Source organism: Brassica napus, chromosome C8 (assembly GCF_020379485.1).
Source record: "Brassica napus cultivar Da-Ae chromosome C8, Da-Ae, whole genome shotgun sequence".
NCBI lineage: Eukaryota > Viridiplantae > Streptophyta > Magnoliopsida > Brassicales > Brassicaceae > Brassica > Brassica napus.
Window position 1 is genome coordinate 31,360,328 of NC_063451.1, and position 286,226 is coordinate 31,646,553.

Genomic DNA, 286,226 nt, shown 5'->3' on the forward strand with positions numbered 1-286,226 from the left:
CTCATGTGCCTCCTCCGATGCCTCCTCCTGTGCCTCCTCCGATGGCACCTCCGATGGTCGCTGATATTCATCCTGATCTGATGGTGCCTCCGAGTGCTCCTTACTCGCAGTACACGGTAGAGGACATTCTCAGTCTGCCAGGCAGAGAAGGTTTACCAGTCATCGACCCAGACCGACCGGACGGAACGTTGTGGTATGTTGCATTAATTTTTTTAATTCGTTTAAATATCTTTTATAACATTAAAAAATAATTTATATTTTAAATTTGTATTTTCCAGGTGGGGGGTTGACGGATGTCTTGCATCGGACGTAACCGACACGATCAAGGGTTACTTCTCCATGGCACATCCAAACTGGAGTAAGACGCCTCACTACGTCAGAAAGACGTGGTTCAAAATTTACGCTGTAAGTTTCTATTAATTAATTATATATATTTTAATTTTTTCATGATTTATATATATACTTTCTAAAAAACTAATTGTTAATTTATTTTTTCCAACAGCAAAAATATAATTGGGCTTTGGGGATCACTGAGAGGGTGAGGAAGAAGTTTAACGCGAAAGCGAAAGTTCGCTTGTTGGACACGGTCTCCAACTGGAAGGGTGACTGGATCGTGAAGGGGTATGAGCGTGGCAAACCCGCTGAGCTCACCACGGACGTGTGGGATGGCCTCATCCGTTATTGGCGCCTTCCTGATTCGATTAGAATCGCCCAGGCTTGCTCTAACTCCCGTAACACGGTCGATGAGCACGGGAACGGGCCGATGCTTCACACTACGGGCCAAAAACCCCACGCCGGTGTCCGTTTGGAAATGGTAATTAAATATTTTATTAAATAATTTTTTTAATAATTATATTAATTTATTCTAACTTTCTTAACTGTTTTTTAGGCCAAAGAGACGGGACATCTCCCGTCTCTTATGGAACTTTACGAGAGGACCCACAAGAACAAGGCGGGCGTATTTGTAGATGGCAAGTCCGAGCAAATCTACAACGACGTAGTTGCTCGGGTTGAAGACCGCCAGACTCAGCTGACCCAGCAGTCTACCGACGGATTACCCGTCACCTTATCCACACTTGAAGTGGATAAGATTTACGAGGAGGTAAATTTTCAAAAAAATTAATTTTTAATTATTCATTTAATTTAACTTTAAATATTTACTTACAATATTTATTTTTTGTTTTTAAGGTTGTCCCTAAAAAAAAGGGACGGACGTTGGGTATTGGTTCCGTCAACGATGTTCCGAGAGCGACATCGTCTTATGGTCAGCGACGGGATGATGAAGTCACGGAGCTGCGTAGAGAGTCCGCTCAGCTGCGTAACGAGTTGACCGCGACAAAATCTCGTATGGGTGGAGTCGAGGGCTTCTTGGACGTTATTGCGGCCACAAATCCGGAATGGGAGTCCATGTTGAGGAACATGCGACAACAACATCCCATTCATGGCGAGTCATCCGACGACGTACATAACGAGGCGGATGTTACGAGGAGGAGTGATGAATTCTACCGGGCGATGAACGACCCTTAGTTTTTTTTTGTTGTTGTATTATATAAATTCAAAACTTATTTATTTATAAAATATTTTCATATGAATTTATTTTTATTTTGAATTTTAATTTATTATTAAATTAAATAATTTTAATTATTTTTTAATTATATTTTAAAATTCTGTAAAATAATAAAAACGAAGTAAATTCGTAGCTAAAGTACGACCTCTTTACGTGGAAATCTTACGAGGAAATGACGAGAAACAGTTTACGAGTATTTTACGAGGAATTATTTACGAGGAAATAACGAGGAAATGTTTACGACCATTTTACGAGGAAATCATTTCGTGGTTGTTACGTGTATTTTGCGAGGAAAATCTTTCAAGGTATTTACGTGTAGATTACGAGGAACTGTTTTCGAGTTATTTACGAGGAACTGTTTTCGAGTTATTTACGAGGAATTGTAGCGACGTCCTTACGAGGAATTGTAGCGACGTCTTTACGACGAATCGTTCTACTTCGTCTTTACGACGAAATATATTCCTCGCTAAGTTACGACGAATTAGCGAGGAAATATGTGTTACGACGGACGTGTAACGAGCAAACGCGTTTCCTCGCTAATTCGTCGTAAAGCCTCTTTTACGACGAAATAACGAGGAAAACCGCCCTCGTTAAGATTATGTTTTCTTGTAGTGATTTGGTTTTTTTTTTCTATTAATAACTATGTTTACCTTTCGCTTGATTTTGAATGATAATATTTGATGTTCCCTTCTTATTTTGAACTGATTTTACTTATGTTTTGGTTACAAAATAGGTACAAATCAAGTATTTTAAAATCGAAGAATCGATTTTACTTATTTTTTGGTTACAAAGTAGATATAAATCAGGTATAGTTAAACCGAAGAACCGTTGGGACCCGAACCCGAAAATACATCGGATTGTACCAGTTCTTTGAAGATATACTAGCCCGATCCAAACCCTAGAACCCGAACCGGTCCCGAACAGAATTTTCATATAACCCGAATGGAGCTGATTTTTATAAACCCAAAAAATCAAAACCCGATTGGACTAAACCGAAATCCAATTGGACCCCGAATGCCAAGGTCTAGTAATGTCAAATCAGAGCAAGTAAAAAAAGAAGAGTGATAATTCTTTAGTGGGCCTTTAAATTAATCATGTATTTGTTCTTTCAATTGTTTCCTCCAGTATTACCACTACATATGTTTGTATTCGTATATTTGTATAAGAATATCGTTTTTCAAACAGGTATTTGCGTGTGTTCATTGAACAAAGCTAGTGTTTTCCATGTTTGTTTCTTCATGTCTTCCCCTAGGTATATTGCGTAGCCCTTCGTAAGTATCGTCTAACATTTTACATTGCTTAAACGGCTAAACCAATTTTAAAACTGTCGTTATATATATTTATATAAAATTATTAACAATAAAAAATAGAAAAAAAATTGTTTTCATAAAATTATCGAATCTCATCAACTGTTAACAAAAAATCTAAATTTAAAACACTAAAATATAGTTTTTTGTTTTTTTTTTCTTGCATGATCATTCGAGTGCAATTAAATATTTGAACCATCAATTGATAACAAATCCAGTCCATCTGATCTTTCTTATGATATGTTAAAAACACAAATAACTTTTAGTAGTTTCAACTTAAAAAAAAAAAACAATTTTCAGCTGCGGTAGTCGATACCAAAATAATCATACGCGATAAACAGTTTTTCTATGTTTACTAATAATCTTCTAATTTTCTAAAAATTATGTAGTTCAACAACATAGTTTTCTCTCGCTTTGATAGCTTATTCTGAGGGTGGCCCTGCTTGTCGTAAAGAAAAAGCCATGTCCTGAAGCAAGTTGAGCAATTTTTTGGAGGTTTTGATGGTGATCCCACGGATGAAACAAGAAAGCGGAGGTAGACTAAATGGAGGATATGGTTGGAAGTAATGGTTTATTGTAAATTTTGACCCAATCCTTCCTTGGCCACCGCTACATTTTTTATATTCTTCTGGATTGTTTGGTAGCCTCTTTTTGCACAACCGTTCTTGATCTACATATATAGGCTCCACTTTATAGTTGCCGTGGAACTCTTTCATCAACAATACTTGCTCTTTCTTATATTTTGTCTGTCCAATAAGCTGAATTAGTTAGGTTTCATCAATACAAACACAAAGGTGTTGTTGATTCTTGTGAGAGAAAGCTTGTTACCGTAAGATGTTTTCTGTTTTCTTCCATAGTAAGATGTATCGGGATAGATATAGTCGTCAGCGAAAGGAAGTCATAAGCCACAGCTTTCTCTACCATGACGACCCGCCTCGGACCATTCTCCTTCAAAACCTTTCTTGATGTGTTTTTCTTGATAACAAAAAAAATAAACATATTGTTATAAATCATTATGTGGATGGTCCATAACCAAGACCAAGACAAGGCCCAGCCGTGGCCAAAGGAGGAGAGAGAGTCGGCGGCTGAGGAGAGAGAGTCGGCCTATCCCTTGGCCGACCTTAGATATAGGATGTTTTCCATTTATCTGTTTTAGATCTTTTCCTATTTCATGTTGTATTAGGTTTTGGATAATTTCCTTTTTCCTATACTTTGTAATCCTTATATAAGGAACCTCTATTACTCATTAATAATAACACAGACAATTCTCCATTCTTTTACAACACGTTATTAGCACGATCGTCTCTAGATCCCTGAGACAAATCGAAACCTCTAACCCTAAAAGCCAAAACCGGCGACCACAACCCAAAACCCTAACCTTGTTCTTAGTTCATCCAAGAACTCAGAAGATCCCTCTTGAATCCTAGACGTTCTAAGATCACGTTCCAGCTCAGAACCCGAGACAGCTGGCGATCGTCCTCAGCTGGAACCCGAGACGCGATTGCACCCGACACGACCCGCGTCCGAGAGACTCGCACCCGAGACAGCTGGCGATCGTCCTCAGCTCGCGTCTGCTCCCATCCGCGACCCAATTGCATCCGTTCGTCCTCTCTCTCTCTCTCTAAAGGTGGTCCGGTTCTAATACCTCTACAAACAAAGGTATAACTTAATCTGAAAACCTAGATTGATCAGAAACACTAATCCATAATTATGGAAACTTTGATCTTGATCAAAACCCTAAAACCTACAAGATTAAAAATCGGCAATCTCCTAACTAGAAAGATAGAAATTGATTCCTTAAAACTTGAATTGATTGTTCCTGATTTGATTTTGAGAAACCCTAATTTAGGAATCGAAACCCTAAACCCTAAAAGGACTGAATTCGATTTTTATTGATTGAATTGATTGATTTGAGGTTTTAGGATTGTTAGATTGATTGAAGTAATCTGATCTAGAACTTGAATCCTAAAGGCCTTGAAACCTTTAATTAAAACCGAAAGCCTTAGATTTTTAAAGTAGAAACCCTAATCTAATTGCTAAGGTTGTTTGCATTACATATGAATTTGAATTGGATTGCATTCACATTGATTAATGAAATCTACCAGCATATAGAAAACATACGAATTCGAATCTGGTTGCATTTAAATTCATATGGCCGTGTGGCATTAATCTCCCTGATACATGTAGAAACAAATGTTAGGATTGTTCGCACCATGGTCAATTTAGAATTACATGTCCGATCCTATTGATTGTCCACATAGCCGTGCGGCTTGTTTGTTCGCACCATGGTCGATTAGATTGATTGTTTTCTCATAGATGCGTAAGACAAGTTTGTGGCTGAGCTTGTTATACCATGCGGCCACATGATCACATTGTGAACCTAAAATTGAAATGATAATGTGATTCAGATGTCGAAAATCTCAAATAGAGACTACGCAGCCCTTAATCTCTCAGGAGATAACTACTTACAGTGGGCGCTAGATACAAAGATCAGCTTAAGGTCAAAGGGACTTGGTGACACAATCATCAAGGACAACAATGAGACTGATAAGAATCAGTACAGGGCTATAAGTATTATACGCCATCACCTCATTGAAGGTCTAAAAGATCAGTACATTACGATGGAAAATCCACTAGAGCTTTGGGATGCTTTACATCATAGATATGATCACCAGAAAACGGTGTTACTCCCAAAAGCTAGAAATGACTGGAAGAATCTAAGATTCATGGATTATAAGTCAGTGGATGAGTACAATTCGGTCTTATTTAAGACTGTCTCGATGCTGAGACTTTGTGGTGAAGTAGTAACCGAAGAAGAGTTTCTTGAGAAAACATTCTCTACGTTTCATTCCTCAAACATAATCCTGCAGCAGCAGTACCGAATGAAAGGCTTCGCCACATACACTGATCTGATCTCGTGCCTGCTTCTGGCCGAGGCAAACAATGAGCTCCTGATGAAGAACAGTGAAGCTAGACCTGTCGGATCTGCCCCATTACCAGAGGCCAATGAAGTTGAAAAGAAAAATCCCAACGAGTGCAATTACATACAGAATGATAAAAGATCACATGGCAGAGGCCGTTGTGGATACATGAACCGTGACAATTACTCGAACGGTCGAGATAGACACTTGGCCGGCCGGAAAGGAAACCACAATAACCGTGGTTGTGGTTCCAATCCCGGTCGTGGCTGAGGCGGATATGGACGAGGTCGAGGCGGTATATCCAAACCGTCTTACTCAACCAAATCCGTTTGTCACAGATGTGGGATGAGCAACCATTGGGCCAAGAATTGTAGAACTCCTAAGCACTTATGTGAGTTCTACCAAGAGAGTCTTAAGGACAAGAACCCGAAGGCTCATATGGTCCATGATTCCGGTTATGAGGCTGATAAAGAATCTGATGTTGCAAATGACGACCTGATGGACTTTGAGACTTCTGATTGTCTCAAAGACTAAAATTTTCGATACGACTTGTTTTATTGCTTTATGATTGTTTTATGATTGATTTGGTGTTTTTAATTTCGGTGTTCTGCAACTTTAATAAATGAAAGTTTTGAAATCTCTGAGAAATGAAATCTTATTTATAGAAATGAATGACGAAATGAGCATACTCGTGGTGGATAGTGGCACATGTCATACAATTCTTAGAGATAAAAGATATTTCTTAAATCTCACAATGCAAAGTGCAAACGTACACACCATTGCAGGTGTAGCCGGCCTGATTGAAGGTCACGGCCAGGCTTATGTATTGATGCCTAAGGGCACTCATCTAGAGATCAGAAATGCCTTGTATTCCCCAAGCTCTAAAAGGAGCCTATTGAGTTTCAAAGATATAAGATTGAACGGTTTCCATCTTGAAACATGGGAAGAAGGAAATAAAGAATTCCTTAACATAATTTCGATCACCAAAGGCTATAAAAGGATCCTAGAAACCTTACCTGCAATGACTACTGGCCTATACTATGCAAAGGTCAGTATGATCGAGGCTAATGCCTGCGACAATTTCACCTTATGGCATAACCGGCTTGGCCATCCCGGTACTAACATGATGCGAAAGTTGATGATGAACTCACAAGGGCACACGTTCAAAGGAGTTGTCCCATACAATCTCACATTTGCAGCATGTGCACAAGGGAAACTCATAACCAGGCCATCACCAGCCAAAGTTAATAAAGAGATCATAAATTTTCTGGAAAGGATTCAGGGAGACATATGTGGACCAATACACCCACCTAGTGGGACGTTTCGGTATTTCATGGTCCTGATTGATGCATCGACCAGATGGTCGCATGTCTGTCTACTGTCCACACGAAATTTGGCATTTGCACGCCTGCTTGCTTAGATAATAAGACTAAGAGCATATTTTCCAGACTTTCCTTTAAAGACTATACGTCTAGACAATGCTGGTGAATTTACGTCTCAGACGTTTAATGACTATTGTATGTCCATGGGGGTAAGTGTAGAACACTCCGTGGCACATGTACATACGCAGAACGGCTTGGCCGAATCATTCATTAAACGTATCCAACTGATAGCCAGACCATTGCTCATGCGGTCTCAGCTCCCGGTATCAGCGTGGGGACATGCCGTATTACATGCAGCAGAACTGATTCGCATCAGGCCATCTAGTGAGCATAGATATTCGCCATCCCAGTTACTCATGGGTCATGAGCCAGACGTATCCCACATCAAAACATTTGGATGTGCCGTCTACGTTCCAATTGCTCCACCACAGAGAACGAAAATGGGACCACAGAGGAGGATGGGAATATACGTAGGATATGACTCCCCGCGCATTATAAAATATCTTGAGCCAACAACCGGTGATTTGTTTAAGGCCAGATACGCAGACTCACAGTTTGATGAGTCCACATATCCGACCTTAGGGGGAGATAACAGCCGGTTGAGCAAAGAATTAAGCAATGAAATCGAATGGTCTCGACCATCAATATCTTGGCAAGATCCTCGGACTAAAGAATGTGATATGGAAGTCCAAAAGATTATACATCTTCAAAAGCTAGCTAATGAACTGCCAGATTCATTTGCTGACCCAAATAGAGTGACAAAATCGTATATCCCGGCTTGTAATGCACCAATACGAATAGACGTCCAGAAGGGACAAGGTCAAGTGGCTACAGAGTCTAACCAACGTCTCAAACGTGGTAGACCTATTGGTTCCAAAGATAAACAGCCTCGGAAGTCCAAGAGAGGTGCTGGATCTGAGAGTATCATGGAAACCGTCCAGAACATTGATGGACCGGCCGAGCCGACCCAGACGGTCGAGCCAAGTGAGCCGACCACGCCATATGATCCGACCGTCCCATATAATGGGGTTCGGGATGCCGAACTTCATGGGACACAAGGGCCGGACAATCAAGAGATCTCTATAAACCATATAATGTCTGGAACGAAATGGAACAGAAATGATATTGACGTCGATGATATTTTTGCTTATAAAGTAGCACTTGAGATCATGGAAAAAGATGAGGATCTGGAACCCACGTCCATATATGAATGCATGCAAAGATCAGATTGGATCAAATGGAAAGAAGCTATAAACGTGGAGTTAGAATCATTAAAGAAAAGAGGCATTTTTGGCCCTATAACTGTGACACCTAGAGATGTCAAACCAGTAGGATACAAATGGGTCTTTGTGAGAAAGAGAAATGAGAAAGGAGAAGTAGTGAGATACAAAGCACGGCTTGTAGCACAAGGATTCTCACAGAGACCAGGAATAGATTATGAGGAAACTTATTCCCCTGTGGTGGACGCAACTACATTATGATACTTAATCAGTCTGGCCGTGAAAGAGAAGCTTGATCTGCGCCTAATGGATGTAGTAACTGTGTATCTGTACGGTCCACTGGATAATGAAATTCATATGAGAGTTCCAGAGGGTATTGAGCTCAAAGATAAGAAAGGTTCTCGAGAACAGCATTGTATTAAGTTGAATAAAGCCTTGTACGGTTTGAAACAATCAGGTCGAATGTGGTACAACCGATTATCAGAGTACCTAATGAAAGAAGGTTATAAGAACGATCCAATAAGTCCATGTATTTTTATAAAGAGATTCGACAGCAAGGGCTTCGTGATTATGTCTGTCTATGTGGACGACCTGAATGTGATTGGAACCCCTGGAGAGATTACCCAAACGGTCGAATGTCTAAAGAAAGAATTCGAAATGAAAGACTTAGGAAAAACTAAGTTCTGTTTGGGACTGCAATTTGAGTATATGGATAATAGAATCCTTGTGCATCAAAAGACATATACAGAAAAGATACTCAAGCAGTTTAATATGGACAAGGCTCATTCCTTGTCGAGTCCTATGGTCGTGAGGTCCTTAGACCTTGAGAAAGATCCATTCGGACCAAGGAAGCCGGAAGAGGACATGTTCGGGCCGGAAATACCTTACCTAAGTGCCATTGGAGCCTTAATGTATTTGGCTAGCCATACTAGACCGGACATCAGTTTTGCCGTGAGTTTACTGTCTAGATTCAGTTCATGTCCGATACTTAGGCACTGGAACGGAATAAAACATCTGTTCAGATATCTGCAAGGAACAACCGATCTCGGATTGTTCTATACCGATCGGCCAAGTGAGAACATGGCCGGATATGCAGATGCTGGGTACTTATCCGACCCACACAATGCTAGATCTCAGACAGGTTATGTGTTTATACACAGTGGGGCTGCAGTAAGTTGGCGGTCCACAAAACAAACCTTAGTGGAACATCATCTAATCATGCCGAGATCATAGCCATGTATGAAGCAAGCCGAGAGCTTGTGTGGTTGAGGAACATGACCGGCCTTATTCTTAAAGAGAGTGGCCTGGCCGTGGGAAAGGAAAAAGAAGAACCAACGATCATCTATGAGGACAATGCAGCTTGTATAGCTCAGCTCAAAGATGGATATGTTAAGGGAGATAGAACAAAACACATCTTGCCTAAGTTCTTCTTCACCCACGACCTGCAGAAGGCTAAAGAAGTTGAAGTGGTTCAGGTTCGGTCCAGTGACAATTCGGCCGATCTATTCACTAAGTCTCTGCCGACCTCAACGTTCAGGAAGCTGGTTCATCAGATAGGAATGCGCCAGTTGAAGAATCTTCAGTGATGCCTTCATCAGGGGGAGTGTCGTGTGTTGTACTCTTTTTCCTGTCTACGGTTTCCATTTTTTCCCACCTTGGATTTTTTGGTTTTCCTAAAGAGGTTTTAATGAGGCAACGTCATGCATGATACAAACCCATATGGTTATGGCATCCAAGGGGGAGTGTTATAAATCATTATGTGGATGGCCCATAACCAAGACCAAGACAAGGCCCAGCCGTGGCCAAAGGAGGAGAGAGAGTCGGCGGCTGAGGACAGAGAGTCGGCCTATCACTTGGCCGACCTTAGATATAGAATGTTTTCCATTTATCTATTTTAGATCTTTTCCTATTTCATGTTGTATTAGGTTTTGGATAATTTCCTTTTTCCTATACTTTGTAATCCTTATATAAGGAACTTCTATTACTCATTAATAATAACACAGACAATTCCCCATTTTTTTACACCACATATCAAGTATTGACTATATTTAATACCACATTCGAATCATATAATGATCAGCAAAGATAACCATTAGGTCGCGCCACTTCTTCCTATCGAAAAACGGATCGCTTTCAGTCAACACGTAGTAGACAATATTAGGAGCTGTTCCCACGGTCAATTCTATGTTCATATGGTAAAGACCCTTCTTATTTGTCACCTTCAAAGATCAAAAATATAAGAAAATTTAAGGATCTTGTTATTATTTCTACCAAGGCAAATTTTTTTTTGAGTATTGTATTGTGTTTGAGTGATTTTTTTCTTCCCGTGATCTTGGGAGGTGGATTATTTTTTTTTTTGCCAAGGATGTGAATATCATATAAATATGAAAGATGTTTGTAAACTTTACAAAAAAACTAAAACCAGACGGGGTGCACTTTGGCAAAAAAAAAATAAAAACAAAGTGAAACCCATATCATGAGAAGAAGATTTTCTAAACATTTCTTAGCCATGATAGCATAAGTGTTTTGAAGCTCTTCTTGATCTTTTTCTTCCCCAAGATCGTGTCTCTGATGTTGCGGTCTATGAGCTTGTAGATCGTTGGAGGAGTTGAGGAGATTCCCTGGTGCAGGCGTTTATTCCGCTCTGCCCAAATGTTGTAGATAGTTCATGAGCAACCAGCCTCTTGAAAATCAAAGGAGTAGTGGAGTCCTTTAGAGAAATCCATTCAATAAAAGAAGTCCAAGTCATGAAGGCTGAATGTGTATAGCCCAACCGTCGAAGAACCAGTTTCCAAATCTGTTCACTGATTTCACAACCCAGAAGAAGATGATCTTTTGTTTCCAGAGCTGAATCACAGAGACAACAGCTTGTAGAAGTCCCTAGACCCCAGCTTGATAGTCTCACCCGTGTAGGCATTCTATCATTATGCGCAATCCACATGAGGAAGGCGTGACGAGGCGTGGCCATCTTGAACCATACACTGCTGGACCAAGAGACTAACGGTGCTTTGTTTCGTAGCTCTTCCCAAGTACGAGAGGCAGAGTAACGAGGCATAGCATCACCATCAATAACCCCGTGAAACACAACATCATCCTGAGAGAGTGAAGGAAGAATAATACTCGTGAGATGAATTTGAAAGGCTTTCTGCAGCAAGAGATCGAGCGCCTCTCAACCGCCAGCCATTCTCATCACAAGTATCAGCAACTGAAGCATATAAATGAATGCAGAGTTCTCTAGGGCCCGAGTCGCCAAATAATTCAATCAAGCGACCAAGAGGGGTCCAAATGTCCCACCAAAAACTAATTTTCTGTCCATTCCCAAGATTTGCTTTCAGAAAGTTTGAAGCTATAAGGCGCAGGTTCAGTAGAGATCTCCATGTCCAAGATCCCGCCTTTTTAGCTTCTAAGCTCCAGAAGCTTTCATCTCCAATTTTTTATTTCCTGATCCAAGAAGCCCACAGTGACGGGTTTGGTGTATATAACATCCAAATAAGCTTTAGGCAAAGAGTCTTGTTCCACGTCTCAAAATCCCTAAGCCCCAGTCCTCCTTCTTTTTTCGGTAAGCACACTGTACTCAACGCAATTTTCGCAACTCCTTTGCGAGTGATATTTCCAGTCCATAGGAAACGAGAGCAAAGACTCTGGATTTGTTTGATGCATCCTTTTGGGAGAACAAATGCAGATGTCCAGAAATTTATGTTGCCATAGATAACCGAAGAGATCAACTGAGCACGACCAGCATAAGATAGCTTCTTTGTAGACCAAGCAGTAAAATGTCCCTTGATTTTTTGGAGCAGTGGTCTGTAGTTGGAGATTTGTAGCTTGCGATGCATAAGAGGGAGGCCCAAGTAGTGGACAAGCATTGAACCGAGGTTGAACCCGAAACTAGTAAGGTCAGTAGTTTCAGCCTGATTCAAGCCTCCAACGAAGAGTTCCGTCTTGTCCTTATTCATTCTTAATCCCGACCATGTGGCAAATAACTCCATAGTATCAACAATGTTTTCAAGGGAGCTTTTCTCACCATCAAAGAATATCATAATGTCATTAGCAAAAGCCAGATGCGTAGCCTCAATCTCTGATGTATTGGGATGATAGCCAATGTCTCCTACTCTGAATTTTGCATTGAACATTTGGGAAAAGACCTCCAAGGCGATAACAAAAAGATAGGGAGATAGCGGGTCTCCCTGACGCAATCCCTTTGTTCCTTTAAAATAACCACAAAGCTCCCCATTCACTGAAACAGAGAATCTGGTGGTGGAAATACACTGAGAAATCAGTTTCCGGAAGTGAGAAGGAAAACCGAGAGCCTCTAGTGTGTTCAAGATAAAATCCCAGTTGATCGAATCAAATGCTTTTTGCAGATCAACCTTCAGCATACATCGCTTTGAGATGTCTTTCCACTTATACCCAGAGACAATCTCTGTAGCTAACAACACATTCTCAACCAGAAGACGCCCCGGTACAAAAGCTGATTGAGAAGATGAGATGAGCTTTGGCAAAGCTGCTTTTATTCTGTTCGCAAGAAGCTTAGAGGCTACCTTGTAGACAGTATTGCAACACGATATAGGACTAAACTCAGTCATCTGATTCGCATTAGGCTTCTTGGGGATCAGGGAGATGATAGTCGAGTTCCATTGCTGTAGGAGACAGCCTGTAGTCAGAAATTCTTTGATCGCTGCTATCATATCCATCCCAACCACACTCCAGTTCGCTATGAAGAACTCTGCAGGGTAACCGTCCGGGCCAGGAGCTTTGGACTTTGGAAGAGCAAAGAAAGCTGTCTGAATATCGAGATCGCTGAAACCTGCATCAAGGAGACTCACAGCCTCATGAGAGAAACGAAGAGGCAGGAAAGAGGCGATAACAGAAGGAGAAGGAGCAGCTGATGAAGTTGGGCCGCCGAGAAGAAGAGTGTAGTAATCAAAAGCATGCTCTTTTATGTCCTCAATCCCATCAATAATAGTTCCATCCCTGCCTACCAGAAACACAATTTGGTTTTGAGCTTGCCTTGATTTAATTATTCTGTGATAATATGCAGTGTTTGAATCCCCATCGACAGACCATTGAACCCTCGATCTCTGCTTCAGAAAGGAATCCTCAGCCTTTGCTAGTACATGCCAACGGTGATGCGCATCTCTCTCTAAATTAGTAGCAGTAGGCGATGGGTTATCAAGAGAGTTTGCTTGAGCAAGACAAAGATCCGTGAAAGCTTCTTCAACCCATTGCTCTAGATGAGAGAAGTGTTCTCTACTGAAGGTTTTAATAACTCCCTTAAGCTCTTTCAACTTTTTAGAAACTCTTAGCTGATTAGTACCATGAAAATCCAAAGAATTCCAACAGTTACCAAGGATCTCAACAAAATCCTCATGTTGATTCAGGTGAGCAAAAAATTTAAAGGGTCGTTTCTACTTTGGCCTGTGTTGGTCAAGGAATACACAGCATGGAGAGTGATCAGAAATACCCGGAACTCCAAAGACACCAATAGATTCCGGAAATTGCTGGAGCCAAGCTGAATTAGTGAGAATTCTATCCAGCTTTTTTGACACATGTCCATTGGACCAAGTGAAAGAGTTCCCACAGTAAGGAAGGTCAAAGAGAGAGCATTCGTCAATACACTCCTTGAAGTCCCTCATGCCCCGTGGGAAAGAGAATTGGTCAATCTTTGAGTGTTCTGAGGGATCTAATATCTCATTGAAATCACCATAAATAAGCCACGAGATGTTTACCAGCTGCGGAAATGAGGAGCAGGCTTCCAATTCTTTCCAAAGCGTGCGTCTCTCAATCCTGCAATTTGAACCATACGCACAGGAGATTGCAATTTCATTTCTCACATTTGGGAGCTTCACAAGACAAGTAGTCATTTGACGTGAGCTCGAGATGATTTTGACTTGAACAGATGGGTGCCAAACAACCCAAATTCTTTCGATATCCGAGTGATCGTAATTACTGTGAAAAGACCAACCCGGTAGAATAGAGTTTAAAATACCATCCGACTTAGGTAGCTGTACATGTGTCTCCACGAGACCACCAAAAATAGGTTTATTCTTCCGCATCCATTTCCTAAAACCCCTCCGTTTTACAGAATCATTTATTCCTCTTATATTCCAACAAAAAAGATCCATATATAAGAGGTAAAATTTAGAGGATTAGAGGGTCTCCTGCCCTAGCCTTTCCTTTTAACTGTTTCTTCATTCTTCGAGAAATGACTTCGATGTATTTATCATCTCCGTCACCCGGATCCTCATCGCCCGAAAAGTTACTACCATCAGAAACATGACCAGATGAGATGGAGTTTTTCGAGGAATAAGAGGTTAAATCTACGACAAGGCGACCTTCCACCAGATCATTAGTCTCGACAGCCAACGTCTGGGAATGAGGATTCACACGCTGAGCGTGGTGGCTGATAGGAGACACTGATCTTTGCCTGTTCTCCAAGTTCGAGCGATGTGGAAGTGAAGGAGGAGTAGTCCGTAGTAAAGGAGAATTAGCCCGAGCAGGAGTAGACCGCTCTGAGGGAATATCAGACCGTGCTGGAGGGACAGAAGAAGAGGCCGTCTCACCCTTGTTCTTATCTCCCGCTGGTCTGTAGACTTTCTTTGTCTGAGAGACAATTGGTAGAAGGCTTTTTATATGAGCCTTTCCTCTTGCCTTTTCACGGCTATATCTCGAGCAATCAACCATTAGGTGCTTGACAGAGTTGCAGAGAGTACATGTCTTAGGCGCATCCTTACAGCGGGAGATGGTATGACCGACTTTCTTGCAAAAGGAGCACAAAGACGGCATGAAGGGGCTAGAGACAGAGATGCGTCGAGTATCTCCGCTCTCAAACCGTGCATTGACAAAGTTTGGAAGAGGCTTTCGAGGATCAATAACAGTGTAAACCTTTGCCACTTCAATGTCGATAAGTTGCTCTGTTGACGGATGAAGGCAAACAGGGTGGCCCACTATTCCTGCAATTTCTTGCAAAGCATCTTGGTTGAAGAACTGAAGCGGAACTCTTCTAAGCTCGAGCCAAATCGGCACCATCTCGAGCTCAGGTTTAACCTGTTGAAGGCCTGGAGACCACTTGGCTACAAACATCGTTTGCCCATCGATCTGCCAGAAGTTCTGAGCAAGGATGCGTCTACGGGCATGAGGACAGGGTACACGGAAAAGGAAAGCTTGATTATCCATCTTCGATACTGTGATATCTCTACGGTGTTTACTCCAAATTCCGTTTACAATTGCATGAACGGCACCCCGGGCAGGGGCGTCGTTGTAGAACTGACCAAGAATAAAGCATTCCCAAGCTTTTTTGTTCTTTTCAACAACTGCATTTGGAATGGTAACGCACGGTTCACCAGAGTCGAGCAAGAACGGCTTCTCCTTCGGTTGAAGTTTTATAGAAGCTTCCTTCACAAAACCTTTCCAGAGTTCCGCAGGAGAAGAACCGTTGCTGGTCGGTCCATCCTGAGAGGGTTTCAAGTCAGTCCCCGTTTCCTTACCAGTGTTTGCATCAACAGTGGTGTCGGGAACTGTAGGTCTAGGTACAGCATTCGATTCTGTAGCTAGGTTTTCGAGATTGGGGTTTTCAATCTCCATGGCCAGATCCACTACAGTAGCAGTAGTCTGAGCATCTTTGACTGGAGGAAAGCCAGGATCGACCTTTCCAGTAGCGGAGTCGGAGCCAGCAGCGTGTGGTGAGACAGCGCGAGGCTTGGACGCGGAGGTGGAGCGAGAGGCGGAGCCGGGGTGAGTGGTTGAACGGTTTGGTGGCTTTCCTTTGGGTGGCTTCTTCTTTGCCATGGCCGCAGGGGGTGGCCGGCGCCGGACACGGCGACGGAGGAGGTGAAACGAAGTGGTTCTCAGTTTGGGAGATTTTCGCAAAGGCGCGTGAGGCGCGTTCTATTCTTTTATTTATCTTGGGAGGTGGATTATGCCATGGATGCTTCTTCTCTGCTTCATGCCAAAGTCCTTCTTGTTTCGTGTCCTCTTTTTCATCATAATATACCACCTCCTTCTTCTTCTTAGCAGGAGCATTGTTAGTGTCTTTCTCTGACGCCGACTTAGATTCGCCATTTTCAGATCTCTTGGACTCGGCCTACATGAACAAACAATAAAACCCCCAATAAAAATGTGTTTTATATTTATTTGGCTTCATCGATCAGCTCCTATGATTGGTGATATAAGGCTGACCTTAAGAGGCTGTTGACTGTTCTGATTGATCCAGCTACCAAATCCAGGGAATACACGCATTTTCTGTTCGAAAGTTTAGCCTAGCAGAACTGATTAGAGCAAAAGTAAATGACAATCTAAAGCTTGTGTATATTATATGGTTTCTGGAATAGTATATTCTCCATCTTGAGAGAATAGTGTACGTTAAGTTTTATGCATGGCAGCTCAACTCTCGTGAATTACATGACGTACAAGCGAGACCTTTTTGAGGAAAGAGGAGACCCATCAAAAAGCATGTTCCTTTTTAAGTACAGTCCTTGAATCAACAATACGTAATTTATTAGGGTTACTTTCTCAAGAGGCTTTACATACGGATGATAGCAGATTCACTAGATTTCATTTGATGACCATAGATGAATGTTGAACCACCGGGACCAGAGTATCCTTTACTAGGATCTTGTGCTTATAATAACCCATATACATTTTCAAGCATAAGTTATCATAACAGAGCATAGAGATGAACAGAGAGATTAAAGCAGAGATTTTCTAAACCTGACTTGACAGAGAAGTTAGGGTGTGGCAATTACTGTGAGTGAGCGTAGGCACGTCTCCTGTGCTCTCCCTCCTTTGATATTATTTATTGTGAATGTCACTCCTTCCCTGATTCCCGGGTTACCGCGCAATCTGACCCGAGTTTTCAAATGATATTTTTTAGATTCTTCGATCTGACCCGGGTCGAACTAAAGTAAGTGAAAGAAAAAGAATGATAATAAGTGTTTGAACCGAAATCGGTGATGTGCTAGGAAATGACAGATTTCCATGGTGAAATTAGGAGAAGCCTTCATGTTGAGCTTGAACTAGATAGATGGAAAATAAAAGAGGTTTAATGATTGTGTCTGGACCACTGAAAGGATGCTTACATAACATATTTTTTGGTAGGGATCAAGCCAATCGTAGTTCTACAACAATGGGACACGTGTGCCTAGAAAAAGGCATGTGATAAGGTGTTCTCTCTAGAGAGTGTTTTTTCTTTAGAAAATGAGAGAAGATGAAAAAGAATGAGAAAAATGATCCCTTTCAAAGAGAGGGTGTTTCCTTATTTTATAAACAAATGATGTCTAGCGTTTTTTCTAGTGACCTATATGCTGAATCCATTATCTTAGAAGCCTTGTTGAAGGGCAAAAGCCACCTCCAACAATAAAAACTCTGCAGGTCACCTAATATTTATTGACAAAGGCGTCTGTAACGGTGCCGTTACATATGGTTGGAAATGGAAGATTCGCTTCTGCAAGCTTGGTTTGCAAACCGGGAGTATACACTAGCAGAGTTTCGATTCTATTTTAGCGCTTAAATAAATTTTAGATCAAACTTGAGAAACAGTCACACAAGGTATAAAGAGATTTTTTGAAATGAATAATTTTAACATTATTTCAAAAAAAAAAAGTGACGGGTTTTAAATTTTGGAACATAAATGGACCAGACACATTTCAAAAGTCATTTAATAATTAAACCTGTAATGTTCATCTATTTGTATTAAGAATATATTAATTGTGTATGTTCATTGTACAAAAGTAGGATTTTCTTTCATGTCTTCACCTAGGTATGTTGCAGAATCCTTCGTTAGTGTCGGTCGATCGGTTTACATTGCCTAAGCAAATTTATAATCTATAACTTTTTTATATTTTTTTTATCTAAAACTATTAAACATATAATTTTTCTATTTTCCAAAAAACAAGAGTTTCTATTAACTTTGTTTTTTCTGTCCTATTGATTGTCGATTTTTTTTTAGTTATATAAACAAGCTATCACTAATTGTGTATGGCATACTATTATTGAAAGAAATTTTCAAATTTCAACATAATGTCCTGAAAGTATTATAACTGAAAATGACTAATAAATATTATTTTAACTATAGAAACTTCATCAATTATTTATTATAAACATGAATAAAAATATGAAACTAAAAAAGTCTCATTTGATTAGATGACTTTTTTTTTTAGATGTCTTAATCAACGGTTTGGTGGTTCTTCCAGCGGCCCAGCCATTCGTACACTTTTAGCCGTGTTCTGAAGCGCATAGAGCAGATTTTTGGAGGTTTTAACGGTGTTCCCACGGATGTACCAAGAAAATGGCGGTAGATTAAATGGAGGATATGGCTCAAAGTATTGATTTATTGTCAATTTTGACCCAATCTTTCCTTGGCCACCGCTACATTTTCTATATTCTTCTGGACTCTTTGGTAACCTCTTTTTGCACAAGCGTTCTTGATCTACATATACAGGCTCCACTTTATAGTTTCCCTCGAACACTTTCATCAACATTACTTTCTCTTTCTTATATTTTCCCTGTCAGTAAGATGAGTTAAGTACAAACACAAAGGTGTCTTGCTTCTTGTCAGAGATGCTTCTTACCGTAAGATCTTTTCTGTTTTCTTCCACAATTAGATGTAACGGGATACGTACAGAAGTCAGCGAAAAGAAGTCATAAACCACAGATCTCTCCACCTTGAAAACCTCCCTTGGACCATCCTCCATCAAAACCTTTTTTGATTTGGTTATCTTGATAATAAACAAAAACAATATCACAGTCTCATCTATTGCTATATATTGAATACCACATTGGAATCATATAATGATCAGAAAAGAAAACCATGAGGTCGCGCCACTTCTTCTCATCCAAAAACGAACTGCCGTGTGGATGAATCAACCATAAGTAGATTAATTCAGGCGGCGCTCCCAAGGTAATTTCTAAGTTCATATGGTAAACACCCTTCTTAGTTGTCACCTTCAAAGATCAAAAATATAAGAGACTTTAAGGATCTTGTTCTTGATTTTACCAAGCCAAACAAAAATTGGGTATTATATTTGTTTGCTGATTTTTTTTCTTACCTTGACCTTGGGAGGGGGATTTTGCCAAGGATGCTTCTCCTCTTCTTCATGCCAAAGTTTTTCTTGTCTAATCTTCTCCTTTTCATCATAATATTCTTTTTTCTTCTTCTTCTTGGCAGGAGCATTATTTTTAGTGTCTTTCTCTGACACCGACTTAGATTCGACATTTTCAGATCCCTTGGCCTCGGCCTACATCCACAAACAGAATAAATATGTGCTTATATATCTATTTGACTTCCTCAGGTCGTCTGATCGATGATATAAGCTGACCTTAAGAGGCTGTTGACTGTTCTTACTGATCCAGCTACCAAATCCAGGGAATACACCCATTTTCTATTCGAAAGTTTAGCCTACCAAAACTGATGAGAGCAAGAGTAAAATGTTGATTTTAAAGCTTGTGTATATATATTATGGTTTCTGTAATGTTAGTTAAAGTATATTCTGCATCTTTTTAGCAAAAAAAAAAAAAGAAAGAGTATATTCTGCATCTTGAGAGAATGTTGTACGTTAAGTTTTATGCATGGCGAAATAATGAAGTGGGCAGCTCATTTCTCGTGAATTACATGACGTACAAGCCAGAACTTTTTTGCATCCTTTGCTGCCACTGTTTAAAGTTTATTCCGTAAAACTTGTCAGGCTGAAGTCCGTTTATGTTGCTAGTGTTCAATCCAATTCATGCTATAAGCAAGAAGCGAATTTATTGAGTTAAAGATTGAAAGGATCGTGAAAATCCTGATTGAAAGAACCGTGAAAATCCTGATTGAAAAATCAAAAAACAAAAGCGATAAAAATAATATAAAGTATGAAAACATTTTAGAAATTGGTAAAGAAATAGACGAATTGGTGGAGTCGAGATTTGATATCTTTTTTTAACTTAATAAATAGCCATAATATGTGACAGGTTGTGTGCGATTTTTTAATCCCAAGATAAAGCCACGATGAGACTGTTCGCAACACCCCAAACAGAATATGTGAACTCTAAGCTAAAGATAACAATAAAAGAAAGAATATCCTGGAAATATTCATGTTTATATCGCGAGAGAGGGAATATATATTTCGATGATTATCTGGAATTTTTCCCAGAATTATCTTGATATACATCCAAACTTTTAGATTTATTGAAATGAATTAGACACAATCCGTAAGGATTTATCTAGGAAATTATACAAAACATTTAGTATGAATTTGCTCCAAAAAGACTCAAGACCCAATCCCAAGCCAGCAGTACGTGTGTAGTTTGCATAATGGTCTCTCTCCGTCTTTTTCTATAGTATCTTCACAAGCTATTGAATTTTGATAAAAGAGTGTCCTATTTATACTATAAGATTTTTCTTATCATAAAAAATGTGAAATTTTTTTTCTTGCATTTTATTTAAATGAAAGGTTTTTCATTTAAAACCCAAAAAATATTTGATCCACATTTCTTTTTATATTAACCTAAAATTTTACAAATCCCCAAAGCTTACAAAATTTTAGTTCTTTCTTCCTTGATTCCTGGGTTTGACACCGGAGTTTTCAAATGTTATTTTTTGGATTCTTCGAGATAACCCAACCCGACCCGGTAACGTCGAACTAAAGTAAATGGAACAAAAAGAATAGTAATAAGAACTGTGCAACTCTCCTAATGTTCATTGACAAAGGCGTCCGTAACCGTATTTCGATCATTAAATATGGTTCGAAGTAGAAGATTTGTGGGAGTAGACACGAGTAGAGTTTCGATTCTATTTCACTTTCAAATTTATTTAAATCAAACTTGAGAAATAGAGTCACACAAGTTGAGAAACAAAGTCACACAGGAACAGTCGCACAATTTGAGAAATGAGATCACACAAGTGTGTACCATCGGTCATAGGTTGGATTTCTCTCGGAACTAATTTATTATTTCTTGGCTAATTTTGAATCCAATTGATTAACATGGTTGGCTGTAAGAGATGATCGGTCCCTCTTTGACTTTAGTCTAAAAGTACTCCAAACTTAGATCATATGGTGTGATAGGTATCACTCTATAGTATAAAGTACGTTTTTCTGAAAGCTAACAAGATCAGTCGATAGAGCATTAAAAAAAAGTTGTAGAAAGTTTTCTTTTTAATGATAAACTAGGAGTTTTTCCGCGCCATGCGCAGAAATAATAAATCTAAAAGTATAATTTTGATTTAAAAAAATTCTTCAATTTTTATATTTTAAATTTATTAGTTAAAAAATAAAACTGCAATGTAACTATTTGTAGTTTTGTTAATTCAGGTTTACTTTAATTTTGTAGTATGATTTATTTAAATTTAAATAAAAATTATTTACATTTCATACAGATTTTATTCATATTACACTTTATTTAATTACTTTTATTTTAAATTTGTGTATTTTTAAATATATAAATTAGTTATAATAACTATATATACACACTAAATATAAATAACATATATAAGTTGATAAATATATAATTATAACTACACTTAGTTTATATATATATATATAATAAAATTTATGATTTCTAAGTTAATATATAAATTTATTAGCTATTACCATATTTCAAAAATCATATCAAAGTGAATATCTATAAATAAATATAAATTTGTATATAGAAAACAGTTATTATCATATTTGAGTAACCTTACCAAAGACAAAAATTTTAAAATAATTTTTTTTATATATCTTAACTATCGGGATGCCATATCATTTTCTTTATTGACATGTCATCATTGTTTTGTGAGAATGAAAGTGGTGATGACACATATCAAAATCACTTCTCAAATATAGTCCTTCTCGAATGCAGGGGGACCATGGGATTTAACATTTTTCAGAAAATATCTTTAACGGCCCTTTTAAAATTTTGGAATATTAATGGACCAGACACATTTTAAAAGTCGATTAATAATTAAGCCCGTAATTTTCATTCATGTGTTTACGAATATTTTATTTGTGGATGTTCATTGAACAAAACTAGTGTTTTTTTTTTGAAAAAAACAAAACTAGTGTTTTCCATGTTTGCTTTTTTCATGTCTTCACGTAGGTTTATTGCGTAGTTCGTTAGTGTCGATCTATCGGTTTACATTACCTAAGGGAATTTACAAACTATACCTTTTTATATATTTTTTCTAGAATTATTAAACATGTAACTTTTTTCAAATAATCCAATCTCATCAACGGTTATAAAGGACATTAAATTTAAAAAAATAAAATATATATTTTCTTGTATTTTGTTTTTCCACAGTTATTCAATAAACTTTAGTCAAATTTGAAATATTGTTGTATCAACTGATAACAAATCCAACACACTTAATCTTTCTGGCGACATGTTAGATTTTTTTTTTTTATCATCAACAATACAGACTCATATTGACTCTGTGAACCAAACCGAATGATCTCACTACAAGAAAACACAGTTTTAGCAAGGAAATTTAACGAGGAAAACTATTCCTCGTGAAATTACGATGACTTAACGATGAAATTGCGAGGAAATAAAGTTTCCTCGTAATGGCCTTGTAAAATACCGAGTAAAGCTTTTCCTCGTAAAATCGTCGTAAGTTGACGTGGTTTTTCCGAGAAAAATGTGTTTCGTCGCAAATTCGTCGTAATTTTAGCATGATTTTTACGAGGAAATAACTTACGAGGAAAGAACGAGAAATCCACCAACTTAACACGTTTTTTTTGCCACCAACCTAATTTTTCGTCGTAAATTCCTAGCAAAATTCAACTACCAGATTCGAAAATTTTCTATATATATGGAGGTTTGAACATAATTTTAAGCACACCAACAAGAAAAAAAACGTGAAAAAAATGTCGGGCTTGGGAAATATTTTCGAGTTGCGGAGGTGGATGTATATGCATAGAGATGCTAACGGGAGAGTGACGAAAGAATATCTTGCTGGGTTGGAGCGTTTTATGCATCAAGCAGATTCTACACCGCTCGCCCAAGAAAGCGGTAAAATATTCTGTCCTTGTAGGAAATGTAACAATTCAAAGTTGGCAAATCGTGAAAATGTTTGGAAGCATTTAGTAAATAGAGGTTTCACGCCAAATTATTATATCTGGTTTCAACATGGAGAAGGTTATAGTTATGATCAGAATGAAGCTAGTAGTAGTAATAGCAACTTTCAAGAAGAACCGGTTGATCATCAATTGCATAATGCACATAGTTACCATCAGGAGGATCAGCCGATGGTAGATTATGATAGGGTTCATGATATGGTAACTGATGCATTCGTAGCTCATGATGATGAAGATGAAGAACCTAACATAGATTCAAAAAAGTTTTATGAAATGTTAGATGCGGCAAATCAACCACTTTACAGTGGTTGTAGAGAAGGTCTCTCTAAATTGTCATTGGCTGCTAGAATGATGAATATTAAAACTGATCACAATCTACCTGAAAGTTGCATGAACGAATGGGCAGATTTATTTAAAGAGTATTTGCCGGAAGACAATGAGTCTGCTGATTCTTATTATGAGATTCAGAAACTGGTTTATAGTCTTGGGTTGCCTTCGGAGATGATAGATGTTTGCATCGACAACTGCATGATCTACTGGGGAGATGATGAGAAGTTGGAAGAATGTCGATTCTGCAAGAAACCACGATTCAAGCCGCAAGGAAGGGGACGTAATAGGGTACCGTACCAAAGGATGTGGTACCTACCAATTACAGATAGATTGAAAAGATTGTACCAATCGGAGCAGACTGCTGGAAAGATGAGGTGGCATGCCGAGCATACTCAGACGGATGGTGAGATGACTCATCCATCAGATGCAAGAGCCTGGAAACATTTTAACAAAGTACATCCGAATTTCGCTAGCAATAGCCGGAATGTGTACCTCGGATTATGCACAGATGGATTTAGTCCATTTGGAATGTCAGGGAGACAATATTCATTGTGGCCTGTCTTTCTTACGCCATACAACCTGCCACCGGAGATGTGCATGCAACGGGAGTTTTTATTCTTGACCATATTAATACCCGGTCCGAAGCATCCAAAAAGGTCACTTGATGTTTTCCTACAACCACTGATAAAAGAGTTGAAGGATTTGTGGTCAACAGGGGTGAGGACGTATGACTGCTCAACGAAGAAGAATTTTACGATGCGAGCTATGCTTTTGTGGACCATAAGTGACTTTCCTGCCTATGGGATGTTGTCTGGATGGACTACACATGGGAGATTAGCTTGTCCATATTGTAATGGAACGACAGATGCATTTCAACTGAAGAATGGTAGAAAGACAAGTTGGTTCGATTGTCACCGTCGATTTCTTCCAGTTGGCCATCCGTACCGAAGAAACAAGAATTTGTTTAGGCACAAAAAGGTTGTGAGAGACACTCCTCCTCCATATCTAACTGGAGAACAAATTGAAGCGCAAATCGACTACTACGGAGCTAACGAAACAGTTCGCTGGGGTGGTAATTGGCATGTCCCTCGTAATATGCCTGATTCTTACGGTGTTCATCACAACTGGCACAAGAAGAGTATATTTTGGGAGTTACCATATTGGAAGGATCTTCTTCTGCGCCACAACCTTGATGTGATGCATATAGAGAAGAATTTCTTTGAGAACATCATGAATACAATATTGAATGTCCCAGGGAAGACAAAAGACAACATAAAATCGAGGTTGGACTTGCCGGATATTTGCTCAAGAAGTGAGTTACATATAAAAAGCAATGGCCAAGTTCCCGTTCCAATTTTTAGATTGTCTTCAGAAAAAAAGTCGGTTTTGTTCAATTGGGTGGCATCAGAAGTGAAGTTCCCTGATGGGTATGTTTCAAATCTTTCAAGATGTGTTGAAAAGGGTCAAAAGTTCTCCGGGATGAAGAGTCATGATTGTCATGTCTTTATGCAACGACTTCTGCCATTTGCATTTGCGGAGCTACTTCCAACAAACGTACATGAAGCACTTGCAGGTAGTTTACAATAGGACAATAATATTAAATTGGTTTAGTTTACAATAATAGTATTTGACTAACAATGTGTTTAATTGTTTTTGGAATAGGCATTGGAGCATTTTTCAGGGATTTGAGCACACGCACTCTTAAAGAAGAAGTCGTAGAACAGCTTCAGGAGAACATTCCTATCTTATTGTGCAACTTGGAGAAGATATTTCCTCCAGGCTTTTTTGACGTGATGGAGCATCTAGCTATCCACCTCCCATATGAGGCATTGCTTCGTGGACCGGTACATTACGGATGGATGTATCAGTACGAGCGAGCCATGAAATATTTGAAGGGAAAAGCAAAGAACCTCGCCAAAGTTGAAGGTTCTATAATTGCTGGAAGTTTGACAGAAGAAGTTTCTCACTTCACATCGTACTACTTTGCGTCAAAAGTACGTACCCGAAGAAGAGCTCCAAGAAGATATGATGATGGTGGCGTTGCGCCCACATATGCAGTTGTTGGTGTTCCAGAAATCTTTAGCCAGATTGGACGACTTGGTGGGAAATCAAAACAGGTTTGGTGGTCGAGTGAAGAAGACGCTCATAGTGCACACACCTATATTCTACTCAATTGCGAGGATCCATTGATGCGTTATTTTGAAAGGTAACTTAAATTGAGTATACATTATATAATTGAGAGAGATTAATTCATGTAAAATGTGAATTTACAGCATGTTTGTTTCACAAGTCAAAGAAACATTTCCTGGTATATCCACAAGTGACGTAGACAAAAGAAAAGATCAACACTTTGTTAAGTGGTTGAAGAATCAGGTATTAATCAAATACTTTTAAAATTTTCATACATGAATGATTTGTATTTCAACGTTCTTTTTATTTTTAAATAGGTTGATTATGACGACGATGCAGATTATCCTAAGTGGTTACACGAAGTAATTCAATCTCCACTTGTAAAGGTCACCACATCACAGATGTATTTCACACGAGGCTATACTTTTCACACATATGAGTATGGTAAACAGCGGGCAACCAGTAACTATGGAATTTGTGTGAAAGGAGAAACAGATTTCTACGGAATCTTGACGGAGATTATTGAAGTCGAATTCCCAGGGATATTGAAGCTAAAATGCGTCCTCTTCAAGTGTGAATGGTTCGACCCCGTCGTCAATAGAGGTGTTCGGTTGAACAAATTCGGTGTAGTAGATGTCAACGGTGGCCGGAGGTACAACAAATTCGAGCCCTTCATCTTAGCTTCACAAGCAGACCAAGTTAGCTTCCTTCCATACCCACGGATGAGAGAGTCGGGTATAAATTGGTTAGCCGTGATCAAAGTTACACCTCGAGGACGAATCATCGTAGGAGAAGAACCACCATTGCAAGAAGAACAAATAAATGAAGTTCATGAACCTGAACAAGAAATTGATGACATCCTTCTCATTGATCCGCATAATCACGAGTATGAAGATCTTACCGAAGATCCCACGGAGGAAGCTGTTGAAGACGAGTTTCATGTAAATGATGATGTTTCAAGTGATGACGAGAATGTCGATGAATCCGATTAATGTATTTCATATTTGTATGAGTTTGATTTATTATATATAATTAAAGATAATGGGAGTTTATTTATAAATAAGATATCGACATTAATTATAAGTAAAGGAATTGTGTTTTTATAATTTTCGGTTTGGATTAGAATGAATTGCTTGAGGTTAAAGGATAGAAGTGTTTGATATATGAAGTAGAAGATAAAGAAGATGTGGTTTGGGATTTGGGGTTTCGTTTTAGGGGTTTAGAGACAGTCGTCGTACTTTCCACGTTATCTCACGGGAATTTTACGACGATTTATAATACATTACCTCGCATATTCCACGGTAACAGTAAACGTCGTAAGAGCCTCGTTAACTTACGTGGACTAAGAGACGATTTATAATTAAAAAAGCGGACCTCGCTTATTCCACGTAAGACCAAAACGTCGTAAGAGCCTCGTTAACTTACGTGGAATGAGCGAGGTTAGCTTTTTTATTTTACTTTTCGTCGTTAATTCGTCGGTAAATATAAACCCTAAACTAAAATGAAACCCAAATCCCTAAACCCCAAATGTGCAAACCCTAAAACTCCCCATCCTACTTCATATAAACTAAAAAAAAATTAATTTTCAATTTTATATAAACTAAAAAAAAAAAAGAAGAAAGATATTGGAAACACATATGACGAGATACGTAAGTGTAGCCCACATAAATCTACATCATTTGTATTCAAATATCTTCTTCTCTTTTTTTTTGTTTTTAAACCTTTCATATATGATTTGTAGCGTGTGTTTGATTTGTTGTGTGATATGTCAAATTCAAAATTTGTAAAATTGTTTTCCAACGTATTAAACCTTTCAAATTCAAAAAAATATATATATTGAAGTTAAAGGGTTAGAAATATATGAAGTATAAGATAAGAAATATAAGAAAGATAGGGTTTGAGGTTTGGAGATAAGAAAGATAGGGTTTGAGGTTTGGGGTTTAAGATTTTAGGGGTTAGCAAAAAAAGCCTCACTATTTGCACGTAAAATCGATGATAAAAACAAAAATCGTCGCAAGAACGACGTTAAATAAAACACGGGCCTCTGTATATCCTCGTTAATTTGCTTGGGTCTTGCGACGAAATGAAAGACGGGCCCATGTAAAATCGATGATAAAACAAAAATCATCGCAAGAACGACGTTAAATAAAAGATGGGCCTCTGTCTTTCCTCGTTATTTTGCGACGAATTTTCGACGAACACTAATCCTATATATAGGCGAAACCGCAGCCCTCTTCATTTCCTCTCTAATTCCTCTCTACAGCCTCTCCATTTCCTCTCAACATGGTAACTCTCTTTCCTCTCTAAGTAGTTTAGGGAATTTAGATTAGGTGGTTAGTTTAGGGAATTTAGTTTACGAAATTAGTTTACAAAATTTAGGTTTCCTCATTTTATTAATTACGTAGTTAATACTGTTCATAATTTTTTATTTACTCTTGACTTTAATTTAGAAATTTAAATTTTGCAGACTATTCGTAGACACCAGCGTAGTGCTCACTACTCGCAGATGTTCGGTCCACCGGGTAGTCGGTTAGACCCGCCTTCACTTCCCGGTTCTTCTTCAGCTACCGGTTCTTCGGGTCAGCAGGAGACCGTCCCCGAGACTCAATCTTCTCAGAGAGTCTCGCCTTCTTCTACGGCATCGCCATCAGTTCCTCATGTGCCTCCTCCGGTAGCTCCTCCTCCGATGCCAGCTCCTCATGTGCCTCCTCAGATGCCCGCCCATCAGGTTCATGCTGATTTGATGGTGCCAGCGAGTTGTCCTTACTCTCAGTACACTGTTGAGGACATTCTCGGTTTGCCAGGCAGAGAAGGCTTACCGATCATAGACCCCGACCGACCTGAAGGAACACTTTGGTATGTATGTTACATTTATTTTTTAAAATTCATTTGTGACTTTAATAAATATTTAAAACTTTGAATTTGTTTTTTTTTTCCAGGTTTGGGGTTGATAACTGCCTTGCAACAGAAGTAACCGAGACGATTAAAGGTTACTTCTCCATGGCACATCCCAACTGGAAATCCACTCCGATCTACATCAGAAGGACGTGGTTCAAGATTTACGCTGTAAGTTTTTACAATTTATTCCTGATTTATATTTTTTTAAATTTTATTTTTCTAAACTAATTATTAATATTTTTTTTTTTGCAGCAAAAATTTAATTGGTCCATGGGGGTCACTGAGAAGGTGCGGAAAGAGTTTATCGACAAGGCGAAGAAACGTTTGTTGGACACGGTCTCCAACTGGAAGGGTGACTGGATCGTGAAGGGCTATGAGCGGGGCAAACCCACAACCATCACCACGGACGTGTGGGATGGCCTCATCCGTTACTGGAGGGATCCTGATGCCATGAGAGTCGCCCAGTCTTGCTCCGCCTCCCGTAACTCGGTAGATGAGCACGGCCACAGGGCGATGCAACATAGTACGGGCCAAAAGCCACACGCCCGCGTCCGTTTGGAAATGGTACGTAATTTAAATATTTAACTTTTTGATTTTTAATATATATATATATATATATAATAAAAACTTTCTTAACTATTTTTAGGCCAAGGAGTTGGGACGTTTACCGACTCTTATGGAACTTTTCGATCGGACCCACAAGAACAAGGCGGGCGCATTTGTAGATGAGAAGTCTGAGAAGATCTACAATGATGTGGCAGCTCGTATTGACGAGCGTGAGACCCAGCTGGCGCAGGAGTCCGCCGACGGATCACCCGTCGTCTTATCCACAATAGAAGTGGATAGAATTTACGAGGAGGTAAATTTTATATAAATTTTTTATTAATTCCATTTTACTTTAAAATTTAAATTTTAATATATATTTTATTGTTTTTTAAGGTCGCTCCCAAGAAAAAGGGACGTGTGTTGGGGATTGGTTCCGTCAACGATGTTCCGAGAGCGACTTCCTCTTATGGCCAGAGACGGGATGATGAAGTCTCTCAGCTGCGCGACGTGTTGGAGACGACACAACATCAGCTGTCGTCGACACAAAACGAGTTGGCCTCGACAAAATCGTCGTTCACAGCTCGTATGACTGGTCTCGAGAACTTCTTGGACGTCATAGCGGCCACAAATCCGGAATGGGAGGCCATGTTCAGGACCATGAGACAACAAAACCCCATTCCAGGCGAGACATCCGTGCAAGTCAACGAGGAAGATCTCTCGAGAAGGAGCGAGGAATTCTACGACGCGGCAATGCAGCATTAGTTTTTTTTTTGTTATTGTATTTTAAAATTCAAAACTTATTTATATATTATATAATTTCATTTTAATTCGGCCAAAAAAAAATTTTCTATTCAATTTAATTTCAATTAAAATTTTATTAATAAATTAAATAAATAAAATTTTTATTTATAAATTCAGTAAATAGAAAACAAAGTAATTGCGTCGCTAATTCCCAATGTATTAACGAGAAAAATTAACGATGAAATATCGAGGAACAATTAACGAGGATTTTACGTGGATTTAGTTACGATTCTATTACGACGAATTGTTTTCGTGTTCCTTACGTTTTTATTACGACGAATTTATTTAGAGGTTTTTGCGGGTTTTTTACGACGAATCATTTACGAGTTTCTTACGAGGAAGCACAATGACCGCGTTACGTGGAAACCCCACGTGGTCTTTACGACGAAAACTTAATTCTTCTTTACGAGGAAAATATAACCTCGCTAATTGACGAGGAAGTGGCGACGAATCTTCTCTTACGACAATCATATAACGACGAAACGCCTTTCATCGCCATTTCCTCGTAAGCCTTCTTTTCCGAGGAAATAACGACGATTTTGGCCGTCGTTAAATTTGTGTTTTCTTGTAGTGTCTGTATGAATGTGAACGACGAAAGACGGCTGTTTTCTAGCACTGCGTGCTACACTATCCGCCTTTGAATTTTGCGTCCGTGGTATAGATGATCTCTGATCGGGTGAAACTCTCTTTCAGGGTCTTGATATCTTCCAAATAAGTTACAAAAGCTGGTCATTCTTCTGATTCTGAAACCATTTTCACCAATTGAGAACAATCCGTTGTAAACGTAACCTGAAATTGACGTAAGTTCCTCATGCATTCCATTGCCCATAAAAGTGCTTCCATATCCGCATGAAGAGGCGAAAGACTAGCCCTTACATTCCTCGCCCCCAGTAATCCATCGAAACCTTCCAAAGTACTAAGCCAACCTTGTCCTGAAAACCTAGCACCCTCCTTCCACGAGCCATCCGTAAAACACCATCTTCCTGGGATCGACGGCAATACCGTGTCTATTCTTGGTGTTGGCGTCCTCTGGTCATTTACTACTTGTGCCTCAGACCATAATGTTGATTATGTTTCCGCCAATTTAATCGTATCCATAGGATCTATATTCAAGTTGCTGAAAACTTTATTATTCCTACATTTCCAAATATACCATAGAATCCATGCAAACTGGTGATCCTCCATCTGTGAATATGGAACTTGTTGGAAAATAGACTGGGTTTGATGGTATCTTCGAAAGAGCTCAAACCTGGAGAGCTGGAGGACATTCAAAAAATACATGATTTATCGATTCCTCAGGAGCTCCACATCGGGTACAACAAATATCCCATTGAATCCCCCTTGCCTGTAAATTCTTCTGAACTGCTATGCATCCTGTCACTAATTTCCATAGAAAATGTTTTAGCTTTGGTGGGCACCATATTTTTCAGCAGTAAGCCTTCAAAACATCAACTGTGGGACCAATCAGTAATGGAGGTATTTCTTTGTCTCGATAAATCCGTTCTACATGATATCCTGATTTAACCGTATATTTTCCATTTTTTGTAAAGTGCCATCCATCTCTATCCACCCTCTGATTCCTACTTAGTGGAATACTTTCTATATTCGCATCGTGAGGATCCACCAAAGCCCGAATTACCTCTAAATTCCAAGTACGTAAGGTAGAGTCAATGAGGGACTCTACTGTTAGATGGGGGTATAGATTGTGTTGATTTTTATTAGCTGGTCTCGGGCGAGTAGTTGGGAGCCAAAGGTCATTCCATACCGATATAGAAAATCCTGATCCCACCCTTTTGATTAGTCCTTCGCTAACCAGATATCTAGCAGAAACAATACTCTGCCAGCCATATGACGGAGAATATGAGCGAATCGGTTCCAATGGTGAAGCATTCATATAATACCGACCTTTGAAGACTCGAGAAAATAAAGTATTTGGCTTCTCTATCAGACGCCATAATTGTTTACCAAGCATCGCTGTGTTGAAATCAGTGATAAAACCTAAGCCACATTCCTCCTTATCTACACATACCTTGTCCCATGATTTCCAGTGCATCCCTCTTGTGCTTCCCCCTGGGCTCCATCAAAATTGTGGTACCGCACTTGTCAGTTTTTTCACCGTTGCTTTAGGTAATCGATAACAGGACATCGAATGATTTGGTAATGCCGTGATCACCGACTTAATAATCACTTCCTTTCCCCCTTTTGTAAAAAACTTGAAAGTCCACTCATTTACTCTATTATATAAACGATACTGAACAAAACTAAAAACTTGAATCTTTGATCCCCCAAATTTTTTGGAAGACCAAGATATGATCATATTCCTCCAAGATTCTGAATACCCAAAATATCTATTAATTCCTATCTGACAGGTTCTTCAATCTTATATCCAAATTGAATGGAAGATTTATCAAAATTTATTAGCTGGCCCGATACTGCCTCATAATCTTTTAAAATCCTAAAGATGGTTTGACACTCTTCTTTTTGAGCTTTACAAAAGAAGAGACTATCATCCGCAAAAAGGAAATGAGAAATCGATGGGCAAGCTCTAGCTACCTTCATTCCCCTAATTTGTTTCTCTCTCTCCGCATTTTTTATGTTTGCAATTAAAGCCTTAGTGCAGAGAATAAATAAATAAGGCGATAAAATATTTCCTTGGCGTAGACCTCTATGTGGAACAATGGGGCCACGGGGTTGACCATTTATAAGAACCCGATATTGAACCGATGAAATGCATTCCATCGTCCATTTAATCCAATGAATATCAAAACCCATTTTCTGCAATAAAGCCTCAATAAAATCTCATTCTACTATATCATATGCTTTGCTCATATCTGTTTTAATTGCCATATACTTTCCCTGACATGCTTTATTAGTCCACAATCCATGAAACATTTCCTGGGCGATAAGAATATTATCAGAAATCAACCTTCCTGCCACAAAAGCCGATTGAGTCTCTGATATGAGTAAAGGAAGACAGATTTCCAATCGCTGACACAAGACGTTGGAAATGATTTTATATCTTACATTACAGAGACTGATTGGTCTCAACTCCGTCATCCTTGTAGGTCTCTCCGTTTTTGGTATCATACATATATTAGTAATATTTAGTTGTGCATCCATTACCCCTGAAACCAGAAAATTATTCACTATCTCTACTAAATCTTTCTTAATAACATGCCAAGAATGTTGGAAGAATAATGCGGCGACATGTTAGATTGTAAATAATTTTAAGTAATCTCAGTTTTTTAAAAAAAAAATCAGCTGCGGTTACCTATAGTCAATAATACGTGATAAACAATTTTTGTATGTTTGATGACAATTTTCTATTTTTCAAAAATTAAGGATTTCAATAAACTTTATATTGTTTGTCTTATTATTCGTCTAAAAGTCTTTAGCTAAATAAACAAATTATCACTAATTGTGTTTGAATGCATACGATCGAATGTACGATCTTTTAAAGAAGTTTTCAAATTCAAACATAATGTCCTGAAAGTATTATAACTGACTTTTTCAAAAAAAGTGTTATAACTGAAAATTACTAACAAATATTATTTTAACTATAAAAACTTCATCTAATTTTTTTTTTATAAACACTAATAAAATATAAAACTAACAAAGTCTCATTTGACGTCTCAATCTGGCATATTCTTCAGGCAGCTCAACTCAACCTTTCGTACTTCTTATAATCTTAGCCGTGTCCTGAAGTGCATTGAGCAAATTTTTGGAGGTTTTGATGGTGTTCCCACGGATGTACCAAGAAAGCGGCGGTAGATTAAATGGAGGATATGGCTCAAAGTATTGGTTTATGATCAATTTTGTCGCAATCTTTCCTTGGCCACCACTGCATTTTTTATATTCTTCTTGACTTTTTGGTAACCTCTTTTTACACAACCGTTCCTGATCTACATATACAGGCTCCAGTTTATAGTTGCCCTCGAACACTTTCATCAACATTACTTTCTCTTTCTTATATTTTCCCTGTCAGTAAGCTGAGTTAAGTACAAAAAAGGTGTTGATTCTTGTGAGAGAAGCTTCTTACCGTAAGATCTTTTTCGTTTTCTTCAACAATTAGATGTAACGGGATAGGAATAGAAGTCAGCGAAAAGAAGTCATAAACCACAGCTTTCTCGACCTTGATGACCCGCCTCGGACCATCCTCCGTTAAAACCTTTATTGATATGTTTTTCTTGATAATAAACAAAAAAACATCACAATCTCATGTATATTTAATACCAAATTGGAATCATATATAATGATCAGAAAAGAAAACCATAAGGTCTCGCCGCTTCTTCTCATCATAAAAATGACTGCCCCATGAATCAATCAACCATAAGTAGGTTAATTCAGGCGCCGCTCCTATGGTCATTTCTAAGTTCATATGGTAAACACCCTTCTTAGTTGTTACCTTCAAAGATCAAAAAATTAAATAAATTTTAAAGATCTTGTTCTTGAATCTACCAAGGCAAAAGGATTTTTGAGTATTATATTTTGTTTGGATATTTTTTTCTTTACCTTGACCTTGGGAGGGGGATTTTTCCAAGGATGCTTCTTCTCTTCTTCATGCCAAAGTATATGTTGTATCCTCTCCTCTTTTTCATCATAGTGTTCTTTCCTATTCTTCTTCTTGTTAGCAAGAGCATTACTATTAGTGTCTTTCTCTGACACCAACTTAGATTCGACATTTTCAGATCCTTTTGACTTGGCCTACATCAACAAACAGAATAAAAATGTGCTTATATATCTATTTGACTTCCTCAGTTCCTCTGATTGATGATATAAGCTGACCTTAAGAGGCTGTTGACTATTCTTACTGATCCAGCTACCAAATCCAGGGAATACACCCATTTTCTATTAAAGTTTAGCCCACCAAAACAAAGCATAAGAAAATAAAGCTTAATCTCAAGAAAGTATGAAATTCTAATGACAAATCTACTTAGTTCTCCGGCAACGGCGCCAAATTGATTACGCGTGTAAGCACACACCAATTAACCTTATGTGCCAACAATACCACAATCGAATGGTATGTCATTGTAGCATTTTAGGATCGAATCCACAAGGAATTAATGATCTACAACACCAAAAATACACAAGCTTCCATAATCTAAGCAAACAAGAATATGGATGATTTTGTAACAAGCTAATGTCCTAAGAATATAAACAAGGTGCTCAAATCCAATCAAAAAATATGTGCAAGAACTTTCAATCATATGCTAAGGATGGATCCATGGGCAAAGATAATTGATATAAAGTGATCAAGGTTCAATCTAGGATGTTCAAACAAAACAATCAACAAGTCTATAGGTCTAGATCTCATTAAAAATAGATTAATCCACTCCCGTGATAATAATCCCTATGCTAGTCATGCATCAAACATCAACTCCCGTTGGCTAACACATTCAAGCATGCATAAATCACAAGTCTACTAACCACTTAAACACCTCGGATATCAACTGCCGTTGGCCAAGTATGTAAAAGACAATACTAAGTTCATTCAAGCATTTTAACAAACACCTTCCAGGTGTAAAATAACTTAAGGTCTAGATGAGAGTGATCATGTCTAATCTAGCATTAAGAACACTTAGCAAACATAGAACAATGTTAATCAAGCAATAAACATCTTAAATATCCACCTAATCACCCTAATCTATCTAACCCATGAATCAGAAGGTCACTACTCACTAATCTCCATGAGAAACCTTAAACCCATGTAAAGATCAAGGCTAATCATGTTAATGAGCAAGAGAAACAAAAATATAAGATGAAGTACTTCCTTAGATTATCAAAAAATTCAATTTTACAAGTTTAGACAAAGTCTTGAGAGAAAATGAGATATATTAGGGTTTTTGGAGGCTAAAACTATTTATAAGAGGTCCAAATTCGTCCTGGTTCAGTTGAAGTAAACCAGGTCAAACCGGAATAAACCGGTTAACATCTCAAAATCGTGCCTGTAGCGGCTTTAGCGTCCCGCTCCACCAATCCGCTCTGATGATTGATCTTGGATGTGGAATTTGCCGTGCGGGTTCATCAACACGTTTCGCCAAGCCGCTCTGAAGCTTACGATTTTTTCCAAGTACCGCGCGCTGTTTATTCTCCTCGCTAGCATCAATCCGCTCCCGAGCTTGTGACAATAGGAGCGACCTTACCAACCCGCAACATTGAACCACTCTGTTTCCAGCGACGTCTCTTCCCCGCAACAACCAACCGCTGTGAATCAACTTCCTCGTCGTGGTTTGATTCGTGCCTCCAACCCACGAGCTCTCCGTGCCAAGGTACTGATTCGCCGCGTCTTCAATCTGAGCTATCTCAGCTCATGACCAAGCTTCTTCCTCGACATGAGTCCGCCATGGAAGCTCCATCTCCGTCGTGACTGAGCTTCAAATCCAGAACGACCAGCTTTCCTCACGGCCACATCTCTTCAGCTTCTGAATCTCAAGTTCAAGCCATCTCCGCTCGTCTCCGTCGTCGTCGGGCTCCAGATCGGCGAAGAGAAAGCTCACGGTCTCTCCAATGGTGAACTTTGAAGTTATTGCACAGCTGGTCCTTCAGTTGTTGAATAATTACGAATTGACCCAAAACTCTTGAAATAAAACTTATGTCCTCACGAATCAGCCCCAGACTTCTTAATTGTGCAACTTAGACTCTCGAATTTGCAGAATGATCCCCTGACTCTTGATGGTTCTCAAACTGGCCACAAACTCTGTAATTTGCAAGTATAACCTTGCGATTTTCCCCAAACTTTTCAAGTGTGCAATCCAACCCTTAATGCATACAAATGAACAAATATATGCAATGTAGACACCTAAATGCAATTGAAAACACAAGTATGATTAAGAACAGTGGCGAATGTAGAATTATTTTCTTGTGGGGGAAAATCTTACATAAACTTAAAAAGTATAGGTAAAAATGTTATTTACTAAAAGAAAAATAATCAAAGTTTAAACATATTTAACAAATTTTGAAAATTTTGTGGGGGCACTTGCCACCTTCTTGAGCAATGTAGGTTCGCCAATGATTAAGTAATAGATGCTAAAAACTATGAAAATCATAAGATATCAACTAACGGTTTTGTCTTTTCACCTGCAAAATCAATTTTGTTTGAATACTACCTACTTTTATGTTTTGAGAAATTTTTGGGCCTCTGATCATACCTGAACCTTAGGAGGTTGATCAATCCATGAAGGATTATTTCTCCAAGCTTGTAATTGCTTCTCTAACTTCTCCTCGTCTCTATTCTGATCATGAGTAGTCTCTATCTCTGTCTCAAGAGTCTTAACCAAGCTGTGCTCTTTGACATTCTTTAATCTCTCTTGAACTCAGCCTATAACAACAATAACATAGCACATAAAGCATGATCCAACTAATCTCTCTTGAAGTTCTGTATTTGATTAAGCTTCTTGAGATGTTAATGACTGTTTAACCTTGAGAGGCTCTTGAATAGTCTGATTAATCCAGACCACAAATCCAGGAAACACATCATTGTTTTTAAACATATTGACGAACCTGACACCGGTCTTCTCCATTAAAGACTTCTTTTTGTAATGTTCATTTATTTGTATAAGAATATATTATTTGTGTATGTTCATTGAACAAAACTAGAGTTTTCCATGTTTGCTTTTTTCATGTCTTCACCTAGGTATATTGCGTGGTCCTTCGTTAGTGTCGGCTGGCAGTTTACATTACCTAAGCGAATTTATAAGCTATACCTTTTTATGTATTTTATCCAAAATTATTAAACATATAACCTTTTCATAAATAATCCAATCTCATCAAACGGTTATAAAGGAAGAAAAAGTTAAAACACTAAAATATATTGTACTAGGGTTAGGGTTGGTCCGCTCAATGTGCAGGATGTGATATATTTTTTTTATTGTTTAATATATCAATTCTTATCTTTGGTTCACATGGTTAGCTTATTGTTTTTTTTTTAATTTGTTTGGTATTATCTAGAACCAATTTTTTAGATGTTATATTCGACCGCTTGAAGTGTAGTAAATGTCTCAAGAGCGTTGTAGGATTATAATTTGGGTCCGATTGGTAATGGCTGTAGCTTTAAAATTTTTGCTCTAGAAAAAAATCTACAGACTTTTTGTTGTGGCTTTAAATTTTATTGCTGTAGAATTTTATGAAAAGCACTAAAAATTTACTTTGGATATTTGGCTCTGCATGACACTTGTACAGCTGTAGTTTATTTCAAGAGCTGTGGTTTTAAAAAAAAAATTAAAACTTGATTGCTCTGAATTTGGTGCTTCAGAAATAAATAAGGTTATGTACAGCACCTACATCAACTACCGGTTAACCTTGAGAAGGCTCTTGAATAGTCTGATTAATCCAGACCGCAAATCCAGGAAACACATCATTGTTTTTAAACATATTGACGAACCTGACACCGGTCTTCTCCATTAAAGACTTCTTTTTGTAATGTTAATTTATTTGTATAAGAATATATTATTTGTGTATGTTGGGAGAAATCGTCGCGCGCGAAGGGGTTGAGGGCGGCGGAGCAGGTGCGGCAGCGGAGGGGAGCGTAGGGGACGGATTGGATGTCGCGGTGGTAGCGGATCGGGGAGATGCAGGTCACGACGGGGACGACGCACTTGCTGGTTTCGACTTTGTTGCGAGGCCAGACGTTCCACGTCATCCGGACTGAGTCGATTCCTTCGGGATCGAGGCTCTCCATCTCTGCCATGATTTTATTGATCGATAGGAGGAAAGATTCAACAACAATTGGGAGAAACGTTAATCAACGGTTGCCTTGTCGGAGCTCTGACGCCGAGGTTTTCCATGTGAGGAGAGTCGGCTTTGGAGTAACGGCGCGGCCGTTCTGAAGGATTGTGGTGGAGATGGAGCGGCTTGCATGTTGTAGTCGTTTAACCCGGGAGATGGAGGCTAACCTAGATCCATCATCGTCGGTCTTGTTGCGGGATGGGGTGGAGGCTTCCTCAGTTCTACCATCGCCGCTCTAGCTTTTGGGAAGAGGAGGCTCAATCAGCTCCTTCTTCGCCGGTTTTGGTCACGGAGGGTGGAGGCTAACAAAGCTCCGCGCTGTCGTTGTGGAATCCCGGGTCTTTTGGGTTGAGGTGACGGTTTCGATTTGTTGAAGGTTGAGGTGAGTCGTGGGTCGCAACGGTTAAGATCTCAAGAAGAAGATCTCCGGCGACTGTTTCTTTTGTTTGAAGAGAAGGTTAGCGGTAGTTCTCGTCGTTCTTGTCTAGGGTTTCCGGCGGTTCATAGGCGGAAGAGATCTCGTTCAACGATTGAACTCTCCTGCGGGGTGACAAGGCGGCTTAGAAATCCGATGGCGCGGAGGCTCTTTAGGTTCGGAGCTCCGGCGAATAGTTGTGACGGTGGAAAGCGTCGGTGGCTGTGCGTGGATGGGGCGACTAAGTTGAGGCGAGCGACACGTGGAGGGCGGATCATCCAGATCATAGCACGTGTTCTGCTCTGCTTCCTTCCCGCGCGTCCAGAGCAACCACGGCGCAGCGTTTGTGGGCCTTGGGCCATGTGTATTATTTGGGCTTCGGCCGGTTTTTTCTGTTGCCCATGTCTTTCTTGGGTTTTGTGGGTTGTAAGCGAGTGGTCTTGGGCCTCGGCCGTGGGCTAGGCCCAGTGGTTCAATAAAATTTCAATTTGGGAAAAAAAAAATATTATTTGTGTATGTTCATTGAACAAAACTGGAGTTCTCCATGTTTGCTTTTTTCATGTCTTCACCTAGGTATATTGCGTGGTCCTTCGTTAGTGTCGGTCTGGCAGTTTACATTACCTAAGCGAATTTATAAGCTATACCTTTTTATGTATTTTATCCAAAATTATTAAACATATAACCTTTTCATAAATAATCCAATCTCATCAAACGGTTATAAAGGACGAAAAAGTTAAAACACTAAAATATATTGTACTAGGGTTAGGGTTGGTCCACTCAATGTGCAGGATGTGATATATTTTTTTTATTGTTTAATATATCAATTCTTGTCTTTGGTTCACATGGTTTTTTTTTTTCAGAGTTGAATTTTTTTTCTTTTTCATCTGTTAGATTATTATTCAATTAACTGTCTTTTTTTTTCCATCAGGTTTATATTATTAAAAGCAAATGGGCCACGCCCAGATACAACAGAAACACCAAAGGCCCAAACATAAACGGGCTACAACATACGGCCGAAGCCCCAAACAACTTAGACGGCCCCTCGGCCCAACCTTACAAAACCGGACGATCAAGGCCCATGAGAGAAACAAGGAAGCAGAGGAAGAGACACGTGGGATGATCTACACCATTCAGACCGGCATGCGTTTCTCCGCCTCAACTTGCCCATCATCGACTCCGGAAGAAACCAGAAGAGATCGCCGGACCGCTCGTTTCGCCAGAGCTCAGATACCCGCAGAGCCTCCGCCGAAACCACTTATTTTCCTTGCTTTTACATCATGTCGGAGGTCTTTCTCAAACCATCGAGATCTCCTCCGCCACAACCAAACTTCCAACCACTAGAGAAGACATCATTCTACCCGCACTGTCAACACGCGGAAGAGATCAATCGAAACACGAGATCATCTCCGCCTTTGAACCGCTTAAAACCCTAGACGCGCGCATCGAGAACCACCAAATTGTTGAGTTGACCGACTTCACCTCGGCGGAGAGCTTCATCATCAAAACGAGAACTCCTCCACCCTGGCCCAGAACCACCTAGACAGTAACCACTTCTAGCTTCACACTAAACGAACAATAGTAACCTTGACCCAAAAGCTTCGGGTTTCTCATCGGCAGCACGGATCTATGAAAGCATCCCCACTCCGTCACCAAACCGGCGAAGGCAAATCTAAGGAAGACTCCCTTCCCGGGAACTTGAACCGGCGTCGACGGAGCTGAAGGAGCCTCCACCCCCCGGAGAAAAGCCGGCGACGACGGATCTGTGGTAGCCTCCATCTCCCGGAACCACAACTCGAACATGCAATCCGATCTTCTCACGCCACGGCCTCCACGCGAGCGCGTCGTCCCTCCAAGCGAGGAAACCACCTTGGATGATGCCTTCAAGTCTCTCGAGCATACTCCGCACCAAGCTCACAACCGGAAGACGAGACTCGAAACAAGACGTCTTGAGGCTCCTCCGGCAAGACACCAAGCGGAAGAAACACTCACGCCGTCGCTCCACTCTGCCGAAACTTCGCCGCCGAGCAGACTCGAAAGTGAAGAGCAGATACCGAGCAGAGGAACCTACCCACACAGCCACGCGCCACCAAATCATCGAGAACTGGCACAGATCTACAAAATGGAAAACGAGATCTGGACGGTTCACGAACCGTAAAAACCGACGAATTGAACTGAGCCTCACTCGCTGCCCTCGCCAGGGCTCCAGAGACAAACGACCACCGCATGCGGTAGACCCTCATGAGCAGGCCACCGTAGCTGAAGGGGCGCCACGAAACCAGAGACCACCGAGCATATCGGACAGGAGCGGAGGAGCAGAGACCAAGCGCAAGGAGAAGACGGAGATTAGAGGTAGAGAGAGCGCCTCCGACTCCGGAGTACCGGACGCCGGAGCAGAGAACCGTAGACGATAAGGGGTCGACGACCCAGGATTATTCAATTAACTGTCAGATACACTGGTTCACATGGTTAGCTTATTGTTTTTTTTTAATTTGTTTGGTATTATCTGGAACCAATTTTTTAGATGTTATATTCGACCGCTTGAAGTGTAGTAAATGTCTCAAGAGCGTTGTAGGATTATAATTTAGATCCGATTGGTAATGGTTGTAGCTGTAAAATTTTTGGTGTAAAAAAAATCTGCAGACTTTTTGTTGTGGTTTTAAATTTTATTGCTGTATAATTTTATGGAAAGCACTAAAAAATTACTTTGGATATTTGGCTCTGCATGGCACTTGTACAGCTGTAGTTTATTTCAAAAGTTGTGGTTTAAAAAAAAATTAAAACTTGATTGCTCTGAATTTGATGGTTTAGAAATAAATAAGGTTATGGACAGCATCTACAGCAACTACCAATCACCCTTATGGGTCTTGTGATCAAAGATTGGTTGTTTATTTTGACTTTCGAGTAATTCGGTTGACAGTATATATCTAAACCGAAAATTTTATAAATTAAAAAGACTTATTCTTAGGTTCACCAACCAATAGGATTGTGTTATTTCATATTCGATATCTTTTAAAAAAGGAAACAAAATATTTACAAATTATATTATCTTTTTAAAATTAAAAGGTAAAAATAAATAAGTAAAAAATAGTAGTAATTATAAAAAAAAATATTTTTAACGTCGTCAGCAAAACATTAAACCCTAAATCCTAATCCCTAAACCCTAAATCCTAAACCCTAAACCCTTGAGTAAATCGTAAACTCTAGGATAAATCTTAAACTCTAAATCAAAATCACTAAACACTAAAACACTCAAGAGTTTAGGGTTTAGGATTTAGGGTTTAGTGTTTTAGGGTTTAGTGTTTTTATTTAGAGTTTAGGATTTATCCAAGGGTTTAGAGTTTACCCAAGGGTTTAAAGTTTACCCAAGGGTTTAGGGTTTACCCAAGGGTTTAGGTTTACCCAAAGATTTAGGGTTTATGGATTAGGATTTAGGGTTTAGTGTTTTGTTGACGACTTTAAAAAGATTTTTTAAATTTTTTTTTCTGTAGCTGCTATTTTTTTTTTTACTTTTTTATTTTAAAAACATAATATAACTTGATAATATTTTGTTTTCTTTTTTAAAAGATATCGAATTTGAAATAATGAAATCCTATTGGCTGGATGAACCCAAGAATAACTCAATTAAAAATAGGAGAAAATATTAACAGAAAGCACATTCAACTTTCTAAAAAAAAATCGCATTGAAGACAATAATATTTTCATCCAAAATATACCTAAAAAGACATGATGAGTTTTAGTTAAAAATTGACAAAAAAGGGAAAAGTAATTTCATTTAGAAGTTTGAAAATAAAACAAAATTACTGTAGCTATCTTTTAATATATATCTTGTTAGTGAGAGATCAAACATCCTTTTCAGTTTTGAAAATAGCGTAATATATGATGTCATATACCACTTATAAACGTCATTAAGTGGTAAGTAAATCTAGATTGTAAGAACTTTGTATTAAAATCCGAAATTTTGATTTAAATAACTATATAAGAAAAATAGTTTGAAATTATTTGTTCTTGTGAAAAATTAGAGAAGTACAATAAAAACATAACATTAACTACGAAATTAACTCTCTGAATTCTCATAACAGATGATAGTGGCAACAGCAGACACTGGCATCAGACTATCAGAGAGTTTAAACTTCAATTTTATTTACGTTACAATTCAAGTAGTGTGAATGTCACGTGTTCTTTAATCCTTTTGCAGCCTTTTCTTCTTCCAACCCATATCTCAAAAAGTGTTACATGCAGCTGATAGAACACATGCCAGTCAATGGATGGTTGTGTCCTGCTAAAATCACCTCAGCAACATCGTAATTTTTTTAAAAAAAATTGGACATGTTGGTGTATGAGTGGCAAAAGTGGTTAGAGGCCATGCATCCGTTCAAGAAAATTAGAGAATCCTAACACAAAAACATAAGTAAATAAGAGGTTTAGGTTCTAATGATGGTACTTATTAATTATTCCAACATACATCAGTTACACACTTGAGATGATCATTTTTTTTTTGGAACACTTTTTTTTTCGGAACACACACTTGAGATGATCATACATGCATCTTTATTACTAACTGAGACTTACAAATCAACACACACACACATACAAACAGATACATATTCTCTGAGAATCCTCTGTTTTGGTGGAAGAGGAACAAAAGCTTTTCCTCAGCCAAAGCAGCTGATAAGGTCCTTGCAGCTCTTTGAAGGGGACTGTGCATGGCCACTCTTCCCACCTTTGGAGGGGTAATGCTGATGGTATTCTTCAGCTTTGTGGAATTTCTTTGCCGGTAAGATCTCGGTCACAATCTTCTTCTCCAAATTCTTCTGCTGGTTCTCAAGAGATGAAAAGCAATAAGGAGTATATTACGTTTCCGGCTTTGCAATGTATGAGAATCAGATGGTTTTTTACATATACAGAAAAAGTAATATTTACTTTAAGACATCATGAAACTACATATACGAAGAGCCCATAGAAATCAAAACGACAATATTGACAATATTGATTGTTGGATTCCTTACCAACTAAGAATTTTGAGAATATCTTCTAGCATAGAGTTGGAAGATTGTGCAAAATCATAAACAATCCAGATCCGGTTATAAGAAATCAACAGTAAGGCAAAAAGCATAAGAACGGAAATTATAAACAAATAAATTAACTGAAGCTCAATGAAGGACAGCTTTGATCCATTTTGATATCTTCCTAAATGCAGTGTGGCACTTGATGCCAATCGTAGCACCTACATTAATAAATAACAGTCCGTCTTATATATAAAAGGGGACAAAAATACAGAACCAATGCTAATTGACTGGAAATCGATCTCAATGCTAAATAATAGTTTCAGATTCACCAGGCTTGATGTTCCTAGCCTCCCAGTACTGCAGCAGACTCGCCTCCACAACCGATGAACACCTACCGAACTTCAAATCAGAAAAACACTCTTGAGTTAGCCATCGCAAACTCCAGAAGAGGTATACTAACCTATTTATACCCGAGATTAGAGAGTTCGCCGACGGTAACGACGCATTGAAGAACTCGTAGTGGTCAACTGAATTAATGGGAAACCATAAATCGATCCGTTACTGAAACAGCGTGGATAATCGATCGTCGGCCGCCGCCGATCGAAACCGATCGAAGTGAAATGAAGAACACAAATTTGTTCATCACCACAGATTAGGGTTTGCTTATAGTTAGGTGGTCGCTGGGCCGCAAAACTGAGAGCAAGCCCATGTGAAGCCCGGGCGAAAGCCGAACGACGACACACTGCTTTTCATTAATCGGACACGTGTCAGATGCTCGACAACCAAATTAGTGACATATCATCCTATGCGGACACTCTAAGAGAGAAGGAAAGACAACTTTATATATAAAGATTTTTCCTTCCATAATTATTCAATGAACTTGTGTAGTTAAATATTGAACCATGGTTGTATCAATTGATAACAAATCCAACGCAATAATATTTCTTGCAGCATGTTAGATCGTAAATAATTTTTAGCAATCTCAATTTAAGAAACTTTTAAGCTGCGGCAGTTAATACTAGTCAATAATATTATGTGATAACAATTTTATGCATGTTTGATAACAATTTAAGGATTTCGATAAATTTTCTATTTGTTGTCGTATTTGATTGTCGAAAAATCTTTAGTTATAAACAAATTATCACCAGTTGCGTCTGAATGTATCCTTTTTTTTTAAGTTTACAAATTCATACATGATGTCCTGAAAGTATTATAACCGAAAATGACTAACGTATATTATTTTAACCATAGAAAATTTCATCAACTTTATTTATTATGAACACTAATGCAAATATAAAACTAAAAAAAGTCTCATTTGACTAGATGTCTTAATCAACGGTTTTGGTGGCATATAGAAATGTCAACCAAGGACCTGGACCGTAGGCCTGACTTTTAAGGCTTGTTGTTAGGGGAGATTGGGTCTTTATTTAGTAAGCTCGTAAACTTGTGGGTCTCGTGAGATAGTACTGTGCGCGATCGGACCGAAAGCGGGATGGACCACAGGTTAACCTGCGGGATATTGAAGACCCGCAAAACACACACAGAGAGAGAGAGAGAGAGAGAGAGAGAGAGAGGGAAAGGAGGCGATTCGGCCTAAGATGTTCGCCGACGACAAATGGAGCTCCGATGACGGATATTTGAAGGTTGATGGTACTTCCGAACTCCCATGTGTCTTGTATATCCAAGAGTGGAGCTTCTTTAAGCCATCGAGAGAAGTATTCGAACTCACTTTCCACCGAAGATGAAGATCCAGCTCCGGCGATGGGTTCTTCAGCGACGGTGACTGCATGCATGTCACATGCGAAGAAAGATCAAACATGGTTTGTTGTTGATTTATATTTTCTCAGGTCTAACACTCGAACTCATTATTTCAGGTGGGTTATCTTCTTCTTCTGGAGCTCCTTTGCTTCGATTCACCACCGGAGTTTCTATTCTTCTTAGATCCACTGCCAGAGCTTCTATTCTTCTAAGATCCACCACCGTCACTTCGTCTTCGCTGCATGCATGGTCGCCTTCTTCTCCATTTATCCTCTTTAGTTACTTGTTTTGTCACTGATATAATTTTATTCCTTGTGATGTTTGCTGTTTAGCTTAGTTTGATGTTACGTGAAAGTGTTATGTCTCTGTCTCGGTTTGCTAGGTAGCTCAGTTAACTGTTGTTTGAAATTGTGAGTATATTCTATTTCTATTTTTGTATTAAGTCTCAGATATGTATTTTGTTTTTGTAGGTGCACTACAAGAAAACATAATCTTAACGAGGGCGGTTTTCCTCGTTATTTCGTCGTAAAAGAGGCTTTACGACGAATTAGCGAGGAAACGCGTTTGCTCGTTACACGTCTGTCGTAACACATATTTCCTCGCTAATTCGTCGTAACTTAGCGAGGAATATATTTCGTCATAAAGACGAAGTAGGGCGATTTGTCGTAAAGACCACGTCAATATTCCACGTAAGGACGTCGCTATAATTCCTCGTAAATACCTCGAAAATAGTTCTTCGTAACCTACACATAAATACCTTGAAAGAGTTTCCTCGCAAAATACACGTAACAACCACGAAATGATTTCCTCATAAAATGGTCGTAAACTTTTCCTCGTTATTTCCTCGTAAATGGTTCCTCGTAAAATACTCGTTAAATGTTTCTCGTCATTTCCTCGTAAGGTTTCCACGCAAAGAGGTCGTACATTGGCTACGAATTTACTTCGTTTTTATTATTTTACAAAATTTAAAAATATAATTAAAAATAATTAAAATTATTTAATTTAATAATAAATTAAAATTCAAAATAAAAATAAATCAATATGAAAATATTTTATATATAAATAAGTTTTGAATTTATATAATACAACAACCAAAAAAAAAAACTAAGGGTCGTTCATCACCCGGTAGAATTCATCACTCCTCCTCGTAACATCCGCCTCGTTATGTACGTCGGATGACTCGCCTTGAATGGGATGTTGTTGTCGCATGTTCCTCAACATGGACTCCCATTCCGGATTTGTGGCCGCAATAACGTCCAAGAAGCCCTCGACTCCACCCATACGAGATTTTGTCGCGGTCAACTCGTTACGCAGCTGAGCGGACTCTCTACGCAGCTCCGTGACTTCATCATCCCGTCGCTGACCATAAGACGATGTCGCTCTCGGAACATCGTTGACGGAACCAATACCCAACGTCCGTCCCTTTTTTTTAGGGACAACCTTAAAAACAAAAAATAAATATTGTAAGTAAAAATTTAAAGTTAAATTAAATGAATAATTAAAAATTAATTTTTTTGAAAATTTACCTCCTCGTAAATCTTATCCACTTCAAGTGTGGATAAGGTGACGGGTAATCCGTCGGTAGACTGCTGGGTCAGCTGAGTCTGGCGGTCTTCAACCCGAGCAACTACGTCGTTGTAGATTTGCTCGGACTTGCCATCTACAAATACGCCCGCCTTGTTCTTGTGGGTCCTCTCGTAAAGTTCCATAAGAGACGGGAGATGTCCCGTCTCTTTGGCCTAAAAAACAGTTAAGAAAGTTAGAATAAATTAATATATGTATTAAAAAATTATTTAATAAAATATTTAATTACCATTTCCAAACGGACACCGGCGTGGGGTTTTTGGCCCGTAGTGTGAAGCATCGGCCCGTTCCCGTGCTCATCGACCGTGTTACGGGAGTTAGAGCAAGCCTGGGCGATTCTAATGGAATCAGGAAGGCGCCAATAACGGATGAGGCCATCCCACACATCCGTGGTGAGCTCAGCGGGTTTGCCACGCTCATACCCCTTCACGATCCAGTCACCCTTCCAGTTGGAGACCGTGTCCAACAAGCGAACTTTCGCTTTCGCGTTAAACTTCTTCCTCACCCTCTCAGTGATCCCCAAGGCCCAATTATATTTTTGCTGTTGGAAAAAATAAATTAACAATTAGTTTTTTAGAAAGTATATATATAAATCATGAAAAAATTAAAATATATATAATTAATTAATAGAAACTTACAGCGTAAATTTTGAACCACGTCTTTCTGACGTAGTGAGGCGTCTTACTCCAGTTTGGATGTGCCATGGAGAAGTAACCCTTGATCGTGTCGGTTACGTCCGATGCAAGACATCCGTCAACCCCCCACCTGGAAAATACAAATTTAAAATATAAATTTTTTTTAATGCTATAAAAGAAATTTAAACGAATTAAAAAAAAATTAATGCAACATACCACAACGTTCCGTCTGGTCGGTCTGGGTCGATGACTGGTAAACCTTCTCTGCCTGGCAGACTGAGAATGCCCTCAACAGTGTACTGCGAGTAAGGAGCACTCGGAGGCACCATCAGATCAGGATGAATATCGGCGGCCATCGGAGGTGCCATCGGAGGAGGCACAGGAGGAGGCATCGGAGGAGGCACATGAGGAGCCGATGGTGCACTAGAAGAAGTAGACCCAGAGACTCTCTGAGTGTACTGAGTCTCGGGGACAGTCTCCTGGCCCGAAGAACTGGGAGCGGAAGAAGAGGCCGGGTCTAAACGACTACCCGGCTCACCGAAGATCTCTCTGTAATGGGCAGTAAGTCTTCCTTTTCGAACCTGGGAAAAAAATGAAATTTTTAAAATTAACATCAACAATATATTTCCCAACATTATCCACCTAATCAACACTAAATAACATAAAATCCGCAAACCTATCTAAATTCCCTATACTAACCACCTAATCTATCCTAAACTAACCAAATTAGAGAGGAATCAGAGAGGCTTACCATTGCTACGAAATGGAGAGAAAGTAGAGAGGAAGTAGAGAGGAAAGAAAGAGTGAGCGCTCGGGTGTATATATAAGATTACATATCGTCGCAAATTCGTCGTAAGTTTACGACGAAATAGCGAGCAGTTACAAAGGCCCGTGTTTTTTTTTTACGAGGAAATTGCGAGGAATCACAAAGGCCCGTGTTTTTGTTTACGAGGTATTAACGACGATTTTGCCTACGTGGAATTAACGAGGCTTGCTTTCCTATAAATATACCCACAACTCTCATTCTCAAACCACACATAAACTCCCAAATCACACACCTATCTGAAATCACATTCCTCAGCAAAATCATATTCAAATTATAAATATTTGAAAAAAATAGGAAAAGGATAAGATATTAGAATTCATGTGGGCGAGACTTACGTATTATAACTGCTGGAAGTCTTGCCACATGTTATTCTGGTATTTTGATCCTTTTCCATTTTTTCTAGTTTTTACACTACGAGGTATTTACGACGATTTATGCTTACGTGGAATTAACGTGTTTTATGTTTAAATCTTTTTACGTGGTCTTTACGACGATTTCTGCTTACGTGGTCTTTACGACGATTTCTGGTTACGTGGTTTTTACGACGATTTATGCTTACGTGGTATTTACGACGATTTCATCTTACGTGGAATTAACGAGTGTTATGTTTAAATCCCTAGAATCCGAAACCCGAAACCCGAAACCAGAAACCCCATACCCGAAACCCGAAACCCGAAACCCGAAACCCCATACCCGAAACCCCAAACCCCAACCCCCAAACCCGAAACCCGAAAGCCCAAACCCGAAACCCGAAACCCAAACCCTCATCTTTAATTTTCTACTTCATATATTCCAAACCCATATTTAATTTTAAGTTTCGTCGTTATTCCTAAACCCCAACCCCCAAACCCGAAACCCGAAAGCCCAAACCCGAAACCCGAAACCCGAAACCCGAAACCCGAAACCCCAACCCCAAACCCGAAACCCGAAACCCGAAACCTCATACCCGAAACCCCAAACCCCAACCCCCAAACCCGAAACCCGAAAGCCCAAACCCGAAACCCGAAACCCGAAACCCAAACCCCCATCTTTAATTTTCTACTTCATATATTCCAAACCCCATATTTAATTTTAAGTTTCGTCGCTATTTTTAACGAGTGTTATGGTTAAATCCCTAGAACCCCAAACCCGAAACACGAAACCCGAAACCCAAAATCCAAAACCCCAAACCCCGAACCCCTAAACCCGAAACCCCAAACCGAAACTCCAAACCCGAAACCCGAAACCCGAAACCCGAAATCCAAAACCCGAAACCCCAAACCCCGAACCCATAAACCCGAAACCCCAAACTCGAAACTCCAAACCCGAAACCCGAAACACGAAACCCGAAATCCAAAACCCGAAACCCCAAACCCAAAATCCAAAACCCGAAACCCCGAAACCCGAAACCCGAAACCCCAAACTCCGAACCCCTAAACCCGAAACCCCAAACCCCGAACCCCTAAACCCCGAAACCCAAAACCCGAAACCCGAAACCCAAAACCCGAAACCCGAAACCCGAAACCCGAACCCAAACCCGAAACCCAAACCCCAAACCCAAACCCCAAACCCGAACCCCAAACCCGAAACCCAAACCCGAAACCCCAAACCCCAAACCCGAAACCCGAAACCCCAAACCCCAAACCCCATATTCCTTATTTTCTACTTCATATATTCCAAACCCCATCTTTATTTTTAGGTTTCGTCGTTATTTCCTCGTTTTCTTACGTTTTATTTACGACGATTTCATCCTACGTGGTTTTTACGACGAATTCATCCTACGTGGTATTTACGACGATTTTGTCCTACGTGGAATTAACGAGTTCTGCGTTCTTTATTTTTATATTTCGTCGTTATTTCCTCGTTGACCTACGAGTCCTTTACGACGATTTTTGTTACGTGGAATTAACGAGTGTTATGTTTAAATCCCTTGAATCCGAAACCCCAAATCCCATATTCCTTATTTTCTACTTCATATACTCCAAACCCCATCTTTATTTCCATTCCAAACCACAATTCCCACATTTGCTTATTCATAAAACAAACTCCCGGCATTACCTTATTCATAAAACAAACCCCACATTATCTTATTCATAAAACAAACTCCCTCATCTTATTCATAAAACAAATACATCAATCGGATACATCGACATTCTCGTCATCACTAGAAACATCATCATTTTCATTAAACTCGTCTTCAACAGCTTCGTCTGTGGCATCATCGGTAAGATCTTCGTACTCGTGATTATGCGGATCAATGAGAAGGATGTCATCAATTTCTTGTTCAGGTTCCTCAACTTCATTTATCTGTTCTTCTTGCAATGGTGGTTCTTCTCCACTGATGATTCGTCCTCGAGGTGTAACTTTGATCACTGCTAACCAATTTATACCTGAATCTCTCATCCGAGGGTATGGAAGGAAGCTAACTTGGTCTGCTTGTGAAGCTAAGATGAAAGGCTCGAATTTGTTGTACCTTCGTCCACCGTTGACATCAACTACACCGAATTTGTTAGACCGAACACCTCTGTTGACGACGGGGTCGAACCATTCACATTTGAAGAGGACGCATTTCAGCTTCAGTATCCCTGGAAATTCGACTTCAATAATCTCCGTCAAGATCCCGTAGAAATCTGTTTCCCCTTTCACACATATTCCATAGTTACTGGTCGCCCGCTGTCTACCATAGTCATATGTATGAAAAGTATAGCCTCGTGTGAAATACATCTGTGATGTGGTGACCTTTACAAGTGGAGATTGAATTACTTCGTGTAACCACTTAGGATAATCTGCATCGTCGTCGTCATAATCAACCTGCAAAAATAAAGAGAATGTTAATGAAATACAGATAATGTATGAAAAAAAAGTTTTAGTTAATACCTGATTCCGCAACCACTTAATGAAGTGTTGATCTTTCCTTTTGTCTACGTCACTTGTGGATATACCAGGAAATGTTTCTTCGACTTGAGAAACAAATAGGCTGTAAAATCACATTTTATAGGAATGAATCTCTCGCAATTATACAATTAATTATACTTATATGTGTTTCGAAGTGTCAATATATGTTACCTTTCAAAATAACGCATCAATGGATCTTCGCAATTGAGTAGAATATAGGTGTGTGCACTATGAGCGTCTTCTTCACTCGACCACCAAACCTCTTTAGACTTCCCACCGAGTCGCCCAATCTGGCTAAAGATGTCTGGAACACCAGCAACTGCATATGTTGGCGCAACACCACCATCATCATATCTTCTTGGAGCTCTTCTCCGTGTACGTACTTTTGACGCAAAGTAGTACGATGTGAAGTGAGAAACTTCTTCCGTCAAACTTCCAGCAATTATAGAACCTTCAACTTTGGCGAGGTTCTTTGCTTTTCCCTTCAAATATTTCATGGCTCGCTCATACTGATACATCCATCCGTAATGTACAGGTCCACGAAGCAATGCCTCATATGGGAGGTGGACAGCTAGATGCTCCATGACGTCAAAAAATCCGGGAGGAAATATCTTCTCCAAGTTGCACAATAAGATGGGAATGTTCTCCTGAAGCTGTTCCACAACTTCTTCTTTAAGAGTGCGTGTGCTCAGATCCCTGAAAAATGCTCCAATGCCTTTTATATTCAAAAAAAAATTAAACACATTGTTAGTCATATATTATTTTGTAAATTATTGTGATATAATACACTACGTACCTGCAAGTGCTTCATGTACGTTTGTTGGAAGTAGCTCCGCAAATGCAAAGGGCAGTAGTCGTTGCATAAATACATGACAATCATGACTCTTCATCCCGGAGAACTTTTGACCCTTTTCAACACATCTAGAGAGATTCGAAACATACCCATCGGGGAACTTCACTTCTGATGCCACCCAGTTGAACAACACCGACTTTTTTTCTGAAGATAATCTGAATATCGGAACGGGAACTTGTCCATTGCTTTTAATATGTAACTCGCTTCTTGAGCAAATATCCGGCAAGTCCAACCTCGATTTTATGTTGTCTTTTGTCTTCCCTGGGACATTCAATATTGTATTCATGATGTTCTCAAAGAAATTCTTCTCTATATGCATCACATCGAGGTTGTGGCGCAGAAGAAGATCCTTCCAATATGGCAACTCCCAAAATATACTCTTCTTGTGCCAGTTGTGATGAACACCGTAAGAATCTGGCATATTACGAGGGACATGCCAATTACCACCCCAACGAACTGTTTCGTTAGCTCCGTAGTAGTCGATTTGCGCTTCAATTTGTTCTCCAGTTAGATATGGAGGAGGAGTGTCTCTCACAACCCTTTTGTGCCTAAACAAATTCTTGTTTCTTCGGTAAGGATGGCCAATGGGAAGAAATCGACGGTGACAATCAAACCAACTTGTCTTCCTACCATTCTTCAGTTGAAACGCATCTGTCGTTCCATTACAATATGGACAAGCTAATCTCCCATGTGTAGTCCATCCAGACAACATCCCATAGGCAGGGAAATCACTTATGGTCCACAAAAGCATCGCTCGCATCGTAAAATTCGTCTTCGTTGAACAGTCATACGTCCTCACCCCTGTTGACCACAAATCCTTCAACTCTTTTATCAGTGGTTGTAGGAAAACATCCAGGGACCTTTTTGGATGGTTCGGACCAGGTATTAATATGGTCAAGAATAGTAACTCCCGTTGCATGCACATCTCCGGTGGCAGGTTGTATGGAGTAAGAAAGACTGGCCACAATGAATATTGTCTCCCTGACATTCCGAACGGACTAAATCCATCTGTGCATAATCCGAGATACACATTCCGGATATTGCTAGCGAAATCTGGATGTACTTTGTTGAAATGTTTCCAGGCTCTTGCATCTGATGGATGAGTCATCTCACCATCCGTCTGAGTATGCTCGGCATGCCATCTCATCTTTCCAGCAGTCTGCTCTGATTGATACAATCTTTTCAATCTGTCTGTAATTGGTAGGTACCACATCCTTTGGTACGGTACCCTATTACGTCCCCGTCCTTGCGGCTTGAATCGTGGCTTCTTGCAGAATCGACATTCTTCTAGCTTCTCATCATCTCCCCAATAGATCATGCAGTTGTCGATGCAAACATCTATCATCTCCGAAGGCAACCCAAGACTATAAACCAGTTTCTGAATCTCATAATAAGAATCAGCAGACACATTGTCTTCCGGCAAATACTCTTTAAACAAGTCCGCCCATTCGTTCATGCAACTTTCAGGTAGATTGTGATCAGTTTTAATATTCATCATTCTAGCAGCTAACGACAATTTAGAGAGACCTTCTCTACAACCACTGTAAAGTGGTTGATTCGCCGCGTTTAACATTTCGTAAAACTTTTTTGCATCTATATTAGGTTCTTCATCTTCATCATGAGCTACGAATGCATCAGCTACCATATCATGAACCCTATCATAATCTACCATCTCCTCCTGATGGTAACTATGTTCATTATGCAAATGATGATCAACCGGTTCTTTTTCCTGAAAATTGCTATTACTACTACTAGCTTCATTCTGATCATAATTAAAACCTTCTCCATGTTGAAACCAGATATAGTAATTTGCCGTGAAACCTCTATTTATTAAATGCTTCCAAACATTTTCACGGTTTGCCAGTTTCGAATTGTTGCATTTCCGACAAGGACAAACATCTTACCACTTTCTTGGGCGAGCGGTGTTGAATCTGCTTGATGCATAAATGTCTCCAGACCCGCAAGGTATTCTTTCGTCACTCTCCCGTTAGCATCTCTATGCATATACATCCACTTCCGCAACTCGTAAATAGTCCCGGAGCCAGCCATTTTTTTTCTTTCACGTTTTTTTGTTGTTGGTGTGTTTAAAATGATGTTCAAACATCCATATTTATAGGAAAATTCGAATCTGGTAGTTGTAATTTTGCTATGAATTTACGACGAAAATTAATTAGGTGGGCAAAAAAAACGTGTAACACCTATAAAGTTGGTGGATTCAAAAATTTTCTCGCTAAATACACGTAAACTATTCCCTCGTAAATACCACGCAAAGTTTACGTCGTATTTACGAGGAAATAGTTTTTCCTCGTAAAATACTCGTAAAATTACATCCACTTTACGACGAAACAGTTTTGTCGTTACGTTACGAGGAAATAACGATGACTTTAGTTTTTCACGTAAATTCGTCGTAAACTCGACGCAAATTTACGAGGATTGTTTTTCCTCGTTAATTTTCGTCGTTAAACATGTGTTTTCTTGTAGTGGTGAACAAAGAAGCGGCTGGTGATGACTGTGAATGCCGGTGTAGGCTCAAAACGATATAGCATGTTATGGTGTTGACTTGATGTATGTGTTGAGCGCACACCGGGGTGTCTGGTCATTACCACCAGCTGACGTTATATAACAAATTAGTTATGTGCACTTGGAGCAAGTTGTAATGGACTACAAGAACAATATATAGCAAATTTGATACAGCTTTAATAGCATATGCTTTATGTATCTTCATTATGAGCACTTAGGTATGTAGTGGAGCAGCCTGAAGCGTCCTAGAGCAGCATTCAGCATCAAAAAGCGTCCTGGATTAGCCTGCAGTGTCAAGAAGCCTTCTGGAGCGGCCTGCAGCGTCAAAAAGCGTACTGATGCACTCCATTAGCGTCTGTCCCGCGGGACGTCCCGTAAAGGATTGTGCGCTTGGCAGGGCGGGATTGGGCAGTCCTTTTGGAGACCGCAGTCCGCGCGAAACTGACCCGCCGTGACCCATGAAGGCGAGCCCGCTGCAGTACAGGACGGGACGGACCAACCTGTACTGGTATATTCTGTTGAGACTTGGAATTCTCGTCTTATTAGAGAATGTTTACCAAGTCTGACCAAAGGCGCAGGAGTATTCTTTTTGTAACAATAGATGACGTGGCAAAGAAGTCTGTGTTAAAAGAAGATCTACTCGAAATGAGATTTTCAAGGATTATGTGACGAGATTTGGGTTTATCCAAAGGAGTCGTTAGGATCATCTAGGTGGTAATAAAAAGGAGCTGGAGAGGTTTTTAGCTAGTCACGGTTTTGAGAGATCAGAGAGCTGGGTGTGAGAGTTTCTTATCAAGCATAATCAAGTGTGCAACGAGAGTTGTGTTGCTTAGATTGATAGGTTAGAAAGTGATCAATGTTGATTCACAAGCTGCGAAGTCATATTATTCTGATTAAACAGATTCGTTGTAATTTGTTTTAAAGCTTTTCTAATAAAATATTGAATTTGCTTTATTCCTGGAGTTCATCTTTGCTCTAAATTCTTCATAATCTTCGGGCAGCTTAGCCGTTCTTATAATCTTAGATGTGTTCTGAAGTGCAATGAGCAGATTTTTGGAGGTTTTGATGGTGCTCCCACGGATGTACCAAGAAAGCGGCGGTAGATTAAATGGAGGATATGGCTCAAAGTATTGATTTATTGTCAATTTTGACGCAGTCTTTCCTTGGCCACCACTACATTTTTTATATTCTTCTTGATTTTTTGGTAACTTCTTTTTGCACAACCGTTCTTGATCTACATATACAGGCTCCACTTTAAAGTTGCCCTCGAACACTTTCATGAACATTACTTTCTCTTTCTTATATTTTCCCTGTCAGTAAGCTGAGTTAGGTACAAAAAAAGGTGTTGATTCTTGTGAGAGAGGCTTCTTACCGTAAGATCTTTTTCGTTTTCTTCCACAATTAGATGTAACGGGATAGGAATAGTAGTTAGCGAAAAGAAGTCATGAACCACAGCTTTCTCCACCTTGATGACCCGCCTCGGACCATCCTCAGTCAAAACCTTTCTTTTTATGTTTTCCTTGATAACAAAAAAGAGACATCACATTCTCATGTATTTCTATATATTTAATACCACATTGGAATCATATAATATGATCAGAAAAGAAAACCATAAGGACGCGCCAATTCTTCTCATCAAAAAACGAACTGCCCCCTGGATCAGTCAACCATAAGAAGGTCATTTCAGGCGCCGCTCCTATGGTCACTTCTAAGTTCATATGGTAAACACCCTTCTTAGTTGTCACCTTCAAAGATCAAAATATCAAGAAATTTTAAGGATCTTGTTCTTGATTCTACCAAGGCAAAACGATTTTGGGTATTATATTTTGTTTAGAGATTTTTTTTCGTACCTTGACCTTGGGAGGGGGATTATGCCAAGGATGCTTCTTCTCTTCTTCATACCAAAGTATATGTTGTCTCATTTCCTCTTTTTCATCATAAACATATTCTTTCTTCTTCTTGTTAGAAGGAGCATTATTATTGGTGTCTTTCTCTGACACCGACTTAGATTCGACATTTTCAGATCTCTTGGACTCGGCCTACATCAACAAACGGAATAAAAATGTGCTTATATATCCATTTGACTTCCTCAGGTCCTCTGATTGATGATATAAGCTGACCTTAAGAGGCTGTTGACTGTTCTTACTTATCCAGCTACCAAATCCAGGGAATATACGCATTTTCTATTCAAAAGTTTAGCCTACCAAAACTAATACTTACCTGATGAGAGCAAGAGTAAATGACGATCTAAAACTTGCGTGTATATATATATATATTATGGTTTGTGGAAAGTTAGTTAAAGTATATTCTGCATTTTGAGAGAATGGTGTACGTTAAGTTTTATGCATGGTGAAACAATGAAGTGGCAGGCTGGCAGCTCAATTCTCGTGATTACATGACGTACAAGCGAGATCTTTCTGAGGAAAGAGAAGACCCAAGTTCTCAGTAAAATGAATCAAAACCCACCAAAGTGCATGTTCCTTTTTTTTGGTAGTCCAATTTTTTTTAATGTTTAATCAATGAGAAAATTGCCAAATATGACTCACAACTTGATTTCAAATGCAAAAGTAAACTCAAACTTGAATCAAATGCAAAAGTAACCTAAAAGACTATTGAAATTACAACCAGCCCCTTGTGAACAAACAAAAAACCGAATTTTTTTTACGTTTCTAACCCCCGTAAGTCGTCTGTCCAGCGACTTTACAGTAAGTTGTCCAGTCTAGTTCTACTTAGAAAAGTGAAAAATTGAAATCAAGTAATTAACATATGTTTTAAGAGATATAAATTAAGATATAACAAAAGTTAATTGTTTTCAACATAGATGAGTGAAAGTAGTGAGTCATGATATTCTTTGGTTTAGGTTTTGCCAACATATGTGTAGTATTGTATGTGTTCTTAGGGTTAGATTTTGGAATGCATAAATATTTTTTTTGAAAACTTTAAAATTTACCTAAGTGTGTTTATTTATGTGTATAGTAAACACTATTTAAGTATAACTACGGCTTTATAACGTGGTTAGTTAGTTAATTTTGTCAATTTAGTTTAGGGGTTAAATTAAGGGTCTGGGACGATTTACTAGTAAGTCGTCTGATGTACAGTATTCAACAAACGACTTACTAGTAAGTCTTCTGGTGTACAGTATTCAACAGACGACTTACTAGTAAGTCGTCTGGTGTACAGTATTCAACAGACGACTTACTAGTAAGTCGTCTGGTGTACAGTATTCAACAGACGACTTACTAGTAAGTCGTCCAAACCGGACCGAACCTTTAATTTTAAAATGTAATTTTAAACCTAACTGGATTATTTACCGGCCACATATAAGGTGTTTTTATTTTAATCACTTTTTCGCGAAATTAAAAAAACTCTAACGCCATTTCTCTCAAAGACGATTTCGAAGGCGATTTCTGTCGATTCTCTCTAATCCATCGTTCTCACCGCCGGTTATCTCTCCGCCGTTATCACCGTCGTTCTCACCACCGTTCTCACAGCCGCTTCCTCTATTTAAGATCTGAGAGGACACCCTAGCGTGCATTCTCTCAGAGGCGTCTCGTTGAACTCCGCCGCCGGTAAGTTATATCTCTTACTGTCGAGTGATTGATTGAGGAAAAGATGAACATAAAACGTTGTCTCTATCAATTTATACACCCTTTCTTTTTTTCACGTCTATTTTGCAGATATATAACCGATGTGTCGAAGGCGACTATATCTTCTCCGAATTTTCAGGTCGGCTTTAAAATGTTCTACCGGAAGTCTTGGAAGACTTATAATAGACGACTAACTGGACGACTTTCTGGACGATTTACTTGAAGGTCTTCTGGAAGACTAAACACTGGACGACTAACTTGAACGCCTTCTGGAAGAAAAAACCCTGGACGACTAACTTTAAGGTCTTCTGGACGACTTACTTGAAGGTCTTCTGGAAGACTAAACACTGGACGACTAACTTGAAGGTCTTCTGGAAGAAAAAACCCTGGACGTCTAACTGGACGACCTTCGAGACGACTTACTTGAAGGTCGTCCACGTCATTTCTTACATTGTGGTTTCGTATAGCCAGTTTCCTTGCATTTTGAGCATCTATAAACCATGTGTTGCTTCCGGGGTTTGCGTCCTCTCATCCTGGATAGTTCCAACCAAGATTGCCATCTTGATTTCTTCAGTCTTCCCGGACCACGCTTTACATCCGGAGGAAAGCATGTGCGTTCCTCAACTTGTTGTCCAACACAAAGATATATATTCTCTGAGTATCCTGCAAACAGAAAATCCTTTGAGTACACTGGACATACAAGTGTGGAGATATGCAAACCATCATATGTTCCAGCAGCTATAGCATGAGAGCAAGGTATTTTCTCCACTGCATAGACACCACAATCACACTTTCCATGTTCCAAATCAACCACAGTCCATTTTGCCACCTTTCACAAAGAATCTCCATCCATCAATTGGTTGTACCGTCATCGTATCCGCTATCTTCGATCGAACAGCAAGCAAGTATTCAACACCCCGACTATATTGAGTTGGGAGACTCAAAGCATCTTCTCTCCTTTTCCAAAACCACTTTCCTAGCTTCTCCCTTATGAACTCCAACAGGAACTGAATAGGAAATCCTCTAGCTCGCTTCAGAGCGAAATTAATAGATTCAGCGATGTTTCTTGTCTTTATGTTGTACTTGTCCCCCTGACAATAAACCCTTGACCATAGGCTGACGTTGGCCATGTACCGGTAAAAAATCTGAAACCGTATGAGCATAAGCAGCACCTTTCACCAAGTACAAGAGATTTTCCCTTTATACTTTTTGACATTGTTATCTTGAAGGTGATAATAACATATTCCTCGGGTTTCCCAAGGAAACACCTTATCACACACACTTTTAATGGTCGTGTGCCGGTCGGAGACTATCACCATAGGCTGCTCATCACTTACACAACTAGCCAATTTTGTGAAAAACCATTCCTAAGAAGGTTCATCTTCAGCATCTACGATCCCAAAAGTCAATGGAAATATCTGAAAATTATCATCTTATGCGGCTGCAACTAACATAACACCTCCATACTTCCCACTTAGGTGAGTCCCATCCGCCACAATGACCATTTTCTGATACTTAAAACCTTTGATAGAAGCTCCAAAAGAGAGGAATAGATACTTAAATCTATTGATAGAATCAAGTTCTATAGCTGTGATAGAATCGGGATTTGCTAAGGAGATTTGCTCGAGATATGATGGCAGACGCGAATACCCATCTTCTGCTGATCCTCTCACCAATGTTTGTCCATATAAAAGTGCTCTGTATGAAGTGGTGTAATCAAGCTTCATGCCAAACATGTTCTTCGTTGCATCAGTGACATGCTGCGGATTCAACCCATCAATGATTCCAACACGATCAACGAAAAGCCTACCAACATACTTCGTAGTACAGTGTCTCCGCTGAGCGATTCGGTCTCCCACTGAGCATGTATGTTTTTCAACATACTTTGTTACCCAAAACGTGTTTGTCCTATGTTTCACACTCGCTTTGATCTTCCATTCACAACCACTTACCGGACATGTTGTCACAAGGAGAGTTTTCGTTGACTTGTATATTCTGAAGGAGAACCTAAGCCTCACTGCTGTCAACCGCAGCTCTGAAAGCAGTGCATCCTTGCTAACAAAACTCTGGTTGACATAGATACTGTTACCATTCTATCTTCCTCCTTCAATCTTTTTGAAATCTTCAAAACACATATCATCATCTTCCTCATCCTCATCTTCAACCTTTCCATATACACTGTAATCCTCACCATTCTCGTCCGCTTCAGCAACAATAGAGATATCAGCATCCTCCTCCCCATCATCCTCCTCCCCATCGTCCTCCTCCCCATCATCCTCCTCCCCATCATGATTTTCATCTTCAACCAAATCATCATCATCTTCTTCAAAACATTCATCAGCTTCATCATCTTCTTCCCTGAACTTTGAAACCGTTTCCACCTTGCTACGGCTTGATACACCAAGCCGTACTCCATGCGTTTTGGTTATCTCGAGCAAGTTTCGAACTTGTCTATCACTTGTAACATGAATAGGAGGGGTGTCTGGAGCCAGCATCATTTCTGCTGGTAATGAGTAGGTTATCTCCACAGATTTTGTGCTCATGTCCAGGTTATAATCTTTTTGAGCTATTGCAAGAAGTTCAGCATGTGTCGAACCTTCATTCAAAAAAAACATTCTCGCTCCTTTGACATTATCAACCACAAAATCCCAACAGCAATCTTTCAAAAACCATTCTCCATACACTGCATGTAACTGACGCATCATCTCCAAAAATTCAAAATAAAACACATTAGTGAACAAAGAGAAAATGAAAGTTTACTAAACATTGACACAGATGACATACTAGTAAGTTGTTTGGACGACTTACCAGTAAGTCGTCCAAACAGGTCATTTTTGCAATTGAATTTTAAATAGGACGACTTACAAGTAAGTCGTCCAGTTTTGTTTGTTAAAACAAAAACTCTAGACGACTTACCAGTAAGTCGTCTGGGATAAAACAGGTTAGTTTTGCATTTGACCGAATTGTGTCAGATATTTGACTTTTTCTGGACGACTTACCAGTAAGTCATCTATGGGTAAAAAAAATTTTCAATATTTTATTAAAGCTAGATGACTTATTTGTAAGTCTTCTCAGGTTAGTTTGCAATTCGAAAAAAAACTTAAATATTTAACTTTACCCAGACGACTACTTGAAAGTCGTCCAGGTAGACGACTTACGAGAAAGTCGTCCGAGATAAGCAAGGTTTGACCATAATCTAGGAAATAAATCTGGACGACTTTGCTTATCCTGGATGACTTTTAAGTAAGTCGGACAACTTTCAAGTAAGTCATCTTACTTGACGACTTCCGCGTAAGTCGTCTGGGAAAAGTTAAATATTTAAGTTTTATTTTTCAATTGCAAAAGTAACCTGAGACGACTTACAGATAAGTCGTCTAGCTTTAATAAAATATTGAAATTTTTGTTTTCCCGGAGACGACTTACTGGTAAGTCATCCAGGAAAAGTCAAATATCTGACACAATTCGGTCAAATGCAAAACTAACATGTTTATCCTAGACGACTTACTAGGATAAACAAAGATTTACTAGTAAGTCGTCTAGGGTATTCTCTAGATATTTTTTTTTAATAAACAAAGATGAAGACTTACAAGTAAGTCGTCCGTTGACCAGATAGGGTATTCTCTAGATTTTTTTTTTTAAAAACAAAGATGAAGACTTACAAGTAAGTCGTCCGTTTGACCAGAAGACTTACCTGTAAGTCTTCTACAGCCAGACTACTTACGGGTAAGTCTTCTACGCGAACAGATCTGAAAAAAATTTCAATTTCATACCTTAAACTAGTGAAATGACTTCCTTAGCACACATAGTCTTCTCCAACCACCCAGAACCTCAAACGAAAGTAACCCACCAAGAACAATATGCTTGAATGGCTCTATCAACCATAAAAAAATTTGAATCAAAAGCTTGAGTTTTTTGGATGAATATGGAGGCAAAGTGAAAGAGATGTTGTTTTTAGTTCATAACAAGTGAGAAATAGAGAGTGTATATCGATTTTAGGTGCATTAAGAGCTTCAAATGGGTTGGTCATGGTGGTTGGGGTATTGATGACAATGGCAATCTTGTAATTACTTGAAGATGATGAGGGTGAGAGAGTAAAAATGTCATTTTCGGAAAAAAAAAATTTGATGGCATTTTCGTGAATTATATGAACTTGTGGGGTGAATAGGGCAAAACCAATTTCCAAAAAAAAAAGAGGTTAGTTTTGTGTTTGACTTTGAGTTCTAGGTCAATTTTGCAAAAAGCCATTAATCAATGGTCGGATCTGAAATTTAAAATACCATAAACATTTTGAAGTTATTAATAAAAAAATTTTGAAAATTTTGGGGCTATCCGATTTATGTATAAACTAGGGCTGGGCAAAAAACCCAGATCCGATAAACCGAACCGAACCAGATCCGAAAAAATAGTATCGAACCCGAACTGAAATTGATTAAATATCCGATGGGTTCAAAATTTTGGTATTTAGAGAACTGAAACCGAACCCGATCCGAACCGAAGTATTTCGGGTACCCGATTATATCCGAAATTGATTTATATACCTATATATATTAATTATTTTTAGATTTAATATATATTAAAAACATCAAAATATATAAGATACTTTTAATTTGTCCAAAATACTTATAAATATATACAAATAGTCAAAAGTACATGTCTAAAATAGCTAAAGTATACTCAAAACACCAACAATACTTAGAATATCTATTGATTCTCAATCCAAATATTCAAACCAAACCAATTTATATGTTAATTTTAGGTACTTTGACATATGATATTCAAATTTATATGTAATATATTGTTTTGTTTATAGATTTTGAGAATTTAAAGTATATAATGAATTAAAAAAAAATTTAAAATAATTTAAATGGCAAAGAACCAAACTCGAACCGAAATTTAGAAATACCCGAATGGGTATCCGAATGGGTATCCGAATGGGTATCCGAACGCCCACCTTTAGACTATAAACTCTTTAAATTTTAGGGCCAAAGTGAATGTTTTATCCGGTTGTGCCATGAATTGGCACTGCTTAAATTAACAATAGGTAGTCAGATATTTTAGGGTTACAATTTACATACGGAAAACAGTGAAGCTGGCAGCTCCGTTCTCGTGAGTTCTTGACGTACAAGCAAGACCTAACTAAGGAGAGAATATCAAATTTGGTACCATGACCCGGATTGAAGCAAATCATAAAATCATGAGTTTTGAGTTTGTAAGATAAATAAAGTTTAAATCACAATTACATTAATTACATCATTCTCCGATTCGTATATCTCATCCCGTTACTTCTCCTACGTGATCTCCATCTCTCCTTTATGTGCTCATCTTTGCTCTTCTCCAATACAGCGCCGTTTTCTCCTTGACCATCATCATCATGGCCTCCTCCTCCTCCTCCTCGGAGCCTAGCAGCTTCAGCGAGGAGATCATCAATCATACTTTCTGTGGTTTTAATGGTGATCCCGCGAATGTACCAAGAAAGTGGAGGGGGAGTAAGTATAGCAGAAGGCTGAAACATCTGATCCATTGTCACCTTTGACCCTATCCTCCCTCGTCCATTGCTACAACTGTCGTAATCTTGTAGAGTTTTTGGTTTCATGCGGTCACACAAATGTTCATCTATAAACAATGGCTCTACTCTCCAACAACCCTCAAACACTTTCATGAACATTGTTTTCTCTTGCTTATATTTTGACTGTGCTCGACAATAAAGAGAGAAAAACAAATTTGATGTGGTGAGTACAGAACAAAAATAATGATTTTTGTGAAGATTATAATTATATCTTACGGTGAGATTTTTTCGATTTTCTTGGACAATTAGATGTACAGGGAAAGTACCAGCCCACCATAGAAACTTCCAAGCCGCGGCTTGCTTCACCTCCACTGTCTGCATTGGTCCTTCCTCCATCAAAACTTTTCTTGATATGCATTCCTGGTTTAGGGATTAAGAAAATTATCTTAATTATCACTACTTTTTGAATCATACAAGACAGCAGAGACCAGCAAGCACCTTGATGTTCTTGAAGTATCGTTTGTTGTCTGGATGAGTGAAAATGTTGTAGACTGTTTCAGGAGGCAATCCCACGTTAACTTCTACATTCAAATGGCAAAATGAACCGTTTTGTGTTTTCACCTGCAAAGACAATATTTCTTTGAATACCAGCTACTCTATGTTTTGAGATTTTTTTTTTTGGTTATGATCATACCTGAACCTTAGGAGGTTGATCAATCCATGAAGGATTATTTCTCCAAGCTTGTAATTGCTTCTCTAACTTCTCCTCATCTCTATGCTTATCATGAGTAGTCTCTATCTCTGCCTTAAGACTTTTAACCAAGTTTTCCTCTTTGACATTCTTTAATCTCTTGAACTCAGCCTATAAAACAGTAGCACATAAAGCATGATCCAACTATGTTCTATATTTGATTAAGCTTCTAGAGATGTTAATGAAAGTTAAACCTTAAGAGGCTCTCGAATAGTCTGATTAATCCAGACCACAAATCCAGGAAACACATCCTTATTTTGAAACATATTGAATAACACTAACACCTGTCTTCTACTCTGATCTTGAAACTTCAGAGCCACCCAAAAAAGAGCAAGGTGAAAAATGACAGATCAAGGGAAATAGAAAGTCAACGATATGGTCTGAGGGAGACAGCCTATACAGAAGGTTAAGTTAATTAAGAAAGGTTATTGATATTAATAATACGGATTAGTTGTGTGGAGGTTGAGTGTACCATACGGGCCGGGAACTAGTTAAAGATCTGGAGCAAGTTTCCTTCTCGTGACCTCCTCTTTCGACGTTAAAGCATGTGCGCAAAATCGGCCGGACATTGCTTTCGGGTCGTGTCTCTCGCTTGCCGCAACCGATCCCCGTGAAGCCCTTAACCAGTATCCACTGCAAGACGATCAAAATTCGACTCTGGTTTGCAAGTTTGCAACTCAAGCCCAGTCATTGATTTTTCTTTTTTGATTTTTTTCATTAACTAAAAATTTAAGTGCGCAAAAGAGTCCAAAAATGCATAGGTAGGTGCCTTTGTTGAATAAAAGATTAAACGTTTTGTTATTTAAAAGGTGTAGGTCGGACAGCGACGTGACGGCCAAGCATCATGGACTTAGATCTGTAGTAAATGGGCCTAAAAGCCGATTATGATTAGTGGTTAGGCCAACATTACCGGTGGGAGTTCCTTACGCGTGGGCCCACCACTTTTTCTCAATTCCTGTGCCATAAGAGCATCCGCAATGTTGAGTCCCATTACGGAGTCCTTAGATAGTTTAATATTAATATTTTTTTGTTTTGTTTTTATTTGAATAGTGAAGGATCCGAATCGAAATAGTGAGTCCAATGGTGAGTCCCATTACGGAGTCCTTAGGTATATAAATATTTTTTTTTATATAATTTAAGAAAGAAAATTTTAAATAAAACATGATTAAATAAAAACATGATTAAATATAAAGATTACACATAAGGGTTTATAAGAAGTAACGGTAGCTAAACACACGGTCAAAGCAGAGGAAAAGACTTGAGCATTCTCCTAATTCATCTGTGAGAAGACTCACCACTCTTTCTGCTCAAGTATTTGCTCAGTATTTCAGAGCACTCTTTTCTTTCTGGACATACACACATCAATGGAGTAGTTTTCCCATCTCCAACCACATTGAACACAACCGTATGAGTTGCGCACCATTTCTGATCATGCCTCAGCTCCCTCCAGCAGTGATCCAGGGCGAACTTGTAGCCGTTATTAATGAAGAAAATGTCTAAAGCCGCTTTCATGATATCATCATCATTTTGCCCACTTCTCTGCTCTCTCAAAGCCCCATCATAGCATCCAGCAAACTTGGATACTTGCTCGTTTATCCGAGCCCACCTCTGCTTGCAAGGACAAAGCTTCCTCGGTATAGTACCCACCAGGAGAGGGCTTGCGTTGTAGTAGTCAACGATACGGTTCCAGAAAGCATCAGCTTTCTGTTCAGTGCTCACCGCAGGGTCCTTACTGGTGTTAAGCCACGCACCAATAAGGATTTTATCCTCTGTGGGAGACCATTTCCTCTTCTCCTTCACACCAGACTCATCGGGAACTTGGCTACCGAACCAATTAGCTTCGGAAGTGTTAGCCATGTTTACAAGTTGGTGTGTGACATTATTCTACCGACAAAGACCCTTAAGTAAGCTAACTTCCTACTAATTAAAGTCTATCAAATCAGAGCAGTTGGGTAGATAGAAAGCAAATAACTATCATTTAACACCAAAGCTAGACCGAATTAATTCCTAAGTAAGTAATTAAAGCAACTCAAATCAGAGCAGATAGCAAGTTACAAGCAAACTAAGTTCATTTCAAACACAACAACAGTACTAACTTTTGTAAAAATATCATACCTTATTACAGAAAATCTCGAAGACCGCCACTATCCTTTGAAACCTTTCCAATGATTCCTGAAAAAAACATGAGATAAAACATTAAAATGTTTCATCAAAATTCAAGAAAATACAATGAAACAGAGGAGAGAAACTTACCTTGCACAATCAATAACACCAAACCTATTAAAACTAACAGACAGACCGTTAGCTTAACTCCTGATTTGTTCTTGGAAAGCTCATGTACCGTCTTCTCAAGGTGAAGGACCTTCTGCTCACTCTCATAACCTTGGACCTTAAGATCCCTAAGTTGTCTCTGAAACTCCATCATCTCCTCCATTACTGCCACTTCCCACCATTTCCAAATGTGGCAGTCTCCATCATCAGCATTGTCGCACGTAAAGTACCTTCTGTATGGATTTTTAGAAGTGTAAGAGCATCCGAGAACAGGCTGAGCTCCACAGTAACATGTCGTGGGGATTCCATCATCAGCCTCTGGTTGACGTGGATACTGAACCGGCAATGAATTGCAGTAGCTACTGTCAGCTTCATCCCCGTAAATCTGACATTCGGCTTCAAGAAGGGAGGTTATGTCTAGAGACTCTGATGATGAAGAGGGCTGACTGTAGCTGTAATCTTGTCCCATTTTCGTTAACCTGAAAGAAATTATGTAAGAACATAGTTAAACAACAATAATCATCATCACAAAACGAATTCAACGAGATAAATAAGAGAAAGTTAAAAGAAGATTGAACGATCTTAAAAACAAATTAGTTAGCGAAACAAATTCAACCAAAACCCCAGTACAAAGCTTATAATCATCAGCAAAAACTAAATATTAATTCAACGAATTCAAATAATTAAACGAATTACAACTTAAAGAAATCAACGAGCTACTCAAACGGAAGCAACGAGCAACGAAACAGAGAACATATCAATTGAACGAGCTTAAAACCCCTCTCCCCAAATCATTTTATACCCAAATCGTTTTGAAACCCTAATTTTAATCGTTAAACGAAATCGATTCAAACCCCATAACCCAACCAGATTGAGAGGAAGGAAGAAGATAACGTGGTCTGAATCGAAAAATCAGAGGAATCAAGAAAATTACGCAACGATCTACCTTCGTAAAGCACACGGAGAGGAATCGCCCTTCCTGTCGCCTTTCTCTCGAGAGCCCCTTTTTTCTACGCGGTCGGTCGAAAATGAGTTAACCATTTTTGACCCAACGCAACACAAACGACACCGGCCCTCTCAACGCATGACACGTACACTAGGATCAAATCCTTAAAACCTTTCGCGACGGGTCAATCCTTAGCTTAAGTCGGATAATTAATATTATTATATTGTCACTAACCTAAGGATTACGCCTAAGGATCACACTTGGACCTCCGTCGCAGTCGCTCTAATGTCCCAAAATAAGAAACGTTTGCACTGCGTCCTTAGCACTGTTTGCGGGCCCCACGACACGTGGCGGCCCGCGACTGGTTTAATTTTTTTTTTTTTAAACCAGAAAACAAAAAAAAAAAATTTTAAGGACCAAAAAAACGTTTTGACCGATAATGTTGCCCTTAGTTATTACTTTAGATAGAGTCGGTCTAGTTATTTCGGTTTGGGGATACTTCCGGTTAATAAGATGCATGTTATGCATGGTTTGTGGAACCTTGATAGATGAAAGATTGATTCAGATACAGAATGAATTGAATATGCCCATGATTAAGAAAGATTTTGATTTTCATTAGTTCTTGACGTTACATGCGAGAGTTGCATGAATATGGAGTAGATAGCGAGAGGTATTAATATGTTTGTTTTGATTGCCTAATAATAAATCACATTCTCTAATCATTTACGTAGACATGTCAAGCAAAAAAATGAAGGATTAAAATCATTTCTTCTTCCACTATGTTTCAAATGCTAGTAAAGTTTCAGTATTATTTATATACAAAAGAGAGTCATTCTATATGACTAGAGGAAACTTGTAAACTGTTCAATCAAAGAATGGATCAGCAACCAAAGCGGTTTATCTGTCCATAACGTTTTCTAAGAGAGTAAACAAAAAAAAAAGAATGCAAAGAGAGTGGTGCATAAGCCTCCTCCTTCAAGATGGAGCGCAAAGTCAATCCTGCCTTTCTGGATCGCTGCTCGTCGTCAAGCGCTTGATCTGTACTTCTAGCTGCAACCATTTCATGAACAGTCATACATAAACGTTAATGGTAATCTGATAAAAAGAAGACCATGGTGATGATCAATGGTGGGTGAGTTGAGGCTATACGTATGTGCAGTCGCATTCACAATACCTGAGCGTTTAGTTTCTTCTGATTCTCAACCTCCTCTTCAAGCATCTGCACACTGCAGCATTTGAAACCATTGGAACAATCAAATCAATTTTTCCCAAATTTTGGAAGTATCCTAAACAAAAAAATATCAAAAGTGGAGTGTTTATCTTTACTACTACCTCTGCTCCAAGAAATGAACCTGAGAAGATAGAGCTGCCTCCCTTGCTGTCTGTGAACTTAAAAGACTTAATACTCTGTCCTCACACCAACTTCCTCTCTATGCATAATGTCATTAGCAAAATGAGAAGCAAAAACTCAACCTGCTCGTCTTCTTCGGTATTCACGTTTGCGTTTGTGTCTTCAGTTAAAAAGTGAAGATCATAATCAAAATCAACTTGTAAAACAGTGCAGATGCAAGAAAATATGAACATGAAAATTACCAGCAGCTGGAGCAAAGAGTTGAAACAATCCGGTTAACCTCTCCTGCCAAAGAACATGAAAGAAGATAGTGTACAAACGTACAACCAGAAAGAAGAATATAGAAACAACATTCTATGGAGTGGAAAAAATATTATACCCTCTGGATGTCATTGTTGAGTAGGAGATTCTGTAGCAATGGGACGATCTGAGCAGCATCGCTGGACAAAGGATTCACAGCACTAGCAGTAGCAGCTTCATCGCCCTGAAGAAACAAACTCTAATATTAATCACAGTCAATATTGCAATTAAAGAGAGTAAAAGTTCGACTAATCTTTAGATTTACCGAGTCGTTTTCTTCAGTTGAGTTTCGTTCAAGTGACTCTTCTTCTTCACCGATTGGATTCTCAGGAAGCTCGTCGTCTTTCGCAACCAGAGGCGATCCCGTTCCTGATGAACACATTTTGCCTAATCCATGCATAGAATCACAAGCTTAATCAGATCAAAACGCTAATTAAACTTCATAACGAGAGACGACAACGTTACGAGACTATCCGATTCCAAAAGAAAACGAAAATTCACAACGAGAACATCTCTAAAGCAAACGAATCCAGCGAGTAGTTACGATCAGCGATACGACGAGAAAGAAAACGAAAGTACGAGAGCGATCGTAAATTAAAGAAATCGAACCGTTAGTTTCTTCACTTGAGAAACAACGAAGCCGCGGAGCGAACAGTCGGAGAAAGAGCCTAGAGCGGTGAGCGAGCGCGGCGGAGAGTGAAGTGGAAGAAGGCGGAGGAGGATGAAGTCCGTTAACGAATCGCCGTCGAAGAGAATCTCTCTCTCTCTCTCTCTGGGACTTTGTGAAGAGAGTGAAAAAGTTAGTTAGACTCGCGGGACTTTATAGAACCCCCAAAAAAGTTTGTTACCCGATGCGCGGACTTCTAATTAACCTTTAATTTGGTTTTAGCGGACTTTGAAATCCGATATATCAGTTGTGGATTTACCTCTAATTATATCATAATAACTAATAAAGTATTGTTCAAATACATCATTAGATAATGGAGGGAAAAATAATTACAATAAGATTTCAAATATCAACAATCCTGGCCTTGCATCTTTCAGTTCTAAATTATAATCACTCGTATCACATTTAACATTTTTAGGTCAATTGGACTCAGCAAAAAACAATAAAGTAGATGATATTCTCTCTGTTTTATATTAAGTGTCACTTTAGTTTTTTTTTTTGTTATATAAAAAGTATCGTTCTACAATTTTCAATACAATTTATACTTAGTTTTTGCTCAATATTAATGCATAATGCATTGATCTTATAAATAATTGTATTTATTTAAAATATTATTAGTTAAATAGATGACATTAATGAAATCATAAATGCATTTCAATCAATTTTTAATATGTGTTAAAAATTCTAAGTTACACTATTTGTGAAACGGAGAGAGTAATATATAAGTCATTTATAGTTCCTTGCATAGAAAGAAAGAATCATTAGAGTATTATAAAAAAATAGCCGAGATTTGGATATTTTGGAGTGCCAGACATTTACATTTTTAAGACTTTAAAAGTTTTAACTTTAATTTTTTGTGTCATTTTATAAAATGTGTTACAATTTTAATTTTATTCCATTCATTTGATTTTCAAGTTTTAATGTATATTTTATATTTATTTAATATATTATGACCACTAATACTATGCAATATGTTTTTGTTATCAGTTAAAATGTTTTAAATATATATTAAATAAAGAGAACAAATATAGTTTTTATCATAAAAATAATATGCAATAGAAAATGACTAATATAAAAGAGTAAAATATCTTTAATGAATATTATAATTATAACCATTTACGATTAGGGGTATATATTTGATATCTTTTAGGAATTGCTATTTTATATTTTTGTGTATTATTTTAAAAATAAAAACATTTTTTACTGTTATCTTAAAATATTTCTCTCTTTCTAGGTTTTAGTGAAAATATCTTATTAAATGGGATAAAAATGGATAAAATTTTTCCAAGTTAAAATACTAAATAAAATAGAAAAGTACGAGAGAAGAGAAGAAGGAAGAGAAAGAGGGACGTCTCATTATAACGAGACTCTTCCACTAAGAGCATTTTTATCGGGGGTATTTAGGAAGGTTTTTAGAGTGAAAAGGTGGGGTGGATCCTACAAAATGGGAAGAAACGTGGTTTCCTGTCGCGAAATAAGAGATGTTTGTTGTGAGTTTTTTACACTGTTTTGCGGGCCCCACGACAGGTGGTGGCCCGCAATTAGTTTTTTTTTTTTTTTAAATCAGATAAAAAAAATTAAGAAACGGAACTGGATTTCCTCGATGCTGATGCACTAAGTTTAGGTACTACTTCTACACTTGTCATTATCTGATTAGTTTGGTTTCATAATATTTAATTTTTTTGTTAAAACAATAAATTTTACTAATATTATATACATTAGGTACTTGGATTATGTTGTTGCTGCTCCTCTTAGAAACCATAAACCAACAACTTTGGGGACAAAAGGGGTATGCTTCCGGTTACTAACATGCATGTTATGCATGGCTTGAGGAATCTTAAGATAGATGAAAGATTGATTCAGATATAAAATTAAATTGAATATGAAAGAATGGCGAGTGTGCGTATATGTTTATGTAACCAAAGGAAAAATGCTGTGTGCAAGGCTGCAAGCTGCAGCTTGATATCGAGAGGTATGTATTATATGTTTGTTTGAACTGTATAATAAACAACCTAATAGTAATAAATCACATGCATTCTCTAGTCACAATTTTCTTAACTGAACAGTTGAACCAAAAATGAAGGATTAAAATCACTTCTTCTTCCACTTTGTTTCAAGAGCTAGTAAAGTTTCAGTATTATTTATCTCTTATTTATATACAAAAGAGAGTCATTCTATATGACTAGAGGAAACTTGTAAACTGTTCAATCAAAGAATGGATCATCAACCAAAGCGGTTTATCAGTTCATAACGTTTTCTAAGCGAAAAAAAGATGTAATGCAAAGAGAGTGGTGCATATGCCTCCTCCTTCAAGATGGAGCGCAAAGTCAATCCTGCCTTTCTGGATCACTGCTCCTCGTCAAGCGCTTGATCTGTTCTTCTAGCTGCAATCATTTCATGAACCATCATATATAAAAACGTTAATGGTAATCTGATAAAAAGAAGGACCATGGTGATGATCAATGGTGGGTGAGTTGTGGCTAAACGTATGTGCACAATCACAATACCTGAGCGTTTAGTTTCTTCTGATTCTCAACCTCCTCTTCAAGCATCTGCACACTGCATCATTTGAAACCATTGGAACAATCAAATCAAATTTTCCCAAATTTTGGAAGTATTGTAAACAAAAAAAAAATATCAAAAGTGGAGTTTTATCTTTACTACTACCTCTGCTCCAAGAAATGAACCTGAGAAGATAGAGCTGCCTCCCTTGCTGTCTGTGAATTTTCACAAACTTAAAAAGACTCTTAAATACTCTGTCCTCACACCAACTTCCTCTCTATACATAATGTCATTAGCAAAATGAGAAGCAAAAACTCAACCTGCTCGTCTTCTTCGGTATTCACGTTTGCGTTTGTGTCTACTGACAAAAAATGAAGATCAATCCGGTTAACCTCTCCTGCCATGAACAGAGCAGATGCAAGAAAATATGAACATGAAATTACCAGCAGCTGGAGCGTAGAGTTGAAACAATCCGGTTAACCTCTCCTGCCAAAGAACATGAAAGAAGATAGCGTACAAACGTACAACAACCAGAAAGAAGAATATAGAAACAACATTCTATGGAGTGGAAAAAATATTATACCCTCTGGATGTCATTGGTGAGTAGGAGATTCTGTAGCAATGGGACGATCTGAGCAGCATCGTTAGTCGAAGGATTCACAGCACTAGCACTAGCAGCTTCATCGCCCTGAAGAAACAAACTCTAATTAATCACAGCCATTGCAATTAACGAAAGTAAACGTTTGACTAATCTTTAGATTTACCGAGTCGTTTTCTTCAGTCGAGTTTCGTTCAAGTGACTCTTCTTCTTCACCGATTGGATTCTCAAGAATCTCGTCGTCTTTCGCAACCAGAGGCGACGTCGTTCCCGATGAACTCATTTTGCCTATTACATGCAGAGAATCACAAGACGAGAAGCTTAATCAGATCAAACTTCATATACGATAACAACGCAATGAAGTTTATCTACAGTAATCGCCACTCATAACAACACAAGACAGAGACGACAACGTTACGCGATCTACCGATTGTAAACGATACAAGATCATCTCTATAACAAACGAATCCAGGGAGTTACGATCTACGAGAAACATCTCTAAAACAAACGAATCGAGCGCTACGACGAGAAAGGAAACGAAGTACGAGCGATCGTAATTAAAGAAATCGAACCGTTATTTTCTTCACTTGACATTGCGAAAGGACGAAGCAGGCGAACGATCAGTCGGAGAAAGAGCGGTGAGCGAGCGCGGCCGAGAGTGAAGTGGAAGAAGGCGGAGGAGTATGAAGTCCGTTAACGAATCGCCGTCGAAGAGAATCTCTCTCTCTCTCACTCTGGGACTTTGTGAAGACTCTGATAAAGTTAGTTAGACTCGCGGGACTTTATAGAACCCCCAAAAGTTTGTTACCCGATGCGCGGACTTCTAATTATTTTCAACTTCCCTTTAATCTTGGTTTAAGCGGACTTTCAAACCCGATATTTCCATTGTGATTTGTGGATTTACCGCTAATTATCATAATTAATAAATTATTATTCAAATACCTCATTCGATAATGAAGCCAAAATAAAAATTTCGATATCAACAATCCTCACCTTGCAGCATCTTTCAGTTTTAAATTATAATCACTGGGATCACATTTGATTTTGATAATTTTATCTCTTGCACAATTAGATTCAACATTTTAGGTCTATTAGACTGGGCTCAGGAAGAAAAAAAAAAAAAAACAAATGAGATGATACTTGATGAGTCCTTTTGTCGTTCCTTGCGTAGAAAGAAAGGAACCGTCGGACTCTTATTATTAAAAACAAGTCGACAGTGGATATTTTGGGAGTGCTTGGCACTTACATTTTTAAAACTTCATAAAATGTTATACAATTTTAATTTTTTTGTTCCATTTTATTTGATTTTCAAGTTTTTTTTTTTTGACGTATTTGATTTTCAAGTTTTGATGTATATTTTATATGTATTTAATATGTTATGACCACTAATACTATGCAATGTGTTTTTGTTATCAGTTAAAATGTTTCAGCTAGATCTTAAAAAATACTTACGGTTCTTAAAGGTCAATTCAAATAAATTTTGTATGATAAAATAATACACAATAGGAAAATGACTTAAATATATAGCAGTAAAAAGATTAAAAATATCTTTAATGAGTAATATATTTCATTCCCATTTACTATTAGGGATATATGTATTTTTCTATCTTTCATTGGATTTTTATTTTATGTTTTGTGTGTTATTTTAAAAATAAAAACATGTTTTACTGTTATCTTAAGATTTTTTTTTAACTTTTTAGTGAAAATACCCTGTAAAATAGGAAAAATGGATAAAAGTTTTCCAAGTTAAAAAATTATCATACTTTTAATATTCTAAAATTAAAAAGATACTCAAATCCCTAAATCATTCAAAGTCAGTATTGTGTAGTCTATTCTTTCTCTGTTCAAAGAGGAATAAGATTGCGGCGAGACAAACAATTATGCACAAAAACACTAAACAACATGGACAATTTTGGATTCTTCTTCATTTATACTACTCATTTTTTAAACAAAATCTTCAGATTAAATATTTTTGATTTTTTTAATATATGGAGACACGCAAAAAAAATAATATATAAAAAGTAAACTAAATCTGAACGATAACCCCACTTATCTAAACCGAATAGATTAGAAACCAGAAACCAACAACTTAGAGAATATAAGAGGTCGACCGGCGCCGAAATAACCTGCCGGATTGCAAGGTCGAAGAAGTCTCCACATCGACTTCATACTACTTATATCACAAGATAAAAATAAGCAAAATCAGACAAACAATTATGCACAAAAAAGACTAAATATATCCTTTGTGTTTTCTATAATGTTTTAAAAGAAGGAGACAAATATGAGATTTCCAGGAAAACATATTATTTACTTCATTGATAAATCTCATTGCAAATAAATCTAGTGAAACTTTTCTCTCCAAAACTATATGTTCTCAATAAGTTAGGTCTATCTACTTTCATGTTTCATCCTCTTTAGCCGATAAACAAAAGCCCATATATGTAAACAGTTGGACCTTCTTATAAGTTATAAGTAATAGTCCACAAGTAATGGCCCACTGGCCTTGTTCTCTTCAGTATTGTAAATTGATGAGACAACTAATTCATTACTTTTTTCTTTCGTACGATAACTTGCATTCTTAAGTTCGCAGGGCTTTCCATCCAATAAGAACAAGGGTAGTTTTCTTACCACGGAGTTCTCAATTTACATAGTAGGTAATAATTGGCGCTTTAGGCGGAACAAGATTATTAATTTTGTTATTTCATAAGATAAGAAGATATTAGGTCTGTTTAATCTGGATAACGGTTTGGTTTTAGTTAGTTTTTTTGTTAATCTACTAAAATATAACTATCATTCTAAATCAGTATGTATTTTGTTTATTCGATTAAAATACTTGAGGTTTTTGGTTTTCTCGATGATAACCAAAAATGATTATTATTTGTTTGGTTTCATGTTATATGAATTTTAGACAGTCATGATGTCGAACCAATGGTTTCATATTAGAATTTATAAATGCATGAAAAATCAAATCAAATTTAGACAATAATTAAACAAAAAAAAGAAAAAAAATTATTAAGATAAGTCATTTCATTATAATTTCGTCGATAGTGAAAGAAAACAATAAAAAAAAATATTCCAACTTCCAAAAGAATTAGAATCATCGCTTGTTATTATTTTTGATTCGAACAAAAAAATCTGGATATCCGTAGCTCTACGAAGCAAAGCAAATACTAATATTTTTTAAAATGGATATCCGATCTGATCCGTTATATGAATATATATACATATATTTAATGAATTAAATATATAGGTTATATAAATATTATATTTTATATATGTCTTACAATATTTTTATTTACTAAATTTATTAAATTAGTTATTAATATTCAAAAAAGTAAATAAGTTTTTTTTTTGTAATAATTTTTTTTATTTTATATTATTTATTTTTTTAATTTATTTTTACGGATCGACTCGTATACCAGTTAAAATCTAAATTTTTCCGGATATCTGGGACACCGAATATCTGGATGGCTACGAATCGAATAATTGATTATTCGGACGAAACAAATCGGATCACGATACCTCCAAACCCCCCCCCCCTCACACCTATATGTATGTGTATGTAAAAGTATATAAAAATGGTTGATAAATATATAAAGATACCGTTAATTAACATTAAAATACATTTTTGTTCAAAATAACACCTGAAAGATAAAAATTTTAAAATACAAATTAAGTAAAAATAAAATAGGCATATTCATTAGTGATTTTTTTTGCAAATCATCTTTTTATGTAGAACATTTGTATAACCCATAGAATCATGCATGTGAGTTTATATTCAAAAAAAGGTAAAATAGTATATAGTGTTAACACATTTATGTAGAGTTTGGCTGGGAAGCTTTATTGTACACGACACGTCAGTGTACTAATTCTCAAATCACTGTTAAACTGCCACGTGGTGAACATAATGTGAAAACATTAAATAACAATGTTTTTTTAATATATAGGGAATATATATATATATATATATATATATATATATTATTATTTAATTAAGAAAATACTCTAATATATAACTTGAAAAACTCTATAGTAAAAAACGCTCTAATCTTTTTCACTTTCCTACAAGTATCTCAAGACAACAAATATAATTAATTTATTTTAATTTATTTTCTTTAGCTAATAATTTTAATTAATTTTAATTTAAGAAATTGAACAAATCTATAAAAGACAAAATGTGTCAAAGAATTCTCGTGAGATTTTTTTTTAAAAAAATCATCTAAATATCCCGTCTCATCCTTCTTTCCTTTTCATTATTTTTTTATTTCAGTGTGAAATATTTTCATGAAAATTTATAGGATGTCCCCAAAAGGACTATTCTCATGACAATTCCATGGAAATGTTTTCCATTATACCACTCCATTCCTAGACCACCAACACTTAATTATATTTCTCGTCTTCTTTTCAAAGACTTCTTCTTTCTTCTATAGTTTATGGTTCTTCTCTGTTCTTACCTTCATGCCCTCCTCCCCATGACTAAGCAGATGATCTAACAATCTAACATATATATAATTTTATTATTGATTGTAAGGTAAAAAAGTTCAATACCTTAATTGAAAGTGTAGATCGTTTTTAATACAATTTGCATATACAAAAAAAATTAGGGCACACAGAAAGAAAAATACCTATAATATAGAAATCTCGTCTCACGTAAATTCAAGTGACTCCTATAAATTTTTAGAAAACAAATTATTCACTTGTATTTTTTTAAAACAAATCTGATAAAATATTGTAAAATAAGCTTGTTGACCACATTATTGTTTGCCGAAAATCAAATTAACCCCACAATTTTGTAAATCTACTATTTTTCTTCCTTGGTCAATGTCTATTTTATAATCATTTAGTTATTAATTTATTTTATCAATTTTAATTTCCCCTTTTTCGTACTTCAGATTATGAAATATTTTAAACAGTATATAGTTTGAGAAAAACAGATATCCGAGAGTTTTGCAAAAGCTAAAATAAACGCTTTTCAACTTAATTTACAAAGTTAAATAACAGAATTCCGAGATTTTTACAAAAGTAAAATAGGAAACGCTTTTCAACAACCATGAAAAAAAAGATGTCCAAATAATAAACATTTAGATTACTAAAATTCAACTTCGATGTACTTTATAACAAATCTTAAAAAGAAAAAGTAGAGAAATAAAAAAATTGATTTTTTATTAAAATTATCATGAGAGTTCAAATATATATTTTATAAAAATTTACACACTTGTTAATATCTAAATTAAATTCGATAAATATATTACGTACTCACGTAAAATATAGTTCTGATATGCATCTAGCATCAGCTAATGCAACGAAATTTGTGTAATATGACGAAATTAACGACGCCGGAAATCTAGTTACAATAACATTCATCTGTTGGTAGCAAAAGTTGCCAAAAAACTTTCCAAAACGTTACCAAACTACGTCAGTATCAATCATTGAGATCCAATGGGAATACATAAATACTAACATCGAATGTATGACACTGGTTCCGATTTGAAAATTTCCACTAGTTTCTCCAACCAGGAAGGATAAGAAAAGCTGAAAAGAAAAAAACTTAAGAAGACCAAGAAACAAATTAGTTGGGGCGTTGACATAATAATTGAACAATGAATCAATGATATGCATCTTTCTTCACGAACTTGAGGTAAAAAATAAGAAAATGAATCGTTGACATTTGATGCACGTTCTTACACGATTGCGATAGATTGACGCAGACATGCCTCCATGATTACTGAGTCTGAGCTGCAAGCGAAACATATAGAAAATCTGGTAATAACCCATACTCTATATAAAGGCATGCGCATGTTATGAAGAATCATAAACCAAAACAAAAAGGAAAAAAAAACGTTCAAGAAGCAAGCAAAATACGAATGACATCTTCTCCAGGGATGGGGCATTCAGCCCATCTCGTTTATGCTCTTGGTTTTGTTATCATGGCAACAATGGTTGCTGCTTCTTATGAGCCCTACACATATAGCTCTCCACCACCACCATCACCAGTGTACAATTCTCCTGCACCAAAGGTTGATTACAAATCACCACCACCTCCTTATGTATACACCTCTCCACCATCTCCACCGCATTATTCGCCATCTCCTAAAGTAGATTATAAGTCTCCACCACCACCACCTTATGTTTACAGTTCTCCACCACCACCATACTATGCACCTTCTCCGAAGGTAGACTACAAATCTCCACCACCTCCTTATGTATACAACTCTCCACCACCACCATCTTATTCACCTTCTCCTAAAGTTGATTATAAATCTCCACCACCTCCTTATGTCTATAGCTCTCCACCACCACCCCCATACGTCTACAACTCACCACCACCACCGCCGTATTACTCACCTTCTCCGAAAGTAGATTACAAATCTCCTCCACCTCCTTATGTTTACAACTCTCCACCACTACCATACTATTCACCTTCTCCCAAAGTAGACTACAAATCTCCACCACCACCCCCATATGTTTACAACTCACCACCACCACCACCGTACTACTCTCCTTCTCCAAAAGTAAATTACAAGTCTCCTCCACCACCGTATGTATACAATTCACCACCACCACCATACTATTCACCTTCTCCAAAGCCCACATACAAATCTCCACCACCTCCATACATTTATAATTCTCCACCACCACCATATTACTCACCTTCTCCAAAGATTCACTACAAGAAAACACGTTTGTTGCAAGGGAAAAAACTGTCGCAATTCTCTTGCAAATCGCGCTTTGCAAGGAAATTGCGAGGAAAACATATTCCTCGCAAATCCATTCTCGCAAATTTGCGACGGAAAATGTTTCCTCGCAAATTTGCGACGGAAAATGTATCCTCGCAAATTTGCGATGAAAAATGATTTCTCGCAAATTTGCGATAGATTTAAGAAACGCAGTTTCCTTGCAATTTCTTGAAAAATATTTTTAAAAAAAATTATGAAATTGAAAAATAAAATAAATATATAGCATATATATAACTAACAAATAATTTCACTCTTACCGAAAAATATATTAATTGTATATATATGTGAATATGTGTACATAAGAGAATATATTATGAATATTATAAATTTACAAATACATATTCCTATATATTAAACCGGTTTACAACTTTTTTTTTATTTCTTTTTTTGTTGGCACCTCACACCTACCTGTTTACAACTTAACCTAATTTAAAAAAAAAAAGAAAAAAAAAACTAATAAAAAAAAAAAAAAAAGACGCCGGCCGATGTCCTTCCCATGTTTCTATCCTTGCTTCTTCTTCATCACCGGCAAGAGTCACGAACGACGGCGAAAACTACAGATTTCAGGGACTTGGTCAGAGGCGGTGAGTGAGGAAAGGCGGGAGAATTCGGTGAAGAAGATCGAGCTTCAGATTTGGGAGGCGTTCACGAATTTGGCAGTACATCAAAGGAGGAGATCTGGATTCGTACATGAGGAAGGGAGGCGTGAAAAAGAAGATGAACGGTTATAGGCTCGTGAAGGATGAGAGATAAGAAGAAATTGTAGACTAGATTATGAGATGCTAAGGAAATAAAGAAGAAGAATTGCAGATGAGGAAGAGTTAAGCAAGAAGAAGTGTTAAGGAGGAGACTACGGGACGTGAAAGGAGGAGAGCAGAAGATTAAAAAAAAGCATCTGGACCATTGATTCAAAATTAATCAATGGACACAGATTACAATCCTTGCATTTAGATATTCCACCAATGAGGAGGAGAGGCGGAGATTGAAACGAAACAACATCTGAACCATTGATTCAAGTTTAATCAATGGTCATAGATTGCATCTATGCATTGACCAATGAGAGTTTTACTTTTAAAAAATTTAAAACATTTTAGTTAATGGTAGATAATTTAGTGGATGTGTTTGATTATATTTTGGCTTTATAAACTAGTTTATTAATATGTTTAACATTTTCCAAATTTTAGTTTACGTATTTGAGTTATATAAGTTATAAGGGTTTGCTGTTAATTACTTGTAATAACAAATCAAGTGTTATTGATTCGGTTCAAAACAAATAACTAGCGTGAAAAATATGTTTAACATTTTCAGGAAATTTAGTTGATGTATATGAGTTATATAAGTTATAAGGGTTTGATTAGGTCTGGGCGTTCGGGTACCCGTTGGCGTTCGGATCGAATTTTTCGGATTTTGATTTTTTTTTATAACACCTCATATGTCCCATTCTAGTAAATTTGCAAGTACAGGTCGGGTTCGGATATAACACATCGGATTTGGGTCGGTTTTGTATCACATCATAGAACCCATAAAGTAATCATATATCATTCAGATTCGGATTATATCGGATCGGTTCGGATATACCTGAAATAAAATTTAAAATTTAAAAGTAAAACAAAAGAAATATATATTTATTTATATATATATATATATATATAATTAAGTATTTAAGGCAGTTATTTAAATTTTAAATACTTATTGTTAGATAACATATCAAAATAAATATGAAATTGAATATTTGAAGTATATATTCATGTTTCATATAATTATATTGTATATTATTTTGGACATTCAGATCGGTTTCTTCAGATTTTTTTTTCGGATTTTTCAGTTTTTTTCGGTTTTTCGGGTTTGGATAATAATATTTCGGGTTCGGATATGTTATGTACCACCTTACAAGATCCATTCGGATATTTTTTACATTTCGAACCGGATACGGATAGGGTTTTTCGGTTCGGGTACGGTTCGGATTTCGGGTTACGGATATTATGCCCAGGCCTAGGTTTGATGTTAATTACTTGCAATAACAAATCAAGTGTTGGAAATTAAGTTCATAACTATAATTAATTAAATTTCTTAAGATATTTTTTGACATACATTTTAGACACTAAATGATTCAATATAAAATGTGTTATCTGACACAAAAATCCTTGATGAAACCCAAATCGTTCAAGTATGGAAACATGGATTTGCAAGAAAACTGTAACGAGTCTCTCGCAAATCTCTTGCAAATTTGCAATGGAAATTGTATCCCTCGCATATTTGCAAGGGATTTGCGAGGGATCCATTGCAAATCCTTCGGTAATTTGCGAGCTTTTAGATTCTCTCGCAGATTTGCAAGGGAATTTGTGAGGGTTCCCATGCAAATTCCTTGCAATTCATATGTCAGTGACTTTAGGGTTTAGTTTGGGGTTTTAGTATTTTGTTTGGTGGAATAATATATATTTTGTATTTGTTTTCTGAAAAAATATAATTAACAAGAAAATTTGTTTCAATTTTTTTTTAGAAATTTGACATGTATTTATTGTATAAATTATAGAGTTTTGATGTTTAGTACTACTTAATATTAGTTTAAGTGTCAGGAAACAGGTATCCCGTGAATATTTAGTTGACTGATATTTGATTAAGTCTCCAAAATATTTATCGATGTGCTTGTTAAACACTAAATATTTTATTTATTAACTTTATTTGATTTTGTGAAAGAAATGTGATAAAATGTAAATATCAAGCTTGTTCTTTGCAAATCATTGCAAATTTGCGAAAGAGTTGTGAGGAAAAAAGATAGATAGACAAAATTCTTGCAAATCCCTTGCAAATTTGCAAGAGAAAAGTGTTCTTGCAAATTTGCAAGGGATTTGCGAGAAATCTGTAACTTCCCTCGCAAATCTCTCGCAAATTTGCGATGAAAATTTTCCCTCGCAAATTTGCAAGACATTTGCGAGGGTTTTAATTTTTTCTTGCTATTCCGTCGCAAACGTGTTGCAAATTTGCATGGAAATTTTTCTCTCGCAAATTTCCCTCGCAACAGACGTGTTTTCTTGTAGTGATTGACTACAAATCTCCACCACCTCCTTATGTTTACAAATCTCCTCCACCACCATATTACTCGCCTTCACCTAAACCAACATACAAGTCCCCACCACCTCCATATGTTTACAACTCTCCTCCACCACCATACTACTCACCTTCACCCAAACCCACATACAAATCTCCACCACCACCATATGTCTACAGTTCTCCACCACCACCATACTACTCTCCTTCTCCTAAACCCGCATACAAATCTCCACCCCCACCATATGTCTACAGCTCTCCACCACCACCGTACTACACGCCTTCACCTAAACATGCATACAAATCTCCACCACCACCATATGTCTACAACTCTCCCCCACCACCATACTACTCGCCTTCGCCTAAGCATGCTTACAAATCCCCACCACCACCATATGTCTACAGCTCCCCACCTCCACCTTACTACTCTCCTTCTCCTAAAACTACATATAAATCTCCACCACCACCATATGTCTACAGTTCTCCACCACCACCATATTACTCGCCTTCGCCTAAGCCTGCATACAAATCTCCACCACCACCATATGTCTACAGCTCCCCACCTCCACCTTACTATTCTCCTTCACCTAAACATGCATACAAATCTCCCCCACCGCCATATGTTTACAACTCTCCACCACCACCATACTATTCACCATCACCTAAGGTTGTGTACAAATCTCCACCACACCCACATGTATGTGTTTGTCCACCTCCTCCTCCATGCTACTCTCCTTCTCCAAAGATTGAGTACAAATCTCCACCACCACCATATGTCTACAGTTCTCCACCACCACCATATTACTCGCCTTCGCCTAAGCCTGCATACAAATCCCCACCACCACCATATGTCTACAGCTCCCCACCTCCACCTTACTATTCTCCTTCACCTAAACCCGCATATAAATCTCCACCACCACCATATGTCTACAGCTCTCCACCACCACCATACTATTCGCCTTCACCTAAACCCGCCTACAAATCTCCACCACCACCATATATCTACAGCTCTCCCCCACCACCATACTACTCACCTTCCCCTAAGCCAACACACAAATCTCCACCACCACCATATGTCTACAACTCTCCACCACCACCATATTATTCTCCTTCTCCAAAAGTAGAGTACAAATCTCCTCCACCACCATATATCTACAGTTCTCCACCACCACCACCATATTACTCTCCTTCTCCAAAGGTTGAATACAAGTCTCCACCACCACCATATGTATACAACTCTCCTCCTCCACCACCATATTATTCTCCTTCTCCAAAGGTTGAATACAAATCTCCACCACCACCATATGTATACAGCTCTCCACCTCCACCACCATATTATTCTCCTTCTCCAAAGGCTGACTACAAACCTCCTCCGCCCCCGTATGTGTACAGCTCTCCACCTCCACCGCCATATTATTCTCCTTCTCCAAAGGCTGAGTACAAATCTCCTCCACCACCGTATGTTTACAGCTCTCCACCTCCACCACCTTATTACTCTCCTTCACCGAAGGCTGAGTACAAATCTCCTCCACCACCGTATGTTTACAGCTCTCCACCTCCACCACCTTATTACTCTCCTTCACCGAAGGTTGAATACAAATCTCCTCCACCACCGTATGTCTACAGCTCTCCACCTCCACCACCTTATTACTCTCCTTCACCCAAGGTTGAATACAAATCTCCTCCACCACCGTATGTCTACAGTTCTCCACCTCCACCACCATATTACTCTCCTTCTCCAAAGGTTGAATACAAATCTCCTCCACCACCGTATGTCTACAGTTCTCCACCTCCACCACCTCATTACTCTCCTTCCCCAAAGGTTGAATACAAATCTCCTCCACCACCATATGTCTACACATCCCCACCACCACCAACATATTCTCCTTCACCAAAGGTTGAATACAAATCTCCTCCCCCACCTTCATATTATTAAAACTCTAATATGTAACTCATAAATAAGATATCAAGTCTCATATGATGTCCTATGTTTTTAATTCTTCTTGTTCCTCGTTCTTTTTAAATTTTCAAGGTTCATATGAATTCTTTGGCTATTCAAATTTCATTTAAATTCATGTTTCCATTTCATTCATATGTAACCTGTTGTAATTCTATAAACTGTGTTCTTGACCTTATTGTTTGTAATATCTATGCTATATGTTACCATTGTTATGCTATCTGGATTGCCTATATATATGACCATGATTAATAAAGCTACGCTGGAACTCACAGTTTCTCATAGTTCTCGTGAGTCTCTACCAAAAAAGAAAGCACATCTACTTTATGACGCAGTAAATCTAATTACAAGAACATTCATCTGTTGGTGGCAAAAGTTACCAAAAACCTTTAAAACAAAAAGAAAAAGTTATACTTGAGCACAAGCTGTTCTAAGCCAATGAAATCCCAACATTGTTTTACATCAGGAAGACGAGGGCAATAAGTTCTCAAAACATATAAAATCTAAATGCAACATCCCAAACATTAGCTTCGACAGTTGTAAACTAAAATGCCTCCTCCAAGATTGCATCCAGGACTAAAACGATGTCGGCCAAGCCTCTGTCGTCCACGGTGTACACCGAGGGAACCATGCAAGTCATCACCATTAGACAATCCGAAAGGGTCAGGGACAGGGTCACTAACGATGGGAAAACGACAGGTATGGTGCATACGCATGGCCATGTCAATGTCCGTTAAGGTTTCTCGTTCGTGTTGTTGTACAACTGGGGACAATTTTTGTTTGTAGTGCATCCAAAAACTAGCAAACTTCGCCTTCCAATTAACCGAGCCCCTGCCTCCATTCCCAACAAGAAGAAGATGCTTAGCTTCTTCCCAGATCTTCTGTTTCCACAAGTCGTTACCCGATGCCATACACCGAATCTCCCTGCAAACGCAAGCCATCTTCGCAAGACTCGCTCCCGTAAGGGACTCTACTATCTTCACCTTAAGCTCTGTCGGTAGACGTGTAAAGCACGGTGGAGGTTCCAAGCCGGACTTATAGCATAGACCGATCAACAAAGGTGTAACAAGACGACCATCTTTCACCAATCTCCAGAACACAAACACCTCCTTGAAGATGCTCGAAGAGACTTCTTCGTCAGACTTCAGAGTATCAATAACGGGCATAAACCGACTCTTATCAAGATAAACCCTCCGCACATTCCCACTTAAAGACCCGTAGACTACAACTTTATTGGTTAAGCTCTGAAACGTAACGGTAACAGACTCGACAAGCTCAGGCAGAGTATAAATTAACTCTTTCGAGAAGCTAAACTTATCATCAGAGGAGACAGGATTGATTAAAACGAATCCAGATTCTAACATTACGGCGTGAACAGACATAGCTAACGTCGTTAACTCACTGGTATCACCAGATGAGTTCTCAAGTAAAATATTTTTCAAGAAGAATGGTTCGCTTAACCTTTTGGTATCCGTCGGGTCTGGACCATCCGTACTCGTCTGGTTCTTCTCTGATTGGTTTGCCTCAACGGATGTTATGCCGAGTGATCGGTGAAGTTCCTCAAGTATTGAATCGATCAGTTGGAGGAGTTCAGGGATAGTGGTTGTATCGTATACTTCACGTATTGGGGTTTCTCTGGTCTCGTGGCCTTTCAACGGCGGCTTCATTTTGGAACTAAGGTAAGCTAAGATCGGAGAAAGACAGAAGAATGGAATCAAATAAACAAGAAGGATAAGTTCGAATCAGATAATGGATCCTGATTCGAAGGGTCAACAACTAAGAGCTTGATTGTTTCTGGTTTTTAGAATAGTTTTTGGTTTTTGTTTTTCCAAAAACCAATTTTCACCCGATCAAGCTTTTTGAAAATGGGTTTTCATAAAATCTAGGAAAACTAGTTTCTTAAATAACTGTCAATTTCTAAACAAAAACCAAAAACCAGTTTTTCCTAGTTTTCTTGCCAAAAACCTTTTTACATTTATGCATTATTACAAATTGACTTACGTAAGGCATTTTGGCACTATAGAAAAAACGTATGACACTTTACCTAAGGCATTTTTGATTGCTAATAATAATTCATGAGCACATCTATATAATACTTAAAGCACACGTAAGGCATATTACATATTCTTATTATAACACAGTTTAGTTTTAATAAAATTATAACAATATTTGAATAATATTTTATGAAATAATAAACTGATGGTCACATTTTTTTAATATAGTAAATTACATCTATGCTAATTATAAAAAAGCTTTATTGTAATAAAAATATTATAATATTTGAATGTTATTTTTATCTAATAATAAACTGATGTAAAATAAATAACTCCTATACATATAAATAAAATATATTTTTTATTCGAAGTTAGTCATCACAAAAAAAAAATATTGTTGATACATATAAGCTATATTTCCTTTTTTTGTTTTACTTAGTATTACCTAGGACTAGGACTAGTATTTTTTTCTTTTTTTTACTCTTAATAATATTTTCATTTTATTATTTTTAAAATCAAAAAATCAAAAACTAAAATCTACTCCAAAATCAAAAACCAAAAACTAAAAACCAAAAGCTAAAAACAAAAAACTAAAAACCAAAAACCAAAATCTAAAAACCAATAAAACAATGGGAAAATTGCCAAAAGAGAACAAGAAAACAACATAGTTGTCCCTATGGTATAAATCCATCATTAAATTGTCCCTTTAGTATAAAATTTTCCAAAATTCCAAAACTAACCTTGAATTAATCTAATTAAACATAATTTAATTGTGTTTGTTTCATGTGCTAAGTAATTTTTTTTTTTAAAAAAACGTGTTACAAAGATATATTAAAAAAGTTAAAACAAAAAGGGAACAAAACACGTAACCCTAATTTCTTGTTGGTTTCTCCGCCTCTCTCTCAAGAAAAACAATCGAGACTTTGAAAATGGCGATCCTGTGTAATAACCGGTGAATTCAACGGCGAAATCAAGCTTCTCCGCCTCTCTGCTGCTCGCTGCTTCTCTCTGTTTGCCTCCACCTCTGAACTAATTTCGTTTTTGTTTCACCGCCTCTCTCTGATGGCCAAAAAATTGAGACTTTGAAGATGGCGATCTTGTGGACGAACCAGTGAAATCAAAGGCAAAATCGAGCTTATCCGCCTCTCTGCCTCTCCGCTTCTCGGCGCTTCTCTCTGATTCTCTTCACCTCTCCGCTACTCTCCGCCTCTCTGCTTCTCGTCGCTTCTCTCCATTTCTCTCCACCTTTCGGCTTCTCTCCCCTTCTCCGCCTCTCTCATCCGGCTATCTGGTCTCAATTTGTGAACGGTTTGTTTCTTTGATTTGTCTTAGTCTTTGTTTCATTATTAAGTTTGTTACTTTGACTTGGATCAATATTTGTTTGCTTGTCTGAATTGACTTTTTGATTATGTGAACCGATTTTGGTGAACAATGTTAGTGTTTGTGTTTGTCTTTATGAGTGTTACGATACTGATTTCGCTGAACAAAGTTTGTGTGTATTTGACTGTTAATTGTCTTAATTTGCTGATTTGATTGCGAGATGGAGATTGACTTGTCTTATTTGATTAATCGATCTACTGTGTTTCTAAATTTAAATTTGATTAGACAATGGTGTTTTGCTTTTGATTATTATCTTGTGTTTGGCTCAGTTTCACTCTGGCTCAGTTTCACTCTTACGCTTGTTTCGGACGTTTGCATGTTTATGATATTGCTGTTAACAACCATGTGTTTTATTATCTTTTGTAGATATGGAGCTGGAGCTACCTAAACGATTATATGCAGAGGGTTCAGAACCTCGGGTTAAGAAGATCAACAACAGTTGCCGCATGGAACTTATCAGAGATCTGAAGAAAGCTATGTGTGCAGAGTACGATGATGTGAAGAGAGATCCTGTTTTCACACATATCATGGCTATTGCCGAAAATGATCTCAAGTTCTCTGGGAAACTAGTGGATAGCTTCATATGTAGACAGCTGATTACCTCAAAGCTGCATGAGAAGTGGTTTGTTTTTGCGAGGACGCCTCTCCGGTTTTCGCTTCAGGAGTACCATGCTGTGACAGGCCTCAAGATTACACGGGAAACTAACAGTGACGTAGTGAAATGGAAAAACGACGGGGGTTTTTGGAGTAACCTACTGCACACAGGTGGTAAGATCACCTTGCAGTCGATCAGAAAGGTTCATCTACAAGAAGTTCACACTTGGACGCGGCTTGATAGGATGAGGTTGATCTACTTGTGTGTAATAGTGGGTGTGGTGATGGGGAGAGATGAGAAGGTGTCCATCCCTCATATGTACATCAAGTTGGTGATGGATTTTGACAAGGTTCGGAAGTTCCATTGGGGTCTTCACTCGTATGATTTCCTGTTGAGTTCGATTGAGAAGGCAATGAAGAAGTTGGGTAAGAAGGAGAGCTACATTTTCGAGGGTTTCTCCTATGCTCTCCAGATTTGGATTATGGAGGCAATTCCTGATTTTGGAGAAATATTAGGCAGAAGAGTCTCAGACAGCTTCAAAGGTCCAAGGTGTGGCAATTGGAAAGGAGTTGCAAAAGTTTCTTATGAAGACATCATTGAGCTCGAGGACTCCTTAACTAAGAAGGTAACATTCTCTCTGTTTTTTTCTTTTATATGGTTGTTGTATATATTTTGTTTGGATTTTCATGTTTTAACTGTTTGCAGGATAACTTCTTCTCGGTCATATCAGTGACTGGTAATGGTGATGTGTTTCTAGATGCTCAGTACACAAGGGAGGGTGAGATGGAAGATGAACGAGTGGACCTTGTTTTGGGGAGGATCAGGAACAAGTATGATTGGAGCAACACAGACTGGCCAGTTTTAGACCCTGAAGAGTCTAAAATGGAGGAACCCGACAGCCATGATAGAGGGTCAGAAGCTGATAAGATCGTGGATCATACGGATGTTGTAGCAGACGAGGAGAACTCTTCGGTTAAGGTCGCAGGAAAAGGCAAGAGAAAGTTTCTTGATGAAGGAGCAGAGACAAGAAAGAAGAAGGTGCTGTGTAAGCGATCAGCAGAAAAGTTTCTGACTTTTGGTCCTGAAACTATGAGTTTCATTGAGGGTCTTATCCGCACATCTGTCACTTCATTGGGAGATGTGCTCAGTATGCAAATGGCGAATATGGAGAGGGTGTTTACAGAGAGGATGGAAAAGATGGAGATTGAGGTTTCACAGCTCAAGGACGCAATCAGTTTGACTGGTGAAGGAAGCTATCCTAGTAAGAAAGAAACTGAAGAAGCTCCACTAAACAGCAAAGCCAAGGAAGCTCCACCTAAGAGCAAAGGCGCTCAAGCTCCACCTAAGAGCAAAGGCGCTCAAGCTCAACCTAAGCGCAAAGGCGATCAACCTACTCCAACAAAAAAGGTACTACCTAAGAGAAAGTGTAGAACTTGATGAACCTGGAACTAGGATGCTTGAGTTAGGGTGCTGGAGCTAGGCTTATGGAACTTTATATTGACTGTGTAATATTATGTAATATGGAATGTGAAACTTTGTGTAATAGGTTTCTAAAGTGTAATATGTTTGAATGTTTGTGTATTAAACTCTATGAATGTAATGCTTTGTTTGTGTTATGAATAAATGGCTTCTTCTTATATGCAATGTTTTAAATTTTAATGAATAGGACGGGAAAAAGATTGCTACAGAAACTAATGATTTTGATTTTGGATTGAGTACACAAGACTTGCGGGACCTGTCCCAAGCTACATTTGTTGACGGTTTTGATCTGTCTCAAGTGAAAGTTGAGACGTTAAGTAAATCGAAACCGTTTAACATGGCTCCACTGCAGTGGAATGATGAGGAAATGGATCGAACCAAAGAAGACTCGCCAGATGCCGCGTTGGTGTTTTTCCGTGAAGAGGATTGGGAAAAAGTTAGAACTTGGTCAACTTCCTCCACGTAAGTACTCTATTCTCATTCATCTGACATGTATTAATACATTTAAAATAAACTAATGAATGTTTTACAATTTTATCATTGTATTTGGTTTCAGACCTATACGGATTGGACCTGCCACTTTAGATTTTGAGATTGCTAATCGTCTTATGGATAAATCTGAGTGGTTAAATAGCTTGGTAAACCTTAGAGACTATTTGCTTCCATATGTGTCTTTTAAATACATTGTGTGTGCTAAGATTTTCAAAATATGCAGGAGATTGACGCTGCAATGTACGTATTCCGGGAGAGAACATCTTTGAAACGATGGAGACCTCATCGTGTCGCCTTCATGACTGTCGTCTTCAGCAATATGATTAAAAAAGAGTATGGTCATTTAGAAGCTCAGGGTAGAAAGAGCTACATGCTTCATAATTTGCTACTGCAGTTCGGTAAAGGAGTCCTTCCACCACATGGCAGGACACATGAGATATGGAATATAGATGTGGATCGCCTGTATGTCCCTGTTCATGTCAGTGGGAATCATTGGATCGCCTTGTGCATCAGTTTCGTGACGAGGAGCATTGAAGTGTTCGACTGCTCGGGTAAGAAAAGGTACAAGGAGGTGGATGGGTTCGCAAACCTTATTCCGCGTATTGTCAAGGCAGTTCAGCCTATGAGACACCAGAAGGATTTCGCAGTCGGTGCATATACTGTTTCCTATGTCCCCGTTGGGAATCTGAATAAAAGTGCATGCGACTGTGGCGTCTATGCAGTGAAGTTCATTGAGTGTCATGCGCTTGGATTGGAGTTGTCGTTGTTGCATGATGGTAACATTATCGAAGCTCGCCACAGGATTCTATGGGATCTTTGGGAAGCAGCTAATGATCCGGAATTGATTGATAGGATGTCAAAGTATCAATCCCCGGAGTGTCTCTCTTCGACTGTAGAAGAGATTTTGTGAGACTGCTTGGTTTCAAGTTCTAATGTAATGAACAAGATTGCTTAATCTGATGTATAACTTCTAGATTTTATTATCATTTTTAGGAACAAGACTGCTTAGTTTATTGTATAACTTCTAGTGTTTAATTATGATTTTTAGGATTGACTCTTGTAATCAAATGTACATCTTGTGGTTTTGTTATTAAGAGTTTTTAGCTGAAGAATGCTAGAATTTAACACTGTTTTAAATTAGAACCTTAAGCTAAACCCTAAACATGCCCTAACCGAAACACAAAACCCGGAACAAGACCACAGTCAAACCTAACCTAAACCCTAAACATACCCTAAACGAAACAAAAACCCATAACAAGACCACAGTCAAACCTAACCTAAACCCTAAACATACCCTAAACGAAACAAAAACCCATAACAAGACCACAGTCAAACCTAACCTAAACCCTAAACATACCCTAAACGAAACAAAAACCCGGAACAAGACCACAAGAACATTTAGAATAATTGTTTTACTAGATCATCCCGTAGGAGTAAATAAATCGAATCAAATGTAATACACTTAACTTGGCTTCTTGCAAACCAGACTTTTGATCCAACTCAACAATCAAACCCGACCAGAACTAGATCCACAATAAACCTAAAACCCGACATATATAACACCAACTCAGCAACCAAACCCGACTTTTCCCATTTTTTTCTGTTCTTCTTTTTCGTCAATCTCCTTTTTCTCTCTGAAGCAGTTTCTCACACACATGAATACTTCAAGGCGACATTCATACGGGGTGCCATCTAGGTGCTGGTGCGGGAAAGGGGTTGTGATATTCTACTCGAGAACTGATGACAATCCTTACCGACGGTTCTATAGATGTGAAATAGGGGCACAGGTTCATAGTCTTGATTTGTTTTTCGATTCAATTACCGATTTGTTATGTTCCTTTTTTGTCTGATTCGATTTTCGATTGTGTAGGATAAACAGCATGTTTTTTCATTCCATTTTACTTCTCCTAATTTGATTTTCGTTTCTATGTAGCGAAAGAAGGAAAATCATTTATTTAAGTGGGTTGATGACGCCTTGCTTGATGAGATTCGAAGGGTAGAGGCTGAGCAAGGGAGAATTGTAGAAGAGATTGAAGATCTGAAAAGTAGTATCACACAGAGAATAGAAGAAGAAGTTAGGAAGCAGAAAAATTCACTCGAATTAGGTTGCTTAGGAAGCATTCTATGGCTTTTTGGAAGATTAAGAAGCCAAGAATGAGTGAAATCAGTCTACTGGTTCTAAGTATCTTCTTGTTAGTGTGTTTTTTTCATTTTTACCAGTCATTTGGTTCTTAGTATTGGCTTCAATAAGTGTTTTGTTGCAACAATATTTGTGTCGACTTTACCAGTCAAATGGTTCTTATATTTTGTGCTCAGTGATCTGTTCTTACAATCCACCTTTTTTGTTGAAAAATCAGACATCAGCTATTGTCAAACAAACTTAAACTCGAACTCAAAAGCATAGCTGAACATAACTAAACAAACAGAGAGATAGAGAAGTGAAGTGAAAATAATACCAATGTATAACAATGAAACTGATAAAATAACCATACAAGAATTATCCAAAGTATCCAAAGTTAAACAAAGTTGATTGTTTTTAGAAGAAAAAACCATACGAGACAAGGCAATACTGCACTTTCAAACACCACAACTTGCATACTTGAACAGACCAACCTGTAACAGAAACATAAATACCTGAAACACAATTAAATCGAGATTGAAAAACATATAAACGAACTGGCTATATAAGCTGACCCTTACCATATGTGACTGACTATATTGGTATTTTACAAGTTGCTCTGTTGTGCCCACTAATACCACATCTACTACACTTGCGAGGCTGCCTCTTTTGTGATGTTTGCGATGACCGAAGTTTATCTTCAACAGTTTCATATCTCCGTTTTCTATTCCTTCCAACTGATTTTCTTGACTCTGGTGGTAGCACATTGTCCACGACAACATCTTCTGGCATGGACCAAGCATCCTCAGGAACAGCAATAGGATTGATGCTTTCATGATAAGCTTCTCGCCAAGCTTCTGTAGTGTAAAATAAATCAGTTAATGTGTGTGGCTGTCTGCCAACATGAAACCCAGCTTTAATTGCGTGCCGACAAGGTATCTTCATCAGGTTGTACTTCCCACATGAGCAAGTACGTCTATCCAAATCAACTAAGCAGTCGATTTTATCACCTCTAACAAGCAAGCGACCATCGCTGACAGGGTAAACTGCAAATCTTTTGCCTTTCTCGGTTCTCCTTTCAATCTTTTTCTCCACATCTTCGGTAAGAGGATGATTATGCTTTGAAATCTTTTTCTTACGGTTATAAAACCACCGAGTCAGCATTTCTCTGATACTGTCCAACAAGGGAATGATTGGATACTCTCTCGGCGAACGCAAAGCAGAGTTGATGGATTCGGCAGGGTTTGTTGTCCTTATGTCATATCTATATCCAGAGAATTGACATCTTGCCCACTTTTGGACTTCAGCATCCCTTAGGTATTTTCCAATTGCCGGACTGATATTACACACATTAGCAAATATCTTTTCAAACTCAGCAACTCTATAAACCTTGGACGCCTTTGCAACCAACCCAACAAGTCCTTTCCCATGGTAATATGTTACCACATTATTCAACAAATGATGAATGCAAATACCATGTTTAGCTGTTGGATACACAGTCTCAAGCGCCTTAGCAATGGCCGCATGTCTATCCGAAATGAAAGCCAAATGATGATCATCAGCAATGACACTATTTAGTTGTCTCATAAACCATTCCCAAGAATTTTCATTCTCTGAGTCGACTACTCCGAATGCAAGAGGATACAAATTAGAATTTCCGTCTACAGCAGTTGCAACCAATAGAACTCCTTTGTATTTGTTCTTCAGAAAAGTGCCATCAACCACAATAACCCTCCTTATGACTCTGTTAAATCCTCGTAGCGATTGCCCAAATGCAATAAACAGGTACCGAAATCTCCCTTTGCTGTCAATCTCATACGATGAATGTGTTCCCGGATTAGCCTCTCTGAGCATGTGCAAGTATTTCGGTATTTTTCCATAACTTCTCTCTGGTATACCTCTAACAGCATTAACCGCATATTCACGAGCATCCCATGCTAAAGATTTCGTGATCTCACAGCCATGATCCATAAGCATAATCTGTATTATATCATTGCATTTCGGCCCTTCCTTAACCCCTTCATACCTATGCATAATCAGACTGCCTATAGTTTTGGCCGAAGCAGTCCTACCCGGTTTGGTTTTGTTTGAAGGTGCACATGTATGTTCACCGACATACTTTTTGATAATGAAATATTCAGAATCCTGCAAACACTCTGCTCGAACACACCAATTGCATGCATTATCCTCACATCTAACGTACCAAAGTTGTCTATCCGTTTTGATAACCTCATAGTGAAAGTTATGCTTCATTGCACATATCTCAAAAGTCGCCTTCAGCAAAGTTTTGTTCTCAAACAATTGTCCCTTCTTAACAACATTGAGCACAGAAAACTTTGACATCTTATGTACGTCCTCTTTGGCCGAGATCATGGTATCGGCATGATAGGCATCCTCATCAACTTCGACTCTTCTAATCTTTTCTTTCTTTTCCTCGCACTGCCTCTCAACAAACACAGGAGCTGGTTCATTCCCCCTATCAACCGAGTTTCCCTCCTCTTGAGCAGTAGTTGAATCAGCTGGCGACTTGTTAAGATCAAAGTCTGGTTCATTCAGATTCTCAACTTTGGCTTTAGATGTTACACACAATCGAGTAGAAACACACTTTTGAACAAAACAAACAAAATTCTGAAGCTGTCGATCATTTGCAATGATCACAGGCGGACAAGTTGATGTATTGATCAACTCATTAGGTAGATAACTCAACTCCAAATCGGGTAAGCTATCTTCTTCCATATCAAAATCTTCCAAAACCATTCTTTTAAAATCCTCTAAGGTAGAAGTTGATTCCAATAACAGTAGCCTAGCCCCTCTCTCATCAGCCGTAAAAACCCATCCCGTGGTTGCTCCAAACTCCCAAACACCACATGTTGTATAGATATGCATCATAGAACAAGAGTTTGTAAAAATCACAAGACAAACTATAGAGAAATCATTGGAAAATCATAGATTGGTGAAGAAGAACATTCAAAATCGATTTTTTTTTTAATTTTTCACGAACCAAATCAATGAAAACACGTTTTAGGAAGTTAGAATATTTTGAGAATATTTTAAAAACTGCAACTTCCTTAATTTTCGAAAATTCAGTTTTTTTATCCGTAGAAGGCACCTTCTACACTGTGTAGAACATAACAAAATTCCAGAATGTAATTTCTACACTATGTGGACGTTCGTATATGTTTTAGATTTTGCATTCCTGATAACTTAGAATACTCAATAAAAGTAGAAACAGTTTTCTGAATAAAAGTAGCGATCATTACAAATAGTAGAATACGTATTCCCCATATTTAGAATTATAGTAAAAAGTAGTTTGTACGTTCTAAAACAAGTAGATGGATGTGTTCATTCTAGAATTCATTTTCTACTTACCCGTTTTGTGTAGAAACAGAATTCTACTTTTAGTAGAACGTAATTTAAAAATATTATTTATTATGTTTTTCAACCCAAAAAAAATATGTGTTTGTGTAAATGGGTGTTTTATTAATTGTTTATATTTTTAATAATTTTTCTGATTCATATAACTATTTATTTCATTAATTTTAACATATGGAAAGGGTAAAACGGAGAAAAAATGGACAAAAAAAGATTTATACCATAGGGACAACTATGCTGTTTTCTTGTTCTCTTTTAGCAATTTTCTCTAAAACAATCATCACCTAAGATGATTTTATGGCGGTTGATACGGACCAGACACAATGGCGGTTAGATATATATATCGGCCGTGTTTGGGGTCCATAAAATAAAACAACACAGTTTCACATTTAAATACACATAACTAGAATAATAATTCATAGTGATTTGTAATATTTAAATCCTGAAAACAAGAAATTAGATGAATTATTATTCAAAAGTGCTAGTTTAGCTAGAAAAATTAGAAATTTAACGCATGCTAGATCAGCTCAAAAGTTAACATATTGTTTAGTTTATTAGAGAGAAGTTTTAATAATTGCAAATTAGTACTTTTGAATAATAATTCGATTTATAATATTTAATGCAAATAATGTGGTTAGTGAAATGTAGAAAGATAATCATGGTGAAATCTGTAGAAAAAAAAAATCATGGTGAAATCTTTTCCATGCATATCCAAACTAAATATATTAACACATGTTAGATTAGCTCAAAAGTTAACATATTGTTTAGTTTATTAAAGAGATGTTTTCATGACTGCAAACAAGTACTTTTGAATAATAATTCGGGCAATTCTTTTAAATAGATCGTTTTTAAGTTTTTGTCACAAAAATAGAACTCAAAAACTAAAATGATCAAAATAATATTTTTTATTTTAAAAATTTTAATTTTAATTTTATTTTCTAAACCTTAAACTCCACCTCTTAACTCTAAATCATAATGTCTAGATTAATTAATCCTATATGTATAAGTGTATATTTACTGTTTTTTTATAAAACATTTAAGTCTATTTTGGTCATTTTTATGTTTAAGGTCTATATCTGTGACAAAAACATTTTTACGTATACCTAGAAATTTTTTTTAATAATTCATTGTGATTTATAATATTTAATGCAAATAATGTATTTAAAGAAACGTAGAAAGATAATCATGGTGAAATCTTTTCCATACAAATCCAAACGAAATATATACCAATTTCTCAATATTTTGGAGAAAAACAGAGTCAGAAACTCATTGTTAATTGCTGATTTAGTATTATTTAAACAAATGGATCAGAAAAAGAAGGCGTATAAACCCCAAAAAGATCCTGCCAATAATCAAAACTATCCCCTATATATTAATTGAGAATCATTTGAAAAATTAGAACATTAATTTTGTATTAATTAAAAAAAAACTCAAATCCTAGGTGGCACTCTAAATGCCTTCTAAATTCTATTTCAAAGAATTATAGAGCATCTAATATAAAGTATAGTTTAATCTAATGATGTCACATTATTCCATAATTATATAACACTAGAGAACATTATATTAACATAAAATATAGGAAGTGTGTATTCTTTCCTTAAATAAAAGCTACAGAATTACCTAATATGATTTATATATATATGGCAATTAACGATTATGAATAATAAAGATTTGATAACAATTTTTGCATTTTTCTTCATTTTGTTTAAATTTATATTATTAAAAAAATTAAACAATCACATTAGCCATATAATAAAAAAATAGATTTTTTCTTATATGTTATATTTTAATTTATTTTAAATGACTTTAAATTACAAAAATGAGGAAACCTTATATGTTATATATATATTTTTTAAACGACTTTAAAATATACAAATGAGGACACCTTATATGTTAGAATTTTCTTATATGTTATATTTTGAATTATTTTAAAACGACTTTAAATTACAAAAATGTAAGTTTTCCTTAAGTATACGACTAAAAACATTAAAATGACATGCATCAATTCGATGGTTGATTTGAAAGCTTTCAAAACCATATGGAAGATAAAAGTCAAAATAATTTAACTGTGGAAACAATACTCTTTTTTCAAAAATCTGTTCGATGGAAAAAATAAGGTTTTTATGTCATAATTTGTGTAATGTCCACTAGAGAACATTATATTAACCTAAAATATAAAAAGTGTGTATTCTTTCATTAAATAAAAACTACAAAATTACCTAATATGATTTACATATATATGACAATTAATGATTATGAATAATAAAGATTTGATAACAATTTTTGCATCCTTCTTCATTTTGTTTAATTTTATAGTATTAAAAAAATAAAAAATCACATTAACCATATAATAAAAAATAGATTTTTTCTTATATGTTATATTTTGAATTTTTTAAAATGACTTTAAATTACAAAAGTGATGAAACCTTATATGTTATATATAGTTTTTTAAACGACTTTAAAATACAAAAATGAGGACACCTTATATGTTATATTTTTCTTATATGTTAGATTTTTTCTTATATGTTATATTTTGAATTTTTTAAAACGGCTTTAAACTACAAAAATGTAAGTTTTCGTTAAGTATACGACTAAAAACATTAAAATGACATGTATCAATTTTATGGTTGATTTGAAAGCTTTCAAAACCATAATGGAATATAAAAGTCAAAATAATTCAACTGTGAAAACAATACTGTTCACTTTTTTCAAGAATGTGTTGATGGAAAAAATAAGGTTTTTATGTCATAATTTGTTTAATGTCCAATCCGATCAACCCATGATGTATTAATTATAGTTTGTTCCATTATTTTTAATAAAAATTGATCCGATCTATCGGAAAAAAATTATATAATAACAACAAAAAATATTTTATATATATAAATAAAATGATCAAATATATAAAAGAAGGAGAAAAAGACAAAAATAGCATTAAATCAAGTTTTTGTTCTCAAACTAGCACTCAAGGTCAAAAGTCACAAAAATAGCACTTAATGTTTTATCAAAAGTTACAAACTTAGGGTTTAGAGTTAAAGGGTGGGGTTTAAGATTTAGGGTTTAGGGTTTAGAGTTTAGGGTTTAGAGTTTAGAGTTTAGGGTTTAGGGTTTAGGGTTTAGGGTTTAGAGTTTAGGATTTAGGGTTTAGAGTTTAAGGTTTAGGGTTTAGAGTTGAGAAATGAGGTTTTGGGGATAAGATTTCAAATTTTGAAAAATAAAAAAATTTAAATTTTCAAAAGATAAACTTAGAAAGGTGCTATTTTGGTCATTTTAGTTTTGGAGTGCTATTTTTGTGATATAAACTTATAAATGTGTTATTTTGGAGATTTGTCCTAAAAGAAACTATCGATAATATATACAAATAAACTCAACATGCGCAAGGCGCAGGTCTTATCCTAGTAGAGTATTATAGTACAAACCAAATAAAAGAATCAACGAATACAATACACAGATGACAACAGCCCCCACGACACCAAATTCGACCGTTACTCACAACGTTCCAACACATCAAATCTCTTTTTCTCTTTTATCATTCAAAAAAACTTGCTTTTATTATCGTAGCCGTTAGCTCTCCGCGCCTAGTTAAAAAAAAAAGAACTCCAACTTTCTCAATCACATCAAATTCAATCTCCCATATCAAAAATCAAATCCAAATCTAAACCTTCTTGAATCTCTTCAGAACTCTGGACAGCAATGGCGGCTCTAGCACCCGGGATCCTCCAGAAGCTAATCGACGGCATGAAAACGGGAGTCAAACCCACCGGAGAGCACAGAAGCTCTCTGGTGCAAGTCACGGACATCGTCCCGATCGATCTCGACGAGAAGAATCTGTTGCCGAAAGAGGGCTTCTTCATCAAACTCTCCGACTCTTCCCACTCCATCTACGTCACCCTCCCCTCCGACCAAGACGATGTCGTTTTAAGCAACAAGATGCAGCTCGGCCAGTTCATCTACGTCGACAGGCTTGATCCTGGGACCCCCGTTCCGATCGTGCAAGGCGCGAGGCCCATCCCGGGGAGGCATCCTCTGCTCGGGACTCCCGAGGTCAGCGCGAGAGGCACGGAAAGGCAGAGGAGGGGGTCTTGGGGTCAAAACGGCGACGTTGCGTCTCCTTTTGTGTTAAAGTCTCCGGCGGCTTTGGATTTCGATCAGTGTACTCCGGCGAAGCAGATGAGATTTGGGTTTGGAGCGGCGGGGGCTTCTCCGATGACGAGGGGGAGGTCGCCGGGTGGTGTTAGGTGTTCTTATGGAGGAGGAGGGGTGTTGGGGAAGTTGAAGGGAGAGAGCCCTGCTTCGATGATGAGGAAGAGCTGTGTTGTGCCGCCGAGCGCCAAGTTTCCGAGGAGTAGGAGTGTTTGCGATAGAGAGACGGCGAAGATGAGCTCTGTTTCTTCTTCTGCTCTTCTTAGTCCTTTTAAATCCTCTGTAGGTACATTTTTGTCTTGTTGAGTTTCTTCTAGAGGGAGAGAGAGTTTAACCAATGGAGATTTTGCAGGCAAAGAAGAGTAACTCGCCGCCTCCGAGTGTACGTACTAGACGAGCAACCGCTGCAGCTGCTTTGATGGAAGAGGAAAGAGATGCTCCAAAGTCTACCTTTAAATTGGCTTCTCCAAAGCATTGTAAGGTGGAAAAACCAGAGAAGAGTTCGAGTCTAACAGGAAGACTCAGCACACTGAGCAAGGTGATTCAGTTTGTTAGTGCCTTATTAAGACTTTTGTTTGGTGATACTGAGAGATGTCTCTTGATGTGGCACAGGAAGCTATGCAGCAGAGGGAGACGGCTCAGAAGATAGCTCTTCAGGCATTGAGAGAAGCTACAGTCTCTGAAACACTTGTTCGTCATCTCAAGTATACAACTCAATCTCCTTTTGCTGTCTGATCTTATTTGGTCTTTGAGTATAAAAATGTGATAAAGTTCTTGTGAAAATACAGGACTTTGGCCAATCTGAGCAAATCAGCCAAACCTGATTGCCCTGCTGCGTGCTTCGAGAAGTTCTTGGAGTTTCACAAGCAGATATCTGAAACCATGAGCGAAATCTCTGCCATTGAAGCAGCTGTTTCATCAGCTAGTGAGAACAAATCTGAGGATGGAACAACGTCTTTGATACTTAACGAGATCCAGCACAACTCTATTGATCAAGAGAAAACTGCAACGAAGAGAAGAACTGCTTCCCTGAAGCAGCAGCAAAACCACAAGCAACTGAGGTCAAACGATGAGAACAAGAACCCATCAGCTCCTCCTCCTCCTCCTCCTTCCGGGTTAGGAAACACGGCTAGGTTGGCTAAAGAGACAGAGAAAGAAGCTGCAAATTGGTTCATGGAGTTTATAGAGAAGGCTCTAGAGAAAGGGATGAAGAAGTGTAAAGGCACAGGAGATGCAGATGTTAAGAAGGTTCCACAGTCTCTGATTCTCCAAGTTGTAAACTGGGTGGAAGCAGAACAGTCTGCTGATAACACTAGACGGCAAGTACATCCAAGAGCATCACAGATCACTAGAAAGCTCAGAATCAAAATGAAGAATCCTTGAATCATTAAGTGCGGATAATAAGATTTTTTTTTTTATATTGTTACCACATCTACCACTACTACTACTGTGAAAAGGCTTTTTAGTTTTTAGTTTCCACTGCTTATAGAAATATTATTGTTTTATTCATTAAGTAGTTATTCCCCAATATCAAGAAATGATTCATACATATAGCTTTATGTTTAAATGTGCTGAAGATAAAATTTATCATCATAATCTAGAAAACCAACTCCAGGTTTCCCAAAGCAAAACCACCATTATTAACCAACCAACCTCGAGGGATAGGTTCGGTTTAGAGCCAAGCGGGGTTCTTGATGGAAGTGACAACAGCCTTGACTTGCAAGTAATTGTTGAGACTGTAGATACCTTTCTCTCTTCCAATGCCACTCATCTTATACCCTCCAAATGGAATTGTTGCATCAAACACATCGAAACAGTTTATCCAAACGCTTCCAACCCTGAGCGCTCGCATCAGCCTATTCGCTGTGTCCAGATTCTGTGTGAACACTCCTGCAGCTAGACCGTACCTTGAGTTGTTCGCCCTTGCAATCACCTCATCCAGATTCCTATTGAAACATCAATTGCCATCAGTAAATTTAATCAGAAAAAAAAAAGAGGGACATATTTGGTTTAAGCATTGGGTCTGTACTTGAACTTAAGTATGGTCTGAACTGGTCCGAAGATCTCGTCTTTTGCTATGAGCATGTCGTCCTGCCAAGATCAATACGGGACGATATAAATCAATTTGTTGTATGAAGGGTAATAATCTGTTTTACTTACCTTGACGTCAGAGAAGACAGTAGGTTGAATGTAGTAACCCTTGGAACCATGACGGTCACCTCCAGCTTGTAAGGTGGCTCCACTATCGACTCCATGTCTAATGTACTTCAGGATTTTCTCGAACTGCTCTGAGTCCACCTGTTTTTTTTTCTCCAAACAAGTTAGGAATGTGGAAATGCTCTTTTGTCTTTCACTGAGAGTATGGTTACTGTTTCTCTACCTGGGGACCTTGCTCAATCCCTGACTTGAAGGGATCTCCAACAGCGCGGTTGATTGCACGAGCTTTAGCTTTCTCTACAAACTCATCATACACTCGTTCATGTACAAATGTACGCGAGCCAGCACAGCAGCATTGTCCCTAAGAGTTAGCCAGAAGAGGCTATTATCAGGAGGCTATTGCTTCTTAACAAGTACATATGTTTGTCTAAAGTTAGTTACCTGGTTAAAGAACAAAGCGAAATGAGCCATCTCAACGGCCTGATCCACGTCAGCATCTTCACATACAATGAATGGTGACTTGCCTCCAAGCTCAAGAGACACTGCCTTGAGGTTACTTTTTGAAGCCAACTCAAGAATAATCTTTCCAACATCAGTAGAACCGGTGAAAGCAACCTGTAGAGTAGAGAGGATTTATCTGAAAATTCTATAGAATGCAGATCTTTAAAACTATTGAATGTCTATTCAAGGTGTGTGTGTTTTAAACCTTATCAATATCCATGTGACTAGCAATGGCTGCACCAGCGGTAGGACCAAATCCAGAAACTATATTCACAACTCCTTCAGGAAGTCCAGCCTGTCACAAATATCAGATACTTGAGCACATGACAAACGTAAGCAGAAACAAAGAGTACATGGGCTACCTCGTGAAGTAGTCTTCCAACAAGAAGAGCAGAGAGAGGAGTCTGCTCAGCCGTCTTGAGCACAACGGTGTTCCCGCAAGCTAAAGCTGGTCCAAGCTTCCACGAGAGCATGAGAAGAGGGAAGTTCCATGGGATGATCTGTCCAGCGACTCCAATCGGCTCGTGGAGCGTCTGCACATGGTGCGAACCGTCTCCTCGAACCGTCATTCCATGGATCTTGTCCGCCCAACCTGAGAAACTCACAACAAAAAACAAAATCATTAAAGAGATCAAGAAAAAAAAAAAAACCATACAATTTAATCTTTTGGTTTTCACTCTCACCAGCATAGTAACGGAACACTCTAGCAAGCATAGGAACTTCAATCTTGGCAGACTGCTCATAAGGCTTCCCATTGTCCCAAGTCTCGAGAGCAGCGATCTCGTCGTTGTGTTTCTCAATCAAGTCAGCGAAACGAAACAGTATCTTCGACCTCTCCTGAAGAAAACAAAATCCAAACATGTGTGAGAGTTAATCTTTAAAAACGTAAAGGAAACTTTTTTTTGGTTTACGTAAGCAGTCATTCTAGGCCATGGACCCTCGTCAAAGGCCTTGCGCGCGGCTACAACCGCACGGTTCACGTCTTCCACGTCACCCTCAGCCACCTGAGCTATCACTTCCCCAGTTCTTGGATCCAATGTGGGGAAAGTCTTTCCTGTAATACATCATTCAATGTAAGTGTAAACAATCAATAATAATATTCACTGAGTTTTATTACAATTCCAAGAATCTCTGACCTGAGGCTGAATCAACGAACTTGCCGTTGATTAGGAGCTGAGTCTGCTCGACTTTCACAGGGGGAGTGATGGTGTCTTCGAGAGAAGCAGCGAGGTTGCTGTACCTGCGAGCTCCTCTGTTCATGAGAGGATCTTTACCTGAGGAGAATCAATCAAATCACATCGATAGAGAATCCAAAAATCTTGGAGATCACCGATCGAATCGAAATCAAACACAAACAGAACCAAAGCTATCCTAGTAGAGATGATCTAGAGAATCTTATTTGTTCTCTGAGACTGACCGGATTAGCCGATAAGATATATCAAAAAAAAACAAGTGGATCTGCGATGAATCTACAAAATGAATCGCATCGGATATGTGAATACCTACCTCTAAGAGAGAAGGGAGAAGAGGAGGACATGAGGGAGCGAGAGAGCAGCGAGGAAACTCTTCTTGACGCCATGGAAACTTAGTACAGTGTCGCGGTGAAGGCTCTCTCTCTCTCTTTGAATCAGTATATGCTCTCAAGGAGGACGAGCGTGGTTTCGTTATATAGCAAACGTAGGAAGAACCACTTTTAAGACATACAGTATTTGATATTATCCGTTCACACAGGTCAGTTAGACCAAAAGAGAACAGTTGTCGGAACATTATTCGCGACCACTTGCATAAAATATATTTTATGTGGTGCAATATTGTTTGGAATTATTGTAAGCTTTAATATCATATATATCAATATTATGTTCACATAATATTGAAAATAAACAAGAATATTTAATATTTATATATATATATAAACAACGCGTTAGAATGAAATAATTTTTTTCCTCGGAGCTAATGTATATAATATATTATTCTAATTTTGATACGAATTATAATGTTTGCAAATCTTATATATGAAGATTGTTTTGACAAAAAAAATCATTTCTTATTTTATTAGTTTTTGCTAAAAATAAATAAACATTATATCATTTGGAAAATTTAGTTATAAACTTGATATATTTAGGTTAATAAATTATGAAGAAAAATCGTGAAATTAATTATCAGAAATTCATAAGCAAGAAATATGGTGTCACTGACTCACTTGTTGGTTCATTCGGACAAATCATACCTTATTAGTTTATTTAGCATTCAATGTCGTAAAAAAAAAAGCATTCAGTAAACAAGAATGAAAGAGAAAATAATATTATTTCCCGATTCTTTTCCAATTTTGAAAATCTTAAGTATGAAAGAGCATGTTTATTGGTGTTTCTTAAGTATGTTTCTTAGGTTATTTACAATAAAAAAAAAAAAAAGAAAAAATCAGAAGAGACGTCCTTTGATTAAGAGAACCAAGAGACGTCGCTTAGGTTGCACGTGTCACAAGCAGAGGAGAGGTGGAGAGGTGCCTCGGTGATTCCGTCTCATTTTTTTTTCTCTCTCTCTCTGTTTCTTTCCTCTCCTCGACGGCGACATAGATCTATCCCGATCGGTGTATCTTCTTGCTTGAACAAGTCTCATCCCATCACAGTGACGCCGATCTCTGCTTCTTACCCGACAGGAGGGTCTATTCTAATGATGTCTGGATGTTCTCTCGCTTCGGTTATCAGACATCCTCCTTTACGAAGGAGCTCCTTTCCCGTCCTACGCATTTTGCCGTCGAGGTTTTGTCTGTGTCTCTGATGAGATATAACGCTTCCGTGATCGAGCTACGGAGTGAAGACACTGCGCTTATGCGATCTTTTATCTTAAAGTGTAAGATTGATCGTTTCGTTTCTATTGTTTATGTTTTTGATCATCAACTTGTTTCTGATTATCAATCTGATTTATTAAAATTTGAATTTTGTTTTGAATCTGTCTCTGTTGGCAAGTTGATTGTTTTTTTTTTCTTTTGAACTCCTTACTGATGTGTGTTGTTGTATGATCTCTACTTCGGAATCACATCCACAGGAAAACTTTAGATATTGCTTGTCCCAACAAGCTTGGTTTTCCTCTCACTGCTTGCCTTAGATATTGCTAGTCACTGGCTCCAAATGTACAGGTACACTTTGTAATCTTCATTCAGCTTCTATATTTCTATATAGTTTTTGTACATAGCAGAACCAGAACAAAAATTAATACTCGAATCACTGCTTCTGATTTCTTGTTTGAATTGATGCGGCAGTAATAAACCTAGGAAGAGAGCTTCGATGGTTTGGTGGTAAGTATAATTTTCATACTATCTTATAGCAGTTTGAACATCTACTTTTGTTTGTTTGTTTGTCTAATTAATGTCAATTACTCTCTGGAAACAGCATTGCCTATATCATACTTAGTTGGTTTTATTAACGCTTGGTGTCATTGTTTCTTCACAACACAGCATTGCCTTTATTAACGCTTGGTGTCATTGTTTAAACTTGTTGCGTTTTCTTTGAAGCAGATGGAATTTGGATAGAATGGAAGAGTTGTTGGTGTTGAGAGAGGTGATGTCTTTGCTTTGTTCTTGGCGAGAGAGGTCACGGAGTACCAGTTGCTCTTGTATTCTTTTTTGTTTTGTATTCTTGTATCACGTTAACTGATTTTATTGTTCTTGTATTATTTTCTTGTCTTGTAAAATTTTATGTTTAAAAATAAGTTTAATATTTTTTTTATTGTGAAGAACTTTTGTTAAGAGACTACCATTCAACCATTTTTTTTGGTCAAATACCATTAAACCATTATAATTAAGTGTTTCTAAAAAAAAAATTTATCTCATTTTTAAGAGTTAAAAATTCACTAACTCCTATAAGAGTGGATTTGAGTGGTTCACCTACCGCACTAAAAATAGGTCATCATATCAAATGTGATTATGTGAACATGTGAAAGTATATTAGTTATATTATATCATTATAATATAGTTTAGTCAGCGTCTGTGTTTGCATTAAAATTAAGATAAACTTGGAGAAATTTGGGATTTTGGTATCAATTGCTATGACATGTGTTTACGCTAAAACTGGCTCTCAATCTTCGCCACTAGGCCCACCACGGCTAATCATGATTTGTTTAGATCCAGTCACTGACACAATCTTAGCCACATTAGACCCACAAGGATGTGTAACATTCCTTTTACTATCTTTTTAGTAATAAAGAACTCGTTTTTTTTCATATGTGTTTTTTCGTTTCTAATATCGTTTTCGTAAAAGATTTCGGCTCAACTAAAACCAAATTTAGTGGACCGTTCAAACTGAAATGCTTGGCTTCAACTGGGAAGAGACGTATGAAACTGAAACAGCAGGCAGTATTCATGGTCGGTACTTGTTATCAGACGAAATATATCAGCGTAATATACACCTCTACAATAAAAAAAATAGAGTGAATTGGCTTAAAATACAAGGAGAATGTAGTAATTAGGAAAATACCCAACACCATAAAATAGTGGGCCTTTGAAAGTGGCAGTGACAGGCGAAATGACAAAATTAACCTTCTCTTAATAATATCGAGATATGCGTTGCGACAGGTGATAAAAGGTTAGAAGCTAAAAGGGTTTTGATCCCAAATTGGTTGAATTAGTAATGATTAGCTTAGGTTTATTTCCCCAGCTTGTACGTGAGGGCAGCTACGAAATGGAACTGGCCAATGGGAGGGTTATCGTTTCTGTCAACAGAGGCAGCATGGAGAAAAGAATCAGAGCAAAAGATTTTACAATTTTGCAATTTCTTAATTTTTATTTTACAATTTATTTTTGTTTTTTTATTTAACGGATTGGCGGATATCCGCGACTAAAATTTGGTCGATCCGCACATGTCCCGCTTAAGATTGACTCAACCCGTTTTTTCAATCGGTTGACCCGCCCCGCGGCGGGTCAAACGGGGCGGAACCCGCAGATAATAACTCATTTTCCCAGCACTATCTAGGAGTGGATGTTATAAAATTCCGGAATGCTGCTGATGCAAGGTTGTTGGACTGCTATGTCGTAGTTGAACTTGTAGTGTTGATTATTTACAAGCTAATGGTGTTTTGTAACGGTTAAGTAAGTGTTGTGGATGTAATTTTCCTTCGTCTTGCGGCTAAAAATTGGGTTTAAGAAAATATTTGATGTCTTGTATACGCTAAGTGCTATTGTCAAATATGTTGTTATAAATGATGTTCAAGAAATTTGGATTCGTGTTAGTTTTGCGGGATTATACGTAGATTTTAAAGTTGGTTAACCTAATACATTAAATAAATAATATATAGTAATAATGCCAGCTAAACAAACTTTTGGCAAAAATGTACAAAGTTCATACACAGGTTTTCATTGCCAAATTATGTTGTTATAACTGAGTTTGAAGTAATTTGGTTTGCGATTAGTTTTGCTCATCTATTGCTTATTTTGTTGGTTTATTTCTACTCTTAAAATGAAACATTTTTGCAAGTAGCTTCAACAACTGTGCAATCTCCCCACAGCGTAATCGCACAAAGAAGGTGGGAATCAGAAACTCTCTTTCTTGGAGGACATGGAGAACTTTGGGAAAGTTTTTGCAAGTAGTGCAACAAACATGGTGTCCATGAAAACAGAGCTCCTGGACTGAGACTGTTCAGAATACGATAGGAACAACGACCGGGTATGATGGATTAGAACATCAACAACCTACAAAAATTGAATGGACTATACATAATTGGTTGCCAAGGATCAGTGTAATAGATATTCCTACACAAGCAATGATCTAGTGTTTTTACCGTGGCAGATAAGTGGGAGGATCTGTGGACAATAGCGGTCAACTCCCTGCTATCAAGACTAAGACAACCAACATTTATGACACTGTAAAATAGAAACATAAAGGATAATAAAACAATTAGCAAGCAAACAAAAGAAGAGGCAGGCTATACGTCTATTTGGCAGACTAAGTCCAGTTGACATACAATTCAGATGCAAGCTTATCTGATAGTACAAACAAACGATTAGCAATACAAGCAGTCATTGTGTGTCTAGACATTGTAATACAAAAGATTAGCAATACAAGCAGAGTCATTGTGTGTCTAGACATTGTAAATGACAGATAAAATTGAATGGTAGCAAGGTATTTGCCAAGTGTATGTTGCTAATATACGTACATAAGTTAAAAAAAAATAGAAAATTAACTAGACTTGTAGCAAATGTGGATGGCTAACCCGGTCTTCTGCTTGTCCATGGTCATCTCCCATGGAGAGAAAGGGTTGTTCTCAGGTAAGCTTCTTGGGGACAGAGTCGAAGAGGTTGTCGTGGAGGTTCAGGGTCTGTAACCGGGTTAAACCGGAGAGATTGGGGATCGGACCGGAGATTCGGTTCTGGAAACGATTAGAGCCATATTACAAAACGATTCAAGGACATCAAATTAAATACAGTAGAAAACTATAAAAAAAATTTGTAAATGAAACTTGTTATTCGGTAACTAATGATCTTATATACCTTCCCTATGTAATAGTTCAATGGTTGTGTTATCTCACTAGTAAATATCAAACACATCAACATAAACACTTAAGATTAACATCATAAAACTGTTTTGTTTTATGATTAGAGCCTCCTGAACAGTCTGAATATTAGTTAAATTTATAGAAACTACAAGAATACATCGGACACTTGCTAATCCTCTCTATGTTGTGTGATTTGGCCGAGCATGCGTTGCACGTGAAAAAGCGCGTGGCGTGAAGGTGGTTAAAGGCGAGTGGGTAATCAAGAAGCGAGTAAGAAAAACAGACAGACCAAAAAGCCAAGACAACGATATATTCGAGGCAAAAGCAGTTTCGTCCGTATTATATACTATATCATCACATAATAATTTCTCAATTAACTCCTTGGAATTATAACCCACACAAAATAAAATTTGATATTTTACAGTCTTACTATCGAATCTTTTACTTCTTATATATTCAGCTTCACTTCACATCCAAACAAATCCTGCAAAAAAGACCTAATAATCCCCTCTCTCGTCTTCTAATCAGCAGTAGCAATGGATGCCACCAAAGAAGCCTCTGTCACCGATTTGAAGCGACCGAGAGAAGAGGATGATCATGCCACCGCCGCCGTCGCTTCCATGGAGACGGATAACTCAGCTCCGGCCTCTAACGGGGAGCAGACAAAGAAGCCGGCTTGTTTCTCCTCGGTGATTCCCGGGTGGTTCTCCGAGATGAGTCCCATGTGGCCAGGTTGATTCTCGTTCTTATCTTTTTTATCATAAAGGTGATTACTTTTTTTGATTAAAAAGAAGCTGATGATGTCTTTTTGTGGATGCAGGAGAGGCACACTCTTTGAAGGTTGAGAAAGTTTTGTTTCAAGGCAAATCAGATTACCAGGATATCATTGTTTTCCAGGTAACACAACAACAACGACAAAGACAATAACTTTTGCTTAGATCTGCAATCATCTCTCTGTTTTAAATGTGTGTTTGGTTTGTTTCTTTAGTCTGCGACGTATGGGAAAGTTTTGGTTTTGGATGGAGTAATCCAACTTACGGAGAGAGACGAATGTGCCTATCAGGAGATGATCACTCATCTTCCTTTGTGCTCTATCCCTAACCCAAAGAAGGTAAAATACTCAAAAGGCTATTGCTTTGGAATGTAATGAAAGGTTACGAAGATTACTTTTTTTTTTCTTCTCCGGTAAAGCAGGATAACTTAATCATTACTTATGAAGAAATAGAGCAATCCACACTTTCTTTTATCAGATTTTAATATAATTTAGCTGGTATAAATGAATACACTACAGAGTGGTGATAGGAATGCCCACTAGAGAAAAAGGTATGATGATTAACATTTATAGCTTTATAGATGTACAAGAAAATGTTTTATTGGGTAATAATATGGAGGAAAATGTTTTTAACTGGCTTGAATGATTATCCTCTAGGTTGTTATTTGGGACTTGCTTGAGAAAGGATAAGATAAATCAAAGCTTCTTACATTACATCCAAATTTGCTTTTACTCCTTTTAACTAGCTGAGGTTATGGCTGAGTGGAGCAGCTAAAAAATAATGTTTTTGCTTTTAGCCGGAGTGTATCTGATGAGTTCCTTTTAAGTTTTTCTATGTCATGCGCAGAAATAATAATTTTTAACATAACATTTTTTATTTCAAAAGAAAATTTTGATTTATATTTCAACATTATTAATTTATATTTTAACTTCAATTGTTATAAAAAATCATAAACGTATTTTTGTAATCTGATTTCTTTTGATTTGGTATAACTATTTAAATTTGATTTTATTTAAATTTTAAGAAAGATAAAATTAGATTTTATAAAAATAGTTTTAATTATATTATTGTGTTTAATGATTATTTATTTTAAATATATATATATATATATATATCTTCCCATCTAATTTTAAATATATATATATATATATATATATTTACATATAAATATAAATTCTAATAAATTTGAAACTTTGTTTGTTTTAGTTAAACTGAAAAGTCTTTTTGTTAATTTAAACGATGAAGATGAACAGATAAATTTAAATAATGTTTAAATATTTAACTATCAATTTTTTTTGGATTAGTGTTACTTTATTTAGTTTATTTTTATTAATGTGAGATATATATATATATATATATATTATTATTATTTTAATTGTGATATATGAATTATTAATATATTTAATAGTTTACCATAAATAAATATTTATATGGAAAATTGACATTAATGATGATATATGAGTTATTTTTATTACCATATTTAAAATTCCTGCAAAAAAATTTAAATTTTTATAAGGAAATTTTACATCTCACAATTAATATGATGACATGTCACCATTTTCTAAAACTATGTCATCTATTTTAAGTGTCATGTCATTTTTTTTCAGCGAGAATAATTGTAGTGACATGTATATAAATCACTTCGCAAATATAGTTGAGAGGATGTTGTTTTTACTCACTCCCAAGTATATCAGATTTTAACTAGTTGAGGTCATTGTTTAGTGGAACAGCCGGAAATTCTGTTTTTTTTCTAATGTATATGATCACTGATCAGTGCCTTTCTAGTTTTTTTCCATAGGTGTTGGTCATTGGAGGAGGAGATGGAGGTGTCCTGCGGGAAGTTGCACGCCATTCCTCTGTTGAGCAGATTGACATGTGTGAGATTGATAAAATGGTGGTTGACGTGAGTGCTCACATACTTTTCACCTTCTCCTCCATCTCTGTTTCGATGAATCCGTTGTCATCAGAGTAGTTTAATTTGTTGCTACGTTCTTTGAATTTTCAGGTCTCTAAGCAGTTTTTCCCTAATGTAGCAATTGGATTCGAGGATCCTCGTGTCAACCTCGTCATTGGCGATGGTGTTGCTTACTTGAAGAATGCTGCTGAAGGTTCATATGATGCAGTCATTGTTGACTCCTCAGATCCAATTGGTACCATCAGAGTTAACCCTTGCTGTTATGTTGAGAAGCAGGCTTTGATTTTTAACTACTTGGTGCTTGTGTGTGTCTCAGGTCCTGCAAAGGAGCTGTTTGAGAAACCTTTTTTCCAATCCGTGGCTAGAGCGCTTCGCCCTGGTGGAGTTGTGTGCACTCAGGCTGAAAGCTTGTGGCTTCACATGGACATCATCGAAGACATTGTTTCCAATTGTCGTGAGATCTTCAAAGGCTCTGTGAACTACGCGTGGACCAGTGTTCCAACATACCCGAGGCATGTTTTGTAACTCTTTTAACATTCAATCTCTCAAGTTTTTGTGATTTTAAGTTTATAGCTTAATCATTTCTTTTTAATGTTTTGCAGTGGGGTTATTGGATTCATGCTATGTTCAACTGAGGGACCTGACGTTGACTTCAAACACCCTGTGAACCCCATTGATGACAGCAAATCAAGTGGACCGTTGAAGTTTTATAACGCTGAGGTGAAAACAAAAGAAACTCTTTGATATGTCACATTTATGCATCTTGACATTCAAATCCTTACCTGCTCTTGTTTCTTATGGGTTTCAGATTCATTCAGCTGCCTTCTGTTTGCCTTCTTTCGCCAAGAAGGTCATTGAGTCAAAAACCAATTGAAAAGGGGGAAAGAAGTAGTCTGGAGGGTGGTTGCGTTTATCAGAATAAAAACTTTTTTTTTTAACAATTTTTAGAATGTTATGTTTGTTTCAAGCATGTGTACCTGTGACACTAATGCAAGAGTATGTCTTATCTTAGCATAATGGCATTGCACATCACATATTAGCAAAGCCCTATCAACAAGTTCCTTCCTTTGCTTTTTCATTGAAACAGAGAATTTTATAAGCTTTCTGCCTCAATTATTTAAAACTCCGAATTTTTGGTCAAGCTAGCATTTTATATCATACGCAGACAGTTGAAATTCTATCAACGGAGGACAAGTTTACATCCAAAAGAGCTGATTCTGTGCAACTAAATATCATTTTTTGGAATTTGAAATGACTGTCATAAAGGCTAGTAAATCCTCTTGACTTTCATGAAGCTTAACCGGGATAGGCAAATGATTTCTTCTTTGTTATCATCATTGCATATGATGATTGAGTATCTTGACTTGAATCATGTAATCAGTGACTGGATAGTGAATACTCCCTCTGTTTCAGATTATTTGTCGTTTTAGACTTCGGCACACGAATTAAGAAAACATTTAATTTTGTATATTTACTAGATAAAAACATCATTATCAATACACTTAACCACATTTCAACCAATTAAAAATAGATAAAAATATATAATCAATAAATTTTACATTGATTATAAAAGGACACTTATTTTGAAACAAAAATTCTACCTTACAACTACCAGTAATTTGAAACTGATGAACTACTGCATATCTTTCTTGAAGATTGGTTTGTTTCTTAATAACATAGAAAAGCAAGATGCTATATATATCATCAATTGCTTCAGCATAGATGTAGCGTGTCGATCAATGCTCAATGTCCCACGTGAGCTGGTTCGGATTAATGCAGTGTCTTGGTATTATTCAGCTTTCAGTTTCTAACTAACGTAATTCAATACTATGATAACCAGATCGATGTCCACAACTAATAGTACAATCTTAACTCTCAGAAACGCGCGTAATAAACGCGTCGAGAGAATATTTTTCACGGTGTTTGGAAAATGTTACAATGAAAAAAAAACAATGCGGAAGAGGAGGATAGATGTTGTAAAAGTAAACGATACAAAAATTCAAAATTCTTCGCTGAAATGGACTTGTATCTATAGATAAAAATATTTATTACTGGAAACGATTTTTCATATTACATTAGAGTTACAATAACAGAAATTTTATATAAGAGAACACCGCATCTAATTTTTCTACTATTAGATTCACAGACAAATCCAATAAAATTATATTTTCCCTCCTCCGGACTTTTAGACTAAGGTGACATCGTCCTTTTATACTTCATAACTCGTTGATCGAACAACGAAATCACTATCTAATAGATATGCTATGGAATCATACCAAATACAAATAGAGAGTATATGAAATATCAACAACTAGCAACAGATATTGGGTTTGGTCGAGACTCTTTATGTGAAAGACTCAACACAAGATTGTATCTCACCAAGCCATTTGCCTATCTGATGCATCGAACTAGTTACCTTTTTTTTCTTCGTTTTTGGTTTTTTTTTGTAGTTCTGGTTTTCCTTTTTTAGTAGTATATAATTCATTGTTTTCTAATTTTTCATAAACCTACTGAGTAGCCCTGCGACTTTTGTCCGAACGGGCCGAACCGAGCCGAACCGAATTTTTCGGTTTTCGGTTCGGTTTTGAGTTCAGTTTAGTTCGGTAGGATTTTGAAAAGTAATTCGGTTTTCGGTTCGGTTCGGTTTTCGATTTTCAAAAAATAAAAAATTAAGAAACCAAAAATAACCGAAAATATCCAAACTTAACCGAAATAATCAAATTTAACCGAAAATATCCAATTTTTTTTGGAAAATTAGACCGAAATTAACCGAAAGCAAAAAACAGTTATTTTCGAAAATAATTTTGAAAACCGAAATTAACCGATAACCGAACCAAACCAAAAATTTAATTCGGTTAATTTTTGAATAGGTTTTAAAAATTTCGGTAAACCGAAAATCGACTGTTTCGTTTCGGTTCGGTTTGGAAAACCGAAGTCGTAGGGCTACTGCTGAGGATCGAAAACATCATAATATCTATAAACAGGTGTTGTCTTCTCGAAACGTGTCGATAGGTCATTGGTTAGATTGTACCGACGTAAATGGAATAGCCGTAATGGCAAAATAGCATCTCTCCCACCCCCCCCCCCCGAAAGACTTATCCATTCAGGAAACAATCTGAACCAAGGAACTAAGATAAAGTCGCTTCGGGTCCCACACTCTCTAAGACAATGTCTGATGACATGTCGAATTGTTACTCGTTTATTTACAGACATCCATGTAGATCCCACTCATCTGCCACGTGCCCTGTTACAAAAGTTTAGATATTTTTTCGAACACAAATGTCTGAAATCACAGCTCTGATTTACATGTGTCGTCACACCTACGCGCTTGGCCCCTGTCGAGTGGAAGGTCGCTGTAAAATAAATTGTTTTATATTAAAATAAAAAGGCGAAGATATCAACAGAAAAAAAAAAGCAGCAAAAGAAAGAAGAAAAAAGGAAGTGTTTATCTGATTTGGATCCAATCAACCCAATCCTCGTTAGACGACGTGAAAACATAACACGGCTTAGTTGTCAACGTTATTACATTCCAACCACTAAAACTAATGGAGGGCATTACCGTAATTTCCTACATGGTTAGCATGTTTAGTGATATTCCTAATGCTGCCTAAGCTTTTGGCCCTTGGGCGATTTGAGAGGCCACCCCGAACAGCGTGGTGCCTTTATAATATTAACAAAAATTTAAAACTAATCTCAATACGATAATGTGTGTGCGTACATGTTTTAATTATTTTTGTTTGGTCAGGTTATAAAATTTAATAATGACTTCTTCTTTAACTAGTATAAATTTACTTTATCTACTATGTACATGCATGTTGCATTTTTTGGTTTGCTCCATTGTATGTCTTTTTCTATAGACTTTCTAGAAACGAGAAGATAATTGTATTTCTAATGATATTTTCCTTCTTGTCAAAGCAGGAAGATTGATTCAAATCATCTTATCTATATGGATCTAGTCTTAGAGATCGTGTGTGGAATTAGTTTGGTTACTTACTAATAGATTACAATTCTTTTCCTTCAAACGTTACTTGCACTTTGTAGAGTTAACCATGACACGACTTGTCAACAAAATTAATTCTATACAAGAAAGAAAATGCAGCTACACCGCCAGAATAATATAATTCTGACTTAAATTTTACCAAATCATGTATATAATAATATATCTAAAATTTATTCATAAACCGAAATAATTTTGTGAAACAAAAAAAGCCACCCGCCACAGCAAGCGGGTTGGTTCATGACAGAACCATAAGTATATGTGATAATTACAATGAAATATGCACTTTTGAATGCCCAGGAAAAAAAGGTCTATACGTGGACCGTAATTCCATCCGGAGGTTAGATATGTGTTTTTAATAGATCCGGATTTAACCCTTTTAATTGCAAAAAAAAAAAAGCACTTTTGAAAACAATAAAAGAAAAACAATGATAGAGACCAGAGAGAATGTTCATGAGCGTTTTCAAAACAGGAAAATGGTTTGAGTAATGCCAATAAAATCAATTTACAGCGGGGATGAATATTGTATTAATTATCACATTAACTGCAATTAATTACAAAATTAAAGAAAGTATTTTTCATCTTAATCAAGAACTAGACCTTGATCCGCGCACCAGCGCGGCTATGAATTTTCAGCTTTTAATTATTTATTTTATTAAATGATGTATTTGTAATATTCGTTCGTATTATATTCATTAAGTAAATATTTTTTTTGCATCTTAAACTATATATTTTTTACGAATGTGTGATATCATTTTAAAAACAAATGATTATATAGAGTTAATTAGATAATTGTAAAAACAGGAAATTTTCTTTCGTGTGCGATATCATATAAATAATGATCCGCCAGTTAACAAAATCATGATTTTTTTATATGTATTTTTTTTTATTTTGGCCATTTCCTTAAAACTATATTAAATTTTACATATTTTAATTAGAATATTTTTGATATCTTTCCCTTTTTATTTGAAATGCAACTCAATATTTTTTAAAAAAATTATAACAAAATATTTAAAAAATATTTTTAGAATTTGTTTGAAAAATATGAAAATTACATTTTAAATTAAAATTATCCTAAAATATGATAAGTTTTGATGTAAACGAAAACTCAAATTATGTCAAAAATAATTATATTCAATGATAATAACAATTTAAATTGATTATTTAAAAAAAAGTACATTTACAAAAATATTGTTTGAAAGAAAATTCATTTATCTTTCAAATATAAAATGAAAATATTATAATTAAATAATAAAAATATAAATAAAACCATAAATTTAGCAAATGACAACTGAGTTATATTATGCTAAAATTTTCTTTCTAACAATTTAGCAAATGACAAATGAGTTATAAGCAAATAATACCATATAATTTTTAAAAAGATAGTCATTCTTAAATATTTTTTTGAATAAATAATTAGTTTTAAATTTAATCAACTGAAAATAATATCCGTACAATTGTGTGACTCAAATTCTACTTTTATTGATGCATGTTATATATTAGTTCTGCATGTTTTAGGAACATTTTAATGATGCAAGTTTTTTAAAATCTCTATTATTAAAATTATGCACGTAAAGATAACTCATGAGTTTTTTTGGTTGATTAAATGACATTATGTCCAAATTTATCTAAAGATATTTCATTAAGGTAACTGAAAAAGACAAATAATAAAATAAGAAGTTTAAATTCATTTAAGCATATTTCATTAATGTAACCGAAAAGACAAGTAATAAATTAGGCAGTTTTATTCGTTTTAGGATATTTCATAAATGCAACTGAAAAAGCCAAACAGAAAAATAAGGAGTTTAATTAATGAAGTAAGAACATTTTCAAATGGGTACTTCTCTTTTAATAATATAGATACGTTTTTTTAAATAATAATTTATTTTGGCCCGATTTTATTCTTCAAAGAAATTTATATATTTTAACTAAACTTAAGTTTATGGAATTATCAGTTATATATATATATATGTGTGTGTGTAATTTTTAGATAAAAATATAAGTTACTAAGATAAAAGGTCCAAAATTAACACCTAAATCTGAACATAAGTCTGAAACCATCTTTAATTGATTTGGTTTAATAAAAATTTACATCTCTCCATAATTACCTAAGGTCGTCATTAATCAAACTAGGATTTCTTGACAATATCCAATATGTTTATTTTTGTCTTTCAAATCATAAACTTTTTAATAAATAGTTTTTCATTTAAACAAACTTCAATTCGATATAAAACACTGAATTTTAATATTTTAAATAATATATGATCAACAAATATGTAGTGATGCAACACATAGGAAACTCTCCATCCTGTTTTGTATGATTCTCTCCATCCTGTTATATGATTTGTCTTTTCGCTGTCAACTTTGTATATTATTTGTTTAAAAAAAAAATGGTATGTTATTTGTTTGGTGGGATAGCTTTATATAATCTGGAATGTGAAAATATAAAATAATTATTCATATTTTCTGATAAATGTTTATAGTATTTGCATTTCTAGAAAGAAATCGGGAATTAGTTTCGCTCAGAGTATTTTTTCCAACATGTTAGCGATGATAAAATTTATTTTGGTCATTTTCTTCGTTGAATGTTATTTTTGTGACAAAAACTAAAAAAAAAAAAAAAAAAGTTATCTTAGCAAATTTCGCTTCCCCGAAAGAAACCTGGAATTAGTTTCGCTTGGAGTTCCTATTTTTTCAGGTCAAATAAAAATTTGAATATATGCTTGGAGTCATGTCAACCAAAACTACTTGATTTTGAATATGCCGTGGTTCTCCAATTCGGATAAACTCGTAAACGATAGGTCAAATACAAAACAGCCAAAAAATGTCAATTTTTAAAAAGTTTATAAAGGTGGACCCAGAACACAATATACGACCTAGACAGTAGGTTTGATGAGATCTCATAATCGCATAATTTAATACAAACGTCCATTAACATTTGGATTGGATTAAGGATATTATTTTATTTGTCTCGGCCGAAGAAAAAAAGGAGAGGTCCACCGCATTATCTAGTCATCTGCCAACCCTATCGTACGAAGATGATAAGAGGATTAAGGGTAATATCGTCATTTCGCCAAATTAGAAATATAAAAAACAATAAAGAAAAAAAAAATAGATCGTTAGAAAACGTGTATATGTGCATCTCGGTTTATTCATTTTTTCTTTCGCATCAATCTTCTTCGATGCTCCGACTCTGCATCGAATGTCCCAAAGAGTTCTAATAAGTCCTTATCGTTCTCTTTCATCGGTTCCACTAAGAAGACAATCAACGGCGATTAGAAGGTGAGCAAGCAGAAGTGAACCACCTTTTTTTCCTTTTGCTTTTTTTTTTCTGGGTTGCTTGACTTTTGTTTGGAATCACAGTAAAAACGTGTTCTTTAGCTGTTGTTGGGTGTTGAGCTTGATTTGGCGTTTTTATGTTTCTGAATCATCTTTTGTTGCCATTGTTTGTTGTTTTGGATGTAAAAAATAGTTTATCTTTTTTACCCGGAGCTGTTAGCTCTACTGGTAAAACTTTCTATCCTAAAACCTAAGGTTCGAGTTGCGGAAAGAAAATTTATCAATCGGCTCTTGTTCCTGGCCCAAGGAAATTATGGACTGTAGTCCATAATTTTTTACAAAAAAAAAAGTTAAATTTTCTGTTATATTTACTCATAGACTCGGTCGTGTCGTAAGATCATTGTTGTGGTGACGTGAAGAGTTTGATTTTAAGCGAACGGGTTTTGCTTTTATTCTCAGGTACTTGACCATAAGTGTTTAGACGCGTGTTTGCTCCGTCAGCACACAACTCTCTTGTTGCTTTGCTTCTCCATGGTGTCGAGATCTTGTGCAAACTTTCTCGACTTATCATCTTGGGACTTGTTGGACTTCCCTCAAACTCAAACCCAGAGAGCTCTTCCTCGCGTCATGACTGTTCCTGGCATCGTCTCCGAGTTAGAAGGAGACGGATCCTCCGACGTTAACTCCTCCACCGGCTCCCACGAGCGGAAGATTATCGTCGCCAACATGTTGCCTCTTCAAACTAAAAAAGACTCAGAAACTGGACAGTGGTGCTTCACCTGGGACGAAGATTCTCTCCTCATCCAGCTCAGAGACGGGTTTCCTCCCGATACCGACTTCGTTTACATAGGCTCACTCAACGCTGATATTGCTATAAATGAGCAAGAAGCTGTCTCGCAAAAGCTTCTTTCGGAATTCAACTGCGTTCCTACGTTCTTGCCAAAAGAGATTCATGAAAAGTACTATCGCGGCTTCTGTAAACACCACCTCTGGCCGCTCTTCCACTATATGCTCCCCATGTTCCCTGACCACGGCGACCGTTTCGATCGCCGTCTCTGGCAGGCCTACGTCTCCGCCAACAAGATATTCTCCGACAGGGTGATGGAAGTCATCAACCCCGAGGACGACTACGTCTGGATTCAAGATTATCATCTGATGGTTCTCCCCACGTTCTTGAGGAAGCGGTTCAACAGGATCAAGCTCGGATTCTTCCTCCACAGCCCCTTCCCCTCTTCAGAAATCTACCGGACTTTACCCGTCCGGGACGATATTCTGAGAGGGCTGTTGAACTGCGATCTCATCGGTTTCCACACGTTTGATTACGCGCGGCATTTCTTGTCGTGCTGCAGTAGAATGCTTGGACTTGATTACGAGTCCAAGCGCGGTCACATCGGGCTCGATTACTTTGGTCGAACGGTGTTTATCAAGATTCTTCCTATTGGCATCCATATAGGTAGGCTTGAGTCTGTTCTGAACCTCCCATCCACCGCGGCGAAAATGAAAGAGATTCAAGAACAGTTCAAAGGGAAGAAGCTGATCCTTGGCATCGACGATATGGACATTTTCAAAGGCATAAGCCTCAAACTCATAGCCATGGAGCATCTTTTCGAGTCGTATTGGCATATGAGAGGCAAAGTAGTCCTGATTCAGATAGTGAACCCGGCGCGTGCCTCGGGTAAGGATGTGGAAGAAGCAAAGAGGGAGATATATGTAACTGCTAAAAGGATCAACGACCGGTACGGCTCCTCTGGTTATCAGCCAGTTATCTTGATTGATCGTCTCGTTCCACGTTACGAGAAGACTGCTTATTACGCTATGGCGGACTGCTGTTTGGTGAACGCGGTAAGAGACGGCATGAACTTGGTTCCGTACAAATATATCATTTGCAGGCAAGGGACTCCTGGTATAGATAATGCCATGGGGACTAGCCGTGACTCGCCGCGCACAAGCATGCTTGTGGTCTCTGAGTTTATCGGCTGCTCGCCTTCTTTGAGCGGCGCGATAAGGGTGAACCCGTGGGATGTTGATGCTGTTGCGGAAGCGGTTAACTTAGCTCTCAAGATGAGCGAGGCCGAAAAGCGATTGCGGCATGAGAAACACTATCATTACGTTAGTACTCACGACGTGGGCTATTGGGCGAAGAGCTTTTTGCAGGATCTAGAGAGGGCGAGCCAGGATCATTATAACAAGCGTTGTTGGGGTATTGGTTTCGGCTTGAGTTTCAGGGTTTTGTCATTGTCTCCGAGTTTTAGGAAGCTGTCTATCGACCACATTGTCTCCACGTATAGAAATACAGAGAGGAGGGCGATATTTTTGGATTATGATGGCACTCTCGTTCCTGAGAGCTCACTTGTCAAGACTCCTACTGCTGAAGTGCTTTCTGTTCTGAAATCTCTGTGTGAAGATCCTAAAAACACTGTCTTTATCGTTAGTGGCAGAGGCTGGGAGTCTCTGAGCGATTGGCTGTCTCCGTGTGAGAATCTTGGAATAGCAGCTGAACATGGATACTTCATAAGGTATATATATGCATGCTCAAAGTTTTTAAACATAAAATGTTTTTCTCTGGTAAAGAAAAAATTATGTTCATCTCAAGTAAGGAAAAAACAATGTTCAAAAAATCGGTAGGGGTAATTAGGCGCTTTATATGAGATTATTGATTAGGTGGTCAGCTAAAACAGATAATTTTTAGTGTTTTATCTGACTTTTTTAAAAAATTGTTTTCGAAAAATCGTTTTGTTTAGGTGCCTATTTTTAGAACATATGATCCACTAGCACATGCTATTAGACGGCCCTGCTAAGACTCATTTGTATTTGGATTCAGGTGGAGTAGCAAGAAAGAATGGGAGACTTGTTACTCGTCAGCTGAAGCGGAGTGGAAGACAATTGTAGAACCGGTTATGAGATCATACATGGACGCAACCGATGGTTCCACTATAGAGTTCAAAGAGAGTGCTTTGGTTTGGCATCATCAAGACGCGGATCCAGACTTTGGATCCTGCCAAGCGAAGGAGCTTCTGGATCATCTAGAGAGCGTACTTGCAAACGAGCCCGTTGTGGTCAAGAGAGGCCAACACATCGTAGAGGTCAAACCACAGGTGAGATAAAGAGAGATACATTATACTCCTTTGCAAGTAGTTATGTGATTGAATATGTTATTCTTATTGATTGCAGGGAGTAAGTAAAGGTTTGGCTGTGGAGAAAGTGATACACAGAATGGTGGAGAATGGAAACTCACCCGACATGGTGATGTGTATAGGAGATGACAGATCAGACGAGGACATGTTTGAGAGCATATTGAACACAGTGACGAACCCGGACCTCCCAATGCGACCAGAGATATTCGCCTGCACGGTGGGGAGAAAACCAAGCAAAGCCAAGTACTTCTTGGATGATGTCTCTGACGTATTGAAGCTCCTGGAGGGACTGGGTGCTGCATCGAGCAGATCGAAGCCAGAGTATGGACAAGAATCCTCATCCTCTTCCTCACGAACACATGTGGCGTTTGAGAGCATCATCTGATAATAATACTGAAGAAGTGCGGCAGTGTAAGTTAACCAAAACCAACATAGAAATATTTTGGGTTTGGGATTGTTGTGTATATGAAGGCTAGGGGAAGGTGTTTTCTTTCTACCTCCCCTCCCTGTTGTTTTCTGTTTTCTTTTGTTTTTAGAATTGGAGTGTTCATTCTCTTTGTATAGAATATCTTTTGAAAGTCTCTATGGTTGTTTGTATTTAACACGGAACAGAGTAACCAAATGTGGACTAGTTGGCGTTAAAATCGTTAACTGATCATCAAACCATAAGAGTATCTTTGGCGTTATAAAAGTTGTTACCAGGACAATGACAATCAAGTATGTCACTCTTCTGCATTCCTCCATGAGTCATCTTATCTCTAACTCAAATACTTTTAATTTTTAAAATGTTGCAGGGGAATGCAGTTCTCATGGCGGCAAGTTCTTTGGTTATATGCTGGCTTCCTCTAATGTAAAGATCCCCTGTGTTGAAAGTGTATGGAAGATATTTGGGAACAACCAATTTTCTCTCTCACAACATTTTGACTTTTTTGTGATAAAGCGGCCCACAATCGGCCCAGTCTTTGTTATATAACTGTTAATAATAATACGTTGCCGTTTTCAAAATGTAAATAACAAGTTGCCGTTTTCAAATTGTAAACTGAGAAGAACGAACATCCTAGATCCAAATCCTCAGTCTCAATTTCAGGGATGAGCGGTAAATGCTGTGAGTGTTTCCCACGGTTCATTTTTTTCTACATCCACTTTAGTTTACCAATTACGTTTTAAGAAAAAATTTAAAGCTACATTCATAAAAACTAAAATAGTAAACAAATAACTTTGGAAATCAATTTTAATAGAGCTCTGAAAATAATTAATCTACAGCTACAACGATAAAATCTACAGCTATTATTCTAAAGCCAAAAAATAAAAGTCACGGCACTTACCAATCATCCCCGAACATCTCTCGTACTTGATCAGCTCTACTCGGAGCTCCGTTAACGGAATTATGCTGCGCCGTTAACTCGATTCATAGATTCTTTCGTAAAGTTAACCGGGCGGGGCAAGCTCCAACTATTGAAACAAACACCCAATCATGAATCCCTTTTCATCTACCACTCGTCTGAGGTAATTCCATTCCCTTCTTAGTGGTCGCAGACGTAACCATGAGTGAGAGAAGGATTCGAAGAAAATTGAGCTTCATTCATTCAATCATTTGATATGGTTTCAGGGACATGATCAGATCCATAAGAGCTTGCAAAACAGCTGCGGAGGAGCGTGGCGTTATGAGAAAAGAGTGTGCCGATATCCGAGCTTCCATTAACGAAAACGAACCTCATGACAGGCACATGAACCTCGCGAAGCTCATGTTGATACACATGCTGGGCTACCCGACGCATTTTGGCCAGATGGAGTGTTTGAAGCTTATTTCATCTCCTGGGTTTCCTGAAAAGAGGATTGGGTATCTTAGGCTAATGTTGCTTCTTGATGAGAGGCAAGAAGTGTTGATGCTCCTCACTAATTCATTAAAACAGTATCCTTTACATGAGAAAATGATATAATAAACCAACTGGCTTTGGGCTAGTGGTACTTAAGGGATAACCCTAATAAGGTGAACCCGCAGTTCGATTCCCGCTGGCTACCGAATAATTTAACATTGCATTTTTGGGGCCCATAGAATAGTCGGTTGACCTCATAAAGGATATAACTTATTGATTTTGGGTTGCATTTGCTGTGAAGTATCACAATAGATTTGTTCTAGGCAGAGCCGGTCCTATAGTTATTGAGGCCAGAAGCAAAAATAAAATTTTGGGCTCTTAACTAATGTATTAAAAAAAGGAAAGAAAATTAGTGAGGAGAAGAAGCATCGGACACATAAACTGACACCTATTAAAAAACATTCTACCACTAGACTAGCAAGAGTTTTGTCAATTTTGTGGCCGGTATTACTTATAAAAATATTAGGGCCGCAAGCTGTTGCTTCATTTGCTTGGCCTCAGGGCCGGCACTGGTTCTAGGAAAAGTAACAGCTTCGGAATTCCGATCACTCGTCGTGATCAGTTTTGTTCGATCGTTAATGTGGCATGTATCGTAACATTTTAGTTGTATTATATGGATGGTTTGACACAATCTTCTTGGGTTAGAACTTTGAAAGTAGCTTTAACTTTAAAGAAAACAAGCATGAGCAATTATCATTAGGTAGGGAATTTTAGGTTTCCGTGAGGACTAGTAAGTGACTTTGCTTGAACATTTGACAAATGACAATAAGTTGTTGCATCTTTTATTTATTTATGATAATATGTTCTACTTGGACTGAATAATAAGGTCGAGCAACGAATCCTTGTCCTATTTGGGAGTTTCAGATAATCTTTTGTAAGAAAGTGAATTTCATTGTCAAGTGTCACATATTATAACATAATGTTACATACTAACACTGACAAAAAAAAAACGTACTAGTTAACACTAACACTGTTAACACAAAAAACTAGCACCGTTGGCTCATGGTTAATCGAGTATTATTGAACTAGCAAAAATACATAAAGTTTGATATTTAATTTTCTGATGAGTTACTCTGGTATTTGTTTGGCTAAAATTCAAGTTGAGCATTTTACTTTTGACATCTTATTTGGAAGGAAAAATTACAGGTTGATCGAAGACGGTTTAATGAAGTTAGACATATAAGTTTTGCAGTTGATCGTTGGGGAACCAAAGTCTCATATGGAAAGACATGGGTTAGTTACTATTAGTGGTTTTGTTGCATGCATTTCCATTGGCATGTTCATCAATGCATAAACAAATGACTATCGCATTATAACTGATATTTTGGTAAATTTATCTTCTTTAAAATTTTGGTTTTTTGTTCCTCTCATTTTATGTATGATTATAGGGAAACATATAAAACATCAAGAAGAATGAAAATGCATATTATCCAATTTGAGAGGGACTTATGCACAAACTCTGATCTATTCTTCCTTTATAAGCCACAACTTATTTGCTCCAACTTTAAATTTAGAATCCTTTAACATATGACCTTCCCAAACAAAACAAATATGCTGAGTAATCATAGTTAAACATTATAGTTTTTTTATTTAGGTTTTTTATTGTTATGCAAACAAACTATTTTCTATGTCCAAATATTGACTCTGAAAAAGTGTCAAATATAAATCATGTTGACAAGTTGATAATGCAAATGACTTTCACTATATGCGGTATGAACTTCATATCTATGTGCATAACACTTTGAACCATAAATCTTATCAACTTAACAAAGACTTGCTCCAAGTATCAAATTTCTTGAGTTTGTGAACAACCACAACATCTTGTCTAATTATTTTAAAGGTATCATGTATATTATATTATTTTTGTTGATGTGCATGATTTTAATTCTTGATGTATATGATTTTTTGTATTCGCTTGGTCATATTAAGAATAGAGAGTTTAATTGATTGATTTTTGGAACACACACGAAAATGGATCATCTTGTTTTACTGAATGAAGTTTTGAGCTGAAGAAAATACAATGTGTCGATGGAATGAAATTTTTAACAAATATTTTTCATAAAATAAATGATTAATATATAAATTGAGTAAAAGAAAAAAATTAACATTTTTAAGTACATAACAAAGACATAAAGTTGCCAAAGTTAACAAATAAATATAAAATTTAATATGATAAAATTTAATTAGTCAATTGCAAATAACCACTGTATTAAATTATCAAAATTTGAAATTAATAATATAAAAAAAATTTCAGTGTAGAATTTGATAAAAATGGTTAGAGTTGCAAAATAAAGTGTAACATCAAAATATTGAATTTGATGTTATTTCGACACTAAATTTAATGTCATGGTTGGAATTGTCCTTAACCTTATATATATATATATATTTATCCAACTACAATTCCGTATTGCAAACAAAAGTTTTGGATTTTTAATCATATCTTAGTTTTTGAAATTAAATTAGATACTTTTCTTGATCAACATTATTTCTCTTATCTGGAACCTATTCAACTTTTAAGAGAAATTTTCCAAAATATCTGCGACTTGGGAGATCATAGCGATGTAGTTAGGTAACTACATTACCAAAGTAAAGCCACTTAGCCAGTTCGATTATGTGTACAGTTCGTACTGATCAAATAGTGGAATTTCATGTGACTACTTTGATATGATTTTGAAGACAATGTCTGACGTGGGTGATCATCGTGACGAAATTATTATGAAGGTGATTTCCAAGATCAACGTGAGAGTTCTTTACCTACTTCTTAATCAAATGCTCTTTTGGAGCATAATAGCAAATCATGGGTCATCGTTATTTATCCCTACCAACAATGATTTCATCCCGTTTTTGGATATTTTCTACAAGTCTAAAACCCCACCAAAGAAATAATATCCGACTTCTCTTCTTCTTTTTATATATAAACGAAATTCATTTATTAAATATTTCCCCCTAGAAAACAATATTTGGAAACTTTGAGATAATGGAACCATTGAACTTGAAAACATGGAGCTTTAAAAATGGGACTTCATCTACTTCAAAACTAACGAACTAATTAGATATCCCAAAATTTGTGACTGTATGAACGAAGTTTGATTAGAACAGGGGATCAATAGAACCATCACATATAACATTAATCAAAGAACAAGCTTATTGCCCTCAAGAAAACACAAACAGATTCAGCTACAGAGACACAAAAGACCCACCACTACAGTATAGTGTCAACAAAATGAATTAAAAAAAAACTCAAAATCAATAAATCCAATGGCAGAAAATTAACTACCCTTTAATCTGCAGCTACATTTCTAATCTCATGGCCCTTGAAATCTCCTTCCATTCAATGACAAACCAGCAACAACTCTACTACCAGATCCAGAACAATCATAAGAGGAAGCACCCACCAAACTGGTTTCTGCTTGATTTGCAAACTTTGATCTTTTATTAGACCACTGCCAAATCTTTGACACAGAAAAGCTCTCACCTTTACTTCTCATGTTAATCTTCTTCCCTTCACCATTAGTCTTCAGACTCTCGCTATTAGGACACAAAGCCACCACCAGATCAGATTCAGCCACTATGTACTGATAAGACCCCATTGAGAAACATCTTCTGTTATCAAGACTACCGTTCACACTCACACACCCACTTGTCTCTCCTCCTTCACTAGCATTAATATTATTACTGCTCCTAAACTTCCCAAGCCTAACGGAGAACACTCTCTTCCCACTCATGATATCATTCTCCGCCGGCTTCTCCCCCGGAGAAACCCTTTCTCCATCTCCCCCGGCGGCGAAAAACTCGAAACTGAAATCCTGGTGCCCTGGAGGGTAAAGGGTCCCTCTACAAAGCGGACACGTGGAGTTCGAGAGGAGCCACGTGTCGATACAGTCGATGTGGAAGGCGTGGCTGCAAACCGGAAGCAACCTGAGCTTATCGTCCTCGGAGAATTCGCAGAGACAGACGGCGCAATCGAACGGCTCTTTGGAGCCTTTGATGTCTTTGTAGAGGAAAACGGGAAGGGCGTCGATCAGAGCTTGGTCTAGACCTGAATCGTGGAGATGGAACAGCTGTCGGAGCTGTCTCCGGTAAGTGTCGGAATCTGAAAGTTCTGGGTTTTGGTTGTCGGAATCTGTCGTTGAGGAAGAAAGGCTCGACCTTTTCTTCTTTAAGTAGTGTCTGAACGCTAAATGTAGAATGCTGCAGAGGAAGAAGACGACGGAGACGAGAACGATGATGAACAGAACGGTTGGGGTTATTCGATTAGATGAATGATTGGCGGTGATAGGAGGAGGAGCAGGTGAGATTTGATGAATCGTTTGAGACATAGTGAGTGAAGAACAGAGACACTATTAAGCTATAATACTCTCTCAGATTTTAATCATAAACCCTCTCAATTTATGATTATAAATCCATGAAACTCAATCTATTCACAGTCGAGACGTTGCAGGATTTTTTGGAATATGAAATGATTGATAAACAGATTTGGCAGAATCAAAGGGAGCTAGCTGCCATCATTAATTTTAAAACATACTACAAGTGAACAATATATTTTAATTTAAATGATTAATCACTTTTAATAATAGAGTTATGAAGTAGAGGACTCTTATTAGGTCATCTACTAGTAAAAGTCTAACTGGAAAATAACAATTTTGGTGTGGAGGCCAATGCTTGATTCAGGGATCTAGTGCCTAGCAGTTTCGAAGAATTTAGAAAAGCATTATCGAATTAAGTTATGGCTAATAGCAAAAGACCATAATTATCGGTGATTCTTTAGTGAGTTTTTAAAGTAAATGCATGAATTAATTAAATGAAAACAAAATAAATGAGGAGATTATCGATCCTTATTTTAGGATTTTTGGAACCGCTTTTAAATGTGGTTTTCAAACACGTGTCGCCTTACAAAGCCTCCTCTTTTTTTAATTTTTAATTTTATTTTCTTTTTTTCTTCTCATTTGTCTCTTCTTCTCGTTTTCTCCGTCTCCAAAAAACGATTTCGACGACGACTCTCCTCACGGCGTGTTCCCCCGGCGTCTGTCGTCTTCTCCGTCGGAAGACCGATCGAAACCGCGACGGACGACCACAGTCTCGGTCCTCACGGCGTCTCTCTCTTCTTCTCCGTCAAAAGACCGATCCAAACCCACCATGAACGATGATTATGTCGGTCCTCACGGTGCCTCCTCCGGATTGGAGATTCTCTCAGGTTTCTGGTGAACAAGTTCATGAATGTAAGCCCCATCCATCGTCGATTCTTATTCCATGCATCTCTGATTCTGTATGATTTGAGCGCGTAGAGCGATTAGGTATCTTGGACTATAGGCGATTACGGTTTATAGGTTTGTGGTCATTGTAAAGCTTTGGTCTTTCATCGAAATTTGGTAGGCTTCTTGGTGGGTTTTGTCTGATCGTTTAGTTCAAAAATTACATGTTTAGTGGGTTTTGTCTGTTCGTTTTATTACGATCAGAGTCGAGTCGAGTAAGATTCATTACAGTTTCTGTTGATGGCTAAGAGCTTACGTTATAACATCACTTGTCAAAATGCAAGATGAGATTGTTATGTTTTAATTGATGTTTTGCTTCTAAGTAAAGATCAGTGTTGACTGTGTTGTTAATTATGGCAGGGACCGAAGCTCCTCCTCCCGTGTTTTCGAGAAGAGTTTGGAGATAGCAAGATCACAGGCTTCCAGCTCTCGCCTGAAGCTCCTGCTCTTGTCGGTGAAGCAACTACTACTTCCGACTGTCGGTGAGGTAACTTCTCACAAAACTTCTAGTAATTTCTTTTTCTTAATTGCACAAACTGGATAGTAGTTATGTTAATAAATGTGTGTAAGAGTTAGGTTGTTGTTAGTATGAATGCTTACGATGAATGATTGTGATGAATGGTTGGGTAAAATGCTTGTTTGATTGTAACTCTAGGACTGTGTGGTAGTAATAAATATGTTTAGGTACTTGTCTACTCATCTCAACTCAAATTAAGTGAAAGAGTAAATACAATTACAAGACCCGTATCTAACTAGATATTCTTCTTCTCTTCGCTATTAATCCTCCTGCTTTCTCTCTTTCTTTTAATCTTCATACACGATCTTCTTCTTCCCTTTAATTTATCCTTCAATCTGTCCTCCAATTTAGTTAATCTTCTAACTAGATATTCTTCTTCTCTTCTCTATTCTCTGACATTTTAGGATATGGATTCCACGAATCCATATAGTATGTCAGCCAATTTTGTTGACCTCTTGAACAGTCAACAAGAGAGTGTCGTTCCTGAACCATGTCCCTATGCGAGTTTTCAACATGTCGGATCATCACAACTCCCTGAAACGGCAAGCTTCTGTGAAGACTCAACTACAGAGCGTAGAGAAATGAAGAAGTGGACAGTCACAGATGATCTTGTGCTCATTAGCGCCTGGTTAAACACCAGCAAGGACCCGGTGGTCGGCAATGAGCAGAAAGCAGGGGCGTTTTGGAGCCGCATAGCGGCTTACTTCGCAGCCAGTCCAAAGGTGGAAAGAGGTGCAACGCGAGAGGCAATTCAGTGTAAGCAACGATGGCAGAAGATGAACGATCTAGTCTGTAAGTTTTGTGGATCCTATGCGGCTGCAACTAGACAGAAAACAAGTGGTCAGAATGAGGCTGACACTGCGAAACTGGCACACGAGATCTTCTACAACGATCACAAGATCAAATTTAACCTCCACCATGCTTGGGAGGAGCTGAGGAATGACCAGAAATGGTGTGAAGTTGCTAGTAGCAAGATTGATGGAACCAGTAAGAAGAGAAAGTGTGATGATGAAGTTCAATCAGAGAGCTCAAAGCAACGTCCACTCTCGGTGATCAACGCACCAAATGCCCTCCTGGTGTTAAGTCGGCGAAAGGAGCCTCTGGTAAGAGAAGCATCGCAGTTGACCAGGCTGCCTCTGAGTTTCAGAATATGTGGTCTATTAAAGAGAAAGACATGACTGCGAAAGAGAAACTTAAGAAGATAGGGTTGCTTGAGAGTCTAATATGCAAGAAAGAGCCACTTTCTGAATACGAGGAAGAGCTAAAGAAGAAGCTAATTAGTGAGATGTTGGGTAATTAGTGCAAACTTGTGTGTCGCATGCTAAATCATGTCTTTGTTCTATGTGTCTTCGGTTGTCAAGTTCTGTTTCTAGTAGCAAAATCATGTTATGTTTCATGTTATGTGTTTTATGTGTTTCTATTTCAATGTGATATGTGTTTCTGGTTTTATGTGATATATGATAAGTTCAATGTGATATGTTTATGTTCAATATGATATGTGTTTCACGTTTTTATGTGATATGTGTTTCTGTTTCTGTGTGCAGAGATGTGAAGAGAGTGTCATGAGATGCTACATTCAGTCACAAGAGCATGCACAAGAAGTCACAAGTTCTCTTACTTTCGGTGGAAGAGAAGTCAGGAGTTTGTTTTTTTGTGTCACGAGCTGTATGTATGTGGGCTTCTCAGAGTCACGAGTTTGTTTGTTTATGTAAATAATGAGTTTTATGTTTCTAGTTTGTAGTTTTCTTATAGTCACGAGTGTAATATGATATGTGTCTTGTTATATAAACGGTTCATTCACCAAGCATTTGAACCACAAATTATTCTTCTCTTCCTCTCACCAACTACCAAAGAATTAATCGTTGCTTCTTCTCCTTCTCTCCCAAAGTTTCATTCTCTCCAAAGTTTCTTTCTCTCCAAGATTCATTCTCTCCATTATATTTTTGTTTCGTTCTCTCCTTGAAACTTAAATAAGTTTCATTCTCTCGTTGAAACTTAAATAATTTAAAAAATTTTCCATATCTTGATCACAAATATGACTTCTTCATCTCATAACACTTTTGAGGGAAAGGGAGTTGATGATGAAACATTTGATCAATATTTCGATCAAACATTTGAAAATTTATCCATTGATTGTGATCGAGAAGTCGAAGGAAAAAAAGAAAAAAAACGAGTTCATATCGAACGCAATCGTGAAGAAGGCGATGTACATTTATGGAATGATTATTTCAGTGAAACTCTGACATATCCTGAAAATCTCTTCCGACGATGATTTAGAATGAACAAGTCATTGTTCATGCATATTGTGCATCGACTCTCCAATGAAATTGAATACTTTCGACAAAAGAAAGATGTTCTCGGAAGGCTTAGTCTCTCTGCACTTCAAAAGTGTACAGCAGCCATTCGTGTCTTGGCCTATGGTTCTGCGGCTGATGCTGTTGACGAATACCTCCGCCTCGGTGAAACTACCACTCAGTCATGTGTGGAACATTTCATAGAAGGAGTAATAAATTTATTCGGCGATGAGTACCTAAGAAGACCAACACCGGCTGATCTCCAACGTCTACTTTATATTGGTGAGCAACGTAGATTTCCCGGGATGATAGGAAGCATCGATTGTATGCATTGGGAGTGGAAGAATTGTCCCACCGCTTGGAAAGGGCAATATTCACGTGGTTCGGGAAAATCCACAATCGTTTTAGAGGCGGTCGCTTCGTATGATCTTTGGATAGGGCATGCTTTTTTTGGACCTCCAGGTACCTTAAATGATATCAATGTTCTTGATCGCTCACCTGTTTTTGATGACATTATAAAAGGTCAAGCTCCGCAAGTTACTTACTCTGTCAATGGAAGAGAGTATCATTTGGCTTACTATCTCACTGATGGTATTTATCCCGAAATGGACAACTTTTATCCAATCTATTCCAATACCACAAGGTCCGAAAGCGACTTTATTTGCTCAACATCAAGAAGCTGTCCGAAAAGATGCCGAGTGTGCTTTTGGAGTCTTGCAATCTCATTTTGCCATTGCTAAAAATCCAACACTTTTTTGGGATAAAGCCAAAATTGGAAGGATTATGAGAGCATGTATCATACTCCATAATATGATAGTAGAAGACGAACGAGATGGATACACTCATTTTGATGTTTCAGAGTTCCAACCAGGAGAAGACACCAGAACTTCACATGTCGATCTCACGTATTCTACAGATATACCTTCAAATATCGCCAATATGATGGGTGTTCGAACTAGAATTCGTGATAGACAAATGCATCAACAGCTCAAAGCTGATTTGGTTGAACATTTGTGGAGTAAATTTGGACGTGATGAAGACATCAACTGAGTTTGGAATGTTTCTTTCAAAATATTTTCGATTATTGTACTAGTCTTTATTTTTATGTTTTTTTTAAATCTATATTTTAAATGTTATCTTTTAATATGTTTTATAAATTTTATCTTAAATTTTTTTTTTTTTAGAACCCCTAATTAATAAACTTCCATTGGACCGCTAAAAATGAGAGTTTCTTAACTAGAATCCTTAACCCCACTTAAGTACATTTAAAATATTAAATAATCACTAAAACCCCCCCCCTTAAGGATCATGGGATAATTATGCTCTAAAAGCCTAATACCATATTTAATTATCCAATGGTAGGTATCAAGTCATCAATAATAAGGGAACAATCCGCAATAATCGTTTATCGTTGCCAATAATCAAAGTAAGGTACAGCTAAAATAGGAGTAGTACTATATTTTGTGTCAGTCGATTTTTCAATATCTAGGGACTCGTATAAATAAACTGAACACAAAAAGGTAACTAGTAGTAGTAGAATTTTTGAACATGTGGAGTAAACCGGTACCCACATGGTAGTGTCCACAAATGGTTTAAACAAAAACTCGAGCAGTGAACGTTGGAATTTGGAATTGGTAAAATAAAGAAAAAGCCTGTCATCACCACTTTTTAGAAAAGCTGCAAGACATATTCATGGGCCGTAAGGACTCAATTACGATAACATCTGCTACTAGAAGCCCAACTAATAAATTTCATCTAAATCATGGAAAAACAAATTCCATGAGTTACGAAGTAACAAATTTCAAACGCGAAATAGTTTGTGATAAACATACAAATATAAAAAAGAAAATTTTAATAACAAGAAACGAAGAAGATGAAGAATAAGAAAACTAGCAAACAAACTAAACTATCAGTTTTGAGAGTATGGTTTTGAGAAACCTAATCCTCAACTTCAAATGCATAACGTAATCAGTAGTCTTTGATATAAGCAGATCCGGTTGGTTCAACCTTCGCCCGCCCGGTATTAGAACTCGGAGCCTCCTCATTTCCATATGGATTGACCCGAATCCAGAACCTGATCCACGGCCCGTTTTCTTCTTCTTCGTCTGCTTCCTCTCCCTTCTGTACGATCTCGACTCTTCCATGGTTTTATTTTGCTTCTGACAACTGATTTTGTGACTGTGATAATATGTAATGGACTTGGTTGTGGTCCATGTATATATAGTCCCAAGTCTTCTTCATTGTCTTTTTGTTTTATTTAAAATTTCTGCTCTTTTCTACTTTTTTTTTATAATAAAAGGTTCTTTTGTGTCAATGATATTATCACATCCACTAAGTCTCAATCTGTGTTGTTGTTTTGCTGTGAGAAAAGATAAACTGTTATAAGACAATGATAAAAAAATATGAGAGTAATAAATTCGGTTTATTCGTTTATATTTTTAAGCATGACGTTACATGTTAGATTCACTATTTTAATGGACAAACAAAACACATATGCAATGATTTTTAGCTCCTTTCGGAATTAAACCATATATATATTTATTTTATCTAGTAAATGTCTCAAAAGAGTCCGTCCATTACAAGCTAGTAGTGTGTACATTATCGGACCAACTTGAATTCCTTGAATATTGGGTTTAATAGAGAGCGGAGACATGTTACAAAATGTGAGAATGATGAGGCCAATAAGGCAAGAACCACTGCGTTTGATATGTCATGGCTGACGTTATCGAATGTAGTGTCCCCACGTGGAACCAATTTAGCCTCTGCTTCGATCATTGCCAATATTTCTTTCGCACGGAATCTGCATGGCTCTCTTTTTCCTTCGATAAATAAATTACTTCGTGAGCAGTATCAATCGAGAACCACATGATGTGTTTCACTCCATACGTCTCAAAACATTCGATTCAAGACATTACTAATATAATAATATATATTGAGAAAATATAATCGAGTGATAAAGATCATATCATAGTAGTTATGGTCGAAGTACTGATAAATTATTTTCACTACAGCTGGATCTGTGTGGGTCCCAATCATTAAATTAAAGAAATTACACAACCGAATCTGGCAGTTTTATGTGTGATCGGACTATTTGCAATATGTTTTGTTGCAACAACTATTCGCAACATGTTGCAAACTTCAACTTGTATATATATATATACTTAAAAAAGATTTGTATACTCACTTCCGAATTAATTTACATATATATATATATATATTCTTTGATATCTCTCATAATTTTTTGCATTTTGTTTCCTATTTTATCATAAACGAACATGCAACTATATAGGACACACTTTTTAGCAAAAAAAAAAAAAACTATATAGGACACACTCACATCAATAAGAGCACTGATGGATAATTTAAATATACAACAGTTACATGGTGCTAAGAAATACGAGTATACGACTCGAGTACAAGAATCTATATGGTAGTACATCAGTCGTGATTTGTTGCAAACAGTTGTTTATTTTTTTAGTCAAATCATCGAAAAGGCATGCAAAGTGCAACCCATAACTTGCATGTGTTTCGCCAACTCATACACCGTGGCTCTTAATATGCACCATAATCGTGGCACGTCGTTTAAAAAACCCCGTAACTTGCATGTGTTCCATCCAAATAGGCCTATGAGATCCGAATTATAGAGACATATAAATATAATGGGCCAGCTAATTTTTTTTAGTTGGAACCCATAGGCCTAATTAAGTCCAATGATTTAAAGTAAAAAGAAAAGTCCACGGAAAAAAATGCTGAGTACAAGAGGAAATAACAAAGGGCGCGGTTTGATTCCTGAAAAATTGTTCTTTATGAGGATCACAATCTTGGTTCTTGGTTCTTGGATAGTCTCATTGTGCGTGCGAGAGGATAAAATGCAAAGTTTCACTTTTCAATTTGGTTTCAACATCATTCAAAACTGCAAACCAATTTTTTTCTGTATATCCACTGTTTTTTGTTAACTATAAGAGATGAGTTGCATGATAATTGCTAATAATTTGTTATAATCATCAGTCGAACAATAATTTGAAAATCGAAGATTTATTGCAATCTGAAAGTCATACGAGCTTATACACCAAAGTGCCAAACGTAACTAAATATACTGCGATAAACGTAGACACACGTTCCGTTTAAATTCACTTTTAAATTTCTTAACTAGATTATTCATCATTCCATATATAAAATCGAACCTTTTGGTTTAGAAACGCTTATTGAAGGAGATTTCCATCGGTCTCCTTTAAGTAATTGACAAGAACGTCGATAAGAGTGTCGATAATCAAGAGTGGATCTTCGATGTCATGACGAATCTTCTCGAACTCAACTTTCCATGCCACGCGGCTACCTTCCCCATCTTCCTTAGGACTGACCGTGATGGTTGCTTTGACCGTCTTGTAACTTTCCGAGATTAGACAGCCACTCATTCTCATCGTCAATGTTCTATCCTCCAAATTTATCGTCTCCATCTTATCCTCTGCCACATACGGCGAGACGTTATAATCAGTTAGATGTTTTGATCAGTGATCACAAAGTATGAATGGGATGTGTTGAAGAGTTCATTATTTACCTATGTTGTCAAAAGGGCCGTTTATGTCTTCGGTGACAGATCTAAAGAACTTGTCAGCTGGAGACTTAACTTCAAGGTCACCAGAAGAGACTTCCATTCTCTATTTGTTTTTTTTTTCTTTTGTAAGTATAAGTTTTGTGGGTTTAGTGTATGTTTTGGCCTCTATTCGGGTTCGGTTCGGATGCTACGGTAGTGTTTATATATACAGAGTGCACCATGAACAATGCATTAACTATTTTCACTTAACTCCACCCATCTACCTATTTTTCACCATATGTAATTTTTTTAAAGTATAGCCCACAAGCTCTGCAATTTTTACAATTTACTCACTAGTCACCTAATTCTTGTAGCACATGGGAAAATAAATGAATTGTAACCACCGAAAGTTATTTACGTCGTGATTTGTTGGCGTTTACTATATATGCATTTTTACTTCAAAACCATATGACTATATACTGATAAAAATTAAATGTGATGATTTTAATATAGCTTTGCGTAATTGCTGTCATCTTAAACTATTAATAAATGCTCTAGCCTACGGCTGGGCAAAAAACCCGGATCCGAAAAACCGAACCGAATCCGATCCCAAAAAATAGTACCAAACCCGAACCGAAATTGATTAAATATCCGAACGGGTTCAAAATTGTGGGATCTAAAGAACCGAAACCGAATCCGACCCGAACCGAAGTATCTCGGGTACCCGAATGTAACCGAAATAGATTTATATACCTAATATATTACTTATTTTTAGATTTAATATATATTAAAAACATCCAAAATATATAAGATACTTTTAAGTTGTCTAAAATAATTGAAAATATACATAAATAGTCAAATGTAAATGTCTAAAATAGCTAAAATATATTCAAAACACTAAAATACTTGAAATATCTATTGATTTTCTATCCAAATATTCAAATCAAACCAATTTATATTTTAAATTTATATATTTTGACATATATTATACAAATTTATATGTAATATGTTATTTTGTCTTATAGATTTTTAGAAATTTTAAGTGTATAACGAATATTAAAATTTTAAAAATATTTTAAATTGGTTATCCGAACTCGAACCAAACCCGCAAAGATCCGAACCGAATCCGATCCGAAATTTCGAAATACCTGAATGAGACTGAAATTTTTAAATTCGAGACCCGAATAGATCCGAACCGAACCCGAATGCCCACCCTGCTCTGGCCTCTAGTCACTTAATGGGCCACACAAAGTCTAAGACGTGACCATTATAATAGTCTTCGAAACCCATATACAATCAAAATACAAACTATTAACTAAAAGACACACGAGGACAAGGATTGAGAATTTGAGACACATGATGTGAATTAGAGGAGTAGATATAATCGCCGACAGGCATGAGGCACCGCCGCCGCACAAAGCTTGGCCTGAGCTAAAATCATGACCTCCCACTATTCTCGTAGTCACTTTTAATCAGTTTAATTTACACAAACTAAAAATTGTGCTTTTAATTTCTTGCAAGAAAAGAGTTGAAGAAATTGACCCCTTGTTATTGACACGTTGCTGGCCAGAGGCTAAAGAAGTAAATGCCAACTCATCAATATAAACTGCAAATCAAATTCTTATGTTTTTACTGCTTTTTACATTTTATTTTGGGGGCCAAGAAGATCATGGTCTAGCCGATCATATGCACTTTTAGATAACTTTCCTTTTTTGAAATGAATTCACAATCATATATAAATGTATGTGATGAAATTTAGCGTCAACCAATGCTTATGTAACTCAACAACTTTACCATACCATTACCAATCTTAATTGTTGACTTCTAGTTAATGAAAATTAAATAGTTTTGGTGCTGAATTACTGATAAAAATCTCAAGTTTTACTCTTCATTTTTCCTATTCGGGAAATAAGGATAATGTAGCTTATCATAGTCTCTTTGGTGTCTAGGTGTGGGCACTTCAGTTATTTTCTCGATTCGGTTCGGGTTCGATTCGGTTTGGTTAGTTCGGTTCTAGTATTTTTTCAACTGAAGTAAACCATAGTTAGTTTGGTAGGTTTTTATTCGGTACGGTTTATATTCGGTTCGGTTTGTATTCGGTTCAGTTTGTATTGGGTTCGGTTTGTTTTTTGGATCAGTTTAATTAGATTCTTCTTAGTTTGATTTTTTTAAAAGAAATTATGTTTTAAAACATAAACTATATGAACTAAATTCAATATAAAACTGAAACAAAAATCTTTAAAAAGTCACAAAAAGTATATAAGAATTAAAACAAATGAAAATTAACTAAAATAAAAAAACCAACATCATTAGTAATATCTCTTGTATCATTAAAATTCAAAAGCCTGCAATGAATGAAATATTTTAAATCAAATATTTTGATGACTACATATTAGGTTAGAAGAATATATGTTAATGAATAAAAATGGAAAATATGTGGTTTAATATTAGAATTTTAGTATATTAGTATTACTAATATTTTTAATTTAAATAATTACAAAAACACATCGGTTTCTCGTTTCGGGTTGGGAAAATTTTCAACCGAATGGTTTGAAATAGGCTTTGGTTCGGTTTGAATCGGATTCGGTTCGGTTAGTTCGGTTTGACTCGGTTCAGTTCGGTTTTTTTTTGTCCACCCCTAGTGTCTAAAGTTGACTAGTTGCCTTGTCCATAGTTTTTCGTAAATGTGATGATGTTAATATAGTTTGCGTAACTGACATCATAAAATAATTAATATAGTTTGTGGAAGCTCCATTAGTCCCGTGATTTGACCAAGGGTTCATTAATGTTTTTACACTAAGAGGTCTGTGTTTCAATTCCTGAAAAATGTGAAATTATGTGAATTAAAAGAGAAAAAGACTTACAAGAGATCTGCAGCATGACGTAAGGAGTACCAACAAATGTAGATCCTATAGGGCGGCTCAGGTAATGCAGTCAGACATAAATACTCATACGACAGGTAAAATTATCGGCCGTAGAGTCATAGTCGTAATTAGGCCTGGGCATTTCGGGTATCGGTTCGGTTCGGTTCGGTTATTTCGGGTTTCGGGTAGTTTGGATAGGGGTCAGAGGATCCATTGAGTACTTGACATTTTTTCGGTTCGGATCGGTTCGGATAGTTTCGGGTTCGGTTCGGTTCGGATAGTAAAACTAGGAACCGGAAAATACCCGAAAAATATTCGGTTCTCATTTGGTTCCGGTTCGGATTCGGATAGTTCGGATAGTTCGGGTAATATTACCCAAACTATCCAAAACGAACCGAAACAACCTGAAAGTATCCGAAAACTTGTATATCTATTGCCATCTGGTAACTGAAATACAACATTAAGCTTCATAAAATCAATATATACTTGTAGCCTTTAAGCATAAAAAACGAAGTGAAGGCAACAAACTGAAATAAACCTTCAAAAACCATAGCCATAACATAAATTTAATTGTTTAAACATCGTCAAACATTGAAAAGAAACAAACCGAGATTGTCAAATGTCAACCTATGAAACTTCAAAGTTCAAACCAGAAAACAACAAACTGAAACAAGCGTTGATACCATTTCTTCATGCACCATGAGACATCAACGATCAATCTTCAAAGAAACTTGTGCTTCCAAACTCTGAACAAAAAAAAAACAATTCAGATTACTAATAACACCAAACAAAATAACGACAAAAACTAACAGTTTAGATTACTAAATACCTCTCTCAAGATCATCTTGCTGCTGAACGTACTTGACCATTTGGTGACTGGTGACCACTCCTTTCTCATTCAGCTGAAACTCACACTTCAACCACTGCTCTGTGCACATGAGAACCTCAATCATATAATGAGTCAGGCAGCTTCGTTGTGGGTCGAGAATACGACCACTAGTGCTAAATGCAGACTCAGATGCGACAGAGGACACTTGCAATGCAAGAACGTCCCTTGCTATCTCTGATAATACAGGAAACTTAGGAGCATTGATCTTCCAAAACGACAAGATATCATAATCTGTTCCCTTCATAGAACCCTTGAGATTGACTACCTTTTCCTTCAGATACAGCTCCAACTCAGTACTTGTATCATGAAATCCATCTTCATTCACCATCTCAGCATACAATGAATCCATTCTTTCATAACCTCGTACTCGAACTTCATCATCATCTACATCCATCGCTTCATTTCCTTGACTTTGTGACTGAGACGTTGTCTCAGTATCGGCTGGCTGAGATGTTGTCTCAACAGTATTTGCATTCGTCATTCGGCTGTTATACTCATCAAACAACCGGTTGAGGACATTCATAACCGAATCATAAAGTGCCTTGGACTGTACTGTTTCTTTACCATAAAGCTTCTCAAAACACAGCACTGCAAACTTCATTTTTCTTCTAGGATCAAACACACTAGCTATGATCAAAAGTCTATTGATCTCTTCCAATCCTTCCCAATATTTATCAAACTTTCCCCTCATAGCAGTTGCTTTTTTCCTCATTTCCTCATCAGGACCGTTACTAAATTTTATCAAGTTCCTTTCTATCGTAACGATCTCATTATAACATTTAGGAGAGCTCACTGACTTAGATGCAGAGACGACTAGTGTTGAATCGTAAAAGATTTCTAGAAACTGCTCTAACCTGTCTATTGCATCCCAATCAGCTTTAAGTGGAGGGCCAATCCTTTTCCTTCCATCAGTTTTTTCTTGAAAGTAATCATTATAGAGCTTGTCTTCAGCTTCCATTCTGTCGAATGCTTTTCTGAACTTAAGAGCTCGAGATAGCATCATATATGTTGAGTTCCACCTTGTTAAACAATCCAAAGGTAGACTTCCTCTAGTCATCTTTCCTGACTCAACACGATGATGAAATGAGTCCAGCCTTGGTGTCGACGATCTTACATACTGAATCGCATTTCTTACCCCAGCAATACTGTTGACCACCTCACGCAAACCATCCTTGACGACCAGATTGATGATGTGCGCACAGCAACGCACATGCAAGAAGTCACCATTTAAAACCAGAGCTTCATTTCCTACTGCTGCAAATCCTTCCTTAAACCTTTCTAGTGCAGAAGTATTGGCTGTTGCGTTGTCAACTGTGATTGTGAAAACCTTATCTATCCCCCACTCCGCTAAACAATCGATAAGAACCTTTGAAATTGTCTCCCCTTTGTGATCAGCAACATTCTTAAATCCTATGATCAGCTTTCGCAACTCCCAGCTTGTATCAATGAAGTGAGCAGTGATGACCATGTAGCTAGATGATGTTGTTGGAGCCTTCCATATGTCAGTCGTGAGAGAGACCCTCTGCTTATTAGCATTAAGCAATTTCCTCATTCTTGCTTTCTTTTCCACAAACATTTCAACTATCTCTCGTGTAGCTGTTCGCCTAGAGTGAGGGGTGTAAATTTTGAGCCGGTCGCAGAAATGTTTAAACGCTAAACCCTCGATGAAAGCAAGAGGTAGCTCTCCCAGTACCAGCATCTCATTACACGCTTCCTTAAAAACATCTATGGATATCTTAGCAACCTTTAACTCACCACCTTCTACATCGAGAACACCTTGGGTTTGATCTTCGGTTGGAGCTCTGCTTTGTTTCCATGCGATGTGCTGCTTACATGTTTCAAGATGTTTTAGCAGATTAGATGTTCCAGAGGTAGTAGCACAACTCATTATTCTTCCACAATAATGACATTTGCATTTGTCATTATTCTCCACTGTTCTTGTGTAGTGTTCCCACACTTTTGATCTCACCAAAGTCGTCTGTGCCTTGCATCGTTTTGCTACGTTAGTTCTCTGCTTGCCTTTTCTTTTGTTTCTGGAACCTGAAGCAGGAGCATCAAGTTCATCTTCTTCACGTTCATCCACGTTTTCATCAACACCATCACGATTATCTTCTGCTCCATGTGGAAAGGAAGAAGAATCCATCTACATATGAAGAATGAAAGACAGTGGAGAATAAAAGTAAGTTCTTATAGGAGAAGAAACATAAAAAAATTAGTTTTTATACGAGAAGAAACAAACTAGCCTAAGAGACAGAAACATAATCATAATTTATAAAGCATGAAGTTTTAAGTTCTTATACGAGGATTTTGTCAAAAAAAAGTTCTTATACGAGGAAGAGAAACAAACTAGCTAAAAGACAAAACATAAACTTAAAGCATAAACTTAAGAAGTTAAGCTCTGGATATTTATAAGAATAAGTGAACACGCTTAACTCTAGTCATCATCTATCAAACAAATTAAGTCAACAGAAAATGATCAAAATATTTGAGTAAGAATCCAGAATCTATGAAGTAATAATAGATGAATTCAGGGACTGTACCTCTGAGATTCTCGACGACACAGACGGTGGAGAACGAGGAGGAAGACAAGTTGAGAGATTGGGAACGAGAAGAAGATTTTGATTTAAACTTGCCAGATTTCCAGTTTAAGATCCAAAATCGAAATTTAAGGGATTAGGTTGAGAGACCTTTCGTTTTTCAAGAATAAAGGAAAGTAAATATTGTGGCATCAATACGACAATAGCTATATCTAAGTTTATGGGAAACTGCACAGATTATTAACATATATGGATGAATGAATCTTGTGTATATATAGTTCGGGTATCCGTTCGGTTCTCGGGTAATACCCGAACCGAACCGATACCCGAACTATATATATACAAGATCCATGCGGGTAATTAGCTATATCCATTCGGTTCGGATACGCTGTTTTTCGGTTCGGTTCGGTTCGGTTCTTTCGGTTCCGGTTTTTTTGCCCAGGCCTAGTCGTAATAGTATAATTATTAGGCGTTTAAAAAATTAAGTCTATAGCATCTAGTAACTTAATGGGCCACACAAAGTCTAACACTTGGCCATTACAATTAGTTTTCGAAGCCATGTGAAATAAACTATTAACTAAAAGACACATGCGGACAAGGAGTGAGAATTTGAGACACATGTGAATAAGATGATTGAAATATATAGAATCGCCGATAGGCACCACCACCGTCGCCGCACGAAATTCTGCCTGAGCTAAAATTCTGACCTCCCTATCTCTCTCTATGGAAATTTTAGAGCTAGAAGAGAGAGAGCTGTACTATTCTCGTATTCACTTTTACTCAATTAGTTTGCACAAACCGGAAATTGTGCTTTTAGTTTCTTGCATAAAAAAGAGTCGATGAAATTGACCGCTTGTGTTATTGACGCGTTTCTGGCCAGAGGCAAAAGTAGAAAATGCCAACTCATCAATATATACTGCAAAAAAATTTTTTTTACTGCTTTCTACTTTTTTGGGGGGCCAAGAAAATCATGGTCTAGCCGATCAAATTCACTTTTGTAAACTACTTAACTTTCTGTTTAAAAATATTAATTCACAATCGTATGTAGATACAGTACATATATATATATGTATGTATGTGATGAATTTTAGCGTTAACCAATGCTCATGTAACTCGACAACTTTAACATACTAAACCTAATAGTTTACTTGTAGTTAATACAATTTCAATCGTTTTGGTACTGATATAGATCTCAAGTTTTACTCTTCCATTTTCCTGTTCGGAAATAAGGATAATGTCTTAAGCTTTACCATTTGACTAGTTGTCCATGGTTTTTCTTATGTAACGAGATTCTTAATTAGCGATGATAAGCAGTGAGGTGCACAATCCACCGTGTATCAGTTACCCATTTAACCAAATGAAGAATGAGATTAACTTTACCTTCTACGAATATTTCAGAATCCTCGGTCCAAGAAAACTATGCAAAATTATATATATGGAAAACAATTATATGCAAATCGATATTGTTCAACTCCTTTTGATGCTGCGAATGAGTTTCATTTAGCTTCCTTACCAGCTATGTGCTGCTGTCTTTGTTTAAGTTTTTCATCTTTTACGTGTACTAACTTTTTGAAACAATGTATCCTTTGGAGAGATGGGAGAAGAGAGAAAGATGAATAAAAGTAAAAAAAATAAAAATAAAAAATAAAATAAAATCGATATTGTTCATCTTGAAAGTCATGCGAGTTTATACACCCCAATATGCCGAACGTAAAAAAATATAATGCAATAAACGTAGAAACATATTTAAATCCCATTTCACCTAAGATGTTAGGTTATATCCTAACTAAATACGCACCTTGTGATTTAAAAAAACTACATACAAAGATATTCATCAGTCTCCTTTAAGTAATTGATAAGAATGTCGATGATCCACATTGGATCTCCAATGTCATGACGGATCTTCTCGTACTCGACGGTCCACACCACACGGCTACCATCGGTCTCATCTTCCTTGGGAGTGACCGTGATGGTTGCTTTGAAAGTATTGTAGCTATCGGAGACTAGATTTCCACACATATTCAACGTCACTGTTCTTTTCTCCCAACCCACAGACTCAGTGATCTTCTCCTTCGCTACAGTGAAAGAAACAACATGTATTTCAAGATTTTGATCGATGATATGCAAGAATTTTGAATGAAATGTGGAAGAGTTAAAAAGATTTACATATTATGTCAAAAGTGCTATCTATGTCGTCGGTGAAAGATGTAAAGAACTTGTCCGCCGGTGACTTGATGTCAAAGTTTCCAGAAGAAACTCCATATAGTGCTTCCATTCTCTTTCTCTCTCTCTCGATACTTTTACAAGTATATTTTCTATAAGGTAAAAAGTATACTTCTTTCGATGATGGTGTTTATATAGAGATGAAATTTGCGTTAACGTTTTTTACTTAACCCCACACATTTCCCTTTTGTCATCATATATAATAAGTATAGACATAAACCGATGTGTATATCATGAAATAATGAGTAGGCAGTAAACGGTGTAGTCATATTTTTCTGCCTGTAACTCACGTTTCACAAAAATATGCATGCATCAGTTTATTGGACAATATCGAATCTTTCTATATATAGCCAAATGCTCCAGAATTTACAATTTTACTTCACCCACATTCACACCCAGACCCGGTTAATTCACGTGGCGCATGGGACAATAAATAAATTCTACAGACCAAAATGATATTAGATTCCTAATGTGTAAATTAACTCTACATAAGCGTATTTTAATTTAAGTCGTAACTGATTATACTTTTGCTGTAAAAGACTATATATGTGTATGTGATGAAGTTAAAATAGTTATGACTAAGGAATATCCCGAAATCGTGGAAGCACCGTAACCTACTGGTTAAGGTTTAAAGGCTTCTACACCCAGGTCTGGGGTTCGAATCCCAGACTATGCAATTTATTGCAGATTACAGGAAATCCAGGTTTCAAGTCCCGGAGAAAGCGATTTATTAAACAATTATGCAGACTACGGAAGAAAGGCTTACAAGGGATCTTCAACATGGTGCAAGTAAATCTGACCAGGCGTGGATCTTCATAAGACGGCTCAGGTGATACAGTTAGGCGTAGGTCTTCATAAAGCATGTAGTATTATCGGTTGTCGAATCGTCTATGTAATCTTTCTCATATCATAATTGTAACGTCATAATAAATCAGCGTTAAAAAAAGAATATCATGAAATAACTAGTTATTAAGAAATGCTCTAGTCATATATGTTTCAAAAAATCATGTTTATTAATAAGAAAACACAGTTTTGCTTGACACGCAAGAAATCTAATAACCTTATTCACATACATATTTTTCATAAATTGTTATTTTTTAATTTTTTGGTTAAAAGTTTTTTAAGGAAAAAAAATTGTAGCAAATTGTGTGTGGACCGTGGAACCACTGGGCCTGAAAATATAAGACTGGCCGGCGTAGATGAAGTGAGCGGTGGCTCTTGTTGGAAAGCCTTTCTTTTAATCAGAAGACACGTGTTTCTTTGCGGGTGCAGCACCATGATTTGACATGTTTCACAGGAGAAATTAAACCCACTACAAGACAGAGTCACGTGCTTGTGACGACAGGTGCCCGTGTTGATCACTATCACTTTCCACAACGGTTGGCCGGCGAATTCTCTCCTAGTCCTCACAGTATCGATCTGGATCTCACGGAAAGTGCAGAGGCACACTCCTTGACTGACCGCAGAGAAGAGGGAAAGAAAATCAACAAAATATTTAAGAGCGAACGTCATTGTAATTTGTTTTTTAAGGAGTAATGCTATAGCCACTTAATTTAAACAAATTGAAGATTTTTTTCCTTCTTTTTTTAAAAATGCGCTTAATTTTCATACTGGATCGATAAGGCAGAATATATTTTCCTCTCAACTTAAACAGAATAAAGTGATTATAAACGATACATTTAAAATTCTTTTAACAAAAGAATATTATTAAATAAAAATATTAAGGGATATATGCACACACTGATCAACATATAATTCAGCGAAAGCAATGGGTAAAATAGACTTTCTTTTTCAGAAAAAAAAACATATAATTCAGCAACTCCGATATGGCATACCGCATATCTAATTATTTCATGTTATAGCGGGTAACTCGGATTATATTGAATAAATTTTTAATACAAACACCCTTAGTTGTGTGAAGCAATGAATAATAATAGAGGAAAGCAAATCTCTCCTTAACAGAGAAAATTTGTAGGATTGATCTCTCCTTGACTGAGTAAGTTTTTCTGATACGAATCAGAACTTTTAAAGGTGAACTTTGATATATTCGAACAGATTTGTGTTTTAATTTACTAAGCCAAACAAAATTTTCTGATAAGTATTTTTTTTTCCAAGACGAATCCATCAGAGCAGATTTATTGGTTAGATTTACTTAAAGGTTCTCATAAGAGAAATAATATTGTTATTTAGTACATTTTTAGTAAATAATTAAAATTATCTTTTTTTCATAATAAAATAAATAATAAGAAGCTGCCATTTGTAAAGTAAGTATGTAAAAGTGTTCAAATTAGTTCTCTGCACCGAAACGGTATCACCCTTTCACTTTTTTTTTTTTCGATAAACCCTATCGGTTGATCCGGTCGGCCCTGGGAGAAATGCACTTAGTGCTACAGAGTGGACTAGTCCGAAAGCATAACACACTGCCTGACCCGAGTTTGGAATACCTTCCGACTAATGCCATGGGGTGGACCAATCATCTGTTATGGTCCATCAAGTAAACCATTTGGACCGAAACTCAAGCCCAAACTAGCCAAAATAGTGATAATTTAGTTCCCAGGAAAAATCAAACCCATGACTGATGTGGATACACACCAAACCCTAAGAGATTGCCACTGGCGTCACTTCACTGCCTCACTTCATGGCACTAAAATTTTGGTTTTCTGTAAGATGGACTAGTTTCGGTTCCTCACGTTGAGAATTATATTTGTACAAAGTCTTCAAACTTAATTGATTAGATCTTCTTAATGTAGCAACTAATTGGAACCATACCATACGTAACTGATTGCATTTTGTTACTAAAATGATTATGTAAACACATCCGAATTTGATCATATAATGAAAGTGATCATTGTGACTAATGAAATAAATATCAGTAACTGCTCACGTACTACTTACTAATTGTAATTTAAATAATGATAGCGACTATATATCCAACGCCTTGAACACCGTTCCATACATCACAAAATAAAATTTTAATTAAGCTTCCTTACTAAATAGCTATTACTTAATTTTTAAATGATAAGTTAATTTTCAAATCTTCGACCAAAAAAAGAAGAAGTTAATTTTCAAATCTAAATTACGGATAATAGCTACCAAAATAACAATGTCTCTTCGGTTTAAAATGTACGTGTAGTTTAATGACTTACATCATTAGTTTGGTTCTAGTCAAGATGGATTAGTTGCAGGTTCTTACGTTGAAAAATATGTATAAAGTTTTCAGACTTATTAATGTAACAACGAACTGGAACCCTATTTAACTGATTTTATTTTGTTACTTAAAATGATTATGTAAATACATGCGAAGTTGATGATATTAACGTGATTGTGACTAATGGAAAATGTCATTAACTGTTCACGTCATTCAATTTTACGAAAATATTTAACACAATTCCATACATCACAAAAACTTTAATTAATAAGTGAGTGCCATACATCTAATTAAGAAATGCGGATATTAATGATTTATTTTGTTTCGTTTGCCTTTTATTAAAAAGTAGTCATTTTGATATATTATGATCATCGGTCCAACAATAATATGCAAATCAACCAAATTGCTTTGGTCTAGTGGTACAGGAGCTCCAGCTGGAGTGTCCGTCCCCGGGTTCGACCTTGGCCACTGTGGAATTTATACGTGGACTGCAGCATCCGAGACCGAAGACCGTTACACGGTGAGCCACATAGTGACGCCCTGACAGCGTCCATGTTCACTTCGGTCTCTAGTCTGGACTACTTCGGTGGGGCCATGATACTCGGTTAGCAAAAAAAACAATAATATGCAAATCGATATATTATTCATATACTTGTAAAACTCACTCTAAACTCTTCTTTATCTCTTTTTAAACTCTAGCTTACTAATTCTAAATTTCATTCATCTTCTTTATCTCTTCTTAAACTCTAGCTTACTGATTCTAATCTCATTCATCTCAAGTGCACAAACTCTAAAGTGTTGTGTTACTTCTCAAGGATTAGATTCAAACTAGAGATTCTCTGCCTTATATAATCAGTTTACTGTCTAGGATTCTTGGTTATATTTATGCTTTGTGTGAGGATTCAATCACAAGTTGGTTGTCTCTGATCTTGAATGGTGAGTTCATGTTACGTGGTTGAAGAGGATTCAGTTACAAGTTAACTGAATATTCTCTTGACATGAGACAAACACTCACGAATTCCAACATGGTATCAGAGCTTTGTTGCTCTTCTTTGGGATCAAACTCACATATTTTCTCTCTGTTTTTGAATAAATCCTATCTCTCCCTCAAGCTTGATACACAGATACTAGAAAGTATTGACCAAGCTTTCACTATATCAGAGTGGGAGAGAAATTATTTATTCAAAAACAGAGAGAAAATATGTGAGTTTGATCCCAAAGAGGAGCAACAAAGCTCTGATACCATGTTGGAATTCGTGAGTGTTTGTCTCATGTCAAGAGAGTATTCAGTTAACTTGTAACTGAATCCCCTTCAACCACACAACATGAAGTCACCATTCAAGATCAGAGACAACCAACTTGTAATTGAATCCTCACACAAAGCATAAATATAACCAAGAATCCTAGACAGTAAACTGATTTTATAAAGCAGAGAATCTCTAGTTTGAATCTAATCCTTGAGAAGTAACACAACACTTTAGAGTTTGTGCACTTAAGATGAATGAGATTTAGAATCACTAAGCTAGAGTTTAAGAAGAGATAAATAAGAGTTTAGAGTGAGTTTTACAAGTATTAGGCTGCCTTAAGAGAGAAAGAGTTAAGGCAGCCTCTATCCATAATGCTTAACTCTCTACATTGTGAATATTGTTTAGACACAAGATAGAGAGAGAAAGCCACGAATTTAGACTGAGAAAAACTTGTATATTGATTCTAGTTAGTGTTGCAAGAGATGGTGAAGGTCTTTAAATAGACAATCACTTATAATAAACAATTACTAAATCAGGGAAAAACTAAACAATTAATATAATGGGGAATTGGAAGAGGCCAAGAGGATATGGACAAGGAGAGGCACAACCAGATGAGGAGAAATGTACATAAAAGAGGATGACACAGTCTGCTTGAGTGAAAGTGACATGAGTAAGGTGCATTCTTCATATGGTTGGATAGTGACAAGTCTGGTTGCTTCTCCAAGCTCCCATGTGACTTCTTCTTGTCCAATTCTGACCAGAAATAAACCTTTGCATCCAAACTTAGTTTATTTGAAACTTAAACATGTTTGAAAATTTTGGATTCAGCTGTCCACAGTTCAGCTGTCCACTATTTATTGTCCATGGTCAAGTGTCTACGATTTGTTGTCCACGATTTGTTGTCCACGATTTGACTGTCCATGATTCAATTTCAACAATGGATTATTGGCTTCTCTTGATGAACTCTCCGTTGATCTTGAACTAACTCCTTTCCTTTGGTTCTATTTTCTTCTTCATTTCAACATTATTCATATAGCATAACGAGGTCCATACATCCCCAAATACCAACCGTTATAAGAAATTCATACATATACTGCAATGAACGTAGACATATAATAGATGGGATCATATTCCTATATGTAGATGAACCTTTCGAATGTTTTTTTCCGAAGCTTGATCTCGTGAGCGAATCTAGCCGGTCCTATATCTAGATGAAGCTCTTGACTTAGAGCATATTTATTTGGAAGCTTGTACCGGATATCCTCATAGATAGAAACAGCTGTGTCGAGGAATAAGTCTGGATCTTGGATGTTATCAGAAATATTCTCCGCATCGATGGTCCATTTCACGTGGCTACCGTTGTTATAGTCTTCCTTAGGAATAATAGTGGTGGTTACTTTGAGCTTCTTGTACTTAGTCATCAACAAATGAGAGCTCCTCACACTTATCGTAGTTGTCCTACTCTCCCAGTCCTCAGCCTCGATCTCCACCTCAGCTTTTTGTGAACATATATAAAAAAATAGGGTTTTAATCTAGAAATATGAGCTAAATGACAAAGTATAGAAACGTTTACCATCATCTTTAGATGCTCCGATGAAAGCTTTAAAGCATTCGTCCGCCGTATAATCAGTGTCAATGGAGTTGACCTTATGATTTAGTTCATAAAGATTATAGACATCGGTGGACCTGATGTATTCGAGTAGAGTGCTGACGATCCACATTGGATCTATTATGTCATAGCTAATCTTCTCGAAATCGACGGACCACGCCAGGCTGCTAGGTATCATGTCTCTCGTAGGAGTGACGGTGAATGTTGCTTCGATCTTCTTGAAGAAGTCCGAGATGTGATTCCAAAATATGCTCATCTTCACTGTTTTTTTCTCCAAACTCTCTGACTCGATTTGGAACCTCAACTCCACTACAATGAAACATAGAAATTGACTTAAGGGTTTTAATCGATGAATAAGAAACAAAAATGAAAGTTGGAAGATAGTTAAGGGTCATTTACCAGCAGAAAATGAGAATGAATCATGATTGTAGCACTTCCATTCTCTCTTTCCGGTAAAATATTTAACGAACTCGTCTGCGGGAGATTCTATGTCAAGAGCCCCATAATAAGAACCGTGTAGCATTGACGGGAAATGAGCTAAAAAAATTTAACTCTGCCATTCTCTTTTTTTTTTGTAAGTATATGTTTTTGTGGGTTTGATTATAGTCATCTCTCGATGAATATGTGTTTATATAGAGAGAGAGTTCAGTGCAAATTGCTTAAACTAGTTTTACCTAACCCCACTCGTATTACCTTTTTCATCATACCGAATCTTTCTATCTATAAACAAAGCTTCACAGTATTTATTATTTGTCTCTGTTCGGAACTACAACTACACTAAGCGTTATTCTAGCGGTAGTTCCGGACCTAACGAGTTACCAAAAAATCGAAAATATTCAGAAATTACGCGGAGCTTAGTTTGAAATATAATTTAATATATTTATAATATATTTAGCTAATTTTAAACATGATGATACAAGTTTTTAGACATAATTATATAATTTTTTATATATAATTTTAAACAGTCTCTTTTTGATTAGTAAATTGTGAGTTTGATACAAAAAAATCTCTAAATGTAGTATTTATGTGTTTGTTTTGGGTTTGATAGCTAATTATAATTATTTAGTAATGAATAATTACACAAAATCTGTCAATAATAAATAAAAAATAATCAATCGTGTTTTACCTTACACGGACAGAAAAAAAAAAACCAAAACAAAATTTAGGCTGTCGACGCGGGATTAGACGGGAATTAGACAGTCAACGCGGGATTAGACGGGAATTAGACAGTCAACGCAGAAATTATGCGATTTTACGCGGATCAACGTCTGACTACACCGATTTAGGTATAATCACCGCGATCAACTTCCAAACAGTTTCTAAGCGACCGCGTTTTCAAACAGGACTATCTACTCACACTCAGTTAATTTATTTGGCAGATGTGAAAATAAATTAGCTGTACATGCCAAATTGATATCACCTGCCTAAAAGTATCAATTAACTCAAACCAAGCGAATTAATTTAATTTCGCTGTAACTGATTCTCTTTTACTACATTTTAACTATGTAAACGGATATATATCAATATGAAGATATTAAAATAGTTTTGACAAACCATGCCAAGTCTCATTGATATCACAACTAATTGAATAAAGTTTGACCCGTGTTTGAAATGCAGGATCCACATATATTTTTTCTTATTGTGATATTTGAATTTATAAATGTTATATTTTATTTGCTATAACATTTAAATAAACAGTTATAAATTTTAAAATAATTTTATGATATTAAATTGTAACAAAAATGGTGATAATTATATCACTACAAGAAAACATCGGTATTCTGACGGACATTCCGACGGAAAATGAAATCCTCAGAATTTCCCGAGAATTCCGAGGAATTTCCGAGGAAATTCCGAGGAAACCCAAAATTTGGGTTTCCTCGGAATTTCCTCGGAATATACCGACGGAATTCCGAGGAAACATTAATCCGTCGGAATATTCCGAGGAAATTCCGACGAACTAGTGATCGATCGATGCGTTTTTAGACATATACCCATCGATCGATCACATTGTTACGCTTTGGTCCATCTTAGTGATCGATCGATGTGTTTTTGGACATAAATACATCGATCGATCCGTTTATAAAAAAACATTCGAGATTTTGAAACCCCAAACACTAGTTCCTCAGAATTTCCTCGGAATATTCCGAGGAAATTCCGAGGAACACTTGATATCCTTGATCGATCGATGGGATAATCTCATCGATCGATCACATTTTTACGCTTTGGTCCATCTTAGTGATCGATCGATGCGTTTTTGGACATAAATACATCGATCGATCCGTTTATAAAAAAACATTCGAGATTTTGAAATCCCAAACACTAGTTCCTCAGAATTTCCTCGGAATATTCCGAGGAAATTCCGAGGAACACTTGATATCCTTGATCGATCGATGGGATAATCTCATCGATCGATCACATTGTTACGCTTTGGTCCATCTTAGTGATCGATCGATGCGTTTTTGGACATAAATACATCGATCGATCCATTTATAAAAAAACATTCGAGATTTTGAAACCCCAAACACTAGTTCCTCAGAATTTCCTCGGAATATTCCGACGGAATTCTGAGGAAGAAAAGGGTTTCCTCGGAATTTCCTCGGAATATTCCGAGGAAATTCCGAGGAAATAGGGTTTTTAAACTGAAAACAACGTTTTGCGGTTTGAATAACACCTATATAACCCTTATTAAGTGTCTTACGTTCATTATGAAGTCAAAAATTTGTTTATTACCCTATAATAAACACTTTTCCGATTGTATGAACGAAATCCCCACAACATAAGAGAAACACTTATACACTTTAATGAACGGTAAAGGGAATACTTACAATTCGTTTTGAAATTTGTTATTTCATGGTTTATGCTCATCTATACAAAGAATCCTCAATGGTATGCATTACAATTGTATAAGAAATAAAATACGGCAAAAAAAATTGATGTTTTGAAACCCCAAACACTAGTTCCTCGGTATTTCCTCAGAATATTCCGAGGAAATTCCGAGGAACAATATAAATTAATAGAAATACATGCACATGATATTCTTTTTCCTCGAATTAATGAAAATATTCCGAGGAAATTCCGACGGATATTTAAGTGGCCGTCGGAATTTCCTCGGAATATTTTCATTTAACCGGGCAAACAAGCCGCCAAATATTTCGCGAAAATTGAAATTGAAAATACTGAGGGAATTCCGACGGAAAATATCCGTCAGACCCAAGGTTTTATAAACTCGAACCGTATCTTCTTCCCCATTTCTCTCTTCTTCCCCATTTCTCTCTTCTTCCTCTCCGGCGATCTCTCTCTCCTTCCGGCGTTCTCCACCTTCTTTCGCGACGATCTCTCCGGCGAATCCTTTCCATTCCTTTACAAATCATGTAAGAACCTTATCCCACTCTCTTAGGTCCTATTTGATAGGTTTTTAAGTAGATTTGATGATTTTAGAAGTTTTTTGATAGATTTTTGTTAGGGTGATTGGGTAGGATTGTGATTTGTTGTGTAATAGGTTTAGAATTGTGATTTGGTTGTGTTGAATTGATTTAGAACTTTTTTTATAAATTGTTTATTATTTTTGTATTTACAAAACGTTTATATAAATTCGATTTTACAAAACGTTTTTGTATATAAATTCGATTTTTGGATTTATAAAAGATGATTTCATATTTATAAAAATATTTATATTTATTAAAACTAATTTTGTATTTATAAAACATTTTTTTGATTTATAAACACTATTTTTTTATTTTTGTATTTACAAAAACTATTTTTAAATATACAAAACGTTCTTTGTATATAAATTCATTTTTTGGATTTATAAAAGATGATTTCATATTTTAAAATTAATTTTGTATTTATAAAACATTTTTTGATTTATAAACATTATTTTATTATTTTTTGTATTTATAAATACTATTTTGTATTTATAAAAAGATGATTTCATATCTATAAAAATATTTATATTTATTAAAACTAATTTTGTATTTATAAAACATTTTTTTATTTATAAACACTATTTTATTATTTTTTGTATTGATAAAAACTATTTTGTATTTATAAAAAGATGATTTCATATTTATAAAAATATTTATATTTCTTAAAACTAATTTTGTATTTATAAACATTTTTTTATTTATAAAAACTATTTTATTATTTTTTGTATTTTAAATATGTTTTCTATTTCAATTTTAATTTTATATTTTTGAATTTCAATTTAAAAAAATAAATTTATAAATTTTTTTTTGAATTTTGGAAATATTCCGAGGAAGTGTATCCCTCGGAATATTCCGACGACATATTCCTCGGAATATTCCGAGGAATTTCCGACGAAAAAAGTCCTCGGAATATTCCGAGGAAATTCATTTCCTCGGAATTCCGTCGGAAATTTCCGAGGGATTTCCGAGGAAAGATGAATTTCCGAGGAGTTATTTCCGAGGACTTTTTTCGTCGGTATTTCGTCGGAATAACGTTATTCCGACGACATACCGACGATTTTTTCTCTCAGTATGCCGATGTTTTCTTGTAGTGTATAAAGTAAGTTTTCATAAAATATTTAATTATATAATATTACATAGTTTATTTTAATTATAATATCAGTATTTTTTTTTAAAAACAGAAAATTTAAATAATAATATGATATATATTTTTATGAAAGTATATTTTTATGTAGACCAAAGTGAATATTATGAAATTAAAATAATGATCTCGTTTTAGTCGTCACTTAGTTTCTTTTTGGAAAACAGTCACTTAGTTTATACAAACTGATTGTTGTAAATTTTAATTTAATTGTTTCATGAAAATATTCCAGACTTTTAAACCAACTTTTAATTGGAAACAATACAATATGTGCTTTAATTTATCCAAATTAAAGATTTAGTGCGCACACAGTTTCAGTTTTTCCATATTACAAGTCCTTTTTTCAGAAAAAGAAAAGCTTGTAAATATCTTCATTCGACACTCTCGAGTTATTGGTCAATTAGTTTTAGCTTCTTAGGGTTAACAATAAATCTATAGCTTCCAAACAAAATAAGGAATTCTCAATGATTTTTAAAGGTACAAATATATGTGAACTGTAACTAAGCAACCAGTTGCTACTCTGCATATCTCAATAAACAATCTAATGAATTGTGGATTAGTTCCGCTATTTGTAATATTATAACCATCGATCCAACAATAACTATATGCCAATCGACATATTATTCATAGTTTTATGTATGAATCTATACATCCCCTGATGTCAAACGTTTATAAGAGCTATATGCATATATACTGTAATAAATATAATATATAGTATGCCAATTTATGTATACATTTTAATATGCATATAGATGAACCTTAGTCCATGATTAACGGTGAAATCCAAATGGGTTTCTTATTATTTTTATTTTTTTTGTCTGAATAATAAAAAAAATAAATTAAAAATTAATCAATCACGGACCGTCACGTGTTAGTGGGGCGCGCAGCCCGCGAACAATGCAAGAAACATCGAATAACGGTTTTTATTCTGGTTATTCTGCAACCGGTTTTTGTTTTTTTCTGGCCCCTTAAGAAACCCACTAAACACCCCTCCCCCCATAATCCGGCGCTTACTATTAATTAGAACATGTTTATTTAAGAAGCTTGTCGTCGATCTTCTTTAAGAGATTAACAGCGGTGTTGATAAGTGTGGGTCGTGGTTGTCATCGGTAATTTATCCCAAACTCAGCGGTCTATTCACGTGGCTAGCGTCACCGCCTTAAGCGTCATGGAGTTACTCAAGATATCAGGGTTGATCCTTAGGGGTTTAAATTTGATTGAGAAATATGAATTGAATGATAAATCAGTTAGATGTATATGTAATGTAAAACGTTACCATCACGTTTTTATGTTTCCATACAATTCGTTACCTGACACTAAACGTCAACTCAACGGTAGTTTAATCTTGTGACACCCTCCAGCTAATAGTTTTTAGTTAAGTTTATGTTGTGTGGGTTTATAAAAGCAATAGCATTGGTAGATAGATACTAGATACACATTCAAAGATATTTCACAAATATAATATTGATAGATTTTGTTTTGTAACTAAAATGGTAAAATAAAGAAAAATTGAGATAGTTTATCAAAAAAGAAACGGTTTCATCTTTTTCTAATTTATTTTATTATAATAATCACAAGAGACTGCATCAAAAAAATTCATTTTTGTTATTTTTATAAACAATTAAATTAATTAATTTACCTAACACCCACCCACGATTCTCAATGAATGTGGTTGTGTATAGAAAGAAAGTTACAAACAATTACATAACTAATTTTACCTAATATATCTTCATACATCTAACTTTTTTTTATTCTGTATGTGTACTTTTTCTAAATTTAACCAAAAGATAAGCATTTTGTTTTACCCATTCATATAACTCCAAACTGATTTAATTGCCTACTGTATCAATTAACTCCAATCAATAAGTTGTTTTACGTACTTAATTACATCATTTGAAAATATGGCCGGTGAATATGAACGTAACCAAAGTTTATCCCAAGGAAAGTTAGATATGAACTTTAAATGGTTTGACTAGTGAATGTTCAGGTGTTGGAGATCCTTTTGTCTAAATTACAGGTTAATATAATGGAAATTTAGAGTTGAACCTGCAACTATTCCACCTTATGATTCACCAAAAGTTTCTTTTTCTTGAAGATGGAATAGTTGCAGGTTGATACGTTGAAAAATATGTATAGATCAGTTTCTAGACTTAATTGATTACATCTCCTTAATGTAGCAAAATTAGAACCTTACGTGACTGGTTGCATTTTGTTACTAAAAATGATATTGTAAAGACATGCGAATTTGATGATACGTTGAAAGTAACTAATGGGAAATATCAGTAACTGCTAACGCCACTCAACATGCCAATCCTAATTTATTTCCAATGCCCTGAACACCATTCCATACATTATATATATATATATATATATATATATATATATATATACTTTTTTTTTTTTGAAAGCATTATATATATTTTTTTCATTGCCAAATACGTGAATTCCACTAAAATGGGTAGAGTTTGTAACTTATTACAATCGGTTATGTCAAACTATGGTTTACCTTGGCAAAATAAAATAAAAAGAAGGTAAAGCATAATAAAAGAAGAACAAAAGACATTACTCCCTAGATAGCCAATGTTGCATTAGACCCCAACCCTATTTCTGATTTCTCTTCGACAGGATTGCATCTCTAATGAAACGATCAAGTAACTTGAAAATGGTAGCTGGAGAAGATGAGATGTTATCATGATATCGCTTGTTCCTCTCAGACCAAATAGAGTAGATAGTTGCTGAGGCTACTAAATGTTTGAGTAGCCTAGGAGCCACACTGTCACATAAACTTAGCCAGTCAGAGAAGGCTAGCCATGTGTGGAATCCTACAAATGAGTATCCCATTCTTTGCAGACAAATGGTCCAAAGATCAGCACTCCAATCGCAGCGAAAGAAGAGGTGTTCTCTGTCTTCAATGTAGGTATTACAAAGGCAGCAAGAAGTTGGAATATTGGTGCCCCATTTGGAGAGACGGGCTCTTGTGGGTAGCCTGTCGAGCTGAGCTAGCCACATATTGAAAGAGTGTCTAGGGATTGCACCTTTGAACCAGACATAAGAGGACCATTGCTGAAGCGGAGCCCTGTGACGTAAGGCTTCCCAGGTTAGCTTTGCTGAATAATTATCCAATGCAGAGTCATTGACAAGCCAGACGTAAGAGTCCTTTTCAGATATAAGTGAAGGCAGAGGAACTGTAATAAGGTATATTTGAAGTGTCTCAGCAGAAGGTGACCTTGCCCCACGTAAGAGCCAACCATCCATCAGTTGGCGATGGAAGCTTGAAGGGGAACACAGCTCCATCAGGACCAAAGTATTCAATGAGCTTACCGTATGGCATCCAGACATTCCACCAGAAGCTGATCAAATGACCATTACCAATTTTTGCCCTTATGAATCGAGAAGCCAAGGACCGCAGGTGGAGGAGAGAACACCATGTCCAAGATTTTACTTTTTCCACATCACAATTCCAAACATTATCCTCTTTTATCCTATTCGACTTCATCCAGATCGCTCAAAGAGAAGAGCCACTTACAAAAAGCAGCCACAACAATTTTAGACATAGTGTTTGTTCCAGAGACCAAAATCACGCAGGCCTAGCCCACCCTCTTTCTTGGGGAGGCAAACAGTTTCCCAAGCAACTTTGTATTGGATTGGACCAGAAATCCTTCCACTCCATAGAAACATAGAACACATATTTTGGATGCGTTTCAGACAACCCTTGGGAAGGATAAATGTATCCAAAAATTGACAGTACCATAGATAACTGAAGATATTAATTCCCTTCTCCCAGCATATGAAAGAGCTCTGTTAGACCAGGAGGAGAAGCAGCCAGTAACCTTGTCAAGCAGGGACCTGTAGTCAGCAAGCCGAAGCTTACGATGCATAAGAGGCAGCCCAAGGTATCGGACAGGAAGTGACCTGAGGGTGAATCCAAGACTCGAGAGATCGGAGGTTTCTGCCTGAGTCAGTCATGCTGTATATAGCTCCGTTTTCATCTTGTTTAACGTCAGACCAGACCATCCAGAGAATATATCAAACGTGTCAGCGATGTTTTGAAGGGAAGACCGCTCACCATTAAAAAATACCATTATGTCATCAGCAAAGGCGAGGTGTGAGACACACGGGTTTACCGCATTGGGATGGTGACCAATAGATCCGTCAACATATTTAGAGTTTAGGAGCTGTGAGAATACCTCAATGCAGAGTACAAAAAGATAAGGAGATAGTGGATTGCCTTGCCTAAGCCCTTTAGTTCCCTTGAAAAATCCACATAACTCACCATTGATAGCCACATAAAATCTTGTAGTTGTGATGCATTGCTGAATCAGGTGACGAAAATAAGGAGGAAAACCCACGGCTTCAAGAGTATTCAATATAAGTCCCAATTCACGGTATCGAAGGCCTTCTTGAGATTAACTTTAAGCATACATCGCTTCGATATGGATTTCCAATTGTAGCCTTGAACCAATTCAGTAGCAAGGAGCACATTCTCCACAAGTAATCTGCCTGGGATGAAAGCCGATTGGACATTCGATATAATCTGCGGCAGCACCGTTTTTAGTCTATTAGCAAGAAGCTTAGAAATGGCCTTGTATACAGAGTTGCGGCAAGATATCGGACGGAAATCAGAAATACACGAGGGATTTGTCTTTTTTGGCACTAGAGAGATGATAGTTGCGTTCCATTGCTGAAGAAGGCATCTTGAAGTGAAAAATTCATTCACACCATCGATCATATCCTTTCCCACAGCTGCCCAATTGGCTTGAAAGAATTCTCCAGGGTAGCCATCTGGGCCTGGAGCTTTGCTCTTTGGAAGGGAGAGGAAGGCCTCCTGAATATCTGAAGCGGTGAAAGGGGAGCTTAGCACACTGACAGATTCTGGAGAACATCTGAATGGGACAAGATCTGAGATGATTTGGGGAGAAGATGAAGTGAGAGTATATGTGCCACCCAGAAGCGAACTGAAGTATGAGACAACATGAGCTTTAATGCCTTCAAGAGAGTCAATGATCGCATCATTAGAATCAATGAAGAAATCAATTTGGTTTTGATCCCTTCGAGTCCTTATAGACCAGTGGTAAAAAGCTATGTTTGCATCTCCAAAAGCCGTCCATTGAATTCTTGGCCGTTGTCTGAGAAATGAGTCTTTGGCTGTAGCTAGGACCAACCACTTACGGTGTGCTTCCTGTTCTGCTATAGCAGCAGAGTGAGAGGGAGCTGTAAGAGTGAGTTGTTGGCATAGAGTGAGAGATTCAAAGGCCTCCTCCACCCGTTTCTCCAGATTTGAGAAGTTTTCTTTAGCGAAAGATCTGATGATTGGTTTAAGCTCTTTGAGTTTCCTGGATATAGATAGCTGGCGAGAGCCAGCGAAAGAGAATCCATGCCAACAACCTCTTATGATATCAGCAAACTCCGGGTGTTGGTTTAGGTGCGCAAAGAACTTAAAAGGACGCTTCTGCTTGGGCCTAAGTTGATCCATGAACAGACACGAGGGAGTGTGATCAGAAACTCTAAGTTTACCAAATACAGCAAGCGAATCAGGGAAGGATTGTAGCCACATATCATTGACCAAAATCCTGTCCAGCTTCTTAGAGACATGCTTATTTGTCCAAGTAAAGGAATATCCACGGAAGGGAAGATCAGAGAGATCGCAGCGGGTTAAGCATTCCCTAAATTCACACATTCCTCTGGTTATGACAATGTTTGCTTCGTTAGAATGCTCAGATGTCGCTATGTTTCATTAAAATTGCCCAAAATGAGCCAAGGGAAACACAAAATTGCAGGATTGTTCGCTGTGGCTTCAATCTCCAACCATAATTGACGTCTTTCAATTGTGCAGTTAGATCCATATACCACAGAGACAATAAACTCAGAGTTGAACGATGGAAGTTTAACCTGAGAAGTGATGACTTGAAGAGATTTCTAGATGACAGTAACATGGACCGAAGGGTGCCATAGAAGCCATATCTTCCCGAGATCCGAGAACTCATAATTATTTGCAAAAGACCAACCCGGGAGCGTACGAGATACTATAGTCGTCGCTTTAGCCAGCTGTACATGCGTCTCGATGAAACCTCTGAATATAGGTTTTTGTTTTTTGAACCATTTTCTAAAACCTCTCCGCTTTACAGAATCATTGAAACCTCTTATGTTCCAATAAAAAAATATCCATAAAACTGGTAAAATTTAGAGGATTTGAGGGCCTCAAGCCCTTGCTCTTGCCTTCTCCTTATCCCTCGCTTGCCTCTTAGACCGCTTAGATATGACATCGATGAAATCATCATGGTTATCATCCGGGTTATCTTCATCATCAGAGAGAGAGTCCATCTCCGAAGATGACTCACCAGAGGATGATGGGGAGATGAGAGAGAAACCAGGGGATCCCGAGAGGTCGACGTAGAGCTGACCTTTACTCAGATTATGAACCGTATTGACAGTGATCCCGTCATTTGAAATCAAAAGAGGTCCTACTTTACCACTTCAGCTACAACCGATGTATTTGCTACGGAATCCCTAGCTAACACATAATGAGTAGGAACTGAAGCTGACTTCTGCACTTCCCTATAGACCTGCTCGGGAGTAGACGCTTTCTTGTTCTGAGGAACAATAGGCATCATAATTTTTATAGGCGCCTTCCCTTTATCCTTTGGAGGTAGGTTAAGACCTCTCGAACAATTTTCAGCAGTATGCCTAACTGAGTTACAAGCAGCACATGTCCTTGGAGAAGCTTTACAGCGGGAGATGGTGTGACCTAGCTTTTTGCAGAAGGAGCATTGGGAAGGCAGCCAAGGGCTCGTTACTCCAATTCTCCTTGTATCACCATTCTCAAATCTCGCATTGACAAATTCAGGAATAGGCTTCCTTGGGTCGATGACTGTGTAGACTTTCGCAACTTCAGTGTTCGTTAGATTCAAAGTTGTTGGATGTAAGCAGACCGGGTGGCCCACTATGCCTGCAATCTCTTGAAGAGCATCACTGTTGAAGAACTGAAGCGAAACACCAGTGAATTCAAGCCACACATGCACCATTTCAAGTTCCGGTTTAATCTGCTGCAAGCCCGGAGCCCATTTGGCGACAAACATTGTTTGGCCATCAAATTGCCAAAAGTTTTGGCTGAGAATCCCGCGCCGAGCATTAGGGCAAGGTACACGAAAGAGGAAGGTGTTCCCTTCCATTTTGGATACCGAAATGTCCCTTCTCTGCTTTCTCCATATACCATTTGATATAGCATGGACAGCACCTCGAGCCGGAGCGTCTTCATAGAACTGACCCATAATAAAACAGTCCCATGCTTTCTTGTTTTTCTCCACCACAAAGTTCGGGATGGTAACACACGCCTCTCCAGATTCCAAGAGAAATGGTGTTTCTTTCGGTTGGAGTTTGATTTGCGTGGGTTTGACAAATCTTTTCCAGATTTCCGCCTGTGACTTAGCCTGCTCAGGAGAGGAGGACGGAGCCTTTGTCTGCTCAGAAGCAGAAGAGGATTACGGTTGCCTGCTCAGAAGAGGGGGATGGAGGTTCTGGCTGCTCAGAATCAGAGGTGGGGACATTTGAAAACTTTCCCGCGCTAGTTGGAGAAACGAGGATGGTGATACCCTCTTTTGCTACAGGTACATCGCAAGACACTGTAGCTAGGGTTTGAGAAATTGGGGAATCCGTGTCCGAGACCAAACCTTGTTGAACATCAAGCTCTGCAGACAGGGACGGGGATGGCGTGACTTCACAGTCGGAGTTTCCAAGAGAAGCGCTTGGCAAAACAAGCACAGCGGCTGCATCGAGCGCATGCATCGGATCTTCAATAGGAGGAACAGAGACCTTCGGTTGAACAGAGGACTTCTTGGGGGACGGAGAGTTGTGGCTGGGGAGGGGCTTCTTGGAGGGTTTTTTTTGGCCATGGTGGCGGGGAGGGGCCGTCGCCCCTGAGAGCGACAGTGGAGAAGAAAAAAAGTCGACCTCAGTTTGGAAGGATTTTTTCTTAGGCGCGTGAGGCGCGTGATTTTCAATTTTTCATACATTATATAATAACAAATTTAATTAAAAGACTTGTTACTAACCAGTAACTATTACTTAACTTTAAAATTATTTGTTATTTATCATGAAAAGATTACGGATAATAGCTACTACCAAATTATCAATGTCTCTTTGGTTAAAAAGTATGTATAATTTAATTTGCCAGTATACGATAATTGGCTTCTATCTGCATTTGACCCTAAGCGTTTAGTTTAAGAATTTCTTTCAACATAATTTTCAGAATCTTAATCAATGTGTGAGTAGCATATATCTCAGTGACGAAATGCGGATTGTTAAATTAGCCTTTTCGATATATTATAATCACCAGTCCAACAAGACTATGCAAATAGATATATTATTCATAGAGCATTACGACTACGAGGTCCATACATTCCCAATACCAAGGGTTATAAGAAATTCATGCATATAATGCAAACGTAGTAGACATATAAATGATATAAGTGCCACTTTATTTAGACGGTCCTATATGTAGATGAACCTTCCGATTTATAGCATTTAGTTACCAAACTTGCTCTGGATGGTCTCACGGATAGAACAGGCTATGAAGAGGAACGAGTCTGGTTCTTGGGTGTCATCATCAATCTTCTCGACCTCGATGCTCCATTTCACGCGGCTACCTTCTTTCTTCGGAATAATAGTGATGGTTACTTTGATCGTCTCGAAATTTTCCATCATGGAAGGAGCGCTGATGAAACTCACCGTAAATGTCCTTTTCTGCCAATCGACACCACCCATCTCCACCTCATCTTTTTGGTGAACATAAAAAAGTTAGGGTTTGGATCTGTAAATATGAATTAAATGACATAAATCAAAGTATAAAAGTTTACCATCATTTTCAAATGCGTTGACGAAATCTTTAAAGTATTTTTCAGCCGGATACCCAGTGTCAATGGAGTTATGCTTAAATTTCCTCTTGTAGCTGACATCGCTTAAACTGATGTACGTGAGCAGAGATTCAACGATCTTTTTATCTTCGATGTTATGGCTAATCTTCTCGAACTCAAAGGTGTACGCCAGGCAGCTAGCTGTCATGTCTTCCCCAGGAGCGACGGTGAATGTTGCTTTGATCGTTTTGTAGCTTTCCGTGAGGTTCCCATGTATGCTCATGGTCACTGCTCTTGTCTCCGAATCCTTCGGCTCGACTTCGAACCTCAAGTCCACTACAGTGAAACATAGCAATTAATTAAGGGTTTTGATTGATGATCAAGAGACATGAAATGAAAGTTGGAAGAGATGATCATTTTACCAGCAGCAAAAAAGAATGAAACATGATTTTTCTTTCTGGTTAAGTGTTCAATGAATTCGACTGCCGGAGATTCTAGGTCAAGCTTCCCAGAAGATTTGTACGTTGCCATTATCTCTCTCTCTTTAAGAAGAAAATATGAAGTAAATGTTTTGTGGGTTTGATTATAATCCACTCTCGATGAATATGTGTCTATATAGAGAGAGATCGTTCGATGCAAATTGCCTCATCTAGTTTTTTAACCTAAGCCCACTCATATAACTTTTTTCACCATATCGAATCTTTCTATTTATAAACAAAGGCTTCATCATTTAAAATTTACTGACACTCAGTTAATATTCATTTGGCACATGGAAAATAAGGTAACTAGACAGGCCAAATTAACTCTAACCAAGCGAAGTAATTTACGCTGTAATTGATTCTCTTTTACTACATTACAATATAAAAACGACTAACTGATGTCAGTGTGAAAAAAATTAAAAAGTTTTTACTAACCACTCCAAGTCATTAGCGTCATAGTTAATTGACTAATTTCTAACCAGGGATCTATTGTTTTATCAAAACAATTTAGCAATAGTTGAATTACAGAATATTTTTTTTATTTATTTATGGTATATATACTTGATAATAGCTGCTAAATATACTAGGATATAATTTTTGAAATGATTTGGAGACATTTGATTTCAATATATAAATATCCTATAAATTTATATATTTGGAGTCTTAAAATTATATAATATATTCTTTCACAAAATAATATAACTTTTAAATATTATGAAGTAGGCACTTGTTACTACATATCTTGTGGTAACAGACATTTTTTCTAAAAAAGTTAGGGTTTTAGTTTGTTTTGTTTGATTTCTAATCAAGATAAGTCTGTTACTTTTGACGAAAATAACATTTGTAATGGGATGTATGTATCATATGCTTTTTGTATGAGTCGTCAGTGAAAGCGATGTTCCACCGGAGATGAGAATTTGTGCTCATTAATTTGTCTCTTAACAAGAAATGACAATAACAATAAAACGGATTTGTTCATATCACAACTTCATGAGTCTCGGAAAATAGTTTTTTCTTAAAAATGAAGAATATAGAAAGAGTGTTAACTCTTTTCTTCTGCTTAACATAGCAATTAATTGGAACCATACTTAATAGTTGTTACAAATTCAATGAACGGAGAAAAGTTTTGACTAATGTGTATCATGAAATAAATTATATCAAAATATTCAGATCAATCAACCTACTAAGTTTTGGTACTTATGAATATCCATTATTTAACACTGTTTCTTACTTTTTCAAATAACAAAACAATGAACTCACCATATAAATTAAACTGAATTGAAATAGGTATTGAAATAATATCTAAAATTAGATTTTATCACTACATATATTAAAATATAGAAAGTAGTAAGTAGTAACACTGTAACTAGAAGAATACAGATATATTTTTATTTTTTTGATCAAAGAATACATATAGATTTAATTACCATTAAATGACTATAAATTTAAAACACACCAAAACATTTTGTGAGCTAACTAGTTTTAGTTTTTTCCTTGGGGAAGATTCTAGACATTTAAAAAAAAGAATCTTAGATAGGACCCATTTTTGGTTTGAGATCCAGTTCCAGTAAAGTTCCTCGTTAGACATTCCTATAGATTTTCACATGGGTTTTTGGTTAGTTTTTCAATTTTCTCAAGATGAGTCCCATATATTTTTGCCATAAATAGATATATACATGAACCTCTTTTTATATACATGAACTTTTGCTGAATCGTTCATGATCCACCAAAAGTTTGGTGGTGTTCAAGATGGATCAGTTTCGGTTTCTTACGTTGAAACTTGAAGTATGTATACAGTTTTCACACATAATGGATAGATCTCCTTAATGTAGCAACTAACGAAACCCTACCATACGTAACTGATTGCATTATGTTTGCTTGAAATGATCATGTAAACACATGCAAATTTGACTACCAATAGAAAGTGATTGTGACTGAAATGTCATCAACTGCTCACGACACTCAATTTACCAACCGGAAATTAAAAACCGATAATGTCTTTAACACAATTCCAAACATTACAAATAACAAATTGAATTAAGTCCCATTACTAAATATCTGTTATTTAACTTTCAAAATATATGTTAAAATTGTCAAGCATAAACTATGGATACTATTACCAATTTCAATGTCTCTTTGGTAGAAAAGGTAGGTATAATTAATTTGATTTGCTTCTATATGCATTTACTCTCTCATTCTTTTTTTTTTTCTTGGCATCCTTTGACTCTCTCATTTGTTTCTTTTTTCTTATGTATTAAAGATTCTCGTGTTCGCTTGTTGTTGTATATGCCTAGAATCTGCTTTTCTTTATAAGCAGATTAGAGATTTCTTGACTTCCATGGATCTGAAATTCAGGCAGACACCCTGTTATTGGCAAGACAGTGCGGTCTTGCCGCTTTTTACCAGGTCTCTCAGGTTAATTATCGACTGGAACATGTAAACTATTCAGAATGCTTAACTCAAAACCCAACTTCTTTTAGAAACAAACTCTGCTATAGAAAAACTGCAAGCATGTTTTATAAGTGATATGAATTTTGTGGAATTGATGTGAGTTTTAAGAGTAGCAAAGATCATGTTGAAGACAAAATTAGTCCTATATAAATTAATCCTTCGTATTTGAAGATGAAAATTCAGTTTGTACGATCGCATGAATGATGAAATTAATTAATATTGACATGGAATCCATTGTTGTTTTAAAGCAGGAGGGGGCTTATAGATAGGCCCATTAAGTCTTTTGGGAAATTAAAATTTTTATTTTTTTAGTTATTTTTTATTTAATTTAATGTTTTTTAATTAATAATCTCTGTGGAAATTTGATTGGTGCTAAAGAGTGAGGTGAATTTAAAGGTTCACCTTAGGATGTGAACCTAAATTCTATCCGAATCCATTGCTGTTTTAAAGCAGGAGGGGGCTTATAGATAGGCCAATTAAGTCTTTTGGGATAGGAAAAAATAAATAAATGGCTTCGCCCGGGTTCAAACCAGAGACCTTCAGTGTGTTAGACTGACGTGATAACCAACTACACCACGAAACCTTATGCAGATACGGATGCACAAAATAAAAAACAATTGTTTTTAGGTTTTTTAACTGTAGACAGTAAACTGGTGAACACCCCAAGGGAACTGTTGATTTTCATAAATAATCGTTTTATATCTCTTCTCTCTTTTAGTTACTAACTAAAGTAGCGTGCTTTTACATCTCAGTGTGTGGGAGTAACTAACAAACTGTAATGAACTACCTCTCTCTCATGCGCGTTCTTACATTTCATTAGAGGACATCTAGCTACGTCAGTTCCAAAATCCCCATGGAGTCAATGCTTCTACGTGCCTTCAAAACCCGTCTAAACCAAGCAAGTGTGGTGGTGAGTCCACTTAAACTCTCTATGGCTCATTGCTATTCCTCGAGATCAAAGACAGACTGCTAAATCAAATATGTCAACCGTTGTTCCTGTTGCTGATAAAGAGAAATACGCCTTCTTTGTTGCCGCAAGGGTGACGTTATTGGAATTTATAAGGGGATCTTAGTGAGTGTCAGGCTCAAGTTGGGTCATCAGGTGAATACAAACTTTTTTGCGTTTACAATCTCTTTTGTTATGTCTATTCTTTCTTTGGGAACACGCACAGAAGAAGAAACTGTTAAGTTTTATAAAGGTTCCTCGTTGCCTAAGGACGTACGCCGAAGAATATCTTTCTTTTTTTGGGATGAAGAACTCAGACTTAAGAGTGAGGGTATGTTTGGCTCTCTTTTGCCTTTGTCTTTTCCAAGCAAAACAACTCATGACCAACAAATGTATGATCTCCTTCGAGATCAGTCATGTTCTAAGGGTATGTTTCTATGTGCTTGAGGGAAAGATCACTACATGAAGTTTTCTAATGCAAGTTATTGGTATTGTGGGAATATTTATTGTATAGAAACAAAGCAAACTTGGCTTCCCGTCTTTCCGGTTAGAAAACTTAGTGTAACGACCCGGTTTTAACAAACCATAATTAAAATTTGGTTTGATTATTTATTTAGACTAAACCAATCTGAAAATAATTTATCCTTAATGGTTTAGTAAAACAGACATGCTTATATATTAATTATAAGTATTTCTTTATTCTTAAAACCTAAAACGTGAACTAGAGCGCAGCCATCTTTCATCACCATCATCTTCTTCATTAGCCACCTAAAGCCATCTTCATGTTTCTCCCTCCATTAGTTGGTCCAACGACCATCATAGACCATCATCTTCTGGGAGTACGTAGCCAACTCTTTTCTCTACGTGTTATAGAAAGCGAATCTCCAATCGGATTTGTATTTGTATTCTAAAAGTTATGTGTGTTTTACCAAGGGATATTTCTGCATAACACATCTGAGACCAGTATTGGGGAAAGTCAGCAATGGATTATCAAATCATAGAATTTTGATGTCAAATTTTCATGGTAAATTCTAAACTCACAGATCTATCTATAGCAGAAAGTGGATCATCATTTGGGATTTTGGTTTAAATGTTATGGTTGTTTATTTGGGACTGATCTCTGCAGAGCGAGTCCACGAACAGTCAACTTCATAAGCGTTTTCCTGTTTACCCCGACTGACTTAGAAAAAGAGCAAGATACCTTTGGAAAGGTCTCGTTGTCAGCTTTCCAGATCATTCTTCAGATCGATAAACTGAGGTACAGTTAGGAAGTTATGGCCATTTTAATTTCGGGTATCAACTCTGTTCAAATCCGAAAATCATAAACTTAGTCTTCTAATTTGGAAACCCTAAATCTATTGTTTTAGGAAAGTTTCTTATGGACCTAAGCTATTAGTTCTCGTGTCGCAGTTAACCGTATCCTCCGTTGTCCATTTCATCCAGTGGCTAAGGTGAGGGTTATTCCGTTTAATCCCGTGCTAGTTTAGTACTACTATTATGGAAAGTTTAGTTTCAAAACATGTTCCGTCTCTGTGAATCGAGTCTAACTGGAGTCTTGTTTGTTTTTATTTTATTCTTTGTCTAAACCGAAGATAGGGAATTAGATGATTCAACTGTTGATTGATTTGTTTGATGTTAAAGACACTTATATATAAGTATACTTATAGTATGGGTTGGTTAGCCGGATACATGGAAGTACTTCTGTATCGGCCTATTTGTGTGGAGATTACGAGCCGTACAGGGAAGCACTTATGTACTGCGTATGAGCTGCGGGAGTACATGGAAACACTTCTAAACTACGTGGCAATTGTTTGTGTTGAGACTGCGGGGCGTACAGGGAAGCACTTCTGTACCACGCATGAGCTGCGGGAGTATGGGGAAGAACTTCTATATTACGTAGCATTGTGTATGAGGAGAATGTGGGAGTACAGGGAAGCACTTCTGTACTACACATACTTTTCTGATACATAAAAATTTATATATCTATATCCGTAAGAGGAGAATGCGGGGTGCAATGAATAGCTATGTACTATAAGCGCATTGGTTGTTATGTGTGGCACATTGGGTGTCGTGTTTGTTTCATGCTAGAGCTAGGCCTACATAGTCGTAGTGCTATGTACTGAGTCAGTGGTTTGCGGTTTAGCATCTCATACCTCACTGAGTGACTCCTCTGTTACTCACCCCTCCTTTCTCCCCCTTTCAGGTGAAACTGACGAACATGAGTGATTGCTATCGGATTGGTGCTTTTGGGCGTTTATTTCTTTCTATTTCAGATTTGCGGTTTTTTTTAATGTTTTTATAGTGTTTTCAAGATTTATTTCATTATTTGGAATTATGGCTATGTGTCGGGTCTATGGTATTTTGAGACGATTTATCAGGATTAATAAATACAGATTTCAAGATTTTTATTTATTATTTTATTTTGGAGAGTACGGGTATTATAATTTGGTATCAGTGCGGGGTTTCGTCCCGGCTCCGACCCGAGAAGGCGATTTGTGGGACTTTGTTTTAATCGGTTTTTGACGATTTCAAAATATTTATGGGGTTGGCAATTTTACAAAAAAAAAAGTATAGCACCTTTATGTTCGGTTATTTTTCAGTAATCGATAGTGTTCCGATTTAACACAAATTAATCGTGTCGTCCATTCTCTATTCAGATGCCGCCAAAAAGAGGAGGTAAGCGTACTCACACCGTTAGGGTCAGAGCTGATGCTCGTAAAGTTGTGGATGAGCAGGGTGCTGCAGGGGGTGTTCAGGCAGAGGGTGTGTAGCATGCAGCCCCACAATTTGACCAGGCTGCGCTCATGCAGATAGTTCAGCAGGCAGCTACCCAAGCTGCTCAGACTGCTATTCAACAGGTTACCCAGGAAGTTGCTCGTGTAGCTGCACAAGAAGCTGCTCGTGTAGCAGCACAGGAAGTTGCCCGTCAGTTGTCTGCTGGTCAGCAGATTCCACCACAGGAGATTCCACCGCAGCAGATCCCACCACAACAGGATCCACCGCCGCAGATGCATATTCCTCAGGTTCCTGTGCAGGGGGTTCCAGGACAGCAGCTCCCTCAAGGTTTGCAGCAACCTTTACCGGTTTACCGTGCTTATGAGGAGAGGTTTTACAGACTCACGAGTCAGATGCGAAACATGGATATGGAGCATTTTGGGGGAACAGTGGATGTTACAGTTGCACATGATTGGAAGCTTAGTCTGCAACGGAAATTAGAGATTATTGAGTGTCCACCAGAGGCTTCGCTTAGGTTGGCTATACAGTACCTACGTGGTGATGCACTTGTGTGGTGGGAGGGAGTGCGATTGGGCCATCGTGAGCCTGACAGGCTTACCTTTGCAGAATTTATCCGAGAGTTCGATAGAAAGTATTTTCCAAAAGATGCTATGGATAAGAAGAAGAGTGACTTCGAGTATGTGAGCCAGGGTGACATGACAATTAGGGAGTATGAGGTTGAGTTCAACCGACTTCACAGGTTTGCAGGAGGTGATATTACTGAGGAAGACCTGATTAGAAAGTTTTTGGGTGGGATGCGAGTCGTAATTTGCAACAGATGTCGTGTCGTCACTTACTACAGATTGGGGGATTTGGTGGAGAAAGCTGCTGAGCAGGAAGCAGGTTTGGCAGAGGAGCAGAAACTCTTTAAATCAGCTCAGCCTAAAGTTGGGAAGACTTTAGAGTCACAAAAGAGAACATTGGACGAGTTAGAACCACCTAGATGCCCCGGTTGCAAGCGCAATCATTATGGAGAGTGCATTAGGTGTCATACATGTGGACGGACAGGCCAAATGGCGAGAAACTGCCGGTTTAAACCATTGAATGCGGATTCAGTTAGACAGATTGTTGAACCCAGAGCGGCTACTATGAATTGCCTTAACTGTGGACAGCCAGGTCATATTTTCAGGGATTGCCCGAGGAGGGGACATGCAGAGGATTCACCACCGCCTAAGCGCCAAGCCATCGACCAATGAGTTTTTGCTACACGAGATTAGGAGGAGGTTGAGCCGGGATCCACTATGTACTTTTTGTTATTTTTAATTCTTATTGTTTAATACGTTGTTTTTCTATAACAAATCTTGTGTAATTACTAAACTCGTATGAATCGGTTTTCGTTCATGACAACTCTCGTCTTAGTTGGTACTGAGATTATTTATTGCTTTGTGAGTTTGAGTTTGGTCAAGTGGTAGTTATCTTAAGGTTTGTGTGAGCCAACGGTTAATCATATTCCTACCGTCAACACAGAGAAGCGAAGTCAAGATCTGAATTCGGGACGAATTCCTATTTAAGTGGGGAAGAATTGTAACGACCTGGTTTTAACAAACCATAATTAAAATTTGGTTTGGTTATTTATTTAGACTAAACCAATCTGAAAAATAATTTCTCCTTAATGGTTTAGTAAAACAGACATGCTTATATATTAATTATAAGTATTTCTTTATTCTTAAAACCTAAAACGTGAACTGGAGCGCATCCATCTTTCATCACCATCATCTTCTTCATTAGCCACCTCAAGCCATCTTCACGTTTCTCCCTCCATTAGTTAGTCCAATGACTATTATTGACCGTCATCTTCTGGGAGTAAGTAGCCAACTCTTTTCTCTACGTGTTATAGAAAGCGGATTTCCAATCGGATTTGTATTCTAAAAGTTATGTGTGTTTTACCAAGGGATATTTCTGCATAACACATCTGAGACCAGTATTGGGGAAAGTCAGAAATGGATTATCAAATCATAGAATTTTGATGTCAAATTTTCATGGTAAATTCTAAACTCACAGATCTATCTATAGCAGAAAGTGGATCATCATTTGGGATTTTGGTTTAAATGTTATGGTTGTTTATTTGGGACTGATCTCTGCAGAGCGAGTCCACGAACAGTCAACTTCATAAGCGTTTTCCTGTTTACCCCGACTGACTTAGAAAAAGAGCGAGATACCTTTGGAAAGGTCTCGTTGTCAGCTTTCCAGATCATTCTTCAGATCGATAAACTGAGGTACAGTTAGGAAGTTATGGCCATTTTAATTTCGGGTATCAACTATGTTCAAATCCGAAAATCATAAACCTAGTCTTCTAATTTGGAAACCCTAAATCTATTGTTTTAGGAAAGTTTCTTATGGACCTAAGCCATTAATTCTCGTGTCGCAGTTGACCGTATCCTCCGTTGTCCATTTCATCCAGTGGCTAAGGTGAAGGTTATTCCGTTTAATCCCGTGCTAGTTTAGTACTACTATTATGGAAAGTTTAGTTTCAAAACATGTTCCGTCTCTGTGAATCGAGTCTAACTGGAGTCTTGTTTGTTTTTATTTTATTCTTTTCTTGTTTGTTTTTATTTTATTCTTTGTCTAAACCGAAGATAGGGAATTAGATGATTCAACTGTTGATTGATTTGTTTGATGTTAAAGACATTTATATATAAGTATACTTATAGTATGGGTTTGTTAGCCGGATACAAGGAAGTACTTCTGTATCGGCCTATTTGTGTGGAGATTACGAGGCGTACATGGAAGCACTTATGTACCACGTATGAGCTGCGGGAGTACATGGAAGCACTTCTGTACTACGTGGCAATTGTTTGTGTTGAGATTTCGGGGCGTACAGGGAAGCACTTCTGTACCACGCATGAGCTGCGGGAGTATGGGAAGCACTTCTATACTATGTAGCATTGTGTATGAGGAGAATGTGGGAGTACATGGAATCACTTCTGTACTACACATACTTTTGGTATACATAAAAATTTATATATCTATATCCGTAAGAGGAGAATGCGGGGTGCAACGAATAGCTATGTACTATAAGCGCATTGGTTGTTATGTGTGGCGCATTAGGTGTCGTGTTTGTTTCATGCTAGAGCTAGGCCTACATAGTCGTAGTGCTATGTACTGAGTCAGTGGTTTGCGGTTTAGCATCCCATACCTCACTGAGTGACTCCCCTGTTACTCACCCCTCCTTTCTCCCCCTTTCAGGTGAAACTGACGAACATGAGCGATTGCTATCGGATTGGTGCTTTTGGGCGTTTACTTCTTTCTATTTCAGATTTGCGGTTTTTTTAACGGTCGGGGCGTTACAAGTGGTATCAGAGCTGGTTAGCCATCTCAGTTCTGACCTGAGAGGCATCTTGAGACCTGTCATGGGGCGCAACGAGGACGTTGCGTTCTTTTAGAGGGGGTGAATTGTAACATCCCGAGTTGTGATATGTGAAAAGGCTTAAGAGAATTGATTTGGCTACCTATGTCACCAAAGTTGACTTACCTTTTCCGGAGCACATCCTGAAAGAACTCCAGAGTTAAGCGTGCTTGAGCTAGAGTAGTGGAAGGATGGGTGACCTATCGGGAAGTGATTCGCGATAGCGTGCGAGTGAGGCCAAAGCATGAGAAAAGGTCGGGTGGTGATTGCAGGGTCAGTAAACAATGATTTCGAGCCTTTAGAAAAATTAATGGACCGACCGTCGGATGGGATGGGGTCCACGGGCCGAGAGAGCTGGCGTGGTGGCCCATTAGCTGTGGGTGGTCGGGGCGTTATAAGTGGTATAGATTTATTTCATTATTTGGAATTATGGCTATTTGTCGGGTCTATGGTATTTGGAGATGATTTATCAGGATTAATAAATTGAGATTTCAAGATTATTATTTATTATTTTATTTTGGAGAGTACGGGTATTACACTTAGTTTCCCCTTATCTATGCATTTGGTAATATCAAATCAAAATGATGCAGTAAAGCTAACTGAAATCTATACTGCATTGTCTACAGAAGGACATGTTGAAGTGGCGTGATGGCTTTTATACTTATCATCATTGGTAAATGAAGATTTTGGTTTGCCCACCATATCTAATCCTGAATAATAGCCTGAAAAAAGTATTCATTCAACATATCTTGCGGATAAGCGAAGCCACTAGAAAGCTGGTGAAGAGCCAGGATTTGCCATAGAGATTTTTTGGAGTTCTTGTCTTGTGCTTGCGTAGTGATTTCTTGTATCAGTGGTTGTTCCTGTGTAGTTTGGATTTCATTATCAACATGTTTCTCCTTCGAAACTATTGATCAAGGACAAAGCCGCAGCTGCAATTCTAGAGGTAGCTGCTGGACCGGTTTAGAGATCAAGATGAACTCATTTGTTCGATAGTTTCTAAGAGGATTCATAAGAAAATCTCTCAAATTAAATTTAATTTGTCAAATTTTCTTATGATCTTCCAACTTTTCCGAGAAACTCTAGAACAGTGTAGATTTTGTGTTCACCGCATGGCTGCGTGATTTGAACTGGGTAGGGTGAAATATATTTATACACAACATTTCACAAAGGAACTCTCTCAGTTCTCCGATGTGGGGTAGTAACGGTTTCACTGGAGATTAATTATGAGTTATTTTCATTGCATGTCACTTTCCATCTTTTTATTACATTGTAGATCACAATATGCTACTGGTGTAGTTTAGTGTGGTTGAAGACCAATTTGGCCTTTGTAAAGGTAAACCAAGTATGGGTAGTTAAGTAATTAGACAATAATTTCTAGTTGGGCTAGTTATGAGATTTGAAATTTGAAAATCCAGGAGTTTAGGTGGTGGACACGTAGGAGAGTTAAAATTATTATTATTTTTTTAACTTGGGCCCAACAAAAGGTTAAGACTTTACCCTTTTTTCATCGTGGGTAAAAGTAGATCTAGTTGCACTGGAGAAGGCGACGAACGAAATCGGCGACGGAGAACGTTTAAACTGACGGAGAAGACGATGTCGTTGAGAAAAAAAAAGAATCAAAGGGGAAAGGAAAAGGTTAGACACTTTCCTCGCTTTACTGCTTTTCGGTTGTGTGGTTAGGGTTCCGATTAAGTTTTCTGATTCTGGGATGCGCTGTTTCTGGGTTAGATTGCCGAGATTTCTAAGATATTTGTGGTGTTTTTTTGGTTTGATTAACAGAGATTCAACAACAAGAGGAGGAAGTGGTAGATGAGAGGTATGTATGTACGCCACTTGCGATGTTGTACATGTTAATATGAATGTATAATTGTACAATGTTGTGTGAGGGTATGTATGTACAAAGGGGGGTTGAGTGTACATAATGACTAGGTTGTACGTGTGTACACGGGGGTTGGGTGTACATGAGGAATTTTTTTTTTTGGTGTGTGTGAATATCTTGAAGTTTTATTTGTTTTCTATTTATGTATTGATGCAGCTTACAGTGGAGCCTATGATGGAGTGTGAGGAGGACAAGGAGGCTAAATCCATATATATGTAATATCATCCATGTGTACAACACTGTAACGATATCCATGTGTACACTGATGTAATGCTATTCATATATACACAAAATGTTAACCTTCCAACATATAGCAATACCAATCTTCCAACATATAGAAAGAGGGTTGGAGAGTATGGAACAATGATATTTTTTATTGTAAAATGGCCAACATAGTTCTTGTTTTGGTAAATTTTTCAATTTGCACATGAGAACGTGTACAATGTGTGGAAAGCTAGTTTATGCATGAATATTATTGAAGAGGTTTGTCTATACGGACAACAAAACATAGACACAATTAAAGTAGACAACCTAGCTATAAAGAAAATTAATCATGTACATAAAATGTTAAGATACATGAGAATGATGTCATGTATAAAAATAAATAGACTTGATGACTAACAAGTACATGGAATATTATAGGGAATCATCTTTTATAGTCATGGTAAAACAATACACATATTCGATGTCCAGATGTACTTAGAATTTAAAAACTCATGAAAATTATGTACACAATACTCTAACATTACACAAGACTCTAACATGTTATGAACTTCTTAAACTTCAACATTATATGGATAGTATTGTTCCTATGGTAACCAAGAACAAAAATCATTTTGTATTAACAAGAACAAAAACATTCGTCTTTTAATCTCCTCCACACAAAATTCATCGCATACATAATCATGACCAAGAACAAAAATCATTTTCTATTAACAAGACCAAAAAGATTCTTTCATCTAATTTTTTTTCTGTCAGAATTTCTTATCCAATAGAAATAAACATGAAAAGAAAATTACTTTGATGGAGGGAGATCGTCTTCGTCCTTTGGAACAAATGCAACATAATAGATATTTGGATGTTACATAATCAAAAGGGTTCACCGGAGAGATCTTTTGTCACAGGCAAAATATGAAATCAAAAAAAGGATCGCAGCAGAGCAAGAAGGATGAGATGCCTTGGTGTTTGCTTTTCATCTATATTGACGTGGTTTACGTTTCCATCTTCATCTATGTCGATGTTTCCGTCATCGATGTTGTCTGTGTTGTTGTCTCCATTTTCGCCGTCGTCTATATCGATGTCTCCATCGTTATCGCCATTGCACACTCCAAACTCAAATCATTTTTTGTGAGAGAAATAATTTGTTACATCTCTTTACTAAACAAAAAGAAAAACATTTGTTATAAAAGAAAAATTGAAAGCCACGAAGATGATGAAGAGATAGATTTAGTTTTGTTGATTTAATGGATAAGGTTTAGATAGATAGCTGTCTAATCCAGATCTATGAAAAAATGATCTTGGCCGTCGAAATAGAAAACAGATCAATGGTTGTGTTAAATCCCACCACTTCTATTTTTTTTTATTATAACTAGTTTTTATAATTGAATTAAAAGAGAATTAATTTAGTTAAAAATGAATAGAATGGTTGAAGAAAGTGTGTGTAGAAGAATGTATCCTAGAGTGTAATAAATAAGATGAAATGTGTCTTACAGTGTTAATGTTTCATTTATTATTTACTAGGCCCATCTATTAACGATAATAAATAAATATTAACAGATTTCCTCGGCCTTTTTTTTTCTTCTTTTTTTCTTTCTAAGTTTGCTAAATTATATTTCTAATAACCAAAAAACTTTTTCGATTAAAAGATTTCTACAGTTATATATTTTTTTTCTACAATTATATTTTTCTTAGGATTAACGGTTTTGTGTCTCACTTTTGAAACAGACTAACTGCACCAATATCCTTGGCCAATTCAAGTGGAAAATATAGGAATCACGTTTCAGCAACAAACATATACATGTTTGAATTTGGATGGTGATTTATGCAGCAAAAACACAATAACAGCCACATGTCATGACTTGAGTTTGGAAATAAATTATAAGTGTAGGGATAAAAAAGCTACTGATATTTCGAGTTTACATTCGTATATAACCAACCCGAAAGTGTCATATGAAATGTGCGATAAAACATAGTACTAAATCCTAAGATGCATAAAAGTAGTAAAGCTAATTATATTTTCTTAAATAAGCTCTGTTAGCATTAAAAATAGGTGAACAGAAAAAAATAGTTGAAAGACATAACAGGTGATTAATTATTTTTTAGAAGGATGAACATTATTTTGTAAATGCATAAAAGAACAATAGCTGCTTCGTTTATCGAATTTATTTTTCCAAATCATTAGTTTAGGAACGGGAAACAATCGATGATCGATAAAATGTAAACTACAAAGAGAACCATGTTCAGTGTTGATAAGCATTCCGCCAAATATACGTCCAAGATCCACCAATTAATGAAAACTTGCGACGAAGCGCCACCCAACGATCGAAGATATTCTTTAGGCCGTTTTTTAGACTGAAAAGCATCAGAACTAGGCAATATAATATAGCCACAACAGAGAAAAAATTACGGGTGCGAGCAATAGTTGTGAGCAATACAACTTGTGACAAAGAAATTGTGAACTGGAGCAATTATCGTAGCGACGTAACCACGAAGCTTAAGAAATGCCGAGACAAAGAAATATAGAAGCTTAGCAATGATGGCAGCGACGAAAGCCCGAATCTTGGCATATGCAGAGGAGAGTGACTTTTTGACCATCTTTTTTGCAGAATCGAACCATTTTAAAACCCTCGTAAGCAAATTTCTCCAAAACATTTTCTCTCTACTTCTATGATATAACTAGATTTGAATAGAAAGTCATGAATGGTTCTTTTTATATGGCTGTGCCATGCATCGTGTACGGTGTATGACCGTCAAAATTCTTTGAGTGAATTATGGTCACATTAGAGTTACCATCTATTAACTGCCCATTAATTAAATGAAAGACTGAAAGTAAAAGGTGACTTTCTGCATTCTTTTGTTTATACATCCATGATGCATATACTAGTATTTTAACATGTTTATTTATTTACTACTAGTTTTTTTGGAACTTATTATTCACTAGGTAATTCACCCGTGTATATACACGGGTTCAAATATTTATAAAGCAAATATATATTGTTTATATTTTGTTTTCATTTATTTAAAATTTTAAATCAAGTTATAGTTTATATCTAAAAATTAACAATAATTTTAAATAATATTATGTTATCATTTTAATTAGATATATGTGATTTTATGTATAATATATAGTTTGTTTGGTTATTATTTGGATATATTGGACTGTCTTTTTTTTAACTAAATAATAACTTTTTATTCTAAACTACGTAAAAAAAAATTTTGTTTTGTTTCCTATATTTTGGTGCTTTAGATTTTTTCGTATATTTTTGTAAGAATCATATATAGTTTGGCATACTTATTTTAGAAAACAAATATAAATATGAACTAAAATCATGATGGATTCGAAGTTACATAAACGAATAAAACTAACAATATTTTGGAATGTCATACACATTTATAATTTTCAAAGGAAGTAACTCATATACTAACTGGTTAATATTTATTTATAAGTTTGAATCATTCTCTAATTTATATGTATAGAATCGAGTAAAATATTATTATAGATAATAATTTATAAGTTTTGTATCATTCCGTAATTTAATATATACAGAAAAGGATATTACTACATATAATAATATGGTTATTTTATTAAAACTATGATTTTAGGTATATGAATTTAGATTGGTCATGATACTTCTTTTGTTGTTTTGTGGGTTTATTAAGTTACAAATTTTCTTAAGACCTGATTTTTTTAAAATTTAATTAGGATAAAATTCAAAAACTTGTTCTCACTTTATTTAGTTTAGTTCATCATCCCAGATGTGTATATATATTTTCATAATTTTTTGTCACTTTTGTCTTGGAAAAAATAGAAAAAACTAAAGTAATGATGGACAAACGAAATTAACTGATACTATTGTAAAAGTTTACACATAGATACAAATTTATGAAAAATAATAAATTCTTTACTTTAATTTTTTTATTAATTCAGAGCATTATATAATTTTGATGTATGAAATTGCAAAAAATATTATTCAACCAAAATATAAGAAATCAGATTTGTTTGGATAATTCATATATTTGGTTGCATAAATTTAATATAATTATGTAGTCATTATGTGATAATAATGTATAATTTTTTTCCTTTTTAATGAAAACACATTTATATTGAAATATATTTACGTTTTTAATTTAGTTCCTTTTTATCTGAAAGTTTAACAAAAAGAAATGGAAATCATTTTTTTTAATAATGGAAATTACATATAATATATTTATTTCATTAAGGGCACTTCTGTAATTAATCGTCTTAAAATTTAACGTGAGCGCGATACATAAGAAACTGACTTCTCAAATAATATTATAGAGATTACTAGTTGCGGATGGGCGGGTATTTACATATTTTTCAAAATTTCAAGTTTATTTTAAATACAATTCGAATGTATTGTCATAATCTTTGTCGTGTTATAATATTCTTTTAGTTTCATTTCTGATGCAGCGTGGAAGTCTTTCCTTTTTAATGTCGGTTTTGGTTTTCATTTCATTAAGGTTTTACTTTTGTTTTCGATAATTATCAAGTGTCGTAATGCAGATAGGATTATGATTTAAGATAAGTAAGTACATTAGATCGGAATCCTCTTAGACTTAGGTCTTTTTCTAGTATAAATACGGACCCTCTTGACTTATAAGAGGCACATTTTAGTTTAATTGTTAAATCTAGAGAGCTTTGTGTTTTTGATCCTTGATATCGACTAGAATATTGGTATTCTCAACGATTTCATAAAAACTTTGATTCTAAGAATTTTTAGACTAAATATGTTCATAGTGTTTATCGTAGTGCGAGCTACATCAATTTCAATCCCCCAAAAATTTTTTGGTGACTTTAAAGTTTTTTTTTTTTGACATCGAAAGGTCCATATTTTATTAAGAAGTTACCGAGAGGATGGCCTCAGGAGCCATCCAGCTTGGTAGCTAATACATGGGAAAAAGAGAATCCTCGAGACCGAGCTTCTTTTGCAAGACGGTCAGCTCGGAAGTTAAGAGAACGGGGAATAAAAGATATAGAGAAAAACGTAAACATAGAACGAATGAGGTGGAACTCATCAAATTCGGCCAACATAGATGGCCAGTTGTCTTCTTCGTCTTCTTCAAGTAACTTGACTAGCTGAAGGCAGTCTGTCTTGAAGTTCATTGTGCAATGATCCAACTGGATAGAAGATTTCATAGCCCACAGAAGAGTTTGGAACTCTGCATGTAGGGGGTGAGGTCTCGGTTACTAGCAAATGAACCATAAGTCATCATCCCATCTTCGTTAGTTAGGATCATTCCTCCGCCAAAAAATTTATCATCTTTGTGCCAGGAGGCGTCGAGCGCGCAGTTGGGGCCAGGATCGTGAGGTGCCGACGTCGGGGGCGGGGGAGGATCGTCCGGTGCTTCGTCGTGCAATTGCTCAACGGTCTGTGCAGTGTACCAGCTCTCCGCCTCCGCTTGTGCAAGTTGGACAGTCTCCAGGGGGGAGACGTCCTTACCATTGAAGGCCTTGTCGTTGCGGGCTTTCCATATGTACCATAATAGCCAAGGTATTTTTGCGCTAATAGAGTCTGGAATTGCATAGATGTTTGTGCGCCATATGACATGATTCAGATTACTATAAATCGAGCTACACGGGAATATCCCCGGAGAGTGCGGAATATCCGCTAGAGCCTAAGTTTGGATCGATGGTGGACACTCGAAGAGCAGATGATTGGGCGTTTCTTCTTCTGATCCACAGCGAGGGCAGTGTCGATCGGTACCACAGTGGCGTTCCACGAGCGAGTTGCATACCGGGAGGCAGCTTGAGATAGATTGCCAGATGAAGTGCTGAATCTTTTTAGAAGTCTTGATCTTCCATACTTTAGCTTGAAGCGCTTTGATGCTAGGCTCATGCACCTGCTGTGAGTTTGGGGGCTCTGATAATTCCATAGCCAGTGCGTATCCAGTTTTTACCGAGTATACGCCAGTTGCCGTGAGGTTCCAACAGTAACCAATGTTGCGAGAGGAGCTCATCAACTTGAGGCTGCGGATAAGAGGGATGTCATTAGGGGCGATCAGCTCTTGAAGGAGTTCATCGTTCCATTCCTTTGTGGTCACGTCACACAAATCGCTAACACGTAGGGACGGGTTAAAAGAGGAGCCGCAGGGAATCGCGGGACGGGTTGGGGACTTCGGGATCCATGGGTCCACCCAAACAAGGGTTGTCTGTCCCGTTCCAATTGTTTTTCGCAAGCCAGCCTTTAGGAGAGGTTGGGCCGCCATGAGGCTTCTCCATACATACGATGGGGTGCTCGCTTTGGTGACATCCATCGGGTTTGAGTTCCAAAAATATCTGCCTTTAAGTACACGGGCCAAAAGAGACTTTGGGTACTGGATAAGTCTCCAGAGTTGCTTCGCAAGCAGTGCGAGATTAAAATTTTTAAAATCTCTAAACCCCAGTCCGCCTTGATCCTTTGGTGTGCAGATTTTTGCCCATGCAATCCAGTGAAGGCCACGGTTGTTATCTTTGGTGCTCCACCAGAAACGGGATATCGCGCTAGTGAGTTTTCGGATGATGTCCTGTGGGAGCAGGAAGCAAGACATAACGTATGTTGGAAGAGCCTGTGCTACTGACTTAAGTAGGACCTCCTTGCCACCTTTGGACAGAAGTTTTGCGGACCATGAGTTTATACGATTCTGTAGTCTCTCTTGAATAAAAGCAAAAGCTTGTTTCTTACTGCCACATATTTTCTCGGGTAAACCCAGGTATACTCCCATTCCACCTTCTTTTGTAATTCCCAGTGCTTGTTTTATCTCCTTTTTGAGGTCTGGTGGAACTTTATTACCAAAGAGGATGGACGACTTCTCTACATTTAGTTGCTGTTCCGAAGAGCAACCATATGTATTAATAATCTGCATGAGCTATGTGCATTGCGCGACTTCTGCTCGACAGAAGAAAAGGCTATCATCCGCAAATAGGAGGTGGGAGACATGTGGACTGTTTCATGCAATCTTTAGGCCAGTGATCCGGCCTTCCCTCTCAGCCCCCTGGATTTGGGAGATTAGAGCTTCCGTAAGCAAAATGAAGAGGAAAGGGGAGAGTGGGTCACCCTGTCTGATGCCTCTCGATGGAGAGATATGGCCTTTTGGTTCTCCGTTGAGGAGTACTCGATAGGATACCGAGGAGATGCAGACCTTTATCCATGCTACCCATTTGGGTGAGAAACCGAGTTTCAGTAGAAGTGCTTCCAGGAATGACGATTCGACTCTATCGAAGGCCTTGCTCATATCGTTTTTTATGGCAACAAACTTAGCTTTACAACCTGGATTGGTTCTCAAAGCGTGAAAGACCTCATGTGCTACAAGAATGTTATCCGTGATTAATCGTCTAGCCACAAAGGTTGATTGAGTCTCAGATATTAACCTGGGCAGGCAGCGCTTAAGTCTTTTACTCAAGATGTTTGATATGATCTTATAGCTTACATTGCAAAGACTTATAGGCCGGAAGTTCGTCATTTCCACGGGGCGCTCTGTTTTTGGGATTAGGCAGATGTTCGTCTGGTTTAGTCGAGGGTCAAGGACATTGAACTGAAAAAAGTCCTTAACCGTTTGCTGCATCACTTCTGCTGTGATTCCCCAATACCTTTGAAAGAAAAGACCTGTCATGCCGTCGGGACCAGGAGCTTTTTTTGGGTTTATATCGAAAGCTGCCTGACGAATCTCATCATTTGATGGAGGTTTTGTTAAAGCTTCGTTCATAGCCGGGGTGACTTTCTCGGTGATGTATTTGAGGGATTCTGCAAAGTCCGAGGGAGAGGACGTTGTAAAGAGGGTCTGGAAGTATCCCGTTGCCTCTGCTTCTATTTCCTCTTCTGTCTCTGCCCATAAACCGCTTGCCTTGCGTAGCTTTGTTACTCTGTTTCTGGCTCTCCGCTGCTTGGTGGTTGCATGGAAGAACTTTGTATTCTGGTCATCTTCTCTTAACCAAGTTGCCCGGCTTTTTTGTTTCCAATACAGCTCCTCGTCTCTAAAAGCCTCGCAAAGACTCCACTTAAGGTGAAGGATTACTTCATGGGAGAAATCGTCCTCTGTCTGGGCTTGTTCGAGCAGGTCCTTTATGTCCTCTATCTTTTTTTTTTGCATTTGAGTGATTGTCACGTTTCCATCGAGCAATAAACTTGCGACAATGGGTGATCCTTTCATATAAATCTTCTTTATGGAAAAGACTTGGATCGTTCCAGCCATGTAGTACAGTGTCGCGGAAACCATTCTTACCGATCCATCTCTTGTCGAATTTAAAATTTCTCCTGCCAAGCTTTTTGCGAGAGAGGAATCGGGTGAGAATAGGTCTATGATCACTACCCCAAAGTCGCAGATACTCCACATTCGTGTGGGAGAAGCAGTGATGCCAATCTTCGTTTCCTACTGCGCGATCCAGCCTACATTGCACTTTGCCTGAAGCTCTATTACCCACCCAAGATAGGGAATTGCCTTTGTAGGGAAACTCGATCATCCCACAGTTGTCGAGCATACATTTAAAAGGGAGGAAGGATGAGTCTGGGCGTTTTCTACCCCCTTTTTTCTCTAAGTTGCTGGTGATCTCATTAAAGTCTCCTAGCATCAGCCAAGGCCCAGACCTCGTTAAGCTCATTCGGGTTAGGCGTTCCCATACATTTTCTCGGTATTCTACAACTTGATCACCATATACAAAAGTGATAAAGAATTTGTGTCCTTCAAAGGTGGCTTCAATATCAATCATACGATTATTGGAGAAGAGGACAATAACATCAAAAGAGTCTAAATAAAAAAGTGCCAGTCCACCGCTTCTTCCCTTGGGTTCCACGGTGAACAATTTATTATAACCAAATTCAAACTGAAAATCCTGAAGAAAAGAAAAATTGTTTTTTGTTTCTGAAAGAAAAAGAAAAGAAGGAAGAAAACAGCGATGCAATTCCCGGAGATGTTGCTTTGTCATATAGGCTCCGGCGCCCTGACAGTTCCATGCTATTGCACTCATATCCTCTTACTGGGTGGTTTCTGGGACACCACCGAACCTGAAAGGAGACACATATTTCTTGCGTGAAGCGGAAGGAAACACCTCAATGCGAGGGACCTTAGACGAAAAAGATGATGGGCGTTTACCCAGTGTAGTCTTCTTCTTTGGGGAAGCACGGCCACCGAGGCCTTGGAGTTTCTTGGATGCCCTCGCTCCTTTTATATCAGGAGATCGGGGGGGCTTCTTCTTCAGTAGGCCTTTTGGGACGTAGACACCCGACCCTGATGCTAGCGCCGCTTCTTGAATGTAAGTGGCTGTCTTTGCACGTTCCATTTGCTTGTTCATAGATGCTGCTTTCTTTGACACAGCATTTGCTGGAGAGAGCTGAGAAATGGCCTCAATTTTTTCTGCATCAACAAGGTCAGGCGTCTCTCCAAGGAGCTCATCTCCAAGGAGATCATCATTATCCAGGTCAATCATATTCTCATCTATATTATTTTCAGCCATCATTTTCTCAGCCATTTCAAGACGTTCTGTTTCCAGAACTAGGTTATCAACCTCAGTAGATTCAAGCTCAGTTAGAGGAACATCTAGGGCCTGATCTAAACCTTCTTCTAACTCAAGAATAGCATCCTCTTGTTCTAATAAAGGTTGATCATACCTTTGGACTTGTGATGCGTCGGTTGGCTTAACGGGCGAAGTTAGAATGATTCCTTGGTTCACACGGTTCAGGGTCTGGGGAGTCTTGTGCGTTGGTGAAGGTGGTCCGGTGGCAATGGCTTTGCCTTTGAGGCGACGGATCCTTTCCTCCTCTGCCATTGCAGCGTCAAAATCCGATCGATGAGTTTCAAAAAACTCTCCTGATTCCAGGGATACACGATTGTCTGTAATGGTCTTTTGAGAGTCAAAAGTAGCTCTAGATCTTTCCATACGTTCGTCCTCCGTCAGGCGAGGTGCCAAGTAGTTGCCTGATCTGTTTCTGTGTTCTCCAGAAAAGCTTCGTGGTCGCCATTCAGCGTAAGGTTTGTTGCTTGGACGGGACGTCTCCTTGCGAAAGATGTTCCGTTCAGAGTGTTTTGCGGTGCGTCCTCTTTGTGATCCTTGCAGTTCCTTCTTCCTAGCTGGGTTTTCCAGACGGCTCCATACTTCTCTGCCATGATGGGTGTAGTGGTTCTCTTGTCTGGTCGAACTCTTGCGATCTCTAGCACGAGGATCAGTGACTCGAGTTTCGCGAGGTTGATAGGACGAGGACGCGCTTCTCCTTCTTTTCTCCTCACGGTTGAGTTCGCTATATCTCGTGGTTTCCGAGGGGCTAGGATGACTCCCATTAGTAGGGGAGCGGGCTCGCTTTAGCGGATTTCGAGAGTTAAAACCTTGGGAGCCTTGAATAGGAAATCTTGCCCGTTCATTGTTCTCTAAATTTTCCTGTCGCAGCTTCCTCTTAAGTTCTCTTTCCTCTGGTGCCAACAGGGGGCATGTATTTTCATCATGAGAGATGAGGTTGCAGGTGAAACAGTAACGGTGAAGGCCATCATAAGATAACAATACTTTCCCGATGTCTCCACTTGGGAATCCTATTCTTCGCTCAAATTGCAGGGGTTTGTCCGCGTCAATGGAGACTTGGATTCGCGCCTTTTTTTCATCGACTAGGAGCTTTTTCCCAAGCGCGTTAGCAATCTCCGTGAAAGTTTTATCATTCCAGAAATGAACTGGGACTCCCGTCACATTGATCCAAAATGGGATCGTGTTTGGAAAATTTTCGCTAGTGAAGGGTTACCAACGTTCCAGCGCGAAACTCCACTGGTTGAAATGACAGGGACACTTATTTAGGACCATCTGCAAGTCCTCCTCTTTGTCAAAATCGAATTGAAAGCGGCCATTCCCGAGGTTCAGTCCACGGACATTTCCCTCTACATTCCAGATCCGGGGGCGGGGGAGAAGGTTGATCAGGGCATCGATGCTCCTTCCACGGATGTGGAAAACACGTCCAATGAGCGTGAGACGGAAACGCTCCTTGACGTCATTGAGATCACACTCCGGTATGCGTATGATATCATCTTCCAATTGAGTGGCGTTACGATCTCCATTGGAGGAACCTCCGTTACGGATCAAAAGGGATGATTGACTCATGGTGATGAATAAGAACTGTTGTAACTTAGCAAATGCTAGAGAGGGTGCGAGTTGTGATCTGAGAGACTATTGGGTTGCGGTGAGAATCCGAGGGAAGGAGAGTGGGAGTTTATAGTAGAGGGCTAGGGGTTAGCTTTAGGGTTTTGTGGAGGACGGTGAGAGGCTCTCGGCTGAAAACGGAAAGCAAATATTGTGAGAATATTTGGTTACTTGGCTAGGAAGCCAGAGGGTGGAACGACAAGATTCGCCGAGAAGAAGACCGATAAGAACAGAGGGATCACAAGGAGTGTAGCTTAGTCTCCCTTGTGATCCTGGAGCCGGCGTGTTAGATGGCCGGTGAGGGAGCGTCAGAGGCGGGGAAAGTCTGGATCTCGAAATCGCCTATCTCGTCGTCTAAACCTAGCTGCGCCATTGCGTTTTTTTGGTGACTTTAAAGTTTTAACACCGTAAACAATATAGTTCCATATATCTGTTTGATGTTTTTTTTTTTTGACACAATCTGTTTGATGTTTTAAAGACTTCTTTTCCCGTGAATAGATCAATTGCTTACGAGTTAACTCAACGACAAAAGGCTGCTTGAAGCATCTGAATGAATTCACCATGGTTCACATCAATCAACTCCAAGAGGCTATTAGCTACTTAGATATTAATTTCTTTAACTTACTTTTTCAGTCACAATTGGCATGTTGTTACAAAATCATCCACGAAAAATGCTCTTAAACAAAGTAGATACATTTCTAATTTGCAAAGTCCTCGATGTTTTTCTTCAACAAACTCATTAATCCTCCCGACCACACAAATTTGTACATAAGAACGGTTATATTTTTTGGATTATAATCCTTCCAACATAGATTGTACATACATTTTAGACTATAAAAATGTTAGGGATCCACTCGAAAGTAAAACCCGCCAAAAATAGGCGTATGCCACTTAACATGGAGAGCACACGGTATTCTTTAGTAAAAGGCGAAAGAATAGTTCGCTTTGTGCTCACCATATGGCTGCGTGATTTTACAAAGAAGAGTGTGAAGTTTATTTATACCAACAACTCCAGTACCCAAACTTCTCCGCTTTCCGATGTGGGATACTTCTTAAAGCTCTTTATCAGAAGGTTTTGTGGGCTGTCGCTAAAGCTAGGCCTATTTATTTGTTACCTAATTGAATTCGTGATGGATCATAACAATCAAAGGCCGCATCTTCTTTGAGACGGTGGTTTTCAAGATGTAGTTGAACTTGGAGAAGAAAACAACGGTTTAGTGTGTTTATGCATACAAAGTACTTTGCATGGTCAGTTGACAAGATTTGATGAAGAGAATTTTTTGACAAGATTTGATGAAGAGAATTTTTCTCAAATAATAATTATAAAAACAAATAGTTTGATTTACAATACTAAAATGATAGAGTTGAATGAGAAAAATATCAAATGATTTACAAAAGACTTAACAAGGTTTTTTCTTGTCCAACTTCAAATGTAAATTATACCATCTGGTTTTCTTCTTAAGTGTCTCAGACTCATCATCACTAGTATTTGGTTTCTTGTTCCTCTGTCTGCTGCTTTCTTCCCCTTCCTCTTCTTCGTCTTCCCGATCAATTGATGCAGGTGCCTCAGCCACTGCCTTCTTGAACAAGCTCTTTCTCAGTCTGTTCTTGCTCGAGCTCCTCTCTATCAATGGAGCCGTTGTATAAGCTGAGTGAATTTCATTTCTCTGCTTCAGAAGCTCATCAATCTGTTAAAAAAAAAGCACATGAAAATCAACTATGTTACATTGCTTAAGGCCAAATGAAGACTAACCAATAGCATTTCTTGAGCCTATCTATTTGTCATATCCGTGAACTGCACAAGTACTTCCCTGTACTCTGTCTCAAACTTTGCAAGCTCTGCTCTTTTATTCAGTATCTGAGCTTCTACAGATCTAAGATCTTCCTTCTCTTGAGTAAAAGTGACAGCACAAAGGACTTGGATTGTGTAGCTCACACTTTTGAAAAAATTATCACCTGAACAAAGTAACATGTCACTGACATCAACCTATTGCTATAGATACAAGAGGGAAGAAGAGAAGTGAATTTTGTAATCACATAACAAGCCGAAAAAACTGACCATAGACAGCAAATATATGAGTGCCAGCCTTTAGCTCAGTAACTTCACACTGATGAAACCCATCAAGACTTTTAAACAAGGCAGTTTCTGGATCCTTTTCCTGAGACATCTACACCAATAAAAATCAAGTCACGTTGGGGGAAATAAAAGAAACTCATAGTGACACAATATATCTAGAACATAAGCCTACCGAAGTAATTGTGTGATCCAAAGAGTAGACAGGGAAACCGAGGAAGTACATTCCAGCACATGTTATCTTGCCACTTCTTCTACTATCCTCCTGTATCCACCAGTGATTCAGAGTATCCCTTATATTATTACATGTAATATCACATTGGTTCCGTTGATATACGAAAGAGAGAGATACCTGCATGGCTAAGCTCAATCCTCCATCGGCTTCTTGATCAAAGAACAGCAACTACACAAGCACACACACACATTAGTTCTCAATACATTTATGTATCATTTTGACGGGAAGAGACTATGGCGAGCTAACCTTGAACTTGCTTTTGCTAGATGATTCTACTCTGAAGACCAATCCAGACCTTATTTCCTGTTCTGTTATTGTGACAGCTTAAAAGTGTACACATTGCTTTTCAACCTGTGAGAACCATATCACTCACATATGAGACTTATATGGAGTCAAGACACACACACACAAGTGTGATCAGAGCCTCACCTTTTTAGTTACAGTTTGTCCAAGTAGAAGAGGATCAACAGAAACTCTGCCATTAAGAGCCTCCTCCAAAATAGTTGCAGATACAGATGTTTTCATGGGCACGCCAAGTTTGCTATGCCGTTGGAAGTTTCACAAAACATACTCAGCTTCCGTTTTAATAAATCTATGTCCAGTCATATAAAATGAAGAGAAGTCCACATAAGAAAAATAAACCAACCTAGACAAAGCTGCAAAGACAGTATTCACAGCTCCTAAACTTGAGAGATCCAGCTCCAGCTCTTGGCCTTCTGCGTCAACAGCCTGTGAATGAGAAACCAATTTGCAATTACCAAAGTCTGTGATGAGAGTTAACAGTTATTAGGGTTTAGAAATACGTGTATTAGTGTTGCTCCTATTTGGTGGAATTATCTAATGTGTAATGGTAATGGGATAGTAGGGTAGTTACTTGGTCTTTCATGTATATATAGCTGTCGATGTATTAAGTCTTTGGGTTCCATCAGTCTGAAACTTGATGCTGGCATGGTATAATTTTGAAGCACTATCACACATCAAAAACATCCCCAGAGAACACCATTTATTTCTAGAACATTTTGAGTTTTAAAGATGAACCCCATCTTAACCTCAACTAATAGCATAATTATTACACATAAGACAAGAATCTTATGTCCTAAGATGTAATACCGCAAATAGGAAAACCAATCTCACCTCAAAACCAGCTGTATCATAGTTGCCGCGTTTGTTCGGATCAGACAAGATGTTGTAAGAAAAGGTGGCTCTTTAAACATGTCGGCTGCAACAGGGTCGTTCACTCATTCGCAGTCTTATCAGGATGGTACCTGAAAAACACCAAACAATGAAGTTTATGGTCTGGGTTTCGCTGATGATACCCATGTTGTGAGTTCTGGTGAAGATGCTTGTATCCGGGTTTGGAGCTTAACGACTTGGGGTGTGAATTATGAAATATCTCTGGAAGCTCTCTTTTGTCTCTTTGGAAAAAGTTTTTACAATTTTTGAAGGCTTTGGATTCTTCGTTTCGGCCTTCTGTCTGTTGTGAGGCTTTGTTGGTGACTTGGTGTGTTTAGGAGTCTTTTTGTCTGCATTTCTTTGTCACACACAATAAATACTTGGGAAAACTGTTTTTTAGAGCAAAAAATAGTAAATATTTCTCTTTACACTAATCTATATTTTGTGTCATATTTTCCTATAATATCTTTTAATATTTATGAAAATAATTTTAATAAATAGTTTTACAAACAAAAAAAATTTGGAAAAATAGTAACATTTGCTAAAATACCTATATGAACTTAATGGTATATTTTCCAGTTATAAAAAAGTTAAAATTATAAATTTCAGATTATGTTGTAAAAAAAGTAGAAATGACATTCTACGAAGTAAAAAACGAAATCTACTTTTTTCATTGAATCTACAATGTTTAGAATACGTGATCTACGTAAATAAGAGTATTCTACAAATATGTAGAATACACATTCCGCGCTTAACCTACCATTCTAAAATTCTTAGAAATCGAAATCTACACATTAATCTAATTCTAAAACATGTAGAAACCGACTTCTACAGATTTACTATAAATCTAAAACATGTAGAAATCAAATTCTAAACATTACTATAATTCTAAGAAACTGTAGAAACTGATTTCTACATATTAGTTGTATTCTACGGATAAGAAATCAGTTCCTAAAAATATGGAAACAAAATATTTGAGAATATTCACTTTTCTATTTTTTTTCTATTTTTTAAAAAAATCGATTTAAAAAAAAAACGAAAAAGCGACAAAAAAAACCTTGGCAACCTTCTTCGCCGTCTTCTATATTCCATTGATTGTTCACAAAATTTTCACATTATTTCTACCATGATTCATGTCTATGCTTCATGCACTACAAGAAAACAGGGGGATTCTGATGGCCGAAATCGTCGGAAATTCGTCGGAATCGGTCTATTCCGACGAATTTCCGACGAACCCGTCCGTCGGTATCGTTTCGTCGGAAAAAAAAAATTCATCAGAAATTCCGACGACTTTCTGACGAATACCGAGAAACGTCATTCTGACGAACTTCTGACGATATTACGATGCGGCTACACGAGACTAGAGTTCATCGGAAAACTACAATTCCGACGAACGTAGTTCCTCGGTTTATTCCGACGAACTTTGGGCGTCGGAATTTACCGACGGACATCGGTCGTCGGAATATACCGACGAACCACGTTCGTCGGTATATTCCGACGGAAATGAGTTTGTCGGTAAATTCCGACGGATATATGTCCGTCGGTATATTCCGACGACCGTTGTCCGTCGTTATATACCCTTTTTTTTTTACAAATTAATTTTGCATTTTTATATATTTTTTGATATTAATAAATTTAAAAAATTGGAAATTTAAAACTAATAATATTATAAAATTTAAATTCATAAAAACCGAAATAGGAAAAAAACATTCAGAAAGTTTAAAATTCATACAAACCGAAATAGAAAAAAAAAACATTCCGAAAGTTTTATAAAGCCGAAATAAACTAAGATGAACTCGAAGACATCAAACGATCTAGCTTCTGCATAATCTCGGTGTTGAACTTCTTCTGGGATGCCAACTCAGCAAGGATAGTGGCATTCTCCGAACGGATAGTGGCATTCTCCGAAAGGATAGTGGTGTTCTGCTCCTCCAATGCCCCAATCCGTTCATCTTTGTCATGTAGCTCCTCGAGAATCATGGGATCGGCATACGGAGCTTGCGAAGAAGATGCCGGATACGAAGAAGCACGACGGGCCAACCCAACTAAACGGCCTCCTTTCCTTTTAGGAACCGCCTACAAAAATATTTGAAGTAAGTAAATATGGACAAGTAAGTAATCGACATTATAAAAAAAATATATTAATAAAAAAAATTACCTTTTCAACCATCTCATTTATTTGCAATAGAGACAGGTTGGTTGAAGCTCCCGTGGAGTCGCCGTCATCAGAGAGAGGCTGAGATTGAGAAACTATTCAGCTTCCACCAAATCAACTACACCTTTGATCACGAAGTCCTGAATTTGACCCGTCGTCTTGTTAGTGTGAGCCACCTTAATGAGTTGGAGACGATCAACGGGATTACCGTCATTTGCTTCAATCTAAAAAAACCGCCATTATTAGCCAAAAAATATATAAAATATTTATTTAAAAAATATAAAGATAAATAATAATAAAAAACTTACAAGTTCATCCTCCTTAGTAGACATGGAGCAAGCGCCGAGGTTGTGCACATACATACCTTTCCCGCCACGATCGCTCTTCCGGTTCCTGGAGTTCCTAGAAGACGTCTCTGCAGTGTCTTCCCTCTCCCAATGAGCTATCAACTGCTCCCACACCCCCCCCCGTTGATGAACCGTGGCTTCTTGTTCTTCTGCCAAACTGTCTTCCACGCGTTTATCTGCTTTGTGTAAGAGTCCATGGCCTTTTCGTTGAATTTCTTACGGACTGTTTCCGTAAGATCGGAGTGCCAGTTGAACTCTTGCTACAAAACAAACACAATTTAATAAGTAAATATATGTAAAAAAATGTAAAAACTTAAAAAAAATGAAGGGTTACTATACCGCAAACTGACGAAACCACAACTCTCGTTCGTCGGAAGGGATCACACTCCACTTTGGATATCCAAAACGGAGCATGGAGTACATCATCTGGTTGATGCTCCGGCTAATGCCATTTTTCGACTTGGTGAACCTTTAAAAAAAAATACAAGTTAGCAAGTTAATTAAAGCAAAAAATATAACGGTACAAATAAAAAAAATACTAACCAAGTGCTATGGCCTCGTCGTGGGTTGAGTTGGAGAAACGGGAGATGCTCTCGACCTGGTTGTTGAACCAATAGATGAACCGGCATGACCCCCGGATCCTGTTGAGCAGCAGCGTGAGGGGCAGCGTGAGGGGCAGAGGGAGCTGGAGCGGGAATATATGCGGGAACCGAGTCATGAGACGATACCGATGCACGGGAACCGCTCACCGAACTACGTCGAAGACGGGCTGCGGGGCGGGCTTCATCCTCGGCCCTAAAAAAAAAAATTAACCCATCAAACATATTTTCATTTATATATTTACAAAAGGTTTTATAAACGTTTTAAAAAAAACTATTAAACCTTTTATATATATATATATATATATGTATACAAAATTATAAAAAATTTATAAATATAGAAAAATGTTGTTAAAAATTTATAAATGAAGAAAAATGTTGTTAAATATTTATATTTTAAAAAAAAAATGTTGTTAAATATTTATTAGTGGAAACTTAAAAAAAAATATAAAAAATTTTAAAATTTTAAATTTTTTACTATACATGATTTACATATATATATATATATATGTATACAAAATTATAAAAAATTTATAAATATAGAAAAATGTTGTTAAAATTTATAAATGAAGAAAAATGGTGTTAAATATTTATATTTTTTTCAAAAAAACGTTTTTAAAAATCAAAAAACGTTTTTAAAAATCAAAAAACTTTTTTAAAAATCAAAAAACGTTTTTAAAAAAAAAAAAAACGTTTTAAAAAATCAAAAAACGTTTTTAAAAATCAAAAAATGTTCCAAAAAAAACTAAAACAACAATCCTAACTTATATATCCTAAACTATCCATTCAATCCTAAAATGTTCAATCAAACAACCTAAAATCCGAGATCAACTTCCAAAACCCTAAACAATTGAAAAAAAAAAAGGTTTGGGATGATTCTTACATGATTTGGGGTTTGGGGAAGAGATAGGAGGGTGAGGAGAGGATTCGCCGGTGAAGAGAGGCCGGAATCGCCGGAGAGTCGCCGAAATCGCCGAAATCGCCGGAGAGTTTTGAGAGAGAGAGAGGCGCGCGGAGATAACGAAGAAGAAAGGAGAAGGGTTTTTATTTCCGTGGATTCCGACGGACACGGGTTCGTCGGTATTCCGTCGGTATATTTAAAATATACCAAATGCCGATTCGCGAAAATTTTCAAGCGGTTTGGTTCTCCCGGGCTAATTGAAATTCCGACGGAATGTGTCCGTCAGTATTTTCCGACGGACACATTCCGTCGGTATATTCCGACGGAATTCCGACGACTTAGTGTTTAGGGTGTTCTTTTCAAGTTTCTAAATGCAAAATCCAAACCTTTGATAATATATATAGTATTTGCATAAAGATTTAACAATAAAAATGTTTTATAACACGATTTTACACAACAATATTTTTTGTAGTGTAAGCTTATATAAATATGATTGTATAAGTACATAATGTTAAGATGAGATGTTATGAAAACAATGATATGCATACATAAATATTTTAATGAGTTGTTATATTTGAACGGTTGCGATCTAATACTATACTAAACACTTATTATGTGTTATTTTCATAGTTTTGGCATCTAAATTTATAGATTTTTATGATTGAAACTTTATAGAAAAACATGTCGTCGGTATTTCGTCGGAAAATACCGACGACATTCCGACGAACTCGACAAGTTCGTCGGAATGTCGTCGGTATTTTCCGACGAAATACCGACGACTTTCCAATTTTCAATGAAACCCGTTGTCGTCGCTATGTCGTCGGTATATTGCGAGGGATTTCCGACGGACCATTAAAAAAAAAAAAAAAAAAAAAACTAATCAGAATCTTCTGAATCTTCATCAAACTCCCCAACCTCGGCTTCCGGCTCTGAATGTACGACAGCATCATGTCCAAACACAGTCAAATTCTCAACGAGTTGAACATTTTCCAAATCTTCAACTGCCTGGGCGTTGCTGGTAGACTCTGGTTGCAATGGTTCATCATCATCAGAAGTTCCATCCACTCGTCCTCTTGGGTTGATTTGCGTTACAGTAACCCATGGATCGTCTCTGTACGTCACCCGAGGGTAACTGATGTAGCACACCTATACATATCAATTATACAAAGTATTAGTTCAATATATAACATTAATTAATTATATTGGTAAAAATTATGAATATATTGACATACCTGATCAGCTTGCGAACCAAGAATGAAGGGATCATAATATTGAAGTTTCCGCCGCGAATGAACTGATGTAACACCAAACGCATCAATCTTCACTCCTCTATCTGGGGTGGTGTCATACCAATCACAATAGAATACTACACAACGCAATCCAACCATTCCAGGAAATTGGATTTCCAATATTTCTTTTATGTTGCCGTAGTAGACATCGTCACCAGAAGAAGATGAAACACCAGCATCATATGTTGTCTTAGAATGACCTTTCCTTGTGAATGCATATCCTCGCGTACAAAATTTAGGATATGATTTGACCACATAGTTTGGTCCCTGCACAAATTCGCGTATCCAATCATCGAACACAAGACCTCTGGCCAAACCATCATTCACCTATAAAAAAAACATATATGCAAAATTAATTAGTTTATATATATTAAATTTAAACTAATCATTTGCATAGGGTAATAGGATATATGACTCACATAACTACGAAGCCACGCAGCAAATCCGTTATCTCTAAGTTGTCGAAGCTCATCTTCTGTTGCATGCCTGTGAGTCATACGCAACTCCGCCATATATACACTATATACAAAAATATTATCAATATGAAATAAATTTATTGAATATTAATCTAACAATAAATGAATAAATATTTTTACCTCTCATATTGTAGAACATCTTCACAGTTGGTGAGCAAATATGTTTGCAAATGAGCGTTCTCAGTGTCCGTAAGTCTCCGCTTCGTGAATTTTCCACTAAGTCGTCCTATTTCCTTGAACATGCTTGGGACAGTAACATGATATGTTGCTCTCTCCCCTCTATCATCATGCCGAGCAGGTCTTCGGTGTTTTGTTTGCACTTCTGGTGGAAAATAATTTTCAGCAAAGATTGCAGTTTCTTCATTGATCACCTGTGCCACTATAGATCCTTCCACCCTGCTTTGATTTTTGACCATCTTCTTCAGATGATGCATATAACGCTCAAAAATATACATCCATCTGTACTGCACAGGACCACCAAGTTCCAATTCTCTTGCGAGATGAATAGCAAGATGTTCCATTACATCAAAGAATGATGGAGGAAATATCTTCTCAAGGTTGCACATGCTGACTGGTGCGTTTGTCTTCAAATTATTAATACCCTCTTCAGTCAATACTCTGCTGCATAAGTCACGGAAAAAAACACTAATCCCTGCAATTGCTTCATGAACATTACGTGGCAATAATGCTGAAAAGGCAAACGGAAGGAGGCGCTGCATAATTACATGACAATCATGACTCTTCAAGCCAGTAAACTTTCCTTCGCTTCTATCAACGCAGTTCCCCAAATTTGATGCATATCCGTCAGGAAATTTCACTTTCTCTGTAATCCAATCAAAGAACTCTTCTTTTCTAGCACCATCTAGCCGATAAATGGGAAAAGGGGCCGTACCGTTCTCATCAACGTGAAGTTCAGAACGATCACAAATATCGACTAAATCCAACCTTGACTTCAAATTATCCTTCGTTTTACCTTGGATGTTAAGGACTGTGTTCATCAGATTATCGAAGAAGTTCTTCTCAATATGCATGACATCTAAATTATGCCGCAATAGATGACTCTCCCAATATGGTAGATCCCAGAAAATACTCTTTTTGTGCCAGTTATGTAGCTCTCCAACCGCATTGACTCGAATGTTTTCATGTCCACCTACATCTGGCGTCCTTTCTGCATCAAAATACCTAAACTGCTTCAACAAATCTTTCCCACTAACTTCCTCAGGTGGACCATCAAACACCTGCTTGTTCTTCGTAAACGAAGTCTTACTCCTGCGGTATGGATGATCAGGTGGTAGAAATCGTCTGTGACAGTCAAACCAACACGTTTTCCTTCCGTTCTTTAGTTGGAAAGCATCTGTGTCATCTTGACAATATGGACATGATAGCTTCCCATGTGTTGTCCATCCAGATAACATACCATATGCTGGAAAGTCACTTATTGTCCACATAAGTACTGCCCGCATCTGAAAGTTTTCTTTGCGCGAAACATCGTATGTCTCAAAACCATGCGCCCATAGTTGTTGCAACTCATATATTAGTGGTTGAAGAAACACATCTAGTGATCTTTTAGGATGATCTGGCCCGGGGACTAGAATTGAGAGAAACAAAAACTCTCGTCGCATGCACAAGCTCGGCCGTAAGTTGTACGGTGTCACAATAACTGGCCATAGAGAATACTGCCTTCCATGCTTTCCAAATGGGCTGAAACCATCAGTAGATAATCCAAGATAAACATTTCTTCTCTCTTCCGCAAATTCTGGATATGTTGACTGGAAATGTTTCCAAGCCTTTGCATCTGAAGGATGTCTAATCTCACCATTTGTGGAATGCTCTGCATGCCATCTCATTGCTTTTGCTGTGCGCTCACACTGATACAACCTCTTCAATCTTTCCGTCAAAGGCAAATACCACATTCTTTTGAATGGGATCGGAACTCTTCCCCTCGTCTCCTGATAACGAGGTTTCCCACAAAATTTGCATACATTCCGTGTCTCATCCGCTCTCCAGTAGATCATGCAGTTGTCAATACATACATCTATCACTTCATACGGTAGTTGAAGACCTGCAACAAGTTTCTGAACCTCGTAGTATGAACCCGGTGCAAGGTTATCCTCAGGTAGAATACCTTTGACAAAATCAGTAATCGCATCCATACATTCTTCAGCCAAATTATAGTCTGTCTTAATACCCATTAATCTAGTTGCAGATGATAAGACTGAATGACCATCTCTACAATTTTGATACAAAGGTTGTTTTCCTGCATCCAACATGTCAAAAAATCTCCTAGACTCGGGGTTTGGTTCTTCCCCTCTATAATGATCATGTACCATCTGCTCAGTACCTACACCATAATCTATATCCGTTCTAGATTCTTCTAACCTAATATCAGGCTGAGGTTCACTAACAGGCTGAGGTTCGCTAGTACTACCATATTCATAACCAGTTTCCCCATGAAGGTACCAAACTTTATAATTACGTGAAAACCCTTTCATATACAAATGAGTCCAAACATCAAATTCTTTTATAACCTTATTATTATTGCAAGAAGAGCAGGGACATCTTAACATACCACTTTTTGCATCCGGTTGCTGTTGAACAAGCCTCATGAATTCTCCAATCCCTTGAACGTATTCTTCCGTAAGCAAATTGGTGTTCGGATCCAAATGAGGTTTATCCATCCACGAACGATAATAAACTTCTGAAGACATGATTTTCACGGAATTGTTATGACTAAAGAGAATGAAGAGAGAATGAAGTGTGAATGAGTTGAATGAGGAGGGGTTGTATTTATAGGAAATTGCTTACGGACCTCCGACGACTTTCCGACGAAATTCCGACGGATGTAAAGCAGTCCGTCGGAATTCCGTCGGAATTGTCCAATCCCAAACGGCTATACAACGGTCATATCTATTTGTCGGCAACGGTCACATGGTTCGTCGGAATTCCGTCGGAAAATACCGACGGAATTCCGACGTCTTTGCTGTTAATCGGAATGTCGTCGGAAATTCGTCGGAATATACCGACGAACTTCCGACGACTACAACGGTTACATTTTTTATCAGAATGTCGTCGAAAAGTCGTCAGAATATTCCGACGACCCATATTTCGTCGGAATTCCGTCGGAAATGGCCGACGGAATTCCGACGACTTAATTTTTTTGGATTTCGTCGGAAAGTTGTCAGTATTCCGTCACAAATGTCCGACGACCTTGGTGTCCGTCGGAACCTCCGTCGGAATTCGGTGTGTTTTCTTGTAGTGATGTGGTGTTTGGGAATTGGTTGTATCTTCAGGTTGGAGTTTTAATGTTGATAAAAAGAAAGGGGAAGGTTACTTGCTTTGGAATTGAAGTCTTCTCTGGAAGATTTACAGAAAAACGTTATATAGGATTTTGGTTTTGAAGAAACAGATGCTGATTTGGAGTTGAGTTACCTTCCTATTGGATTGATCAATTCATCAAAATGTCCACCAGTGATCATCGGAAACTCAAGGCAAGTTCAAAATTTTCTAGGGTTTTGTAAGAAGCATCAGTCAACTCAACTGTGTGTCAGCTATAAAGCAAAGCAAGGAAATCCAAATAAGATCGACATTGAACTTAATACGATGCCAACTGATGCAAGTACTAGTGAAGAGAACGAGCGAAATCCTTGTGACATTGGGACCGCTTCAAATATTGTTAAGGGGGCTAAGCATAACGAGAAGAAAAAAGGGAAGATGAAGCAAAGTGAAGTTGATGGAGATGATTATGATGCTGACAAGCATAACGAGAAGAAGAATGGAAAGATGAAGCAAGACGAGGTTGAAGGAGATGACAATAGGTAACATTTTATAGAAATAACCGGTTGAATGCTTACGTAGTTTTTAAGCCAACTGCTGGCAGACATAATACGTCCGGCTAGATCACCGTCTAACATAGATGGACCAATCTGTATAGCTCTGTAAACAAAATACAATGGTAGAGATGTCAATTATTAAGAAAATCAACGAAATGATATATACAAAGGAATAACATACGTTCGTGTATCTTGCCAGTCCTGCATCTTCTTAAAATCTGTAGGATGCACAAACACCAAGCAGTGATCAGGGAAATCTTCGCCGTCTAGCTCTATATCTCGGTCATCTAATCGGACCGCTGGCTTCTTCAATGATTTTAGAAGTTCCAATGAATCTGTTGGTTTCTTCAATGATTTTGGAAGTTCCAACCAATCCAATGAATCTTCGACTTTAGCTTGAGAAGGATTCAAACCTTTCACAAATGTGTCTAATGGAAGGTTCTTCATGCAACTTTCCAAAAACTCTTGTGTACCCATACGAAGATCACTAGCTGATGATTGAGTAACTTTTTCACGAGGTAAATTGACACACGAATCAGCAGTCTTTAACCCTTGGTTTTTTACAGCCTGTTGACAAACACGTACAATTACAAATTACACATACAAATTTCAAGTTCAAAATAGAGAATAGACATAAACGACAAGTTCGAAATCCATAATAAACATACAAACATACAAACTTCCAAATACATATTACATTAAATATAGTCATTACATAAACGACAAGTTTCAAATACATATTACCGCCTCATTCCAAGTTCCAACAACCTAGCTTCAAAGACCTACATTCCATCGCCTAGTTCCAAGCTTTCAACAAATTTTAACTCTTTCTCTTAGTAGTTACCTTTTTCTTTGATGGAGCAGTGCCTTTTTTGCTGGTGCTAGGACCACTGTTGATTTTGGTCATGCTAGGACCGCTTGCTTGATCACTCTTTCCCACCAATTCAGTCACCACTAAAGTTGTCCTGAGCTGTGTAACCTCAGCCTCAATTTTCCCCAATCTGTCGGTTACAACTGTCTCAAATTGCTCAGTTCTCTCCGAAGCTGTCCTGAGTTGTGTAACCTCAGTCTCAATCTTACCCAACCTGTCCGAAAACTGCTGACATAATTTCTCCCCAAAAGTAGTAAAAGAAGCTTGTACCAGATCCTCTAAGAAATTTTTCATATATTCGTCAATATTCCCTTTTGATGAAGCAGCTAGGTGGCACAAAACATTCTTCTTCCTTGACTCTGCTCCTCGGTCTGCAAGCTTTCTCTTGTTTCTTCCCGAAACATCAGCTGTGCCATCAACATTCCCTGCAACATGACTATTTTCACCTCTCTCAGTATCAGTTGTTTGATCCTCTCCTTTCTCTTCGCCAGATTCCTCAAATTCAGAGTTCGTAACTTCTTTTACTCCCCAAACATGATTGTTCCAATCATGTTTACTATTGATCATATCCAAAATGCGATCTACTCTTTCATCTTTCTTATCATTCTTCTGTACAAAATCAGTTGCCAAAAGGACCACTCCATCTATGTGGGATTCCATGAATGAATGCAAAATCCTCTACAAACAATCAAATCATTAGTAAAGTGAACAAGATAATAAATATTTTAATTTGAAAAATATATGCATACATTTTCTGGGAATAAGTTCTCAACGCCAATGATATCTTCATAAGAACATTTTGCACATCCTCTCCAATTGCCACACAGTGGACCTGTAAAATTTTTACTAACTTCTGTGCCACAAATCTCTCTTAAAGCAGGAACAACTTCCATTATCCAAATTTGGAAACCAAACAAGAATCCTTCCATCAGATACCCCTCTTTCTGCTCTAATTTATGCCTTGTTTTATCAATTTGCTTCAGAAGGAAATCAAACGAATACAGACCCCATGGGTAATTCCGAAGCTTCTCCAAATCCATCGCCAACTTCATGTACATATGCAGGATATTCACCTTCTCATCCTTCCCCATCACCACACCCATAATAACGCAAAGATATATCAGTCTCACCCTATCAACCCAAGTCCAGGTATTGCTCTCTTCCAAATGCTTCTTTTTAATGATCTGCAAATTTATTTTTCCATTTGTCTTTATCTGCTTGCTCCAAAAACCATCATCATCTTTCCATGTCACTAACCCACTGTTATTCTCTCGCTTCACTTTCAGACCAGTGACAGCATGATACTCTTGCAATCCAAAACGCAGAGGTCTCCTAGCGAAAGTGAACCACTTCTCATGTCTCTTGCTTGTCATCAACTCCTTACACAAGAAAGAGTGTACCAACCTCGCCGAAAACTTCAGATCATTCTTCTGGATAACCATAATCTGTGAAAAAATGGGATCTTTCATAACTTCATCGAATTTTGGCTCCATTTTTTCTTTCAGCAACTCGAGAAGTTTTAGTCGGCAGCTGTTATTAATCTTCTTAGCCTGAGGTTCCAATCCCTCACTGTATAAACGATTAGGCAACTCCAACTCCATACCTGAAAATTGAAAACAATACAACATATATCTATTAATAACAAATGTCACAGCTCAGTTAAATAATGTTTCTTAATACTTTATCAGTAACCAATGTCAAAGAATTAGCATTCTCACTGTATTAATTTCAATTTTATGGTGTTTTAGTTTTTTTTTTAAAACAAAACCTAAAATTCCTAAATCTATCCCAAAAATATGATTTAAGCCATGATTGTGTACAAAATCTTCTCTAATCATCACCTTAACACATGATTGAAGCCTAAACATCCTAACTAACTCAAAAAATTTACCTTTTACCTTTCTATTTTCAAACTCTAAAAAGAAGTGGAGATAGAGTTTCATACTTTTGCAGAACGAACTAAAGAGTGATAGATTCGTAAAAAGCTCACAAAATCGTATGGGTTAGGCCAAATAATCGTCCAAATCAGAGTGAAATTGAGTGAATTAGGGTTAATGAACTTGGGTGAGAATTTGATTTTGTCTCCCTTTATTCGTGAATGGGAAATTATGTGTTTCATCCCAGAAAAATCGAGTTTAAAGAGTTGAAATCATGCTTGGTCAGTTCAAATCAAGTGGGAATCAATCCGGATATAATCATACAAAACCAAAAAAATCGATTTGGGATTCTTTCCTCGGCACGGGATCGATCGATCTATTCTTACAGATCGGCCGATCTGTGTAAATCGACATTCGCCGATCGAGTGAAATGGACCAGGTCGATCAATATATATTTCGCGTTTTTTTTTGTTCTGAATAATGATCGGGATCGATCGATCCATTATAACTTGTAAAGTGGGATCGATCGATCCCCCTTGTCGAACTCAATATATATCTTTTTAAAAAAATTACAATTTTAAGGGTATTACTGCCATTTTGGAAAAAATAGTCTAATAGAACATAAAGTAGTATAAATTAGTCTAAAAGGACATAGTTACCATTTTTTGCTGTAAAAAAGCAGATTTCCCTAAATACTTTCTGTTGTTTTGTGTGTGTGAAAATGAGGTCTTGAGTCAAATATTTATTCGTTATCAGATTTAATCTGATAGAGACTTGGACTTGAGATTGTGACTTCTCTTCTCTCTGCAGTTTCGTTGAATGATTTTGGCTCTGAAATTTGTTTGAACACTTCATTTTTTTCTTTACTAAAACAGTTATTCCCTTCACTATACAACTAAACCATTGGAGAATTCATTTAGAGCTGGACCAAGATTAAGGCTGGTTCGTCCTGCATTGTGACAATATGTAACATATTGTATATATCATGTGCAATACCGAGAAATCTTTTTTTTGGGTCTAAATGTCAAAAATACTGCGAAATCTTAAATCTATACATATGCAAATAATGAGAAACCATTTGGTCCAAGGGTGAGTAAATGATTTTATTTGACACTAGGGCAAGTTCTTTAGAAGCAAAACATTTTTAAACCTAGTTTTTACTTAATCATTATATTGGACCATAAATTATACCAAATTTTAATTTTTGGTTGATCTATTTCAGTTTTTTTTTGTCCACCACAAATCATTTTTAACAGAGTCCGCTAAAACTCTAAAAATAAATAATTTTATAACTATATAATTTTATAAATTTTTAGAGTTATTATTTTTTTTTAAAACAGTTTATTACAATTCTATATTTTTTTAAATTAATTTTAGGTAAAACAAAAAATAATTTAATTTATTGTTTGTATAAATTGTTAATTTTTTAAAACCCAATTTTATATCTTTTTCCTAGCACTTTTTTTATTTATGTACTAACAAACCCAAGTAAACATTAACCAATTTCATAAACCTCATGTTCTAATAACGCTAATGGTTGATCAAATCATTACAAATATAAGATATAAAAATATCAACACGTATGAATTCACGGGTCATTCTTATATCAACCTAATCACACTGTGTGTCTTCCAATGGAAAACGGTCAATTCCTACCTTAACACTACTCTTCGGTCCCGATCCGGACATGTATTGATCCTCTGTGGTAAAACATACACTAACTCAAAATTATTTGAATTTTATCGTTTTTTGCATACATTGACTAACATTGTCCCGAAATCCATCATTTGACCGTTTATCAGTGGTGACATGGCAATGAAGTGTCATATGAATCAGCTTTCCTTAAGTATATAAAAATTAAAAAAAAAATCTATTTTTGACCAAAGTCAAACCGTGGTGGGAAAGGAGATAGATTTATTAAAGGCGCCACTATACTATATCATCTTTTGGTAAATTAACTCCACTATAATAATATATCTCCTAAAGGTTTATTAAATACATGAGTTTCTCCTTCGTCTTCCTGGTCATATTCTCAATGTAGCGAAGGAGCAGACATGGAGGACGACGAGATTCTTCGCCATACGGGTCGAGGCTGTTTGATGGGTCGGATAGGTTCTAAGCTAATCCGATGAAGACGACGAGGGTGAAGAGAGAGCCTAGATGACCCTTCATGGTGACTTTTGATTCATCCATTGGAAGAACACCGACCTGTATAAAAGCATGACTTAGTAGGTTTCTAAGGCCAATATATAAAAACAATATGATACCAGTGCCCGCGTGTATCTCAACCAATTATCAATTTTGATTTGCAAGCCATAAGCAATGTTAAATCTTGATTTGCAAGCCGTTTACTCAGTTTCTAAAGAAAACACTTCATTTCTTTGAGTTTATTTAAAATACTCCTAGATTTCACACTGAATAACAATGAAGAAACTATTTTATACTGATCACCTTTCTGAAAAAACAGTTAGCAAAGCTTTTGTCAAGAAAGTAAAATGAACAAACTCATGTATTTAATACACTTTTAGGAGTTATATTATTGTAGCGAATTTTACTTACCAAAAGATGATATAGCACAGTGGCACTTAGAATAAATCTATCCCCTCCCCTACCACGGTTTGACTATAGTCAAAAACAGGTTTTTCTTCCATTTTAAATTTTTACATACTTAATGAAACGAAGTCGCTTTGTATTTTAAGTTGATTCATATAACACGTCATTGCCATGTCACCACTAATAAACGGTCAAGTGACGGAGTTCCGGTCAGCATTAGTCAATGTATGCAGAAACCGTTTTTTATAAGTTGATGTATGAAATTCAAATAATTTTTGAGTTAGTGTATTTTTTAGCACATGTGATCAATTCATGTCCGGATCGGGACCGCAAAGTACTGTTGAGGTAGAAATTGGCCGTTTTCCCATGTCTTCCAATGTTCCTTTCAACACCGACACGGAAAAAAAAATTAAAAAAAAAACTACAAAATTCTGTACACAAAAAATGTAGGCTATGCCCCTAGTGAATTTAAAAGTTAAGGGATAAACAAAGCTATTGATTCGTATATAACCAACCGCAAGTAGTATGAAATGTGCGATAATACATGAGTTCCAAATCCAAAAACCCACAAAAGTACTAGACAAATTATATTCTTACGATAAGCTCTCGTTTAAACGGTTGCAGGAGTACGTGGTGTGTAAAACAAGATACATTGAAAATAAATGGAGAATTGAAGAAGAATAAAAAGAATATTAGACGAGATAAAGACTTCAAGCGGGACAAAATAATAGCAGTGAGTACGACACTATAGACAGACGACGGGTTAAATTTCTTTTTATAAAAAGGATGAACATTATATTATAACTGCATAAAACAACAATAGTTGATTCAATATCGAATTTATTTTTAAATTAATTATTTTAAGAAAGGAAATAAACAAATAAAACAATAGACCCCGTAACTCGAAGCCTTGATAAAACGCTAAACTAATAGTGGGAGTCTACGCATTTAGGTAAGCTGTAGAAGACCCTCTTTTTCAAATTATTCTCCACTTTTAGAATTATCCAGCGGGTCTTTGTGTGTTCTGCTCCCTTATCCCCGGGTTCTTCCCCTGACCCGGGTCGGAGGGACCGTTCCAGCCGCCTCTCCTCACCGGAGATCACTCCGGAGCACCTACGACGGATCCCAAATGGACTCTTTGCACTCTCGACCTGGAAATCTCGATTACTCTGAAGTGACCACTGGTCCTTCATAATTCTCAAAGCTCCATCAACTTATCCTGTGATTACGGAAGCTGCAAATTACTTCACCATAATCTCAGAGAGATTTGTTTCTACTCTAATAGAGCTCTACTTCTACGATCTCGTTTTCTGCTAGCATCGACTCAACTCAATCCTAGCAAACAGAAGGAACCCCTGATAACAAGAAGATGCATCGCAGAATCTCCTCTGCTGAGAAAGGTAAAGCTGTGGCTCTAGACCACCGCCCTGCTCCTCGAGTTGGACGAGTTCTGAGTTCTGGTCTCCGAACCGGACAACCCCTCTGCTCTCCGAAACCACTCTATAACAATTATTGGGAGAGTTACTAACCCATCGATGCAAAAAGTCTGGTCCTTGATTCCCTTCTTCACAGATCACTGGAAGTGTGATATTCCACCTGTTGGCTCTGACCTGGGAATGGGCTTGTTCCAATTCCAATTTGAGCTCGAATCAGACCTGCAAACAGTGCTGGAGAAGTGCCCCTATCATTATGCTCGGTGGATGGTTATTTTACAACAATGGGAGCCCACAATCTCGCCTGACTTTCCATCCATGATACCTTTTTGGATTAAAATCTTAGGGGTCCCAATACATCTATGGTCAGAAGAAGTTGCAAGGTCAATAGATGATGATATAGGCACCTTTGAAGTGGCAGATATCACACCACAAGCTATCCGCATGAGAGTTCATGTCAATGGGAGACTCCCACTTATCAAAACCACCATTGTGGAATTTTCTAGCGCTGGAGAAGTCTCTGCCACTCTCCAATACGAGAAGCTTGAACGCCATTGCCTCAAATGTGGTCGCTTAGATCATGAGATTCGAGATTGCTTGGAAGCGAAGCATGAGAAAAAGGCTCAGCTTGCGGCTCAACAGGAGGTCTCTATTCGAAGCAGGGCATCTGTTACTAATAACGAGCTCCCGTTTAGTAAAGATAAGCTACATTCTGGAGGCTCCACAAGATTTTTCCCAAGAAGGAATCACAAATACGAACCCTACTCCCGCAACGATCATTCCTACCGTACAGAGTATGATCGGACTAAAGAGCCACTCCGCAGACGCAATTCTACCCAGGATCGATACTCTAAAGAGTGTTATCCAAGGGAGGACTTTCATCAAGCGAGAAGTAGGAGAGACCAGCTTCGTGGGTATGATGGATACCACGGCTACCGACGATCCCCTCCTCGCAGAGATATATCATTTATCAGTGGGGAGTCCCACTCAGTAAGCTCTCCAAAGCCACAGTCTTGGAGAGATGATCATATAAGACCCTCCTATAGGGAAGATGATAGGAACTTGACTCATAGGTCCACTGAGTCTCCTACGGGGATTCCCGAGGATATACCGAAGGCTCCAACTCCCCAAACTACAAGGACTGCAACCAATGACCAACTGGAGGAGGCTGCAGCAATCCTGGCTCATGCTAATATGGCTCACTCAGGTGGCAAAGAAGCAGAGACTACCTCGCTCAGACCATCATCTCAAGGACGTCTTTCAGCTACGCAAAGATTGGGAAGTGCATCTTCTAACTCAGGCTCACTTCAACGCCTTCCAGCCTCCCAACGTTTTGGCTCCCCACTCCCTATTACCGGCTCACAAGATCGCCTACCTGCTTCTAGTCGTCTGGGCCTCCCAAACCCAGTGGAACCTGCACCTTCTGCAAGAGTACCAATTATGGACAGATTAGGACCACTCTTGGATGAGCTTGATACCGATGAACTCTCACCTGTTTTGTCTACTCAGGCCCAGAAGAGGAAGCCAGGAAGACCCCCCGGGAAAAAGAAAATCCAATCCAGCCCTCTTGCACTACCAGGAGCTACTTAAAAAAAAGGATTCTTCATCAAGCTAAGCCGCCCACCTGCCGTAAAAAACTCTCGGTTGAAGAAGGAAAAGCAACTAAACTTGGAAAAACGGGTACAACGTCAAAAGAAAAAGCCCCCAAATGACGTAAAGGTGCAACTCGTGCTGGGTTTCCACACAATGGATAGACATCAAACTCAGATAATACCCCGCTCTGTAACTTAATTCCACCTGTGACTCGACAAAGGAAGGATTTTTGGGTCGAGTCCAACCCCGTTCCTTAGCTATAGCTAGCTGGAACTGTCGGGGTTTGGAGAATCCCCGTACAGTTCGGAGACTAAGAGAATTATCGAAAAAGTTCGATCCCGATATTCTCTTCCTAATGGAAACAAAAAACCCCAATGCTGTAGTGCTCAAGAAAGTGGAACAACTTCGCTACGACTGCAGTCACCTAGTGCCTCCGACAGGTCATGGAGCAGAAGGACTGGGACTTTTCTGGAAGCAAGAGCTCAACCTCCAGATTCTTGATTCGAGCCCCAATGTAATCGATACAGTTATTGAATTTGAAGGAAAAAGGTTCTATTCTTCTTTTGTTTATGGGAATCCAGACAAAAATCAATGTCGAGAATTATGGAATCATCTAATTGGGCTGGCTTCAGCAAGAGATGAACCTTGGTTCCTAACTGGAGATTTAAATGATATACTCTGCAATGACGAGAAAGACGGTGGCAACGTTAGACCAGAAAGTTCTTTCATGGATTTTCGAAACTTCTTCTCGGAAGGCGACTTATTCGACTTGCAACATACTGGGGATCCACTTTCATGGCGAGGCAACCAAGGCGATTATGTGGTCAGATGTAGACTCGACAGGGCGGCTGCCAATACTCGATGGGCTGAGTGTTTTCCCTCAGCACGATGCCAATATCTTGGTTACGAAGGCTCGGATCATAAGCCTCTGATCTCTTTCTTCGACAATGGTGGCAGGAGAAGAAGAGGTATATTTCGATATGACCGTCGTTTGAGTAAAAATGAGGACACCAAAAAGCTAATTTTGGGCGGAAGACTCCTCTGCGTCAGTGACAGAGAAACTAGCCAATACGAGGAGCGCAATCTCTGCTTGGAACCGGACACAACAGCGAAACAGTGAGAAACTCATTGAACAAAAAAAGAGGGAGCTCAATGCGGCCCTGTCGGCTTCTGTCGAGGATTCTCGACTTATCCAAGAAATTTCAGAGCAATTAAATGCCGCCTACCTAGCTGAAGAGGAGTACTGGAAACAGAGAAGTCGACTCATGTGGCTAAAATTAGGAGATAGAAATACAGGCTACTTCCACGCCATCACAAAGTCACGGAAACAAATCAATGCTTTCTCTGTTTTGGAGAAAGAAGATGGGCAAATGGTTAACAAGGAGGAGGAGATCGTAGAGGTGATTGGAGATTATTTTGAGAGGTTGTTCACTACGAGCCCGGGGGAGCGAGCTCACACGGTGAACCGAGCTTTACATTCCATTGTAACAGAAGAAGACAACAACACGCTCACATCAATACCTACAGCGGAGGAAATCAAAGAAGCGGCTTTCTCCATCCATGCGGATAAAGCGCCCGGCCCGGACGGATTCTCTGCGAGCTTTTTCTACACTCACTGGCACAGAGTGGGACCAGATATCACCAGAGAGGTTCAGGAATTTTTCAGTGGGGATCCACTACCGGAGGGAGTCAACGACACACATATTCGACTCATCCCAAAAATCACTAATCCGCAGAAAGTCTCGGACTACCGCCCCATCGCGCTATGCAATGTTTACTACAAGATCTACTCCAAGATACTCACCCGACGGCTCCAACCCAGGATGGAAAAGCTGATCTCGGAGAACCAATCAGCCTTTGTCCCGGGACGTGCCATAGGAGACAATGTCCTCATCACCCACGAGGTTCTCCATTATCTCAAGACTTCACAGGCCGAGCAGCGGTGTGCTATGGCGGTTAAGACGGATATGAGCAAGGCATACGATCGCCTTGAATGGGACTTCATCGCACTGGTATTGGCTCGGTTGGGATTCCACCGGAGCTTTATTAGCCTGATTATACACTGTATTTCATTTGTTACATACTCCTTCCTCATTAACGGCTTGCCTAGAGGGAAGGTATTACCGAGCCGAGGAATTCGCCAAGCCGACCCTCTTTCTCCCTACATATTTATTATGTGTAGTGAAGTCCTCTCGGGATTATGTAACAGGGCCCAGGAGGATGGATTAATCCAAGGGATCAAAGTCGCTCGCGGCTGCCCACGGGTTAACCATTTACTCTTTGCGGACGATACAATGTTCTTCCTCAACGGTAACGAGGATAATGGCACGGCTCTAATGTCCTTACTGAACAGCTATGAGGAAGCTTCAGGCCAGTCTATCAACAAAGACAAATCCGCAATCACCTTTTCTCAAATGACACCGGCGACAATAAAAAACCCTATCAAAGAAGCACTTCAGATTCACAAGGAGGGGGTCTTGGCAAATACTTGGGTCTTCCGGAACAGTTTGGACGGAGAAAACGAGATCTCTTTGCTTCCATCATTGATCGGATACAACAGAAAGCTAAAGGCTGGAAGAACAAGTTCCTCTCTTCTGCCGGAAAGCTGGTCATGCTTCAGAGCGTTCTCTCTGCCATCCCCTCCCACTCCATGACTTATTTCAAGCTCTCAATTTCCCTAGTCAAGCGAATCCAATCCGTCATCACCCGGTTTTGGTGGGACAATACTGATGGGTTCGGAAAATGGCTTGGGTGTCATGGGACTCTCTAGCTAAGCCAAACGCCATTGGAGGCCTAGGTATGAAAGACTTCGAGATCTTCAACGATGCTCTACTAGCCAAGACAGGGTGGCGACTCATCAGCAGGCCGGAGTGTCTATTGGCTAAGGTTCTCAAAGGGAAATATTATGCTGACACTGATTTCCTCCTGGTTACCGAAGTTTCAGCTATATCACATGGCTGGAGGAGCATTTTGATAGGTCGCACTCTTCTGAAGAACAACATTGGGTGGATTGTTGGCACCGGTGAAGAGATTAATATCTGGTCAGACCCGTGGCTAAGCTTAACTAAGCAGCAACGACCAATGGGTCCACCAACGAAAGCAACCGCCAATCTCCGGGTCTCAGATCTATTTCTCAACGACTCCACTCAGTGGGACAGATCCCGCCTGCAAGCAATTCTCCCTGAATATGAAGAACAAATCCTAAGTATCAAGCCAAGCTTATCAGGGGCTCCGGATAAGCTGATATGGCTTGGCACAAAGTCGGGTGACTACTCGGTGAAATCTGGGTATTATTCAGCCACTGTGACCGAAGATGACGAGTTATGGTGGAGAAGAGGTTTTGAGTGGAAAAAACAGGTGTGGAACCTCCCGTGCGCCCCAAAGATCAAACACTTTGCGTGGAAAGTTCTCAAACGAGCTCTTCCGGTGGGTGAGAGACTGGTGGAAAGGCACATAAATGCAGATCTCAAATGTAAAAGATGTGGGTGCAATGAATCTATTATTCATCTACTGTTCCAGTGTCCTTTTGCTCAACGGGTTTGGCTCCTTGCCCCCTTTGCAACCGACATGGACTATAGAGGAATCCTAGATTTAATGGAGTCATGGCCGTCACTGGTCTCTCAAACCTGCCTTCCCCCATCTGGTATTGGTTCTGGTCCCTTATTTCTTTGGATTTTGTGGATGATCTGGAAAGCTAGGAACAAGTTTGTATTTGAGGGATTCTCAGCTACCCCAGTAGAGACACTGTCTGTGGCGATTGTCCCGGCAAGAGAATGGTTTATTAACAATCTGCCGGAGACTGCTGTTCCGCGATCACGAGCCCGGGTGATGCCGGAGAATCTCAATGGAGCGGTGGTTATTAGATCAGATGCGGCGTGGTGTTCATCCTCAAACTCTGCAGGGTTGGGGTGGATCATTGCATCCACTCAGATAACTAGAGAATTCTCCGAGCGGGTAGAGTTCGTGGCGTCTCCACTCGTTGCTGAAGGTCTTGCACTCCGAGAAGCAGTCATTACGAGCCGTCGTCTCAACCTGGATCATGTGTGCTTTGAGTCAGATTATTCACTGCTCATCAAAAGCATTGCTTCGAACGCCTTGGTGGCTGAAATTCATAGTATTACTGCTGATATTTTGAACTTTGCAGCAGGGTTTTCCTCTGCTTCTTTTGTTTGGATCCCTCGAGAAGAGAATAGGGATGCTGATGCCTTGGCTAAATGCTCCCTGAATATTGTTGAACCTTTGGTTGTTGTGGATGCTGTTAATGCACCCAACTAACTACTTCCTTTTAATTAAATATGAGTTTCAAAAAAAAAGAAAGGAAATAAAAGAGAATAAGATCATAGAAAGTAAAAATAAGAACCACATTCAATGTTGATGAAGCATTTAATCAATCGATCAACGATAGGTACCACATCTCCCAACTGATCAATAATTTTAGGGACAATAAAGAATCTGCTACTAAGCGCCAATTCGCTGTTAAAAACATTCACTATGTCGTTTATCAGGCTGTGCAACTTCGGAAGTAGGTGATTTAGTGTATCCACGATAGAGAAGAACTTGCGAAGATTAGCGATAGCAGTAACAAAGAACTTACGAATTTTAGCAACTGTCGCAACGACGAAACCACGAAGCTTCAGAAAGGCCAAGACGAAGAAATGTCGAATCTTAGCAATAAGGACAGCGACGAAACCACGAAGCTTGGCATATGCAGCGGAGACTGACTCTTGGACCATCTTTTTGGCAGAACTGAACCATTTCGAAACCATCTTAAGCAAATTTCTCCAAAACATTTTTTCTCCACTTTGAAGATTAAACTTGAATTTGGTAGAGAGTTGTGAGAAAAATATATGTAATATACCGTTCTTTTTATATGGTTGTGTCGTGCATCGTAACTGTGTATGTGACCGTCAAGATTCTTTGAGATAATATTGGTACTTCGAGTTCTCAACTACTAAATGCTCATCAATCCAATAAGAGGATGGAAAGGTGACTTTCTACATTGTTTTTGTGTGTATACATCTATGATGTATATATATACAGGGCGGATCTATTAACAGCATAGGGGTCAGCTGACCCCGGCAAAATTACTAATTTATTCATTAATTATAACAATTTTCTTAAAGTGACCCCTAATAAAATTGTGTCTGATCAGTTTACATTTTTCATTTCATCATATCTCAAAAAGACTTTCTCTTTCTTCTTTCATGACAGTACAACGGAAATAAGCAGTACGAAGAATCTTGAGTGAGAGATTCTTTCACAAACCAAGTATATTTAGAGATAAATTTTATATTAATGTATGCCTGGTTTATAGTGTAAATATTCATTTTTTGACATGCTTTTCCACAGTCACAGTTGGCCATGTTCGTTTACGTAAACGTGTCGGGACCTGCGACTAAGATTATGTTCGTTTACATGTCGCGTAACCTGCAACTGCGACATGCGATTAAATCTACAACATGCGACTAAAATTATGTTGGTTTACGTTTCGCGCGATCGCAGAATAGGTAAACGAATAGGGCCTACATAATCAGTAATCCTGTTGGCGATTTAGTTAGAATCTCCAGTTGTACCAAATTAGTTGGTGATTGGAGTAATCGTTTTGATGAAAGAAAATGATTTTTCACTTCATAGTGATGACTTTTCAACAATTAAAATTTGACAGAAGATGATTTTAAGCTATAAAAATGTTTGGATCCCACTTTAAGACAGAACCCTCTAAAAATAGGAGTATGCCACTTGGCATGGAGAGCACACGGTGTTCTTTAGTAAAAAAAGAAAGAATAGTTCGTTTTGAGCTCACCACATGGCTGTGTGGTGTCAAACAGCGAGTGAGAAGTGAATTTATACTAACATCTCCAGTATCCAAACTTCTCATCTTTCCGATGTGGGATGCAAAACCTCTTTACTACAAGGCATTTGGACTGTATGTACTACTGGGCCTGGGCCTAAACATTACAACCCAAATGATTTCGTGATGGGTCATAACAATCAAAGGGCTATACCTTCTTTGAAACGGGAGTTTCAACATGTGGTACGCGTTTCAATCTGTATGCTACGCCATGCCTACTGAATGTAGTAGAACTTAGAGAAGAAAACAAGGTTTTGATGAATGCATATGCCATACAAATTTTTTATGTATGTATACAAAAATTATGGCTATATGCCATTGTCATTTCAATAAATAATTATCAAAACAAATGGTTTGATGAATAAAGTTGGAAGGAGAAAAATACCAAATGATTTACGGACTTAACAAGGTTTCTTCTTGTCCAACTTCAAACGTAAATTGTACCATCTGGTTTTCTTCTTAAGCGTCTCAGACTCATCACAAGTATTTGGTTTCTTGTTTCTCTGTCTTCTTCTTCTTCTTCTTCTTCTTCTTCTTCTTCTTCTTCTTCTTGATCAATTGGTGCAGGTGCCTCAGCCACTGCCTTTTTGAACAAGCTCTTTCTCAGTCTGTTCTTGCTTGAACTCCGTTCTACCAATGGAACCGTTGTATAAGCTGAATGTATTTCATTTCTCTGCTTCAGAAGCTCATCAATCTAAAAACACACATGAACATCAACTAGACATAGAATTTGCCCTTGTTTACTCAGTCATGACATATCTTCTCTTCTTCTTCTTTTTTATGTCAATGATGGTAGGTACTTTACAACTGAATAAAGGACTAACCGATTGCATTTCCTGAGCGTATCTACTGGTCATATCCGTGAACTGCACAAGTACTTCCCTATACTCTGTCTCAAACTTTGCAAGTTCTGCCCTTTTATTCAAGATCTGAGCTTCTACAGATCTAAGATCTTCCTTCTCTTGAGAAAAAGAGGCAGCACAATGAACCTGGATTGTGTAGCTCACACTTTTGAAAAAATTATCACCTGAACAGAGAAACATGTCATTGACATCAACCTAGTGCTCAATCCAGACATATATAAGAGGAATGAATTTGTGATAACATTACAATCAGAGAAAACTGACCATAGACAGCAAATAAATGAGTGCCAGCCTTTAGCTCAGTAACTTCACACTGCTGAAACCCATCAAGACTTTTAAACAAGGCAGTTTCTGGATTCTTTTCCTGAGCCATCTACAGCAATAAAAATCAAGTCACGTTGGGGAAATAAAAGAAACTCATTGTGACTTATATATCTAGAACATAAGGCTACCGAAGTAATTGTGTGATCCAAAGAGTAGACAGGGAAACCGAGGAAGTACATTCCAGCACATGTTACCTTGCCACTTCTTCTACTATCCTCCTGTATCCACCAGTGATTCAGAGTATCCCTTATATTATTACATGTAATATCACATTGGTTCCGTTGATATATGAAAGAGAGAGATACCTGCATGGCTAAGCTCAATCCTCCATCGGCTTCTTGATCAAAGAACAGTAACTACACAAGCACACTCACATTAGTTCTCTCAATACATTTCTGTATCAGTTTGACTGGAAGAGACTACGGCGAGCTAACCTTGAACTTGCTTTTGCTAGATGATTCTACTCTGAAGACCAATCCAGAACTTATTTCCTCTTCTGTTATTGTGACAGCGTAAAAGTGTGCACATTGCTTTTCAACCTGTGAGAACCATATCACTCACATATGAGACTTATATGGAGTCAAGACACACACACACACAAGTGTGATCATAGCCTCACCTTTTTAGTTACAATTTGTCCAAGTAGAAGAGGATCAACAGAAACTCTGCCATTAAGAGCCTCCTCCAATATAGTTGCAGATACAGATGTTTTCATGGGCACACCAAGTTTGCTATTTCACAACACATACTCAGCTATATAAAGAAACAGCAAAGAGAATGAACAGAAGTCCAAAATAAATAAATAAACTAACCTAAACAAAGCTGCAAAGACAGTATTCACAGCTCCTAAACTTGAGAGATCCAGCTCCAGCTCTTGGCCTTTTGCTTCAACAGCCTGTGAAAGAGAAGAGATCCAGCATGGTATAATTTTGAAGCACTATCACACATCAAAAACGTCCCCAGATAACACCATTTATTTCTAGAACATTAGCATGATTATTACACATAAGACAAGAATCTTATGTAGTAAGATGTACAATACCGCAAATACAAAAACGAAACTCACCTCAAAACCAGCTGTATCATACTGGTGGCGTTTGTCCGGATCAGACAAGATGTTGTAAGAAAAGGTGAGCTCTTTAAACACGTCGGCTGCAACAGGGTCATTCGCAGTCTTATCAGGATGGTACCTGAAAAACACCAAACATGAATTGTGACACAGTTTTTCGAATTACAAAAATTTCAAAAGTTCGAATGAGAAACCAATGAAAGAAAACGTTACTTGAGAGCCATTTTACGGTAGGCACTCTTAATTTCCTGATCAGTAGAGTTCCTTAAGACGCCTAGAACCTCGTAAGGGTCTCGCCGGAGATGCTTCTCCGACTTGGATCTATGACCTGCCATTTTTTATTCCTTCTCTCAAAGAACCTCAGTTCAAACGAAAGAAAGAATCTCCAGAGAGAGATTAGACTGAACTGTCAAATGAGAACTCTGCGGGGGAGACGTTAGGTGAGAGAGAGAGACAGTTTGAGTTCGGAAAGAGAGAAAGAAGAAGAAGATTGATATTTTAACACTTTCTGGATTCTCTCACTACACTGCGCTGTTCGGCGCATGCATTGCCGCAGGTTGTTTCTTGTTTTGGCAGCTTTTTAGGATGCGCGTAGAGATCACGCGGAGCAAGATGGCAGGCTTCCGAATAAACTTGATTGGTTAGAGTAATTGTTAATTATCCAACTCATATGAGTTAGACCCATCCTCTCTTGTTTCAAAACATTTATGTTTATGTTTGGTAACAGACTTACAATTGGAAAACATTTTCTCAACGATTTTTACATAAACAACTTATATGTGTGGTTCATATTTGATGCCTACGGTGGATGGGTAAGTAATACCATGAGAAAATTATAGAAAAAAATACTTACCATAAGTTAATTATATGTTTCTCTTTTTTTTTGAGCAACAAGCATTCATTTCATTTTAATAAAACATACAGAAAATTAAATGTTTCTCATTTTGATAAAAATTAGTAGAAAAAAAGACTGGTAGGACTGACTGTATACACTCAGGAATAGGTAAGATTTTCCAATGTGAATATTTGTTTTCAAAAATAATTTAACCTTCTATGGTAAAAATAAAATATAAATGATTATGCTATCTAAGCAGAGTTTAGTAACAAACTAATAACAATGCTGCTGACTATAACAATGTAATATTTTGATTCTGCTTTAGTTTTAGTATTTTTCCAATTCAATTAGCTGGTGTATTATGAAGGAAGGACCATCTCTAACATCAATTTATTAGTTTTTTGCTACCCTCACAAAAAAGGCTGTGATGCTGGCTTGCATCTGTGTACAACGTTTCAGGAATACTGTTTTACCAAATATTTAGAAAAAGGGTCCAAATTTATTTGTTTAATATTAAAAGAATGAAAACCCAACGACGAGGACAGTTCAACACAATCAGAGGCTCATCATCATCATCATCATCATCATCATCATCATCATCATCATCATCATCATCATCATCATGTTGGGTTCATTTTCTAAAGTTAGCGATTATTTTGTGACAAAGGTTTTTTTTAAACAATGACTAAGTTATACTTTACCATCTCTGATTATTTAAGTGAAACACTGGATGACGTGATTTTGCAAATTTCAATTTTTTTTCTTTCACTTCACGAGATCGAGATGTAAAATTACACTATAATCACCAAAAAAATCGGGATTCCTTCGACGAAAATGATTGGAATTGGACCCCTGGTCTGACGGTCACACAACAAAACTGTCAATAACTTGCGATTGTTGCTTATTGATGGGGTTTTAGCAACGTATTAAAGAATGTACATATTATTTATGGGTTGTGTTAAAAAAAAAAACATTATTTATGGGCTTTATAACAAGAAGCCCAATACCTGAATCATATGGCAAAACGCTAAACCTCCAGCAACGAGGGTTAATCAAGAGCGCAAAGGCTCTACTAATCGAACAGTAAGAATACAAAACTTCCTGAGAAAATGAAATACCGTTTAACTTGTAGGGGAAGAGGTCGTAAGTGGATTTCCCTAAATGCAGAGGAACGATATTTGAATGGCAGTGTTTTGAAACCGATCCGAATCCGCGGCTAAACCGGTAAATCCGACAACCCAGAAAAAATCTTGTTTGGGTTTTTTGAAAAACCTAATATTTAGAAACCCGCAAAACCCAGTAAAACCTGAAACCCGATACCAGTTGAACCATCGGTTGAACCAATAAATAACTTTTTCTTATTAGAGAAATTGCAGCCCATATACACCAACAACTTGCATATTTGCACAGATGAAACTTTGACTTTTCAGATGATGTGTATTTTTTAATGTCCATTCTATCCCTATGTCTCTTGCATTGCAACCTAAGAAATAATACATTTGCTTATCGTTATATTCCATTATCACACATGAGGAGAGAGACTGCCCTAACCACTACAATCAATACATTTTTTTTTTGAAATAAATTATTTCTTCTCTTTCTATCTCTTTGGTTTCTCCGTCGACACAATCTCTCATCTCTCTCAATCTCTTTGGTTTCTTGTCGTAACCATCTCTAATCTTTCTCAATCTCATTTTCTTTTCACATTTTTCCTTGTTCATCTCTGCCGTCCAATAAAAACAAAGCCACCTCGAACGTCTTTACCTCAAGCTACCTCTTCTCCGCCGCAAATCATCGAGTCTATCATGAGTCACCGGATCATCTCCGCCGTCTTTCTCTACCGAGGTCGTCATGCTCAGATTCAAGCATCGCCGTCGTGCTCATCCTCGCCGTCTCTATCTCGTTACGGAAGAGATCGAGCAACAATGGTGATTTCTTCTGTTTTCCAACACAAGCCCTCCATCTTTGGATATTCTTGAGTTGACCCCAATATTTCCAAGTGTACAAAAAGCTTCACGAATCGGTCCAGACTTTCAGATTCTACATTTCAAACCCTTTAAGAATTTCCCGAATGGTCCTCAGAGTCTTAGATGTTTCAGTGTTACAATTCAATTTACCATATTGAGATAACTAATGTATATTACCGGCTAAATATAACCAAAAAAGTTAAGTAAAATCTTAACCGGTTATTTCACAAATTACAATATTAATTAATATATATTACCAGTTTAGCTAACTATAACAATGTCAAGATAATTAGTATATATTACCGGCTAACTGTAACAATGTTGAGATAATTAGTATATATTACCGGCTAACAATAACAAAAACAATTCAAGTACAATGTTAACCGGCTAAACATCTAATTTAATCATTTGTATTGTGATTTGTTAATAAGTTAATTTTATGTTTAGCCAAACATGTAAGTATAATCATATGTTTTGTGATTTATTAGCGAGTTTATTTTTTTGTTTCGATTTGATATAAATAACAAACATTAATTGATCAAAATAGCCGGTAAATATAAATTAAATATCAGCTAAGTTATTTAGTATCCGGATAAATAAGAATATAACAATGCTAATTAAATCAAGAGAAATAATTACAAAAATATGCAAAATAGCAGGGATTAGTTTTGCAAAAACAACAAAAATGGATCCATGCCATGAACTTGCATCGATCGAATTGAGAAGACCCAACCGCTCGATTCATCATGCTTGAACCGCATCACCCGATCCAGCCCAAGATGTACAAAACTGATCGCTTACTGAAGACCGTTCTACTCGATTCAATCCTCTTGGCCCAAGCCTCATTTCGTGATCGAACGACGGAGATGTGACGGCAGCAAGAAGAAAAAACGCAGCGAGAAAAGAATACGTGGACACGGTACCACTATGGTGCGGCGGAGATGTGGTCACAACGGTGAGATGGAGACATGCGAAAAGATAAACTGATCATAAGAACACCAGTGATTGGAAGAAACGCGACGGCAGAACTGCAAAGAGGTGAAGATACACTACAAGAAAACATATTTTTTACTAGGGCAGTATTCGTTGTAAATTCGTCGTAAACGGGGTGTTACGACGAATTAACGTCGAAAGACGTTTCGTTGCTAAACGTCCGTCGTAACGGAGGTTTCGTCGTAAACGACTCGTTACGTTTACGACGAAATATATTCCTCGTAAAGCACAGGGAAAGGATTCGTCGTAAACGCCACGTAAGACTTCGTCGTAAACGCCACGTAAGACTTCGTCGTAAACGCCACGTAAGACTTCGTCGTAAAGCCCACGTAATTATTTCGATGTAAAGCAAACGTAAATACTTTCGTTGTAAATCACTCGTAAACATTTCAATGTAAAATCCTCATAAATATTTCGATGTTAATCACTCGTAAACATTCGATGTAAACTCCATGTAATGTTTACGAGGAGTTTACATCGTTTCTTATTATATTATTATTAATTAGTATATAATAGATTTTAATTTATATTTAATATTCAGAATTTAAAATAATTTAAATTTTAAAACAAAATATGAAATTGGAAAACATATTTTTAAAAAGTCATACAATAATATTTAAATTCATAATACAAACAGAAAAAAACTACATATTGTCGAAGTAGTTGGTGGGGTTGCTCGGCTGTTGACGGGTTGGATCGGACTCTTGGGGATCTCGTGGTGGCATTCCAAGAGCGGCTCGTCTCTTACTCAATATTCTCTGCATAACCGGGTTTCCCAAGGCCATCACGTCTAGCAAATCCTCAAGAGAGTCTAAATGAACCTGCTGGCTATCCATTTGAGCCTTCTGGCTATCCATATGAGCCTTCATCTGAGCAGTCTCTTCATCCCGTCTCGAAGTGTATGACGAAGTTGCCCTTGCAACTTCGTTAACAGAGCCTATACCGACAATCTGTCCCTTCTTTTTAGGAGCCACCTATAAAATCAAAACATATATTAATATAGTTAATTATGTTAAAATATTTAAAATAATGTAAACTAAAATTTTAAGTTACCTCTTCGAAGATTCTGTCGACCTCTTGGGTGGACAATGTGACTGGTAATCCATCGGGAGACTCGTGGGTTAGTTGCGTCTCCCGTTCTTCAATCCGACCAGCCACTGTTTGGAAGAGTTTCTCAGATGCAGGATCCACAAAAACTCCGTCGGATGTGGCGTGAGTCATCTTGAATAGGTCAGACAGAGAAGGTAAGACTCCCGTCTTCTCGAACTACAAAAAAAAAATTAAATTAAATATTATAAATTATATTAATTGAATATTTTAAAATATATATTTAAAACAAAACTTACAGCTTCTAGACGGACTCCTGCATGAGGTTTTTGTCCGGTTCTATGAAGCATGGGCAAATGACCATCTTTATCCTTCGTCATTCGAGAAGCCGAGCACGAATTGGCCTTTCTGATCGAAGAGGGGTCCTCCCAATAGGCGATGAGGCCATCCCACACATCCGTCGTGAGCTCAGTGGGCTTTCCCTCATACCCGTAGATCTCCCACTTGTCCTTCCAATCAGAGACTGTGTTGCAGAGGCGTATCTTTGCCATTGCAACGAATTCCGCCTTCACCCTCTCGGTGATTCCCAAAGACCAATGCCACTTTTGCTGAAACATAAAAATTTTGAAAAAAATACAATTAATAATAGATATTAAAAAATATATATATATATATATTTAAAAGTGAAAATTTAATTAAATGTAAAAATCTTACCGCAAAACATTTAAACCACGTGATCTTAACGTGATTTGGTGTCTTGCTCCAGTTCGGGTATGCCCCGTCGTAGTAACCCTTAATCGTCGCCGAAACGCTCCGGCTAACACGGTTGTTAGCCCCAAACCTGAAAAAAAAACAATTTAACCGTTACAAAATAAAAATTAATTAAATTTTAAAGTAATAAAAATTAATAACTTACCAATAAGTTCCTCGGGGTCTATCGGGGTCTAGAACATCCAAACCCTCCTGTCCAGGCTGGGCAAGCAAATCCTCCACCGTATATCTCGCGAAGGGAGCATATGAAGGCACACGCAAATCCGGATGAACTGCACCTTCTGGGACAGGCTCAGGTGCAGCCGCTGGAGGAGGAGGTGGAGGCATCTGCGGTGGTAGAGGTGGACTCGAAAAAACTCTCTGAGAAGCCTGAGAGTCTGGAACTGCATCGGAAGACGATGGACCGGAAGAAGATGTACCGGAACCATCGCCAAACAACTGGGTATAAGTAGGTGCTGCTGGTTTCCTTCTAGGTGCCATCTAAAAAAAATTTAAATAAATTTAATCAATTATGACGACATAATTAAAAAATTATTCCGTTACCTAACTAATCACCTAAACTATAGGATTCCGTCATCTAACTAATCACCTAAACTAATTATCTAAATAATCACCTAAACTAATTACCTAACTAATTAATAACCTAAACTAACTTTTTTTTTAAAAAAAAGGAGGGAAGAGAATGTACCTTAGGGAGAGGAGAGGAGTTTAGGAGGAATGGACGAGGCAGCCTCGTCTCGGCGTCCCAATATATAAAAAATGTTTCGTCGTAAACGCGACGTAACATTACGACGAAGTTACCAGGCCCGCATTTTTTCATTTACGACGAAGTTACCAGGTCCGCGTTTTTCGATTTACAACGAAATTACGTCGAAACATCGGTTTACGACGAATTTACAAGGCCCACGTTTACGACGAAGTTACCAGGCCCGCGTTTTTCCATTTACGATGAAATTACGGGGAAACATCGGTTTACGACGATTTTATAACGCTTAACCCTAAACACCGAGAATGAAATCCCTAAACCCCAAAGTCACATATCATCTAACATCATATCTCTTCTTCTCTACTACTTTGTGCTCTTTCTCCAACATAAACTCTAAAACCCTAAAACTCCAAATAATTTTTTTAAAATTAACACAAATACATATTATATAAAACAACATTTGTTACACATACATTAGGATGGTAAAAAACAATATTTCTTTAAACATACGTTACAATAGAGAAATACAACATCAGAGACATATATTACATCACTCTAAATCGTTTTCATTCTCATCAATATTACATCACTCTAGATCGTTTTCGTTCTCATCACTATCATTACAATCATCATCGTCGCTTCTCTCGAACTCGTCTTCACGTGCTTCATCTGTCGCATCTTCGGGAATATCTTCATATTGAAAGTTTTGCGGGTCGATCAAAAGGGTTTCATCAGTTGGTTGTTCTGGTACCTCAACTTCATTGATAGCGTCTTCTTCTTGCAAGGGCTGTTCTTCTCCAGCGACAATGCGTCCACAAGGTGTAATTTTGATAACAGCTAACCAGTTTATCCCGGAAGTTCGAAGCCGAGGATAAGGAAGGAAGCTTACTTGCTCGGCATGTGAAGCTAAAATGAAAGGCTCAAATTTGTTGTATCTTCTCCCAAAATTGACATCCACAACACCAAATTTGTTATACCGAATCCCTCGGTTCACAACAGGATCGAACCATTCACATTTGAAGAGGACGCATTTTAGCTTCAATAACCCCGGAAATTCCACTTCAATAATCTCCTGCAAGATCCCATAAAAGTCCGTTTCACCTTTCACACATATTCCGTAGTTACTAGTTGCTCGATGAAGTTGTTCGATGACTTCTTCCTTGAACGTACGTGTGCTGAGATCTCTGAAAAAAGCGCCGATGGCTGTATATTGCAAAAGTAATCAAATTAATAACATTTCATAACATATGTATATATATTAACGTTTTATAATTACCTGCAAGTGCTTCATGGACATTTGCTGGAAGGAGCTCGGCAAAAGCAAATGGAAGTAGTCGTTGCATAAACACATGACAATCATGACTCTTCATTCCGGAGAACTTTTGACTTCGTTCAACACATCTTGACAGATTTGAAACATAACAATCAGGAAACTTAACTTCTGATGCAACCCAGTCAAACAAGGTTGTTTTGGCTTCTGATGACAACCGGAAGATGGAAACAAGAACGTTTCCATTGCTCTTGATATGTAACTCACTTCTTGAGCAAATATCAGGTAAGTCCATCCTTGACTTTTTGTTATCTTTTGTCTTCCCAGGGACGTTAAGTAATGTATTCATGATGTTCTCAAAAAAGTTTTTCTCAATATGCATGACATCCAGATTGTGGCGTAAGAGAAGATCCTTCCAATAGGGTAGCTCCCAAAATATACTCTTCTTATGCCAATTGTGAGACACACCATATCCATCAGGCATATTTCCAGGAACATGCCAATTTCCTCCAACTTTAACTGTTTCCTGAGCTCCGTAATAATCAATGTCTGCTTCGATCTGCTGGCCGGTGAGATATGGAGGAGGACCGTCTCTAACAATATTTTTGTGCCGAAAAATGTCTTATTTCTTCTGTACGGATGGGCAAGTGGAAGAAAGCGATGATGACAGTCAAACCAACAACTCTTCCTACCATTCTTCAGTTGAAAAGCATCCGTCGATCCAAGACAATATGGACAAGATAATCTTCCAAGTGTTGTCCAGCCAGACAACATCCCATAAGCAGGGAAATCACTTATCGTCCACAGTAGAACTGCTCGCATCGTAAAATTGTTTTTCAAGGAACAATCGTACGTCCTCACCCCTTCTGACCACAATTGCTTTAGCTCTTCTATCAACGGTTGAAGAAAAACATCAAGAGGCCGTTTTGGATGCTTCGGCCCAGGGATTAATATGGTCAAAAATAGAAATTCTTGTTCCATGCACATATCCGGCGGTAAATTGTACGGCGTAAGAATGACTGGCCACAAAGAATATTGTCTGCCAGACATTCCAAATGGACTAAATCCATCGGTGCATAACCCAAGATAGACATTCCGAATATTTGTAGCAAAATATGCGTGTACCTTGTTGAAATGTTTCCACGCTCTTGCGTCTGATGGATGTGCAACCTCACCATCTCTCTGGACATGTTCCGCATGCCACCTCATCGATGCAGCAGTCCTCTCAGGTTGATATAATCTTTTCAATCTGTCTGTAATTGGTAGGTACCACATCTTTTGGTACGGTACCCTATTCCTCCCACGGCCTTGCGGTTTGAATCGTGGTTTTTTTGCAAAATCGACACTCTTCTAACTTGTCATCTTCTTTCCAGTAGATCATGCAGTTGTCGATGCAAACATCAATCATCTCCGAAGGCAACCCAAGACTATAAACAAATTTCTGAATCTCATAATAAGATTCAGCAGACACATTGTCTTCTAGCAAATACTCTTTAAACAACTCCGCCCATGCATCCATGCAATTCTCAGGTAAATTATGATCCGTTTTAATATTCATCATCCTAGCTGCTAGAGACAATTTAGAGAGACCTTCTCTACAACCAGTGTAGATTGGTTGATTTGCAGCATCTAGCATTTCATAAAACCTTTTTGCATCCAAATTAGGTTCTTCTATATTTCCAGTTCCATCAGCTATTGTTGTAGTTGTTTCTAAAAATGCATCACTAATCATATCTTGAACCCTATCATGATCTACCATCTGCTCATGATCTTGATGATAATTATATTCATTATGCAAATGATTCGGTTCTTCACTATGATGACCATCCTCAAAATTATTATTACTACTACTAGCTTCATTTCCCCCATAACCCTCTCCATGTTGATACCAAATGTAGTACTGTGGTGTAAATCCTCTGTTTACTAAATGCTTCCATACAGTTTCACTACGTGCAAATTTTGAATTATTGCATTTCCGACAGGGGCAGAACATCTTACCGCTTTCCTGTGTGATCGGTGTACAGCCCGCCTGGTGCATGAATGTCTCTAGCCCGCTCAGAAATGCGTTCGTCACCCTCCCGTCGGAATCTTTGTGCAAATACATCCAACTCCGTAACTCGTAAATACTACCGCCACCGGCCATTTTTTTCTTAGATTTTTTTTTTGAAATCTTTTTTTTTCTGATTTTTTTTTCTGATTTTTTTTCTCCCGTTTGTGTGTTGTGAGGAAGAGAGTTGTGGGAAATGACATATATATAGAGAAATTTTTGAGTTGGGTAGTTGAAATATAACAACGATTTTACAAGGAATATTTTACATGGATTTTACATGGTTTTAATATATTATTTACAACGACTTTACGACGAAATTAGGTAAGTTAAAGCACATTGAATATACGTTTTCACCTAAATATAACGGTAACATGCTTCGTTGTAATGTCCATGTAATGATTACTACGTATTTCTCATTCCACGTACATTCGTCGTAAACTTACATGGAGTTTACGACGAAATCAGTTCGTCGTAAATTTACATGGTGTTTACGACGAAAGTTATATTCCTCGTAATTTCGTTGTAAAGACCATGTAAATTTACAACGAAATATTTTCGTCGTAAATGTTCGTTGTTACTGGCACGTTTTCTTGTAGTGACATTACGTGTAAGTAAATATAAGTATTTTTCCGTTTATAAAAATATCTTCTCAATTTATACATATATCATTACGTATGTATATATATATATAATATATTGGTTTTTTATATAAATATTTATACTACCTAATTAAAGAAAGAGGCAAACGGTAAAATACTTCCAGACAAAATCTCTGACAACTATGTTTTCTAGTGCTTTTCCATTTTTGCAAATTCTTCGGTTGTTGTATATTTTTCTTGCAAATGGCTCTAGTTTTTAATTATGTTTTTAGATTTTAAATTTCCAATTAAGAAGTTATTTACTGACAAAAAGAAAAAAAATTAAGTTTTTCCTTTTCAGTTTTATATTTGTGATTTTTAGATTTTGATGAAGATTTCACTATGTCACTTGAAGAAAGTGAAGTGAACGATAGTAGAGAGAACCAAAATTAGTTGATGTGATTTGGTCTTAGTTTATTTCCGTTATTGATAATTTATTACAATGATTTTTTTTACTTTTGGTTTATTTTGTATTTGAAATTTCATTTATTATTCACATTAGACATTTAAATATTTATAAATTGTTTATGTCTTGATATTTTTTAGTTGTTATAACTCTTACCTTGTTAGAGAAAATTATAAATAGTGTAAACTATTTTTTAATATTTTTTTATGTCAAATGAAAATAAAAATATAAAAATTAAAGTGAAGTATTAAATGTTTTTAAACATAAATATATACATATCCAAACTATTATTTTATGTTTTAAAAAACATTTAGAAAATCTTAAACTTTAGTTTCTAAATTTTTATTTACATAGCTGATATATTATTATATAATAAAATTAATTTATTTATTAATCTGCTATTCACTCTCGGTCGATCCAATGATCCAACAACCTGATAAGTCGTCCGGTTCAGTGTCCGGGTTGGGTTTAAAAGCATCGCTGAAGGGTTTAGGGCTTTGGTTTGACTTATTAGACCACATATGGAAAGCCCAAACTATTGTTATTGACAAGCTCATTAGCCTATGTATTAGGGTTTCTTACAAGAGTGATCTCACATATATATATATATATATATATATATATATATATATTTGTAATGTTGATGATGAGACCAACTTTGGCTACGTTTATGCAGCCTCTTCTTTCACATTAAGGAATCAGTAACAATCTTCTTTATTTTGGTGACAAACATAAAGTTTTTACCTTTCATGTTCTTTGCATTTCAATAAAGCTCATTTGAGCTTCTTTTTTTTTTTGATTTAGCTAGCAAAAGTTGATCATCAAGTATTTTCTCAACCTAACAAATCAGTGTACACATGCTTAGATTGTTTGAATTCAGTGGTAGTCAGTACTCATATTATTGAATAGGTTAATACTCCAGGAAAAAGTCAATACAGTGGTATTTTGTAATCTCTTCCTGGCTTCTTAACTTGCTCTCAACGGCGTTGACCATTAGCTCGTCCACTTACGAATATAGGTGAGCTGTCCATGTCTTTACTTATTAGCAGTCGCTATTGTGATTTTGGTAGAAAAATGTGTTGTTAATAAAAGAACACTTTTCATAAAATACCAGAACCAAATGTTCATAAGCAGTTTAGTACATGAACTTTTGTATTATTCAGTTTAATGTTTCAACAAGTTATAGTTATTTCGACAACATCTAATTATTTTAACTTTTTTTTTAAATTTTTTTTTTAGTTAACGTGGGGTGATCCGGCGACCGTGGTCAACTGACTATTCCCCACAGGTCCACGGCATTCCACGTATTCTTACCATTTAAGGCAGCCCGGATGGCCAAGCGAGTCGAACCTGCGGGGAGCGTATTGGATCTGGTTCTCAATTACTTCTAGACCAACTGCGTTGGTTTAATTATTTTAACTAATTTTATATAAAAAGTGGTTTAACCTCTGTACAGAAAATCCAGGCATTATAAATATTTTTTCCAAACGAGAATTGAATTTGAGTAATAGAGTGTATACTAAGCCAACAAGTTGCTTATATAGAGTGGACACTCTTTTACCACTAAGCCAACAGGTTGCTGGTTATTTTAATTATTTCAATACATGAACTTTTGCATTGTGCCCATTTAAGATGTTGTCATGACTAAAAATAACGGTCATTGATTTTTTAAATATATTGTTTTAGTAAAATTATTGATATATTTTAAAAATCAAAATTTTAAAAATTCATGAAAAATCTATAAAATCTGAAAATTTATTTAAAAACTAATCTTTAAGAAAAATAAATATTTGATAAAAATAAAATTTAATTTCAGTTTTTTCTTAAAATGAAATTTGAAGTCAAAATTTTTAAAATACATTTTGAAAATTAAAGAAAATTGAAGATTTTATGCTATAATATTTTTTACTTATTCAGTCACAAATTCTAGGAGGATTTGCCAAATATGATTCAAAACTTGATTTTGATTGCAAAAGTATATCCAAACTTGAATCAAATGCAAAAGTAACTCAAAAGCCTTGTGAAATTACAGTCAATCCCTTGTGACCAACCAAAGAAACATAACTCATTTCTACAAATATAGCTCTGCTAAACTTCTGAGTCTTCTGAGATTCTGTTAAGTCTTCTGGACGACCTACATGGAAGTTGTCTGGTATAGTTGATCTTAAAAATAATTTATAAATTTTGTAAAAAATATTTTGATAAGCGAAAAATTAAAGTCATGTATTTATGACAGTTTTAAGGGATATAAACTAAGATATAATAAAATTGAATTGTTTTCAACTTAGATGAGTGAAAGTAGTGAATCATGATATTTTTTGGTCTGGGGTTTGATAACATATGTTGTAGTATTGTACGTATTCTTAGGGTTAGGTTTTGGAAAGCTTAAATGGTTTTTTGAAAAATTAAATTTTTACCTACATGCAGTGTTCTAAAATACGCTATGCGCTCTCTGTGCGGTGACGTAGCGCCTAGCGCCTAGCCGTATACGCGGACGCCTAAACGGGGCCTAAACGGACTGGATATATATATATATATATATTAATGATTAATGATATATATTATTAATGATTGATATGAAATAAAATAATATTAGTACTAAAAGAAGAAAAGGCTTTCAATACTAAATTCTTAAAAATCAAATAACCAACATCTAAAAAGATGCTAATAGTTCTAAATAAAGTAGAAAACATCCTCGTCCTCAAATCAAAAGAACAACTAAAATGAAAAAAAAACAACTGAAAGTTTAATTATCATATTCTTCTTCACCGTACATGTTTGGAACTTGGTCTTCATCTGATTCCAAATTAGTACCAGCAAAATCTTCCTCTTCAGCATCAGAAATAAAATCTTCATCACGCAGTTCTCTAATATCAGCCATATCATCATCATCTGCCGCTCCTTCTGTATCACCAGCTCCTACACCCATAGCTGATTCATGCTCTGCATCATCACCTTCAACAAGCCATTCTTGAGCATGAGTAGCATCATCAGCCAGCAATATATCAATGTTCTTGTTTGGTTCATATTTGAATTTGCAAATGATCCAGCCATACCAAAATGGCAAAATCTCTTGAATGATTTTCTGCAGTTTTTGGAAAAAAAGTCAAAAACATATCTTTAGTAACTAGTAAGAAAAACTGATCGTACTTTAGAACTATTGCAAACTTCAAAATAAAATAAAAACATGTGCAGAGAAACAAAAAAGAAGAGAACATAAATCAAAACAAAAACCTTTGGTAGATAAGAAAGCGATAAAGAGGCAAAGTGAAGGTGGCAGCCTAGCAGGGCTCTGTGGTATAGACTTTAGAAGACAATGAATTGAACGTGAATTGCTAATTAGGGTTAACAACTTAAAACTTTAGCTAAACTACGTAGTTTTATGTTTTTCAGTTTTTACTTTTTTTAATTCAACTTCATTTAATTACGTAACTTTATCTTTTCAAACAAAACAATGTCTAACGCCTAGACGCCACCACCGTATAAACGTCCGCGTAAACCGTATGTACGCCCGTTTTTTAACAAACCGCATATAATGCCGTATACGATGAATTTCGTACGTTACATAGCCGCATAGCGTATAGTGACCGTATCGGCGGCCGCATAAGCCGTATTTTTGAACACTGCCTACATGAGATTATTTCTGTGTATAGTAAAAATCTTTTAAGTTTAATTTGATTTTATGAAGTGTTTAATTAGTTAATTTAGTTTAGGGGTTGTGTTTAGGGTCTAGACGACTTCCATGTAAGTTGTCTGGTGAATAATTTAAACTAGACGACTTACAGGGAAGTCTTCCATACCGGACCGAATCTTTAATTTTACCAATGTACTTTTAAACCTAACCGGATCATTTACCGGACATTTAAATACTATTTTTTCTTTTTTTCACAACTTTTCGAAACCCTAGCGCTGTTTCTCTCCAAGGGCGATTATGAAGGCGACACTCTGATTTCTCACCGCCGGTAATTCCGTCGTTCTCACCGCCGGTAATCTCTCGTATACAGTCGTTCTTACCGCCGGTAATCTCTCTTCTTACGACGAATATTGTTTCTCCTTCATGCCGTAGAGTATTTTAGTAGTTTAAACTGACCATCCGCTTTCTTTTCAGATCTGAAACATGTCTCATTGAACTCCACTGCGGGTAAGTTATTTCTCTTGTCTTAAGGCGTTTAGCCACCGTAAAACCCTAAACATTGTAGTCTTGATTTCTACAAAGTCTTACACTCTGGAAGACCAGATGACTTAAGACTTCATAAAAGACTTCTTGGAAGTCTTCCAGAGTGTAAGACTTCGTAAAAGGCTTCCTGAAAGTCGTCTGAGTAGGCTTCTCACTAAAATTTACATGCAAGTTTTCCAGTATTTGTATTTAGAATAGTGTGCTTATTATGTGTTTGAGATGCTTGTTTTTTATTGTTTTGCAGGCCGGAAAATGGATTTACCAGAACTCCCGCTGAGGATACGTACATTAGGGGAAGAGCCCCCGGCAGGCAAGAGCATTTCTTATCATGCTGATGATTCGAAGTTGTTTACTGCTCTATGGAAAGCTCTACATGCTGACGAATATGAGGAGTTAAAGGAGTCAAAGTTGGGAGTGTTCATCAAGTTCAAGGAGCTGAATTTTGGTTGGGTTTCAAGGCTGGTTCATTATATGCTCGGTTTCCAGCTTGACATCAAGAAGAAGTTTGAGCTGTGGAGTCTCGTTGGTCCACAACCGGTGACGTGTATTGATGGCAATGACAATATTGTGAATACTTGAGGAAGATGAGGGTGATAGAGTAAAATATGCATTTTCAAAAAAAAAGTGATGGCATTTTCGTGATAATCTGAACTTTGGGGGTGAAAGAGAGAAGTCAAAATTCCAAAAAAATGTGGGTTAGTTTTGTGTTTGACTTCAAGTTTTGAGTCATATTTGCAACCCCCCCCCACCCCCCTCCATTCTATATACTATGTAAAATTAATGCAAATCTTAGAATTAATTTCTAACTATACAAAAAATATTTACATGTATAATTGTGCTAATAAAAGAAACAATTTATTTAGTAATTATATATTAAATTTTGAATTTTGAATTTTGAAAATTTCATTTGTCTCTGAAACTTAAATTGAAATGAAAATATTTCTTAAAAAAATAATTTCTAATTTTTAAAACTTTATCAATATATAGTTTGAATATTTTATGGCATTTTTATAATAATAAAATAAACAAAGTCCAAAGTTAGCCCACATAAATAACGCAATGCGTTTCCATTTGACGGAGTTAACCTTAAGACACGTCAAGCCAAGACAACCACAACATAAGTCGTCCATAGCGTCAACTCCATTTGACGGAGTATATACCTCTCTCTCTTCCTTTCTATATAAATGCTTGAAATGTGATCAAAGTGACCATCGCTCGCTAGTATTAAGATGGCCTCTATACTCTCCTCCATCATTTTCGTACTTCTTTTCATAATATTTTCACTTTTTGTTGATGCTCATATGGAACACCTTAAACTAAGTGAGTCTTCTACCTCTATTAATTATAGACTGGTTTAAAACCATTTACTGTTTTAATTTATTGCTTAGTTCATATATAGCTTAGACGACAGATTATCGTCGAACCTACTAAATAATCGACGGTCTTTATGTCTGTAATGTGTAGGTGGAGCAAAAGAGACAATGACCATGAGGAGGAACTTAGAAGGAAATTCGGGCTCCAAAATTACAGCTTCACCGAGCAGGTCGCACCAGAGTGGACAAAAAAACACTCAAAATGAGCCGTCAAAAATCCAACCTGATCAAGCATCAGCAATTATTACAGGCTATGGTACTGTTCATTTGGTCATCCAATTAGTGAGATGTTTTCCGTTTGGTTGCAATTAAACAGATTAACTAGATACAATATTGGATGCAGATCTAAAATGTATTAAAAGCTAGATATATTGAATGCATTTGAAACTAGAGTATCATTTATTGAAGTCACTATAATTTCTTAACATTTTTACCAAAAAAAGTCATTATAATTTCACTTGAATGGGATAATCATTTATTGCTTCACACCTAAATATATATATATATATATATATATATAAACAACATAAAAATATTGTATACGTTTTCCCCTATATTTAATTCGTTTAAAAATTACATTTATATAATAATTTTTATTCAAAATTAAAATCATATTTTTAAATATCTTCTGGGTCTCCGATAATCTAAGCACATGACCGCCTATTTGGGTATGGTTGTGGTGCACTCGTACATGACTCCCGGTCTTAAAATTATTTATGAAAGAAAAAGTTTAAATAATATATAGAAACTTGATTTTTAACTTTTTATGTGTTTTAACTTTTCTTTAATCTAAATTTGCCACAGTAACTCCAGATTACGTATGCACCTCCGACAACAAATGTAAGCAGTTAAAAAAACCCTAGCTAAAAACTCCAGATTACGTATGCACACCCGGGACTTGTCAATGAACTGGTTATAACTTCGGGTTTGTAGTTTGTACGTTGTTGTGGGGTTTCTATTTATGTGGTGTTTCATTATTAACTGTGCCACTGTTTTACTGATGGAATAAGCAATTCTTGGAAACTATATACTTTTTAGTTTTCCTATACTCCTTGTAAACTTTCTTGATTGATTGATATATGCAAAAGAAGATATAAAGCACACACACAACACATTGATCGTATATTACATACAAGGATACAACTTACCTTTCTCATGTATTTGTGTACCCGCTGTTTCCAAATTCGGATTCAAACATGAGAGGTGCAATTTGTAGTCGCAAAGAGGAAAATTAACTATTTTATGTTCCACTGCGAAATTCAACTATTTTAGGTTCTGAAAACAATCAAACACTAAAAGAAGAATTGGTCAAGAGAAACGGATATTTCCACGAAGATAATAATGACGGCGTCATTTTCTCTAGTGACAGTTACAAGTCTAGCCCCAACCAAGAAATTGGTTTCGCTTGTTCATACTGACATTAACAACATAGTCGTTATTGTCTATACACATAGAAATGTGATGGCAACTAGCAGAGCCGGTTATGAACTTTGGGTGGCTAGAAGCAAAAAAAAAAAAGAGGCTGGTTTATGTAAGGAAGTTTACAGATTTTCGTTCTAATCGTTTTTAACTAAATAAATAAAGAAGTGTTAAGCAAAAACGTTTTAAAACATGAAAGATTAGGATGTGAAGTTTAGAGGTGTGAAAACAGTGAGTTTAACGCTACTCAACGTTCTCTCCCAGGCGCTCAAATCGAGACACCCACTCCGACCATGGTTTCCGACGCCGGCAGCTCCGTAGCTTGCCAGAGTCATCGTCTCTTTCCTCTTTTGTGTTCCTTTGTCTTTCTTTCGTTTTGTTTGACCGTTTTTCTCCAGAAATTTCTTGTCCTTTTGGGATTCATGAGTTCTTCCGCCGTCGCTCTGTCCGTAAGATGTTGCAGCTGCCGTCTCCGTATCCTCTGGGTCTTGCTTCTCATTTGTAGCCCTCCTCCATCTCTTATGACTGCACTGACATCAGATCTGGCTCAGATTCGTTCTTCACATAAACTCCATTGGCCAGATTTGAAGATTCTGCGACGAGCGCCACCTTCGTCGTTCTCTTGGGCGATGACTTTTTTCCCTCTAGGGATGATCTATTCTAACTGGATTTGGTGTGAGCGAGAGCTCCATACAGTTGCTCTTCATCTACCGCTTGACAGATCTGTGAAGTTCTACGACTCAGAACACCACTTCCTTTTCAATCCGGTGAGGAGCCCCCCGCTAGAAGATACACTTACCAGTCTCTGCTCACCGCAAACATTGTTCACATATGCCCTTCCTGGTATTTGCTCTCCCATGTCCAGCTTGTTAGATTTTGATGACCAGCAGGTCTGTTTAGGTTCCATGACAACTCTCTGGATCCGACGCAGTAACGTTGGAGTCCGAAGTTTCTGTTTGAACCCAACTCCTGGTTACTCAGCAAATCTAGCCAAGTTCATATTTCAAGAGTTTGTTATAAGGGCTAACATATATTCATTGCTGGATTTAACACATTGGTGTTTACCCGTCACTGCCGTATGCGCCTAGAAACCATCATATCTCGTAGACTCATCTTTCTTGTGCTCTTCATGGCCAAGAACAAATATGTATTCAAAGATGGAACGCCCATCAATGGAGCCTTGCAAATTGGGATTAGAACTACATAGTTATCTCTCTGGTGCAGTCGTTGGTGTTAACCCACAGAGTTCAAGCCAAAGTCATCATCAATCATTACCTCTAACACGTGCAAATGTCATCACAAGATTAATTCTAAAGTGGAGTTTACCAAAGCTTGAAGATTGCAGCCCTTTAGGCTTTTGTTTACATAAAAGCCTAACCAAATTTCCTCATGTTCAGGGCCTTGAGAGATCCTTTCCCCATGTCCTCCTCCTTGTAGGAGAGAATTTTACCATCAAAACTCCTTTCCATGAGAGGTACTTTTCTCTGGGCTTAAAAACCTTAGAGTATTATCATTTTCTTAACTGTTTAGTATCTTGTGTAATGGTCCACATGGGATCAGAAGATACAACGGGACTCATGTCAATGAGAACCGAGGTTTTAGAGCGCCCAAAGTCACAATATACAGTGACCATTCTCAAGTTAGGAGAGCGATATATCTTTCTATGGATATTACTCGCATGCACCTTCGAAAACACTTCCAACGCCTTATCAAACTCTCTTAAGTTTGTGTATCTATCTTTATGTTGCTTTGTTTGGTTTGCTCTTCAAATTTCAGAACGGATTGCGCATCATATGTCGGATGTTGCATTAACATTTGTAATCATTTAAGATTATCAATGAATATCATGTTGTGAACAAAAAAAAAACATGAAAGATCATCATCCACCATATTTGCTATAGTCTCATCTTCTAAAACCTCATCAAATTTAGGAGTTTCGGTTCCCTCAACGTATCTTAACATGAACTCGCTTGAGATTTTGTTAATGTTTCTTTCTTCTCTTCTCAGGCCAGTTCATGTTAAGATAGAGTAGAATTATAGTTTCATCTTCTAAAACCTCATCAAGTTTTGAAATATTGTGTATTATATTCTATAATAATATTTCAAAAATTGTAAAATGTTTTTATATTTCTATTTTAGTATTATATTATTTATTGTTATATTGATGATATATATGATTTATTACCATATTCTAAAAACTTACCAAAGATATAAATCAACATTAAATGTAAATGTCCATGTTACAATTAACTTTAACTCATGTCATCATTATTAGTATGATATATCATTATTTTTCTTTCAAAATCAACATGGAGATGACACATGGCAAACCACTTCTCAAACAATGTCTAGGGGATTACTTACGGTAAAATTGAATTTGTTGATAAAATTCGATAAAAAAATTTTAGCCGGTTAAAAATGGAAGAATAACATTAGATTTTCAAATATTATAATAATTATCTTAACATATGCATCTCATAATTAAGAAAAAATAAAAATTAAAAACTACCATCTATGAGTTTGTATATAGTATTTTGGGTGTATAATAGAACTTTATTTTGGGATTTTCAAAATATTAATTATTACATTAGGATTTTAATAAAAAAACATCTATAAATTTATATAATTGGAAAAAACTTCAGGATATATATAATTTCATTTGTTTTATAGCTACATATTCATATTTTGATAAACATGAAAATCATGTAAACTGCAATCAAATATAATATTAGTTCATTATAACAATTTATAAATTATATTAAAAAAATAAAATAATATATATTAAAACATTAAGCCACATATTCTATAAAAATATTATTTTAAAAACTGCCTCAAGCAGAATTTTTAATATAATATAATACATAAGAGAATTTTGAAGACATATTCTTAGAATTATGTTCTAATGCTTATTTATACTTATGTAATTATTTAAACATGTACTAAAGATACAATACGTGTTATACTTATAATAGATGAAATTAGCCAACGACACATACATATGGAACTGTTCAGTGGTATTATTTTTTGAGAATTATGAAGATCTTAAAATTTTGATTAATACAGTGACATCCGATTCATTATGTATATTTACTTTTTCTTTGAGAAAGACTAACTTGAAATAATTAAATTATGAACACTATATAGTATTTACGTATGATAGAGTTTCCACTAACTAAAACGTCTTACAAATTGGTTGACGTATATTACACTACATGTTCTATAACAAATATGATTTTAAAGATTGGGTCAAGTAAAATATTTAAAATTCTATCATAATCCTTATTTCTACTTATTTTATAAAATTTAAATAATAGTATAAACTTAAATTGGATTATTCATTAATTAAAATCATTTGAACATGAAAACTAAGCAAAATTACCTAAAATTATGAAGCAAAATATTTGGAATTATATCCTAATATTTATATCTACTTATTTTCTAAAATCAAAATAACTCCAAAATTCATATAGTAGTATTAATTTAAATTATTGACTCATTAGTTAAAATCATAAGATATGACAAATAAACAAAATTACCTAAAATTATGGAACAAATATTTGGAATTCTATCATGTTCCTTATTTCTACTTATTTAATAAAACTCAAATTATAGTATAATTTAAATTGATGATTCATCAATTAAAATCAAACATGGCAAATAAGCAAAATTACATAAAATTATGAAAAACATGACAAATAATAGTATAGATAGATTATAGACTTCTCTACTATATAACAAAAAGATCATTGGCTCTTCACCTCAAGACTAATGTAACAACATTTTTTTTTTCCTTGCAAAAGGCTTTTTTTTTTTTTTTTTTTTTGTTGCAAAAGGCTTTTTCTAATGTAACAACATTGATAACAAAGATTACACCAAAACAGGACGGACGAAACTAATCATAACACCTTTTCTGAGGAGCCTTTTGGTAAGGAACGTACTGGAAAAGAACCCTGCATGGGTTTTGCTTTCAGATTAAGAGAGTCCCTCCGTGTTTTGGCATCAACCACTCCAGCCTGCTAAGACACGGAAAGTAATAAGACCAGTATATATCTTCTTGGGTTTAAAAAGTGAAAAAACTTTGTAAAACTTTGAGCTCTTCTGCAAGCGTGTCTTCTCTACAGGTGTTTCACCCGATTTGGAAACCTGAACAACGTGAACATGCATAAGCAAGAGTTCACACACATTACCTACATGTTTGGTTTGGTTTGGTCATGAGATAGAGATATTACCTCTTTTTGTTTGTTCTCAGCGGTGTTGTTGCTCTTTAGTCCATAAGATGAAGAACGAATAGCACTAGAACCACTTCTGTTCTCCAGGCTACTTGATTTTGTTGGCCTGTTTTAAAGAACAAGAACATAACTTTTAAGACTCAAACAATATATATATACCTGCCATTCTACTTCTGACGTGTAGCTAGTGATGGAATATTAGTTGCCTTTGCAGGATCTGGTGTTGAAGTAGCTGATCAGTGGATCATCTTTCACAATATGTTTAAAACCAAAACATAAAAGAATACTAATATACCTGCTTTTGCTCGTCGACACAACTCGTGAAGCCATAACTCTTTTGAAATGTTTTAAACGCACGCTTGACAGTTCACAATGTCTTTATCTCCCATTCGCTCCATAATCAATGAATGACTTTGTAGTGCTTGCAAGAGCAGTTGGATCGGAGGCAGATGGAGCAAGACTCACAGACATATATATGCAATGATTTTGGAGCGGTTTGTTTGTTTCTCAGTACAGACGAGACATTTTCTTTCTTTAAGGAAGACTGTAAAAAAGACAATGAAGTGATTTTTGAAACTGCCTTGTACTTTATTGGAGTTTAAAAACCCTGGTGAGGCTTTGAGATAGGTGCTTGCGAGAACTAATTAAAACGTACAGATTATATATGGCTTTATAACGGGAAGCCCAATACCTGAATCAAAACGCTAAACCTCTCAAACGCAATACTAATCGAATAGTAAAACTGTAAAGTACAAAACTCCTAGTAACCATGTTAAGAAAATGAATTTACTTCTTTGATACATCATAAAGAGCCCTTTCAATATGCGAGAACTAACCACGAGAAGAATGATATTAGGAGTTTTCAAGGCTCGTAAGACAAATGTTGTAGTATAAATGATTGTCGAACCAATTCTAAGGGATTTCAAATCAATGAGAATGCAAGTACTCACTTAATCTAAGTGCAACCGATAATTTAAGAGGTTTCTAAACTAATGATTAATGATAAATGAAACAACTTTCTTTACTAAGGGAAAAGAGAACTCACGGACATAGGGATTAGACCTTGGGTGATCAAGTTTCGAACTAAGGATATCAAACGATCAATCAAACTATCAACCTTAACCTTAGACATCATCTTAAACAAACTCTATGTCTAGATGAATGTTCATTTACTAACATATCTCAAACATCAAATGTCTTTGGTTGAATAATATGAAAGCAATCATTACTAACAAGTCTATTGGCTATCTTAACACTTTTAACAACAAATGTCTTTGGTAAAGTATGTTAAAAGCTTAGGAGAGTTGTCTCAGGCATTTCATCAAACACCTTGTGGGTGGGAAATGTCTAAAGATCAACTTTTGAGTGGCCAACTCATAAGATGCATTATGAATACTCTACTAGCAAGGAATAAGAATGATCTACACTAAAACATCCTAGAACTAACCTAATCACCCTTAATCTCCCTAACCCATGAATTCAAAAGGTGATTACTCACTACTCTTCATGATTCCTCTTAAACCCATATTGGATTTCAGATTAATCATTTAGAGAAAATACAGATAATAGAATAGAAATCAACAGTAGAACATGTGATCAATGAATCAAAGAGATCCCCTTTTCCAAGATTTTTGGTGGTTTCCTTTAGAACAAAAGATATCCAGCCCCTGATGGCTTACAAAAGATACTTAAACATAGGTTTAGAAAGTAAAAAACGTGCATAATGAAATGACCAAAAGGCCCTTGAGTAAACATGAATTCGATCAAACAATAGGCGCGCAGCGACTTCTAGTAGTCGCTCCGAGAGGTCGCTCCAGGCTTCGGGAGCGACCTGGAGGGGTCGCTGCAAAGACGTCGCTCCGGGCCCGTTTTCGTGTCTCCGAGCGATGAAAATGCGAGCGACTTCTCCGCGTCACTCTGGTAAGGTCGCTCCAGGCTTCGGGAGCGACCTTAGTGGGTCGCTCTGAGAGGTAGCTCCGGCTCCATTGTGTTGTCGTCACGCGATAGAAACGCGAGCGACCTCCGGGTGTCACTCTGGCCAAGTCGCTCTGGGCTTCGGGAGCGACCTGGAGTGGTCGCTCTGATAGGTCGCTCCAGGTCAGTTTTTGGCTTCCACCGGGATGAAATGGCGAGCGACTTCTCCGCATTGCTCTGGTAAGGTCGCTCTGATAAGGCAGGCCAGAGCGACTTGACGGTGTCGCTCCGGGAAGTCGCTCCCAACGCTCTGCTCGTCCAATGATCATCTTTACACCTCTTTCGAGCTCCAAACACACCCAAATGTCTCCGAGAACTCCATGTGGTACTCCAATACCTGATAAAGACTCATGTATGCAAAATACAACCTAAACATGGCTAAATCCTAGTCTATATGATCAAAATGCACATGAGTGAATGGATAAAACAATGAAAAAGTGCAAGATATCCACTCCCCCAAACTTGTTCTTTTACTTGTCCACAAGTGAACTTTCTAGAACCCATAGGGAGAGAGGTTTGAAGGTGGGAGCTCATAGCCAAAAGAAGCACAACTAGCACTCAATTCAACATCTAAATTCAGCATTAGTACACCCTCTCTCATTATACTCTAGCTTCTCTAGGCCTATCTCAACTCTTTTCATCCCTACACTCATCATCATGCATTCACACATGCAAATCAGCCAACTCTCAAGTTCATTAAGCATAGCATCAAGTGAATTCTTGCAAATGGTCAATTGGTCCAAATCATTTGGTTGAGTAAGGGAAGGCTTTTATTCAAGTGGGTCAAGAGGTTCAAAATCCATGATCTTTTAAAGTGGTTTACTCTCAAAACAAGTAGCCTTGACATTGCACATAATATATCTAAGAAAGGGACCAACTCATGCATACAATGCTCAATCTCCATTGTTCTACCCTTTTCCCAAACATACAGGTTACACAATCACTTCCCAATGTCAAACCCAACTCTCATCTCTCACCAAAAGATCTCAAGAATACTTTGCACATAAAACTCTTTTTCTTTGAAATCTATAAAGGATTTTCTCAACTTCTAAACAAATCTTAGCTCTAAACAACTTTGATAGCCCCCTTTTCTTTATTTTTCTCTTTTTTTATATATATTTGTTTTTTTTTCCGGGGGCCAAGAATTTTCATAAACTCGATCTAGACGTTTATCTATTAATTCTAGGGCTGTTCAATATGGTAAAACCGAACAGTACCGAACCGAACCGAACCGAAATAGACAATATGGTTTGGTTTTGGTATATACCATATAAACCGAATGGATATAATTTTATAAAAACCGTAGGATTTGGATATGGTTTGGTATATAACCGATTAAACCGAATAAACCGAAAAAAACCCGATTAAAAGTAGAAACATGTAAATATGTATCTATTTTATAACAATACATGAAAATCTATTTGTTACATAAGTTAAATTTGTGTTAATAAATATTACCATAATTTTATAGTAATAAAGAACCTTAATTTGTAAAACAATTAAACTATAATTAAATAACAATACATCGCAATTCAAACATCTTATTTTCTAATTCTTCTTTTGATCTTTTTGCTTTATTTTAGTCTTCACTAAATTAATATGAAGATTATAAATTTGATGGACAATAATTAATGGAAAATTTTCACAACTTTTTTTCGTATCTGTAAACAAACAGAGTTTCGTGTTCAATTAAAAAAACATGACTTTAATGAACACTAAATATGGAAGAGTGGAAAAACTTTTCTTTCATGTTTCTGTTTTGTTTCATATTTTTATTTTCAAAATTTCAAGCTTTGATTTTAGTCATAGATTTGATTATTTTATTTGATGGTAGAAACATTTTTACTTTTTTGTTCATTTATTTGAACATGTAATATATTTTTAATAAATGACTGTGTTGACAATATGGCTCTAAAATTCATATAATATGATCTCAAACTAAATAATTATGTTTTTTGGTATAAAACCGAATAAACCGAACACCGACGGTATATAAACCGAACCGAACCGAACCGAAGTAAATATGGATTTAGAATGGTAGTTATATTTTACTAACCGAAATACCGAAAACTGAAAAAAACTGAACCTAAACCGAACCGATATCCGGATTGAACACACCTAATTAATTCCAATAAGATTATCCATTTAAACACAAAGAGTCTATTCTTTTCTTTCGAACTTTTCATGCTTCCAAACCATAGTCACCACACTCACCCCCACCTATAGCTAGACAATAGAGTGCCTAATCTAGCAAGAATGAAGACCAAGCATTGTCGTTCCCGATACTCTCAACATTATGCACATGTAAGGCTTTCCGAAAAAGGCCTCACTCATCAAATAATGAAAGCTTAAAAGGAGGAAGAGATTTTGGGAATGGTGTACCACTAGAGTTTGTCAAAAAAGATTGGCATAAAGGATGTGACAACTCAAGTGTGTATGTCCATGATTCAGTACACAAGGGACCATGAGCAAGATGCATTAAGTTCGTTCATTTCAAATAAGGTTGTAGTTGGCTTCAAAGATTGAGTTTCAGCAATCAACAAGTTTCAGGAAGAGTTTTCAAGGCTCGAAGCATACAAGTCTTTTTAAGAGGTGCATAAGCTACTCAGGTGCAAAGTAATGTTCTTTATAAGGCATTTCAAATCCTTGCTCCCAATGCAAGTAAATGCAACCTATATGCTCTAGACTCTCCTATAAATGCAAATGATGCAAACTAAATGATTTTTATGCAAATATATATGTATAATGCAATGCATGAGACTCAAAATCATCAAAGCAAACGTGATCAAATACTTGGTATCTCCCCCACACTTAAATCACACAGTCTCTGTGTGAGTGAGAGAGAGATACCCAAAAGACAACTAAAATGCAAAATATGAACTGGTATATATAAGGGAAAGTGGTGGGTTACCTTCTATGGGGAATGAGTAGAGGGAGATGCTCCCTCCTCGTCATCCTCAGGTGGTAACTCTTCAATGTAGAAGGCTTGCCCGAACACAGTTGGTTTTCTCATTTTCCCCTTGATGTCAAAGTGGAGGATGTTCTCTTTACTCAAATGGAGATCAATCGTGCCTTCCTTCACATTAACAATAGCTCCTACTGTAGCTAAGAATGGCCTTCCTAGAATCAATGGCTCTTGAGGCTCCTTACCCATCTCAAGCACCACAAAATCTGTAGGTATCTCATACCTTCCAATCTTCACAAGGAGGTCCTCTAAGATGCCCACAGGGTACTTCACTGAACGATCAGCTAACACCAGGGAGAGTCTACACTTCTTGTACTGAGTGAATCCAAGTTTCTTTGCAACAGACAAAGGCATCACGCTGACACTAGCTCTCAAATCGCAGAGACATTTCTCAAATACCATAGGTCCAAGAGCACAAGGTAATGTGAAGCATCCTGGATCCTCTAACTTCTCTGGAACATCAAGCCTCTGGATGATGGCACTGCACTCATGGGTAAGAATCATCATGCTTTCCATCTCCTTTTTCTTTGCAGCTACAACATCTTTCAGGAACTTATTGTATTGAGGAATCAACATGAAAGCATCGATGATGGGCATTGCAACCTGAGCTTCACTCATTTGCTTCTCAAACAGAGCCTTGTACTTCTCTAGCAGCTGCCTCTTGAATCTACCAGGAAATAGTAGTTTGGGTTCATAGGGAGGAAGAACAAAAGAATTCTCACTTGCTGGAGCAACAACTTCACCATCTTTCACTGTTTTCTTTTCTTCCCCAACCTTTTCTTTACCTTTAGCTTCCATAATCTTCCCCAAAATCTCATCATTGGTCTTCTCATCAACAATTACCACATCATCATCTAAGTTGATGGCCACCTCCTCACCTAGTTTCTCAACATCCCTGGTGAGGGTTGTAGGAGGTAACTGCTTACCACTCCTAAGGATGATAGCTTTGGCCTCCTTGGGGTTTTGGTCAGATTTTCCAGGTAGATATCCTTGCTGGCGATTCTGGTGAGTGTTCATGGAAGCAAACTGATTCTCTAAATTCTTGACTGTAGAAGCAAGATGTGAGAATTTGTTGTTGAATTCATTGTAGTTCCCATCAATCTTTGAATGAAGGTTCTTCAACTCATAACCAACATGCTTCTCACTTCTAGTCTGAGACTCCAAGATTTGTTTCAGCAAGGTATCAGTGCTGCTCTCTTGAAGAGCAGAGGAACCAGACAAGGGGTTTTACTGAGGCTGATAGCTGCCTTGCTGGTTGTTTCTAGGCGGATAACCACTCTGTTGGTTGTTGGGGTAGGATTTCTGTTGGTAGTTGTTGTACTGAAAGTTGGGCTCTTTTTTGTACCAGCTACCATTGTTGTTGATGAAACATAGCTCTTCCTGACCTTCCAAACCCTCAACCTCATGGACAACAGGTGGATCGTCCTGCTTGGAGTTACCAACAAACTTCAGCTGCTCTTGGGTGGCTTTTTCAGCAATGAGTAGGTCGATCTTGTCTTCCAAAGCTTTGATCTCTTTCCTCGTCTGCTTATCATCACCCCTACTGCCTCTGTCATGATCTGCACTGTAGACTGCATCACTCTTCACCATGTTGTCAACCAGCTCTTCTGCATCATCTTCAGTTCTTCCCAAGAAGAACCCATTGCTAACTGTATTCAATCTGGCTTTGTACTTAAGAAGGGCACCTCTGTAGAAGGTACTGAGCAAGCTCTCCTTAGAGAAACCATGATGTGGGCATTTGGTTTGATAGGCTTTGAATCTCTCCCAGGCTTCACTGAATCCTTCCAAGTTCTTCTGTTGGAAACTGGAGATCTCATTTCTCAGCTTAGCAGTTCTTGAGGATGAGAAGAATTTCTCTAAGAATGCTCTCTTGCACTCATCCCAAGTAGTGATAGAGTCGCTGGGTAGAGACTTCTCCCACTGACGTGCCTTATCCCCCAAAGAGAAAGGGAATAACTTCAGCTTCAAGGCATCCTCAGACACACCATTGGTTTTTAACAACCCACAGTAGCTGTCGAACCTATCCAAGTGATCAAATGGGTCCTCTAGAGCCAAGCCATGATGCTTGTTGTTCTCGATCACATTGAGGAGTCCTGACTTGACCTAAAAGTTGTTGGCTGCCACAGCCGATGCTCGGATTCCCAGTTTATGACCATGAATGTTGGGCCGGTCATAAGTACCAATGGGTCGAGCTGCCCGCGGTTGGTGTTCTGTCCCTTGCGGTTGATCTGCCATATCAATATCCAATCTCTGCCAGTGGGCTTGTTGTTCTTCTTCTCTTCTAGCTCTAGCACACTCCCTCTCGAAAGCTCTGATGTCTGCTACTATTGGAACTAGGTTTGATGGACCCCTGCTCCTCAAGTTCATACACCTGAAAGTGAAAGGTAGGTGAAGAAGAAGAATCAGTAACAAAAAAAAAATGACTTAGTCTCAAGCAAGTGACTAAATCTCAATGTTTAAATCTACTCAGAATTTGGTAACGGCGCCAATTTGATATTAGGGGTTTTCAAGGCTCCTAAGAAAAATGTTGTAATATAAATGATTGTCGAACCAATTCTAAGGGATTTCAAAGCAATGAGAATGCAAGTACTCACTTAATCTAAGTGCAACCGATAATTTAAGAGGTTTCCAAACTAATGATTAATGATAAATGAAACAACTTTCTTTACTAAGGGAAAAGAGAACTCATGGGCATAGGGATTAGACCTTGGGTGATCAAGTTTCGAACTAAGGATGGCAAACGATCAATCAAACTATCAACCTTAAGCTTAGACACCATCTTAAACAAACTCTATGTCTAGATGAATGTTCATTTACTAACATATCTCAAACATCAAATGTCTTTGGTTGAATAATATGAAAGCAATCATTACTAACAAGTCTATTGTCTATCTTAACACCTTTAAAAACAAATGTCTTTGGTAAAGTATGTTAAAAGCTTAGGAGAGTTGTCTCAGACATTTCATCAAACACCTTGTGGGTGGAAAATGTCTAAAGATCAACTTTTGAGTGGCCAACTCATAAGATGCATTATGAATACTCTACTAGCAAGGAACAAGAATGATCTACACTAAAACATCCTAGAACAAACCTAATCACCCTTAATCTCCCTAACCCATGAATTCAAAAGGTGATTACTCACTACTCTTCATTATTCCTCTTAAACCCATATTGAGTTTCAGATTAATCATTTAGAGAAAATACAGATAATAGAATAGAAATCAACAGTAGAACATGTGATCAATGAATCAAAGAGATCAACTTTTCCAAGGTTTTTGGTGGTTTCCTTTATAACAAAAGATATCCAGCCCCTGATGGCTTACAAACGATACTTAAACATAGGTTTAAAAAGTAAACAACGTGCATAATGAAATGACCAAAAGGCCCTTGAGTAAACATGAATTCGATCAAACAATAGGCGCGCAGCGACTTCTAGTAGTCGCTCCGAGAGGTCGCTCCAGGCTTCGGGAGCGACCTGGAGGGGTCGCTGCAAAGACGTCGCTCCGGGCCCGTTTTCGTGTCTCCGAGCGATGAAAATGCGAGCGACTTCTCCGCGTCACTCTGGTAAGGTCGCTCCAGGCTTCGGGAGCGACCTTAGTGGGTCGCTCTGAGAGGTAGCTCCGGCTCCATTGTGTTGTCGTCACGCGATAGAAACGCGAGCGACCTCCGGGTGTCACTCTGGCCAAGTCGCTCTGGGCTTCGGGAGCGACCTGGAGTGGTCGCTCTGATAGGTCGATCCGGGTCAGTTTTCGGCTTCCACCGGGATGAAATGGCGAGCGACTCCTCCGCATCGCTCTGGTAAGGTCGCTCTGATAAGGCAGGTCAGAGCGACTTGACGGTGTCGCTCTGGGAAGTCGCTCCCAACGCTCTGCTCGTCCAATGATCATCTTTACACCTCTTTCGAGCTCTAAACACACCCAAATGTCTCCGAGAACTCTATGTGGTATACTCCAATACCTGATAAAGATTCATGTATGCGAAATGCAACCTAAACATGGCTAAATCCTAGTCTATATGATCAAAATGCACATGGGTGAATGAATAAAACAATGGAAATATGCAAGATATCAAAGAACAAGAACAAAAATTAAAAAAAAAATATTACTAGTTCATTTCTAAATGCATTTACAAGTTTTTACCTAAAACGATTTTGAATTTTCCAATAAGCTCAAGACACACACTGATTTACCGATCTACCCTTTCACGTTTACACAACCTAAAAATCTTTTAACAAAACTTTTTATCTTTTAATTTTTGCTTTCTTACAAAAACCTAAAAATTCTTGAGAAAATTGCCAAAACGGAACAAAAATTTAGGATGGTTGTCCCCTTAGTATAATACCATCACTAAGTTGTCTATATACTATAATATTTTTTATAATGCCAAAACTAACCGTTCATTAATCAAATTAAATATATATTAAAACCATTTTTAAAAGTTTAATGAAAAAGATAAAAATAAAATGTTTTTGAAAAGCAAAAGAAATAAAAAAAATTTAAAAAAGGAACAAAAGATACTGAAGTACGGAACCAAATATCCGTACTAACCCTAATCTTCTTCCATATCAAAATCCTCCACAACCATTCTTTTAAAATCTTCTAATGTAGAACTTGATTCCAATAACAGTAGCCTACCCCCTTTGTCATCAGCCGAAAAAACTCATCCAGTGGTTGAACCAAATTCCCAAACACCACATGTTGTATAAATATGCATCATAGAACAAGAGTTTGTGAAAATCACAAGACAAATTATAGAGAAATCATATATTGACGAAGAAGAAAAGAAAAAATTGTTTTTTTATATTTTGGCAAAGCAAATCGATCAAAACACGTTTTAGGAAGTTATAATATTTTTAGAATATTTTCTTAACAGAAACTTCCTTAATTTTCGAAAAAACAGGTTTTCTTATCCGTAGAAGGCACCTTCTACAATGAGTAGAACCATGACAAAAATCTTAAATGCAATTTCTACCTCATGTAGACGTACGTGTTGTACTTAGATTTCACATTCCCAAAATTTTAGATACTTCATAAAAGTAGAAACTGAATTTGAGAGAAAAGTAGATATTTTTACCATTAGTAGAATTCGCATTCCTCATATTTAGAATTTTAATTAAAAGTAGATTTTTCGTTCTAAAAAAGGTAGATGGACTTGTTTATTCAGGAATTCGTTTTCTACTAACTCATTTTCCGTAGAAGACGAGTTATACTTTTAGTAGAGCAAAATTTAAAATTTTTATTTATCAAGTTTTTCAACCAAAAAAATATATGTGTTTGTGTATATCGGTGTTTTATTAATTGTTTATATTTTTAGTAATTTTTTTGATTCATTAAACTATTTATTTTATTAAATTTCAGAAAGGAAAAGGGTAAAAGGGAGACAAAATGGACAAAATTGGTTTTATACCAAAGGGACAACCATGCTAAATTTTTGTTCCGTTTTGGCAATTTTCCCAAAATTCTTTTGCTGAAATTCTTCTTTTACCGATTTTTTTTTTATTGTGTTAAACACATACAATGTTTTGCAGACCTATTTAACTCAATAGGTTCGTAGTTAACCCTCCACAAAAAGAGATATAACTAATTTGTGAAAATTCTTTTTCATTTTCTCTACAAAAAATTAAGAAATTTTTTCATTAGAGAAAATGAAACTCCTTCAAATTCTAACACCCTTTCGAAATACATTTTTCTTCACAAACCCTCTCTAGGTTGTCTTTATCATTTAGTCTTCATACTTTAACTCCACCTAATAAGCACTTTCACAGCTTTGATTCCTGTATCATTTCTATTATTATTTCATATAATACTTCACAACTGGTACATAAACACCTCAAAGAATTTTATTCTTCAGCTTCACCGTATATACACAAGAGAATCTCTTCTGAAATAAAAAAATTGTGAGGGGCATTATAATGTGATAAGTCAATGCAAAGCAACCCACTTGACCGAGTAAACTAAAACATGACACCACTAAAACACAAAACGCACAAATAACAAACTATATGTCGTCCCTATCTTCATTTTCTCTCTTTGATCTCAACCTCTTTTTTTTCTTTTAGGTGTGGCCTGGTCTCTACCATATCCTCCAAGACTTCAACTACATCGTAAGGTACGTGTTTAATAAAGATACAAACTCATTCTATTATAATCTATTCTTCGTGAGAGTCAATAATACTTCTTCCAATTCATTACTTTCAGCAATCTATCAAAATATCGTTTGTTCTTGTATGGTAAATGTACTGGTCTAAAACAGCCCTATTCAAAAGCTCTAAACATGTTTTTCACGGTCTCAATAAAATGCTGTCTACCGTAGTCTCTTGCTGGCTTCTTAACTTCTTCTCAACGTCGTTAAACGTGGCAAGTCCATTTAGAATATTGGTGAACTGCCCATATTTTATTTACTTTTTAGCAGTTGCTATTGTGAGTTTTTGTAGTAATATTTTATTATTGTTGAAATTAATAAAACTGGAAAAAAAAAAAATACAAAGTTAGCCCACATAAAGAACGCAATTCCAACCCAAATGACGGAGTAAACCTTAAGACGCGTCAAGCTAATACAAACACAAGTCGTTCACAGCGTCAACCCCACCTCTCCTCCAATCTTATATAAATGCTTGAAATGTAATCAGAGTGATTATCACTCTCTAGTATTAAGATGGCGGGCGCTATGCTCTCGTCCACAATTTTCTATATTCTTTTTATCATATTTTCACTGTATGTTGATGGTCATATGGAACACCGTAAATTAAGTGAGTCTTCAACCTCTATTAGATGTAGACTAACCATTTACTGTCTATAATGTCATGTGTAATGCGTAGGTGGAACAAAAGAGACGATGACCACGAGGAGGAACTTGGAAAGAAATGGGAATTCCGAAATTACAGCTTCACCGAGCTGGTCACACCACAGTGGACAAAAAAACACTCAACATAAGCCGTCCAAAATCCATCCCGATCAAGCAGCAAAAACAGCGACAAAAACAACAAGCTATGGTACTGTTCATTTGCTCATCCAATTACTGTATCTAAATGCAATATGTTAGATATTTTTTTGTTTGGTTAACTAGATACAGTATTGGATGCAGATCTAAAATGTATTAGAAAGGTAGATATCTTGAATCAGAGCCGGCCCTGGGCTAAAGCCCGTGAAGCTAGGGTTTTAGGCGCCAATATTCTGATATAAGTTAGGGGCGCCAAGTTATTGACAAAATTTTCTCATTGGCCTAGTGGTTGAAGCTATTGGTTTTCCCTTACGTGTGCAAGTTCGATTCTTAAGTTTTACCTTTTTTTAATATTCTTTTTCTAATATGTTAGAGAATCTGACAGATTTTGATTCCTTTATTGATAATCGTAGTTTCCATGTTTATATAATTTATTAAATGATTCTTTTATCGTAGTCATATAAACTAAAACAAACCAACTATAAACAAAAATCTAATATCCTTTTCTAAAGTCTACACTCATGTATTTTTTTTTCTTCTACTAATTATCGTATATTTTCACCCAATTACTTTTTTTGTATCTTTAAAAGCTAAAAATAAACATGAAATTTATTTTTGAATCCAAATACTCTCTCTTGGAACTTTGACAATTTGAAAGATTCATTAAATTTACAAACTAATTATATAAACCAGTTGCAAAATGATGTTCTCTACTGTTGTATTTACCCGATTATATATTTTTCATTTGAATTAATTATAACACTATTATCATTTTCATGCATTTTTTAGTAAGTGTTATTGAAAACAAAATAATAACTCAATTAAGTGGTTACAAGACGAATAAGTGGCTACAACCGAAGACAGTTGTAGAAATTATTATTTTTTATTTTAGATCAATCTATTAGTTTTTTGATGTAATTTCTGCATCATGAAAATACAAATTTTTGTTTGGTTTAGAAAGATAAAGTGAAAAAATTATTGTTTTTAGAGGGCATTATTTTGTTGGTTCGCTTTAGGCGCCACAACGCTTAGGACCGGCACTGTCTTGAATGCAATTGAAACTAAGAGTTTGAATGCATCTAAAATAAAAGTCTGAAATATTCTCTTTAACAATTATAAACTATTTATAATTTATATACTTTTTAGAAATCAAAACAAATAATAATTTTGTGCTGAAATTGCAGAATCATAATATATTCACTTAAATTGGATAATCATGTGGCAAATTTTAGCCAATTTCATCTTTTTCAACTTGTTAATAAGATTCAACACAGTTAAGTACATGTGTATTATCACAAAATTAAATAGCTTCATTGTGTCATTTTAACTGTTGTAATTTATAATGTTGAATTTGTGGAACTAAGATTATAATAATGAAATTTAGTTATTTGTGATGGTGTCATAAAATTAGAACATCTAAAGATGATGCGGCATAATGGGAACAAAGTTTATTTTAATATATATTTTTGTGAACATTTATTGTATTTTTAACTCTTTCTGTTTTAGGTTTTCACACAAATTAAAAAAATAGTTAAATATGCAGTTTCGTTTTTATTTAATTATTAATTTTTTATAGAATTTATTGTATGAATTAAGTAAAAAATGCATTAAAATCAATAAACAACACTTAATTTAAAGCGGAAAAGTATATATTAACTTTTCCTTCATTTTAATTTACCACAGTATATGCTAATACTCTGCCATGCATCGACGACAGCATGAAATGTACGCATGGATTCCCCTAGCTAAGGCCCACCCGGAACTTGTCAATGAACTGGTTATAACTTCGGGTTCGTAGGTTGTACGTTTTTGTGTGTTTTCTATTTATGTGGTTGTCTTTTATGAAAGCAATCTATTTATGTGGTGTTTCATTATTAACTGTGCAATAAGCAATTCTTGGAAACTGTATATATTGAGTTATCCTATCATATCCCTTGTACTGTTTTTTTTTTGGAGAAAATCCCTTGTAATTCTTCATTATAAATCTTTTATATAAGCACACACACAACGCACAGCGACACAGATCATATAATACAAAGCTATACCAATTTACCATTCTCATTTATTTGTGTATCCGCTGTGTCCAAATCCGGATCCAGACACGATCGAGAGTTTAATGCAATTTGTAGACACACGGCAAAGAGAAAAAATATTTAATATTTAAAGTAGGCTCCAAATGGTGACCAAGTGAATGGGTGGGAATAACTAATTCCTTAACATTCCTTATAATTTTCACCATTTACAAAGAATATTTGTTACTTATGATTCTTTAACATTCCTTAAGATTTAAGGAATAAAAGATTACAATTATTTCTTGACAAAATAGAAGAGGAATAGATTTTCCTTTTATTTTATTCCATTTTATTCTTTTTTTCCTATTCCTTTTATTCATTTTATGGTTACCAGTTAGAGCCGTAATTTTTTTTCTGTTCCCGATCTTGCCTATCCCTCATCAGCTTAGCTTTTTCATCGGTTCTTCTTCCTCCGCCCGACCCACTTTTTGATAGCGATGTCTCAACGCATACGGCAGAACCTCTATAAATTAATAATGTTGAGACTTTGAAATATAATTAATTTATAGAGATATTAATTTACAAAAGTTTATTTATTTAGATTTTTTATTTCAAGGTATATTTATTTTAAAATAAAAAAATATATTTTATTTTAGGGACTTATTGGCGAGATAGCCATATATGAATAAGTAAATATCCATGATTTTGACATAATTAAATATTAGGCTTTTTGCACCCAATCTAACCGGTTATACCCTTTCTAGCAACAAGTTTTCAATTGCATTGTCTAAAGTAAATGACGTGGTTGTTTTTTTGTGGCTTATTAACAATCACAGAACTGTACTGAAGGCGATCAGATATATTTAACACATATAATGAAAGAATATGCATCGACATTAGGGAATAATATTCTGTACTGAAGGCGATCAGATATATTTAACACATATAATGAAAGAATATGCATCGACATTAGGGAATAATATTTGTCTGTGTAACAGAACATACGTACAGGTAATGGATATTTGATGTTATTGTAATTGTTATTCCATATAGATAAATAGCATAGTTCATGTATTACAGGCCAAGATATATGTGCTGTAAGTACTCAATACTTCTCAAATGATAACCTCTGGAAACATGGTTATAACAGAGTAATCCATTGTATTTTATATAGAAAAGAAATTTTTATATTTCAAACATTACAATGATGAAGAACGATAGCGTATTCGGTACATATCATGCAATTTCATCTCAAGTAGAATAGTTTGTCAATCAATTCCATCTCAAATAGAATAGTTTGAACATATAATTTTTCATATTCTATTTCAAATAGATTATGCATAAAAGATCTAACACAGACCAGTTGTATTGACTAAACCCTAAACCCTAAACCCAAATATAATCTCTAAACCCAAATAGAATGGAACAAAATAAATAACACAATACATACTGGTAAAATTATAAAATGTATATAATTGCATGAAAATAAGTTAATGATGACCCTAACCATACCATCTCACCTTTTAAATATTAAATCCTAAACTCTAATCACTAAACCCTAACCCAAATATGAACTCTAAACCCACATATCAAAATCTAAAAAAAATACATAATATTATATATGTAATATTAAATTATACAATGTAGATCATAGTATGTTTTTTACAGATTCAAAAACATGTAGCCATAGTGAAAACTTAAGAAAATTACAAACTATATTTATAAACAAAATATATCACTTTTTAGTAACCGTCAAATAGAATGGAACATGATAAAATAGTATAGTAATAAAATATATCATATTACAAAATATGAAAATACATATTGTTTTACATTTCTATATGCATAAATAAATACATTGGTTTCGATTGTAGAGATAGAGGTGATCGCCACGGCACAAGTCTTGTCTCTCACCATAAGAGTCTTTGAAACTCTACAATTCTTCGCCATCAACATAGAAAATTTCATCAACAATCTCACAATTACTATACCATGCGGACATACATTTTTACTATTCCATTTATATACAACACCTTATGAACCTTAATTCTTAGAGGAGCCCCAAATTGAAAGAAAATAAGCAGGGACGAGAAGACGGTGAAGAGAATCAATGGAAAACAAGGAGAACTTACGGGAGTTTCAGAGATATGAGAAGAATCAAGTTGAAGAAGTTCGGTAGAAAGGGTGTGCTACTAACCGCCGCTTAAACCCTAACGGAGACCCCTAACGCCGAAAACGAGTGACAGTGGAGGACGAAGGAGATGACAATGGAGGACGAAGGAGATGGAAACTCTGTCGATTGCATGCAGAGTTGAGGCGTTGGAGGAATTCGGTGCCAGAGACCGTTCGACTGCTACAAATTTACCACAAAAGTTAACAGGGAAAGATGTGAATGACGGTGAGACACAAATTATTTCTGTAGGGATTTTCCTTAAAATATTTATTTAATTACAGCAGCAGGTTGGGCCGGTGATGTTTCAGGGGTATTAGCATATTAATATGTAATTGTAACAGTGTGTATAGAAACATTAGGCTAAATAGCTACTTTGTGAATTACCGTTTTTTCATGGTTATACGATCCTATTTCCTTTATTTTAGTGTATAGACATTAATTGTTATCTTTTGAAATTTGACATTTATATCAGTTTTATTTTATTATTTGATGTATATAACATATATTGCATAGAACTTAAATGTGGTTTTAGATATAATATTATTAAATCTCATCAAAACTATATTAAGTGTTTAAAAAATATAAAGAATTCATTGTGAATATAAAACAAAGAATATAACAATAGGTTCTTACTTTTATAAAATATGTATACATATAAATTATTAATTTATAATGGGACCATATATTTACATAGATTTTTTTTTAAAAAAATATTATCTTATTATTTTATCGATTTGTGTCAAATTTTGAACCAGTCTAAGTTGGGACCGGCGAAATTTATTAATTTATAGAGGTTCTACTGTATCTATCCGAATAAAGCTATTATTTTTGGGGTCTTGAACATCGAGACTCACGGTTGCATATCCCTCTTGATGTTCATGAACGCAACTACAGCGCGGTGGTATTAGTTTTCTGGAAATACATTTTGTAATGGCAACTAGTATTAATACAGGCAATTATAGACTTCTCTATATATAACAAAAAGATCATTGGCGCTTCACCTCAAGACTAACGGAACAACATTCGTGGCAAAGATCATACTAAAACGGGACGGATGAAGTAATCATAACACCTTTTCTGAAGAGCCTTTTGGTAAAGAACGTACTGGAAGAGAATCCCTCCATGTTTTGGCATCCATCATTCCAGCCTCCTAAAAGGCTAAAAAATGAAAAGTAATGAGACCAGTGTATATCTTCTTGGGTTTAAAAAGTGAAAAAACTTTGTAAACCTTTGAGTTCTTTTGCAACCTTGTCTTCTCTACAGGTGTTGCACCCGATTTGGAAAGCTGAACACAGTGAAAAGGCATAAGCAAGAGTTCACACACATTGCCTACATGTTTGGTTTGGTCATGAGAGAGAGAGATAGTACCTCCTTTTGTTTGTTCTCATGGTGTTGTTGCTTTTGACTTTTGAGTTCATAAGATGAAGAACGAATAGCGCGCACTAGAAACACTTCTGTTTTCCAGGCTACTTGATTTTGTAGGCCTATTGTTTAGGAAAAGAACTGAACATTAAAACTCAAACATGAGACGGTGAGTTTCCGTAAACCATAACACGTTCCTGCATTGGGTAAAATAAAATATAAACGGGCCATTATTTCCTTTTTACTGGGGCTTCTTTTCTTAAAATCAAAAACAACAAAGAACTATGACACACATTTATTTTGTACATCATATTTTCATCCCGCTTATAAACCGCATAAATAGTCTTTTAGAACAAAATTTAGATGTAATAAAAATGAAATAGATTTATTTTAACTTCTGTTTTTAATTTCTGATTTGTAGATGTATGATTTTTTATAATAAATAAGCTTAATTACTTTAACTTGAGCTAAATAAATATACATCGCCTAACGGAAACTAATGACTTATGGAAGCGGCATGACAATTTCATATAAGATGTACATTTTCTATTTTCCTAAACACACATTTTTGGTTGTTTCAAAAAGAGATTCTCTAGTATCAAAGCTCAATCATATGTTTTGGGAATAGTTCTCTAGCAGAAATAATTTGATTTCTCTGGTAAAAGTACATAGAGCATCTTCAATAAGTAAAAATTTCTTTAAAAATAAATAAATAAATATATAATTATATACATTTGTATTTTACTCTTAAAATAATTAATCAATTACTGTGATATGTGTAATTAGGAATGGTTTTCAGATACTCGTTGGGGTTCAAATAAGTTATTTTGGATTTTGGTTCTAATTTGTATCACATAAGAAGTCACATTCTAGTAAATTTGTAAGTACATTTCATATTCAGATATAATTTTGTTTTTAATTTTTATCACATCATAAGAGTCATAAAATAACCATATATTATTCGGTTTCGAATTATATGGTTTGGTTATACCCGAAGTAAAATCTATAATTTAAAAATAAAACATAAGAAATAAATATTTATTTATATAGAATTAGATATTTAAGGTACTTATTTAAATGTTAAATACTTATTTTAGATTTTATATCAAAATAAATATGAAATTGAGTATTTTGAGTACAATATTTATGTTTCAAATATTTATATTGCATATTAATTTAGACATTCAGATCGTTTTTTTAGATATTTTTTTGTTTTTTTCGGATTTTCCGTTCGGATTCGGTTAATAAAACTTAGGATTAGAATATGTTTTATAGCACCTTACAAAAATCCATTCGAATATTTTTTACATTTTGGCTCAGATAAGAATTGAGTTTTTTGGTTAATATTTGGTTCAAATTTAGGATTATTAATTTTGTGCCTAGACCTATTTGTAACGTAATTTTCTAAAAAATATATGAAAATTTATCAAATAATAAATTTACTTTCTCACTGTTATTTTTAATTTATTTTAATAGTGATAAAGTACTCACTACAAGAAAACAGGGGGATTCTGATGGCCGAAATCGTCGGAAATTCGTCGGAATAGACCGATTCCGATGAATTTCTGACGAACCCGTCCGTCGGTATCGTTTCGTCGGAAAAAAAAAATTCGTCGGAATTTCGTCAGAACTTCCGACGACTTTCTGACGAATACCGAGAAACGTCATTCTGACGAACTTCCGACGATATTACGATGCGGATACACGAGACCAGAGTTCATCGGAAAAACTACGTACCGACGGAGAACGTTCCTCGGAATTCACCGACGGCCAACGGTCGTCGGAATATACCGACGACCGTTGTCCGTCGGTAAATTCCGACGAACGAGGTTCGTCGGTAAATTCCGACGGATATATGTCCGTCGGTATATTCCGACGACCACTGTCCGTCGGTATATACCCATTTTTTTTTCAAATTAGTTTTGCATTTTTATATATTTTTTGATATTAATAAATTTAAAAAATCAGAAATTTAAAACTAATAATATTATAAAATTTAAATTCATAAAAACCGAAATAGGAAAAAAACATTCATAAAGTTTAAAATTCATACAAACCGAAATAAAAAAAAACATTCCGAAAGTTTTAAAAAGCCGAAATAAACTAAGATGAACTCGAAGACATCAAACGATCTAGCTTCTGCATAATCTCGGTGTTGAACTTCTTCTGGGATGCCAACTCAGCAAGGATAGTGGCATTCTCCGAACGGATAGTGGCATTCTCAGAAATGATAGTGGTGTTCTGCTCCTCCAAGGCCCCAATCCGTTCATCTTTGTCATGTAGCTCCTCGAGAATCATGGGATCGGCATACGGAGCTTGTGAAGAAGATGCCGGATACGAAGAAGCACGACGGGCCAACCCAACTAAACGGCCTCCTTTCCTTTTAGGAACCGCCTACAAAAATATTTAAAGTAAGTAAATAGGGACAAGTAAGTAATCGACATTATTAAAAAATATATTAATAAGAAAATTACTTTTTCAACTATCTCATTTATTTGCAATAGAGACAGGTTGGTTGAAGCTCCCGTGGAGTCGCCGTCATCAGAGAGAGGCTGAGATTGGGAAACTATTTCAGCTTCCACCAAATCAACTACACCTTTGATCACGGGGTCCTGAATTTGACCCGTCGTCTTGTTAGTGTGAGCCACCTTAATGAGTTGTAGACGATCAACGGGATTACCGTCATTTGCTTCGATCTAAAAAAACCGCCATTATTAGCCAAGAAATATATAAAATATTTATTTAAAAAATATAAAAATAAATAATAATAAAAAACTTACAAGTTCATCCTCCTTAGTAGACATAGAGCAAGCACCGAGGTTGTGCACATACATACCTTTCCCGCCACGATCGCTCTTCCGGTTCCTGGAGTTCCTAGAAGACGTCTCTGCAGTTTCTTCCTTCTCCCAATGAGCTATCAACTGCTCCCACACCGACCCGTTGATGAACCGTGGCTTCTTGTTCTTCTGCCAAACTGTCTTCCACGAGTTTATCTGCTTTGTGTAAGAGTCCATGGCCTTTTCGTTGAATTTCTTACGGACTGTTTCCGTAAGATCGGAGTGCCAGTTGAACTCTTGCTACAAAACAAACACAATTTAATAAGTAAATATATTTTAAAAAATGTTCAAACTTTAAAAAAATGAAGAGTTACTATACCGCGAACTGACGAAACCACAACTCTCGTTCGTCGGAAGGGATCACACTCCACTTTGGATATCCAAAACGGAGCATGGAGTACATCATCTGGTTGATGCTCCGGCTAATGCCATTTTTCGACTTGGTGAACCTTTAAAAAAAAATACAAGTTAGCAAGTTAATTAAAGGAAAAAATATAACGGTACAAATAAAAAAAATACTAACCGAGTGCTATGGCCTCGTCGTGGGTTCGTTTGGAGAAACGGGAGATGCTCTCGACCTGGTTGTTGAACCAATAGATGAACCGGCATGACCCCCGGATCCTGTTGAGCAGCAGCGTGAGGGGCAGCGTGAGGGGCTGAGGGAGCTGGAGCGGGAATGTATGCGGGAACCGAGTCATGAGACGATCCCGATGCACGGGAACTGCTCACCGAACTACGTCGAAGACGGGCTGCGGGGCGGGCTTCATCCTCGGCCCTAAAAAAAAAAATTAACCCATCAAACGTATTTTCAAATCATTTCTATTTTTAATGTTTTCATTTATATATTTACAAAAGGTTTTATAAACGTTTTAAAAAAAACTATTAAACCTTTTATATATATATATATATATGTATACAAAATTATAAAAAATTTATAAATATAGAAAAATGTTGTTAAAAATTTATAAATGAAGAAAAATGTTGTTAAATATTTATATTTTTTTTTTAAAAACGTTTTATTATACATAGTTTATTAGTGGAAACTTATAAAAAATTATAAAAAATTTTAAAATTTTTATTATACATGATTTACATATATATATATATATGTATACAAAATTATAAAAAATTTATAAATATAGAAAAATGTTGTTAAATATTTTTAAAAAAGTTTAAAAACGTTTTATTATATATTTCATTACTGGAAACTTGAAAAACGTTTTAAAAAATAAAAAAAATGTTTTAAAAAAAATCAAAAAACGATTTTAAAAATCAAAAAACGTTTTTAAAAATCAAAAAACGTTTTTTAAAATCAAAAAACGTTTTTAAAAATCAAAATATGTTCCAAGAAAAACTAAAACAACAATCCAAACAACAATCCTAACTTATATATCCTAAACTATCCATTCAATCCTAAAATTTTCAATCAAACAACCTAAAATCCGAGATCAACTTCCAAAACCCTAAACAATTGATAAAAAAGAAGGTTTGGGATGATTCTTACATGATTTGGGGTTTGGGGAAGAGATATGAGGGTGAGGAGAGGATTCGCCGGTGAAGAGAGGTGGAGAAAGGCCGGAATCGCCGGAGAGGGGGAGAAATCGCCGGAGTGTTTTCGTTTTGTGAGAGAGGGGCCGCGGAGATAACGAAGAAGGAAGAAGAAGGGTTTTTATTTCTGAGGATTCCGACGGACACGGGTTTGTCGGTATTCCGTCGGTATAATTAAAATATACCAAATGCCGATTCGCGAAAATTTTCAAGCGGTTTGGTTCTCCCGGGCAAATTGAAATTCCGACGGAATGTCTCCGTCAGTATTTTCCGACGGACATATTCCGTCGGTATATTCCGACGGAATTCCGACGACTTAGTGTTTAGGGTGTTGATTTCAAGTTTCTAAATGCAAAATCCAAATCTTTGATAATATATATAGTATTTGCATAAAAATTTAACAATAAAAATGTTTTATAACACGATTTTACACAACAACATTTTTTGTAGTGTAAGCTTATATAAATATGATTGTATAAGTATATAATGTTAAGATGAGATGTTATGAAAGTATTAGTAAAATATATAACATTAATTAATTATATTGGTAAAAAAATATGAATAGATATACCTGATCAGCTTGCGAACCAAGAATGAAGGGATCATAATATTGAAGTTTCCGCCGCGAATGAACTGATGTAACACCAAACACATCAATCTTCACTCCTCTATCTAGGGTGGTGTCATACCAATCACAATAGAATACTACACAACGCAATCCAACCATTCCAGGAAATTGGATTTCCAATATTTCTTTTATGTTGCCATAGTAGACATCGTCACCAGAAGAAGATGAAACACCAGCATCATATGTTGTCTTAGAATGACCTTTCCTTGTGAATGCATATCCTCGCGTACAAAATTTAGGATATGATTTGACCACATAGTTTGGTCCCTGCACAAATTCGCGTATCCAATCATCGAACACAAGACCTCTGGCCAAACCATCATTCACCTATAAATTAAAAACATATATGATTGCAAAATTAATTAGTTTATATATATTAAATTTAAACTAATCATTTGCATAGGGTAATATGATATATGACTCACATAACTACGAAGCCATGCAGCAAATCCTTTACCTCTAAGTTGTCGAAGCTCATCTTCTGTTGCATGCCTGTGAGTCATACGCAACTCCGCCATATATACACTATATACAAAAATATTATCAATATGAAATAAAATTATTGAATATTAATCTAACAATAAATGATTAAATATTTTTACCTCTCATATTGTAGAACATCTTCACAGTTGGTGAGCAAATATGTTTGCAAATGAGCGTGCTCAGTGTCCGTAAGTCTCCGCTTCGTGAATTTTCCACTGAGTCGTCCTATTTCCTTGAACATGCTTGGGACAGTAACATGATATGTTGCTCTCTCCCCTCTATCATCATGCCGAGCAGGTCTTCGGTGTTTTGTATGCACTTCTGGTGGAAAATAATTTTCAGCAAAGATTGCAGTTTCTTCATTGATCACCTGTGCCACTATAGATCCTTCCATCCTGCTTTGATTTTTGACCATCTTCTTCATATGATGCATATAACGCTCAAAAATATACATCCATATGTACTGCACAGGACCACCAAGTTCCAATTCTCTTGCGAGATGAATAGCAAGATGTTCCATTACATCAAAGAATGATGGAGGAAATATCTTCTCAAGGTTGCACATGCTGACTGCTGCGTTTGTCTTCAAATTATTAATACCCTCTTCAGTCACTACTCTGCTGCATAAGTCGCGGAAGAAAACACTAATCCCTACATAGGTAAAAGACATAATTTTCGTAAGTATTAAGTTTTTATAAGCATAATTGTTAAATATAAAAATAAATTAAATTGTAAAAATATAATATACCTGCAATTGCTTCATGAACATTACGTGGCAATAATGCTGAAAAAGCAAACGGAAGGAGGCGCTGCATAATTACATGACAATCATGACTCTTCAAGCCAGTAAACTTTCCTTCGCTTCTATCAACGCAGTTCCCCAAATTTGATGCATATCCGTCAGGAAATTTCACTTTATCTGTAATCCAATCAAAGAACTCTTCTTTTCTAGCACCATCTAGCCGATAAATGGGAAAAGGGGCCGTACCGTTCTCATCAACGTGAAGTTCAGAACGATCACAAATATCGACTAAATCCAACCTTGACTTCAAATTATCCTTCGTTTTACCTTGGATGTTAAGGACTGTGTTCATCAGATTATCGAAGAAGTTCTTCTCAATATGCATGACATCTAAATTATGCCGCGATAGATGACTCTCCCAATATGACAGATCCCAGAAAATACTCTTTTTGTGCCAGTTATGTAGCTCTCCAACCGCATTGACTCGAATGTTTTCATGTCCACCTACATCTGGCGTCCTTTCTGCATCAAAATACCTAAACTGGTTCAACAAATCTTTCCCACTAACTTCCTCAGGTGGACCATCAAACACCTGCTTGTTCTTCGTAAACGAAGTCTTACTCCTGCGGTATGGATGATCAGGTGGTAGAAATCGTCTGTGACAGTCAAACCAACACGTTTTCCTTCCGTTCTTTAGTTGGAAAGCATCTGTGTCATCTTGACAATATGGACATGATAGCTTCCCATGTGTTGTCCATCCAGATAACATACCATATGCTGGAAAGTCACTTATTGTCCACATAAGTACTGCCCGCATCTGAAAGTTTTCTTTGCGCGAAACATCGTATGTCTCAAAACCATGCGCCCATAGTTGTTGCAACTCATATATTAGTGGTTGAAGAAACACATCTAGTGATCTTTTAGGATGATCTGGCCCGGGGACGAGAATTGAGAGAAACAAAAACTCTCGTCGCATGCACAAGCTCGGCCGTAAGTTGTACGGTGTCACAATAACTGGCCATAGAGAATACTGCCTTCCATGCTTTCCAAATGGGCTGAAACCATCAGTAGATAATCCAAGATAAACATTTCTTCTCTCTTCCGCAAATTCTGGATATGTTGACTGGAAATGTTTCCAAGCCTTTGCATCTGAAGGATGTCTAATCTCACCATTTGTGGAATGCTCTGCATGCCATCTCATTGCTTTTGTTGTGCGCTCACACTGATACAACCTCTTCAATCTTTCCGTCAAAGGCAAATACCACATTCTTTTGAATGGGATCGGAACTCTTCCCCTCGTCTCCTGGTAACGAGGTTTCCCACAAAATTTGCATACATTCCGTGTCTCATCCACTCTCCAGTAGATCATGCAGTTGTCAATACATACATCTATCACTTCATACGGTAGTTGAAGACCTGCAACAAGTTTCTGAACCTCGTAGTATGAACCCGGTGCAAGGTTATCCTCAGGTAGAATACCTTTGACAAAATCAGTAATCGCATCCATACATTCTTCAACCAAATTATAGTCTGTCTTAATACCCATTAATCTAGTTGCAGATGATAAGACTGAATGACCATCTCTACAATTTTGATACAAAGGTTGTTTTCCTGCATCCAACATGTCAAAAAATCTCCTAGACTCGGGGTTTGGTTCTTCCCCTCTATAATGATCATGTACCATCTACTCAGTACCTACACCATAATCTATATCCGTTCTAGATTCTTCTAACCTAATATCAGGCTGAGGTTCACTAACAGGCTGAGGTTCGCTAGTACTACCATATTCATAACCAGTTTCCCCATGAAGGTACCAAACTTTATAATTACGTGAAAACCCTTTCATATACAAATGAGTCCAAACATCAAATTCTTTTATAACCTTATTATTATTGCAAGAAGAGCAGGGACATCTTAACATACCACTTTTTGCATCCGGTTGCTGTTGAACAAGCCTCATGAATTCTCCAATCCCTTGAACGTATTCTTCCGTAAGCAAATTGGTGTTCGGATCCAAATGAGGTTTATCCATCCACGAACGATAATAAACTTCTGAAGACATGATTTTCACGGAATTGTTATGACTAAAGAGAATGAAGAGAGAATGAAGTGTGAATGAGTTGAATGAGGATGGGTTGTATTTATAGGAAATTGCTTACGGACCTCCGATGACTTTCCGACGAAATTCCGACGGATGTAAAGCAGTCCGTCGGAATTCCGTCGGAATTGTCCAATCTCAAACGGCTATACAACGGTCATATATATTTGTCGGCAACGGTCACATGGTTCGTCGGAATTCCGTCGGAAAATACCGACGGAATTCCGACGACTTTGCTGTTAATCGGAATGTCGTCGGAAATTCGTCGGAATATACCGACGAACTTCTGACGACTACAACGGTTACATTTTTTATCGGAATGTCGTCGAAAAGTCGTCGGAAAATTCCGACGAACCATATTTCGTCGGAATTCCGTCGGAAATGGCCGACGGAATTCCGACGACTTAATTTTTTTGGATTTGGTCGGAAATTTGTCAGTATTCCGTCACAAATGTCCGACGACCTTGGTGTCCGTCGGAACCTCCGTCGGAATTCGGTGTGTTTTCTTGTAGTGACTCGAGAAAATGTCAATCATGACAGTTTTTTATTCCAACCATATAGGGGGTGATTGGTAGATGCTGTAAGAACTGTAGGTAGCTTTTTTAATTTCTATAACCATTGTTTAAATCAATCATGCTTTTATTTTAAAAACTGAATCTAAAGCCAAAACATTGTAAAATGAAATATGTTAGCTTTAGAAAACATTTTCTCTATAGATTTTATATAGTGCTCTGAAAAATTTCTACAATAAAATAAATTAAAGTCAAAGCTAAAAATCTAAAGCATAAATCCAAGAGCAAAAAAACAGAAAACCACAGCTTCAACCAATCAACCCCATATACACATTTTACTAAGGACATCAAAAAGTGATAAGTTAACGCAATGCAACCAAGTTGACAAAGTAAAGTTGTTAATCTGAACAATAATTTTTCTAGGTGAAAAAGGAAATCAAGTTTTTTTGAGGAATATAAATACAGATCCAAGACTACATAAAATTTTATTCACCTTGTTAATGAAGAAACCATAATACATGTGTTTTGCTTCATTCGAGTTTCTTTCTAGTATTTTTAACTTTTTCCGAGTTTAATTCATGGATATTCACCATAACTGGTAACAAAATTTTAGGTTTCAAAAACCATAAGATTACAAAAATAAGTTCTCTCAAGTTTGATGTTCCGAGATTCTATCAGAAAGATTTTTTTTTTACTTTTGGCATCGGCAAGTTACTGATCTGCTGACCCTCTGGCAATGTACTGTCTAAAAGAGCTCCAACATTTTATTCTAAAACTCTTAATATGTTTTTCAGGGACTCAATAAAATGGTATCTTTTCTAGTCTCTTCCTGGCTTCTTAAACGTCCGTTTACAAATATAGGTGAATTGCCCATGTTTTTACCTTTTAGCAGTCGCTAATATGAATTTCTTTTGTAGTAATAATTTTTAAAATTAATAAAATGGCAAATAGAGAATTCAAAATTAGTCCACTAAGTAACACAATGCAAACCATTTGACCGAGTCAACCATTTGAGCGAGTCAACCATAAAACTTTTTTTTTTGATAAAGTCAACCATAAGACTTGTCAAGTGAAGACAAACAGAACACAAGTCGTCCATAGCGTCAACCCCATTCATCTCTTCTCTAATCTATATAAATGCTTGAATGCAACCAAAGTGATCATCACTCGCTGGTATTAAGATGACGGCTTCTATACTCTCGTCCATCATTGTCTTGCTTCTTTTTATCATACCTTCACTTTTCGTTGATGCTCATGTGGAACACCGTAAATTAAGTGAGTCTATACCTCTATAAGATAATAGACTAGTTTTGAATTATTTTCTGTTTACTTTATTAGTTAATTCATAACTTCACATATAGCTTAGAGACAAATTATCATCGAACGTGCCATTGACTTGGCGTTCTATATGTCATATGTAATGTAGGTGGAACAAAAGAGACGATGACCATGAGGAGGAACTTGGAAGGAAGTGGGCACGTCAATTCCAAAATTGCAACTCCGGGGAGCACGTCACGGCACTCCGGACAGAAAAACATTCAACATAAACCGTCCAAAACTCGTCCTGATCAGTTGAAGTCACGCATAAGTTACGGAGGTACCGATACCACTAAATGTTCTTATTATACTAAAAATATAGACAAAATGATTATGACTTTAATATATTTATAAATATTAGCAAATTGATCGAAAATAGTGGGTTTATACTGAATTATATTGGATTATGACCGTAGGCAATCATATGTTTCTTATCATAAATGTTTACAGCCCTTAAAAGATCACAAGTACCATGCACCTCCCGCTACCCATGTCACCGTTCAATTACAGCTCAGCCTCCAAGCTCTTCCAACAATAGTCGTTCCTAATCCTAAGGCACACACACGTGGTTAGTTTATATTTCTGTGATTATTATTCATTTGTTTGCAAGTGTAAGAAACTAGATCCTTGTATTACCTATCATATCTATTTTAATTTTTCAGCATGCCCTTTGTAACCTTTCTTTTCTCAAAATTTCATTATATTCACCGATCGACTTTAATAACACACTTTTAAGCCATTGGTCAGGTTTGTATATAATAGAATCGTTTTGGTATTGACCATATAAACCAACCAGCTAGTTCTCTTGCTTCGTTCACCTTTATGGAATCGTTATGTCTTCCAAGACATATAAGATGATCAAACCCAAGATGGTAACTCTTGTCTCATCTGTGAAAGAAACTGCAGGACTTGCAACATAGTCCTCGTAGTGTATACACATACACATACACAGGAATGTAAATTATAACTATTCATATCCCCTGAGGGATATTAAACACTGAGGTAACTAGTGACTTCTCTATATAAACAAAAAGATCATTGGCTCTTCAACTCAAGACTATTGGAACAACATTGGTGGACAAAGATTACAACAAAAGCGGGACGGATGAAACTAATTATAACACCTTTTCTGAAGAGCCTTTTGGAGTGGTACGTACTGGAAGAGAACTTTGCATGGGTTTTGCTTTCGGATTAAGAGATTTCCTCCGGTCTTTGGCATCAATCACTCCAGCCTGCTAAAACCGGAAAATAACTAAGATCCAGAATATATCTTCTTAGGTTTAAAAAGTAAAAGACTTTGTAAACCTCGAGTTCTTCAGCAACCGTGCCTTCTCTACAGGTGTTGCACCAGATTTGGAAAGCTGAGCACCGTGAAAAAAACATAAGCAAGAGTTCACACACATTACCAGGCCCGTCCCTGCAATAAGGCAACTAAAGCATCTGCTTTAGGCTACAAAATATAAACAAAACATTAATACCATTTGTCACTGAATAATAGTTAGGTCAAATGGTTTAGAAGTTTGATCTGAGTTAGCATACCGTAGTTTGATTCTCCTTTTGTCCAACATAATTTTAATTTTTACCATTCGATAACTCTATACCTTTTTGTATTGACTGACTGTTACTATTTATTGTTGGTATTTATATAAGAGGCCACATAAATATTTTTTGTGCTTTAGGCCACCCCAAATTATGGGACGGCACTGCACATTACCTACATGTTTGGTTTGGTCATGAGAGAGAGAGATATTACCTCCTTTTGTTTGTTTGTTCTCAGCGGTGTTGTTGCTTTTGAGTCCATAAGATGAAGAACGAATAGCACTAGAACCACTTCTCTTCTCCAGGCAACTTGATTTTGTAGGCCTATTGTTTAGGAAAAGAATCGAACTTTAAGACTTAACATGAGGCGATGAGTTTCCGTAAACCAGGTCACATGAGTATATATATACCTGCCATTTTCCTTCTGACGTGTAGCTAATGACGGAATACTAGTTGCCTTTCCAGGATTCAGATGTTTAAATACCTGATCAGTGGATATAATTTTTCACAATCGGTGAAAACAAAAAAAAACATAAAAGAATACTAATACACCTGCTTTTGGTCGTGGACACAACTTGTGAAGTCATAACTCTTTTGAAATGTTTTAAAAGCACGTTTGAAAATGTATTTATCTCCCATTCGCTCCAAAATCAATGATTTTCTAGTGCTTGTAGGATCAGATGCAGATGGACCAAGACTCATAGACATATGCAATGACTTTGGAGCGGTTAATTTGTTTCTCAGTAAAGAAGACGAGACGTTTTCCTTCTTTACCAAAGATTGTGATGAAGACAAAGAAGTGGTTTTTGAAGCTGGCTTGTACACTCTTGGAGTTGAAAGCCCTGGTGAGGGTTTTGAGATAGGTGCTGCTGGTTTCTTCGTTGGTTTCATCATGTTTTTGATCTCCTTGCTTGGTGTCTTACTTGTTGCAATCTTGTTAGTTGTCGGTTTTGTTCTCACCTGATCAGGCTGTAGATACAAAGTTAAGCAAGGAGTTCAAAACTTAAATAGGTGAAGAACAGAAACTTGTCCAAAACTTATAGATTTTGTTAGCTGATCCTAAAATATATAAAGCTTAAAACAATTATAGTTCAAATACCAAATGTTCCATATATATATATGATCTTTCAAAAGGTAGATATTTCATATGTCTATTGATCATTTAAAATTTTGGAACCAAAAACAAAAAATTTATATGAGTGTTCCCAGATTAGGCACTGTTGTGTTCACAAAGAAAATTATACATAAAATGCTTCTTTTTATAGAAATAGCCTTTCACGCAGATTCCAAACGGTTGGTTCAGTAGATAAAAACAAAAACTGGAATGGCACACTAATGATATTTTTATAAACGCGTAAAGAAGAATATATTTCCTAACATATATTATTTTGGTAAAATAAATTCCTTTACTAAGTTGAGGACATGATGAGAACATTTTTATTTAAGTAGACACTGATCACAGAAAGAAAGAGAAATTGCAATACCATACTACCATTTTTTTTAAAAACACCGAATTTTAAAAATTTATTATTTAGTGATTATTATTTAGGGTTTAATATTTAGGGGGTAAGGTAGAATTTATAAACTTCTATTAATGTTTTATAAATTATTATTAACATTTATAAATGTTAGTTTAGTTATTTTTCATAACTTAAGATATTTATGGAAATGATTATTTTTACAGTAAATTTGAAATGTAGCATCTAATTGTGATATATAAAATTAAAAATTTCTCTAGAAAGAATGGAGCGAGTGGCAAGTCTCAATCATTAAGTTAATATATTTGGCAGATTACTTTTCTTTGTTAAGTTGGGGACAGGAAGAACAATCTTCTTAATAACTAGAGATTGCTAACAATGAAAAAGAAAATGTAGAGTGATAAATCTGAATTAAAAATTTTAGTTATTTTAGAAGAAAATTAAATAAATTGTCTACAACAGCTGTAATTAATATCTTATTCAAAAACTCTAAACATGTTATTCAGGGACTCCACGTGTTCCGTAGTCTCTTGCTGGCTTCTTAACTTCTCAACAACGTTAAATGTAGCAAGTCCGTTTACGAATATAGACCATATTTTACTTACTTTTTAGCAGTCGCTATTGTGAGTTTTTTGTAGTAATATTTTGTTGTTATTGAAATTAACAAAACTGGAAAATAAAGAAAATACAAAGTTACCCCACAAATAGAACGCAATGCCAACCCATTTGACCGAGTAAACCTTAAGACGCGTCAAGATAATACAAACACAAGTCGTCCATAGCGTCAACTCCAATCTATATAAATGCTTTGAATGTAATCAAAGTGATCATCACTCAATAGTATTAAGATGGCGGGCTCTATACTCTCCTCCATCATTTTCTTCCTTCTTTTTATCGGACTTTCTTTTTTTGTTGATGCTCATATGGAACACCGTAAATTAAGTGAGTTCTTCTACTCTATTAGATGTAGACTAGTTTTGAAGCATTTACTGTTTTACTTTATTATGTAGTTCATATATAACTTAAACGACAAATTACCGTCATAACTTACTACAGAATGGATATATATGTCGCATGGCTAGGTGGAGCAAAAGAGACAATATCCATGAGGAGGAACTTGGAAGGAAATGGGGGCTCCAAAATTAAAACTTCACCGAGCTGGTCGCGACGCAGTGGACAAAAAAAACACTCAACATGAGCCGTCCAAACCCCTTCCTGATCAAGCGACGCACCAAGGGCGAGGAAATTATATATCTTATGCGGGTACTGCTATTTGCTCATCCAAGCTTAAGTACTGCATCCAAATGCAATATAGATATTGCTTATTTGGTTACAATTAAACATATAAAAGTAGAAACAATTAATTATTGGATGCATATCTAAAATGTATTAAAAAGGCTTTGATATTTTGAATTCATTTGAAACTAGTTTGAATATGCATCTAAATTACTAAAAAGTCTAAAATATCGTCCTCATTCACAATTATAACTTAAACTAAATATAATCTATATACTTGTTTTTTTTCTTCAAAAAAGCAACATTGTGCTGGAGTTGCAGAATCGTATATATTTTTAACTTGAGTTATTTCCATACACAAATTAGAGAATTTTGTTTTGTAAGAGTGATAGAATTGTGTTTTCTCATCATAAAAAAAATTCATAAAATTGAAACCGACAGTTTTTCACCAAAATAGTAGAACAACAATTTTCAACAACAAATTTTCCACAAAATATTGTTTTCACAAATATATTTATTTGCCAAAAGTGTATTAAACTGAACAAAATAATTAATTGAGATATTAAAATGTATAGCAAAAGTTTGGATATTAAATAATTTAATGAAATTTAGTTTAAGTATTTTTTATGAAATTTTCCTGTTTTAAAATTAATAGTTACAATATAATATAGTTAATATATAGTTAACTTTTTTATCACAAAAGGTATAATAGTTTAATATTAAAATAGGACCCCTTTTTAAAAAAGACATTATATAATATTTTAATATAACCAATCACCAACACCAAGTACACCTGTGGATTGACTTTCTTTTCAAACCAGAACTCTTCTTTTCGTTCTCCACTCTTTTCAGTTCTTTTAATTTTTATCATCAAATTCCTAGTGATTAAATTATAATATTTGAAAAATGTAAAAAGGAAGAAAGAGTGATAGAAATGTCAAGAACGTCTATGTGGCATGAGATTCGAAATAAAAACTGATATATTCACTGGGTACATGTGTTCTTTTTCTACTGGCTTAATTTGTTTTATTTCAAAAAATTTAGAAAATTTGTACTCCCTACACACAGCTTCCCCTCTATTTGCACTTCATACCCTATTTAAACAAAACTAAAATACTCCTATATTATTATTACATATATGAGAAACTCAGTGGAAAGACCCATCCAATAAAAAGGTTCTAAATAACTAGAACGTGGGTGCTCTAAAACAAGTTTGCTACGGAGTCACAAAAAGAATTGCTTAAGAAAAGTCTTAGAAAATGGTCGTCCATAACTAGGACTGTCTATGTGGGCATAGTTGTGGTGCATCCGCACATGATTCCCAGTTCTAAGCTTACCTTTTAAGTACTCTTCTTAATATATAAATCTTGGATTTTATGCAGTTTTAAGTTTTTTTCTTCTTTAATTCGAATTTGCCAGATCTTAAAAATCAGACGACGACAAGGAATTGCACCATTTACGAAAGATGTAAGCGTAAAGTAAGGGGCTAGCTAAGGCACACCCCGGACTAGTCAATGGACTTGGATATTACTTTGGGTTTGTACGTTGTTGTGGGTTTTCTATTTCCGTTGTGTTTCATTATTAACTGTCTTTTTACTGATGGAATAAGCAATTCTTGGAAACTAGATAATATATTCTATCAAATCCCTCGTAGCTCTTCATTATATATCTTGTAAACTTTCTGTTTGATCAAACAATTTCCATCTGTTATACACAAACACAAGCAACACACACACATATATATATATATATATATAGATTGTATATTACAAAGCTATAGTTCTCATGTATTTGTGTATTAGCTGTGTCAAAATTCGGAGATTAACATGAGAAAGTGTGCAAGTTGTAGTACGGCGAAAGATAAATATTTACTTAGTTTTTCTTTTGTTCAATCTTTCCTATCTCTCATCAGCGTCACTCTTGATGTTCATGAATGCAACTATATCGCGGTGGTGCGAGTTTTCTAGAAATAGATTTTGTAATGGCAACTAGTATTATTACATAGAGGCAACTAGAGACTTCTCTATATAACAAAAAGACCATTAGCTCTTCACCTCAAGACTAATGTAACAACATTGATAACAAATATCACACCAGAACGGGACGGATGAAACTAATCATAACTGTCACGGTCCAAGCCCAGCAAATTTTAAAACCTTAAACGTAAAGCCCACGTTTTAAGCCAAAACCCTAAAAAAAGATATTTTAGTAATTTTGAATGATCTGAACCTTAAACTCTTCTACATATATACTGAGGGCACGACCTAGAGGAGAGGGAGAGACAATTTTTACGGCGAAGCTCTGCCAAAATAACCGACAACGCAGCCTGCAGTTACTCTGAGATATCAGTGCCAAGTTGGGATTTTGGAGAGACGTTTGCGACCAGATACGAAAGTGTTAGGCAAAGAACTAAAATTGGATTGATAGATCTCGTTGCAAGGAAGACACAACAACTTTCGGATCTCAATTACGAGGTAATCTCAGTTAGTTACTCAATCTACAAGTTGAGATACGTTTCTGAAATCGGTTCAGATCTGGTTTTTCTGTTTCGCAGAGCCACATTGGGAAGAGATTTCTAGTTGATACAAAACGATTTAGGTGACGTTCATGATATTGTTAGAGAGCTGACGTTACCAGCTTTCTATATCCACTAAGAACGCTTCATTACGAGGTAAACTCAGGAAGTTATTCGATCTTCAATTTGGAGAAAAGTCACTGTTTTCTGAATCCAGAAATTCCAAATCAGAAACCTGTTTTTCCAGTTTCACATAGGGGTTTTGTGAGAAGGTTTTCCGGTGAACCAGAGAGAGTTAGGACGCGAGTAAGGTGTCTCTGGAAAGATCTAGCTGCAAGGAATCTATATCTTTTGACGTTATCTTGTTTAGAGGTAAGAACAAATACTTATTTGCGTTGCTTCCTGGACAAGAATCATCTTGTTCTGTCAAAACCAAAAATCCTAATTCACTTCGAACGCAAATGCAGTTTCAGATCACTAGAACAGAGTGTCAGCCCGCTAGTTTCAGAACCCACTTTCAACCTTAAGGCAAAGGTGAGGGTGCGATCTGTAGACTTTTATTATTATTAGTCAAGTTGTATTCTTAAATGCTAGGTCTAGAAATTTGGTATGTTTGATTGTTTGATGATTACTTGTGATGATAATGTTGATGACGATCTGTTAGTTGATAAATGTTAAAGTGATAAGTGATGAAGTTGTTAGGTAAATATTAAATGTGCAAAGTCGGACTGAGGACGAGGACATAGCGATCCCATCAAAGCCCGTAAACCGGCTGACGAGCCCAAGGTGGCGTACGGCCTTTCGAGGTGACGGCCAGCCTAAGTTGTCATGTTATTATTAATATTGGAAATGGTTATGAGATGAAAAATGTTAATGCGATTAATGAATGTGTATTGAAATAAATGATGTGTTATGTTTGTTAATTGCTTAATATGTTGGGTGATGAATGCTCTAGGACTACTAATTTCGCATGCAAGTTGGTTAATAATGTTAGGAGTCATGTGGGCAGAAATGACCATCCTCACTGAATGACTGTGTGTTATTCACCATTTTTCCTCTTTCAATTTCGGTGTATGCAGGTGTTTCTTGTTGTTCAAGTTAGGGCACAAGAGTATGATTTGACAGACGGGCATTACAATAACACTTTTTCTGAAGAGCCTTTTGGTAAAGAACGTACAGGAAGAGAAACCTGCATGGGTTTTGATTTCGGATTAAGAGAGTCCCTCCGTGTTTTGACATCAATCACTCCAGCCTGCTAAAACATAGAAAGTAATGAGACCAGAATATTATAAGCCTTAGATTGTATATGAACTCAGTATAAAGAAACTCTTCTTTATTATCTTAAGAAACTTCTCAAAACTTAAGTGCACAATATCAATCTCTAAAACTCTCTTGTTATGCAACACTCTTGCATATACTTTATATAGAGATTAATGTTTCCATATTTCCTAAACTCTTAGGAAGTAACTTTCCTAAATACATTAGGATTGCTTTAACTTCTTCTCTAAGTTAACTTCATGTTTATCTCTAACATTCTCCCCTTTAAACTTGAAGTTAGCTTCTTCAACATCTTGAACTCCCACAAGATCTTTCATTTCCTTAAACTTGATTCTTCCTAATGCTTTAGTTAGAATATCTGCTTTTTGTTCAGCTCCTGGTATATGTTGGACGTCGACAAGCTCGTTCTCAATGCACTCTCGGATAAAGTGATATCGTTTGTGTATATGCTTGCTGCGACCATGGAAGACCGGGTTCTTTGTGAGTGCTATAGCTGATTTGTTGTCAAGCCATATTACCACCTTCTCATTCGTTTCTTCAAGAACTTCTTCTAGGAGTTCTTGAAGCCATATGGCTTGTTTGGCAGCCTCGGTTGCAGCCATAAACTCAGCCTCACATGATGACAGAGCTACAGTCTCTTGCTTTTGAGAACACCAAGTGATTGGACAATCATTCAGGTAGAATATGTGACCTGTGGTGCTTCTTCCGTCATCTTCGTCGATGTTGTGGCTTGAATCACTGAATCCCTTGAGTACAATCCCGCTTGATCGCTTATACACGAGGCCTAACGAAGTCGTCCCTTTTAGATATCTCAAAACGGCTTTTAATGCTGTGCCATGTGATGCTTTAGGATCGTGCATGTATCTGCTGAGAAGTCCTACACTGAATGCTAGGTCCGGGCGAGTGTGGAGTAGGTAGCGCAAGCACCCAATCTTACGTCTAAAATCTTTATCGTCGATGCTCTCTTCATCTGCCGCCTTTGATACCTTCAGACCGAACTCCATAGGAGTGTGTGTGGCATTACACTCAGCCATACCTGCTTCACTTAGGATCTTGTTTGCATATCTTCGCTGATTCAATGTGATCCTCCCTTTTTCTTGATACACTTCAATACCTAGGTAGTAGCTCAATAGCCCGAGATCACTCATCTCAAAGTTACTTGACATCTCCTTTTTAAACTCGTATATCAGGCCCTGATCAGAACCAGTTATCAGAAGATCGTCAACATATACGGCCACGAGAAGACAATGATTTCCCTCTTGCTTGCGGTACAATGCAGGTTCTTTCGAACATCTCGTAAACTTCAGATGTCCAAGAACTTTGTTGAGCTTCGCGTTCCATGCCCTCGGGGCTTGTCTCAGACCATACAAGGCTTTATTAAGTTTATATACCTTATATTCTTCTCCTTCTACCTCAAAGCCCTCAGGTTGCTTGACATATACCTCCTCTTTTAATTCTCCATGGAGGAACGCGGTCTTGACATCTAAGTGATGGATTTCCCATCCTTTTGATGCAGCTAGAGCAATAATGAACCTAACAGTTTCAATGCGCGCAACTGGTGCAAATACTTCATCGAAGTCAATACCATGACGTTGAATATATCCTTTTGCTACTAGTCTTGATTTATGTTTGTTGATACTCCCGTCTGCGTTTCGTTTGATCTTGAAAATCCATTTTAAACCAATTGGTTTGGCTCCTGGAGGAAGATCAACGAGATCCCATGTCTTGTTCTTCACAATCGATTTGATCTCTTCTTCACAGGCATCGCGCCATACCTTCTCTTCCATTGCGCTTTCGAAATCCCACGGTTCTTCGTTCAACAGAAGTAAGAGACGCTCTCCTTCCTCTTCTGCAAGAAGGATATAATCATCGAGATAAGCAGGCATTTTACTGGTTCTGTTTGACCTTCGAGGTTGGTAATGCTCTGTTTCTTCATCGGTTTCCTCTTGAGAGTTGTGTTTATCTTCCTCGACTCCATCTTCGTGTACAACACTGCTGCTAGGTAACACGTTGCTTGATTCTTCAAGTCCTTGATTCCCATACTCTCCAAACGTAACTGTAAGTGTTCCTGTGTTCTTGGCTTCTTCACTACCAGTTCTGTTCCATTCCCATGTTTTATTTTCTTCAAATACTACATCTCTGCTCACGTATATTCGTTGCTGTGTAGGATCAAATAGCCTATATGCTTTAGAGCCGGGCTCGGTACCGAGGTGTACTAAAGTACGAGACCTGCTATCCAGTTTTCTCAAGCTCTTTGACTCTATTTTAGCATGCGCAATGCATCCAAACACTCGTATATGTTGGATATTAGGTTTTCTGCATTTGAACGCTTCATACGGGGTTTGACTGCTCAATGTTTTTGTCGCTAATCGGTTTATGAGATAGGTTGAGTGTCTTACCGCTTCTCCCCACAGGTAATTTGGCACTTGCATGTGAGTTAAGATGCTCCTTGTCATCTCTAACAAGGTTCGGTTACGTCTCTCTACTACTCCGTTCTGTTGTGGCGTGTATGGGGCGGTTAGGTGTCTTTGTATACCTGATACTTCACAGAAATCTTGAAACTCTGAGCTTGTGAACTCTCCCCCTCTATCTGTTCTCAATGTCTTAATGGTTGCACCGGTATCTTGTTCCACAATCTTCTTAAACCGTACAAATTTTTCGAAAGCTTCTCCCTTTTCTTTCAAGAGAATAGACCACATATAACGCGAGTGATCGTCTATAAGCACGAATATATATCTGCTTCTTCCTGCAGTGGGTGGTGTTATTGGCCCGCAGAGATCAGCGTGTACGAGCTCCAGGATTGTAGATGCACGATATGAGGTTGAAGTTGGAAAGGGTCGTCTTGTTTGCTTTGCACGCAAGCAAGATTCACATGTATCTTTCGTGACTTTCAACTGAGGAAGACCGATAACGAGTTCCTCTCTTACCATGGTTTTCATAGCATCGTATCCAAGGTGTCCTAGACGTGCATGCCAGACAGAGAATTCACATTTTATTTGAGTTTGTAGGCACTTTGGTTCTTCTATCTCCATCACCACTTTGTATAATCGATTCCTTGCTCTCGAAGCTTTCACAATCATATTACCATCCTTGTCGTGTAAGGTCAGGTAGTTCTCTTTCATCCTTACGTCACATCCCGATTCCGTGGCCTGTCCGAGACTGATGATATTGCTCTTAAGTGCTGGGATGAAGTAGACATCTGCAAGAATTTTTCTTTTTCCGTCTTGACTTATAAACAAAATAGATCCTTTTCCCTTAATGTCTATTCTTGAATCATCTCCAAACCGAACCTTTCCAGTGATTGTTTCGTCTATTTCATTGAAGTAGCTTCGATTTCCAGTCATGTGATTACTGGCTCCGTTGTCTAAATACCATATTCTATCGCCATCGGTATTGGATTCAAACTCTTTGGGTTTCACATTACGTTCATTGAGGTAAACGATTTCATGCATCATGAGTCTATCGGCTTCTTGGGTTTCGTCTCCATCCCTACTCTCAGTTGTCTCTTGTAACTTGAGTAATCTATCAGGACATGAGGCTGCAAAGTGTCCTATTTTATCACATCTATAACATATGATCTTTGTCGCGTCTCGACTGTCCCAATACGACCTACCGCGTCCTCTTCCTCTGCCATAATATCGGCCACCTCGACCACGCCCTCTGTATTCACCATAGTCGCGTTGTGGATGTTGTTCTGAATTAGCGTACATGAGTTTGCTTTGACTCTCCTGTGTATCTTCTTCTTCATCATGAATACGTTCTTCGTATGTTTTCAGACGACCTACAATGTCTTCGAAGCTTGTAGTCTTCAGATCCAACATCTGTTCTATGGAGGCAACGATGTGAATGTACTTCTTACGTGGTAAACACGATAAGAACTTTTTCACGAGCTTTGATTCATCCATACTTTCGCCTAATGCAGCTGACTTTGATGATAATTCTGATAGCTTGCCCACAAAGTCATCAATCTTTTCGGTGTCTTTCATCTTCAAGCGGTCGAATTCAGTCATTAAGGTTTGTAGTCGCGCCTCTCGAACTCTGTCAGCTCCCACATACCGAGTTTTGATCGCATCCCATACCTTCCTTGCGGTGTCGAGTCCTCCGGTTTGTAAGATCATTGTTTCCGGGATGGACTGAAACAGAAGAGCCGTCGCAATATCATTCTTGTCGCTTTCAACAGATTCATTCTCAATTATCTCCCATACCTTATGAACCCTAAGTAAAAGCTTCATTCGAATTGACCACACGGTGTAGTTAGTTGCTGTTAGCATCGGGCAACTGATAGAGGATGCTCCGCCATCCTTCTTAACCGTTGTAGTAACCAAATCACCCATGTCTCTTGATCGATTGGCTCTGATACCAAATATAAGCCTTAGATTGTATATGAACTCAGTATAAAGAAACTCTTCTTTATTATCTTAAGAAACTTCTCAAAACTTAAGTGCACAATATCAATCTCTAAAACTCTCTTGTTATGCAACACTCTTGCATATACTTTATATAGAGATTAATGTTTCCATATTTCCTAAACTCTTAGGAAGTAACTTTCCTAAATACATTAGGATTGCTTTAACTTCTTCTCTAAGTTAACTTCATGTTTATCTCTAACAAATATATATATATATATCTTCCTAAGTAAAAAAACTTTTGTAAACCTTCGAGTTCTTCAGCAAGCGTGTCTTCTCTACAGGTCTTGCACCAGATTTGGAAAGCTGAGCAGCGTGAAAAATGCATTAGCAAGAGTTCACACACATTAACTATGTCATGTTTGGTTTGGTCATGAGAGAGAGAGATGTTACCTCCTTTTGTTTGTTCTCAGCAGTGTTGTTGCTTTTGAGTGAAGAACGAATAGCACTAGAACCACTTCTCTTCTCCAGGCTACTTGATTTTGTAGGCCTATTGTTTAGGACAAGAATCGAACTTTAAGACTTAACATGAGATGATGAGTTTCTGTAAACCAGGTCACATGAGTTATATATATATATATATATATATACCTGCCATTTTCCTTCTGACATGATGGAATACTAGTTGCCTTTGCAGGACTCTGTTGTTGAAGTAGCTGATCAGTGGATAATCATTCACAATCGTTGAAAACAAAAAACATAAATGAATATTACCGGCTTTTGCTCGTCGACAGAACTTGTGAAGTCATAACTCTTTTGGATGTTTTAAAGGCACGTTTCACAATGTTTTTATCTCCCATTCGCTCCATAATCAATGACTTTCTAGTGCTTGTAAGAGCACTAGGATCAGATGTAGATGGACCAAGACTCATAGACATATGCAACGACTTTGAAGCGGTTTGTTTGTTTCTCAGTAAAGAAGAAGAGACGTTTTCTTTCTTCACCGTAGACAATGGAGTGGGTTTTGAAGCTGGCTTGTACACTCTTGGAGTTGAGGCATTTGAGATAGGTGCTGGTGGATTCTTTGTTAGTTTCATCATGTTTTTGAACTCTTTGCTCGGTGGAGTTTTCTTACTTGCACTACAACAAAACACGCCGAATTCCGACGGAGATTCCGACGGACCCCAATGTCGTCGGACATTTGTGACGGATTTGTGACGGATTACCGACCAAATCCAAAAAAATGAAGTCGTCGGATTTCCGTCGGCCATTTCCGACGGAACTCCGACGAAACAATGTTCGTCAGAATTATCCGACGACTTTTCGACGACATTCCGATAAAAAATGTAACCGTTGTAGTCGTCGGAAGTTCGTCGGTATATTCCGACGAATTTCCGACGACATTCCGATTAACAGTAAAGTCGTCGGAATTCCGTCGGTATTTTCCGACGAATTTCCGACGAACCATGTGACCGTTGCCGACAAATATATATGACCGTTCTATAGCCGTTTGAGATTGGACAATACCTACGGAATTCCGACGGACTGCTTCACATCCGTCGAAATTTCGTCGGAAAGTCGTCGGAGGTCTGTAAGCAATTTCCTTTAAATACAACCCCTCCTCATTCAACTCATTCACACTATTCTCTCTTCATTCTCTTTAGTCATAACAATTCCGTGAAAATCATGTCTTCAGAAGTTTATTATCGTTCGTGGATGGATAAACCTCATTTGGATCCGAACACCAATTTGCTTACGGAAGAATACGTTCAAGGGATTGGAGAATTCATGAGGCTTGTTCAACAGCAACCGGATGCAAAAAGTGGTATGTTAAGATGTCTCTGCTCTTCTTGCAATAATAATAAGGTTATAAAATAATTTGATGCTTGGACTCATTTGTATATGAAAGGGTTTTCACGTAATTATAAAGTTTGGTACCTTCATGGGGAAACTGGTTATGAATATGGTAGTACTAGCGAACCTCAGCCTGTTAGTGAACCTCAGCCTGATATTAGGTTAGAAGAATCTAGAACGGATATAGATTATGGTGTAGGTACTGAGCAGATGGTACATGATCATTATAGAGGGGAAGAACCAAACCCCGAATCTAGGAGATTTTTTGACATGTTGGATGCAGGAAAACAACCTTTGTATCAAAATTGTAGAGATGGTCATTCAGTCTTATCATCTGCAACTAGATTAATGGGTATTAAGACAGACTATAATTTGGCTGAAGAATGTATGGATGCGATTACTGATTTTGTCAAAGGTATTCTACCTGAGGATAACCTTGCACCGGGTTCATACTACGAGGTTCAGAAACTTGTTGCAGGTCTTCAACTACCGTATGAAGTGATAGATGTATGTATTGACAACTGCATGATCTACTGGAGAGCGGATGAGACACGGAATGTATGCAAATTTTGTGGGAAACCTCGTTATCAGGAGACGAGGGGAAGAGTTCTGATCCCATTCAAAAGAATGTGGTATTTTTCCTTTGACGGAAAGATTGAAGAGGTTGTATCAGTGTGAGCGCACAGCAAAAGCAATGAGATGGCATGCAGAGCATTCCACAAATGGTGAGATTAGACATCCTTCAGATGCAAAGGCTTGGAAACATTTCCAGTCAACATATCCAGAATTTGTGGAAGAGAGAAGAAATGTTTATCTTGGATTATCTACTGATGGTTTCAGTCCATTTGGAAAGCATGGAAGACAGTATTCTCTATGGCAAGTTATTGTGACACCGTACAACTTACGGCCGAGCTTGTGCATGCGACGAGAGTTTTTGTTTCTCTCAATTCTCGTCCCCGGGCCAGATCATCCTAAAAGATCACTAGATGTGTTTCTTCAACCACTAATATATGAGTTGCAACAACTATGGGCGCATGGTTTTGAGACATACGATGTTTTGCGCAAAGAAAACTTTCAGATGCGGGCAGTACTTATGTGGACAATAAGTGACTTTCCAGCATATGGTATGTTATCTGGATGGACAACACATGGGAAGCTATCATGTCCATATTGTCAAGATGACACAGATGCTTTCCAACTAAAGAACGGAAGGAAAACGTGTTGGTTTGACTGTCACAGACGATTTCTACCACCTGATCATCCATACCGCAGGAGTAAGACTTCGTTTACGAAGAACAAGCAGGTGTTTGATGGTCCACCTAAGGAAGTTAGTGGGAAAGATTTGTTGAAGCAGTTTAGGTATTTTGATGCAGAAAGGACGCCAGATGTAGGTGGACATGAAAACATTCGAGTCAATGCGGTTGGAGAGCTACATAACTGGCACAAAAAGAGTATTTTCTGGGATCTGCCATATTGGGAGAGTCATCTATTGCGGCATAATTTAGATGTCATGCATATTGAGAAGAACTTCTTCGATAATCTGATGAACACAGTCCTTAACATCCAAGGTAAAATGAAGGATAATTTGAAGTCAAGGTTGAATTTAGTCGATATTTGTGATCGTTCTGAACTTCACGTTGATGAGAACGGTACGACCCCTTTTCCCATTTATCGGCTGGATGGTGCTAGAAAAGAAGAGTTCTTTGATTGGATTACAGATAAAGTGAAATTTCCTGACGGATATGCATCAAATTTGGAGAACTGCGTTGATAGAAGCGAAGGAAAGTTTACTGGCTTGAAGAGTCATGATTGTCATGTAATTATGCAGCGCCTCCTTCCGTTTGCTTTTTCAGCATTATTGCCACATAATATTCATGAAACAATTGCAGGTATATTATATTTTTACAATTTAATTTATTTATATATTTAACAATTATGCTTATAAAAACTTAATACTTACGAAAATAATGTCTTTTATCTATGTATGGATTAGTGTTTTCTTTCGCGACTTATGCAGCAGAGTAGTGACTGAAGAGGGTATTAATAATTTGAAGACAGACGCACCAGTCAGCATGTGCAACCTTGAGAAGATATTTCCTCCATCATTCTTTGATGTAATGGAACATCTTGCTATTCATCTCGCAAGAGAATTGGAACTTGGTGGTCCTGTGCAGTACAGATGGATGTATATTTTTGAGCGTTATACGCATCATCTGAAGAAGATGGTCGAAAATCAAAGCAGGGTGGAAGGATCTATAGTGGCACAGGTGATCAATGAAGAAACTGCAATCTTTGCTGAAAATTATTTTCCATCAGAAGTGCATACAAAACACCGAAGACCTACTCGGCATGATGATAGAGGGGAGAGAGCAACATATCATGTTACTGTCCCAAGCATGTTCAAGGAAATAGGACGACTTAGTGGAAAATTCACGAAGCGGAGACTTGGACACTGAGCACGCTCATTTGCAAACATATTTGCTCACCAACTGTGAAGATGTTCTACAATATGAGAGGTAAAAATATTTATTCATTTATTGTTAGATTAATACTCAATAAATTTATTTCATATTGATAATATTTTTGTATATAGTGTATATATGGCGGAGTTGCGTATGACTCACAGGCATGCAACAGAAGATGAGCTTCGACAACTTAGAGATAACGGATTTGCTGCGTGGCTTCGTAGTTATGTGAGTCATATATCATATTACCCTATGCAAATGATTAGTTTAAATTTAATATATATAAACTAATTAACTTTTCAATCATATATGTTTTTAATTTATAGGTGAATGATAGTTTGGCCAGAGGTCTTGTGTTCGATGATTGGATACGCGAATTTGTGCAGGGACCAAACTATGTGGTCGAATCATATCCTAAATTTTGTACGCGAGGATATGCATTCACAAGGAAATGTCATTCTAAGACAACATATGATGCTGGTGTTTCATCTTCTTCTGGTGACGATGTCTACTACGGCAACATAAAAGAAATATTGGAAATCCAATTTCCTGGAATGGTCGGATTGCGTTCTGTAGTATTCTATTGTGATTGGTATGACACCACCCCAGATAGAGGAGTGAAGATTGATGCGTTTGGTGTTACATCAGTTCATTCGCGGCGGAAACTTCAATATTATGATCCCTTCATTCTTGGTTCACAAGCTGATCAGGTATGTCAATCTATTCATAATTTTTTACCAATATAATTAATTAATATTATATATTTTACTAATACTTGTATAATTGATATGTATAGGTGTGCTACATCAGTTACCCTCGGGTGACGTACAGAGACGATCCATGGGTTACTGTAACGCAAATCAACCCAAGAGGACGAGTGGATGGAACTTGTGATGATGATGAACCATTGCAACCAGAGTCTACCAGCAACGCCCAGGCAGTTGAAGATTTGGAAAATGTTCAACTCGTTGAGAATTTGACTGTGTTTGGACATGATGCTGTCGTACATTCAGAGCCAGAAGCCGAGGTTGGGGAGTTTGATGAAGATTCATAAGATTCTGATTAGTTTTTTTTTTTATTGGTCCGTTGGAAATCCCTCACAATATACCGACGACATAGCGACTACAATGGGTTTCATTGAAATTTGGAAAGGTCGTCGGTATTTCGTCGGAAAATACCGACGACATGTGTTTCTATAAAGTTTCAATCATAAAAATCTATAAATTTAGATGCCAAAACTATGAAAATAACACATAATAAGTGTTTAATATAGTATTAGATCGCAACCGTTCAAATATAACATCTCATTAAAATATTTATGTATGCATATCATTGTTTTCATAACATCTCATCTTAACATTATATACTTATACAATCATATTTATATAAGCTTACACTACAAAAAATGTTATTGTGTAAAATCGTGTTATAAAACATTTTTATTGTTAAATCTTTATGCAAATACTATATATATTATCAAAAATTTGGATTTTGCATTTAGAAACTTGAAATCAACACCCTAAACACTAAGTTGTCGGAATTCCGTCGGAATTTCAA

General features: G+C 37.0%; 28 protein-coding genes, 6 long non-coding RNA genes, 4 other non-coding genes and 2 pseudogenes across 45 annotated transcripts; 14 read left to right on the top strand and 26 right to left on the bottom strand.

The window, feature by feature from the left end:
- Positions 1-14,351: 14,351 nt before the first annotated feature.
- BNACNNG35460D lies at positions 14,352-19,902 on the bottom strand. Of its 2 annotated transcripts, XM_013853883.3 has the most exons (6): positions 19,710-19,902; positions 19,440-19,628; positions 19,201-19,335; positions 18,963-19,109; positions 16,573-18,896; positions 16,299-16,477 (listed from the first exon to the last, which is right to left on the bottom strand). In XM_013853883.3, exons 1-5 carry the CDS (start codon positions 19,767-19,769, stop codon positions 18,561-18,563), a joined length of 867 nt encoding a protein of 288 aa, XP_013709337.1. In that variant the 5' UTR covers positions 19,770-19,902; the 3' UTR covers positions 16,299-16,477; positions 16,573-18,560. The 2 variants fall into 2 exon arrangements, with proteins under 2 accessions (XP_048622514.1, XP_013709337.1); XM_048766557.1 differs by lacking the exons at positions 18,963-19,109; positions 19,201-19,335; positions 19,440-19,628; positions 19,710-19,902 and having other exon boundaries at positions 14,352-16,477; positions 16,573-18,554.
- A 13,652-nt stretch (positions 19,903-33,554) lies between these two features.
- LOC106413036 lies at positions 33,555-37,832 on the bottom strand. Its single transcript, XM_013853881.3, has 6 exons — positions 37,277-37,832; positions 34,914-36,927; positions 34,641-34,832; positions 34,399-34,533; positions 34,168-34,314; positions 33,555-34,106 (listed from the first exon to the last, which is right to left on the bottom strand). The coding sequence occupies exons 2-6, from the start codon at positions 34,971-34,973 to the stop codon at positions 33,792-33,794; spliced, it is 849 nt and encodes a 282-aa protein (XP_013709335.2). The 5' UTR covers positions 34,974-36,927; positions 37,277-37,832; the 3' UTR covers positions 33,555-33,791.
- Positions 37,833-43,672: 5,840 nt separating this feature from the next.
- On the bottom strand, positions 43,673-46,502 carry LOC106415083. The gene is made up of 2 exons (XR_007327858.1): positions 44,744-46,502; positions 43,673-44,672 (listed from the first exon to the last, which is right to left on the bottom strand). It is a non-coding gene; the product is annotated as an uncharacterized LOC106415083 (long non-coding RNA).
- Positions 46,503-56,163: 9,661 nt separating this feature from the next.
- BNACNNG32530D lies at positions 56,164-57,633 on the bottom strand. The gene is made up of 5 exons (XM_013891471.3): positions 57,444-57,633; positions 57,174-57,362; positions 56,934-57,068; positions 56,696-56,842; positions 56,164-56,633 (listed from the first exon to the last, which is right to left on the bottom strand). The coding sequence occupies exons 1-5, from the start codon at positions 57,501-57,503 to the stop codon at positions 56,253-56,255; spliced, it is 912 nt and encodes a 303-aa protein (XP_013746925.1). The 5' UTR covers positions 57,504-57,633; the 3' UTR covers positions 56,164-56,252.
- A 6,432-nt stretch (positions 57,634-64,065) lies between these two features.
- BNACNNG32520D lies at positions 64,066-65,881 on the bottom strand. Of its 2 annotated transcripts, none has more exons than XM_048766558.1 (6): positions 65,645-65,881; positions 65,362-65,561; positions 65,111-65,278; positions 64,915-65,037; positions 64,693-64,836; positions 64,066-64,599 (listed from the first exon to the last, which is right to left on the bottom strand). In XM_048766558.1, exons 2-6 carry the CDS (start codon positions 65,431-65,433, stop codon positions 64,156-64,158), a joined length of 951 nt encoding a protein of 316 aa, XP_048622515.1. In that variant the 5' UTR covers positions 65,434-65,561; positions 65,645-65,881; the 3' UTR covers positions 64,066-64,155. The 2 variants fall into 2 exon arrangements, with proteins under 2 accessions (XP_048622515.1, XP_013711150.1); XM_013855696.3 differs by having other exon boundaries at positions 65,640-65,879.
- LOC111209122 lies at positions 64,508-64,911 on the top strand. The gene is made up of 2 exons (XR_002660872.1): positions 64,508-64,639; positions 64,726-64,911. It is a non-coding gene; the product is annotated as an uncharacterized LOC111209122 (long non-coding RNA).
- A 561-nt stretch (positions 65,882-66,442) lies between the features above and the next one.
- Positions 66,443-67,024, bottom strand: LOC125591968 (glutathione S-transferase T3-like). The gene has a single exon (XM_048766915.1). It carries the CDS (start codon positions 67,022-67,024, stop codon positions 66,443-66,445), a length of 582 nt encoding a protein of 193 aa, XP_048622872.1.
- A 275-nt stretch (positions 67,025-67,299) lies between these two features.
- Positions 67,300-68,518, bottom strand: LOC125591743. Its single transcript, XM_048766559.1, has one exon. It carries the CDS (start codon positions 67,905-67,907, stop codon positions 67,377-67,379), a length of 531 nt encoding a protein of 176 aa, XP_048622516.1. The 5' UTR covers positions 67,908-68,518; the 3' UTR covers positions 67,300-67,376.
- Positions 68,519-69,133: 615 nt separating this feature from the next.
- Positions 69,134-70,845, bottom strand: LOC125591744. The gene is made up of 8 exons (XM_048766560.1): positions 70,645-70,845; positions 70,301-70,422; positions 70,115-70,219; positions 69,978-70,020; positions 69,858-69,895; positions 69,717-69,766; positions 69,559-69,610; positions 69,134-69,434 (listed from the first exon to the last, which is right to left on the bottom strand). The coding sequence occupies exons 2-8, from the start codon at positions 70,415-70,417 to the stop codon at positions 69,378-69,380; spliced, it is 462 nt and encodes a 153-aa protein (XP_048622517.1). The 5' UTR covers positions 70,418-70,422; positions 70,645-70,845; the 3' UTR covers positions 69,134-69,377.
- Positions 70,846-72,823: 1,978 nt separating this feature from the next.
- On the bottom strand, positions 72,824-74,613 carry LOC106413035. Of its 4 annotated transcripts, none has more exons than XM_022708936.2 (8): positions 74,375-74,613; positions 73,969-74,090; positions 73,788-73,892; positions 73,648-73,690; positions 73,525-73,562; positions 73,367-73,419; positions 73,210-73,261; positions 72,824-73,086 (listed from the first exon to the last, which is right to left on the bottom strand). In XM_022708936.2, the coding sequence occupies exons 1-8, from the start codon at positions 74,394-74,396 to the stop codon at positions 73,030-73,032; spliced, it is 492 nt and encodes a 163-aa protein (XP_022564657.1). In that variant the 5' UTR covers positions 74,397-74,613; the 3' UTR covers positions 72,824-73,029. The 4 variants fall into 4 exon arrangements, with proteins under 4 accessions (XP_022564657.1, XP_022564654.1, XP_022564658.1 ...); XM_022708933.2 differs by having other exon boundaries at positions 73,525-73,565; XM_022708937.2 differs by having other exon boundaries at positions 73,370-73,419; positions 74,375-74,607.
- Positions 74,614-78,795: 4,182 nt separating this feature from the next.
- On the top strand, positions 78,796-81,708 carry LOC125591745 (extensin-2-like). Its single transcript, XM_048766561.1, has one exon. It carries the CDS (start codon positions 79,604-79,606, stop codon positions 80,654-80,656), a length of 1,053 nt encoding a protein of 350 aa, XP_048622518.1. The 5' UTR covers positions 78,796-79,603; the 3' UTR covers positions 80,657-81,708.
- Positions 81,709-83,486: 1,778 nt separating this feature from the next.
- LOC111202756 (extensin-2-like) lies at positions 83,487-85,759 on the top strand (the record flags this gene model as incomplete). Its single annotated transcript, XM_022695633.2, has 1 exon — positions 83,487-85,759. A coding segment is annotated over one exon (2,037 nt), but the record flags the coding sequence as incomplete, so codon positions are not given.
- Positions 85,760-85,850: 91 nt separating this feature from the next.
- Positions 85,851-87,493, bottom strand: LOC106414931 (F-box protein SKIP22-like). Its single transcript, XM_013855514.3, has one exon. The coding sequence runs from the start codon at positions 87,209-87,211 to the stop codon at positions 86,069-86,071; it is 1,143 nt and encodes a 380-aa protein (XP_013710968.1). The 5' UTR covers positions 87,212-87,493; the 3' UTR covers positions 85,851-86,068.
- An 837-nt stretch (positions 87,494-88,330) lies between these two features.
- LOC106414930 lies at positions 88,331-92,593 on the top strand. Its single transcript, XM_013855513.3, has 6 exons — positions 88,331-88,846; positions 89,285-90,138; positions 90,219-90,920; positions 91,180-91,454; positions 91,549-91,630; positions 91,708-92,593. The coding sequence occupies exons 2-6, from the start codon at positions 89,287-89,289 to the stop codon at positions 92,392-92,394; spliced, it is 2,598 nt and encodes an 865-aa protein (XP_013710967.2). The 5' UTR covers positions 88,331-88,846; positions 89,285-89,286; the 3' UTR covers positions 92,395-92,593.
- A 1,604-nt stretch (positions 92,594-94,197) lies between these two features.
- Positions 94,198-96,489, bottom strand: LOC106414929. Its single transcript, XM_048766916.1, has one exon. The coding sequence runs from the start codon at positions 96,487-96,489 to the stop codon at positions 94,198-94,200; it is 2,292 nt and encodes a 763-aa protein (XP_048622873.1).
- A 3,829-nt stretch (positions 96,490-100,318) lies between these two features.
- On the top strand, positions 100,319-102,666 carry BNAC08G06420D. The gene is made up of 4 exons (XM_013855511.3): positions 100,319-101,397; positions 101,468-101,653; positions 101,728-101,819; positions 101,904-102,666. Exons 1-4 carry the CDS (start codon positions 100,666-100,668, stop codon positions 102,496-102,498), a joined length of 1,605 nt encoding a protein of 534 aa, XP_013710965.1. The 5' UTR covers positions 100,319-100,665; the 3' UTR covers positions 102,499-102,666.
- LOC106414927 (aldehyde dehydrogenase family 2 member B7, mitochondrial) lies at positions 102,599-105,578 on the bottom strand. Its single transcript, XM_013855510.3, has 11 exons — positions 105,280-105,578; positions 104,910-105,047; positions 104,685-104,827; positions 104,457-104,610; positions 104,136-104,365; positions 103,979-104,068; positions 103,714-103,887; positions 103,496-103,633; positions 103,276-103,413; positions 103,145-103,206; positions 102,599-103,061 (listed from the first exon to the last, which is right to left on the bottom strand). The coding sequence occupies exons 1-11, from the start codon at positions 105,350-105,352 to the stop codon at positions 102,788-102,790; spliced, it is 1,614 nt and encodes a 537-aa protein (XP_013710964.1). The 5' UTR covers positions 105,353-105,578; the 3' UTR covers positions 102,599-102,787.
- A 594-nt stretch (positions 105,579-106,172) lies between these two features.
- LOC106413836 lies at positions 106,173-107,505 on the top strand. The gene is made up of 4 exons (XR_001282674.3): positions 106,173-106,623; positions 106,819-106,909; positions 107,033-107,068; positions 107,288-107,505. It is a non-coding gene; the product is annotated as an uncharacterized LOC106413836 (long non-coding RNA).
- Positions 107,506-110,635: 3,130 nt separating this feature from the next.
- Positions 110,636-114,046, top strand: LOC106415987 (spermidine synthase 1). Its single transcript, XM_013856806.3, has 8 exons — positions 110,636-110,991; positions 111,080-111,156; positions 111,248-111,370; positions 112,831-112,935; positions 113,038-113,182; positions 113,264-113,459; positions 113,550-113,667; positions 113,756-114,046. Exons 1-8 carry the CDS (start codon positions 110,796-110,798, stop codon positions 113,819-113,821), a joined length of 1,026 nt encoding a protein of 341 aa, XP_013712260.1. The 5' UTR covers positions 110,636-110,795; the 3' UTR covers positions 113,822-114,046.
- A 5,934-nt stretch (positions 114,047-119,980) lies between these two features.
- LOC106415110 (probable alpha,alpha-trehalose-phosphate synthase [UDP-forming] 9) lies at positions 119,981-123,959 on the top strand. The gene is made up of 4 exons (XM_013855732.3): positions 119,981-120,226; positions 120,683-122,739; positions 123,045-123,318; positions 123,395-123,959. Exons 2-4 carry the CDS (start codon positions 120,755-120,757, stop codon positions 123,740-123,742), a joined length of 2,607 nt encoding a protein of 868 aa, XP_013711186.3. The 5' UTR covers positions 119,981-120,226; positions 120,683-120,754; the 3' UTR covers positions 123,743-123,959.
- Positions 123,960-128,328: 4,369 nt separating this feature from the next.
- LOC106414037 (RING-H2 finger protein ATL47-like) lies at positions 128,329-129,779 on the bottom strand. The gene has a single exon (XM_013854753.3). The coding sequence runs from the start codon at positions 129,551-129,553 to the stop codon at positions 128,540-128,542; it is 1,014 nt and encodes a 337-aa protein (XP_013710207.1). The 5' UTR covers positions 129,554-129,779; the 3' UTR covers positions 128,329-128,539.
- Positions 129,780-130,320: 541 nt separating this feature from the next.
- Positions 130,321-132,488, top strand: LOC106413031 (glutathione S-transferase T3-like). The gene is made up of 2 exons (XM_048766562.1): positions 130,321-130,453; positions 130,847-132,488. The coding sequence occupies exon 2, from the start codon at positions 131,411-131,413 to the stop codon at positions 132,179-132,181; it is 771 nt and encodes a 256-aa protein (XP_048622519.1). The 5' UTR covers positions 130,321-130,453; positions 130,847-131,410; the 3' UTR covers positions 132,182-132,488.
- Positions 132,489-137,313: 4,825 nt separating this feature from the next.
- On the bottom strand, positions 137,314-138,038 carry LOC111208469 (uncharacterized protein At1g24000-like). The gene is made up of 2 exons (XM_022707473.2): positions 137,856-138,038; positions 137,314-137,762 (listed from the first exon to the last, which is right to left on the bottom strand). Exons 1-2 carry the CDS (start codon positions 137,950-137,952, stop codon positions 137,500-137,502), a joined length of 360 nt encoding a protein of 119 aa, XP_022563194.1. The 5' UTR covers positions 137,953-138,038; the 3' UTR covers positions 137,314-137,499.
- Positions 138,039-145,936: 7,898 nt separating this feature from the next.
- LOC111208623 (uncharacterized protein At1g24000) lies at positions 145,937-146,396 on the bottom strand. Its single transcript, XM_022707854.2, has 2 exons — positions 146,288-146,396; positions 145,937-146,196 (listed from the first exon to the last, which is right to left on the bottom strand). Exons 1-2 carry the CDS (start codon positions 146,394-146,396, stop codon positions 145,937-145,939), a joined length of 369 nt encoding a protein of 122 aa, XP_022563575.1.
- An 828-nt stretch (positions 146,397-147,224) lies between these two features.
- Positions 147,225-148,239, bottom strand: LOC111208995 (annotated as a pseudogene).
- Positions 148,240-151,801: 3,562 nt separating this feature from the next.
- LOC111208636 lies at positions 151,802-154,016 on the bottom strand. Its single transcript, XM_048766563.1, has 3 exons — positions 152,748-154,016; positions 152,313-152,657; positions 151,802-152,234 (listed from the first exon to the last, which is right to left on the bottom strand). The coding sequence occupies exons 1-3, from the start codon at positions 152,869-152,871 to the stop codon at positions 151,873-151,875; spliced, it is 831 nt and encodes a 276-aa protein (XP_048622520.1). The 5' UTR covers positions 152,872-154,016; the 3' UTR covers positions 151,802-151,872.
- A 5,502-nt stretch (positions 154,017-159,518) lies between these two features.
- LOC106413030 lies at positions 159,519-160,172 on the bottom strand. Its single transcript, XM_013853876.2, has one exon. The coding sequence runs from the start codon at positions 160,170-160,172 to the stop codon at positions 159,519-159,521; it is 654 nt and encodes a 217-aa protein (XP_013709330.2).
- Positions 160,173-162,763: 2,591 nt separating this feature from the next.
- Positions 162,764-166,569, bottom strand: LOC111208544. Of its 2 annotated transcripts, none has more exons than XM_048766564.1 (3): positions 166,189-166,569; positions 165,770-166,102; positions 162,764-165,688 (listed from the first exon to the last, which is right to left on the bottom strand). In XM_048766564.1, exon 3 carries the CDS (start codon positions 164,183-164,185, stop codon positions 163,379-163,381), a length of 807 nt encoding a protein of 268 aa, XP_048622521.1. In that variant the 5' UTR covers positions 164,186-165,688; positions 165,770-166,102; positions 166,189-166,569; the 3' UTR covers positions 162,764-163,378. The 2 variants fall into 2 exon arrangements, with proteins under 2 accessions (XP_048622521.1, XP_022563377.1); XM_022707656.2 differs by having other exon boundaries at positions 165,259-165,688; positions 166,189-166,407.
- Positions 166,570-169,205: 2,636 nt separating this feature from the next.
- On the bottom strand, positions 169,206-169,279 carry TRNAV-AAC. Its single transcript has one exon. It is a non-coding gene; the product is annotated as a tRNA-Val (tRNA).
- Positions 169,280-189,822: 20,543 nt separating this feature from the next.
- LOC125592230 lies at positions 189,823-189,938 on the bottom strand. Its single transcript, XR_007328070.1, has one exon. It is a non-coding gene; the product is annotated as a U5 spliceosomal RNA (small nuclear RNA).
- A 325-nt stretch (positions 189,939-190,263) lies between these two features.
- On the bottom strand, positions 190,264-192,787 carry LOC111198418 (annotated as a pseudogene).
- Positions 192,788-202,200: 9,413 nt separating this feature from the next.
- LOC111212983 lies at positions 202,201-204,525 on the bottom strand. Its single transcript, XM_022714636.2, has 3 exons — positions 203,776-204,525; positions 202,898-203,602; positions 202,201-202,620 (listed from the first exon to the last, which is right to left on the bottom strand). The coding sequence occupies exons 1-3, from the start codon at positions 204,523-204,525 to the stop codon at positions 202,201-202,203; spliced, it is 1,875 nt and encodes a 624-aa protein (XP_022570357.2).
- An 11,550-nt stretch (positions 204,526-216,075) lies between these two features.
- On the bottom strand, positions 216,076-216,192 carry LOC125592231. The gene has a single exon (XR_007328071.1). It is a non-coding gene; the product is annotated as a U5 spliceosomal RNA (small nuclear RNA).
- Positions 216,193-216,483: 291 nt separating this feature from the next.
- LOC106436927 (chaperone protein dnaJ 16-like) lies at positions 216,484-219,837 on the bottom strand. Of its 2 annotated transcripts, none has more exons than XM_048766566.1 (10): positions 218,701-219,837; positions 218,485-218,608; positions 218,231-218,313; positions 218,038-218,149; positions 217,853-217,957; positions 217,724-217,774; positions 217,613-217,636; positions 217,359-217,467; positions 217,056-217,258; positions 216,484-216,925 (listed from the first exon to the last, which is right to left on the bottom strand). In XM_048766566.1, the coding sequence occupies exons 1-10, from the start codon at positions 218,820-218,822 to the stop codon at positions 216,659-216,661; spliced, it is 1,200 nt and encodes a 399-aa protein (XP_048622523.1). In that variant the 5' UTR covers positions 218,823-219,837; the 3' UTR covers positions 216,484-216,658. The 2 variants fall into 2 exon arrangements, with proteins under 2 accessions (XP_048622523.1, XP_048622522.1); XM_048766565.1 differs by having other exon boundaries at positions 217,547-217,636; positions 218,701-219,833.
- Positions 219,838-234,510: 14,673 nt separating this feature from the next.
- Positions 234,511-238,008, top strand: LOC125591746. The gene is made up of 3 exons (XR_007327859.1): positions 234,511-234,667; positions 234,812-234,976; positions 235,525-238,008. It is a non-coding gene; the product is annotated as an uncharacterized LOC125591746 (long non-coding RNA).
- A 9,019-nt stretch (positions 238,009-247,027) lies between these two features.
- Positions 247,028-247,134, top strand: LOC125592092. Its single transcript, XR_007327942.1, has one exon. It is a non-coding gene; the product is annotated as a small nucleolar RNA R71 (small nucleolar RNA).
- A 4,317-nt stretch (positions 247,135-251,451) lies between these two features.
- Positions 251,452-254,247, top strand: LOC125591767. The gene is made up of 3 exons (XR_007327877.1): positions 251,452-252,055; positions 252,125-252,298; positions 253,930-254,247. It is a non-coding gene; the product is annotated as an uncharacterized LOC125591767 (long non-coding RNA).
- Positions 254,248-267,790: 13,543 nt separating this feature from the next.
- LOC111213437 lies at positions 267,791-268,697 on the top strand. Its single transcript, XM_022715192.2, has 3 exons — positions 267,791-267,916; positions 268,068-268,238; positions 268,409-268,697. Exons 1-3 carry the CDS (start codon positions 267,823-267,825, stop codon positions 268,504-268,506), a joined length of 363 nt encoding a protein of 120 aa, XP_022570913.1. The 5' UTR covers positions 267,791-267,822; the 3' UTR covers positions 268,507-268,697.
- A 1,222-nt stretch (positions 268,698-269,919) lies between these two features.
- On the top strand, positions 269,920-275,977 carry LOC111213438. Its single transcript, XR_002663335.2, has 4 exons — positions 269,920-271,917; positions 272,058-272,238; positions 273,631-275,098; positions 275,194-275,977. It is a non-coding gene; the product is annotated as an uncharacterized LOC111213438 (long non-coding RNA).
- Positions 275,978-276,207: 230 nt separating this feature from the next.
- On the bottom strand, positions 276,208-282,383 carry LOC106407057 (retrovirus-related Pol polyprotein from transposon TNT 1-94). The gene is made up of 4 exons (XM_022715190.2): positions 281,125-282,383; positions 281,002-281,051; positions 280,804-280,900; positions 276,208-280,716 (listed from the first exon to the last, which is right to left on the bottom strand). Exon 4 carries the CDS (start codon positions 280,336-280,338, stop codon positions 276,208-276,210), a length of 4,131 nt encoding a protein of 1,376 aa, XP_022570911.2. The 5' UTR covers positions 280,339-280,716; positions 280,804-280,900; positions 281,002-281,051; positions 281,125-282,383.
- Positions 282,384-286,226: the final 3,843 nt, after the last annotated feature.

Excerpts from the sequence above, each read along its gene's own strand:
- LOC106414931 (XM_013855514.3), bottom strand. The coding sequence starts at position 87,211 with ATGAAGCCGCCGTTGAAAGGCCACGAGACCAGAGAAACCCCAATACGT.
- LOC106436927 (XM_048766565.1), bottom strand. The coding sequence starts at position 218,822 with ATGGCAGGTCATAGATCCAAGTCGGAGAAGCATCTCCGGCGAGACCCT. Across the intron at positions 217,637-217,723 it reads GATTGAGCTTAGCCATGCAG|GAGGATAGTAGAAGAAGTGG; the intron begins GTATCTCTCTCT and ends TGGTGGATACAG. Across the intron at positions 217,468-217,546 it reads TGGATCACACAATTACTTCG|ATGGCTCAGGAAAAGAATCC; the intron begins GTAGCCTTATGT and ends TTATTGCTGTAG.
- LOC106413030 (XM_013853876.2), bottom strand. The coding sequence starts at position 160,172 with ATGGATGGTTGGCTCTTACGTGGGGCAAGGTCACCTTCTGCTGAGACA.
- LOC106407057 (XM_022715190.2), bottom strand. The coding sequence starts at position 280,338 with ATGGGTGATTTGGTTACTACAACGGTTAAGAAGGATGGCGGAGCATCC.
- LOC106414929 (XM_048766916.1), bottom strand. The coding sequence starts at position 96,489 with ATGCATATCTATACAACATGTGGTGTTTGGGAGTTTGGAGCAACCACG.
- LOC111212983 (XM_022714636.2), bottom strand. The coding sequence starts at position 204,525 with ATGGAGTTGGAGTTGCCTAATCGTTTATACAGTGAGGGATTGGAACCT. Across the intron at positions 203,603-203,775 it reads GAGAGATTTGTGGCACAGAA|AGGATTTTGCATTCATTCAT; the intron begins GTTAGTAAAAAT and ends GATTGTTTGTAG. Across the intron at positions 202,621-202,897 it reads CTGCTCCATCAAAGAAAAAG|GCTGTAAAAAACCAAGGGTT; the intron begins GTAACTACTAAG and ends GTTTGTCAACAG.
- LOC106413036 (XM_013853881.3), bottom strand. The coding sequence starts at position 34,973 with ATGGGTGTATTCCCTGGATTTGGTAGCTGGATCAGTAAGAATAGTCAA. Across the intron at positions 34,833-34,913 it reads ATAGTCAACAGCCTCTTAAG|GCCAAGTCAAAAGGATCTGA; the intron begins GTCAGCTTATAT and ends TTGTTGATGTAG. Across the intron at positions 34,315-34,398 it reads AGAAGCGGCGAGACCTTATG|AAAAACATATCAATAAAGGT; the intron begins GTTTTCTTTTCT and ends TTTATTATCAAG.
- LOC111208469 (XM_022707473.2), bottom strand. The coding sequence starts at position 137,952 with ATGGAAGTCTCTTCTGGTGACCTTGAAGTTAAGTCTCCAGCTGACAAG. Across the intron at positions 137,763-137,855 it reads CGGCCCTTTTGACAACATAG|AGGATAAGATGGAGACGATA; the intron begins GTAAATAATGAA and ends CGTATGTGGCAG.
- BNACNNG32520D (XM_048766558.1), bottom strand. The coding sequence starts at position 65,433 with ATGTTTCAAAATAAGGATGTGTTTCCTGGATTTGTGGTCTGGATTAAT. Across the intron at positions 65,038-65,110 it reads ATCAACCTCCTAAGGTTCAG|GTGAAAACACAAAACGGTTC; the intron begins GTATGATCATAA and ends TTGTCTTTGCAG. Across the intron at positions 64,600-64,692 it reads AAAATCGAAAAAATCTCACC|TCAAAATATAAGCAAGAGAA; the intron begins GTAAGATATAAT and ends TGTCGAGCACAG.
- BNAC08G06420D (XM_013855511.3), top strand. The coding sequence starts at position 100,666 with ATGGCGGCTCTAGCACCCGGGATCCTCCAGAAGCTAATCGACGGCATG. Across the intron at positions 101,654-101,727 it reads GACTCAGCACACTGAGCAAG|GAAGCTATGCAGCAGAGGGA; the intron begins GTGATTCAGTTT and ends GATGTGGCACAG. Across the intron at positions 101,820-101,903 it reads ACACTTGTTCGTCATCTCAA|GACTTTGGCCAATCTGAGCA; the intron begins GTATACAACTCA and ends GTGAAAATACAG.
- LOC106413031 (XM_048766562.1), top strand. The coding sequence starts at position 131,411 with ATGGATTCCACGAATCCATATAGTATGTCAGCCAATTTTGTTGACCTC.
- LOC106414927 (XM_013855510.3), bottom strand. The coding sequence starts at position 105,352 with ATGGCGTCAAGAAGAGTTTCCTCGCTGCTCTCTCGCTCCCTCATGTCC. Across the intron at positions 103,207-103,275 it reads CTGTCTTCTCTGACGTCAAG|GACGACATGCTCATAGCAAA; the intron begins GTAAGTAAAACA and ends TGATCTTGGCAG. Across the intron at positions 103,062-103,144 it reads CAGACCATACTTAAGTTCAA|GAATCTGGATGAGGTGATTG; the intron begins GTACAGACCCAA and ends ATGTTTCAATAG.
- LOC111208636 (XM_048766563.1), bottom strand. The coding sequence starts at position 152,871 with ATGCTACACGGTTCTTATTATGGGGCTCTTGACATAGAATCTCCCGCA. Across the intron at positions 152,658-152,747 it reads TTCATTCTCATTTTCTGCTG|TGGAGTTGAGGTTCCAAATC; the intron begins GTAAATGACCCT and ends GTTTCATTGTAG. Across the intron at positions 152,235-152,312 it reads CGGAGCATCTAAAGATGATG|CTGAGGTGGAGATCGAGGCT; the intron begins GTAAACGTTTCT and ends GTTCACAAAAAG.
- BNACNNG35460D (XM_048766557.1), bottom strand. The coding sequence starts at position 16,182 with ATGGCAAAGAAGAAGCCACCCAAAGGAAAGCCACCAAACCGTTCAACC.
- LOC106415987 (XM_013856806.3), top strand. The coding sequence starts at position 110,796 with ATGGATGCCACCAAAGAAGCCTCTGTCACCGATTTGAAGCGACCGAGA. Across the intron at positions 111,371-112,830 it reads CTATCCCTAACCCAAAGAAG|GTGTTGGTCATTGGAGGAGG; the intron begins GTAAAATACTCA and ends TTTTTTCCATAG. Across the intron at positions 113,668-113,755 it reads TGAAGTTTTATAACGCTGAG|ATTCATTCAGCTGCCTTCTG; the intron begins GTGAAAACAAAA and ends TATGGGTTTCAG.
- LOC106415110 (XM_013855732.3), top strand. The coding sequence starts at position 120,755 with ATGGTGTCGAGATCTTGTGCAAACTTTCTCGACTTATCATCTTGGGAC. Across the intron at positions 122,740-123,044 it reads GAACATGGATACTTCATAAG|GTGGAGTAGCAAGAAAGAAT; the intron begins GTATATATATGC and ends ATTTGGATTCAG. Across the intron at positions 123,319-123,394 it reads TCGTAGAGGTCAAACCACAG|GGAGTAAGTAAAGGTTTGGC; the intron begins GTGAGATAAAGA and ends TATTGATTGCAG.
- BNACNNG32530D (XM_013891471.3), bottom strand. The coding sequence starts at position 57,503 with ATGCGTATATTCCCTGGATTTGGTAGCTGGATAAGTAAGAACAGTCAA. Across the intron at positions 57,363-57,443 it reads ACAGTCAACAGCCTCTTAAG|GCCGAGTCCAAGAGATCTGA; the intron begins GTCAGCTTATAT and ends TTGTTGATGTAG. Across the intron at positions 57,069-57,173 it reads ATCCCCCTCCCAAGGTCAAG|GTGACAACTAAGAAGGGTGT; the intron begins GTACGAAAAAAA and ends TGATCTTTGAAG.
- LOC106414930 (XM_013855513.3), top strand. The coding sequence starts at position 89,287 with ATGGAGCTGGAGCTACCTAAACGATTATATGCAGAGGGTTCAGAACCT. Across the intron at positions 90,139-90,218 it reads AGGACTCCTTAACTAAGAAG|GATAACTTCTTCTCGGTCAT; the intron begins GTAACATTCTCT and ends AACTGTTTGCAG. Across the intron at positions 91,631-91,707 it reads CTGAGTGGTTAAATAGCTTG|GAGATTGACGCTGCAATGTA; the intron begins GTAAACCTTAGA and ends CAAAATATGCAG.
- LOC106414037 (XM_013854753.3), bottom strand. The coding sequence starts at position 129,553 with ATGTCTCAAACGATTCATCAAATCTCACCTGCTCCTCCTCCTATCACC.
- LOC111208623 (XM_022707854.2), bottom strand. The coding sequence starts at position 146,396 with ATGGAAGCACTATATGGAGTTTCTTCTGGAAACTTTGACATCAAGTCA. Across the intron at positions 146,197-146,287 it reads TAGCACTTTTGACATAATAT|CGAAGGAGAAGATCACTGAG; the intron begins GTAAATCTTTTT and ends CTTTCACTGTAG.
- LOC125591743 (XM_048766559.1), bottom strand. The coding sequence starts at position 67,907 with ATGGGACAAGATTACAGCTACAGTCAGCCCTCTTCATCATCAGAGTCT.
- LOC111208544 (XM_048766564.1), bottom strand. The coding sequence starts at position 164,185 with ATGGGTCAGTTCTATGAAGACGCTCCGGCTCGAGGTGCTGTCCATGCT.
- LOC125591744 (XM_048766560.1), bottom strand. The coding sequence starts at position 70,417 with ATGTGTTCATCAGGAACGGGATCGCCTCTGGTTGCGAAAGACGACGAG. Across the intron at positions 70,220-70,300 it reads CAACTGAAGAAAACGACTCG|GGCGATGAAGCTGCTACTGC; the intron begins GTAAATCTAAAG and ends TTGTTTCTTCAG. Across the intron at positions 69,435-69,558 it reads AGAAGAAACTAAACGCTCAG|CTAGAAGTACAGATCAAGCG; the intron begins GTATTGTGAATG and ends AAATGGTTGCAG.
- LOC125591745 (XM_048766561.1), top strand. The coding sequence starts at position 79,604 with ATGAAGAATCATAAACCAAAACAAAAAGGAAAAAAAAACGTTCAAGAA.
- LOC106413035 (XM_022708933.2), bottom strand. The coding sequence starts at position 74,396 with ATGTCAAGTGAAGAAAATAACG. Across the intron at positions 73,893-73,968 it reads CGACTGAAGAAAACGACTCG|GGCGATGAAGCTGCTAGTGC; the intron begins GTAAATCTAAAG and ends TTGTTTCTTCAG. Across the intron at positions 73,262-73,366 it reads CATTTCTTGGAGCAGAGGTA|TGTGCAGATGCTTGAAGAGG; the intron begins GTAGTAAAGATA and ends CAAATGATGCAG.
- LOC111213437 (XM_022715192.2), top strand. The coding sequence starts at position 267,823 with ATGACGGCTTCTATACTCTCGTCCATCATTGTCTTGCTTCTTTTTATC. Across the intron at positions 267,917-268,067 it reads TGTGGAACACCGTAAATTAA|GTGGAACAAAAGAGACGATG; the intron begins GTGAGTCTATAC and ends TATGTAATGTAG. Across the intron at positions 268,239-268,408 it reads GTCACGCATAAGTTACGGAG|CCCTTAAAAGATCACAAGTA; the intron begins GTACCGATACCA and ends AAATGTTTACAG.
- LOC125591968 (XM_048766915.1), bottom strand. The coding sequence starts at position 67,024 with ATGGCTAACACTTCCGAAGCTAATTGGTTCGGTAGCCAAGTTCCCGAT.